This window comes from Spermophilus citellus (genome assembly GCF_964194105.1).
Source record: "Spermophilus citellus genome assembly, chromosome: 16".
In the NCBI taxonomy this organism is placed as follows: domain Eukaryota; kingdom Metazoa; phylum Chordata; class Mammalia; order Rodentia; family Sciuridae; genus Spermophilus; species Spermophilus citellus.
The window spans coordinates 81,661,182-81,948,111 of NC_138196.1; the positions used below are offsets into that span (position 1 = coordinate 81,661,182).

The 286,930-nt window shown below is 46.1% G+C and overlaps 6 protein-coding genes and 1 pseudogene across 12 annotated transcripts; 3 read left to right on the forward strand and 4 right to left on the reverse strand.

Moving 5' to 3' along the window:
- Window positions 1-29,104: 29,104 nt before the first annotated feature.
- On the forward strand, window positions 29,105-70,775 carry GATA4 (GATA binding protein 4; the record flags this gene model as incomplete). 3 transcript variants are annotated; one of them, XM_081269876.1, is made up of 6 exons in its annotated part: window positions 29,105-29,717; window positions 63,070-63,239; window positions 64,047-64,172; window positions 68,214-68,301; window positions 69,769-69,917; window positions 70,593-70,775. In XM_081269876.1, 6 exons carry the CDS (start codon window positions 29,105-29,107, stop codon window positions 70,773-70,775), a joined length of 1,329 nt encoding a protein of 442 aa, XP_081126002.1. The 3 variants fall into 3 exon arrangements, with proteins under 3 accessions (XP_081126002.1, XP_081126003.1, XP_081126004.1); XM_081269877.1 differs by having other exon boundaries at window positions 63,073-63,239; XM_081269878.1 differs by lacking the exons at window positions 29,105-29,717; window positions 64,047-64,172 and having other exon boundaries at window positions 63,075-63,239.
- A 9,801-nt stretch (window positions 70,776-80,576) lies between these two features.
- On the forward strand, window positions 80,577-99,146 carry NEIL2 (nei like DNA glycosylase 2). Its single transcript, XM_081269095.1, has 5 exons — window positions 80,577-80,789; window positions 82,299-82,438; window positions 86,403-86,746; window positions 96,526-96,722; window positions 98,125-99,146. The coding sequence occupies exons 2-5, from the start codon at window positions 82,301-82,303 to the stop codon at window positions 98,436-98,438; spliced, it is 993 nt and encodes a 330-aa protein (XP_081125221.1). The 5' UTR covers window positions 80,577-80,789; window positions 82,299-82,300; the 3' UTR covers window positions 98,439-99,146.
- Window positions 99,147-103,809: 4,663 nt separating this feature from the next.
- Window positions 103,810-135,963, forward strand: FDFT1 (farnesyl-diphosphate farnesyltransferase 1). Of its 4 annotated transcripts, none has more exons than XM_081269092.1 (8): window positions 103,810-104,304; window positions 115,227-115,324; window positions 116,276-116,459; window positions 120,980-121,108; window positions 124,445-124,636; window positions 128,031-128,207; window positions 129,656-129,808; window positions 135,407-135,963. In XM_081269092.1, exons 1-8 carry the CDS (start codon window positions 104,206-104,208, stop codon window positions 135,626-135,628), a joined length of 1,254 nt encoding a protein of 417 aa, XP_081125218.1. In that variant the 5' UTR covers window positions 103,810-104,205; the 3' UTR covers window positions 135,629-135,963. The 4 variants fall into 4 exon arrangements, with proteins under 4 accessions (XP_081125218.1, XP_081125220.1, XP_081125219.1 ...); XM_081269094.1 differs by lacking the exon at window positions 103,810-104,304 and adding an exon at window positions 114,322-114,690; XM_081269093.1 differs by lacking the exons at window positions 103,810-104,304; window positions 135,407-135,963 and adding an exon at window positions 130,466-130,547 and having other exon boundaries at window positions 114,733-115,324.
- A 3,292-nt stretch (window positions 135,964-139,255) lies between these two features.
- CTSB (cathepsin B) lies at window positions 139,256-159,561 on the reverse strand. Its single transcript, XM_081269097.1, has 10 exons — window positions 159,409-159,561; window positions 148,307-148,457; window positions 147,639-147,724; window positions 146,043-146,157; window positions 145,222-145,340; window positions 143,663-143,748; window positions 143,288-143,431; window positions 142,822-142,938; window positions 140,565-140,693; window positions 139,256-140,203 (listed from the first exon to the last, which is right to left on the reverse strand). The coding sequence occupies exons 2-10, from the start codon at window positions 148,430-148,432 to the stop codon at window positions 140,106-140,108; spliced, it is 1,020 nt and encodes a 339-aa protein (XP_081125223.1). The 5' UTR covers window positions 148,433-148,457; window positions 159,409-159,561; the 3' UTR covers window positions 139,256-140,105.
- Window positions 159,562-246,271: 86,710 nt separating this feature from the next.
- Window positions 246,272-246,725, reverse strand: LOC308634833 (RING finger protein 11-like; annotated as a pseudogene). Its single transcript has one exon. The product of its transcript is annotated as an RING finger protein 11-like (transcript).
- A 5,903-nt stretch (window positions 246,726-252,628) lies between these two features.
- DEFB134 (defensin beta 134) lies at window positions 252,629-258,182 on the reverse strand (the record flags this gene model as incomplete). Its single annotated transcript, XM_081269677.1, has 2 exons — window positions 252,629-252,771; window positions 258,167-258,182. The coding sequence occupies 2 exons, from the start codon at window positions 258,180-258,182 to the stop codon at window positions 252,629-252,631; spliced, it is 159 nt and encodes a 52-aa protein (XP_081125803.1).
- Window positions 258,183-279,047: 20,865 nt separating this feature from the next.
- DEFB130B (defensin beta 130B) lies at window positions 279,048-281,983 on the reverse strand (the record flags this gene model as incomplete). The annotated part of the gene is made up of 2 exons (XM_081269292.1): window positions 279,048-279,229; window positions 281,926-281,983. The coding sequence occupies 2 exons, from the start codon at window positions 281,981-281,983 to the stop codon at window positions 279,048-279,050; spliced, it is 240 nt and encodes a 79-aa protein (XP_081125418.1).
- Window positions 281,984-286,930: the final 4,947 nt, after the last annotated feature.

Consider the following 286,930-nt stretch of genomic DNA (forward strand, 5'->3'; position numbering starts at 1 on the left):
CAGCAACTGCTCTTCTGGCATTGGGTAGGATTTGGTGCACTGGGGCAATGACTACAAATATTAGCTCTGCCAAGAAGAGAATGGAAAATATTTCCCTGTGGGTATCTCTCCCTCTCCAACAGCCTGTCAACTTCCAGCAGGTTGAATTCAAAAACTGTCTCAAAACTTACACTCATCTTTCCCGACTCTTTGACTTCCTCCTCCTGGCTCTTTTTCCCCCAGTGGCGATATACATACTCCTTATGTTTTCCAAAGTAAGGGAAATGAAATGGTTTTAGCTGGGAAAAATCAGCCAGTCTGAATTGAGGGAAACCTTACTGTGTACAGCTGCTAGAATCTTGTGATTTGTCATCACAAAATTGGATTTGCTTTTTTAGTAGTAGTTGTAGTAGCAAATATTTTGTTTCTGCTAGTCTTATTTGACAATTTGGCCCAGAGGAAAGGGTATTTTAAAGTCCCTTTTTATGAACTTTTTTGACAGAGTTCATTTTTAGCCACTTAGACATTGGCAACCATTTCCTTTTTCTTCTAAGAATGTGTCTCTGAAAGTGATTTTGCATTTATGAGGTCAATTGGCAGAGGGAAATATTGGTTTTCTATGGTTGGTATTGAGTATGTTAATAAATTGTTTTTATCCATGTTCTGTTTTCAAACACAATAAAATACCCATTTCCAATGGCTTTCTAGTTCCCGGTTATATTTGTCGAGTGATTTACAGGATAGAAAATTACAGTTTGCACGTGTGAAGTGCAGAAATGTTTTAGAGCTGGGAAGTGTGGGGAGGAAGGGATTTAGGGCTGGGGCTGCACACCCGACTAAAGAACTTCAAGCCATCAATCTCCAATTGTCTAAACACAGCACAAAGGGAGATTCGAGGCAATTATCCGAATAACTGGGTGGGGGGGAACTTTTCACCTAAATTATCTCGATTAAAATGCGACTCTGGAAAAAAGTCCCGGATTTTGAACCTCTGCCTGGGCTGTTCACCGTTGAGCAAATTCAGGCGACTTTTCTATAGGTCCTGGGATCAGAGTCGGGAATGGGAAAGGAAAGGCAGGTTTCTAGAAAAGTTTTAAAGGAGCTCGGGCCGCGCCACTGGGGAGGGGGTGGACGCCGGGACGCCCCCCTCGGGTCTGATAAAGCCCAGAAGCTGATCTAAGGTCAATAAACCAGGCGGCGTCAGGCTGCGCCGCGGGGTCGGAAAGCTCAGGGGCGGGAGTGGGGAGAGCTTAAGGCTGTCGGCAAATGAAAAGGAGCCCAGGACCCGTGCGCTCCAGTCCCGTGGAGCAGTCCGCGGAGTGTGGGGCGCGCAGCCCTGGAGAGGCAGGAGGGCCGGGGTCCCCACCTGCCGGAGTCCTGGAGGCCTCCGCCGAGTAACCTGGGCTTTCTAAGCGCCCCAGCAGAGCCCCGGTTGGCCCGGGTACCGGGACAACAGTTTTACCCCTGCCACGAGTTTGGAGAAGGAAACGAAAAGTGACAATTTTTCAAGGGGCAGAGATGAGGTGAAAAGGGAAATGGAGGTTCCCTCAAATAGTGCGAGCACACGAAAAGCCTCATCCTCACCCCTAAAGAGAGAACTGTCCTGGAGTGAGGAAAATCAGGAAGAAAGAGGATGACAGTATTGCTCATTAGCCATCAGTTTTGATCCCTTTCGTTTGGCAAATTCCTCTTGCATCAACCTTTTGTTTCTGCCACTCCCCGCATGAAGAGAAGAAAGATTAGGAGAATTAGTCGGCCCCAACCCTGCTGCTGGGATCTCCCGCGAAGAGCTTGCTCAGTTGCTAACTGATCTGAATGATCCAGGGTCTTCCCAAGACACAGCCCCAATTCCACGTGCGCAGACTGCGGGGAAAGGTGGACAATGGAGCCTGGAAATGACGCTGCTCCCACCTGGGCCTTCCTGTGCCGCCTCGTGTACTGAATCTCCCGACCCTCAGGCTAAACAAACTGCAAAGCACTAGCGGGCAGTGGGAGACGGGAGAGTGGAGTGGGTTGGGGAGTGGACTCCTTCAGCAACACGAGCCCCGAGGGGTCCCTTCTGACAAGCGTGACAACGCACTCTAAAGCCAGCAAATAACCACATCATAAAGATTTTTTTCCTCATTTTTCCCGCGTTGGGCCCAAGAGGCAGCGGAGCTCTCCCTCCTGTCTCTCTCCTTCTGGAGGGCCGAAGCTGATTTCTTGTAATGCATTTCAACCAACCTGGCGCCTCGTGGGCCAGGTCATCCCAGATGGATGTCGCGCCTGTCAGGGTCGCGGCCGGGAGAGCTCCACGGGTCCAGGTTCCCAGGGCAGGGCTGTTGAGCCAGGAAGCCCAGACAGCAGGCAGTGAGTTCCGAAACCCTGTCAGTCGCCTGACCTCCAAGTTGAGCCTGACGCCGTTCAGAACTGGCATCGTCGCTCTTTGCGCGGGAGACCCCTCCCCGGACATAGAGCCCTTGGCCGCTGAGCACACCTACTGCCCAAACCGCCTGAGCGCCTCTCGCCACGTGCTGGGCGCTCGAGGGACCCTGGACCTGTTTGCCCTACGCCACTGGCACCAGGGTCTGGGCAGCGAGGCGCGTGGCGAAGCCCCTGTCCCCATTTCTCCCCAGTCACGCCCGCCGAGTGACGTTCCTAAACGGGCCAAGGATCATGGTTACAGAGTCCCTGTTTCGAATGTGCGAGGCTTGGGTTCATCCCCAATGCCGCGAAAGAAAGAAAAAAGAGGTGACTAGGGTTAGGGTTACCTCGGTGGTAAAGAAAAAAAAATGAGTCCCCAGTTAGGCTGTACTACATCCGAGACTTCCTACCTAGAGGACCCCGCAGTCCAGCGCCCCAGCCACCTCCGGCTCCAGGGAGCAAGGCACAGATTCAAACCCGCTTTTCTTTGGCAGGGTTTGGAGCGATATTGAGGGAGCACAGGGACCCCAGGGTCGTGGGGTCAGTGGCCACGGAAGATGAGTCCTGGGAGACTCGGGCTAGATGTTTGCAGAGCCTTAAAATTTTAGACGCCATCTCGGACCCGCATGGGACCAGGATAGAGAGCCCGATTCCCAGGCCTTGGCACGCGGGTTCGGGGAGTGCGCCGCCTTGCCATTACTTCCCAACCTTAGCACCGTCTTCTAAAAACTGGGTTCTAGAAACACGCCGGGCACTTACAGCACCACGTGACACCAAGCCCCGGGGTAGTAACTGCAGTCCCTGCTGGACCCCGGCGTGGGTGCCGCGGTGGCGGGCGTGGGAGCAGTCGTTCCTGCCTGGGATGACTGTTGTCTTTTATTTGATACTGAGAAGGGTTGTTCTTCCCGCAACCGCCCACCCGCCGTTCTTAGGAACGGTCTTTATTCGTTTATCAGTAACTCCTCGACTTTCCTCGTTTTCTCCTTTCTCCCTAACCCCCGTTTCTCCTTCTCTTCTCCCTCTGTTCCAGAGTGTTCCGTTTCAGATTAATCAGAATCCTTCCCCCTTCCTTTGTTCTTTATCCATCGAATTGGTTCTTCTTTTCTAACTGAGAGCCTTTCCCTTGGACAGCTGTTCTTAGTCCTGCGGATCAGGTGGATTTACTGACTGAGGGGTGCTCCCAGATACAGCCCCTGCGTCCGGCTGGGTCGCTTCCCACCCCAACCTGAATCCCTGAACCCTCATAATAAACTTGTTTTATAAATTTGGGTGTAGTGCTTACATAGAAGTTACTGGATCATGTTCAAAGAATCAGAAGCTTTCCTGGTGGTGAATTATTTTAAATTCTGAGTATTAAACTACACAAGTAGCTGTTGTTGCCCTTAAGGAATTTCTTAAATATCCACCTCTAAATAGATATAAATAATTTTCCAAAGGCTAAGTCAATGTCTAACAAGATCTGTTCTCTCAAAGTCATGGCATAAAATATTTTAAATGCCGTAGAACTTATAAAATCCGGCCAGATGATTTATCCTGCCACACTATTTATTATGGCTTTCCACTAACTCCAAAGATTTAACAGGAAATTGATATGGCATAAATAGATAACTTTTCCTTGTTCACCAGCTAAGATTTTGTTTGCTTTCTGTTAGATCGCAGTACTTCTATCATAATAATGATAGAACAATTAGTCTTTCCTTGTAGATAAATAATGATTTTGAGGGCTTGTTGTTTGTTTTATGTAGAATTTGTTGTTAGATCACACATGAGAATTTTTTATATAATGGTGTTGATAGATAGTAGATGGTTTTTGCTTTCAGAAAATGACTGGAGACAGAAAAATTGACCTAGAAGGGGAAAAAAAGATTATTTTTCCTTTAAGAAAGTTAAAGAAAACATTGTTAAAAACCCACTAACCAAAACTTTCTTTAAGACACAAGATCATTTTTTTTAAAGAGAGAGTGAGAGAGGAGAGAGAGAGAGAGAGAGAGAATTTTTAATATTTATTTTTTAGTTCTCGGCGGACACAACATCTTTGTTGGTATGTGGTGCTGAGGATCGAACCCGGGCCGCACGCATGCCAGGCGAGCGCGCTACCGTTTGAGCCACATCCCCAGCCCAGACACAAGATCATTAACAGATAAAATTTTGACCATGGGAAATTCAAAAGGAGGCCAGAAAGTCAGCTCTGGCTCTTGTACCATAATTCAAGACGAGCTAAAATTAGGAAAGTTATTACCCACAGCGGGGATGTAGTAGTCCCTGTTTTGAGGGGAAAGCAAACCAAAACAAACAAACAAAAAAACTAACGTGGGTTATTAAGGGAGGGAGTGTCTCAAAGTTAAGCTTTGAGAATTCTAGCAGCTATGGACCCCACTGGGTACCTGCTTCATTAAGTGTCATGGGGGTTTGGGAAGACAGGATTCAGGGAGATTTCTGGGAAGGGGCTCCTTCCATGTGCTCCAGGCTTGCTCAGCTGTCTCGGTATCCCCTCAATTTCTCACCCTGGGACTGCCTGGGACTGCCTTGGAAAGCTCTCTGCATGGTGGCCACTGGGGTTGCTCCAGCCTCGATAACGGAGGGGCTCGCTATCTAATCTAGACAGCAGCATGAACAATCCATTAGACCTAGGCATTTATCCGGGGCCGGGGAGGAGGGAACAACAGGGCCTGGTGTGCCCCACCCAGCCCTGAGAAGCACTGAATTGCTGCACTGGCTGCAGGGGGAATTAATGAACCAGAGAGTGTGTGAAGACTCAATACTCACCACAATTTATGCTTCCAGTACTAGTAAATAATAATAATTATAATTATGATGATGATGATGATGATGATGATGATGATTGGTACTGGGGGTGGAACCCAGGGCCTTGCATGCTAAGCAAGTGTTCTATAACTAAGCTACATTCCCCGCCCTAATTCTACCCACCTTCAGTGTAAGAAAGAGAATGAATACTTTGGGTTGAAGGGGTTGTTTTTTCTTTTCAAAAGTTCAACAGGCTTTTTTCATTGTCTCATTATCACTCGCCAATGAAAGGTTGTTGTAAGATTCGAATTATTACCAGTATTCCTTGAGATTCAAGAGACTGAAATCCATCCACCCATTCATTCATTCATTCATTCAGCAAACATTTGCAAAGCTTTACTCTGCGCCAGGCATTGTGCCTTGTACTGACAGGTTAAATTATTTGCCCAAGATGAGAATTATGCTGGCGACTGGGCGGGGACCCTAAATCAACTATTCCAGTCCCATGACTGCTCACTTCTCTCCCCCAAGACATACAAAACTGAGACTTGGGAGTGGGAAGGGCCCCAGAGGTTATCTAGTCCAGCTTTCTATTCAATTCAGGAATCCCCTCCCCAGAAAGCCGAAGCCAGGCTCCTGCTTCTGCCCTCTACCAGATCAAGGAACTATGAGTTCCTGCCAGGCTTCACACTTGAAACTGGCTCAGCAACCGGGTAGGTCTTTCCCTGGAAGAAGATGATCTTGGTCTGCCCATACCTATGCCCAGTGTGCCATAGCTCCTCAGCTGCTGCAACTCCCAAGCATCAGGCTTGGCTCTGTGCTTCAGGAGCAAAGGCTCTGTACCCACCCCCCCAACCCTGACTGCCTGGCCAACTGCTCTCCCACAGCCTCTACATTGAAATGCAGAGGCCTGAGTTGCTGGACACTAAGACCCTTGAAACTTCAAGGAGCTATGGGCCTTAACCAAGCTGACCTTCCTCAGTGGCCCACAGGAGATATTTGTTGCCAGGTCAGGGAAAATACTGGGCAGAAGCTAAAGAATAGCCAGTCTGGATCTAGTTCCCACACAACCACAGACAAAGCTGGGTGGCAAACCAAAGTATTTCTAGCATATTCTAGAAATAAGAAGTAGGAATGTACCTCTCAATAGTTGAGCATGCCACGTTTTCAAAGATAAATTTGCTCTCTATAAATAATCTGCACTTACAAAAAGCAATTTCTAGACAATGAGCCTATCACAAAAGAATATTCTGGAAGTTTTTCAGAGCCATTGTCCTAACATCAGGGTTAGAATAATGTATATTGAGGCCCAGCTTACTACTTATGGGCTATACTACCTTGACCAAATCACTTCACATTTTTGTGCTTTTGTTTCTTATATTTTGAATCTTCATAATCCTTAGCACACAAGCAAGTCTCTGCTCCATGAAAGGATCTCCACACTACATGGCATTCTGCTGGACATCAATGGCCTCCTTGTTTTTATTTGACATTCCCCCTTAACCTATGGCTTGAAAATTCTTGAGAAATTAAATATGTCTAACAAGAGGTAGTCCACCTCTTGACAAGTTAATAAATATATTTTTCATTATCTTAACCCAAATTGAGTGCTGCTGCTGATGGGTGTGGCCTGTTGAAAGGCAATTTGGCAATGTGTTTCCTGAACCCTAATGATTCTAACCCTAAGGAAATAATGAAAGAGTTGCAAGATGCTTTACTTACCAAAATTTATGATTTGACAACAACACATTGAAAATTGATCTACAATAATAAAGAACAGAAAATAGCCCAAATTCTGGGCAATTAGAGTTTACTTAATTAACTACACTTAATTCATAACATTATTATTAAATTATGTTTTCTTAAGCCATTCAGTGACACAAGAAAGTCTCACATTTATTTTAGGGATTTTTCTTTTCTTTTTCTTTCTTTTTTACTACCAGGGATTGAACCCAGGGGTGCTTAATCTCCCCGGCCCTTTAAAAAATATATATGTTATTTAGAGACAGGATCTTGCTGGATTGCTCAGAGCCTTCCTAAATTGCTGAGGCTGGCTTTGAACTCATATCCTTCTGCCTCAACCTCCTGAGTCACTGGGATTACAGGCATGTGCCACCACAGCTGGCTATTTTGGGGATTTTTTTGTTTGGTGCTGGGATTAAACACAGGACCTCCTGCATGCTGAGCCACACTCCCAGCTCCTCATAATATATTTCTAAAAATAAAAATTAGATTGCAAAATACTCTTTACCTGGAAAATTTGTGTTGAGACAAAGAGAAAAGCCCAATATTCTCAACGGTTCTTTGAGGGTATGGTTAAGAATGGATTTTGTCTTCCTTGGAATACTTTTCTGTAGTTCCAAAGGAACTACAATGAGTTCATGTTTGTTTGACATTTGGGGGGAAAAATAAGAAGAAGAAAAAAAAGAAGTATTTTGAGATGGGAGTAGGGAGGATCCATCAGATGCAGGCGGGCCAGGCTTCCTAACGTCCTGTTGAGGGGTCCAGATTGAGAGTCCCCGGCCTCCGTGGAGTCTTCCTGGCGCTGGGTCGGAGCGCTGAGCAGGGGGAGCTCCCACGGCGGGGGAGTTTCCCGCAGAGGCTCCCTCCCGCCGCGTGGAGTGTTTTCCCAGCCTTCCCGGGTGCCCCACAGTTCCACTTGCAACCTTGAGCGTTTCAGAAACTGAAAACAATAGGCTAAGTTTTTGTAACTTTTCCCTGGGCTCACAACTCCCTTTGCTGGCGGGAGGATGCTGAATGCAGGGCCAGGTGCTGGCCCAGCTGCGAAGGCAAGCTGATTACTCCCGAGGGAGAGGAGGGGGACCTGGGCGGAGCGGGAAGTCAGACCTTGGCGGTGGCCAAGGAGCTGGACCGACTTTCAGAAAGAAGACCTTGGCAGGGAGTCCAAGCCCGAGCGGGATTGCAGACCCAGGGAGCTGGAAGAGGACTGTTAGGAAGCATCAGGGGCCGTTTTTGGAACTGAACCGTTTTTAGCCTGTGGAGACATAAGTAACAGTTTACAGAAGTCTTCCTCTCACTTTGCAGGCGGGGTGTAGCATGGGGCTGAGGAACAGTGGTAACAAAATTCCATCATCAAGCAGGAAACCTTCAAAACATCTTGTGCTTTTTTTTTTGTCTTAAGGTAACGAATCCAGTGAAGGAAAGATACAAGTAACAGAATAAGGACCAGAGCCATGATTGTTAATTAGCAAATTCACTTTAAGCAGATAATGTTTTGAATATAGCAGGGAATATGGACGTGAAATATGGTTCCCATCCTTCCTCCAAGTTCTACACATAAAGACAACAACAAACAAAACCCTTCAAGGTCAATCTTTGTTTCTTAGTTGGTGGATGGTTGATGGTAAGGGAGTATTAATAGAATTGTTACAAACTGCAGAATTTTCGGTCATTAGAGATCTTAGCTCTAGCTCAGTTCATCTGTTAACAAGGCAAGCAGGGTCACCTCAAGTACCACAGTTGTTTTCATGCCACATTTGCTAGCCCTCCTATAGCATAGGGAAGTCAAACAATCCTCCTCTTGGCTCTGCTACAAACTGCTCAAACAATACCTCAATCCTCTCATCTGTAAACTGGGAACAATGAATATCATTTATGATGCTTCCAAGTGTTTCCACATATGTATCACACTTCATCTTCACAGTAACCCTCTGGGTAATCTGTGCCTACTATTAGAGTATCACCCCTGTTTTATAATGAGAAAACTGAGACTCAGAGATGTGGAAATGCCAAAGGTCACACCACCAATAAGGAACAGAATTAAATTCAAATGGCCTGTGCTAGCTACAGGGGATTACATCTCCACCCCCAGGGGCATGCCAAGGCATGTATGAGATTGCCTTGTGAGCTGACTTATAATTACTTTAATAGGTATTATCAGGATTCCTCAATTTTATTCATCCAAAAATCATGAAATCAAAGAATAACACAGCTAAAGGCTCTTAGAACTGCTCAAGCCCCCCTCCCCATTTTGCAGGTGTGGCCCAGGGAGGTTAAATGATTTGCCAGAGGTCACTCCATGAGTTAGTAGAATATGACCAATGTCATTTAAAAAAAAAAAATTAGTTAAAAAGAACTGCCTACCAAGCCCATTTTTATGGCTTATTTTAAGCAGGTTAATAAGTATACCAGCTTTAAACCCAACTGAGTAAATGCTGACACTAGTTTATAGATTGGGCAGATAAGTAGCAATAAGGAATTATTATTCTTCCATTTATCATCAGCCTCTCCAAGGTGCAAGTTATAAAGTGAAGCAAACAGCAGTTCAAGTGCCCCTCACACACGTGAAATCAAAAAGGGGAAAATAAACTGGTTTACAAAGCCAAACCTTATTATTATTTTTTTAAAAGACGGGGGTCTAAGTTGCCAAGGCTGGCCCCAAACTTGTGATCCTCCTGCCTTAGCCTTCTGAGTTACTAGGATTATAGGCATGTACCACCATACCTGGCTCAAAACCATACATTTATGAATCTATGCCTGAGATTTCCTGAGATGTGACAAAGGGAAATATTTGGGAAAATTGTTTGCATTCCACTAATAAGCACATTTCTTGTACAGAACTCTATATTTGGTTGATACAAAACTCTATATTTTGATTGATTTGTGTTCAATCACTGATTCATTCCTTTGAGTGAGTATTGAGCACCTACTGTGGGTGGAACACTGCTTAGGGCTCTAGTATTAAATACTATTACAGCTATCAGGAAACTTAAGCTTAATGAGATGAAAAAATAAAACACTGAGCACAGGCACACACAAGCACCCATCTCAACCTCCTGGGCCTGTGGAATGAGCACTTTGTATCAAACCCTGACCTAGCACATGTCAGGGCACTGGTGGGAGTAGGCAGGAGGGGGCAGCTGGTTGGCCTGGCAGGGGTGGCCACAACAGGAGCACACTGAAGTAGCCTTGCCAACACCCTATCCCCAACAAAGCTTCCGAATCAGAACGGGAATGTCAGAGGCAGAAAATGAGACTGTGAATTGATGACCCCAGTTAAAGGCCTAATCCCCAAAACTCAGAAGCACAAACAAACTCGCAGAAAGATGGATGGGGATGTAGCAGTACTCTAACATACACTGAAAAATGAATAAAACCAGCAGACAATTTGAGAGTAGGCTCTAATGAATTCTCATGTGCCATTCTGAAGTGTTGGTTTATTTCATTTTATTATCATCATCATCATCATCATCATCATCATCATCAAGCCCAGTTTGCCAATGGTGAACCTCAGGCCCAAAGTTCAATGTCAATAACAGAGCAGCTACAAATCCAATAAGTGACTTTGCTCTCCGCTGTCCGGGCAAGAAACTGTGAGACACCACCAGGCTCCATTCACCTCCCCTCCCAGTGGCTGGACTTGTGTCTTATAACATGTAACCACTCATCTCAGGCTCTGGGCCCTGCATTCATAAAATTGACATGTCATCCAGTGTAAAGAAAACACAAAAGATATTCACTCAATCCTTTACTCAGGGAAATGAGGCTCAGTGAGTTGATGATATATTTTATGTGATATTATGAGTAGGTAAACATGCCACTAATAATTACTCAGGACAGCCAAGTGTGATGCACAACCAGTACTCCCAGCTGAGGCAGGAAGATCACAAGTTCAAGGCCAGCCTCAGCAACTTGGTGAGACTCTGTCTCAAAATAAAAAGGACTGGAGATACAGCTCAGTGGTCAAGCACCCCTGTGTTCAATTCCCAGTACCTCATCCCCCCAAAAATAGAATTGCACAGGACAATAGGCGTCTACTAGGCCTGTCCTAGGCCAGTTCTCAGGCAATCTAGGACACTGGAAAATTCCTCAAGGAGGAAAATGAGAATAAGGACCAAGACCAGATCCCTGTCCATTATACTCCCGCCCCCCAACTTTACTATCTTATTTTCTTTATTTTGAAGACTGGGACACATATGAGTCCACAGGACAGTTGAGAAGGCACTCAATCTAATATGGGCCTAGAACCCCTTTTGGCTTGGATTATCCCCTGTCGGAGGAGGGCATGTAATACCTGTGATGCTAAATGTCTGTGACTCCTGACCCTTCACCACATTCTCAAGCTCCCACCTGCCTCCATTCCTGGCTGAGCCAGGGTCACTCTTTCCCACTGCAAAGGGTGGGAGCTAACCCAGGTTCCCAGGCTCCCAGGCTCTACCCCAGGGTCCAGGGCTGCCTTATCACTAAGTCTTTCACCCTAGTGATTGCATCACAGTGAAGAAAGTTTGGCCTTGGGATTCAGATTTATAGATGGAGCTATCAGCTCCTGCAGCAGCGTGTTGAAATGGGGAGCAGGTTATGGCCAGGGGCTCAGCATAACTAGTCCTGGCTGTACAAATGAATGACTCTGGATAAATCTGTAGTCCTCCCTGGGTCCTAATTGCCTCATCTTCAAAAGGAGTGAGTTAGACCAGAATCTTCCAGGTCCTTTGGAAATCCATCAAGCCATACCAATGTCAAAGAAAGACTGTCCCATGACTGATACGTAGGCCAAAGGTACTGGGGCCACAGTCTCCCTACCAAAAAGGACAGGCTCCAGTGCTGCTGAGGTATCATGTGGCATCTTCTGCACATGAGCCTCTCTGTGCTCACACAGTGGAAGGGACCTTGGCATGTGTGTGTTGGCCACAGCCCTCATCTAACTCCTTAGCCGTGCAGGGCAGGAAGACATATTATATGAAGACAGGTGGTAAATTCCAATTTCCTGAACTCAACACATTTTCTTAAACAGCTACTACATGTTAGAAACTATGGAAAATACAAATATGTCAACCACAGAATTTTTGCCCTCAAGGAGATTGAAATGTGGAGGAGAGAGGAATGTAGGCATTCAGTCCTGTGGAGAAATTAAACTGAGATATAATATTTTAAAGGCTGTAGGGGCAACCCTTTCCATAGACTGTGGAATGGGTTGAAAATAGAAGTGTTTTTTTTTTTAAGCATATGTAAACATTTCTTTTTCTTTTCTTTTTTTCTTTCTTTCTTTTTGGTTGGGAAGGGGGGGTGTATCAGGAATTGAACTCCAGAGCACTCGGCCATTGAGCCACATCCCCGGCCTTACTTTGTATTTTTAATTTAGAGACAGAGTCTCACTGAGTTGCTTAGCACCTTGCTTTTGCTGAGGCTGGCTTTGAACTCCCAATATTCCTGTCTCAGCCTCCTGGGATTACAGGCCTGTGCCACTGCACCCACTTGACTTCTTTTTTCTTTTAGTAGTGCTGGAAATCTAACCCAGGGCCTCACGTGGTGCTAGGCAAGTGTTCTCCCACTGAGATACACTCCCTGACTTATCAGTCACGGGGCAGCCTCTCTTTGACATTGATGGGGTGTGCTGGAGTTGCAAGGGCCTGAAGGATTCTGGTCCAGTCCACTCATTTTGTAGATGAGGGAGTTAGGACCCAGAGAGGACTACAGACTTACCCAGAGTCTGTAAGTGTGCTGAGCCCCTGGCCAGAGCCTGCTCCCATCTCAACATGCTGCTGTAGGGACTGACCTCTCCCTCCATAAGGCTCTTGAGTTCTTCCCTTCTCCTTCTCTCATAGTACCAGTGCCTCGTGCATGTGTGTGTGTGTGTGTGTGTGTGTGTGTGTGTGTGTGTGTGTTAGGGGGGATTTGGTTTTTGAGTTATGAAATAAAACCACTTGAGTTTAAATATTGGCTCTGCCACCTATTAAACGGGACAAGTTATTTTATAACCAGTTTCTTTACCTGTAAAATGGGGAAAATGAGGTGATTGTGAGGATAAATGAGATAATTTGGGCAACATATGTGGCACCATGCCTGGCATATAGCAATGCCCAGTGTTAGCTATTGCTCAGTGTTTGCCTAGTAAATGAACTGAAGTTTTCCTCCAGAGTCTAGTCATTTTATCTTACATATTCAAATGGGCCTCCCATTTTGAGTTCCTCATGGAATATATATTCATTATCTATCTAGGTTGAGTTCACATGCAGAGGCCGAGAGTTCCCACCCTTCTGTTGTGTGGGACCAGGAATGAGCCTGGTAATATGGAACCATTTGACTAACAGAATGGCGCAATTTGGTGAAATCTATTTAGAAAGTTTAAAGTCACAACATGTTGGTGCAGGAAGGGACCTGGGAGATGATTCAGTCTCTTCATTTTATTGACAGAAAACCACAATTTAGAGAAGTGACTCTCATCTGTGGTCATGGCACTCATCAGGTGGCAGCAGCAGAAGCAGAACCAGGGATCCCGAGAGGAGATCAAGGAGCTGCCCCCAACCTCACTTGCAGCCTAGTCACCTAAGCCACATTTGACTCCTAAGGCTCTTGGGTCACAAAACCCTGGGACCCCTCCCTCCCCTTCCTACTGTGTTCTAGAGGAGACTACTTGTTTCTCTGTTCTTCTGTCACATCCAAGGCAGACACAGGGCTCTTACCTCTCCAGACCTAGCCCTAGCCCTTAACTCAAGGTGGGGAAGGGGGGGGGGGGGAGAAAGAAGCAGCAGCATCAATTCTTTCTCTAAAGCTCCCTGTTTCCAGTGATGATTTTCTCCTTCAATTCTCTCTCACTGAAAGTCATTTGCAAGGAATATGTTCATGATCCTCAAATTATTGTCACCAACAGAGAAGGTGGCTGTGGAGGCTTTCAATAGAAAAGGCAGGTAAGGCAGCTAGGCCACCTTTTCTCCAGCCTGTCAGACTCCAGATAAGAGCCGCTCGGCCTTTTGCTTTCCTGGAGTAAAGGGAAGAAAACACGAGGTGAATCCGAGATGGAGGAAATCAAGCAAAAATAAATCGAAGGGCTGGGAATGAGCTAAATTCATCGCATCTTTTCCAACAGGGCAATTAAGGTGTATTCACCATAATAAAGTAACCTTGCTCAATGACAAAGTTTGAAGTGTGCAAAGAAGAAAAAAAATCCCATGTAGGAACTTACCGTCTTTACACGTAGAAATACGTCTATTTATCTACCTATCTTATCTGTCCCTATATAAAAAGTCGAGGGAGCTCTAAGAGACCATTCACTGGTGTCTGATTTTTCTGCTGTCGCGCGCAGTGTCTGGGACTGCCGTGAAGCTGACCATTCTTCTGAACCGCCTTGAGCCTCCTGGCAGCGAAGTCCCCGCCTGGAAGGGCGCAGCGCCTTCACGGGTGGCAGGGACGCCACTCCCGGGCGCAGAGGACAGGGCACCCGCGTGCGCCTGGGGACCCTGCGGCGGGGTAAGAGCGGAGATCGGGCGCGCGCGGAGCGGGGCGTGGGGTCGCCGTCCGGGGCCGGGAGGCCGGGAGGCCGGGAGGCTGGCGGCGCCGGGACGCACGAGGGGGCGCGGGCGCGCGGGGGCCGGGAAGGAAGCTGGGCCGGCGCACCGGGCGCCAGGCCCCGGAGGCTTCCGCGCCCGCCTCCCTCCGCGGAGCCGGGCCCGGGCGCGCCGCAGAGGCGGGGGCGGCCGGCCGGGGGCTGACCCCGAGCGCCGCCGAGTCTGCGCCAGCCCGCCGCCCCGCGCTCGCCTCCTGCCGCCTCGGGTTACGCGGCGGCCGTCAGCGCGCACCTCATCAATAAGGCCTGACAGGCCGCCGGCTCCGAGGCCATCCATCAAGCCGGGCGGCGCGCGGCGGGCGGGGGCGGGCACGCGGGGCCCGGGAGCCCGCGGCCCCCTTCCCGGCCCGGGTGGTAGCTCAGCCTCGGCAGCGGCAGCGCATCGGCGGCTCCCGGAGGCGCTGCGGAGAGGGGTGCCTCTGCGTTGGTGCTCCAGCCCCTGTTCACCCAGAGCGGGCCCTCAACAGGCCCGCGGAGCTTGAGGCAGCATTTTTCTATTCGTCAACTAATATTTGACTTTATCCACTTCCTAATCGGAGTGTCTTTTAAAGACATGCTCGTTTGTTTTTAAAGACACGCAAATGTTAGAAATGATCTTGTACAACTCATTTGTTTCACAAATGAGGAAACTGAGGGTCAGGGTGGAGGTCTGGCATGCTTGAGGCCCCACAACCAGGTGGAGACGGAAACTTGCACTGTGGTGTTTGCACTTGGCTCGCCCCAGTGACTGTGTGCGGTATTTGGCATCAGATGTGTGGAATGGGCGAAGTTGTGTGTGTCCTAGATTCTAGCCACTTCTCTTTCTCTTTGCACCTTTTCTTCTTCTGCTGCTTCATCAGCAGGCTCTCCTGGGGTTAGGACGATTGTATCAGAGGAATTGACCAGGCCTAACTGCTTTGTTTCCTACAGGAAACACAACGTGTGGGGTTTGGGTTCTCTTCTGTTGAGGTGTGGTGTTGGTTTTTTAAATTCAAGTGTAAAGGATGAGATCAGAACCAATGATCTGACTGGGGGTGCAGCAGTGTGGCACACTGGGTGGTAGAGTGTTTGCCTGGCATGCTGGAGGCCCGTGTTTAGATCCCCAGCACAGAAGAGGGAGGGGGAGGCAGGATGACGGATGGGTCTCTGTTAACTTTAACATGCATTTTTCTTCCATTACCACAGAGGTTTGGCAGAAGTTAGAAACAGTGATATTATCAACAACTCTAGGACATTAGAGAAATGATCCCAGTCTTTCTCTCCCCTCCTCTTTAGTATCAAGAAGGCAAGCCAACCTGTGGCCCAGGCGGTTAGTGGATTTGGGGCTCTCATGTGATGTCCATGAGAAGATAATCTTTGAAATTCAGACACCAACTGCGGATTCATCTGGCACAGAGCACTTTCTTTCTGTCACCTTTACATACAAGGTACCCCACCCATGTGGTCATCATGAGCTGCACCTGAGTATAATGAAAATTGACACAACAATTAGAGCCATAACAGCTTCTTCTGCAAAACCATCATGAAGGTTGCATGGGTGTTGTACTGGCAATATCACTGGTACAGTGTGTCACCAAATGTTTTTTCCTTGGTTCATTCAATCCTACTGTCAGGAGCAAACTTATTCCTCTTTAAAGACTAAGTCTTGGCTTTCACTTACCCATTCTGGGCTAAGTGCCTGGGTCCCCCCCATCTCACCCATTAAGCAGACAGCAGGTTGCCTAAGAACTGGCACAGTCACTGAGAGTGATTTAGCAATTCCTGAGCTTCTGCTGTCTGGCTCCAGGACCCTCAGGATGCCAGACCAGGATAACCTTCACTCTGATGTCACACCCTGCAGTCTGCTGTGAAATATGAGCATGCATGTGTCATACCAGCTGGAGATAGGCACTGGGGCTGTGCCTACGATGGACCATTGTAGCCATTCCTATTAATTTAGGATGAACAATGGGGGAGGACCAACCTTGGAACCTGGATTTTAAAAAAAGAAATGCAAGGCTTTCTTTTAAACATAAATCTCTCTTCTGAAGAAGGGAGTCAAACATGGGCCAGAGTTGCAGAGGCTTTCTTAAGACTGAGGCCAGGGGTGAAAAGTGGGGCAGGGGCATCTTATCTTGCTGCAGTAATACTTTTCCCCCCATTTTTACAAAGTTGGATTTATTGAGGCAATTTGCATACTGTAAACTCATTCACAGTTTTATAAGTTTTGAGAAATCATGCAATCACATATCAAAAGAGTCCCAACACTCACCCAGATTTCCTCCCGTTGTGTTGTGCTCAGCTGCCCCCCATTCCTTGTCTCTGGCAGCCTCTGGCCTATTTTTCATCTCTGTGGTTTTGCTTTCTTCAGAATGTCATGAATTTTTCTTTTTTTTTTTTTCTTTTTGTGTATGTGTGTGTGTGTGTAGGCTTTTTTTTTTTGAGAGAGAGAGAGAGAGAGAGAGAGATAGAGAGAATTTTAATATTTATTTTTTAGTTTTCGGTGGACACAACATCTTTGTTTTGTATGTGGTGCTGAGGATCGAACCCGGGCCACACGCATGCCAGGCGAGCGCGCTACCGCTTGAGCCACATCCCCAGGCCCTGTGTGTAGGCTTTTGCTCCTTCTTCCCCATGGCTGAATGCACAAGAGAGCCATTTGTGTCCTTGGGTGAATTTGTAGCATACTCCTGTTTGTGGCCTAATACTGTTCCATCATGTACATGGAACTCAGTTTGTTCATCTGCTTCCCACTGGAGGATCATTTGTGTGGAACCCCTTTGGGGCAATTATGAACTAAGGTGAACCTCTTGAAGATACCTATAATACTCCTATATATTAAAACACAGCTTATATTCACCTCTTCCTATCCTGAGTATATTACAAATGATACATAAACTGGCCATGTCTAAAGAATAAGTCACAGTCCCCGACAAAGATAGCACAGACCCTGACAAAGGTAGTTCACAGAAGTGGTGGGGGTGGGGGTAAGACAGACAGACAGACAGACACACTATGAGTCCAGAGCTTTTAAAGTGGAGTGAAGACAAACTGTTAGTATGGATACCGAACAACTGAAGCCTTACACAGGGATACCCTCCTGTGAGAGGCTGAGGCAGAAAGATTGCAAATTTAGGCCAGCCTCAGCAAGTTAGCCAGTCCCCCCCTCAAACACTGAAAACGGCTCAATGGAAAGGCACCACTGGGTTACACACACAAACACACACACACACACACAATTGACTTTTTTTTTTTTTTTTTTTTTTTGGTCCTGGGGATGGAACTCCTGTCCTTGCGCAGGCTAGGCAAGTGCTACCACTGAACACACCCCCGGCCCTATTATTTTACTCTGAGACATGGTCTTGCTAAATTGCCCAGGCTGGCCTTGAACTTGTGATCCTCCTCAGATTCCCAAGTAGCTGGGATTACAGACAGGCACCACCGCACCAGGCAGGAATTGATCACTCTGACTGATAAGGACAGCAAGCCCTTTACTTCACCTGTTCTGAGCCCCTCCCTCAGGAGGAGAGGGCCAGCTGCTGGAACCAGGCTTCCCCCTGAGACTTCAGGGGCCGGGTGCCCAGCTGGTCCCTGTGGTCACCTGTGTGAAAGGGGGGGGGGATGAGGTGCTGGGACAGGCGTTCTAGTTTGGGAAGTGAAATCCTGAGGGCTCCCTTGGTGCGGGTCATCGGGTTTGTCCCTTTAGCTCCCTGCCACTTGGCAATTTGTGGAGCCTTAGCACCTCTGCTTTAGAGGAGAGGAGGAGACCTGACTGCGGAAGAAGGCTCCTTCCATCACACCTACGCCCACCTGGTGAAGGTAGCGAAAAGTTGAATCAGCCACAAGGAAGTGGGGTGTGAGGAGCTCCCGTCTGTTTATTCACTCAGTTCAGGGTATAGTAAGTGCACAATGGAGGAAAAAGGGCCGTCTGACTGCCCACTCCGGGCACCCGTCGTTGTTTCTAGAAACAGTGTTTCCCAGCAATACTTGCCTCCAGGCTGCGGCCCCTGGGGGTGAGCAAGCGGGCAGCTCGCTCCGAGGGCACCTGCTGTCCTTGGCATAGTAGGGGTGTCGCCCGAGGCACTGTGCTGTCTAGGGACAGGGAGGCCCAGGCCTGTCTGAAGTGGGTCCTCGCCAGCGAGCCCAGCAGGACCTCCAGCGCCATCCCCTCCCCTGGCTCTCGGTGGCCGCTGGGCGCGACGTTTCTGGGGCGGGACGCTGTTTTCGCACTCGGGCTTTGCGCTTCCTTGACACTTTCCTGTCTCTAGCTCGGCCGCGCCAGGTCGCGGCGCCTGCCTGGGCGTCTTCCTCAGCTCCGGGTCACCTAGGGCTCCGGGGCGGCGAGGCGGAGGGTGCCTGGCCGCTGGGCGTACCCGTCACCTTGGGGGTGGTGGGGGCCCTCTGTCCCAGAGCTGGCGCTGGGAACGTCAGGTCTCCCGGGCCCCGGCAGTCCCCTGTGCGTCGGGGTCGGCGACCCACCGGCAGACCCCAGCCACCTGGGTCTCCATCGATGACCGCCGCCCTCTGCGGAGACAGGCGGGAGCCCTGGACTCCGGCATGACCTTGTCCCCGTCTCGTCCCCTTTCCTCCTACCGCGCTCCGACCCTTTCTGCTTTCATTATCTTCCGTGGGCGCCGTCCCGGTCTCTGTCGCCGCGACTCTGAACTCCGAACTCGCCTTCTCTCCAGGATCTCTGCGTCTGTCTCCTTTCTCTCTCCTCTTCCAGTCTCTCCCATTTCTCTATTTGTCTCTTTGTTTTCTCTACAGCACTTTTCACCACTTAACTCTGGATGTATTTGACATTTATTGTCATTTTCCTTTTGGAATGCAAGCTCCCTGAGGACAGAATTTTTCTCAAGTCTCAGTGCTTTATAGCCACACCTGAAGTGTTCCTCATACCGGATAGTGCTCAGGAAATATAGAACGACCAGGCTGGCAGCACAGCCTGTAATCCCAGTGATTTAGGAGGCTGAGGCAGGAGGGTTGCAAGTTCAAGGCCAGCCTCAGCAATTTAGTGAGACCCTGTCTCCAAATGAACAAATGGATCCCTGTCTCTCCAGCATTCTTGGGTCTGTCTCACTCCCCTAATCCTCTAGACTTTTCTCTCTATTCTGGTTATCGGTCTGCCCTACATCTGTCTTCCTTTTTTCTCCTTCTTCTGGTTTCTACTCTACACACACCCACCACCACCACCACCCAGGCCATTCTCTCTGACTTTGTTGCTCACTCCTTCCAGGATTTATGGGTGGGAGTTCTCTTGATGTTACAGATGGTGGACTTCGGTGACCTTTATCATCTACATCCCTGGGAGCCCTGCTGCCTCTCTTGACAATAGCTATTGCCTCAGCAAAATTTGGTTCCTGAGCTGGACTTGACTTCCAAAATCCTAAATGTGCTCAGAAATCCTTTCTTCCTGCAGACCTCAGAGACACCAGAATTTCCTTAGGAGCAGTCAAAATTTTGGCTGGCAATTTGTAGGTAAGAATGCAACCAGGACTGGGTTTCTCTCTCCCTCTCTGTCCTGGGTCCCTGACTCTACTCAGAAAAGTCAGTGAGGCTGCACACCTTCAGGCTTAGCCCTTCAAGAGGAGCTTCCCGCTCTCTTTCTTCCTGCATCTAGAGGGATGTTATTAGCAACCCCATTGTAAACTTAATTATTCAACAACATTTATTGAGCACCTACTGTGCCAGTCATGGTTACTGCCATCAGAGCTTACTACCTTCTGGACTATGATAGGGACAACCCACCACCAATAAATGATAACTTCAGGGAACAAAAACTACCCAACTAGGTATAGAACATATGTTTTATGTAATCTAAGAAAATTAAAGGTGCTCTTGGTCTCAGCTCAATGCTGTCAGGACTGCAACTTCAAAATTTTGACTGGGAAGGAGAGAGGACCCACAAATTAAATGATGGGGGCCCAGGTCCCTAGAGAACCCTGGAGGCAGAGCTTTGGTCCTGGAAGAGAAGGACCCCTATGGACAGCTTAAAGAGCCTGAAGGGCATCGGTAATGGGGCAGGTACTAGGTGTCGTCTTCTTCCTCTAGCTGCTATTTTCTCAAAGTCCTTCCATAAGGAGAGCCAGACATTTTGGAAGCTGGAAGAAAGGGCATAAGGGACAGGTCAGCGTGGCTTGGACTTGGACTTGAGGGCACCAGACCTGGTTTCAGTCCTGGTCCTTGCGGCCTGGGGATTTGAAGAGCACCCTCCCCATTGAAAAAAGGCTTTGGCATCCTTACCGAATTTAGCAGAATGTTCAGAGACTGCTTTTCACTTTTTCTTTCCCTTTCCATGGTCTCAGATTATGAGACACATCCCATTTTATTTTAAATTGATTTTAATTTTTTATATGCTCATTAAATGAAATTTAGAAAATTTAAAAAGAGTTACAGAAAGTATTCCATGGTAGAAAGCTGATATCAAATAGGGGAGAAAACAATACCTAAGACTCGGGATCTAGATTTCAAATTTGCTTCCACCCGGGCTTTGCCACCACGGATTGGTACCTTAACTTCTCTGGGCCTCCCGATTCTAAGATAAGGATGATAATACTTTCCCTCCTCTTCGTCTGGCAATATTGTTGTTTCCTAAAGAAAAATGGGATTGGAGAATGAACTGTATGTAATCTGGAAGTGACTATAAAATATGAGGAAGTGAGCCACAAACTCAGGTCCACAGGCCGGAAGGCATTTGCGAGGTCTGTGGGGAAAGCGTGGCTTCGATCTGCACCTCCGAACAGTATTAAAGCAGACAATCAAAAAGCGTCGTTTCCTCTAGGTCTCGCCTCTCTTCCAGGACTCAAGAGTGCAGACGCGGTTCCGGGTGGACCGGACCGGGGTCTCTGGGTCCACCCTTCTTTGCCCAAGAATGTCAGTTTTCTGAGGCACCGGGTTCAGAAAGGAAAGAGGCCCTGCCGCTTAATTCGTTCTTCATTTTTTGCATTAGCCAGATCGGGCCCTGCTCTGCACCTAGGTTCTTCGCGCCCCGCCCCGGGGGGCTGATGCAGGGTGCTGGGCGGCTGGGTCAATGTAGCAGACGGTAGTAGCTACCTGGATAAACGTGCTCGCGGCGCCAGGCCTGGCCAGAGAACTGTGAGGGTACAGAACGCGGCATTCGTTCAGCGCGGGCCACTTTTGCACGTCGGATCCGGAGTCTTTGTGCCCGGGTTTCGCAGAGGCGCATCTACATCTCAGAGGAGTTCGTTCCACAGGACAAGGGTTGACTTCTGCAGTTCCCTCTCCGGTCTCTTTCTCTGGGACGGGAGGGCGGGATGTTCTCATTTCCCATTACAAGACACTGGAGACCTCCGGGGCCCTAGATTTCTTTTTTCTCTGGGTGAGCTGAGAAGCCTCCGCCCCCGCAACCCGCCGGGTTGGAAAAGGCGGTTGTGGCCCCTGAAGTTGCTCCTGGCAAACCTGTGTCTCCCACCCGGAACTCGCCGGGAGACCCTCGCCGATCTCTCTGAGAAGTCCAGCATCCTGTTTACTTATTTGGTTTTTGGAGGGTATTAGGATTTAGACTCCTCTGCACGTCATGTTCAAGCTCAGATTTTGTCTCTGCCAAGCTATGGATCGGCTCTGGTCCCAGGAGCTTTTAAGGAACAGGGTTTGCAGTTTATTCTTGTGTCCCGGATAAATTGTTTTTTAAAGAGTACAATAAAACTAAGTCATTCTTATTTGTCAAAAGCCTCATGATTCGACACTGCTAGGTCATTAAACATTGGCCCTTAGTAAAAAGAGGTTAAAGAAAACAGAGAGACGGGAGGTGTGCACAGTGTTCACTTCTCCCCATTGACTGTGGGAAAGGGAAAGAGGACGTGAGTGGATTTGAGCCATCCTCCCCAGGCTGGGCCAGGCCAGGAACATCCTCCTTAAAAATAGCCTAGAGCCTGAACCTCGGAGCACCCAGCCCCTGCCCCCGCCCCGCAGCGGCCTCCTGAGCTAGAGAAGCCTGGGAACCTAAAGAAGCAGCCGATAAACCTCCTGCAGCCCGCCTGCGAGGCCTTGAAATGCTCCCAGCTCCTGGCAACGCGCACTGGGTCGCCGCGGCTCCCTCTTCGCCGGAGGGAGGCAAAGAGGGAGGGAGCAAGGAAAAACAAAATACCCCAAAGAACAGCATTTGCCAACAAGCTCTGGGGCGTCTGGAGCCCAGACATTCGGAGAGAAATGTGGGGCGCTGGTTCCAGAGAAAAAAAGACACAAATGCCTCTGCCCCAGGCTCCTTCCAGAGGCAAAGAACATTCGCGGCCACGAACTCCCGGTTTCCAGGCCATCAGTTGACTGCCCGCGGGAAACGTGGTCCAGGGCCTGGCCAGGACCTGCGTCCAGGGAATTCGTGATAAGCAAGCGCTTAGCCAAAGCAGTCTTCTACACAGAGGTCTCACAACAGCCACACCGAGCAGAGCCTGCTGTTGAGCCCGCAGTGTATAGAAGAGATTGAAGTTCAGGAGGTTGGCAGAGTGGTGCGGGTGGTGAAGGCAGGAGACCGCACATTGCGCAGAGGCCCATCCTGATCTACGTGAAAGAATCCGGAGTGGGGGGCTTGGGTCCTCATCTATAGGGAGGATTCTCGCGGGTGTTCGGGGAGACACAGAGCCATAAGCCCCTGGCTGGTTGCAAAGAAAATCTGTTCCCAGGCTCAGCCATTTTCGCCTTCTTAAGGTCGCGCGGGTGGGATCTAGGGTATAGCCGAAGTCACAGATACCCGCGGAGGAGACAGAGACCTGGCCAGGTACTGGTTCGCCCGAGTGCATACTTTCAATTCTCCAGAAAGCCTTAGAAGTTCCCTTGTGCAAAGTTTTGGTTTGGTCCCGCTCTCGCTCGCCCCAACGAAGATGAGGACCCGATTTAAATAGGCAGGGATGATACCCTTCTCTCCGCTTTGTCTGAGGTACCCAGATCGGGGTGTGCCCAAAGAGACTGCTGTTCCCCAGTGCCGGCTCCAGGGATACCCAGGACACCCCCACTCTTAAGTTATCAGGCGCAGAAGCACTGGCTGGGACTTGGGGGAGCAGGAGAAGGAACTCTAAGCACGCCGCCCCCAGCTTCCTGGGCGCACAGGGGCGGAAGCTGGCGACCGCCCGCGGGGCGTCGTCCGTAAGTCCCAGGCCTTCGGCATCTCCGAGCCCCCTTGGTCTCAATTTTCTCTCCTCTGCTAGGGCCGCCCTGAACCTCTGCATCTCTCATACAAGGAAGAGAATTCCCCGCGCAGCCGCGCTCAATTCTTCCTCTGGGATTTTCCTGAGAATCCCCAGGAGTTGGCCACGGTCCCATGGAGGGCGGGGGGCGGTTTCCTTCCAATCAGCCCCGCATCCTAGCCTGACTCTCAGTGCTTGGGTTGCCCTCCCTCGGGCCGGGTTCCACGACCAATTTCCAACTGCGGAAGCGCGTGTCAGCCCCAGCCTTCGCTCCGCGCAGCGCACTTTCTTGCAGGGTGGTGTCTCAGCTCCCTCCAGATCCCTCTAATCTGGTACGAGAAACCTGGGCCAGGGGAGGGGGGTGCGGCCTTTAGATGGGGAAAAAAAAAACAACAACAAAAAACCGTTTAACCCAAAGCGTGAGAGCCACGGCCGGCTGTTATCTGGGGCTGAAGGCTGCGGTAATCGATGGGTTATTTTTACGCGGTAATAGGGCCCTGTGATTGCTCTATTAACCTTTAGACCTGTCTGAGGGACTCTCCGGCTCACAGTCCCGCTGCGCCAGGGCCTGCAGGCACTGACGCCGACTCCAAACTCAAGTCTGACACCCTCCCCGCCCCCACTCCAGGGAGGAGACTCCAGACCCTGGAAGAGCCTAGCACGCGGGGAAGCTCGCCTGGATCGCCGGGTTCCCAGCCCCCACCACGTTCTTTAGATTGGTGCAGCAGCCGCTGCAGGCTGCTAAGAAAACAGGGAGAGATCAGAAGCGAAAAGGCCGCCGGTTGGAAGCGTCGCCGGGAAGGGGTGCAGTTTTGCACAAGTACATAAAACAAGGCTGACGCCTTGCAGGCTACCTGGGCTGCTGGGAAGGCAAAAGGGGGGGGGGGTTGGTCTCCACACTCTGATTTTAGAGACCAGTCCGGAACTTGATGTCTCCTCAGTTTCTCTGGAGTCCGGGGATGAGAAGTTTCCCAGTACTCGGTCCCAGAAATCTGCGGCCAGCCGGACACCCCTAGGTGGCCCTGAGCCCTAGGAAAGATCCGGCGTCGAGGCGGAGAGGTCACCTTCCCCTCTTTTAGCCCCGCCTCTCGCCCACCGCGGCTGGTAGAGGACGACTGCAGGTTGGAGGTAAAGAGGTAACTCGTTAATAAAGCTGGTCCTGGGCAAAACAGCAAACCTTATCGACCTTAGGTTGGGCGGTGGCCAAAGCCCCGCGCCCTGGCAGTGGCCCTCGGGCGCTTTCCACAGAGATCCCTGCGCCTGGACTTTGCTTGCTGGGGGAGCTTTTTTGAACTGCCTCCCGGCGCCCAGCGGAGGTACAGCAGAGGCACCCCTCCCCCCCGTCCTGGCACGTGACTGCTACAGGCCAGTCAGCGCCCGCGAGCCCAGCGCAGGGGCCAGCGGAACGGCGCTGGGAGCTGAGCTAATAGCTGCCGGAGGCACAGTGGCCGCCAGAGGCTCCGCCGCCGCTGCAGCTCCGGTGGCGCCCGGGGAGCGCGAGCCCGCTCTTCAGGAAGCTCGAGGCTCGGCAGGTAGGGTTTTCTCCCTCCTCTTTGCTGGTTCCCGTCCTTCGCGGAACTCGGAGCTCCTCTGTCCTGGTTTGCCTGGGAACAGAGAGGTCTCCAGGAGGTGGAAAGGAGTCGTGGGTCACTCCCTCTCCCAAAGTGCTCAAAGCTTTCTCTGCTTTTGACTTTGGCATGGCAACTCTTTATCAAAGTAAGACCGGGGGCCAAGCGGAAAGAGAGGTTGAAAGGCGTTGGGATTCTTGTTGTGTGGACTTGAACACTTGATCCGCCCCTGCGTGCAGACTCTCCAGCCCTCTTTGGCATCTCACAGACCGGGCCTGGGTGGTGATGGTGGCCATAGGAAATAACCCTGACCGACCGATTAGGGACAGGCCTCACAGCAGCTCGCACACGGAGGGTGTAGACCCCGGGGTGTCGTCCGCCGGCGACCACGGGACTCGGAGTAGTAGTGAGAGGCAGCGCAGCGGGGGCCGGGGGGGGGGGCGCTGGGGGCACTCAGAGTTCCGGCCGGACTTTTATGCCCTTTAAGGCCAGCTTCCTCCCCTTCTATACGGGGGTCCGGGGAGCCAAATGCCCCGCAGAAAGCCAACAACCCACCCACCCTACTGCTTCTGGGTGGAACGCGTGGAGAGCCGGAACCCGGGCAGTGACGTTCCTCCGCCTGCCACCGCAGGCTCCCCGGATCCACCTTAGGTCGGTCGGCTCTGGCCTGAGAGTGGGGGGCGGTTACCCTTGGGAGAGGGACTCCGGGGTAGTGAAGTGCCACCAGTTTGAGGGGAAGAGAGGCCTTTCATTGAGGGGAAGAGGATGGCGAGGGAATCGTGGCGGATGGCAGTCCCGGAGCTGCTCGGCCCGCGCTGCTGGGCAGGTTGGGGAAGACCTCAGGGAAGCATTTCCTGTGCTTCTCAGAGAGGGAAGGCAGACAGAGAAGGTTTCCAGAGTCTAAAGAGAGAAAAGCTTCAATGGGTTGCCGGGGTAATGCTTCTGAGTCTCCTTATCCCGGATTTCGTCAGGTTTGGTTACAGCTGGCCAGTGAGGACGCTCCTGGGTGACAGTTTTCTGCGCGGTAGGCCGAGAGCGACGGCGCGAGCTCAGTCCTGTAAATGGTCTCGAGCATTCAGGCGCTTGCAATGTTCTCACTTCCAAAAGATAGTTCAGAAAAGGGCCGTCGGTTAAATCATGAAAGGAAGAAGTATTTCCTTTGGGCCTGAGAACTTGAGGTGAATTGGGATGAGTGATCAGGAGGGGGAAAACTGGGGCAGGGGCCAGACTCTTTTGCCAGTCTCAGGAGCTCGCTGGGCTTGTCTGCGGTAGGCAGGACCAAGGCTCAATTACAGAAACAAGCAAGCCTCTTAAGGGAATAGTTTCTTAACTTTCCAGAAGGATATAGAGGGGTATTTTCTCCATCTTCTGTGGTTCCAGTTATCCAACTTGGAGGTAATATATCAGCCACTTGGAAAGGCAGAGAACGTACTAAAAAGACAAATGTTAGATTTGTAACATTTCTAGCATTTATATTTTAAAGTTTTAAATTTCGCACCTATATACTGCAAGTTGGATTGCAAAATTCTGAATTTCCTTCCTTTTGCAGCTTTATGAGAAAAGAAAATTTACAACGCTACATTTTAGAATTACAAGAGTTGAGTTTTACAGAAAATGCAACTAAATAGGTCAGCTACTTGATATAAAAGTTAAATATTGGATATTTTATTAAGGGAAACCTATTTATTTACTTATTGAAGCCCAGAGACTACTAGGAGGTATTAATTTTTTGCTTTTGTTTTCAAAAATAAATGTTGGTGACCTCAGTTCAATTTTTTTGTATCCATCTTCTAACTAAACTTGATGGAAGGAAATGTGCACCAAACCAATAGTTTATTGTGTATTTTGAAAGCAAATAAAAAAAGCCATTTAGCAGTTACCATGTGTCTAAGTAATTCAGTGCTATTAATTTTATTGTTGTTACTAGTGATGTTGAAAAAAATGGTAGAAAGTATTATATAATTAAGTGTAGTAAAGATTCCACTTTTAGAATTTTTACAATAATAAAAGTAATCATTTATTGTGGCATATATTATGTCTCAGTGCTTTTTATAGTATATTAAAAATCTGTAATAATAGCCAACAGTTATATAGAACTTTCTGTGTGCCTGTTGTAAGACCTTATTATAAATACTTTATGTGTATTCATTTATAATTCATGCTCTTAATTCTCACATTGGCTGTAGGAGACAGAAGCCTTAATATTTGTACTTTGCAGTGAGGAACTGAGGCACAGAGAAGTTAAGTGATTCATCTAAAAGTTATTAATTTACTAAGTGACAGAGCCTAGATTTAATACATGGTTCAGTTAATATCCTCGTAAGTCTGCTGTTGCAATAAAAAGAAACCACTGTGAGAAGCAGCTATCTTTTCTGGAGGAGAGAAATGTGGGTGTCATGGATGGGTTCAAGCTCTTGGAGCCTTATGGACACCCCCCATGCCCTCTAATTGTACTTTGATCTTAGATGAGTTTCAAAAATTTTCAATGCTTCCTTTCCCTCTTTTGTAAAATGAGGGAAGACCCCTTGACTTAGGGTGCAGGATCTGGGAAAAGGACCTGGGGCACAACAGGTGCTTCAGAAAGTGGAGTTCTATGTTTTTAGGAAGAAGAAAAAAACAAAAATCTCTGGCATTATGAAAACAGGATGCTAGGAAGCATACAGTCAAACTCTATGAACTGTGCTTTTCCCAAGCAGATTCACTGGTGTGCTGATTCTGCATATGGGTGGACCTGTGATTCCAGGGGGGGGGGGGGACTGTCCAGTGAATTAGAATGGTTCACTGAGTTGTTCTGTAAAGTGATCTTGTACATTTCTTCTACCCTTTTGGTCCCCATATGCAATCTGTAAAATGTCTAAAATATAACTGTTTGCTATAAACATGTAGCTAGTCTGATTTGACATCCACACAGTATAGTGTGTGGATAAGGGGTTTCATGATCCTTTTTAGAGATTTTGCAGACACAGTTGCTCATTTATAAACATTGAGACTCTACCTCTAGCCTTTTTGTTTTTAAGATTGCAAACAAAACTTTCTTAGGTTACTGGTTTTTATAAAGATTGTCATTGTTTCCCCTCTGACAATCTAAAAGTTCTTGGCCAGGTTTGCTCAAGGAGAAATGGGGGGGGGAGGGGAGGGAGATTTCTTGGGTCCCAGGCATCCCCCTAATCTGAAACTCTCGAATTTATAAAATATTGTAGCAAAAATATGCTTTGAAGAATAAGGTAAAATTAAAGTCCTTCCTAATAAGCGATCCAAAAATAAACGACCTAGATCACAATCAAACTGGTCTAGATCCTCCATGCCCAAGACCCCACTTCCACAGGGCACCCTCCCAGAGGCTTTCGATACCCCACCGCCGGGGCAAAACAAAGGCGGCGGCTGTCCTCGGAACCGCGCGGCCTAGGAAGCCGAGCCTGAGTCGGGCAACTTAGTTTGCAGGGCAGGAGAACCAACTAAGCTTGGGGACGGTGACCTCTGAAAGCTCTGGATGAACCTCTTTTTCTCATTTTGTCCTTCCTCCTTTAGGACCCTGGATGCAGCGAGGCGGAGGAGTCCTCTAGGCCTTCGGAATTGGAGGCTTCCGACTGGCGCTGCGGGTGTTCTGGAGCAGTGCCCAGCGACCCGCGCAGGACCAAGGCCTCCGGACGTGGCGAGTGGGTTACCTGAAGGCGGGTGCCCCCACACCAGCGCCCAGGCACCACCTTGCGTTTTGTGTCGCCCGGAGCGCTCCAGACCTCCAGGCCCCGGGCGGAGAGGCCCCTCCTGCACCACCTTCCGGAACCACCAAAACTGCAATTTTGATTTTCCTGAGTAAACGGGAGCCCTGAGCCTTTGCTCGATGCTGGATTTAATATGCCTACATCTTTGAGGGCCTTGATTTTTTTTCCTTTGGTTTTTAATCATTTTTGTGACAGTCCCTCACACGTCCATTACTAGTCTTGTTGTCTTCTCTCCCCGCGCGGCTCTTTGACCAGCGAGGAGGGCGACGCGAAGAGCTCCCAGGGGCGATGTACCAGAGCCTGGCCATGGCCGCCAACCACGGGCCGCCGCCGGGGGCCTACGAGGCGGGCGGCCCCGGCGCCTTCATGCACGGCGCGGGCGCTGCGTCCTCGCCGGTCTACGTGCCCACGCCGCGGGTGCCTTCCTCGGTGCTGGGCCTGTCCTACCTCCAGGGTGGTGGCGGGGGTGCTGCCACCGGAGCCGCCTCGGGCGGCGGCTCGGGCGCGGCCCCGTCGGGTGCCGCTCCTGGGACACAGCAGGGCAGCCCAGGCTGGAGCCAGGCGGGAGCCGAGGGAGCCGCCTACACCCCGCCACCGGTGTCCCCGCGCTTCTCCTTCCCGGGGACCACAGGGTCCCTGGCGGCCGCCGCCGCCGCCGCCGCCCGGGAAGCCGCGGCCTACGGCAGTGGCGGCGGGGCGGCGGGCGCGGGCCTGGCCGGCCGCGAGCAGTACGGGCGCGCGGGCTTCGCGGGCTCCTACTCCAGCCCCTACCCGGCCTACATGGCCGACGTGGGCGCGTCCTGGGCCGCGGCCGCCGCCGCCTCCGCCGGCCCCTTCGACAGTCCGGTCCTGCACAGCCTGCCCGGGCGGGCCAACCCCGCCGCCCGACACCCCAATCTCGGTGAGTACTGCGGGAGGACCCCGAAAGGGGGCCGGCATCAGGCTGGCTGTCTCCAACCCTCTTGGGAGTGTTGGAGTGTTGGGTGGGGAAGGGTGCTGGAAGCCATCGAGTTTCCAACGCAAGCAAACTGGAAGACATGCCGGTGGGGATGGGCTGTAGGGCGGTAACAAACAAAAAAAAAAAAAAAAAAGAAGCGGAGACAAGCCCAGACCCAGAGTCCGTCCGGCTCCCAGCCCGCGGAGCCTGGGAGGACGGCGCTGGCGACCCGCGGGGTTTCTGCTCCGGTTTCCTCCCCACCCTCCTCAGCCGCCTCAGTGGAGCCCTGATTACACTGGCTTGGACCTGAGATCCAGGCCATTTGGCAGCCCAGTTGGAGGATCCCTCCAGGTGGCAGATGATTTTCCTGTGTGTGGAGGGGTGGGTTTCACGCCGGAAACAGGAGGGACCAGCAAAGGAGACCGCCTGGGGGTGGATTGAACTGGGGTCTGCGCTGGGTGGGTCTTCAGGGCGCTGTGCGGTCGCGCGGTCCCAGGTCCGCAGGGCTGGGATGGGGCCAGACACCTCCGGGCGGTTCTTTATATTTTCCCGGTTAAATAGAGACTTTGCAGCTGCTTCCACACCTTGAACCTCCTCTTCCCCTTTTTAGGCAGGGCTTAGAAATCATGATGGACGCAATTCAGACCTGGGAGGGACTGCAATCAGCCCCACTTCCCGGATTTGTAGATGAATGAATTGATCTCTCGGCCTGGCACTTCGGCTGAGAGAGACAGGGAAGTGGCAACCACTAATTCAAAATGCAAACGACCTCTGGTCTGAGGAATTTCAAGGAGGACTGGAGGATCGGGTTTGAATTGAGCTGGATCTTTGGAGGGAGGGGAAGCCCAGAGAGAAACAAAGTTAACATTTATTGACTACCTACTAAGTGCTAAACCCTTTGCTTTTGTTCTGGCTTTGAAGAGTAAAGTCTACCTCTCCCTGTTTCCAGTATCGAACTGGCTCTTGTAGGGGCACTGGCTTTGAAGACCTTTTAAATTATTCTCTGGCCCTGGGTGGCTCTCTGGGAGTGGGGGTAGGCATCCAAATACACATCCCAGGTAAAGTGATTAACCAAGGACGTGGCGCCGGGGCTGGGGGCTGGGGGCTGGGGGCTGGGGGCTGGGGGCTGGGGCTCCGGCTCCCTGCATCCCCCTTCCCCGCACAGGGAAACCTGATGGCACCCCTGGTGGGGGGAGGAGGGGCCGCACCAATCTCTGCGGGTGGACCTTTGAGATTGTGTGTGGCAGAGTCTCCATATAATGGTGGCTGGAGGGGGGTGTGTAGGGCGCTTCCGCCCTGCATTCTTATTCTCTGGGGTCTCTTCTGAACCCCTTCTGGGGCCTCTGGTTTAAAATAGGATTTAAAATAGGGAGGAATAGCCCCCACAGTCTTCAGGGTGGCACTGGGCGTTTCCTTTGGAACCCCTGTAGTCTTGGAGTGAGAATTTGGTATTTGCTTAAGAAAAAGAAGGAAGATGCAAATCTAAAGACCGGGAGATCTTGGGGACCTCCGAGTTACAGCCTCAGCAGTAGTTACAACACTGTGAGTGCTCACTGTGGGTATTTGGATTTCACTTTGCAAGCCCTCCGCACAGGGAGGTACTGAAGTCCTGGTTCCCCAAATTCCAGGGTCAACAGTGGGAGCTGACCTTTGAGGAGCATCTAGCCAGGACTGCTCCTGGCTTTGACTCAGCTCTGCTCCACCCTTCTTTCAGGAAGCCCCTGGGTTTTCTTTCCTGCCACAGCCAAGAGTTTTAAGTGGTCAAGTTATGAAGGTGCTGTGTTGTCTCTGTAGGAAGGCCAGGCATGTTGGGTTGTTGGCGCTGAGATCTTCAGCGTGTTCTGCTGGTGGGCGGGGCTTACATAAAAGCATTACTTCCTCCAAAAGCAGTGGCCCCTCCCACCCCTTCCCCTTACGGAGAGTGAGCCTAGGGGCCTGGGCCTAACACATGCTAGAGGAGCTCCCCACCCCGAGCTACTCCCCCAGATTCTGTCTCTGCGTGTGGGGTTGCTGGGGGAGGGGCGTCAAACCTGGGGCCTCCTGCTTGCTAGGCAAGCACTTTAACCCTGAACCATATTCCCAGCCCCTTAATGTGTTCTTCCCTCACAAGGTCCTTTGGTCAATGCCTGGTAGCTTAGGTGGCCAACTCCGGTGATGGGAGGAGGAGAATGGTTTCCATGATGCTTGCTGAGAGCTCGGTGGGAGCTAGTGACCACCCACCTCTGAGGTGGCAATACTGAGGTGGCAATACAGTGCGCTGGAAAGAGCACAGGTGTTTGAATTTGGGCAGACCTAGTTTGGGTTCCAGGTGCCCCATGTGATCTCAATCCACCTCCTTTTCTGTAAAATGGGATCATCACGACTACTTTTAATGTTGTCTTAAGTTAGATAAGGTGACACTTGTGATGTATAGTATTTGGCTTTGTCCCTTCATAAATCATGACATTTTATTAAACACACTGTTATGTACAGTGACCAATTTTTCTGTGTCCCCCCCCCCCCCACTGAGGAGATTCCCGGAATTTTTAGTGCTGACCTGAACAGTCTCCAGTGAATAGGATGGTTGGTCATAAGTAGACATGAAATAGGTAAATGACTCCCTGACCTGGTCTAGGGGAATTAGCTGGGAACAAAGAAGAGGAAGCAGAGAAGGTTCTTCCCTCCATGTGAGTGTCTAGAAGTCTTCACCTAAGTGGTGCCATCTGCACTGGGCCTTTTTTTTCTTTTTTAGTTGTAGACCAACACAATACCTTTATTTATTTATCTACCTATGTATTTATTTATGTGGTGCTGAGCTTCGAACCTAGTGCCTCACACGGGCTAGACAAGCGTTTTTACCACTGAGCTGCAACCCCAGCCCTGCACTGGGTGTTGAAGGAGTTGGCCAAGAAAAGAACCTGCAGTTAAAACAAAAACAAAATGAGGGGCTGGGGATGTGGCTCAAGCGGTAGTGCGCTCGCCTGGCATGCATGCGGCCCGGGTTCCATCCTCAGCACCACATACAAACAAAGATTTGTGTCCGCCGAAAACTAAAAAATAAATATTAAAAAATTCTCTCTCTCTCTCTCTCTCTCTCTAAAAAAAAAAAAACAAAATGAAAGAAAGAAAAGAAGAAGATATGTCCTCACTTATCAATATACTGTGTAGTGCCATGAAATAATGCAACATGGCCCGTCTTTTGCTTAAAAATATATTTATTAACACAAGTAAAACCACAAAGACTAATTCAATGAGGAGAAATAAGACTACACCTTTATTTTTCTGTGAAGTATTACCTGCTTTGGTATTAATAGTTAACATCTAGCCAGAGTTCTTACGTTGGTTATTGGAATAAGACAAAAATCAAGATGATAAAAGGCAACAGGGCTATCTGTAAAGCCCTGAACTTAGGTTGGAAGAAATTATTCTGCCCTGACTAATGTATGTGGACTTTAACTCATTCCAAGTTCAATATGAGCAATGACCCTGAAACAATTATTGAAATCCATTAATTAGGCACATAAGTGGAGTTCTGTGACCTTCCTGAGGGCAGGTGTGGAATCTTACTCATATTTAAGTGCCTGGCACATGCTGGGCACTTGACAAATATTTGAGTAGAGATCTGGGAGATATTGCCCCAGTCTCTACCCTGCCCTGGTCAAACCACAGGGAATGGCTGCTTGAGTCCTTTAAGAGGCAAACTGAGAGCCTCTGGGGAGCTTGGGCAGGATGGAGAGAGTCCTGGAAACCTTGGGGAACTGCTGGAGAAAGCAGGGCTCTCAAAGTCTACTGTCTCTTGGGACGCTCTGGGTGAGCAGATACTAGGTCTCAGAACACTGTTGCCCATCACTGTAGTCCTGGAAATGCATCCTGGACACTGGGGGTGTTTGCAGGGAGGATGCATGGTCACATGCCAGTGGAAACATGCAGTCTGTTTTTGCATTTCAAGGGCTGGGATCCGTGTGTGTTGTATAACAGTGGCAGGAGGATTAAATAACCAGTTGTGATGGTCACACTGGTATATACATTTGGCAAAACTCATGGAAATGCAGTCTTAAAATAGTGTATGTACATTACTCCATGGTACAGTTGATGCTCTCAACGAATTAATGTGTGTGTATATTTGAGGCTGAAAAGGAGACTGATATGGAAATTATATGTAAATATGCCTTGAAAGATATAGTGTGGTGGTAGGTGTTCCTGGAAAGGCTAAGGAATATATTTTACTAAGCAATATTAATTCTTTTGTGTCATGGAGAAACAATATTATAATATTCTCAAAGGACCTCAAAATTTTTGAATCATTTGAAAGCTCCATGAAAATAACAATGAAATACAGGTGCGCCAATTTCTTTTAAAAGTTTTGTTCCATTAGGTGCAGGGTGGGGCACTCAAGGTGCTCCAAGAGTTTGTTTATGGCGGAGATCTGTGGAAAATGCTGTAGTGTATTTTGGACCTTTGGGGGATTGCTTATCAATTAAGCCAGTTGCTTTCAGAGCCAGTTCATTTATTTTGTGAGACCAACTCTGAAGTAGCCTGTTTGACTAGAGAACAATTTGTCAGTCTTCAGGAAAACCGAAGTTGTTTAACTTTCCGGTTACCACCCTGAGCAGGTCAGTCAGAGTTGGAACTGGTCTGTGGTGCTAAGTAGAGAACCAATTCAATAAGGAAGGTGTGTTGGGGCCGCCTGGGGCATGTCACTACCCCCAGTGAGACTTGTCACTTGCCCAATTGTGTCCTATCACAAGGTGGGCCACATTTGCTAGGCACTTTCTAAGCACTCAGGTGGAATGATGCACAGGACACAGTTGTAGATAACATTTTCTTCTGTGTCCCCCCTGTATTTTTTTCTTTCTTAAATGTACTAAGAAAACAAACATACTCTAAGGTGTGGGGAAACAGGAACTCTGATACCTGGTTGGCAGTGTAAATTGGTACAACCTTTATGGAGGTCCCTGGTGGTATCAGTCAAGTTACAAAGTCGATAGCCTTGACATAGATTTATTTATTTATTTATTTATTTATTTATTTATTTATTTTGCACCAGGGATTAAATTCAAGGGCACTAAACCACTGAGCCATATTCCCTTTTTTTGTATTTTATTTGGAGACAGGGTCTCAATGAGTTGTTTAGCACCTTGCTTTTTGCTGAGACTCATGATCCTCCTGCCTCAGCCTCCCAAGCTGCTAGGATTACAGGCAAGCACCATGCACAGTTTGACATAGAAATTTTGACTTCTAGGAAGAAATTCGTTCTACAAATAAGCAGCACATATTCATTTCATTACTGTTCATAATAAAAAAAATGTTGGAAATAACCTAAATGCACATAATTAGGGGACTGTTTGTATATATGTGGTACATATGAACCATAAGTGTCATGTAGGCATAAATAATCATGAAGGTCATTAAGGAAGTCGGTAGGATTTTAATAGTGTATAGAGCACCATACTCTGTATAAAAAAGAAGAATAGATTGTTTTCATTTGAAAATACACAAATTATCGTTGGAGATATTCTAGAGATAATTTGTAAAGAATTTGAAGTATGGATGGGGATGTGGCTCAAGCGGTAGCCTGCTCGCCTGGCATGCGTGCAGCCCGGGTTCGATCCTCAGCACCACATACAAAGATGTTGTGTCTGCCGAGAAATAAAAATAAATATTAAAAAATTCATTCTCTCTCTCTCTCTTTAAAAAAAAGAATGAAATTAAAAAAAAGAATTTGAAGTATGAATTTGTGGCTTTGGTGGACTGTGGGGAGGATGAGGATGGGTGAGGGATGAGGCTGGGAAAGGACATTCACATTTGTGCCTTGGAACTTTAAAAAGATTGTAATCATTTTAACTATTTTTGTACTCATTTATGTGCTTCATTGTTAATTTAGTAAATAAGAATACATTTAAAATACAGAGAAGTTAAAATTAGATTGGCTTAAGAATTTTTAATTATCTTATATTTATGTGTACAGTTTAGTAGTGTTATGTATATTCATATTGCTGTGTTAACAGATCTTCAGAACTTTTTTATCTTGCAAAACTGAAACTTAATACTCATTAAAAAATAGCTCCCAACTGGGCATTGTGCTGCATGCCTTTAATCCCAGCTACTTAGGAGACTGAGGCAGGAGCATGGCAAATTTGAGGCCAGCTTGAACAACTTAGTGAGACTCTGTCTTAAAATAAACAAACAAAAATAAAAAGGTCAGGGGATGTAGCTCAGTGGTACAGCTCCCCTAGGTCAATCTCCAATACCTCAGAAAAAGAAAAAAATCACTCCCAATTTCTTCTAGGCCCTCAGTCCCTAGAAACTCCCATTCTGCTCTCTGTCTTTATGCAGTTGATTAGCTACTTCATGTACATGAAATCATACAGAATTTGTTCTTTTTTTTTTTTTTTTAAGATAGAGAGAGGAGAGAGAGAGAGAGAGAATTTTTTAATATTTACTTCTTAGTTCTCGGCCGACACAACATCTTTGTTTGTACGTGGTGCTGAGGATCGAACCCGGGCCGCACGCATGCCAGGCGAGCGCGCTACCGCTTGAGCCACATCCCCAGCCCCAGCATTTGTTCTTTTGTGTTTCAATTAACAGAATGTCTTCAAAGCTCATCTACACTGTAGTATGTGCCAATTTCCTCTTTAAGGCTGAATCTATTTTACTGTAGTATAGAGCACATTTTGTTTGCACATTCATGCATAGGTGGACTCTTGAGCTGCTTCACCTCTTGCTCTTGTGAACAATACTGCATATATACATGGGTATGGAGGTACCTTTAGAGTTTGTTTTGTTTTTGGGGATTGAATGCAGAGGTGCTTTACTGCTGAGCTACATCCCTGTCCTTTTAATTTTTTATTTTGAAGCAGGGATTCACAAAGTTTCTGAGGCAGGCCTCAAACTTGCAATCCTCCTTCCTCAGCCTCCTGAAGTGCTGGGATTACAGGTGTGCTCCACTGCACTGGTCTGAACCTTTGGAATTTTGAAGAATGTGAATGTTATTACCTATTTTTGAAAACTTATTAAGCCAATTAAGTTTTTAAAAACAGGCCTATATTATTCATGAATCTACTTCCTGATAGTCTGTCTCCTGGTTTTTGTTTTTGTTTTTTAATTTTTTTAAATTTTTTATTTTTTTCAAAGAGAGAGTGAGAGGAGAGAGAGTGAGAGAGAGAGAGAATTTTTAATATTTATTTTTTAGTTCTCGGTGGACACAACATCTTTGTTGGTATGTGGTGCTGAGGATCGAACCCGGGCCGCACGCATGCCAGGCGAGCGTGCTACCGCTTGAGCCACATCCCCAGCCCCGTGTTTTTGTTTTTTTTAAAGAATTTTCTATTTAGTGTTTATAGATACACAGGAAAAGTGCTTTAAGACATAGATTGATGTTTATTGAATTTGTTTATTGAATGTGTATTGAATTTTTACCTGTTCTCTTGTAAATTCCTTGGGAGTCCTTGGTCCTAAAAATGTCTTCAAGAACCTTCCAGATGAACACCATCCTTACCTGTAATCCTGAATTTAGCTTTTGATTTTGCTTAATCACCAGGATGCTGTTTTACTAAGGGGGGGGGGGGGGATTCTGTCTCCTGATCTCAGTTTATAGCAGCAGCAGATAAGTCAGCGATTGTCAGATGCCCCCACCCTTACACCCGTGAACTTCCTGAGGTCCCCTTATGGGCACAACACTCACCTTCTGGTCCAGTGACCTCTCCTTTTGGGAGTTGACCCTCAGGCTATTCTGGGGTCGGAACTTGCTGGAAAACCACTAACCTAGTTGGTGATTCTTTTAAACCATATTTTTATCCCTGTCCTTTTAAACAATGAAGTTGGACCGAATTTTAGAGCGAAAGCCGTTGCCAATGCTGCTTCAGTTTGCAGAAGAAAGACAAAGGGGTGCTAGTTTTTCCTTGCCATGTTCTAGAAGAAAGCAGTCCTTTCAGGCAGCTTTAAGAACTTGAAGGGACCTAATTGACCTTTGATAGGCCATGTCACACTTCATGGATGGAGTTCTCCACATTTTATTGGTTATCTATATTGCTATTCCTTTGTCACTTCCTAAAGACAGGAGAATGAGTGGGATGATAATAGGGATAGTCTCAAATGTGCTTTAATTTACAAAAAATAAATGTCTAGTTTGGGTACTTTAATGTTTGGATCCCAGCTAACAACCTGGTACTCTAGCCCGTTGTGGGGAATAAGTTGGTCCTTTGTCACCAGTGAGGAAATCATCAGTGATAGGGACTTCCAAGCCTTTCCTGGAGAGGGGGGTATGATGATCTCCTTTGTTCTGGAGGGAAACAGATACTCAGAAAGATGAACTGATCTGCTCACAGGGAGTGAGCAACAGCTCCAGCTCAGAATCGCGGGAAACCCAGCCTCTGGGGTCGTGCCACCCACTCTCCCTCACTTCACATTTGCCACATTGAAGGTGAGGCCTGGTCCTTCAGAACCACCAGATATGAGGGGCTAGAGGCTCCTTCTCCCCCCAGCTCCACCCCCAGCGGCTCGCAGCCTCCCATCCAGTGCGGGTGTGGTCTCCCTTGAGTACCTTTCAGTGAATGCAGTGGCAGGAATCCCAGGAATTGCACCAACTTCCTCCTCAGCCTCTGGATCCTGGTGTGCAGGGAGTTGGAGAGAGGTTCCCTGAACTCAAACCCTCCACCCTGGAGGATTCTCCCAACTCTAGGGAGACAGTTGTCTGCTTATGGGAGCAAACCATGTGGCTCTCTCCAAATCGCCTTTCCTGAAAGCAGGCTGTAATCTCCCCTATTTTTGCTTTTCAGAGAAAGGAGGAGAAAACTGTGATAATTCTGATCTTAATAAAGATGAGCATAAGGCATGGATCAAGACTGACTAAAACCCCAGGCAGAAGGGCCCTGGGGAACTGGCTTGAGCGAACCCAGTAGCCAGTCAGTGGAAGTTTTCTTCTTTCTGGCAGGTGGCCGGTGGTTTTATCTATTACTGCTCTGTAATCAGAATTGAGCGGGATAGTCCAGCTTCTTATCTGAATGGAGGGAAGTTGGTTTTCTGGCCTTCTGCATTTTGCAGGAGCCCAATAATTGACTTGATGTTTTAAAATATCTTTTCCCCTATAAAGATGCAGGTAGTCCAGGCAGGGAAGCCATTCTGTGTCTGTAGTTATTAAAAAGCCTCTGCAGGTGGAATTTGAGTCTTTCACTCTGAATTGAATGATCATGGATAAATATACATTGTTTTGGAGAATGAGAAATTAAGAAGTCACCACTCAAATTTGCTGGGAAATTTTAAGGATGATTAGACCATGGGCTTTGGGATCCCCCAATTGCAGAGCTAGTTTTGCTTCTTAGAATTGAGTCCTTAAATTATTTTTTCAACTTCTTTTTTTTTTTTTTCTTTCTCTTTCTCTCCCATTTTAAATCTCCATTTCTACCTCCAGAAATCTAGTCAAACTTTATCACCTCTGTTTGGAACGGATCGATAGCAACTGGTGAGCAGGTTAATTATAATCGCAGAATAAACGCTGAAGTCTCAAAGTTCACCACTTTTGCAATGTTTTCAAACCCCTCCAGGACCATGCCAAGAGGCGCTCATTGACCTGTTCTAAGCAGGTGTGGGAGTTTGAACCAGGGGCAGGCAATCGGATCTGATTCAGGACAACTCAATTTGGTTTCTTATCTGGAGCTTTTCCTATCTTACGATGTCTGTCATTTCAGATAAAAAAAGTTCATCAATTGAGCTGGGAAATGGCAAGTTACATTTTCTTCTGATAAAAGTTTTCTAGTTGTTGTTTTATCAGGTTAGGTTGAAATCATATGTGTCTCTGTCAAGGTCTGCAATGACCTTTTCAGATATTTTATCAGGTATTAGGTGAAGGAGACCTTTTTTTTTTTTCCTTTCTTTTCTTCGACCTAGGAAAGAATGACCTGACTTCTAAGATCATAAATCAAACCAGGTAAAGAGAGGCAATAATACAAGTTGCCCCTCAAAATTGAGTAGGCGGGGAAAGACAAACAACAAATAAAACTTGTCCCTAGCACATAGCGAGAACTTAACTTGACCCTAAATAAAGAATGTGGTTCCCACAGAGTGCACAGTAAATAGGAAAAGACTGCTTATTTGAAAAGGAAAATGTTTTCCAGGCAAAGATGGCTTCAGAAAAACAAGTAGTGTTTTTTTTTTAATAGTATCATTAAAACTTTAATTATCCTTCTATTAAACTCAATGCATGTTTAATATGGCAAAATGAAACACTTGGATGAACCAGTGTGCAAATAGTTGGTAATCTTACCATCACAAGATAATCACACTAGGCATTAATCCTTGACTTTCCACTTAACCATCCCTATGTAGGCATGTGTGTATCTATATTTTTAAATAGTCATAAAAGTTACTGTTTAAAGTCACTCAGCACCAAAGACAATTTCTCTGAGATTAGTGAGCCAGACTGGCTCCCAAAGACTGATCCATTCAATAAAGCAAAATTGGGAATTGATTGAGGGAGCTGTTAATAATAGATGATCAAATGGGAAAGGTATGTGTAAAAAAAGATGTTTTTTCGTCTTAAGAGTATATAAACTCTTATATTGCCAACTTAGAGTGTCCTTTGGGTTTCAGAGACTTAAGCATGTAAACTAAGCATGAATTCTACCTCTGAGCTACACCCCTGGCTGTTTATAAGCTTTAAACTGGTGCCTCTTGAAGTGAGGGTTGCAGGCCGTTTGACTTTGGATGCAGTGCTGGCTGGGTCATGTGAGCTGTAGCTGGCAACCTGCAACTAAGAAGGGGAACAGGAGCCCAGCAGCTCCAGGAGGGGATGGCTCATCTGTCTGCTGAGGAAACCTGGGATCTGTCCGTGCCCTCGCTTTCCTGCTGTATGATTTTGGGTTACTCAGCAGACCTCTCTTTGCTGGAATATCTGTGTTTTTAAGAGGAGGAAATCAATCCAGACACAGAAATGGTGAGAAAGGCTGCTGTAGAACTCTTTGGAGATATTTAAAATCCAGCATCCCTCAGGAGAACCGCTCAGGTTGACAGCATCTTTGCCCAGACCATAGCCACCATATTAACACTGACCTCTGTGAGCCTGCTGGACAGTAAACCTGAATCCACATCATCTGTGTCAGACAGGTTTGTGTGGCTACCTGACTCATTAAGCAACAGTAGCTGTGATGTCTTGGGCTTCATGGACTAATTTTGTCCACTAAAATATAAAAATCAGTCTTGGGAAATCATGACTTCAGAGTGTCAGTTTGGTTTCTGGATAAGCTTATTCAGTGTGGGAGGTTCTAGGAAGCTGTGGAGATTCAATAGAGGGCCGTGCTGGTTACAAAGGCCAGCACCAGACACATCCTTTTCTTCTGCCCACTTCCTGTGAGCCACACACTTGGGCTGTGGAGATAAAAAACGAGCAAGATGCTCTCTGAATCACAGCAGTGTAGACCTGGCACAGAAATGGAGTGAGTGTGCAGGCCCAGGGCAGTCTGAAGATCTGCAGGGGACAAATCTGCGTTACTGGGAGCCCTTGGGATACCCTAGAAGCCTAGACCTGTCTTGGTGCTAGAAGGTGAGTCCAGGCTTGCTGGAAGGACACTGGTCAGTGGAGTCCTGAGAACTGAGTTGGGGTTTGCATGGGGAAGTATCAGCAGAGGACAGGGCGGGAGGCTGGCTCTTGTGCAGCCTCTCGTGGAGCCTTCAAGGCTGGGAAGCAAACAGAGCCTTCAAAATAGCTCCCACCTGGCCTGGGAGAGTTAGAAGACATGGAAGTAGAGCAGGATCCAGTAGCACATGGGATCATAGCTGAGATTGTGAGGTAGAGATGCACAGTGGCTCTTGCTGTCTCCTTCAGGGCAATGACCGCCTTCCCCTGCCTTGCCCCACCCCTCCATCACAGCAAAACTGGTGCAGATGGAGCCCCGTGCTCCAAGTGCATCTGAAGGGAGTTACACGTCCACACCCTGGCACAGGCAGCCGTATCATTGGTAACAGTGGACACACAGGTTGGTGTGAGGTGCAGCTCCTGGTGTTCAGGCTGAGAGGGAAGAGGGGACAAAACTCCAGGCCCATTTCAGCCCTCCAACGTGGATCCCCACCATGGAATGCAGGAGGGGTATGTTTAGTCTGACCCAGGCCGCAGAGTGTCTTGTAAACCCCTTTTCTTGTGCTCTCTCTGGGGGTGTAGGCGGTGAGAGTGGCCTTGAATAGGAATATCAAGATTTACAGAGGAAAACTGTGCAAGTCCTTCTCACCAGGCCCCATGAGGTGCATTCACCAGAGCAGCTGCCCCAGGGGATTTAGAGGTGAAGCTGGAGGGCTCCAATTCACCTGGCTTTCTTATTTTGAGTCTATTACTCTCCTTTAAGTTCAATTCTTGCCATTTATTTATTTATTTTGCAGCGCCAAGGTTTGAACCCAGGGCCTTGTGCATGCTAGGTGAGCACTCTATCACTGAGATACAACTCTAGCCCCAATTGTTGCCCTGTAAACCAATTTTTTTAATATAGAAAATTTAAATGTGCAAAAGTAGAGCATAGAAGATCCATCCTCCAGCTTCAACAAAGATTAATTAATGACTGGCTGTTTACCTATGCCCCCAATCACTGTTCCCCTGTTAGTACTCTTTTAAAGCAAAAATCAGACGACACATCCTTGCATCTTGTATGTCTCTCTAAGAGATGTGTGGACTGTTTTTAAAAATATAACCCAAGTGCCATATTATCACTTTGAAACAAATTAACTGTCACTTTTTAAAAATCACTAAATATCCAGTGCACAAATTTCCATTTGTCTAATTTTCTTTCTTGTTAAAATTAGTATCTCAGTGACACTGTAAGTTGTCTCTGTTGATAATGACTCTTAAGTGTCTTTTAGTCTCTAGGTTTCCTTAATTTTCTTGTCATGTGTTTGCCAAAAAATCAAAGCTTTTCCTGGAGAGCCTCCGAAGACTGGATCTTGTTGTGTGTCCCTGTCCCGTTTTTCACATAAACCTGCAGTTGGAAAACTGAGCCTAATCAGGTGCAGGTCTGCACTGCCATTGAGTGCTGTGGGCTGGATCCATAGTTTTGTGAGAGTCACAAATGGTGCTATTATAATGCTTTCATTCCTTCTTCATTTATTAGCTGAATTCTTTATAACGACAAACAGATTTCAACTTACAGAATATTTGCTTGTCCTGAGGTACAGTTTGGGTAGAACAGTCAGGATAAATGCTTGCTGTTTTCACTTTACTTTTTCATTTTCAAAATAATGAGTCTGTTCCCTAGCATCCTGTGTTAGTCAGCCTTCTGTTGTATCCCCCATACTTGGGAGCTGTGCTCCCCTGTCCAGCAACTGGCTCCCTTGTAGGGGCAGTAAGGAGCCAGAGAAGGAAGACCTTAAGATCAGGCAGAGGAGTTTGGGCTTTGTGAATAGAGGGCAGGTGCAACTAAAGCTTCCAGGTGGGATTATGTGCACAGCGGGGGAGAAGGGTGTGAGACTGGCAGCTGGTGTGGAGGCTGAGGCAGGTTCAGCCGGAGGCAGATTCAGTGGGGCAGGCAGCAGAGTGTCTAGCCTGGCAGTAAGTGATGGCGGTGGAATAGAAGGAAGGGCACAGGGAAATCTCCAGGGCAAACTGGGTATGAAGACCACGGTCAGTATGTTTCTCTTGGCCATAGGGTGGGGAGGATGAGCCGCGGCAGCATGTGTGAGACCCCTTCCTGTGCCTCTGCATCTCCAGTTTATGCGTTCTGGGGATGGGTCATCTTGACACTACTGCCCAGGACTGGCACCTGCATTGGCTGAATTTCCTTTGGATCCTGGGCTGTCCTTCCCTGTTGTCATGGAAAGTGTAACTCCTGTCACTGGGAAACCCTCTACTTGGCCTACACAGGGTGGGGTGAGGAAGGGGCATATGCTATAGAAATGGGACCCTGTATCATGGTGAATCCTGTATTCAGAGGCTGATTGTCATGTGGCCCTGGCCAGTGTCACCTCACTTTTGTGGGATTCTGCTGCCCCTCAGGGACTCAGACCCATATTTTCCCAGATGCTTAACTTATTGGGTTGAAAATGTTTGCAGGAACTTTTGAATGAGGAGCTGAGTACTTTTTTTTTTTAATAGATTGTAGAAATTAAAAAATAATTTTTCACTTCCCAGTCCAATTCATACCTCCTTCTTGGCCCAAGGACAGGGAATCTGACTAAGCGCCTGCTGTCCAGCAGTCTTCCTGGTTGATGGCACAGGCTGGGGAAAAATGGCCCTTCTGGGGAGGCCAATGTGGCCTCTTTTTGACAGGTTTGTTACTGGGAGAACAAACTACTGTATTTCTGGTAAGTCCCTTGGCATTAGGCTTGGGCGAGTCTTGGTCTTGTTGGGATGGCCAGGATGAGAGGAACTTCCCAGCCTGGCTCTGGACTCTACAGGTTAGGATTACCTCTGTCATGGTGCTTAGGAACATGGACTTGGAACCCTGGCTCTCAGGAAGTGCTGGACTATCTGCATCTGACTGTCCATCTTTTCTTTCTACCTCATAATTCTATAACGGCTTCTTATGCAAGCTCTCTGTCTCTTGTTCTCTCTCAGTGGACTGTGGAAGAACTGGAAGCAAAAAGGGGCTGAATCAAAGACCACAAGGTCACACTGTATCTTAGTAGCTAAGAGCAAGGCAGAAGGTGGACCTTATAAATGTCTGAACACTGAGGTTAGGTTTCTCATCCGAATCTCTGTGGGCATCTCTGCAGGCAGCTTCACACATGTCTCCAGGCAGAATTCCTGAGAATAAGCCCAGGGCCCGTAACACGGCCCTTCACCAAGCCAGTCTTTTTATTTGGATTATCATTCTGGAGACTGCACGTGTTTCTAGGGCAGGAATTAGACCTTACTTCATTTGGGGGTCTGTAATACAATTGCCTAGGAAATTTCAGATAAATGTCCATTAACTAAAAAGATAAAGTCTAGGATGCATCCTAAAGCAGATGCTTTGGTCCCATGTTTGTGCTGTATGAATAGCTCTACCAAGTCACTTCCAAGGGAGGAGAGGATCTGTGCTTGTGAAAGGGGCCCCTAAGGCACAAGTTCAGAGATGAGACTGTCTGGATTCTTGGTCAGTATCACAGGGAGAGGAACCCTGAAGAGAGGTGGCGGCAGATTGAAGGAGTGTAAGAACTCTGCAAAGGCGCCACAACCCAAGCTACGAGGCGAGCGGAGAGCATGAACTGCCCTGGCACTTTCTCAAATGTAATAGAAGGAGACAGGGCACCTGGAGGTGGGACCAGCTCTTTGGGTGAGATGGGTGGCCATGAGCTTATCATTGCCTCTGTCTGAAACCCTGAGAAGGGGAGAGAGCCCCCAGGGCAGTGAGGAGATGCTATGAGGGCAGAGGAGGGACTCTGCAGAGCTGGCTTCCAATAAAGATGGGGGTGGGGTGCAGGTGTGTGGGCAGCAGCAACACACCAGTGACAGAGGAGCCGGAAAGGAAGCTGAGAAGAATGGTTATATGCTCCCCGTGTGCTCACCGTGTTTAACTTTGTCGAAACGTCCTGGGCCCATTCCTTTTTCCCAAGGTGCCCTGCTGAGCTAGAATGGTGCCTTCTTAGCCTTCCAAAGGATCTCCCTAACCGGGTGCATTGGTGTACACTGTAATCCCAGTGACTCTGAAGGCTGAGACAAGAGAATCGAAAGTTCAGTGTCAGCCTCAGCAACTTAGTGAGACCCTGTCTCAAAATAAAAAATAAAAAGAGCCAGAGGATGTACATAGCTCGGTGGTAAAGTACCCTGGGTTCAATCCCCAGTACAAAAAAAATAAAAAACAACAGGAAAAAAAAAATAGGGCTCCTGCAAAGCCTTCACCTCCTGCCAACGTTCTGGGCCTAGAGCCAGATCTGCTACAGTCTCTCCCTGCCAGTTTATAGAGAGCTGGAGTTTTTACCCAGCAAGCTCTCCTGTCCTGCTGAGCACATAAGTCCACTGCTTTTCTGTTCCTATGTGGAGCAGGGTCCCGAGCTCCTTAGCCTCTGGAGAGACCTGGAGAGAGTTGTCACTGCTCTCAGCCTCATCATAACAAACGCGTAGGAGCTCAAAGAGCCCCTGTAGACACAAACTCTCCATCAGTTGTGTTTAAAGGGTGTAAGTGCCTGTTGATTTTGGAGGCTAGTCTCTCCCTGCCTGAAGTGCTTCACAGAAGTGACAAGACACTTTCCTTTGGGGAATGTTGATATTAAGTTTCCTGCCCCGTGTAAACACAACTCCAGGAATGGCATTAATAATGGGGACCCTGTCCCTGAGCAGAGCTGTGGGGCCAGAGTGGGTGGTGGGGAGCAGGAAGAAGAGGGAGGGGAGCACTGGCCAAATGGACCATAGAACTATCTGCGCACTAGAGGGTGGACCCATGAGCCAGGCTCCCTTGGGCTTCTATTCCTCATTGGCTTCTATTCCTCACTGGGACCTACAGCGTTTTATTGTTTGGCAGCTGAGAAAGGAGAGGAAGGAGAGTCTTGTGGCTGAGGAGCCAGTTCAGGTAGAGACACCTCATCTAAAATTCTGACTTCTTCTTATAATATCCCCCAGTTTTCGCATCAATAAAATTGAATAGAGAGCTGGAGATGTAGCTCATTGGTAGAGCACTTGCCTAGCATGCACAAGGGTGGGTTCTATCCCTACTACTGAAAACAAATTTAAATAGAAATTGCTTTTTTTTTGGGGGGGGTTATTGTATTAGTGTTAATAGGCATAATACATGGCATGCAGTATCTATATGTGTTAGCCATCAGTCACTAAGTCACTAGAGATGTTATTTAAAATAGGATCTTTTTGGTTCCACTAATAAAGGGTTAGGGTGTAGAGAAGTCTGCCAGGATGAACCAATGAGGGTTTTGTGTATGCATTAGAATTTGCCTGGGCATGGTGGTACACACCTGTAATCCCTCAATTGGAGTGTGTGCTGAGGCAGGAGAATTGCAAGTTCAAGGTCAGCCTCAGTAACTTAGTGAGACTCTGTTTCAAAAAAAAAAAAAAAAAAAGGTGGGGGTGCTGGGCTTGTGGCTCAGTGGTAGAGCACTATGCCTAGCATGCATAAGGCACTGGGTTCAATCCCCAGCACCTCATATAAAAATACTAAATAAAGGTATTGTGTCCACCTACAAATATATATATTATGTATAGAAAGAGGCAGGGTCGGGGCAGGGCTGGAGATATAGCTCAGCAGTAAGTTGGAAAGCATCCCTGGGTTCAATCTCCAGTACCAAAGCGTTGTTTTTTTTTTTTTTTTTCCTTTGAATCAGTCCAATGCACGGGGCTGGGTGATGGACTTACTGTCTATAATTCCTTCTTCATGGGGGGATACGTGGATGTAAGCAGAAGCTAATTGGGATTATAGAGGCCTGAAGAATGATTTTTTTTTAAACTGTAGAACATTGTAAAGATCCTCCCAAGGGAATTGGGACCAGTTGTCTACCTCCAGTAAGGTCTGAACAAAAGGAAGATGAAGCGACTTGAGCGGAACCAGAAGGCAGCAGGATGGTGTGGTTCAGCTGTGGGTGTGTGGGTTCCCAGCAAGCCCTCTCCAGGCTGGACTGTGGGACTCTAACAGGGAGGGAGACCTCCTTCCAGCTCGCACTACTTCAAGGGAGGCTTTTCCAGGCTCCAGGTCAAGCAGCGCTGATGGTTAATGTCATCGTGGTGCTAAGTGTGTTTGCTGAAAAGATTGAGGCAAGTCTTCTGCCTCGTGAACTTCTTCCTAGGAATGCATCTGACCCACGGTGGCTGCTGGATTCTGAGCAGATCTGGAGGATCTGAAGATGGGGGGGAGGGCTCCTTATCAGTTGAGTGGTTGGGGTTTTTAAGAAAATTACTGAACCTGAGTTTTCTATCACTGATGTTTTTGAATCAGGATCCAGTTTTCTGGTGCCTCTGTCTCCACTGCAAGTGTGGTCTGGACTTGCTGACCACCTTGGAGGAGCCACAGGGGCCAGTCTAGGCCTCAGTTCCTTGGTAAAAATGAGTGAATTGGAACCAGCTGCCTCTTAGCCAGTGGCTCCTTCCAACCCTGCATCTCAGACAGTCAGGAGGGAAAAGACTGTGAGGGGATGTTCTGACAGCACTACCAAGAAGAGGGACAGAGTGTGGACAGGAGATGGTGCTGTTACTCTGAGGAACAGAGGTTTGATGGCCATATGAAAGGGCCCAAGGATAGCAGGCTGGCAGAGGGACAGGCATGAGAATGACGCTGGTGAGATCCTCAGGCCTTCGCTGGGCTGCTGGCTGAGCAGTTTGGTGAGAGGGGCCCCGGTGAGCATGCTTCGGGTCTATGGTGCTCCCTGCTGTCCTTGGCATGGCGTCACTTATTCCCAGGTGACTGTCACTGGGGCAGGAGTTGCAGTGTCCACTGGCAGGTGAAGAAACCAAGGTTAAAAGAACCTGCCCAAGACCACCAAAGGGCTGGCATGGTGGTACCCAGGCCAGCCTGATCTCCTGGCTGATGCCCTTCTCACTCCCTTGTGTCAGCTGCCCCCAGGAGTTTCCCTGGCTGGATCAGCAAATGGGAGCCGCAGTGGTTTGACTGGTTTATTTCACTGATACATTTATTCATAATATTCTACAAAAGGATGGATACATTAGTGATTGAGAAGAAAGATTTATTGGTTGAAGAGAGAGAGAGAGAGAGATAATAGACAAAAGGTGGAAACAACCCAAGTATCCATCAATGGATAAATGGATGAATGGTTGTGTTATATAGTCACAGTGAAATATTATTCAGCCTTTAAAAAGAAGGAAATTCTTGACATATGCTGCAATATGAATAGACCTTGAGGATATTGTGTTAAGTGAATAAGTTGCAAAAGAATAAGTATTATGTGATCTCCTCATGAAGTATGATCAGGAGTCAAATTCATAGAGCTAGAAAGAAGGTGAGCTGCCAGATGTTGAGTCTGGGAATGAAGAATTGGTGGATGCAGAGTTTGCAATTTTGCAAGGGGAAAAGCATTCTGGAGAATATGAGAATGTACAAGCCACCTTTGAACTGACATTTGAAGATGGTTAAGGTGGTAACTATTACCTTATGTATATATTGAAGTAATTTTAATATTTTAATAGAGAGAATGCAAAAGCTTAGTCAGACAGCAGACTATTGTTCTCTAAGACCTCATTCTCTTTCCTTCCCCCAAAATGTAAGAATACCAAGAGTTGATAAAAATGTCCCTCCAGAATTCATTCTAGAATGTTTTTTCTGGCTTCTCAGTTTTTGTTTCCTCCCGTCTCAGTTATCCTGCTATCACAGCACAGCTGATCACTAATTAAAGAGTTTTCCTTGTTAGGGAGGTGGAAAATGGAATGTGCCCCATGCAACTAGCCCAATTTTGATATGTGAATTTATTATGTTTCACAATTCATATTAAAATATTGCCCGGTCCCCCCTTGCAGTGCTGGAGATGGAGCCAGAGACTCCTGCACACGAGGTGAGCTACATCACCAGCCCCTCACTTTAAAATCTTAAATCATTTTTTATAATGAAGTGAATATATTTTAAAATTTCCTTTGGAATGAAAATCAAATTGGAATCTATCTTAACCTATGGGGGAAAAAAAGATTGCTATATCTGCTTCACACTTGTCCTGTGATCCCTGTCCAGTAAGTGAACTTGACTTGGAAAAGGACAGATTGAGCTGGGAGATGTTTTCTCATCAAACTGCTCCAGGAGTGCTGGCCGACCAGGGGACCTCAGGGACAGGAGGAGAGGCTGAGAGTCAGGCTCTGAGGCCCCATGGTGGAAAAGCTGTGCTCCATCTGCTGTACATGTGATTTGTACATGCTTGCTGGGCTAAAGAGTTCTGAGGCTAGAGCCCAAAGGAGAAACTAAGTGAATTTTTTAAAAAGTATAAAATATACTCTGATGTCTGTTAGCTTCAAATTTGGTTTAGCACCAGTTTTAGTCAGCTTTTTATCACTGTGACCAAAAGACCTGAGAAGAGCAACATAGAGGAGGAAAAGTTTATTTAGGGCTCACAATTTCAGATGTCTCAGTCCATAGATGGCCCACTCCATAACTTTGGGCCCAAGATGAGGCAGAATATCGTTGTGGAAGTGTGGAGGAGGAAAGCAGATCAATTCATGCCAGACAGGAAGCAGAGAGCCCTCTGCTCACCAGAGACAAAATATATATTCCATAGGCTTGCTCCCGGTGACTTACCTCCTCCAGCCACACCCTACCTGCCTACAGTTAACCACCCAGTTAATTCATATCAGTGGGTCACTCCACTGCTTAGGTTATGTCTCTTGTAATCTACTTCATTTTACCTTAGAACATTCTTGTATTGTCTAAAACGTGAGCTTTTTGGATACACCTCATTTTTAAACCGTAACAGCATCAAAACAGTTTGGGAGAAAAGTATGAGATACTGTCCAAAGAGCTAAACAATATTCCAAAGCAAAGGAAAAAAAAAGATGATTAAGCGCCATATGAACCCCTGGAAACACTCTGTAGGTCTGGGATGGCCGAATTTGAGGAGTGGGTGGGGACTTCTTGGGAAAGACAGCAGAGGAAAGGGATGCTTTCTCCTCTTCCTCCGTGAAGACCACCACACCAGGTGAAAATAACCATGAAATAAAGTAAAATTTCATCTTTAGTGAAATTAGGAAACACCCCATACCCCCATCTTGGAAATCCTGCCAGATGTAATAGAAATTCAGGCTCCATTGAGGAAAAGACTTTGAAAGCTAGTTCACACTTCTTAGTAAGTAAACTTCCCGGTTGATAAAGTGAATGAGATTGGAAATGCAGTGGCAATGTTCTTATTACTGTAGATGAAATAATGGTCAACTCAGCAAATAGATTCGTAAGATCTGTATGGAGAAAGCTATAAGCCTTTCCTGAAGGGCATAAAAGAAGATAAAATAAGTGGGAAAAGATGTTATATTCTTGGATTGGAAAGCTTCATAATCTTCTTTAATCCAGAAATTTCCAGACACATCTAGAAATTTAATGCAGTCCCAGAAAACATCCCAACAGGATTTCTTAAATGCAACTTGTCAAGTTGATTGTAGTATTTATGTGGACAAGTTATTGTATAAAAATAGCCAAGATAATGTTTAAAAAGAAAACTTAAGAAAAGGGAACTGGCCTTATCAGAAATCAAAACAAACTAAAGAGGTACTGGCACAGCCACTAATGCAGCGCTGTTCATTACAGCCCTGTTGTATGTAGCAGTGAAAAATGACTTGCTGGAACACAGCCAAGGCGTTAGGAATGGGGAAGCCATGGTGAAAAAGACTGGCATTAACGTGGGGTCCTTTCAGCTATCAAGAAGAGCTAAACAACTGTGGGAATTATGGAGTACAATGTAAATGTTATGTACCTTTACAATGTAAAACTAATACATCCTCTTACAAGAGGGAAGTAGATCTGTGCTGATATGGAAGAATATCCCAGTAAATGGGCTCTCAAGGGGAAATTGTGTGCAGAAGAGTACATGTGGCATGATCCCCTTTCAGGTCACCACATATGGCTGCTCTTCCCTTCTTGGGGGAAGATTTTATCCCCCACCCTGATGACATTGTCTTGGCTCTTGACCTGACATATGGACTTGAAGTTACCGTGCAACCTCCAAGCAGAAGCCTTGAGAGTCACACTCTGACGTCACTTTCTGCCCCTGCCACAAAGTTGGCAAGACCCACATAGCGTTTCTTTTTCAACCTGAATCCCAGAATGAAGCGTGCACACATAACAGAATTACAGCCAACTTAAAGCCGACACTCAATGTGAACAGCACAATAAGTACATCCTCAATATCGTAAGCCATCGAGATTTGGGAGTTGTTACAGCATAAGATAGCAACTGCTCTTATGTGTTGTTAAACAGCACCAAGAGCAAGCAGGAGGATTTTATTATATACTTTTGAACATGGCTATAGCAAGCCTAATATATTCAAGAGGATCTTTTCTGTATTTGTGTATAAATATTCTTGTTGAAGAATTGCTATTACAGCAAACATTGAAAATGACCAGAATACACATCAGTGTCTTAGTTTGGTTGCTATACAAGAACAGCACAGACTGAGCAGTTTAGCAACACGTTTACTTCTAACAGTTCTGGGCTCTGGGAAGTCCAAGGCACTGGCATATTTGGTGTCTGGTGGGGGCCCTGTTGCTGGTTTATAGGTGGTAATTTTCTTTTATCCTCACACGAGGTGAGAGAGAAAGCTCTTAGTCTCTTCTTGTATGAGCACTAATTTCACTCATGAGTGCTCCACCCTCATGACCTAATCATCTTCCACAGCCTCCACCTCTCAGTGCCATTATATAGGGGGTGAGATTTCAGTACGTGAATGGGGGACACTGACATTCAGTCCATCACGATAGGGAAACAAAAAACTAAAAATGCCAATAAAGTAGGTCCACATGTATCAACATAATTAAAACTCAGAGACATAATAATAGGCAACAGGAGATTGGAATGATTTTCTGCAATGTTTTGTTTATTTAAAAATACCTGAAACAGCTGGGCATGGTAGTGCATGCCTGTAATCCCAGCTTCCAGTGGGGGCTAAGGAAACAGGATAACAAGTGTGAGGACAAGTGAGACCCTGTCTCAAAAACACAAACAAACAAAAACAAAACAAATCTAGGATGTAGCTCAGTGCTAGAGCATCCCTGGGTTCAAACTCCAGCACCGCAACATACTTGTACGCAGACACACATAACCCTAAAACAGGGGTTGAGGGTATAGCTCAGTAGTAGAGCACAACCCCCAGCACCCAAAACAAAAAAGAAAACTGAAGCAAATGTGGAAAAGTGTTAAGATTGGGCAAAGCTCGGTAGTGGGCTCATGAGTGCTTGTTACATTCTCTTTTTCTCAAGTGACTAAAATAGTTGATATATTTATTTTAAAATGAAGTTTGTAAATTTAATATAGTGTGAAGGCACTGATGTAAAGTTAAAAAAAATCCACAAAATAATGCTTATGTTGTTCAGGGGTTGTATTTATATATGTGTGTGTTAAAGTATGAGAATGAACTGGAAAGTTATATACTAAATCCAAAATAGTGGTTTGATAGGAGATAGCAAAGGGGAATCAAGAGGATTGTTATATCATCCTTTGCACTTTTCTGTAATTTCAAAAATTCTAAAAATAAAAATTGCAATTAATGAAATAGATGTCTGGAAAAATAGAAAAATTGTTAGCACTATTATCTCTGGGGAGGGGATGATGGTGACGGTAGACTTTTTTGTTTCATGTGACATTCTTCTATATCCTTTTGAGTTTCTATAACAGTTATGAATTATATAATTTAACTGTAAGTCAAGGGAGGAAAACTCGACAGCATGTAAGTAAGAAGAGTCCGTGCCAGGTCACACGGCTGCAGAAGTAGGAGGCTCGAGGCTGCCTTTCCCAGTTACTTGGAGTTGGGGAGAGGAGCCCATGAGAAGTAGAGTAGCAATTGGTGAACTTTCCCCCTCTGATTGCTTGTGGAACTGGTTCTGGGGAGGCCCCTGCCTTTCAGTGTGGGAAGTGTGGTTTCTGATAAAGAAGTAATGGATAGACTTCTTCACCTCAATGGTAGGGAGCCCTGAGTGACACTTTGTTGCTCACGGTGCCCTCTAGGGGTAGGAGGACCCTCCTCTAGGGCGTTTGCCTACGAATATATGGAACACAGTGTTGGAGAAGAGACTGGGTCTTTCTTTAACCAGTCAGCTGCAGTCCTCAGCCCTTCTGTTAGACTAACTCAAATAAGAAAGGGTTTTTCAGCTTTAAAAACAAGCTAGCGACAGAAAAGCCACCAGTAGAAGAATAAGGTAAAGATCCAGCATTTGATCTGATATTAATCAGGATAATTTTCAAACTAGGAAGGACCTTGATGGTCTGTGTAACACTCTCATTCACAAAGATCACCAGAGTGGAAAGGCAAACCGTGAACTGCTCAGGGTGCATTGCCAAGAGAGGCTGGCTTCCGGCTTTGGGGAATGCAGTCCTTATCCTTATTTTCTGTTCACCGTACCCAGAGCTGAACAGAGTCTTGCCAACTAGCCTTAGATTGCACGTTGCATGCACAAAGTTTGCAGGGTGGCAGAGCTAGTGGATTAGCAAGAGAAGAAGATGTAAAGTGGCGGCAATTGGAGCTTAACCCTGGTTTGATTAAGTAATCCACGAAAACCCCGAGAGGGGAAAACAGTCCCCATGGATAGATTCCTATCCCTTGCTCCCCTCCCCTTCTGAAAGGCGTAAATCTGCCCTGAAACGCCCTCCCTAGCATTTGGGCAATAAAGAGGTCACATTATATCTCCATAAATCTCCCTGCTGGCTGGCTGGCTGCTGCCATTCCCCAGGCCAACAGGAAGTTGTTTCCTCCTGACAGCCGTCGCCGAGGGCCTGGAAGGAAAGGGCTTTCCCTGCAGACCATTGTCTCATCCCCCAGGGAGCTGCCCTGGCAATTTGTTCAGTGTTTCCGTCCATCCTGCCAGCCTGTGGCAAGATGGACAGGGCGTGCAGAGGCAAGCGGCCACCCTGGCCTGGCTGCAGCCACACAAAGCTTCGTCTTGGGCTTCTAATAAATAAAAGGAGCCAGGACCACATGCATGGGTGTAATTGAGCAAAACTGGGCATTAGAAGCTGCCACAGGTGGCTGCCCATGCCGTGTATGGGGCTCCCTGGTGGAACTAGGGAACCGTGAGAGGTGGCAATGGGTTGGCGATTTTAGGAGCAGAGTAGGGTGGAGAACCCACTTGGAAAATGGGTTCCATTTTCCTGTTTGGGAAATAAGATAGGAGATATGATGCTCTTATGGAAAAATCAGAAGATGGAACTTTCCTGCCTTTATTTAATATATCACAGCATGAAACGGGGATGACCCTAATCCATGGCATATTTATTTGCTTTACTGACAATGTAAAATAATTATTTATTGCACATTGGAAATAAGTTCTCATAGTACAAAAGACACTTGAGTGTGTATAGTGCAGAGTACCCTGAGCCACCAAGTGCTTCCCTGAATTATCTGTTTCTTGTCTGTCCTCCTGGAGATATTTTTTGTATATACAAACAACTCCATATGTAGGTTTTTCTCCCCTTCTTTTCCTAAGGGGTGTCATCTGTGTTGGTCTGTACTTTGCTTCTAGGGTTTTACAGCATATATTGGAAAGTTTTCCCTTTCAGGACCTGAAGCTCTTCATTCTTTATGGCTACGTAGTATACCTTGATTCCAGTTCCATACTGAAGAACACTGACATGTTTTTCCAGTCTTCCACTATTGCAAAAAGTGTCACAGTGAATAAATATCCTTGTACCGAAGCCTTTTTACACAGGTGTCTGTATTTGCAGGGTAAATACCTGAAAGTGGAATTTCTGCATCAGATGGCACATACATTTACACTTTTGACAAGGTATAGCCAAATTGCCCTCCCATGGGCTGTACCATGTCACACTCCCCATGTATGCCCAGGGTGCTGGTTGCCCCACTCCCAGGGTACAACGAGATGAGAGAGGAAGGCTGGGAGAAGGTGTAGAGAGGGACAGGCTGGTGACTCAAGGAGCCAGGACCAGGGCCAGACTTTGTCCCCAGTGTGGATGACAGCAGCTCCTAAGTCCATTCTCGCAGTGCTGGGACTGCACCCTGTGTGGAGGGGCTTTCCTATTCCTTCTGTGGGGTGGGAAGAACAGTTGGTTGGGTTGCCACTCTGGAGGGGAGGCCCCTGGCCTCAGCGTGGAGGAGGTACTTTGTTGTTGTTTGTTTGTTTTTCTTTTTTGTACTGTTTTGAGATGAGAGGATCCCTGGAAATTGAAGAAAATAAAGTAGACATCTTTAACCTTCCAAGTTCGATGCAGGGATGCTTTTTTAATTACCTGGTTGCTAAATTAATTTAAATCATGTTACAGGAAGAGAAAATCTTAAGAACATAGTCCAATATGGTTGTCACTTTACAAATCAACTCAAATTTTTGTACTTCTTATCTCAACTTCTTTTTCTTACCTGTTTCCCTATTATTGAGCATTTGGGTTTCCAGTATTTTGCCATGAAGGTCTTAAACATTTCCCCTTTAAAACACATATTCCAATGAATTATTAGAGCAGTTTGATTGCTTGAAAGAGTGGGCTGTTTTTTAGTGTAATGTGATGTCTCTCCCATATCCATCAATCTGTTACATACAGTTACATCCACGCACACATGACATAGGCACAGGTGTGTGCACGCAAACCTCTGACCTTGTGTAGATAGCTCTTGTAGCTTGCTCTGTCCAGGAGTAGGATTTCCAAGTGACCAGACTGCCAAGGAGGCTAGGAGCAGAGCCCATCCTGCTATCATTTCTGCTGCCTCCTGAACCCTCTGGGGTTTTGCTGAGATTGAGGGGTCATTGTGCATTGAGCTTGTGTTGTGTGCACACACCGCAGATGGTGTGGCCCAGCTGAGACCAATGCGGTGCCAGAGAGGGCGCGGAATGGGTCACTGACCTTCACAGGAGTGTAGGTGAGTCACTTACCTTCTCTGGACCTTGGTGGCCTCTTCTGAGTGTTCATGGAGTTGCCCAAACATCACTTGCAGGTTTGGGGACTGTGTCACTATACTGCCCTCCAGAAGCAAACAGCCTCCACTGACATGAGCCCACGTTGGAAGGAGTGGAGAAGGGCAGAGCTGGCCAGGAACTGGACAAGGAGGAGACAGCAAGCCCCTCACCCGCTGATGCCCCATCATAGCTCAGCCATGACCATCAGCCTGAAGCCCCAGGAGCTAGGAGGTATCAGCACCAGTGTAGAACCCAGCATTTGGTGCACCTCCGTGCACCTCATTCCTGGCATCCTGCAAGCATCTTGTCTGGGGGTAGTAGAGGCATGTTCTTGGACACCACAGTGCTTTTCAGAGCAGTGGGGTAGTCTCTGTCCGCCAAGGACTTGTTCTGTGCAGCATTGGCTGTCTATGATACAATCATGGCGGAGGCTCAGTATGAGTCCTAGAGCCCCAAGACACTTCCCCTGGAGCTCCTGACTGACCCTGCAGTTCACAGGGAAAGCCGCAAGCTGTCACTATACCCCCACGTGGGGATTACTGACAGTCTTGAGATCTCATTTTGACAATGATGTGGTCTGAGAAACATTCCCTTAATAGGAGGGCTGCAGAGCATGGAAACAGATGTGCCCGCAGTTGCAGAGATGAGATGGGAAGACGGTGTGCCTGGGGCCTGCACTTCTTTTGGCCCTCCTGACAAATGTCCTGTTGTGACTGAGTCTTAAACTACAGCCAGCTGCTGCCGCTGGAGAAAGAGCTGGGCCCTGGCAAGAGTCGTGGCATCGTAGGCAGAGCCGGTGGCGTCCTGCCTGTGTGGAAGAGACTGGCTGGCCGGTGGCCTCAGTCCCAGCTCTGCCATGTGGGCTCCTGGTCCTGGCCAGACCTTATGCTTACCCACATTCCTCCGTGGCCTCTCCTCTCCTGGGCCAGTCCCAGGGCTGATCCCACTGTGACACAGACCAGGTAGGGGCAGAAGTAGATATTTGGGAGCTGTTAGACCTTTCAAGGGAGGAGCAGCTGGTCCACAAGAGGAGAGACCAGGGCTCCCGTCAGCGACAGGCTGCACTTGCCTGCTGGAGTCTGGAAATGCTCTTGGTCTTGTAATCTGCAGGACCTCTGCATGCCAGGGACGGTAACTCTTGGAGATGAGCTACAGATTCTTCCCCAATCGTTTGTTCTTCCTCTTCCTGTCCTCCTCTGTTTGCCTCTCCCCCTCCCCCTTCCCTTTCCTTCCTTCTTGCTTCTGATGTTTCTCTTTCCTTCAGACTGTCTTGGCTTTTTATTTTGGAGCCCGAGTCATGTTTTGGGATGTGTGTTAGGCCTGCTGGCTCCTGGGCGCATGCCTGTGTTCTGTCCTTGGCAGCCAGAAGCAGGGCCCTGGCTCGGCAGAGTGATTCCAGCGCGGCCTGGCTGCGCAGCCTCTCCTGGTCAGCTCACTGGAGCTTCCAAAATAGGTGTTCTAACACGGGGCTGAACCTGCGGGAGCCGGGGCCCTCCCCTCGCGGCCTCCTGTCACAGGCATCTGCCGAGCTGACAAAGCCCAGAAGACATAAGACTCTAGCGCTGCCAGAAAAACCTCGGGATTTGTTTGCACCTCACGCCCCAGACCCAGGCGCCAGCTGCAGGGACGGATCTGGGCCTGTCAGGAGATCCAGGCCCAATCTCTGGTGAACTTTGGATGTGACATGGGGCTAGGGTTCAGCAAGGGACATTTAGGTGGGGTTAGGGACTTTGTTCCTGAAGCCCCTTCATTCTGCAAGAAGTTCTCTGGGCAGGTGGCCCCCCTCTGCTCAGCCCAGGCAGGGTCTGACTTTTCCTAGAAGATTCCCCTCTGGGACCCCCCTGGTTCCTCCCAGTCTCTTTTGGGGCACTGAATAGCTGTCAGTGGTAGTTGTCATTGTGTTTATGGATCCTCCTTCCCTGCATAGATTACAGAGTGACCTAGGACAGCAGAAATAGGGGCAGGGACTAAAGCCCAGGCCTGCTGCTGCTTGTCACAATGAATGGGATCATTTGTTGTGAGTTGTGTATTCCCGGCCCGTTGGCCTTGGGCAGAGGTTTTTGCTCACTTTTGTGTATGCCTATGTGTCCAGCACTTGTCACGGGGCACTGTATGGCAGACACAGGGCAGATGTTTGAGCTCTAGTGCCCCCGTCAGAAACCACATCAACTCCAAAACCCAGTGTGGGAGGAGGGTCCCTCCAAAGTGGGCTCTGGCTCAAGATCCAGCTTGCCCAGCAAGTGGAATTCCCAAGTGGCATGTATGCCACAGGGTAAGACCTGGCTTGTGGCACCTGTGTGTCAGGCTGGCACACAATCACCTGGCACACAGCCAAGCTTGCTGTCCAGCAGTCAGGAGACAAATCCTACTTTGGGGCAGTGCCCAGAGGTGTTGCCAGTCGAAGCCTGGTCTCCAATTCCCCTCTTCTCCCTTCCTTCCTCCTCTGCCTTGCCTCCTTGATCCTGACTTGCTTCCCTCTGAGAGTTCCTCTGGCAGAGTCCAAGTGGGTAGGTGTTGCCCATTTGGATGCAGGAGGTCAGAGAGAGGGGCGAGTCTGGGCCTTCGATGGTGTCAGTTCCCTGGGAAGTCAGGATTCGGATCCTCCAACCTCCTGGATTCATTTTTCTTTCAGGCTCTTGAGTGGAGTTGTCTGTCATGATTCCTATGCCCATTGCACATCAGGAGACTGGATTCATTTCCCCCTTTTAAAATAATTTTTCTTTTCCTTTCTCCAGTACTAGGGATGGAACCCAGGGCTGGATAAGCACTCCACCACTGAGCTATGACCCAGCCCTAAAAAAAAATGTTTAGAGCAGGGCATGGAATGGCAGTGAGGAGTTAGATTCCATCCCTAATTCATTTTGAGCTTTTGATTGCTAAAATAATTGTTAATTGATACTTCCTGTGAGCAGCACACTATCAGTCTTGCTTAGGTTGGCTGTCTGCCTGCAGACTCAAACTGGGCCAAGCCTGGGAGCAATGTGCAATTCTGAGCATGGCCCGGATGGTTTGAGAAAAGGTCAGATTCCTAAATCTCCCAGCTCTTTTACCTATCCTCAGCCCTCCCCAAGCACCTGCACCGAGGTCTGTCCCTGATGGTCTTCCCTGCCTCCTGCCCCCTAGCCCCAGCCTCCCAACAATAATCCATCACCGTTATCTCATTGGGTGTTTGCAAAGCACTCTACAGCCGTTGTTGTAAGTTTTTCCTCTTATTTGCAAAGTGCTTTACAACTGTTATTAGGAGTCTTTGCTCCCCACTGGGTGATGCTAACCCACTTCCCAGGGTTAGGCTTCCACTGCCTCCCAAGTGGTTGGACCAGTTCCCCTGATGCCTGGTGCTGGGTGGTGGGGCTGTCACCAGTCAGAGACATGCCACACCCTCACTCTTGCCCTCTGGGAAGTTCCTCCCAGTCCCCTTCCTGAGAAGGACTAAGAAGAGGTTGTTCCTACCTGAACTTTGTGCTGGCGTGGGACTCACAGCCTGCCACCTTACTTCCCCTAAGCAACAGGCTTTGAACTTTATTCTCTCCATTCTGCAGCCCAACAGAGAAATAAATATGTGTATTAGTGTCAGTGTCAGATGTAAGAGGGTAAAATTGTCCCTTCCACATTTTAGATTGGGAGCTTGGAGTGATCTGTTTTCTGTTTTTTTAATTAGATTTTTTAAAACAGGCAGGCATGGCATTGCAGAATGGTGTTTCTGAAGAAGTGAAGTCCATATGGTCTGACAGGAAAGGCTTTTTGGTGGTAGACTTAGCTGCCATCGAAGCGTCGGTGGGGTTTTATGTGCTGTTTTTCAGTTTAACATTATGGAATCAGCATTTTCTTCTATAGCTATATTGTCTTTGCAATAACAATTTAAGTTTTTAATGTAACATTTCATTGAATGAGTTGGATGGCAAGATCTTGTAGTAGAACGTGTGGCGGCCTCTGCAGGTTTGGAGGTGTGTGGTGGGGGGTTGGGGGTAGGGAACTGACCCGTGCCTTGGGGAAGCATGGTCTTCACTTCCCTGGCTGCTGCTTACCACCTGCCCTTCTGCCTGGGCTGGACATCCACACTTCCTATCCCAGACCAGCAGCATCTGCCATCAACTCCCAACTTGGATGAGGGTATATTCTGAAAATGGATTGTGTAATCCTGTTACTTGTTATTGATATTGCCCAACTAGATACTAGTATTCTGAGAGCAAGGTGCCCTCTTAGCTCCTGTGACATCTATTGGCCTGCTTAAACAGCAGATGTCTGGTAAATATTTGTCAGTGACAAATACATATTTGCCAACCTCCAATGACTTTACCTGACCAGTAAAATGGTTCTGACTTTGTAGCCCATTCTTTGAGGCAAGCTTGCAGGAGTTTGGAGGCAATCTTTGGGTTGGGTTCTTGAGGCAGGGAAGGTAGTAACCAGCAGAGAGGACACATCCCAAGATTGTTAGGTCTCTTGCAAAGATCCTGTCCCCCAGTGTAAAACAGTAAGTGTACAGAGAAGAATGGACCTCTCTTCTCCAAAGAAGAATAGATGATGGGATTTTTGACTATAGAGTTTAAATGAAGCAGAATCCAGGAAGAAGCTGGTCTGCTTGTCTTTAAAAGGAGCCAAGTGTAAATCTTTACCTGTTAGATCAACAGACTGAGATCCTTATGAATGAAATGAAAGAATGTCTGTGATTTTCTTAAAAATGACAGGATGAGGTGGAAAAGAGGGAGGAGGTTTAGAAGAGACAAGATTGGCCACAAAATGATCAGAAGCCGGGTGGTCAAATAAGAGTTCGTTTTTTTAAATATTCTGTTCAATTCTGAATATATTTACTTTTTCTGTAATGAAGAAAAGTGGAATAAAATGCTGCACTAGGTTAGGGCTGAAAAGGCCTCAGGCAAGGTTTAAGCTGGACTGGGGAGTCCTGGTCCAATTTTGAGACTGTAGTGCCATCTAGTGTCTATTGCCAGCAGAACGCTGGTATGGCCCGCTGGTGTCCCTCCTGTCTTGGTCCAAGGTTGGTCTGTGAACCCTTGGGCCTTCTATTTCCCTCACAGGGGGCCTGGGTCTGGACAGAGCAGTCCTGACAGGCCAAAGGCAAAGGCTGTGGAGGTGGCAATGATAGCGTTGGTCCAGGTGGGGGCAAGCCATGGACAGGAGTCACCTCGGAATGCATGACCTTGGTGGAGGGCCCTGAGTGTGACCCAGGTGTAAAAATAGCCTCTTGTGTGACGGCTGTGTTAGCGCCCTGGCCTGAGCAAACAGCCCCTCGCACCTGCACAGTGTTTACTTGGTGGGGACACAGCTACCTGTTTGCAGGTGCAAATGACTGTTTGTGTACCCAGAGTTGGGGGGAGGGCCCCTCATTCTCCTCCAGTCTCATTCCCTTAGGGCTGGTAGCGGGGCCACGGAGTTAGTAAAATGTGCAGCCTTCGACCCAGGCTGGGCCTGAAGTGGGGAGAGATTTCACCTGGCATCCTGCCTCCCAAAGAAGTTCCCCTTTTCACTGGAGAATCCACCTTGCCTCTGGCAGCAGGACAAGAAAGATCTGAAGACCAAGGTGGCTGTGTTTAGGGACAGAAAATCAGAAGAGCATGAAGTCAGTGGGACTTCTGCAAGTTCTGAGTCCGGCTTCCTATAGAATGGAAGGAGTGAGAACACTGGCCTAGCCTCTGTCACCCGGGCAAGGAGCAGGGCCGTATGAGGAATTTGTCACCTGTGAAATTCTGTAGAACTGGAAGAGAAAGGGAAGTGACACATGATGGCAGCCTTCTGAGCCCATCTAACTTGCTCTGAGGTGCTATTGCTGGGAATAAGCACCTTTATTTTACGTACCAGTAAATAAGGAAAGATTTCAAGGACACAGAAGATCATGCAGATGTATTAAAGTAGGGAAAATGAGAAAATAAAGTCTTTCCTGCAGAAGAATTTGAAAATTTCAAGAACTCAAGTAGAAATCAATTCCCTTTGACCTAGAAATTGTACTAGTAGCCGGGCATAGTGATGCACACCTGAAATTACAGTGACTTGGGAGGCTGAGGCAGGAAGATCACAAGTTAGAGGCCAGCTTGGGCAACTTAGTGAGACCCTGTCTTAAAAAGAAAATGCAAGTACTGAGATATAGTACTGCATAAAGTAAAGAGTAGCAGCGAGTGGAGGATTCTCCTTCTAGGAGAGTATCCTAAGGAATAACCAGGAATGTACAGATTTATGTACAAAATGAGCAATATTTACAACACAAAAATTGGTCACTGGACAAAGATTAATTATTGAATGATAGTAGTTAAAAGATAGCATATATATGTGATGGACTATTACACTGTGATAAAAGGAGTTTATAAAGAATTTCTAATGTAGGAAAAAGATTCGAAGTTAAGTAGCCTGAACTCAATTACTCAAAAACATATGCCTCCTTTAAAACCTTGCACAGGATATAATAAAGCAAAATGATTGTAACACTGCATTATCTTTACAAATTTTGGTACTTTGTGATTCTCCTAATGTAAATATTTACTGTATTTGTATTCGAAGGGAAAAAACAATCTTAAATTTGAAAGAAAAACGGGAGAGAAGTTTGAGCACTCCTGTGTTAGATGAGAGCCCTGGGTTGAAGACTCAGAGGGAGAGTGAGCTGGGCTGAGGTCTGGATGTGCCCCTCCCAGCCTTGGCAGCTGGGCTTTGGCTTTCTCAAGAGCGCCCTGCCAGGTCTGGGAGGGCTAGGAGTAAAAGCGCCCACTTCCCATGCAGCCTGGGACCCAGTACCCCAGGTGAAGATCAGAGTGAGGAGGAGGAGGGCAGCCACAGGTGGTCTTCCTCTCCTTTCAAGGAAAAGGCGTCTTTCTGGGCTCTAGACTCTGGGATGGAGGTCTGCTGGACATGAACAAGGCTGTGATCCTGTGTGCTCTCTCCTGTTTCCCCACCCAGTAGACATGTTTGATGACTTCTCAGAAGGCAGAGAGTGTGTCAACTGTGGGGCCATGTCCACCCCACTCTGGAGGCGGGACGGGACCGGGCACTACCTGTGTAACGCCTGTGGCCTCTACCACAAGATGAACGGCATCAACCGGCCCCTCATTAAGCCCCAGCGCCGGCTGGTAAGCAAGTGCCAACAGTCCCTCCACCAGCCTGGGGAAGCCACCTTGCCCCTCCTTGGCACCTGGCTCCAAGGCTCTCATCCTGGTGTGGGGGGGGAACTCTCTGGTTTTGAATTTGGGAACTCAAGGGTGTGGGTTGAGGGGGTTAGGTGGGTGGGGAGATGGGAGCATCAGGTAACTCCACACCTTTAGAGTTAGCTCAAGTTCCAAGAATGCACCAAACCATCTAGTGCAACCAGCACTGTGTGGAATTGGAAAGTGAAGCCGTGTGCAGGGTGGCCCACCCACTCACAGACTTGGAGTCTCCACTGACCTGTTGTCTTGAGGGCCTCCTACCTAGCCCCTGGGTTCAACCCAGAGCCTGCTTCCTTGTTTTCAGTGGATCAGTTAATAAAACCCAGAGCCTAGGAAGGCTGAGGCTCTGGTGTTCGATCCCAACTGGCTTTACTGTATGTTGGGGAGGGAGGAACAGGGGATAAACCCTGAGGGCCCCTTTTGAGGTCCGTCAAGTTCTTCCATTGCCCTTCCCAAACCCGGAAGCAAACATTAATTCTACTTTGGGAAGAAGCTTCTCTGCCCGCAGGGCCCGGTTTTTGGATGATGTCAAATGATAGGACTAGACCCCAGGCCTCCAGGCTGCACTGCACTTCGCTGGCACTGCAGAAGTCTTGCAGCGGCTATGAACGGAACCACCTAGTCTGAGATGGCACCCAGGGCCGTGGTGGCCTCCTCCTGCCACCACTTAGGAAGACAAGCAGCAGCCTCTGCCTTCCACTTGGACACAAAACGTTTGTTTCCTGTTTGCAGTCCGCCTCCCGCCGAGTGGGCCTCTCCTGTGCCAACTGCCAGACCACGACCACCACGTTGTGGCGCCGCAATGCTGAGGGTGAGCCGGTGTGCAACGCCTGTGGTCTCTACATGAAGCTCCACGGGGTGAGTGGACTCTGAGCCTGCCTCACCCACGCCCCACCCACTCCTGTTATGCCCCACCCATGCCCCACCCTCTCCTGCTATGCTCCACCCACGCCCCCATCTCCTGCTGTGCCCTGTCCACATACCAACATGCCCCGCCCAACGCTGCCATCTTGCAGGGACTCTTGAAGGACCAGGAGGTGTCCAGGATCTCTCATTCCCATCACTAAATTTTCACTCTTCTTTCCTTCAGACTAGACTTTTGTTTTTAATTTTTGTTTTTCGTTCTTAAATTAAAAAAAAAAAAACTTACATTGGGAAAGGAATCTTCTCCACTGTGCTGGTCTCATTCAGTTTTCACATTTTAATTCCCATTTTACAGATGAGACTATATATAGTAGCAGGAAACAAAGGTGATGTTTCTGCTCAGTGGAAAAAAATGTTAGCTTGTGTAAGGATAAGTGTTTGGGGCTGAGTGTGGAGGCCCACGCCTGTAATCCTAGTTACTGAGGAGGCTGAGGCGGGAGGCTGGCAAATTGCAGCTCAGCCTGGGCAGTGTAGTGAGACTGTCTCAAAATAAAATAAAACAGGCTAGGGATGTTGCTCAGTGGCAGATTGCCTTTGAGTCCAATCCCCAGTCCCTGGAGAAAACACAAATAGAACAAGTGTTTGGGGTTGGGGTGTACCACTGTGGTAGAGCGCTTGCCTCACTTGCACAAGCGGGGGTGGGGGTGGGGTGTTGAATCGCGGATACAGGCCAGGTGGAATGGGGGGGATTGACTATTAATTTGGAAAACAAAAGTAAAACATGACTTCCACTTGTGCTTTAAACAAAAATAAATTTAGGTGATTTAAAGATACCAAATGTAGAACATCTTTGTAAGAAAATGAAAATATTGAACAACAAAATATTGTAGTGAAAATACTAGAAAAATAAAATAAATACAACAAAAATGCCAGATAATAAAACTAAAGAAATGGAAGAGGAGGTATTATGTAACATTGGGCATGGAAGAAGAATTCCTTAAGCAAGTTTTTAAAACTCTTAAGTATTTAATTATTAAACATTTAATATTAGTGTATGGAAAATGACGCCTAAAGAAAGTAAAAACTGATATGTACGTAATATTTCTTCAACATAAAAAGTTCCTGTGAAGCTCCTTATGTTCTGATTTGGGACAAATTCCATTATATAACGTTGAGTTTTTTGTTGTTTTGATTTTTTTTTTAAGAGAGAGGGAGAGAGAGAGAGAAAGAGAATTTTTTAAAAATATTTATTTTTCAGTTCACAGCGGACACAACATCTTTGTATGTGGTGCTGAGGATCGAACCCAGGTCGCATGCATGCCAGGCGAGCGCGCTACCACTTGAGCCACATCCCCAGCCCCTGTTGTTTTGATTTTTAAGGCAGTGTGCAGAGCACTGTACATGGTATGGCACCATTTTTATAAATGAAGAGGAAAACATCATTTATATGTAGGTGCTTATAATATGTACAGTACTTCTGGAAGAATACATAAGAAATTGGTGACTCTGGAGGCTGAGGCAGGAGGATGGAAAATTCAAGACCAGTCTGGGCAAATTAGCGAGACCCTGTCTCAAAACTAAAAAAGGATTGGGGATGTAGTTCAGTGGTAAAGCACTCCGGGGTTCAATCCCCAGTACTGAAAGCAAAAAATCAAAGAAAAGAAAAAGAAAGAAAGTAAAATAAATAAATTGCATCATGGGGTACTCCAAGAAAAGAAATGGGTAACAGGGTAGTGAAGTGGAGCACAGTGGTAGAACATTTCTTAGTATGCGCAGGGCCCTGGGTTCCATCCGCACCACCACAGAAGGAGGAAGAAGCAGGGTAAAGAGGGAGGAAGGGAGGAGAAAGGGAGGAGAGCAGGTGGAAAAGGGGAGGGGAAGAAGGAGAAACGGGTTTAGAACCAGGGTTAGGGGAACATTATTTTCACTGTACACTCTGTACCTTTTACATGATCTACGTACAGATCTTTCTTGTTCAAAGGTAAACTAAAACAAAACAAAATAAAAAATAGAGCCTATAGCCTAAGAAAAGTACAGTTGGTCTTCCCCCTACTGTGCCAGACAGACAAAGGGCACAGAAAACTCACAGGAGCCAGCCAGCTAGCCATGGAACATGCACACATGCCAGGCCCACTGGGAACCAGGCAGTGTAAACTAAGGCAACCTGAGATCCCACTTTGGGCAACAATGGATGGTAAAAGCTACTGCTGGTGTGAATCTGGGGAAACAGGCACGCTCATGTATTGTTGATTCATATGTGAACTGCTGCACCTGTTCTTTAGGAAGCTAACCTAGCAACACTGGTTCAGGTTGAAAACACTCGAACCTTTGCACATAGCTGCTCCACTGTTGGGAAAACAGCTTATAAAAAATCAAAGAACCACTACGTGATAACATTTGAACCATTCATTGCTATCTTCTTTGTAGTGGCAAAAACTAGTTTAAAAACTTCAGAGCCCCATAAAGAATGATTGAACAAATTATGGGACACCCTATAATGAGCAATATTGGGTAGAAATGTAAAGATAATAAAGCCATGTATCTTGATCTGTAAAATGAACACACACACTGCAAATATTATGTATAGCATGACCCCATATTATAGGGGCTGGGGGACCATCTATGACCTCGCAGATAGAGATGGCGGAAGGGGCCAGTGGCTGTGGAGGCCCAGGAGGTGATGGGGGGGACGGCACCTGCCTGCTGTGACCCCAGGTCACATAGGTTGTTGTCTCTCTCTCATAGCCGGTCCATGTTCGTGTCTTTGCAGTGGTACTTGCTTTTCTTTCCATGTCTGCAGGTGTGGCCTTTATTAGTTCTACGTGGCAGATGAGCATAGAGTAGACCAGGGATAGCAGATTGGTCTTGGCTTCAGAGAGAGCAGATGTGGGGAAGGCACAGGATCTAAAGATACTGGAAAGGTGCCCTTGGGCCTTTGCTAGACCAGAACACTTGCTTAGGCCCCTGTGAGGGCTCAAGGGTGTGACTCTACCAGTCACGGCTTGCTCCAGCACCAGGTGCACCTGGTGCTGTCCTTTTTTTTTTTTTTTCCTTCTTTCTTTGCTATTTTTTTTAAAGAGGGAGGGAGAGGGAGAGGGAGAGGGAGGGAGAGAGAGAGGGGGGGGAGAGGGAGGGAGAGAGGGAGGGAATTTTTTTTTAATATTTATTTTTTAGTTTTTGGCAGACACAACATCTTTGTTTGTGTGTGGTGCTGAGGATCGGACCTGGGCTGCACGCATGCCAGGCAAGCGCACTACCGCTTGAGCCACATCCCCAGCCCCTGGTGCTGTCCTCGCACAGTTCTTGGGGACCTGGCCATAGCATCGTCTCTCTGGTGTCACCTGTGCACTCCCCTCCACCCGTGCAGTCCATCACCAGCTCCAATAGGACTGCAGGGCAGAGCTAGTGTGACGGGTGCCCGTGTCTCCACTCCTAGCGCTACCCCAGCTCTGTCTGTTTTCTTGGTGTCATTATTACTAGCACCCCTTCCTATTTCTGCAGTGTCCTGGTGGGATGACCAAGGATTTTGGACATTCTGTTCCTGCTGCCTAAAACACCTGCCCTAGTGCCTCCTGGGTGCCACATTCTCAGTGAAACCCTCCTCGATGACCTCATGCCTCTCTTCTCCAACCCAGGACACAATATACTGTTTCCTCCGTTTTCCCACGTCACTAACAGAGTCCAGTGGTTTTTCCGCATCTCTCTTTCCCACTAAATGGAACTTCTGGTGGGAGGGAACTATGTCATTTTCTAGTTCTCCAGGGTCTAGCAAAATACCCACCATATAACATTAAAAAAATTTTTTTTTCTGATGCTGGGTATCAAATCCAGGACTTCCTGCGTGCGAGGTAAGCACTCTACCTCAGGCTGCAGCCCTCAGTGTGTTTTTAAAAGTAGATTTGATTCCTTTCTCTGAGGAGTCCCAGGGGACTGGGTGCCCAGCCTGGGTTTGCAGAAGGTTGCTTAGGTGTCACCTTCCTGCAGTGCAAGGGTGTGCAAATGGGAAGCCACATGTATTGACTTGTGACCCCCTAGGTCCCCAGGCCTCTCGCGATGCGGAAAGAGGGGATTCAAACCAGAAAACGGAAGCCCAAGAACCTGAATAAATCCAAGACAGCAGCAGGTGAGGCACAGAGCTCTGCTGGGTGAAGGGCCAGGAGCCCCGGGGTGTGTGAGGAGCACCTCTCCTGGGTCAGGCCAGGCCAGCCTGGGCTGCCAATGGGTGTGACAGCCCCACTCATCCTTGGCTCTTGAGCACACAATGAATAAAGTTGCCATGGTACATAGAGGGAGCTTTCAGAGCTGGCTCAACTCTAGCTGGGGTCTGATTGCCATCAACTGCGATGGCCAGTGGAGGGCCTGAGGCAGAGAGGAGCATGTTGCTTGGTTCCTTTGTCTTTGGTGCTATGGCCAGCCCAGAACTCAATCCCTTTAGCTTCCTGAGAAGGACCAGGATCCTCTTAGTCTTTTTCTCTACATATTGATCTAGGTGTCATTATGTCACCTGGTGCTTTGTACTTCAGGAAACTCTTTTGTCAATAGTGTCTCAGTGATCCACTTGGGATCCCAGAGAAACTGTTTATTAACGCCATCTTTCTAATGAGCCCACAGACTCAGAGAGGGCACTGACTTAGCCACAGTTACACCACAGCTATTCATGGGTAGAACTGAAATTAAAGCCTAAGTCTTCACACACCAGGGTTAATAGTCCGTTCAATATAACATTCCGCCTCTTAATTCCTAAATTAGCAAGGAGGGTCACTAATGTCCCCTGTGCAGGCATTCCCTACGCCACATGGCTACCAAGTTAAGGATCTGACAGGCCAGTGCTGCAGCTGCAGAGAAGATAAATTGGCTGATACGACGAGGAGCTTCTCTTCTGCAGCATGACAGTCAGATAAATTGCCATTTCCCCCACCGAGGACATGATGGGAATTCTACTTTCTAGATTCACCATTGGCTCATTCCTTCTGGCAGAGATACTTCCTGTTGAATCCCCTGCCTCACACCCGTGGTCCCCCGTGTCTCCCTCCTCCCTGCTGCCTGGAGCTGCAGCCCTGCCCCGGCATCACCTCCCTTCCTCGCACACAGCCACATGGGCACAGCAAGCGTTCAGTTCAGCCATAAAATCCCCTCTCCAAATTCCAGACCCAGGAAGACGGGTTTGGCCGTTGGACCTACCCTGAACCCACACAGGGCCATTTATCCTGATCAGTACGACTGTTCGCGTTTTGCTGTAGCGAAATTAATGAATCTGATTGTGGGTCGTTGTCCCAGATGCCTCTGGAGACATTCTATAGTATACCGTGTTTGCACTTTTTGAAATCCAGATCTTAAATTCTAAAACACATGTGGCCTCAAGGGTATGGGATGTGGGGGGAGAGGACGAGTTTGTCATTTGGAAGAGTCCCCTTGGAATAGGACACTTCTGCTCCATTTTGAGAATGGTGCCCTCCACTGATATGGACCCCAGCTTCTCTCCCTGGCAAATGTAAATAAAGCCATTAGCAGAGACTGTCTGGCTCTCTCAAAGGGCCACTCTCCCAGTTCCCCGCCCTGAGCTGTGCCTCCTGGCTCTGCCCTGTTCTAGGTCCTTCCGGCAGTGAGAGCCTTCCTCCCACCAGCAGTGCTTCCAGCAGCTCCAGCAGCACCACCACCACCAACAGCGAGGAGATGCGCCCCATCAAGACAGAGCCCGGCTTGTCATCTCACTATGGGCACAGCAGCTCCATGTCCCAGGTACCCTGTGGGCGGGGCGGCAGGGCTGCACGGGGGAGTGGACTCCAGACCCTGGGTGCAGCATGAGCTGCCCCCAGACCTGCAGACGGCCAGCAGGAGCAGCCCCTATGGGGCTACCAAAGCCCTGCCCCTGAGCCCTCCGATGGCTTATCAAGTCACAGCGTTTGGATACAGCTGTAGCACACACAGCTGGCCCTCTGTGCCATGGCCTTTGGAGACAAGGAGAAGGTGCCCAGATGCTGGCACCCAGATGGGAAAGAAGGACCCTGATGGCTGGGCACAGGCTGGGAAGCTGCAGAGGGCAGGGTGGGTGCAGACATCAGGCAGGGTGCTGTTTTCACAAGGTCCCTCTTTGGGTTTTTTGGTACTGGAGATGCCACTTAACAGTGCTTGTTCCCCTGGGCCACATCCCAGCCCTTCTTGTTTTGAGAGACAGGGCCTTACCAAGTTGCTTAGAGCCTTGCTAAGTTCCTGAGGCTGGCCTTGAGCTCTCAGTCCTCCTTTCTCAGCCTCCTGAGTTACTGGGGTCACAGGCACATGCTGCTCAGGCCAGGTTTCTCCTTGGATGACATGATGGGGTCAGTGTGTCCCAGCCTACCTTTACCAGTCCCTACTCTGGTCCCCGTGAGCCCTCAGGCACATCCCCCTGGCCTCATGGTGCTTTCTGCCTTGCAGACCTTCTCCGTCAGTGCTGTGTCTGGCCATGGGCCCTCCATCCACCCGGTCCTCTCTGCCCTGAAGCTCTCCCCACAAGGCTACGCATCTCCTGTCAGCCAGTCACCACAGGCCAGCTCCAAGCAGGACTCTTGGAACAGTCTGGTCTTGGCTGACAGTCACGGGGACATAATCACTGCCTAATCTCTCCTCCTTCCCTCCTCAAATTCCTGCACGGACCTGGGACCTGGGACCCCCCTCTGCCTGGGAAGAACTCCAGAGCAACTGGGAAGAAACTTGAAGTCGACAATTGGTTCTGAGAAGTGGGAGTTGGATTTTCTCAGATGCCTTTTCAAGGTGGGGTCTGGAAAGAGCCCACTCTCTGCACTCTGACACAGACTAGCCCACCTTTCACGGCAGGCACAATAAGTCTCTTCCATGGAGTTGGCGACTTCTTTCCCATTCCCTGTCCCACCTGGCCCCGCCCCTGACAGAGACAAGATGTCCATCTCCCCTGCTTCCCAATGCTGTGGCCCAAAGTGGTGGCTTTACCATTGTGTTCCCAGCACTGGGGCTCTACGGGCAGCTGATGGGGCAGGGCTCTGGGACCCCCGCTGCAGCCTGAACAGGGCAACTGCTTGATGTATATTGAATGTGACAGGCCCCTTTGGGCAGCTTCAGCCCTTGCCCAACACTCCCCTTGGCACTGCACATCCCTGTATCCCCATGGCTGATCTGAGTCCAGTAGCACTGGGTGCTGTGCAGAGGTGACTGAACGCATCCCGGGAAATGGAAGAGAGACCTGCACCCCTGCACCGCGTGGCGTCATCAGATAGCCGTTGGGCAGTGCTGCAGTCCCCAGTCCATTCCCTGCTGAGGGCTCTGCTCCTTCTCTTCTCCCACCAAGGCCTGTGACATAGAAATCCCTTCTGCTGTCCTAAGCGATCCGGCTCTGTCTTCAGCCCAATCATGCCTCTCCTTTGTCAAAACGAGAGCTCAGTAGTGTAGCCGAAGGGCAGACCTCAGCATCCTCCGTTCACCGCATCCACGCAGAGGGGTACTGAGAAGGGACAGAGGTCCTGCTGCTAAACTAACTGGCAAACACTCATCCTCGAGGTCCTCCGGGGAGTGCACCTGGGGGGGCATCCTGCTCGGGACTCCAGCTTGCTTGCTCTCTGAGCCTGTGGACGGTGGCGTGGCCAAGTCACCAGCACCTGGACCTGCATTCTTTCCCTGGCAGGAACCTTCTGTCTGGGAGATGAGAAGCTAGAGAGTTTGCAAGATCAACACAAAGCAAACAACAAAAAACTGAAAGAAAGACGATGGCTATAAGAAGACTCTGAGGGTGGGCCTTGGAGGGACATGCAGCTCCCAGCTGTTCTGGATTGGCCTCCTCCGGCCATGCTGGGCTCCCAAAGACTCCCTCCCTGTCCTCGTAATCCGCAGAACCTCCGCTGACTGTGGCCTCACTCCGTCCACCCCAGACTCCCAGCCCCACCCCAGCCCTCCTGGCTGTAGCAGAGTACCTTTGAACCAAGATTCTGTTTTAATCATCATTTAACACTTTTCCTCCCTGAAGGCTGCCCCTCCATTCCCTCCTGACCCACCAACCTGATAACATTGTCTTAAGGTGGAATGGCTGTAAAATCAGTATTTAACTAATAAATTTATTGGTATCCCTCTTGCCCTCTCCCCCTCAGGCTCTTTTGGGGAGGGCCCCTGCTGTTTTCTTTTTCAGGGGAGCACAAAGGCCTCAGGTGGTCCCCTCCCAGCTGCTTCCACCCAGTGTCTTTCATCTGGGTTGGCAGTCCTACCTCTGGGTGGCCGCAGGGGCGAAGGGTGCTGTCCCAACCCTGGTACTAACAGGCGGTCTGGCTGCAGTGTCCTAGGGCAGGGCTGAACCAACTGCTAACCCAAGCTCCTCTGTCTTCACCTTCTAAGGAGACAGCAGTTGTCACCCTGGTCATAGGGGCGCTGTTAGAGCCCCTCAGACCCTGGGAGAGTCGGTGCTCTCCCTAGCACCATCCTCCTGGACTAAGCTGTGTCTTAGAGGGGAGCCCTGAGAGCTCCTGCCGTCTGCTGCTCTTCCTCGGGGGGGTATGATCCAAACAGGCCCCAAGAGGGCAAACGATGCCCGCTGAGAGGAGACTGAAGCATTGCCGGCTCTGTCCAGGTGGCCTCTCCTCCTTTGGCAGTGGGATTGTTTTTTCATCTTACCAGTATGTGGGGAGGGGAGAAAGGTTCCCAGGCCACCCGATTCAGCCCCCTAGGGATGGGATGGCCACGCAGATGGCCATCAGAATGGTCCTACATCTCACCTGGCTTTTGCCAAACCTCCTGGGCAGTTGGAATCATTTAACTTTTCATAGTAACCTAAATATTTTCCAGCAGGTAAGAAACAAAAACAAAACAACAATGACAACCAGAAATCCACTTATAACAGTTCTTTTTTTTTCTTTTTGTATCAGGGATTGAAACCCAGGGTGCTTAACCACTGAGCCACTTCCCCCAGCTCTTTTTTAATATTTAGAGACAGGGTCTCATTAAGTTGCTTAGGGCCTCATTAAGTTGGTGAGGCTGGTTTTGAACTTCTTGCAATCCTCCTGCCTCAGCCTCCCAAGCCACTGGGATTACAGGCATGCACCACTGTGCCTAGCAACAACCATTCTTCTATGTGACACCGTGAGCTCTTAAACTTGCTGTGCAATCATCAGGCCTATCCAGTGAACTTCTTCCCCAAGGATGAGTACCAGATAACCTGAGTATAAGTAACTGGGTAGATTGAAGCCAGGTGCAGTGGCACACACCTGTAATCCCAGGCTGAAGCAGGAGGATGACAAGTTGGAGGCCAGCCTCAGGAACTTAAGGAGACTCTATTTCAAAATAATAAAAGGACTGGGGATGTAGGGGAAAAAATTAAAATAAGCTAGATTCAAAGCCAAAAGCCACCTTGGTGGCAGAAAGCACATAATTTTTATGATTAGATCTTTTCTTAAACAATTGGGCCACTTCCCTTCAGTAATGACTTTCAAATCAAAATTCCATAGGATAGCAGAAGATCACCTCGTTCCTAATCCAGTTACAAGTGGTACCCACCGAAATAGGATACCACAGTCTCTTGGCTCCCCAGACTGCCTGCTTCCCCAAACCAAATACATCCTAGGGCAGGGGAACTGCCACCAATGGGGACAGTATAAAAGAATTCACCTCCAGAGAGTTGGAACATGGCTGGGGGGAGAGGAGAGTGGGGATTGTAAAAACAGCATCATTAGGATGAAAGGCTTTCTAGTGGGGCGATAAAGCAGCCCAGGAGTGCGTATCTATGGAAGAAACCCCTCATGTCACCCCTGGTCATACTCTGGCTGTGATAGAATCTTTTTAAGCCCAGGGTAAGTCATTTTCCAGTTATAGAGCATTAATCCTGACATTCGGATGCCCTTAAGAGGGATAAGCCGTAGCTCGTTAGCTGTAATTGTGCACCAAACAGAGCAGGGATCTATTAGGATGAACCCCCACCCCAGACCCCCAGACTTGACGTGCTGTGTCAGCTTTTCGTCACTAGGACAAAATGCCTGAGATCTTTAACATCAAGAGTAGGGGTTTCTTTTGGCTCACAGTTTTGGAGTTCCAGTCTAAGACCGGGTAGACCCATGGCTTCGGGCCTCTGGTTGGCAATGGCAGGGAGCACGTGGAGGAGTAAACAGCTCATTTCATCTCCAGAACACCAAGGGGACAGGAGGAGGCCAAGGCCCCCATGACCTAAGGACCTCCCTAGGGCTCCCCTCCTGAAGTCCCACTGTCCCCCAGTGGCACCACCATGGGGACCAAGACTTTTAACACCCACACCTTTAGGGGGTCATTCAAGGTGCCAACTATAGCACTGACTTATGCACTGTTTGTGAAACACAACCATTGGAGTGACCGTGGATGTTCTGAGGGTTGTTTTGTTTTGTTTTTGAATCATATTGTGACATTGGGAATGACTCTTCAGATTGCCCCTGAAATGCCATCATTCCACAATCATGCAAATGTGTCTTGTCCCATAACAAGGACCAGCCTCAAGAGCGTCCAGGTGCAGCTTGGGAAGCGCTCTCTTCAGGCACCTGTCCCTCTGGTCTGCCTGCCCCTCCGGGTGTCACTCTCATCCAGTTACTGAGGCTTCTCTCCCTTAGCCTCCAGGGGCCCAAGGCCACCCTGTAAGCTCTGGCTCCCCTGTGACTTCTGTGTTTCTCTGATGGCCGCGGCAGGGGCATTTGCAAGGAGGCTATTGATTTGAAAATGACAGGGAACCAAGTGCAAAGCCAAGAGGACATTAGAAGCCTAATCTTCCGAGTCCAGTTCCGCTGGCCTGCGCCTTGCTACCTCATCCCTGGGCTGGCACCCCCCAGGACTGAGGGTTTAGTTTTCCAGAGCAGTGCAGCACAGCTGTGCCCTCTGTCAACAAGAACGTGGAGGGATCATGAAACGCCTGTGGGCACCCTAGGCTGGTGAAGAGACCCAGGTGAGGAGGTCTTCAGGTAGGTGCAGGAGGCAGGTGGTAGATGAGGCCCTCACCTACAAACCACTGGATTCCTAAGAGTCTGTAACTGGGCACAACAGAAGTTCCAGCCAGCTCAGGTCATGGGAAGTCAGTGCTTCCTGGTCAGTGAATCTCTGAGCATCAGGAGTTAACTGGGCCAGCTCTGCACTGGGGGCCATGCTTGCAGGCTGTGTTACTAGTTTCCTCTGCTGCCTGGTCTAGAAGATGAATTTGCTCAAGTGAAATGAACCATAATTAGAGATGTAAACATTTTGAGATTGAGCTTCTCTCCTCTGTCCTTTGGCTTTTGGAACTCAATTTAAAAAAATGGAAAACACCTGTCATTTCTAGGGTTCTTAATTATCTGAAGCTGTCTATCTGGGATGGAAGACAGATGGGTGAGGAAAGACAGAGACAGTCCACATGGGCTGAGGACCAGGACTCTGTCGAGCACAGCAGTAGGTTGTGCCGTCTACCATGACTTCCAATCAAGGAGTTGCTGCATTAGTCAAAGAATTCACAGGTGGGGCTGCAGTGGGATGGCAGGAAACACTTTCAGGAGGTCAGCCCCTCGTCCCCATCTTTATGACATCCTCAAATGCAATCTGTATACCTTGCCTTGGAGAATTCCTTATAGTGGTCTCCAGTCTCATCAGAGTTCCCCTTGCTGGGCACATCATCACCGTGGTCCCCAAGTCTTGAACAGTTCTAGCTATATAATCATTTGGGTTTACCTCATTTTTCACCATCAGAAACCACTGGATTAGATGTAGTGTCCATGCCTACGAAGTCACAGGAAGGTGACTTGCCTCTCCCTGTGGGTCCTTGGCACAGAGGAAACCTCAGAACCTGAGATTTGAATGTGCTCCTTCTAGAGTCTAGATATTGGTGCAATACAGGTGAAAAGTACAACCTTTCCTGTTAGATTTTATGATGCTAACAGAAATTTTAGAAATCATTATTTTTTATTTTTGAGAATTAGGAGGTTGGACTCAGGGGCACTTGATCACTGAGCCACATCCCTATTTTGTATTTTATTTAGAGACAGGGTCTCATTGAGTTGCTTGGTGCCACACCATTGCTGAAGCTGGCTTTGAACTTGTGATGTTCCTGCCTCTGTCTCTGGAGCCACTGGGATACAGGTGTGTGCCACTGTGCCCAGCTTGATATTTCAGAAATTATATAACCAGTGAGCCTTGTCCCTCAGAGAAGTCACCTGGAAACTGCACTCTGAGTGTCACAGTTGTTGCTAGTCAGAACCTTCCATAAACAACCTGAGAGAGCAGGCTGCGTGTCACTTAGCCACATTTAGTTTGAGGCCCCAACAGAATTCTATCATTTGGCCCATGTTTGTCACCATCCTTGTTCTAAATGCCCTGCAAATAAGAGAAATTTGACATCAGTGAGAAGCTGATGAAGAAAAGCCCATAGGCCCTGGAAAGGAATCCCCTCAAAGGAAGCCGGGGGGACATTTTTGGGTCTGTGATTGCCACGCTGAAGAGGAAGCACCCTGAGGCTTAGTTCAGTGATTTCTGAAAACTACCCAAGGCCCTTGGCATTCTCCCTCACTCCCCAGCTGCGCTGACAGGTTTGGGAGGGTGGCAGTTACAACCTGGAATAGTAGGAGGCCTGCTGCAGGATTCCCAGGACAAAATATTCAGGATCAGTCATTTCTGCAATTTGGGGCAGTGCTTTCTTTTGTCTTTAATGTGGTGGGGGGGCGTCACAGACTTCTCTGTAAATGTGCAAAAACTGTGTTCACGTTCCCCCAAAAGGTAAACATAGCTTGCAATTTTGCACACCACTCAGCATTTTAGGGTCATGTGTGTGAATTCTGGAAGCTTCTCCGTACTCCCCTGGTTAAGAACCCCTGCTCGGGCTGGGGATGTGGCTCAAGCGGTAGCGCGCTCGCCTGGCATGCGTGCGGCCCGGGTTCAATCCTCAGCACCACATACCAACAAAGATGTTGTGTCCGCCGAAAACTTAAAAAATATATATATATATTTAAAAAAAAAAGATTTGTTAAAAAAAAAAAAAGAACCCCTGCTCTGAGGGGCTGGGGTTGTGGCTCAGTGGTAGAGCGCTTGCCTAGCATGCGTGAGGCACTGGGTTCGATCCTCAGCAGCACATAAAACAAATAAAGATATTGTGTCCACCCAAAACTAAAAAAAAAAAAAAAAAAAAAGAACCCCTGCTCTGAGGCTCTGGTGTCCTCCAGGGCTGCAAGGTTATGTCTGTCACCCCAAACATTGCAAGTTTGTCTATGGTGCCCTAGACAAGCTGGGCCCAGAATAAATCTTGATGTTTAGTTATGGAGCCGAGCAATCAAACCTTCCCAGGGCAGTCGTCAAAGCCCCTGAAGCTGCTCTTGGCTCCAGGATTGTCTTGCAGCCTAAAATCTACCTGTTGGCACAGTTCTCCAATGACAGGGCTGGAGGACTGTTCAATACCTTCCTTCCAGGAAGTAGAGGTATGGACTCTGTGAGAATTCAGTGGGGTTACAGGAGACAAGCTACTAGGACTTTCAATAGCTGAAACAAAACAGAATGAAAACTGAATCCTGCTAAGGAAAAGGAAGCCCAGAGCCGGGATGCTGCCTTATTTACAGACTGTGGGAGCTTCAGAGATCATCTGAGGGTCCAAACTTCTTGTACCACAGAACTGGTGGGGGAAAAGCATCTTTACTCCCTACCTGCCCTCACTAGGAAGGCCTGGAGACGGGACCTGCATGGTGCTTGCAGTTTGTGCATTTACCATGTGGGGGCGCCCACACTATCCTCTCCTTTTCCACCTCCAGTATCCTTTGAGTTTTCAAGACATTAAACTGAAAAAATTCTGCTGAAACCACCTATGCCTATTGAGCACTACTGCATACAAGACACTGCTAATAGCTTTACATAGCCACAGAAAACATTGCATACCCTCACAAACATGAAGATGATATTGCCCATGAGTTTTAAGTCATTTGAAGGTCACAAGGCTTTCAAATGTTGAATCAAGATTCACCCCATGTCCGCTGGACTCCAGAATCTGGGTTTTAACACCCACCCTGATTCTTTTAAATAATGGAACCGTACAAGCTGGGGATCTTTACACAGCTTGTTTCTAAGCACTTTACTGGTTATGTGTGTTCCCTAACTAATGTCACATTTAGTCATTATTTCAGCTTCAAAGTACTATTCTTTAGGCCCTGGCATGTCAAGCATGAAGTGTGGTCCTTGGACCAGCAGCATCAGTCCCTAGGAACTTGTTGAAAAGACAAAATCTTGAGCCCTGCTATGGACTGAGCCAGAATGTGTGTTTAAACAGGTTTCCAGGTGATTCATATGCTCATTAAAGCTTAGACGTATAAACTGGACGAGGTGGTGCACACCTGTAATCCCAGCAGCTCAGGAGGCTGAGGCAGGAGGATCATGAGTTCAAAGCCAGCCTCAGCAAAAGTGAGGTGCTAAGCAACTCAGTGAGACCCTGTCTCTAACAATAATTTTAAAAAATACAAAATAGGACTGAGGATGTGGCTCAGTGGTCAAGTGCCCCTGAATTTAATCTCTGATACCAAAAAAAAAGTTTGAAAAGTATGGTTTTATGTCTAAAATACCACGAAACAGATGTTCAATTTAATGAATAGACTCAAAGATATTGTGACTTGCTTACATTCCCACAGATAATAATGAGTCAACATGTAAAGAACTTACAAACTGACATGCATATAGAAATTTCTCAATAAGCAATAGCTATAGGGCTGAGGTTGTGGCTCAGTGGAAGATTGCTTGCTTAGCATGTGTGAGGCACTGGGTTGGACTCTCAGCACCACATATAAATAAATAAAGTAAAGGTCCATTGACAACTTAAAAACAAAAACAAAACAAAAAACCAAAGAGGAATAATTATAAATGACAGAGCCAAGCTGTGAACCATATAGTTTCTTACCTGCATAGTCCCCTGATATCAGAAGAAGCATCTCAGATGGGAGGCATTCATTCTATCAGATTGAGGCTAGACTCCCCTTCCAAGCACAGCCAATCTACAAAGGGGGAACAAGGGATTCTGAAAGCTACCAAGGAGTGAGCCTGATCCTAAAGCAAGAGGCATCCTGTGGTAGGGATGCTATTTTCCCAAAGAAGCAGATACAGGAACTTGGAAACCTTGTCCTGCAAACCCATGTCCTCAAGCCTCCCCGTCTCTGCCTCTAGGGGTCCTCTTGACCCTAGATATCTGAGACCCCCAGGCTTTCCTCTCTTTACCTGCCCTAGCCCTTAAGTAGGTGACACCATGGAGGCCACCTATATTGTGTTCAGGGACTGGGCCTGGCTCCCTATGCCAGATAAATCCTCTCAGGGCCCTCCATTAGGGTACTGGAACTGCCATCCTGGTCGTTTCCTGAACACCTGCTCAGCATTTTCCAAACTTCCTTGCTTACTGACTCGAAAATGCTGGCTCCCTGTTCGCCTTGGAGAACTAACAACAGAATGTAATTATCTTTGAATAGCCTATTACTTTATTGCCTTTATTCTTTCAAATAAAAAAATCAATATGCTTTTTTATAGGGAAACTGACACCTATATTACTCAGAATGGCCTCCAAATCCTGGGCTCAAGTAATAATTTTCTGCTCAGTCTTCCAGTAGCTGGGACTATCACCCAGCTTTACACTGTTTTGTTTTGGTCCTGGGGACTGAAACCAGGGCCTTGTGCATGCAAGGCAAGCACTCTACCAACTGAGCTATATCCCCAGCCCCCTTTACACTAATATTTTAAAGCAAAATATGCTTATAGTAAAAATAATAATATTAAAATCTTATAAAGTAAAATAGCCCATCCTTTAAAAAGGGGTCTGGGAGCATATCTCAGTGTGAGAGCATTTACCTAGCATTACCTGAGGCAGTGAGTTGAATTCCAGCACTGAAAAAAACACAAATAAAAACTTCATAGGAATTTCTTGACAATCTGTTTCCTTTCCCCCATTATTACCCCATTAGCCCGAGTCAAGGCCTGAACCACTCAAAGGCTGTCCCATTCGGAGCTCAAGACTTTTCTCTGTAACTGTCCTTATAAATGTGCTAAGAGTGTTTTGCTTTCTCAATTCCAGAATCTGTCTTTTTTCCACCTCGCTTTTTGCCCTTTACTCCTGTCCATCTGCCACCGGCCCTGCTTCCGGCGCCCCCAATCCAGGGAAGAGGTCCTGTCCCCCAAGACAGAACTCCAAGCGCACACACTCCGCTGGGGGGGGGGGGGGAGACTCCGCCCCCACCACGGGGGGCCCAGGTGCACGCTCACCCCGGGGGCGCGGCCCGCCCCCCAGGACATAACTCCACGCCCACCTCCCGGGGGAATTGCCCGCCCCTCGCCCCTCCACCCCAGGGGCGGAGTCCGCGCTCCCGGGCAGAGCGCCACGCCCATCCCGAGCGGGGTTGCCACGCCCCCACGGCAGAGCCCCGCCCCAGTCCCGCCCCCAGAGCGGACCTCCCAGTTCCGGGGCGCGGGTCCTCCCCGCCCACGTCCGCAGAGACCGAGGGGGCGGGCGTGTGCGCCGCGGAGCTGGGGCAGGCCGCGGGGCCGCCTACCGCGACCGAGGAGTCCAGCCCTGGACCGCCGCCTGCCCGGAAGGTGGAGTAGAAGGACGGGGCCGCGCCGCCCCCGGCTTCCTGCCTGGCCGGTGCCCGGGCCTCTGGGCCCGAGTCTGGCTCCTGCGCCTCGTAGGTGCGTGACTGAAAACGCAGATACAGAAAAATTGAGAAGCGTCTCTTAAAGGCACCCACACCCTGGCCGAATTCATTTCCTTTTTGCGTGTTGACCATGGCGCCTCTGTCCCGGGAGTTCCAGGGACCCTCATTCCAGTCTCTGCGCCCCCTTCTCCCCCGAAAGGCAGTCATCTTAGACTCTCCTTGGGGAGCAGTTTGCCTTGGAAACGGCAGCGAAGACCTTTTATTCCCCTTCCTCGCCTGTCACCCAGCCTGGCGACCTGGCTGTAACTGTCCTGCAGGAAGGGGCCCTCGGTTCTCATCTTGCGGCCACTTCTCCTCCTCCATCAAAATACTTAAACCTGTCCATGAGCCGAGTGATTCAAGGTGTGGGTGTCTTGCAAAGGGTGGCTTTTCGGGAAGCTTTCTGTGTAGGAGGCAGTCGGGCTCAGAACTGGTGAAGGTCGGTTGTGTCTGGCAAGCCGACCTCCAGCCCAGCAGTTTTCCCTTGAGGGTCTGAGTAGGGGGAACATTATCACTTTCAGAGAATATAAAGTGTCACAGATTTTAAGATGCATGTTATGGAATGTGCTGCTGAGGAGGCTATGAGAATTCCTGGAATGTAAGAGGCATATTCAATTTTTAAAAAATATTTTAAATTTTTTGTTAGAGTCACCCAAGTAATAGCTGCCACCTGCCAGATACCTGCGTAATTTTCACCATGACTTACAGCACATAACTTGTGCTGAGGAAACAGGTGGATTAGTAGTGCCCTGGGTGAGGATGGGATGTGCAGAACACTCAGACTGCCTCACACAGGGGGCTCTCAGTGAACTTGGATGATTGGGTGAAGGTCACAAATGGCCTGCAAGACACTGCAGGGAACCAGTGCTGCTCCGTGGTGGTCAGGGATAATTGTTGTAGTTCAGCTGGGCACTGCCCCTCCCGGCTCTCAACTGGCTTGGCCAGTGTCTGCACTTGTCGGTTCTGGGCGCTCTTTGCATTGTGGCCGCCCCTCAACCCCAGGACTGAGCAGATCTCATGCACATCTCCCCTACCTGAGGGCTGGTCACAGGAGGACCAAGTCCCATTGTCCCCTAAAAGTGGGGGGCTCCCTCAGCAGCAGAGGGTTGGAGTAATTGTTTTGGGAAGTGGGGAGGGGGAGGAGGACAGAGCTGGAGTTGAGTTAGGAGCGCACAGTCCAGGTAGAAGGCAATGAGGGTCGTTCCCCAGGTGGCCACCGAAGTGGGTGGCACCCATGATGTGATGGCTAGCACGCTGTTGGTGCTTTATAAGTGTGTGCTGAATGAAGAAAAGGCAAGAGGAGTTGGGAACTCATTCCTGAGAAGTGGGCTCACACCCTTCTGTGGCTTTTCTTCCTCTGATGGGTCCCTGTCCCTGCTTGTGCTCTCTCTTTGACCATATAGACTGTTGAAGTTTGTGGCAGAAACTGGCTATTTAGAGCTGGGAGAATGAGGAGTGCTAGAGAGAATGAGCTAAGGTCTCTTCTGCCTGTTTCTGCCTGCAGAGATGCCAGAAGGACCATCTGTGAGGAAATTTCACCATCTGATCTCTCCCTTTGTGGGCCAGCAGGTGGTCAAGACAGGGGGCAGCAGTAAGAAGCTATACCCTGCCACCCTTCAGTCTCTGTGGCTCCAGGACACCCAGGTGAGTTCTGCATCCTCTGCAAGTCAGGCTCCCTTAGCCCATCCTGTGCCTTCCCTGGAATCTGCCCCAAGAGGTCTCATGCTCTCCCTCCCATTGGCCCTGGACAACCACTGCACGACTCCACTTGGGTCCTGGTCTTTCAGTCTGACGTTTCCCAGCCAGAAGTGGGCATTACGTGGACTTGGGCTCTGAAGATCACAGAGGCATGAGCTGGAGACCCCCATTCAGAGTCCGGAGACATTCTGATTATTCCAGCTGTGTCTGATGTTCAGCTTTGGGCTGGGAACCAAGTTTGATCCTTGTGCCAGTGGGGATGAAAGAAAAGAGGATTGCTGCAGGTCTGGGTTCAAACCATCCATCTTTTTCCTGAGAAGGAGTCAGAATTCCTTCAGGCGGCTCACTGGCTCTGTGATCTGACCCCTACAAGCCTCTCTCGCCTTTGTACCCACCCCAGTCTGTCTTTGATCATCCTGAACTGCCCCAGCTCGGGTCATTCTTGCCCAGGGTTTTGACATGCTGCTCCCCTGCATGAGCAGGTCTTCCCTTTTCTCCTAATTGCCCTCTCAGTTTACCATGGTGATTTGTAGTCTGTTTCTGAATTATACTTGGCCATCTGTCCTCGGAGAAGCTTGACACTAGGTGAGACTCTTTTCCAGGAGGACACCTGAACTTCCTCCTGTTGTACCTATTCCTGAATTTGTGCTGCTTGTGGTGTGAAGGAGACGGATAAACCTTGTGTCCTGAGTGCTTAGCTGGACACCCAGCACATAGGAGGCACAGGGTAAATGTTTGCAGGCCACAGAGTAAACTCAGTAGACTGTGTTGCTGCTTAGCTGGGAGCTCTTAAGCAAGTCTCTTAGCTTTAGAGTGTTTGATTCAGTCGTATTCAGTCATGGGGACGAGGCACCGGCTTGCTGCTACGGCAAGTGGACTTTATCTTTCCATCTTCACCCATGAGTTACATGTTTCAGAGAACTATCCACATTGTGGAGCCAGGTCTTCCAAACTCCAGGCTGTGGTCTCTCTGTACAGACTGTCATGGGAGGTTTGTAGCTGCAAGGTGTGGTCCCTTGTCTCTGGACTCCCGCATTTATCATAGTGCTTGTCACAGAGCTGGGACTCAGAGAAGATTAGCAAATGGCAGTGTGGACAGAAGGATGTGCGGCAAGAGTGCTTGAAGGTGGACCCAGAGCTGGTTTCGCAGCAAGCTGAGGCAGAATCTGTATTGTGGGAACCCAAGAAAGGCCCAAGGAGGTGGCTTTGGGGAGCTGCTTAATGGGGCTCTCAGGAGCACTCTTTCCTACCGTCTGTCGTTGTGTCCTTGCCCCTGAGGAGTGCAGAACCAGATGAGGAAGGAAGGACTTGTATCTCCACAGGGAAACTGACAGCGGTGCTTAATGGGGAGGAGTGGAGCTCAAGGTTAAGAGCCCAGTGAGGACCTCAGGTAGGGGGCATCCTGTCACCTGGAGGATGAACTTTGAAGACTGGAGGATTTAGATGGACTGGGGGGGGGGGAAATGGGCATTTCAGTCTGAGAAGGAATTATAGACAGGAAGAGGGACGGGGAGTAAACAAGATGGGTTCTACTCTGCAAGCCGTTTGTCTGACACCTTCCTCTTCAGCTCTCTGCTTTCTTGGTAGGAATTGTCTTGACTGCTCATAGCACACTCAGAAGGTGACTCATGCAGCTCCTGTGATGGGACATTCAGAGCTCGGCAGTCCTTGTGTGGCTGTTGATGTCTGTATTCCACCCATTTCCGTGGGTTGGAGGTGGGTTTAGGAATAAAATGTTACTACATACTTTGACTTTTTTTCTTTTGTGGTGCTGGGGAATCCAACTCAGGGTCTTGTTCCTGCTAGGCGGGTGCTCTGCCACTAGCTTACTTGGACTTTTTATTTTTTAATTTTTTTTTTTGTAGTTGTAGGTGGACAGCATGCCTTTATGTTATTTGTTTATTTTTATGTGGTACAGAGGATTGAACCCAGTGTTCCATGCATGCAACGCAAGTACTCTACCACTGGGCTACAGCCCCATACTTAGAATCTTAACCAACCCGCCAATTAAAAATTTGTAACAGCTTTGGGCTGTGGTTATAGCTCAGTGGTAGAGTGTTTGCTTAGCAGGTGAGGCACTGGGTTTGATTCTCAGCACCACATATAAATAAATAAAGGTCCATTGACAACTAAAAAAAAATTTAAAAAATTTATAACAGCTTTATTGAGATATAATTTTCAAAACACACAGTCTGCCAAGTTAAACTTCATAATTCAGTAGTTTTTAGTATATTTACTGAGTTTTCCATGATTCGTTTTAGAATCTTTTAATCTTTTTTTTTTTTTTGGCAGTGCTGGGGGTTAAACCCAGGGCTTCTCGCATGCGAGGCATGCTCTCTACCACTAAGCTCTACCCTCAGCCCCAGAATATTTATGTTACACCCAAAAAAACTCTGTGCCCGTTAGCAGTCACCCCATTTTACCCCAGCTTTCAGCAACCACTAATCTACTCTCTTTCTGTAGACTTGCCTCTTTGGGACATTTTATATATGTGGAATCATGTAGTATGTGTTTCTTTGATGACTGGCTTCTTAATATGATGTCAGATTCATGTATATTATAGCAGGTATCAGTACTTTATTCCTTTTTGTTGCTGAATAGCTTCCACTACATGGGTATGCCACATTTTATGATTGATGATGTCCATTCATCAGCTGATGGATAATTGGAGTAATCTGCTGTGGACACTGATGTGCAAGTGTTCGTGTGGGTGTGTGGTTTCAGTTCCCATGGGTCTGGAATTGCTGGGCCTCTTGGTAACTCACAGAGTGGATCTTCTTGTGCTCACCAACTCTTCTTTCCATGTTCTCCTAGTCTCTGGTGTGTATCTTACTTTTTCTTTTTATTGTATATAAAAAAAACACATGGGCTGGAGATGTGGCTCAAGCGGTAGCGTGCTCGCCTGGCATGCGTGCGGCCCGGGTTCGATCCTCAGCACCACATACAAACAAAGATGTTGTGTCCACCGAAAACTAAAAAATAAAAAAATTAAAAAAAAAAACACATAACAAAATTTACCATCTTAACCAACCTTTTATAAGTGTGTGGTTCAGTATTCAGTTAATTATGTTCATGGTATTGTTGGGTAGATCTCTAGATCTTTTTAAATCTTTCCTAGCTGAAACTCGGAACCCATTAAGCACTGACTCCCCATTTCTTCTCCAGCCCCTGGAAACCCCCATTCTACCTTCTGCCCCTAGGAATTAAACTGCTTTGGATGCCTCATAGAAGTGAAGTCAGGGAGCATTTGTCCTTGTGTGACTGTTTCACTTTGTGCAATGTCCTCAACCTTCCTGCATGTGGTAGCGTGTCAGAATTTCTTTCATTTAAAAAAATATTTATTTATTTAAAAAATTTTAGATAAACTCTTTTATTAGATTTATTTTATTTATTTGTTTTTAGTGGTGCTGAGGATGGAACCCAGCTACAACCCCAGCCCCCAAATTTCTTTTATTTTTAATACAACATTGTTCCGTTATGGACATACCGTGTTGTGTTACCCATTTATCTCTTGGTGGACACCTGAGGCTGGCTTTGAACTCATGATCCTCCTGCCTCCAGAGCCACTGGGATTACAGGTGTAGCCACGGCACCTGGTTTGTGCTCATTTCTTAGCCAATTCCTGAAAACATTGGAAACATTCTGCTCAGATATTCTAGGGTGGCTGTGCTGTCTGGCATAGGTCTGTCTTTTACTAATCTAATTCTTCCAGTTGCTTCTAGTCACTTTGAAAGCCATGGGCCAACTGGCCACACCACCACAGCAAAAAGATCAAAAGGCAGGACCCAGATACGCAATCTGGGGCGGCTTCACAGCAAGGAGAAGGAGTCAGTGGGCAGTTGGGTAACTGTGTAGCCCTTAGCTCCTTTTTGGGTCTGTAAAGCTTAGATCCATGTTCATTTTTTCCTAGGTTCATGGAAAAAAATTATTCCTTAGATTTGATCCAGATGAAGAATCGGGGTCCCCTGGTAGCAGCCCACTGGCAGAGCCTCCACAGAAAGGAGCAAGGAAGGAAGAGACTGTGGCCCCAGAGCCAGCCTTGGGGCCCAGCAGACTCAAAACCTCTGATGAATCCTGCCCGTCCGTGGAGCTTGACCCCAGTGTTCCCGAGGGTCTGGGGACAGATGGCCCTGCAACAGAAGCCCCGCGGTGGCTGCAGGTCAGCTTTGGTCTGTTTGGCAGTGTCTGGGTGAATGAGTTCTCCAGAGCCACGAAAGCTAACAAGAGAGGTGACTGGAGGGATCCTATGCCCAGGTAATGGTGTGGATGTCGGGGTTCTTGGCAGGGTCTGCAGTATTCCTGAGGTCCCCACCATGGCAGGGTGTGGTGCTGGGTGTGGGGGGTCACGCCCATGTGGATGGCCAACCCTAGCACCTGCTGTTCAGGAGACAGAAGAGGCTGTGGTATTTACCCAGGTTGGGAAGTAGGCTGCGGTCTGCACCTGACGGGGAGATCGTGACTCCCTGGGGTGGCCTGGAGAAGGGGAGTTTCCAACACATGTGGTACTTGAGGGCAGATGGTCTCTGAAGAGCATTTCATGCCTCAATTTCTAAGGGACCGGTGAAACGTCGGAGGAAGAGACCACCAAGAGACTGTCTTATGCAACAGCAGGAGGGTTTATTTGGAGACCAGCATGCTGGGGCTCAGAGCTCACTAGAGCAAAGAGAGATAGAGCCCTGAGAACAGCTTAAGCCGAGCTTATATACTTTCCTTGGAGAGGGCAGGGAGAGAAGTTACATTTTGTAGTTTGGCAATTGGGGACAGCTCATTCTGGGAACAAGATTAGCAAACAGTTCACAGTTGGGGACAGCACATCCTGGGAACAAGATTAGCAAACAGTGTTTTGTTAAGCATATAGAAAAACGGAGTGACAAGTACCTACCTATTTTATTAACCTTTCATTTTCCACTTCTTCTTCTGGCTACTTTTAATCATAAAAGTGATCATTGGAGGGTGTCACATTTTATGTCTGCTAGTGGGGTATATTGTTGTCTGATTACCATAAGTTTGACTTGTCCAGTTTTGGGCTTGGAGAAAGGAAACTACATGGTTGAGCAAACAGGGTCCTAGAGTTAGCAACAATATAAGAATTATTAAAGGACCTGCCAGGGCTGATAAAAGCATAGTTAACCAGGGGGACTGTGTGAACCAAGACTCATACCACCCTTTTTAGGTCTCTCTCTCGCTGACGCTCTTCAAGGCGTCTTTTTAATTTACTCATAGATTTTTTTTTTTTAACTTCAGTATGGTCGGCATAAAAACAACATTTTTTTTTCTCAATGCAGCACAAAGGCCCTCTTCTCTCATGAAGAGGAGGTCCAACCCTCGCCTGTTCTGTAAAACAACTTTAGAGAGAGAGGTTAAAGATTCCTGTAAAGCTGTGATGGGGGTTTCTAGTATCTTTAAGTTTTGGTCCATTGCTGTTTCTAATTGGGTCATTTGTTGTGTCCCATGGACCAGGGCAGTGGTCCCTGTGCCCACCCCTGCAACAATTCCCATTCCTAATAAGGTGGCTAAAGTGAGGGATACAGGTTCCTAGCGGAACCGGGTTGTATGTCCCCTTATTTGATCTTTAAATGAACCTGCGTCATGATAGAGCACTCTGGGAAACATCTGCACCATTACATAATTAACCACATCTGTTGACCACTTCATGAAAACATAAATAATGTTCAAGTATATAGAATTATACTGTTGTAGGGACGGACAAGGCAAGGCACCTAAGATAGCACTGAAGACAGGGAAACAGTCCTATTTGGTTGCAGCCGGATTCAGAGGGCACTGCTTCTGTTATAATCAATGAATCCCCTGAACCCCAAGTTTAGGTAGTTTCAGAATTTTGTACTCAACATGTAAGGGAAGGGGCTCAGAAGTTCACAGTCTGCAGAAGTTCACAAAAAGCAGTTTTTGTTTCTGTTTTTACCTCTGTTCTGGGCAAGTTAACTTTTCAAGGACACCTGGGAGGGGGAGAATTTTTTTTCTTTCTTTTTTTTTTTCCTGCCAGCTGTTACCATGGAGCCCTGTTGATAACTTTTTTATCTTAGAAATGTAGCCATCTCTGTGAAGCCCCAGCTCAAGGCCAGAGGCCCTGTTCACGTATTTTGTGAAAAACTAGTAAGGGGGTGTCTAGCTTAGGAGTACTGATTTTTCCAGCCAGTGGCCAAGTAGAACAGGGCAACATGAAAAGAGGAAGTTTATCTATACTGAACTCTTTGTTAAAAGTCCTAAAGTCAGCCATGGTGAAGACTTCTGGAGAAGGTCAGTTAAGACTTTTCTGTGGGCTTGGTATAGAGGGGGAGGACGGGGAAGGCGGTGCTGAGAGCAGCTCCGTGGATCTGAGAATGAGGAAGGAGAGATGTAAAAGAATAATGGGAAAGGGGTTTGGGATTTTCCTAGCAACAAAAACTTGAGTAGTAGAACAGGTAGAGAAGAGGGGAAGACTGGAGTGAGTATCCCAAAAAGCCTGTGAGGGACTTTAAATTTTTAGTAACCTGTTTTCAGTGATGACAAAGCAACTTTAAAGACCATTTTCATTACATCTTGGATAGGGGTCTGAGGAATCTCCTCAGCTGGTTTGAGCTTTGGGTTAGCTGGTAAGAGGACCTGGTGGGACCCGGTGTGGGCATTGACAGGAGAAGAGAGGAGTGAATGGGTGGAGAGATACCTCAGTACCTGTTACTTCAGCAAGGGGGCAATGGTCTGAGAATGGGCGGAGGTTTGGGTTCCATCAGGTAGCCCCTGTATGTTTACATCCTTATGACTTACAGAAGAAGTCAGTTTTTCCCCCACACAGCCGTGACTGTTTGTGGCTTTGATAGTCCGCCAGGCAAACATAGTAATCTAGGTTAGCCAACTTGCATTTGGCTCGCGTGTCCCTACATCCATAATGTTTGTTTCTATTATCTATGGTATGGAGGGGATGACACCTGATGTCGTCTTACGTAGATGAAGTTTCCCACTTGATATCGGTGTGGAGTTCTTTTGTCCCCAGGTTGGTAGGCAGTGGCCAGCTGTTTCCACAGGTATCACTGAGTTTTTTCAAGAGCTTTAAGTCTGTCAAGCAAGGGGGTGTGGAAGGGATTGTTAGGTCTTAGAGTTGGGGTCAGGTCCCTTACTGGAGGAGGGGCACCATAGAGAATTTCATAGGGGGTGAGGTTACACAAAGAAACAGAGGGAGTATTTCTTGTATGAAACAGTGCATAAGGCAGGAGCATAGTCCAATCTTTTATGCCGGTCTCTAAGCTTAATTTCGTTAAGGTCTCTTTAATGGTTTTATTTATTTTTTCTACCTGTCCTGAGCTCTGGGGTCTATAAGCACAATGTAACTTCCAATTAATCCCTAGGGTCCTGGCCAACCCCTGACTTACCTGGGCCATGAATGCCGGTCCATTATCAGACCCTATTACCTTAGGCAGGCCGTATCTTGGAGAAAATATCTTTCAGGATCTTCTTGACCACCATTTGCGCCGTTTCTTTTTTTGTGGGGAAGGCTTCAATCCATCCTGAAAATGTATCTACAAAGATTAGGAGATATTTAAGTCCATACCTTGCTGGCTTAATTTCAGTAAAGTCCACTTCCCAAAATTGTCCTGGTCTGGTTCCTCGAAGGCGCTTTCCTACAGGAGGCTTGGAGGGGTAAGCATTAACCAATTGATAGACCCGACAGGCTTTTGTTACCTGTTCAGTTACTTCCTTTTGCTGTGAGCCGGTTAGTGGAAAACTCTGTTCTTGATCCTTCAGGAATGCCTGCAGTTTCTTTGAACCAAGGTGAGTGAGTTGATGTACATTTTTAACGTAGTGTAGGGCTTTCTGAAATTGCAGGCTGGGCTCAGTAAAGTCGAGGAGTTCAGTGTCTGTGTCCTTATGTTCCCCCGGTGTGGAAAGTGTTAACATGGTTACTCCGTTTAGGGCTGCCAATTTAGCCTCTTCATTTGTCCTCTTGTTAGATGGGGGTGGTATCTGCACAACGGTTTGTTTTCTGGGCTCAGTGAGCCATCGTTTACCGCCCCTAAGGGAATAGTCCAGGAAGATTACTTCTTGCTGGCAAATTTGGGCCTTTTTGGCAGAAGCTCTATACCTGAGTTGAGCAAGCTCGGATAATAGTGCTTGGGTCCCAGACTCACAGTTTTCCTTGGTATCGGCTGCCAGTAGCAGGTCATCCACATATTGAAGCAGGGTGACTTCGGGGTGCGTAGTTCTGAAGTTGTTGAGATCTCTGTGGAGGGCTTCATCAAAGAGAGTGGGGGAGTTTTTGAACCCCTGTGGGAGTCTAGTCCAAGTTAGTTGATCAGACGTTCCGGTTTCTGGGTCTACCCACTCGAAAGCAAACAGCAACTGACTATCTTTATGCAGAGGCAAGCAAAAGAAAGCATCTTTTAAGTCCAGGACAGTATACCATTTTCGCTCAGGGTTCAGGGTGCTAAGCAGATTGTACGGATTAGGTACTGTGGGGTGAATGTCCTGCATTCTGTTGTTGATCTCTCTTAGGTCTTGAATGGGGCGATAGTCCCCAGTTCCTGGCTTTTTTACTGGTAGCAAGGGAGTGTTCCAGGCCGATTGATAGGGCCTTAGGACCCCTAAGGCCAGATATTTCTGAAATGGGGCCTTATCCCATCTTTAGCTACTTTGCTCAGAGGATATTGTTTAATATTAATTGGGGAGGCTGAGGTTTTTAACTCTACTGTTATTGGAGGTTGTTTTACAGCTAGGCCTAATTTAGCACTTTCTGCCCAGGCATCTGGGTAATCTGTTATCCATTTCTGGGATAGCTTGCCTGTTTGATCAGTCTTGGGGGGTGTGAAGAGTTGATGTTCATCTTCTACTGACATAGTTAAAGCCATGACTATAGGAGTTTTTACTGAAGGATTTAGAAACTCCACTTGGGGACCTTCAGGGTTAAAAGTTATTCTGGCCCGGAGTTTGGTGAGCAGATCTCTGCCCATCAATGGGGCTGGGCATTCTGGGATCACTAGGAAGGAGAGATGGAGTTTTCCTTTCCCAGGTCCATGGTCCTCTTAGTTGTCCAAGCCCGATACTTACTGCCGTTAGCCCCTTGAACTAGAGACCTTTTAGTTGATAGAGGGCCCAATGGGGCCTTAAGGGCTGAGTATACTGCCCCTGTATCCACTTCAAAGTTTACTGGGGTTCCCTCCACTTCAAAAGTTACCCTGAGCTCGGGGAGGGGATCCGAGCCCCGACTTTCCTAGTTATCCTCCAGAGTTAGAATGGCTGGCTGGCGTGGCTGCTTCTTTCTAGGGCACTCTTTGGCCCAGTGTCCTTTTTCTCTACAGTAGGCACATTGATCTGAGGCCAGAGGTGGCTTCTGGCGTGGGCCCAGGTATCCCTTTCTGTCTCCCTGTCTCTTAACTTCTGGCCTATTTGTTGTTGTGACCAGGACCTTAGTCAATGCCTCAGTCTGTCTTTAGCTTCTTTCATCCTCCCTTTGCTCCCTTTTTTTCTCCCTCCTTTGTTCCTTCTCTTCCTCAGTTTCTCTCTTATAGTATACCTTCTCGGCTTCTCTGACTAAATCTCTCAAAGTCATATCTTGTAATCCATCTAAGTGTTGTAACTTTCTTTTAATATCCAGGGCAGCTTGCCCAATAAAGGCCATCATGACAGATGCCTTTTGATCCTCTGCCTGAGGATCAAAAGGAGTCTATCTCCTATATGCCTCCATAATTCTCTCCAGAAACATAGAGGGAGATTCATTAGGCCCTTGAATAATCTCTCTTACCTTGGCCAAATTAGTTGGCCATCTAGCGGGTGCTCGGAGACCCGCTATTAGAGCCCGGCGATAAGTGGACAGATGCTCCCTACCTTCAAAGGTGTTGGGGTCCCAGTTGGGTCGGTTCAAGGGGAAGTTGTGTCAGTCGCCCATCTGGTCCGAGGATATTTTTTTCTAGCTTCCAGGAGGATTCTCTCTCGTTCCTCTGTCATGAAGAGAGTGCCTAAGAGTTATTGGCAGTCATCCCAAGTAGGCTGGTGTGAAAACATCAATGACTCAATCAGACCTGTGAGCCGGGTGGGGTCCTTGGAAAAAGGGGGATTGTTATTTCTCCAGTTATATAGATCTGAAGAGGAGAAAGGCCAATACTGGTAGGCTTGCATTTCTCCACCATGGCCATCCTCTATCATTGGCCCATAAGGACGGAGGGGAAGTATCACGGGGGCTTCAGGGTTTTTAATCATTCGCTGCCGGCAAGTTCTTTTAGCCGGGCCAGCTTCCTCCAGGGGAGGAGGGGCTATGTGTGCCTCGGGGAAGTCATCTGGAGGGTGCTGGGCCGGCTTAACTTCCTCCAATGGTGGAGAAGCTGAGTCAGCAGCAGGGGAATTACTTAGAGGGTATTGGGGGTTGGGGAATGAAGGTAGGGGATAAGGAAAGGGAGGAGAGTCCAGCAGAGTCAAATCTTGAGACTCAGGGAGAACAAAGGGTGGAGGAGGAGCAGAGGGTTTGAGAGATAGAATCGTGGGGGGAGGAGTAGGAGCAGGGACAGGGACAAGAAAAGGCTTCACCCATGGAGGAGGAGATTCACAGAGGTCCTGCCAAGTTAAGATATACGGCTGTTGATCTGGATGGCTATGTGGCCCTGGCTGAAAAACAATATCTCCGACTTTCGAATTAGTGGGGAGTAGAAAGATCCTTCTGGAGGCCATCCAATTCCAAAGGCGGGCCATTCTGAGGCACAGAGAGTCTGCCAGGTCCGGCGTTTTACTGAAAAAGAAAGATTCTAAGCCCTTAAGCGGACTTCAGTCCAGTGATCAAGGGTCAGGGACATAGGTGTGGAATGGCTCTGTCCCATAATGAAAGTTACTTGAACAAAGACAGGGACAACACAAATGTGACACAAACACGGACACACACAGTAAACGTGTAACACAAGTTCAGAGGCAAAGATTAAAAACAGACAGTGAATTCAACCTGAGAGAAAGAATTGCTGGCAAGACCAGACGGGTTGGCAGCAGAATATACCAGATGAGGGCACCTCTGTCCCTCCCAGATGAGGGCACTTTCGTCCCTCCCAGAGTCCTTCAAAGCGTCCCTTGAAAGATGTGGCCTGTGGCTTCAGGACACGTCTGTCCACCACTGCCAGGAGGAGCTCACACTCTCCGCTGGCAACCACACTCTGCCAACCCAAACCGAAAAACCAGAAAGGCTCTGAGAGTTCATGCTCTCTGTTGGGGTCTCCCTGTCCGGCGATGCGCTCTTCCCGGCCAACGCACCAAATGTAAGGGACCGGCGAAACGTCGGAGGAAGAGACCACCAAGAGACTGTCTTATGCAACAGCAGGAGGGTTTATTTGGAGACCAGCATGCTGGGGCTCAGAGCTCACTAGAGCAAAGAGAGAGAGAGCTCTGAGAACAGCTTAAGCCGAGCTTATATACTTTCCTTGGAGAGGGCAGGGAGAGAAGTTACATTTTGTAGTTTGGCAATTGGGGACAGCTCATTCTGGGAACAAGATTAGCAAACAGTTCACAGTTGGGGACAGCACATCCTGGGAACAAGATTAGCAAACAGTGTTTTGTTAAGCATATAGAAAAACGGAGTGACAAGTACCTATTTTATTAACCTTTCAAATTCTTGCTCTCTGAGCTTAGGGACAGGTTTGCCCAGGTTTTAATCTATGAATGTTGAGAAAAATGACTTTGTGCAGCCAGCTCCAAGTTTAGGGTTATTTCCTTGGGGCTTGTGCCAGAGGGGAGTTGCTGGTGAAGACAAGGAACGTTCTGTGGCTGCAAGTTTTCAGGGCTATATAGAAGCCTGGCTTGGCTGCCTTCTCGATAGCTTTGGGTCCTTTGTGTTCTTTTCATCAATTTGTTGAAGCTTGTGGACGTTCAGTCTGGTAGCCTCTGTGATATGTGCTGCCTCTATTGTTTGAGGCTCTCTGGTGTCCTTTGACTATGTTTATGATGCTTTTTGACATTTGGGGTTTTTACTATTTATGTAGTCAACAGTGTTTTTCTTGGTCACTCCTAAGTTTCCCTCTGACTAGAGAGGTCCCGTCTACTCCAGAGTCACCTGAAGGGTTTTGGTTGTTGTTGTTTTGGGTTTTTTAGGTGGTGGTGCTGGGAATTGAACCCAAGGCCTGATGCCTGCTAACAAGCATTCTTCCACTTATTGCATCTCCAGACCTTTTTATTGTTTTTTGAGCCAAGATCATGTTAAATTGCCCAGGCTGGCCTCAGACTTGTGGTCCTCCTGACTCTTATATTTTCAAATTTTGCTTTTAGGTTCCAGACTTTGTCTTTGTTTACAGTATCATGTAGGGCCCACAGGATGCTTTGGGCAGCTCAGGTAGCTCAGGAGGTCCGAGGGAGGCTCTCTGGAGCTGGCTGGTTCTGAGTCCTGCCTCCCGTTCCTGAGGCTGTCCTGGCTTTGCACATTGCCACTCCTAGGTTATTTCCTTGGGCCAGCAGCAAAAAGCAGTTGCAGTTTCAGGCTTTATACACACCCAGGAGCAGCCAGAGGGAGGAGCTGCTTTTAGGCTTCCACTGAGTGGACGGCTTGCTCAGGGCCCCAGCTGGGTTCCCTGCTGGCCACACCTGGTGAGGTGCTATGTTGGAATTAGTCACAAGCTGGGGGACCTGGACCGCTCTCGCTGAAACAGGCTCTCTCCAGAGCTCACCCTGGTGGTCACAGAGTGAACACGTATTGTCCTCTTCTGTTACCCTCTTGTCAATTCCTTTTTCTTGTTCATATTTTATAGTTGGCTCTGTCCTTTTTTTTCCCCTACTCGGCTTGCCTGAGTTTTATACTCTTTTTTGGTCTTTGAAGAAAATAATACTTGCTTTATATAATCTTTCTTTATAGAAGACTGTTTCTTAATTAATTTCCAAAATGTTTTGGAGTTTAGGGTCTTTTTTTAGTTTTTACTTATTTATTTATTGCAATACATGTGATTGAACCCAGGGGCACTCTATCACTGAGCTGCAGCCCCAGTCCTGTTTAATTCTTTTATTTTGAGACAGGATCCCACCAGGATCTCCAGGCTGGCCTCAAACTAGGGATCCTCCTGCCTCTGCCTCCCGAGTTGCTGGCATTATGGTTGTGCCCCACTGAAGCTCTAACCATCCAGATTTTACTAACATAAAAATTAAGACTGTTTTTGCTTACTCTCCCCACCTTTCAGATCAATCTTTTAGAGTATTTCTACTTGTTAATAATTTTCTATCATATTCACCCCAGTTTCAGAGTTTGTCAAGCTGATTTGGATTTTCAGTTCCAGGTTATTGAATTTAATTAATATCATTATATTGTAACTATACATTAAATAACATTAAAAGGGATATCTTTTATTTCAAGAACTCTTTCCTGATCCTGGCGCCGTGGTTCTTGGTGCACTGTCATAATCACGATCCATTGACTGGTGTCCCATGGCACCTGTTACAGAATTCCATTGCTCACTTCTTCACCTTCTCCCCATCTCCCCCATTGAGACCATTGCTGGTGTGATTTTTGCTGGGTATGTATCTTTTCTTGGAGTGGTTTCCTGGGCACTGAGAGTGGGTTCTCCTGGTCCCAGCTCTCCCCAGGGACATTCACTCCATCCAAGGCATGGGCTCAGGGATCTTCCCCTTCAGATGTGGAGGCAGTTCTGCTCTGATTAGCTGTCTTTGAGGTTGCCATCATTTCTTTATCAGCATTTATAACTTCATGGTCTGTCCCTGACAGCTCAGGGGATTGGGTCTTTTTGGTAAATCTAGCCTGGGGCTGGAGGTAGAGCCTCACTGTAGCCATTTCTCTGTGTTCCTTACTGGTGAGCCCCCTTTTTGTGTTCTAGGTCGTCAGACCCCCTGAACTTTGAGCTGTTCTGTTTTCCAGGTTTTCTTCTGTGAACAGAAGATACTCAGAAAAAATAAACCCACGTGTATGTTTTGTTCTAACAACTCCATTTAGCTCTGTGATGTCTGTGACTCTGACAAAGCCGTCCATTTTCTCTTCAAGGCCTGGCTTTCCCCAGGTTCGTCAGAGTGGCAGCGTAGTGTGACCTGAAACAGTGGAAGCTCATGTGCATGTGGTTTGTTCTTTCTTCCAGGTTGATCCTACACTTTGGTGGTGGTGGCTTCCTGGCGTTTTATAATTGCCAGATGTGTTGGAGCCCTTCTCCTATGGTTGAACCTACCTGTGACATCTTGTCTGAAAAGTTCCATCGAGGACAAGCCTTGGAGGCTCTGGGCCAGGCTCAGCCTGTGTGCTATACACTGTTGAACCAGAGATACTTCTCAGGGTTAGGTATGACTGACGGGTCAGGGGGGAGCCCCTCAGAGTCGTACAATGGAAAAGTCATTCATCTGGGAGTCTCGAGTCCTGAGGATAGTTCTGTTGGTCTTGACATGATGACTTTATCTCTTTAGCTTCCCTGGTCTTTAAAATTACACAGAATCTCAGGATGTAAAATGGATGATTGGTAATTTAGCATTATATTTCTTTCATAAGTTAGTATTTAGTCATTAGAGCCGGGCATGTGATGCTCGCCTCTAATCCCAGTGGCTCAGAAGGCTGAGGCTGGAGGATTAAATTCAACCTCAGCAACTTAGCAAGTCGCTAAGCAGCTTAGTGAGACCCTGTCTGAAAATAAAATACAAAAGAGGGCTGGGGATGTGGCTCACTGGTTAAGCACCCCTGGGTTCAATCTCTGTTACTACCTTTTGCCCCCAAAACAAGAGGTGGTTAGATAAGCATTTTCTAACTTCTGCTTCAGAATTTGTATCCTGACTGGATTCTTAGCCTATGCTTCCTGACGGTGCATTAGGGCGTGACCTCCTGAAGGGCAGGGGCCGTGCCTGTGCCCCTGGTGTCCTCCACTGCCTAGCGCCATCCTGGCACCAAGAGGCACGGGGCCAGGGTCTGCAGGCAGCTGGGAGTCCTCTGTTCACTAACAGGAAAGGGCAGTCACTTCATTCATCCATTCCCCCAAACCTACTGCACACCTGCCTCTGGTAAACTTGCCTTCTCAGCCTAACACAGCCATTGTTTAAAAAGGCTCAGCAAAACAGACCAGTTCCCCTGAGATGAGGTGGGGTATAATAAAGGCCCAGTAGGGTTAAAGAGAGAAACTGTGGGGATATTTTGAAGAGAGGCATTGATTCTGGAAGAAGGGGTTGAGGCTGGCTTCATAAAGAATGAGGCAGGAATAGACAAATAATTGAATAAGACCTCCTAACTCTGCACGGAACAGGCATCGGAACAGTTCATGTTTCTACCAGCCACTGAGCTCAGCGTTCTTAGGTGAAGTCTCACTGACTGCTCACAAAAACCAGCAAAGCCATTCCTGTTTTACAGATGAGGAAATTGAAACTTAGAGGCCAAGGAACCTGCAGGGCCATATGGTAGGATCTGGTCGAGCTGGGATTCCAGTGCAGGCGGTCAGGTGTCAGGCCCTTCTTGCAGCCTCTTGGCTGTGATGTGGGACCCACATGTGTTACTTCATTTTGCTTCCCAACAGCCTTCAGGGGGAGTGTGGCCAAATGCATTTTGCAGAGGGCATGGATGCGGAGCCTACCGCCCTGCCCCGGAGGCCCCCAGTGTGACAGAGGTCATGCTCCCCGCCACCACACCAGCTCTGCTCCCTTTGGGGTGGTTTCACTGTGGCCTGTTGCGTGTCCCTCCTCATCCTTTCCCTGCTTTGTTTCAGGGAACATCATTAAGAATGAAGCCTTGTACAGAGCCAGGATCCATCCCCTTTCTCTGGGCTCACTCTTGAGTGCTTCTCGCCGGGAGGCCCTGGTGGACCACGTGGTGGAGTTCAGTACGGGCTGGCTTCAGGGAAAGTTCCAGGGCAAGCCACAGCACACGCAGATCTACCGGAAGGAGCAGTGTCCTGCTGGGCACCAGCTCCTCAAGGAGCCCCTTGGGCCCCCAGGCGGGTTCCAGAGGCTCACCTGGTGGTGCCCGCAGTGCCAGCCCCAGGTGCCCTCTGAGGAGCCACAGCAGCTCCAACACCCCTAAGGCGCTCAAGCTCTTCTTGGTACTTGTCCTTGAGGACCATGGGGCCTGTGTGTCCAGAAGGGAAGGTGTGGGCAGGGATTGTGGGTGGCCACAGAGGACAGCCTGGGCTGTGAGGTGTCAGTATCCTTTATGTTCGTGTCTCTGGATTGTGCCTGAGGCACAGCTTTCATAGGGGTAGGTTTTCTTTTCTAGTTCCGTTGATTCTTCCCGAGGAAGGCAGTCTTCACAGGTGAGGGGGACACCCAGAAAGACGGTGGAGCCCTAAAACTGACAGCCGGGGTCGGGGGGGACATGACTGTGTTCCCAGCAAGGCTTGGCAAGCGTCCTGATTTGGAAAGTTTGGTCGATCTTAAGGCTTTTGGTTTTGAGAAACAGGAAAACGGAAGTTTCTTCCCCTGGGGGTGAGGACGGAGCTGCAGGAGAAAAGTGCTGGTCCAGCTCCTGCTGGCATCTCCCGCCCAGTGGGGATCTCAGGGCCTGGCAGCAGGCCAGCCAACCTCCGGGGATCCAGTGGCCTTTAAAGAGAAGCTAAAGCTACTTGTTTACTCCTTAAGTTGAAGTGTTTGTGACTGTTGATGCATCAACAATTCAGGAACCAAAGGACGTAGAGAAACATTCCCTCAGGTTGTTGATAGCTAAATGAAGCTGGACAGCAATAGGAAAATAAAGCTCTTTGCTATTTCTGTGTCATCTTTATTTGGCAGTAAAGGTTTTTTTGTTTGTTTTGTTTTTGTGTTCTTTGTTTTTTTTTTTTTTTTGTCTTTTCCTGCGGTGTTGGGGATCAAACTTGGGGTCTTAGGCTAGGCAAGCACTCCATTGTTGAGTACACCCCAGGCCCAGTGAAGGGTGTTTTACTGTAAATAGCATCTCATTATGAAGGTGGCCTCTCAGAGCTTGCTCAGTTGGACTGATGCATCCACTTACACAGGGAGGGAGGTGAGTGCCCGTCTGCCCCAGGGGAGCAGAGGTATACCTTTGCGTCTGGCACAAGGGAGCTGATGATTCCTGAGAGTGAAATTGAAAAGAGTAGCAGATGTTTCTGGCCTTCCTTTATGCTCATCTGTCTGAAATTACTGAGTGCTGTCCGTGGAGGGGGGTAACCACATCATAGCCAGCTGCTTCCCCTTGAGATAGTTAACATGAACTGACCAGTGCTGGGTGCTCACCTGCCCTCCCTGCACCAGGCATTCACCCTGAGCGGCATGCTCAGCCCTCACTGGGTGCTCGCTCTGCACTGAGCGCTCACCCCAACCCGGTGCTTGCCACTAACCATAGTTCTTGCACATAATCTGCAGAACAACCCATGGAGCTAGGTACTTGTTCTTTTTATCTTTACTTTATGAATGAGAGAACTGAAGTCTGGAGAGGTTAAGGAATTTGTTTGAGATCACACAGTTCAAGGTCCAGAACCACAGCTTTCATTCAGTCTGCCATAAAAACAAAAAAATCCACCACTAGAGACTGGGTGACTTAATAGACTTATTTCTCACAGCTCTGGAAATGGCAACTCCAGGATCAAGGTTGATTAGCTTACCCAGGCCCCTTCCTGGCTTGCAGATGGTGCCTCTCTGTGACCTCATGTGGGAGGGGAATGCTGAGATATCCTCCTCCTCTTAGAAGGACACTAGTCCCATGATGGGAACATCTCATGACTCAACTATGACTCCATTAACACCTAATCAACACACAAACGCTCCATAACAGCCACCCACTTTGTGCCCACCGCACTGTAGCCCCTTCGTGGGGTACCACAGTTTCCACAGGAGTAGAACAAGTCCTGGCTCACATCCTCCAGAACACTAGGGATATGCCCTTCAGGGAGCCAGGTTCCCTTTGTTCATCAGCTCTGAAAAAGTGATCCAAGGAAGGATCGTGCCTTACAGATGAAAAGTGTAAGTTGGAGAAATATCACGTGCCATCTCTCCGCTTGGACATTTGTGGAGCTCTTAAAGGCTTCAAGAAATCCCCCCCACAGTAATGCAGACTCTCTTAGTTTGCTCTACCTGGTGTTTCCAACCCAATTTTATTGTGAATTCTTTTTCTCTCTCTCCCTTGGAACGCAGTGTAGAATATAGCTGTTATGATTCATGGGATCCTAGACTTTCTAAGCATCACTTGACTGGATGCTCCAGTCACTGTTCCAAGGTGCCCCTGTGTTTTAGACCATTGCCTGCAGCTAGAATCAACAGTCCTATATCTAAATCCTTCCTTTGTCATGTGGACTTTTCTTTGTGCATGCACACTTCTGCTGTCTCCTTATGGGGATAATGTCCCTGTTGGATCAGGGGCCAACCCTTGTGACATCATTTAAGCAATTTCCTCAGAGCAGCCGGTGGCACAGAGCTTTAATCCCAGTGACTCAGGAGGCTGAGGCAGGAGGATTGCAAATATGAGGCTGACCTCAGCAATTTAGTGAGATACTGTCTCAAAACAAACTCAGGCTGGAGTTGTGTCTTAGCAGTAGAGGGCTCACCTAGCACATGTGAGGCCCTGGGTTCGATCCTCAGCACACATAACAATAAATAAATGTACCAACTACAACTAAAAAATAAATATTTTAATAAACTAACTAAATTTTCTTTTTAAAGGCCCTGTGTCTAAATACATAAATTTTAGAGTGACACAATTCAGTTTAATACATGCTACAAAAGGATTTGGGAAAAATCTTTAGCCTCTCTGAGGCCATCTCTCTACGCCTTTTTAAAAAACATTTACCTTTTTAAAAAACCCCACTTCTGGCCTGGAAAAGTGGTACATGCCTGTAATCCCAGTGACTCCAGAGGCGGGAGGATCACGAGTACAAAGTCAGCCTCAGAAACTTAGCGAGGCCCTAAGCAATTCAGCGAAACCCTGTCTTTAATAAAATAAAAAACTGCTGGGGATGTGGCTCAGTGGTTAGGCCCTCCCTGGGTTCAATCCCTGGTACCAAAAAAACAAAAATCCTGCTTCTGAACAAAATGATATGAAAATATTTGATAAATAGGTCATTTCCTTCCAGAAGAGCAATTTATGCACATTCACATAAAAAATGTAATATACAAAAATGTACTTGTTATTGAAATTCATCTTCCTAACCCCTTTTTTAAAAGGAGAGAGCGAGAGATAGAGCGGTAGAGAGAGAATTTTTAATATTTATTTTTTAGTTTTCGGCAGACACAACATCTTTGTTTGTATGTGGTGCTGAGGATCGAACCCGGGCCGCACGCATGCCAGGCGAGCGTGCTACTGCTTGAGCCACATCCCCAGCCCTCTTCCTAATCCTTATAAGATGATGCTACAGTAAAATTGTAGGCTAAAACAAAGCTGCTCCACCATTCCCTGTGGTTCAGCAACCATAAGACGGTGGACCCAGAACAGAAGCGAAGGTGAGGTGGGAAGCTGCAGCCCACATATGGGTCTTCACACATGGACTCTAGTTCTGACGGGCAGAAAAGAAAAATGCTGATGCATCTGCCAAGAAAAGAAATGACAGGGCTCAGTACAGCAGCAGGCGTTGAAAGAAGAGAAGGAACTCAGTGAGGGGCTTCATGGGCATCAGGTAACCAGATGTGGGGACTGGGGAATGGATTGCAAGAGTTGAAGTTGGCTGGAGCCCACCATGAGGAATAGGAAGAAGCCATCCCCTGGTTGAGTCAGGAAATCAGGAGGGAGATGAGCAGGAGCTCAGTGGCTGTTTATCAAACCTCAGAGAGGAGCTGAGAGCACATGCCTGTAATTTCAGCTGCCCAAGAGTGGCTGAAGTAGGAGGACTGTGAGTTTGGATACTGTTATATTGTGTGCACACATAAATATGTAACAACAAATCCCATCATTATGTATAACTAAAAAAAAAAAAAAAATGTGTAGAGCTCCAGGCACCTGCAGTACATGTGCTGGGAGGATAATGGAATCAGAAAGGAGGCCCGGTTCTCTACAAGTCCAGGCTGAGCTTAGCGGCATTCTGGCAGCCCTTTTCATAGCTGGTCAACTAGGTGATGTCAACTAGGGTTGAGGAAAATTGGAGAGCACAATGGAATCTTGAAGAAATGCTATTTAAAGAACCAGAGGAGAAAGAAGCCAGTGAGCCAAATTAGAAGGAGTAGGGAGAAAAGAAATTCCAATAGAAGCTGAGAATAATGAGAATCATGACAAGATGAAAGAGAATGGCTAAGAAGAGGCCTTTTGGATTTGGCAGTTAATCAAATTTGAGGTCATGATGACCTTTAAGAGAGCACTTTGTGCAGAGTGGTAGCCAGTGTAGAGGGGCTGGGAACTAGATAGGAGCTGAGAAAGTGGAATGTGGAGGGAGGTCTTCTCTTTAGAATTCGGCCTTGGAGGAAAAGGGTTGAAAAGAGAAGGTCAAGGAGAAGAGTAACTTTTTAAAGGATGGATATAATGTGAAGACTTGTGTATGATTAGTTGAGAGGGACAAAGCAAGAGAGGGAAAGAGAGATTGGGCACATCAGTGCCAGCACCTAAAGATGACATTCTAGCTGGAACAATGGCAACTTGTAATTCCTGTGATTTAAAGGCGGCGGGGGTGGGGGGGCAGGATCACAAGTTCAAAGCTGAGTGAAATGGAGAGATGGTGGGGCAGTGAGCTTCCCTTAAGATTTTTTTTTTTTTTTTTTTTTTTAATCACCAGGGTTTGAACCCAGGAGCGCTTAACCATTGAGCCACATCCCCAGCCTTTTCCTATTTTTTTTTTTTTTTTTAGAGACAAGGTCTCACTAAGTTGCTCAGGGCCTCAATCAATTGCTGAGGCTGGTGTGTGTGCGTGCTCCCGCGCTAGGGATTAAGCTTAAAGGCGCTTAACCACTGAGCCACATCCCCAGCCCTTTTTATTTTGGGACAGTGTCTCACTGGATTGCTTACAGCCTCGCTAAATTGCTGAGGCTGGCTTTGAACCTACCATGCTCCTGCCTCAGCCTCCCTTGTCCTTGTCACGTGCGCCACCGCGTGCGGCCTGATTTAGATTTTAAAAGGAGCACCGGGTGTGATTTTTGGGAGACCAAAGGAGCCTACCGCAGCCGGTGGCGTCTGGGGCTTGAGGTCTAGGAAGAGACAATTCCCACTTTGCTTGCATTTTTCTGGGGCTTAGTGGGATCCGCTGCGAAGTGCACCCGAGGCGGCGCGCGCCCGACCCCGGGCTGCAGAAGCGGCAGCGGGAGCTGGGCTGGGAGTGCACGTGCGCGAGCCGCCCCGGCCGCTTTCTCCCCGACCTGCGGCGGGCAGCGCACGCCCAACGGCTTGGTAGCCGGCCGCCTTTAAAGGCTTTCTACTTAGGCCTCGGTGAATTCCACGCCCGCGAGCCTGACACAGACGGGTACAAGCATGAGTCCTGGGCAGCTGGCGCTGAGGGTCGACTCCGAGCAACTCTCGCGGAGCGCGGCGCTCGCTCCCGGGCAGCGGTAAGCTAAGGAAAACAAAGGCCTTCTCTAGAACACCAATCCCGCTCTCAGGCTTCTTTCAATCCTCCAATGAGCTTCTAGGGCGTGGTCGTCACGCCAGGTTCGTCTTGCCGCCGATTGGTCGGCGTCTTCCTGGTGCGAGAGGCTCTGCCCAATCAGCGCCCGTCAGTCCACCCCGCGAGCTCCGGCTAGCGGCGCGAGCGCCGGAGGCCGGTTGAAGTGGGCGGGACCTGGGCGGAGCTGCGCCGCGCTGGGCCCGCCTCCACGCCCGCCTTCCAGGCTGCGCCTCCTGCGCTCACCTCCGCGGGTTGCCGTCAATTGCGAGCCAGAGATCGTGAGAAGTGATCCCCGATAGCCCGTCGCCGCCATCCCGCAGCATGGAGTTCGTGAAGTGCCTGGGCCACCCCGAGGAGTTCTACAACCTGCTGCGCTTCCGGATGGGGGGCAGGTGGAAAGTGATACCCAAGATGGACCAGGTGAGCCGAGCATCTTGGCATCCCCGCCGGGCGGGAGGCCGTGCGCCGCGGCGGCCTCCCGGAATCCAGGCGAAGCGCGCGGCGAGCCCCGGCTCCCTGTCCTCACCCAACGCGGTGGACTGTCCTCCTGCGGCCTTCGCGCTCCAGCCCGCTGGTCCAGGCCGTTGGTTGTCAGGTAGCTTAGGTGCGCATTTCCTTCTCCTTGAGCCCTGATGTTGATCTGTGCTCTAATAGGTGAGCTCCCAAACTGAAACAGGAGTAGTTAAGTAGGAGACGACAGGCCAGAGAATTTTTTTGTAAACATGATGAACTGTGCAGATATTATCATGTGAATACATTTTTCTGGAATGAAATCTGACTCCTTTTTCCAGTCATATCACCTCCTCCATGAGCTTCCCCGCCCCCCTGCAGTCACTAGCTCCTTCCTCTGTGCTTCATACCTACTCCTCCACGTTCTTATTAGCTATGTGCCTGTTGAATGGCTGGACAGACATTGACTGCTTGGTTTTATTTATATTTCGTCTTCCTCATGCCTGTACCCTTTATTAAATGAATGGTTGTGATGCCATTCCAATAAGAAGATTATGCTTGCATAATTATTGAAATCAAATTAGTGGTTTACATGAAAAGCTTTTATTTTCCCCAGTGAAAACATCACAGATACTGTATTAAAATGTTCTCTTATCAGAAAAGAACGTTTTATCCTTTATCTTAGAATGTTTCTCATCCTTTAAGGTCTAGTTCTAGGGACTGCCACCCTCTTGTGGACCATTCTGCAGACACTCACTGAACACCTGTTTCGATGCTAGATTTTATATTGCATGCAGTATGGATGGCAGAATGATATGCAGTGTAGACAAACAAGAAGCTCACCTCTTATTGGGGCAATAAAATGATACAAAATTGTTCATAGAGCCAGGTGTGGTGGTGCACAATTGCAGTTTCAGCTATTTAAAGACTAAGACAGGAGGATCACAAGTTCAAGGCCAGCTGGGGCAAGTAAGGGAGATCCTGTCTCAGAACAAAACAAAACAAGGCTGGGGGCATAGCTCCATGATATAGGCTTGCTTAGCATGTGTGAGGCCCTGGGTTCATCCCCAGAACCACAAAATTAAATTATTGATAGGTAAGAAGATGTCTTTTCTTTTTTTCTTTTTATATATACATGACTGTAGAGTATATTTTGACTTCTAATTAGGATCCTATTCTTGTGGTTGTATATGATGTGGAGTTTCACTGGTGGTGTGTTCATATGATGAATATAGGAAAGTTAGGTCAGATTCATTCTACTGTCTTTCCTGTTCCCATCCCCCCATTCCCCTTTGTCTAATCCACTGAACTTCTTTTGCTGCCCACCCCACCAGGTGTCTTCTTACTACTTGTGAACTTGCCTGCTCCAATGCTGTTTTACCCTGTAGCAGTCCCCTAGTTATGGATTATTGCTATTTGTGTATTGGTTTTATGCTCCCAATGTCTCTTTCAGATTCAAGATTCTGTATTTGACTTTGGATTTTAAGCTATTTGAAAATAGGAATCTTTTTGATGTTCTTTATCCATAGTAAACAAAATAACTTTTCAATGCATGTGAACAAAGTTGTCATCAAGAAGACTCTAGCTTTTTATTTATTTTTGACTCTAGCTTTTTAAACACGATAAACTTATATAAATATCATAAGATAATTTACAGAAGGGAAAAAAACCACTACTGGCTGGGATAGGGATTTAATCTTTTGAGGATTACCTAAAGAAAATACAGCTTTAAATTGCTTCTGTGCCATGTTGAATAAATATTTATCCTGAGATTCTTATTAGGATTTCTTATTTGGGACTCTCTTGAGATTATTTGTAAATACAGGTTGAATATACCCAATCTTAAATCCAAATTGCTCCAAAATCTGAAACCTTTTGAGTGTTGACATGATGATCACAAGTGGAAAATTCCAACAGGTGTGGTAAAAACAGTTGCACTAAAACTATTGTATAAGATTAACTTCAGGCTATGTGTAGAAGGTGTATATGAAACAAATAAATTTCATGTTTGGACTGGATCCCATTCTCAAGAGATCCCATTATTTATATGCAAATATTTTGTTCCCAGGCATTTTAGAAAAGGGATACTTAATCTGTATTTGTTATTATATATTTGTGCATTGGGGGAAGTTCCACTATTGTCAGATTCTTCCAGAGATCTGTGACTTAAGACAAAGAATCTGTTTTACAATTCAAATTGTTCAGTCTCCTGAACTCCAGTAACAGGTAATTTATTCCCTTTAGGGACATCACCTAGTTTTCAGGAAGAGTTACCTTAGAGTGAGGTGAACTCTCATCCTTTGTTCTACCTCTAGAACCACAACAGGGAGGCTAATCCTTGTTTTGAGTACAAATACTTGAAGTGTGCTAGAGAACTCTCAAATTATTTAGGAATACTGACATAAAAGTCAGATGTTCTGTGTTCTTTATTCCTCATATGTTACTCTTCCAGATCATGTGTTAACCAGGTCTTTCTCTTTAAAGTATAGTGTCCCACTGTACTTTTAATATGGTCTGGCCACTTTAGAACTTTATTTATTTATGTATTTTTAAAAAAATTATTTTGCAGTCCTGGGGATTGAACCCAGGAATGCTCTACCACTGAACCACACTCCCACCCCTTTTTGTTTTTATTTTGACACAGGGTCTTGCTAAATTGCCCAAACTTTGATCCTCTTGCCTCAGTCTCCAGAGTTATGACTAGGCAAGTCTCTAGGATTGTGAGTGTTTGTTACCGAATCTGCCAGTTTAGAATTTTTTTGTTGTTGTTGTTAGAGAGAGAGAGAGATTTTTTTTTTCTTTTTTTTAGTATTTATTTTTTGGTTTTCGGTGGCACAACATCTTTATTTTATTTTTATGTGGTGTTGAGGATCGAACCAGCGCCCTGTGCATGCCACGTGAGCACGTTACCGCTTGAGCCACATCCCCAGCCCAAGAACTTTTAATTTCTTTCTTATATATGCTGTTATTGCTAATTAACATGCCTTAAGATTTCATTAACTTAAAAATGCATTTTAATTACAAAATATTTCAAACAAATAGGAAAATTCTGAAAATAATATTAGACACTGCCTGGTGTCTATCTTTGAGATTAAGTATTAACTTTTTGTCATATTTACTTCTTTCTTTTTACTTAAGAAATTAGTGCTAGGATCTGTTGTGATGGCACATGCTTATAATCCCAGGTAGTAGAGAGGCTGAGACTGGAGGATCACAATTTTGAGGCTAACCTCAGCAACTTATGAAGACCCTAAGCAACTTAGTGAGACCCTGTCTCAAAATAAATTAAAAAAAAAAAAAAAAAAAAGGGCTGGGGATGAAGTTCAATGGTAAAGTATCCCTGGGTTCAATCCCCAGCACCAAAGACAAAGAACAAATTGGGGATGTGGCCCAGTTCTTGTCTAGTATGTGCAAGGGCTTGTGTTCCATCCCCAGCACCACAAAGAAAGAAAAGAAAGAAAGAAAATATCCAGAACATGTAAAGCCATTTACTGCCTCTCAAGACTTTCCCCACCCTTCATATCTGTGTTTATTGACTTTTTCAGGCAGTCCTCTCATACCGTGGACTTGAAATTATGGTCAGTCCAGAATCTCTTACTTGTACCTGTTAAAGACCCACTCTCCCATCAGGGTGCCCTGCTAGAAGACTTGAAACCTAGATATTTACTGTTTAGCTAGAGAGTGTTGTAATAATAATTGGCTAATGTTTATTGAGCTGTTACTATGTGCCACACAAATTTTATTCTAATATCTATTAAATATCCAATAGCCCTTTAAGGAAGCCAATGTTGTCTTTTCTGTTTTATGGATGAAGAAACAGAAGCCCAGAGAAGGTAGCTAATTGCCTAACCTCCAAGAGTTTTTAGGTGGCAGAGCTGGGTTTTGACCCTTGCTCTCTTAACCCTGCTGTGTTACTTATCCTTAAGGTAGTGGACCACAACGGTGCACTAAGCACAGGTTGTCTGGATCCAGCTGAAAGGTGAACTAACCCACTGTCGTGTGATGGATGCACAGTGGAAATGCCTATCCCGCTGAACACATTCAGTCTAGTGGAGAGCAGGTGCACTAAAGAAAGACAACCCAGAGTCTGTCAAGTAATCCCAAGTAAATTTTGGGTATTTAGTGATGTGGAAGTGTTTTTTGAAAGAAGGGTTTTCAGAAAAGAAGGGAAAAGTGATTTGTAAGGTATGATGTTTTCTAAGGGCAGATTTGGATTAGTGGGGAGAACGTTCAGAGGGGAAAAGATAAAAGCCAGGACTTGTGTGTGGAATGACAAGAACAGTCAGCCAGGGTAGGTGCTGGCCAGAAGCTGGGCCATATTCAGTAGGGGGTGGTCAGAAGCACAGCTGTGACTTGACCAAAGCCATATTTTTAGAATACTATTTAACAGGGAGTGAGAGGAGATAATATTGGGTGTTACAGTAACCAAATTACTTATAATAATAGGTATCAATTGACTTCTTATTGTTTGCCAGAGGCTGTGCTAAGCTCTTTAAATCACCATCTCAGCGTATCAGTTTGTATTGAGTTAGAAACCATTCCAAAACTTAGTGACCTGAACTCTGGGAGTTTGGTTATTCAACCTGTGAGTGTATTTTTTTTTTCTAATTGTTCTTCTCGTCCTTTTTTTTTTTTTTTTTTTGGTGCTAGGGATTCAACTCAGGGCCTCATATAAGCTAGGAAAGCACTGTACCACTGAGCTACATCCCCAGCCCATTTTATTTTGAGTCACGGTTGTCAATGTCTTGACTGGGCACTGAATTACGAGCCACTCACAGCTTTGTAGATTCAAACAGCAATTCTTTATTCCCTCTACACACACGTTCTGGGGAAATCCAAGTTCTGCTGCCGCCCAATTCACCTACTCCACGAGGCTTTTTTCCAGTACTTTCTGAATCTCACGAGAACTCAACGGGCGTGCCTGAGGCAGCAGGATACGCGCCCCCCCCCCCCCCCAGGGTACACCTTAAACCTGGAACTTCCCTAAACCCAAGTCTTAAACCAGGAACGCCTTAAACCCAAATTATCCTAAACCGGGATACTTCCTAAAACCTGCAGGATACACCCTAAATCTGGATCCACCCTCGTCCTTGAGCTAGGTCACTTTACATGCAATGTCAACAGCGAAATTCCAAGGCAAGTCCATTTAACATGGGGTACGCTGGCAAGGAAATTTCGATGCGTCATTCCTACTTGTCAATGGCCCTCAGCATCTTCCCCCTTCTGATTAATTAAACAACAAGCAATGTGGCTTAAGGACCGTGCCTGGTAGGTTGTCCAATTCAACATATGGTTCTTACCCGTCATGGGAAAACTGACCTCTAGACGTCAGCCTCCTGTGTTAGGTTGATACCACTACAATCAGATCAACCCGTCACTGACTACCGGTCCAGCATTCAGCCATGCTTGTGGATAGGCCTATGCACCAGTGGGGGGGTGAGGTTCTTGCCTCACCTCTGTTGGCCCCCAAATTTAGCCTTGGTGCCAGTGGGGGGGTGAGGTTCTTTGCCTCACCTCTGTTGGCCCCCAAATTTTAGACCATCACTAGTAGAAGGGAGGAAGATACAGAAATGCCACGACACCAAGCCAATTGACGGCTCCTTAGGAAAAATTGCGTCACTGGTGACACCATCAGCAAAGATATGCCAGCACTACCACAATTAACATGGGGTGCGCTGGCAAGGAAATTTCGATGCGTCATTCCTACTTGGCAATGGCCCTCAGCACACGGTCTTACTAAGTTGCCCAGGCTGGTCTTGAGTTTGTGATTCTCCTGCCTTAGCCCCTTGCATAGCTGGGATTACAGGGATGCCCTCCTGTGAGTTTAGTTGGTACGAATGAACTCTTGAGAAATGGTAAATTTTATATTATGTATATTTGCCCCAATATAAGATATCCAAACTTAGTGACATAAAGTAATAGTTGTTTTTTAGTTCACAGATCTCTTGGCCAGCTGGGATTCTTCTGGCCTGGACCAGATTGGCTGTTTTCCCCAGAGCGTCCCAACTGACCGGTCAGCTTGTGGCTGGGTGGTTGGGTGGCTAGCAGGCTGTAACCAGAGTGTCAGGGGATTGAATCTCATCATCTAGCAGGCTCGTCCTGGAACCCTCCACGTGGACACTGCAAGAGAGCAGATCCCGGTGCTCACACAGGACTATGTTTGAGTCATATTTGTTACTGTCCATTTATCCAAAGAAGTCACAATGGGCACCCAGATTCAAGGAAGTAGAGATTTATCTCCTGAGGGAAAGAGCCACACATTTTTATAGCCATTTTTTTAACTTAGTATACTTAGTCAATCTTGACAACAACTTTTAAGAAAGAAATACTATTATCACTGCCTTTTACACATTAAAAAACATGGCAGAAAATAATTCAGTGGCTTTTCCAGGGCCCCACAGCTTCTAAGTGGAGTTCAAGGATGCCTGGCCAGGCTTGTCTGAACACATCTGCACTTCCAGCCTGGAGGTGGCTCAGATTAAAGAGCTCAAGCATTGTGTGATCCCAGACATTGTGTGATCAGATGTCCATTTTGTTGCATGCAACTATGGCACATCAAAGGTGCTCTGCAACACAGTTTCTTTCTTCCCTTTCTGCACCTTCATACAAGTCTGCCATCCATTTAACAAATACTTGGACCACCAGCTGCATACCAGATGTTGTTCTGGTGCTAAAGATTAAACAGTGGACAAGGTAGCAGAAGACCTGACTTTTGTGGGGGAGAGAGACAAGTAAAGCCAATGCACACTATTTCAGGTAGAAGGAAATTCTATAAAGAAATTAATAGCAGGGCAAGGGATCTGAGTGTCTGAGTGAGGTCTGGTAAAGGTAAACCTGTAGGGCTGTGATTAGGGGCCAGGGACTCTTCTCTTTATAAATTGAGGCTACTGGAGAAAATGGTAGTGTTGGTTACCTCTGGGGATGGGAGGTAACCAACCCCACCATGGTAAAAGGGATGGAGAAAGACTTCACAGCCTGACCTTTGAATTTTTTAAACAGTGAGACTTGCGCTATTCCTGATGTAGGACAGATGAGGCGGGCACCTGAGGAATTATCAGGAGGGTCGCTTTGGTGGGGTTCCTCCTTCTAGCTCTAAAATTCAAATTAATATGGTACAGTATTTGTTTTGTTAGTTGTTTTCTGAGCACTTTTTTATATACCCCTGCAAGCCTTTTTTTTTTTTTTTTTTTAAGAAATAATCAAGTGTTTAACTAGAGGGAACTAGTAGGGAAATACATTTCCCTTCATTTGATATTCTTAATTCTTAAGTAACACAAAAGCTGAGGGGGGCGGTGGGAATGTATGCTTAGTTGATACTGAATGCTTATTATTTCTGTCATAGAAATTCAGGGTACAGGGACCTGAGGGTGTAGCTCAGTAGTAGCCTAGTATGTGAAAGGTACTGCTTTCAATCCCCAGTACCCCCTACCCCCACCCCACCCCACCCACACACACAAAAGAAGAAGAAATTCAGGGATCAGCAAATTTGGCTTATATTTTTATGAACATATCAGTAAATCTAGGGATATTCTGCCACATGTAAGTTGTGTGGCATTATGCAGAGGTCACAAAATGGAATAAGCAGGATTTCCCTCCCTTTCACTATGCACAATGTGTAATTCATACTTCCACTTAAGGATCATATGATTTTAGGCAATTCTAGGCAAAAGCATAAAGTTGGAAAATCATTTTCACTCTTTCTGTATCCTCTCATTTGGGTATAGTCAGTGCATGTGTTGACACTCCATTCAAGTTTTCTAGAAGTTTCTGAGTGGATGTTCTGAATACTATCTGACTTTCCTCAAAATACAGCATGTATATAGCTTAATAATGGGCATGTATTCTGAGAAATGCATTGTGGGTCACTTCAGCATTGTGGAGACATCACCAAATGTATAAGCAGGGCTTTTGTAACCAGAGATCTGACTTCTATCAAGTCTAAAGCATGTTATTTAGACTAACATCTTGTTTGGGGAGAGTCAAACCCAGAGCCTCACACTGCTAGTGGAGCGCTCCATCACTGAGCTACACCCCCAGCCCTGGACCAGTATCTGAAGTCTCTTGATTAGGTCTAGTTCCTGGCTCAATAGTACTGTTAGCTGGACAACCTTTAGTAAGCTAACCTCTGGGCCACAGTTCCATCTGTAAGACAGATCACAGTCAAAATATCTTCATCAAAGTTTCTCAATTCCAGGTTTTTCTCAAATCACTTGGAACAAAACCTGATTTGACTCTAAGTTGAAACCCTCTTGGTTTAAATATTCTAATGTTTTGCTAAAGAAATACTAATGATCCATCAACAGATCAGTACATCCCACAGTTAGGGCTCTATGTGTACCTTATTGTCTGTTTTCTGGACATGAAAAATTCTGAATTCTGCTAGTTATCTGGCCATGGAGGTTTCATGTGGATTGAGGTCTGTAATATCTTCCTGAAGGTTTAGTAAAGACTATGGTACATATTGTGGTTGGAGTGCAGTGTGTGTATAATGAATGGTGGTCATTGCTTTTGTGTCTAAATCCAGTTTTTAAGTGTGTGAGTTTTGTGCTTTTTGTGTTTTTCCCTCCTGAGCAAACCTGTTTTAATAAAAATCAGGAAGGCTGCAGGGTGGGCTGGTAGTTGTCCTACAGTTCTGGGAGTTCAGTCTTGTACTTAGAGCCTACTACACCCTTCCTCTCATTGTCAGTGAGCCTTGTTTTCTCATTTGAGCCCTGTTTTGTCACCTGGGATGTGCACTTCATCTCAGACAGCTGTAGAAAACAGCGGGACACCCTAGGGACAGGCTCATGGGACTCAAGCTGTGGAAGCTGTTTTCCACATGTGCCTTACCTTCCTGTGTAGTAATATTCCTTAATTTGAAGGAACTGTTGTTCAAGGTGAGGTACTTAAATGGGTGACAGGAAAAGTGATGTGTGAAGGAGCCAGGGAAGGAAATTCTGTAGCTTGCCCCTTTTATATAGGGGCACAAAAAAATGTATGCTTATTACTATTGCATGCTTATTATTGTGTTGGGAAAGGGGCAGTGTGTTCTCTGAGATGGCTGCTCTTCAGGTCCCTATTGATGCACCTTTGCATTCACTGAAATGCCTGGTGAGACATCAGCCTCCAAGCCACTTGTTTGACCTGAAGATGAAAACATTGGGCAGCTCAGTGCAGGGAGTCCCTGTGGCTTGATGACAGTGAGTCACGTGAAGAACTGGCCTGGCTCTCCTCACAGAGCCATTATAGGGTTTCTTTTTATGAACTCTGTTTTTCCCCATTATGAAAGGGAAGGAATTGTGAATTGTTTTAAAATAGTCTAGGAATGTATTAATTTATTCATCTGACCATTCCTGGATATTTTTATGTGCCACACACTGTACTGTACTTACATATGGTCACCACTAAACATTAGCTTTTATTAATAATTTTTTTACTGGAAATGGCAATAAAACCAAATTCTCAAGATTATGTAATTTTTTAAAGCTTTACTCTTTAGACAAAAATAGTATGTAACCATGTTAGGAAATACACACAAATAAAAAAGAATGTAGTTCACCTGGACCCCACCAAGTTCCAAGTTTCACTAACATCCCAGAGTGACTTTATGGGATTTCCTACTAGTAGGTACGCTGTATTTAAATAAAATAAAATAAATAAACCAAAACCCACTTTCTTGCTATTAGATATTTCAGATGTTTCCCATTTCTCAAGAAGAGTTGGGGAGACTGTGTGCGAGGTGGGGGTGGGTTATGGGAATTCTGGACTTTCTGCTCAGTTCTTTGTGAACCTAAAACTGCTAAAAGAAAAAGTTTATATAAAAAATGTGCACAAACTGCAATTCTTTCTGATATACTTGCATTGTAAATGCTCTCCCCTTCAAAAAAGCAGTCCTTGCTTTTCTTAAGGGAGTGTGTAACGCTAGGGAAACAGCTTTCTTCATTTTACTCATTTCAAAGAGAAGAGGAAGAAATCTTAAAAGGAACAGCCAGCTTTCCAGAGGCCAGCAGAGGCGGAACAGGTGTTAACGGAGCTCCAGAGAGGACTTAGTGGTTGAAGTGGTAGAGGAGGACTTTTTTCAGAAAAAACGATTGCAGTGGGGGGAAGAGACAACCCAGCGCAGTTCCAATTACGCACAAGAAAAAGTGGTGCGCAAATGACCGACAGAATAGTGGGTCGGGTGGGGAGATTCTGGCCAAAGTGGGCAGACCCGGACATTTGCTGAAGGCCGGCCACGGGGCAACCAGGCGTGTCGGTTGGGGGGTTCTGGCTGAAAGGAGCGATGCCAAGACAGACACGTCAGAAAGGCCAGGTCTGGTCGGGAAGCGGATTCGGCGGGGCCTGAGTGATGCTCGGTCCAAGTGAGACTCACCGGGAGTAAGAGCAGGCCTGTCCGAGGGGGACCGGGACCACCGCACTGTGGGTTCCGAAGAGAGCCGGAGGCTGGCAGGACCCGGACGGGGTTGGGGCTGGGGGCGGGGCCGCGGCGCCACTTGCGGCTCCGGGGCGGGGCGCCACGTGCGGGGCGGGGTGGCCCGCTGGAGCCCGGCTCCGCCTGCGCAACTGGGGTTGGGGAGCAGGGAGCGCCTGCCGCGCGCCCCTCGGTGGGCGCCTCCCAGCTCCGTTGGGGCCTATGGAGGGAAGACTCCCATGCACCCGCGTTTCCAATGGCCGCAGCCGCCTGCAGCACCAAGGCTATGTCCCTCTTCAAGCGCACCTTGGTGCTGAGCCCTGCCGCGGCGCCCAGGGGCCCTGGCGCTGGCATCTCTCGCAGCTGCCCCTTACCTCCAGCCCCCTGGCCTCCCAAAGATGGGCCTCGGCTGCGGTGCCCGGCGGCTGGCCTCCTTCCCCAGTCCCACACTCACTCCTGCTCCTCCACGTCTCCGACCGCGGTGTGCCTTCTCTGTCCGCAGGACTCTCTCAGCAGCAGCTTGAAAACTTGCTACAAGTATCTGAACCAGACCAGTCGCAGTTTCGCAGCTGTTATCCAGGCACTGGATGGGGAAATGCGGTGAGTGGCAGAGGCTGCGCTCTGACTCGGGAGAAGAGAGCTTTTCCAGGGGCCTTTGAGTCATTCCAGCAGGGTTTTGTTTTTTTATTTTTTCTTTAACTCAGCACTTAGCAGTGCAGTCTTCTTGCCCTGGCTTAGCCAGAAGTAGCCCATCCTGAGTGAAGGAAATGTCTGGAGTGGAGGAGTGAGATGGAAACGCGCATGTTTACTTTAGAATGCCCTCACAGGCACCTGGCCATCTACTAGTGTCCCTGCAGGCCCGCCCTTTCAGAGAAGCAGTGGGGGATGGTGATGTTTATTAACTTTTTTTAGTCCTGGCAGCTGAACCTGCCCCAGAGCGGCTTAAGCATTTTTCTGGGTTCCCTTTAGGCTACTTTGTATTCTAGCTGCCCCTCCGAACAATCAGAAGCAGATGACACACGTGAATTTATACCAGTTGCCTTTATCTATGAGAAGTTACTATGGTTTTTTTGCTTTCTTTTTTACCTCCAAAATATTAGTTGGTTCTAAACATTTGATCTGTTGGCACTAATGCCTAAACATTAGGAAACATGTAACTTTGATAGATCAAACCTTTGCTCATAGGATATGAAAGTCACCCTTTGTATGTGTGGACCTATTCAACCCTCATTGCCTACATTCCCTAACTGCCCATTTTGCCTAATGGCCTACATTAAATGTAGTTGATTCTGGGAGCAGAAGCAACATCTACCTAGTAGGTTTTAAATTTTGTGCCTTATAAATAGCTATAAAAGTATATTACTCCCATTTGAGAAGGGAAAATAAATAAGTTTGTTAAGTATGAAAGGGCTTGGGCTCCTTTCATAGTTCTGTATAGTTAAGGGTGTAGGTGGATTTAGAAAATGTCCTGGTACAAATGACATGTTTTCTTAAAAACAGATACCTTTGGCTTCTTGTTCTAATACGTTAATAGCCTTCCCTTTTCTGCAGCCATGCAGTATGCATCTTTTATCTGGTTCTCCGAGCTCTGGACACCCTGGAAGATGACATGACCATCAGTGTGGAAAAAAAGGTCCCACTGCTGCACAACTTTCACACTTTCCTTTACGATCCAGACTGGCGGTTCATGGAGAGCAAGGAGAAGGACCGACAAGTGCTGGAGGACTTCCCCACGGTAGCAGAATTACAAGTCTCTTCTGTGTACACGTCATTACCCTGGCAATGTAGTGTCAGCTGTCCCATGTAGCTGTAGAGGAAGGTAAAGCAAGCAGTCTAAGGGCAGCAGGATGTGATGGAGGAGAACCCTGGAGCCAGGTTGTCTGGATTGGAATTCCAGCTCATTCACTGGCGCATAACTTCTCTGTGCCTCAGTTTCTTCATCTATAAATAGGGGACAATAATATTATCTACCTCATGGTGTTGAACTTTAGAAGAGTTGGAGTAGGTAAAGCTCTTGAATAGCATTGGCTACTATCCTTATTACATGTATGTTGTTTTGAAGTCAATGTTTATTCTCATGGAAAACTGGATTCAGTTTTTGTGTTGAAAAAGGTAGATTGTTAGGCAGGCCTTCACAGGCTCACCTACTGTTATAATGTCACCTGACTTCCCTGAGCCTGGTTGCTTGGGGTTGGTGCTCAGCGCTGGTAGCACCTGTGAGATAGGAAGTGCAGCTGGGATGAGGATTGAGCAGCAGGGTGATCCTCTGCCACTTAAAGTTTTATGATCCTGGCAAATTCCTTAATTGCTGTCGCCTCAGTGTCCTCATTTTTGAGGATAGAGCTGTGAGGGTTGAGGAATTTCATACATACAAAGAATTTTGTGCCTGGGACATATTTATTTTTTGGTTTGTTCTCCTGGAACATAATTAAAGCCTTGAGCTTTGAGGATTCCTCAGGTTTATTTTATACAGGTGACTAGGTCCTACTCTTTTAGTGTTTGCACATGTCATCACGTAAATATAATAAGTGACTCTTTTCATTTCCTGTGAGCAAAGGTTTGACTTAACAAAGTCACATGTTTCCTAATTGCTCACAGCAGCCCCCAAAGTTGCCAGAGTTTTAATGAAAGGCAGACCTTGTGTTGCTTTTGCTAAGGAAATAAATCTACATATCTGAGTGGGAAAGGGAGTAGGCTGAACAGGAGAGTCTATCCCTTAGTTTGAGAAAGACTCCTTTGGGCAGGGGTTACTTTAGATTGTTCATATCTTCAGTGCCAGAGCCCAAAATATAACATAGTATAATGTAGAGAAAGGAAGAAAGAAAAGAGTCTATGGAGAAGGACGGGGTGAGGGAAAGTATTGGTGCTTGGTGCTCAGAGGATGGGTTCCCTCTGACTGGCCTTGGAAATTATAGCGATTCACTGAAGACCTTTGAATTCTGCTAAGGCAGATGTGCTGTAAGCAGTGGTTGCACCCCATTTATAATCAAAGAGTGTTCACCCTTTAAAAAATAATATTGCTAGAGCTGGCCTCCAAAACAAAAAAACAACCTCCTAAACTACTTTTGAGTAGAGTAGATTTATAGTAATTGATTTCTGATCATGAGGTAAATGTCTTAGGTATTGTAAAAATGGAAGGCACAAAAATGTGAATGTGAAAATCATTTGCGGGAGATACCTAGTAAATTTTCAGATACTGTTTCAATGTTTGTAAATGTAAGTATCTTCTTTTGCCTGCAGCATTCCATGGAAAAATAACACTGTTTTTGAAAGTTTCATATTTGAACATGAAGTAGCTGAGCCTGGTGGCACAGGACAGCAATTCCAGTGACTTGGGAGGCTGGGGCATGATGATCAGAGGATTGCAAGGCAGAGGCCAGCCTGACAACTTAAAGAGAGATGCTGTCTCAAAATAAAAAGGGCTGGGGGTATAGCTCAGTGGTAAATGCCTTGGGGTTTAATCCCTAGTATCAAAATATGTACACACATCATTCAAACCTGAGTACTTCAGGTTGTTATGAAGATGTATTTGTCAAGACAGGGCAGGTAGAATATATTTTAATGAACAAGTTATTAGCTCAAGAGGTAATTTTTGTTTTATTTTTTTGCCACCTGTGATGTGTGGGCCTCTATTTGTACTCTTCTCCCAGGCTCCGCAGGTTCTAAGAGTAATCCTAAATTGAGCATTCTGACCAAGGGAACTCTGCTTGATGCACGGTTTGTGTCTGGAGTTTGGACTTGCTGCTTTTTGCCTTAGTGAACGTTAGCTGGTATCATTTCAAGCTGGGCTTTCTAGAACTCTTTATATATTATGGATTCAGGTTTACCTTTCTCACATGGAATAAGTAGCAAGCTCAGAGTCGTAGAGCTCTACCTTTAAATGTAGCTCAAGGAATAGCACTGGGTGGTTTTTAAATTATAATAGCAATACTATCATACATTTATTGAGTAACTTACTAGGAATCTGTACCTAAAAATATTTCATTGTTAATTTACTGTTTGTTATTTTATCTATAATAGTTTTGATAGGCAGGCTCCCTAGTATGTGATGTACCATTAACATCCACAGTTGCATAGTTGAGGAAGCAGAAGCATAAAGAAATTAAGCATTGGGTTGGGGTGGTGGCTCAGTGGTAGAGTGATGGCCTAGCATGTGCGAGGCGCTGGGTTCGATCCTCAGCACCACATAAAAATAAATAAAATAAAGGCATGTGTCCAACAACAACTAAAAATATATAAAAAAGAAAAAAAGAACAAAGAACTTAAGCATCTGCCTAAGATCACTTATGAAGTTAAGATGCAGAATTGGAATTTGAATCCAGAAGGTTGACCCCAGAGCCCTTGTGTTTACATGGCACATTTTACTGCCTCTTTTAAAAGTTCGATGAAACAAAAAACAAAAAACACTTTTTAAAAAATATAGGTGAAGGTAGACGTGCCCAGTGTTTCAGTCACAAAGCTCCTAAGGCTTATAATTAGGGAAATTTGTATTTAGGAGTTAATAGAAGCTCCATGCTCCCCTTGCCCACACCTTGGGATTTGTCCTTTGTCCACTATCCAAGGACTCACTGCTGACTCCTGTGTTTCTGTCCTTGGAACAGCTGGAAGTGACCCAAGACCTGGGTATCTGCTGTAATTGTTGGACAGAGCTCCCTGTCGGTGCATGGGGCTCCCAGCCTCTTCCCAGGGCAGCAGGGTGGCTGGGCGTTGGGGGTGGGGGTGGGGTGGCTGAGTTGCTTGCAGGCTGTGCTTCTTCCTTCAGGCTGCAAGGAAATCGGAGCTCTTCCTGGTCCCTTTTTCCTGGATTTTTTTTTTTTTTCATTTTTTGAGTTACATAATATGTAATAAATACAAAAATGTTGCTGAAGGGAATAGGTCAGACTTAGAAGTGGAAGTGTTTACAGTGTTTGTGTTTTGGAATTTAAGCTCCTGCCCTCCTTGGCCTGTCCTCTTATAAATAGAAATGCCCTGGCCAGGAGCTATGGAGAGTCAGGGATTCACATAACCCTGGGTAGAGTTGCTAGTTTGTTTCCCTTCACCCTAGGAAGTACCTTTTGGCTTTGACTTGGAGCAGCTGTTCTGAAAAGAAGGGATTTTTTCCTTGTGGCAGTGTTGGGAGGCGAGGGGATGGTGGGGGGGTGTACTGGGGATTGAAGTCAGGTGTGCTTTAAGACTGAGCTAAACCCCTAGCCCTTTTTGTTTTTTTATTTTGAACAGGGTCTTGCTGAATGCCCAGGTTGGCACAAACCTGCATTAGCCTCTGGAGCACCCAGATTGGTTTAGTGGGTCTTTTGGGTTTAACAATTGATATTCCTCAGGGAAATCTGATAGGACCTCAGGCTTCTCAATCGCTGTGTCCCTTAGGCCAGCTGGTGCTTCCTTAAGCCCTTAAGTTTAGGTGCTTCCTGAGGAAGTTTTTCTAACCTTTCTGTAAACACAGGCCAAATAAATCTCATACTTGTGCTCTTTAAGAGCATCTATTCATTGTTGGCAGTGTTGTGTCAGCTCAGTTAATGTTTCTTAGCATTTTATTTAAGAAGTTCATGGTGCTTTTAGATTGTATTTTGATAACCACTAAACAGTTCTTTGAACTTTAAACTTAAATAAAATATTTGTGTAATAGCCAGGTTTAGTGGCAGGTAGTCCCATTGACTCAGGAGGCTGAGGCAGGAGAAGATCAAGTTTAAGGCCAGCCGGGGAAAGTAGCAAGACCCTGTCTCAAAATAAAAAGTGGAAAGGGCTGGGGATTGGGGATATAACTTGGTAGAGTATCCCTGGGTTCATTCCCTGGTACTGCAAAAAAAAAAAAAAAAAAAAAAAGAAAAGAAAAAAGAATTTGTGCAGTAGAAATAATTTTAAAAGAAACAATAGGGGCTGGGGTTGTGACTCAATGGTAGAGCACTTGCCCAGCACATGTGAAGCATTGGGTTTGATCCTCAGCACCACATAAAAATAAATAAATAAAATATTTTTTTTAAAAAAAGAAATATCAGCACTACTTTTCTATGTTAGAGTCTGGGCTTGGGAAAAATTACTGGGCGGCAGACCTGCTATTAATGGAGTTGTTCAAGGAATTCAAAGTGTGGCCTTAGAGTGAGGAAGGCACTGCAGCTTCATGGTATAAATTGAGAACTGATGATGGGAAGTGGGTCCTGCTCCTCACTAGAGCCCAGCTTTTTACGAGAGCACAGCTTTCTGTTTGGTACATGAAAGTACAGAATTTTTGTTTTCTATTTTTTACTATTTCCATTTCAGATCTCCTTGGAGTTTAGAAATCTGGCTAAGAAATATCAAACAGTGATTGCTGACATCTGCCAGAGAATGGGAACTGGAATGGCAGAGTTTTTGGATAAGAACGTGACCTCCGAACGGGAGTGGGACAAGGTCAGTGTCTCTGTGAAATAGGGTCTGTGGGTAGTACCTGAAATGGAACTGGCCGGCTTTATGGTTAAGCTCAGAAAGAGGACAAAGTTGTCCACCAGTTCCAAGTTTTCTGATTTCATCTGTTTAATTTGAATGACTCCTCGTAAACACTTAAAAGGGGCTTAAAGTTTAATGCTCTATGAAATTATCCAAGCCCTAGAGAGCTTACTACTAAATGAGGCCAAAGTAGATTTAACTTGTCTTCAAGGGTACTTAGAAAAGTACCCTTGAGCTTAGAAAATTGTACCTGATTTGGTGTGAAGATTAGGTAAATGGCCAAATTATGTCATGTAATATAGAAATATGAGTAGTTTTCAAATTTTAAAAATAAAGGTTTTTGTTAATTTTTTTTTACTTTGTATGTACATTAGTTGGTATCTGAGTTATTTTCAGTCCTATCTTAAATATTTTAAACTCAGTGCCAGCTTGGCCAGTTTGTTTCTGAGACATCCCTGTCATTTATACTGCTATATAATGTGTCCATTTCCTTAGAAACAAAGAACAGCTCATGAGAATGCAGAGCTATTAATTTTGGATTGCACCTAATATCTGTTTCTTCCTTTGTTACCATCTTCTTATGGAAAGAAGGAACTTGGGGCCTGGTGGCATAGCTAAGTGGTAGAGTGCTTTCCTGGCATGTGTGAGGCTCTGGGTTCAGTCTCGTTGCTAGAAAAGATAAAAAGAATTAAGACACTTGGAGATGCTTCCAACTTTCTTTAAACCCTCCCTCAATTTGTGTGATGGTTATTGACCTGGTCCATCTTGGGTCACTATGACACAATACCAGAGATTGGGTAATGTATAAAGATATAAAATTTATTTCTCACGGTTCTGGAGGCTGGGAAAGTTCAAGGGACCTGTGTCTGGTGAGGGCTTTTTGCTGTGTCAAAATGTGGTGGAAAGCAAGGGATTGAACTAGCAGCCTCTAGCTCTTTTATAACTGGTGTTGATGCACGTATGAGGGCAGAGCCTTCATGCCCAAACACCTTCCATTAGATACCCCTGCAACCCTGTTGCACCGAAGATTGTTTCCAACACATGCTTTTTGTGGGGACACAGTCAATCCATAGCAATTATAGAAGAACATACCTGGAAACTGAACTGCGAGAAACTCCCCCCTCCCCAGGGGTGAGTGCATCTTCCTCAGGGGACAGAAGTAGCTGGAAGGGCTGTGAGGATAGATGGTATAGCAAATACAATCATAGTAGCTTTTATCTGGACAGAGCTTGCTCCTGCCCAGCAGCTGTGTGCCTTGTAGGCTAGGCTGGCCTGGAGGTGAGGGCAAGCTCATCTGGGCAAGGGGATGTGCTTGGCTGCAGGGGCCAAACATAACATAAAATACGAGGCAGGGGTGGAGTGGCTTGTCCAGTTTTCCACAGGAATGGTGCTTGTGAGACCTACATGTCACCCCTGTGGAAGCAGGGACATTTAAAAAATCTAGATTTTGCATATTTTGTACCTCTACTAGGGCTTTAATTAGAATCTCAAAAGAGACACTGCTACATATTCATTGAGTCAGTGGGTCCAAAGTCTGGCCCATTCATTTTTGCACCTTAAAACTTGATGGAGAGGGCTGAGGATGTGGCTCAGTGGTGGAGTGCTTTCTGAACATGTGTGAAGTCCTGGGTTTGATTCTTGGCACTGCAGAAACCAGAAAAACTTGATGGAAATGTCTGTGAAACTGCTGATTTATGCTGAGTTAACAGGCGCATGCTTGGTGCTAGAACTTTAGTTTCTGAATTTAAAAATGAAATTGAAACTCCTTTTGGCCAAGGCCCATCCCGGGTTATCATGTAGTAACTCCTTCTCTGCAGTGCGGATGTACTGTTGCATAGCAGTTCTGATTAGATAAAATTGGATATTTTAAGATTTTTTTTTTTCCTTTTAAATTTGAAGGAAGATGAATTATATAGGCCAGGCCTCTATTCTTAGAGTGTTCCTACCCAAAGGACTATTATTTTAAAATGTGTTTTCCCCTAGAGAGCACTATAGATACACTAACGTTTTTCAATTTCTTATAAATCTTATCAATTTCAAGTAGCTATTCACAGCTAATTTTTTTTCTACCTAACTTTAGCCAATCTTGTTTTAAAAAAATTTTAATTAATTTTTGTATATATGACAGCAGAACGTATTCATATTGCACATATAGAGCTCAATTTTTCATATCTCTGGTTGTATACAAAGTATATTCACACCAATTCCTGTTTTCATATGTGTACTTTGGATAATGATGTCCATCACATTCCACCATCATTTCTAACCCCTTGTCCCGTCACTTCCCCTCCCACCCCTCTGCCCTATCTAGAGTTCGTCTAATCCTCCCATGCTCTCCCACCCTACCCCACTATGAATCAGTCTCCTTATATCAGAGTAAACATTCAACATTTGTTTTTTGGGATTGGCTAATTTCACTTAGCATTATCTTCTCCAACTCCATCCATTTACCTGCAAATGCCATGACTTTATTCTCTTTTATTGCTGAGTAATATTCCATTGTGTATATATACCACATTTTATTTTATTTTTTTTTATCCATCTACTACTTCAGCCAATCTTTACTCCTTCTAGGTTCTTCTTGTCTGAAAACACATCTCAAGTGCTTTCTCCTCATTTTGTTGTGTCCTTGATTCGTCTCTGGCCTTTTTCTCTTCCTGTTGACAGCCCAGAGAGTGTACCTTCTTTAACTACTCTTTTAAAATTGCCTAATAGATATTCATTTCACATAAAGGTATTGCATTTAGATGTCTTGAAATACCCTTTTCAAGGGAGGATAGCTTTGATAACCTGGTTTCAGGAAGAAAATTCTTTGACAGTTAAGAATTACATGTGCTAAGTTTTAGTGATGCTAAAGCCTGACTCTTAAGCCAGGAGACTTGCTTTTGAATCCCTGGCCCTCTGCTGCACAGATGAGTGATCTTATCAATGGACTCTACCTGCCTCAGTTTCTACATCCGTGAAGCCAAGGTAGCAAGAGTAGGCACTACATGAGGTGTTTATGAAGATTGCTCATGCAGGGTGCTCATGTTAGCAGTGTTAGCACATGGTGGAGGTACTTTGTTCTTAAACATTCATTCCCATTAGCCAGAGATACAGGGTTGGTATTAAATCTTTAGTGCACAGTTCTTACATGTACATGTGTATATGTTTGTGTTTTTAAATCAAAGTAAGAGCTTGTACAATATTTGGAACAGGCTTTTTTTTTTTTTTTTTTTTTTTTTTGTAGCCAACGATATCCAGCATTTCCATTTCAGTGAAAATTTCATATTAAAAGACTTTAAAAATCATCTTTTGCAGTACTGTCACTATGTTGCTGGGCTGGTGGGAATTGGCCTTTCTCGTCTGTTCTCGGCCTCAGAGTTTGAAGACCCTGTAGTTGGTGAAGACGTAAACCTTGCAAACTCTATGGGACTATTTCTGCAGAAAACAAACATCATTCGTGATTATCTGGAAGACCAGCGAGAAGGAAGAGAGTTTTGGCCTCAGGAGGTAACAGATTCTGGGTATTTTGGGGGGAAACTATTTTAAACACTCTGAAAACAAATCATGAAGCCCTGTGTTTACAAATGGCAGAAACAAGAGACCTGCTGCTTTGGGCATCATTGGAGCTGGTAAGGAAGAGGTCAGGGTTCAGTTTGTTCAGTGAGTGGCAGGAGCCAGGACTAGCCTGTGTCATTGGCTGAGTCCCCTCTTTCTCTCAGTGAACTGGCTCCCAGTGGCGGATGTAGCATAGGTACACTAGCTTAGCCACAGATTTCTTAGGAAGGACTTGGCTCTTGGGCTTCTTCTAAATCTGTTCCTATAGCCAGAGGGCTGAGTCCTCTAGTTGACAGACTGAAGAGGTCTTCCCAGTCACATGGTCTTTTACATACTCAGTCTGAGTTCAGGGTGGTTTAAACATAAATTTTTATTAGGTGGAAGACTGAGCATTTACCTGTGAACTATCTGTTCTTATCTCCTTGCCCATTTTTCTATAAGGTGGCTGGCCTTAACTTTTAGAAGTTCTTTTCATATTAGGTATATAAATGTATCATCTATAGTATAAGCTACCAATATTTTCCTACTTTTTGTTTTTTGTCTTCTGTTTTTGCAATACTGGGGATTGAAACTAGGGGCATTCTATTAGTGAGCTGCATCCTCAGTCCATTTTATATTTTGAGACAGGATCCTGATTAGTTGCTCAGTCTGGCCTTGAACTTGCACTCCCCCTGCCTTAGCCTTCCAAGCAGTTGGGACTACAGGCCTGCACCACTGCACTTGGCCCTCTCCCTCTTCTTGCCACAGACCTCTTCTGGTGTTTTAATAAGCTTGTGGCCAGGTCTTTATGATCTGAATTTGATATGCCCATGCATCCATGTGCTTCTTATTAATTTGGTAAGTCTGCAGATGGTCATTTTTATTGGCATAATTTATCAGTTGAAACCTTATAGTTGTACCAGGCAGATGGTGGTGGTTGACTTGTTCAAACAAAGTGTATGTAGAGTCTTTCTGCCTCAGCACTTCAACTCAAAATGGAGTACTTATTATAGTCTACTGCTTTACAAAGTGGAGTAACTCAAGTTTAGGCACAGCTTTGGAAATTGCTGTTCCGTACATGATGGAGTAACTCAATAATGCCGTCTGCTTTCCATTTATTTATTTTTGTAGTGGGGATTTAATCCCCGAGGGTGGTTTACCACTGATCTACATCCTCAGCCCTTTTTATTTTTTATTTTGAGACAAAAATCTCAGTAAGTTACTGAGGCTGGGCTTGAACTTATGATCTGTCAGTCTCCTGAGTCACTGAGATTACAGATGTGTGCCCTGTGCCCAGCTCACATTGTTATATAAATTTTGAATCATAAAGTTGATCATTATATTCAAGTCATTAGTATGATACTGTGATTTATGAGAGATGTACATTTGGACTAAGGCAGGAGGATTGTACGTTCAGGGCTGGCCTGGGGAACTTGGTGAGACCCTCAGCAACTTAACAAGATCTTGTCTCAAAATAAAAAATAAGAGGGATAGGGTATGGCTCAGTGATAGAGTGTTCCTGGTTCAATCCCTTTTACTGAAAAGAAAGAAAATAAATATTTGGTCTATGTCAGTTTTCTGGCACACTGCTCCTAAAACCTATGGAATCTCCCAAGAGATAAGTTTTCTTAATATGCTAATGAGACTGAATGGAGGGACCATTTGCCAAGGGATACAACATGTGATTAGAAGGTTGTAGGTTGAGTTGATCCCAGTGGCTAATGATTTAATCCATCATCCTATATAAGGAGCTTCCCTAAAAACCCACAGGACTGGGATCAGATAGCTCCTTAGCTATAGGGTGGCACCCTAGAGGTCATGCAAACCCCTTTTCCCACACGTCTCCAAATGCATTTCTGACTCCTGGCTGTTCATCTGTGTCCTTCATAATACTAAACCATGAAACATAGTGCTTCCCTGAGCTCTGTGAACCACTCCACTAAACTACACCTAAGGAGGGTATTGTGGGAACCCCATTTCATAACCAGTTGGTCACAAGTCTAGGGGGCAGTCTTTTGAAGTGACCTGTGGGATCTGAAGCCCTCTCTGGGTAGAGATCGTTAGAATTGACTCCGCTACAGAACGCCCAGTTGGTGTGAAGTTGGGAAGCCTTCTGGAACTGTGTTTCTGGGGAGGCTGGTTCTGAGGGAGGGACACAGGTCACCTGGGATGTGTTCCTGTGGGGCCTTTCAGTTTATAAGAATGCCAGGGATGCAAACAGCAAAATCCAGAGTGTAGGAAATCTGTCAGGCCACGGGGCAAGAAAAAGAATGAGAGAGACCCTGAAGGTTGAGACTTATGACACCCACCGTAGCCAATGGTGGGTCTTGTTTAGATCCTCATTTGAACAAACAAGGGGAGGGGAAGTTAGAGAATCGGGAATTTGAATACTATTGTTTGTTAAATATTAATATTATATTTTAAATATACAATAAAGTTTCCTTATCTTTTGGGAATTCATAATAAAGTACTTATGAAATGATACATTAGGACTTTACTCTAAAATAATTCAGGAGTTGGGGGTATAGATAGAACAAAATTGGTCACATGTCCATTGTTGAGGCTGGATGATGGGTAAAATGAGGTTTCATTAAGCAGTTTTTTCCATGTTCCACAGAACAGTTTACTACCATCAATCTTCGTTATTTAAGTGCAAATTAAGAATGTATAGCGAATTTGACTTTTAGTAGAATCTTCTAGTCTTTTTAGGCCTAGTCATTTATTTTGAGGAAGTTAAAGAATTACCTAAGAATAAAAGTTACTCTCCAAAGAATCCTAGATAGTGTCACTAAAGATCATCAAACCAAAATAAATTAATTAATTTAAAATTCATCAAACCAATCTCACTGGAATTGATATTTTTTGACTTTCAAGTTTGTAAGATGCAGAGAGGTAATGTTCCTGGAGTGCAGACCCTTCTGTTTGTCCCATTTGTGCTTGCTCAATAGCATTCTTACGAGATCAGGAATGGAGTGTTAATCTTTCATTATTTTGAGGCCTGGTTATCCTGAATGGTAACATGTAGTTTGTAGTGCTGCCATAGCTGATTGTGTACATAGCTGGGCTTGTTTGGGACTCAGCTGACATCTTCCAGCTGCAGGAGGCTCTTTAAGTGAGTCTAAGGCGTTGCTTAGTGCCCGAGTCCTGGGTGTCTCTAAGGGACACCTTCCCAGTGTGCACTGTGATTGGCCTTGACTGCTATCAGATGTCTTAGATCAGGCTCCATCTCTATGAGAAATGAGTCAGTAGTGAAGAGACCTGATCACAGAGCTGATTCACAAAGCCACTATTTTTTTGATCTCTTAATGTCATCTGTAAATTCTCCCGTGCACACGTTGACTTGTTCTTTAATCTCCGTACCTGGTAGGTTTGGAGCAGGTATGTTAAGAAGCTGGGGGATTTTGCTAAGCCAGAAAACATTGACTTGGCGGTGCAGTGCCTGAATGAACTGATAACTAATGCCCTGCACCACATCCCTGATGTCATCACCTACCTGTCAAGACTCCGGAACCAGAGTGTGTTTAACTTCTGTGCTATTCCACAGGTATGGATTGGGGCTCCTCTTGGTGTGTGTAAAAGTGGGGGCTGAAGGGAGTGGAGCACTGGTAAGGGGGTGGAGTGCAACCGACTCTTCTGTACTCGGGGACAGTATTCCTTAGCGGGTGACTCCAGTGTGTCTCCTCTTGCTGGAGAGCAGGCAGTGACTTGCAGTGACTCACAGTACCCCTTTGCCTCCCGGCACTACATTCAGCTCAACCTCAAGGTTAAGTCTGCTCATTTCCAGAACCAACCTTCTGAATTCACCTTTTGCCCCTTAACTATTCTGAACTAGCTAGATTCTTATGGTCAACAGTTTAATCAAGGGCTGTAGTGTAGATTTATTGGGAAATCAGGGTAAAACTTAGGTGAAGCTGTTATTATTTTTAAAAATCTTTATTAAACACCTAATATTCCTGTATTTTTCTAGACTTAGGATAACAAATCCTGATCTGTCGATCTGGCCCCTTGATGTTCTAGGAGTTTGCTCCTGTTAATTGCCTTCACCAGTTATTTCAGTTATTGACTCAAGTTTAACTGAAGAAAGTGAAAAGATTTAACTAGTTTAGAAATTTGGTTTGATTTTGTTCTACTCTGACTACTTTCAAATGGTAGTTGGAACTAAAATCTGCATGTCTAAGGTTCCCATTATCCTAAAATAATTTGCTGTTCAGAATAGGAAATCGTACCCTCCTATTGTTTTTCTTCCTATTCATTATTTTGTGTGGTGTAGAGCATTGAACCCAGGGTGCTCTGTCACTGAGCCCACATCCTCAGCCCTTTCTATTTTTTATTTTGAGACAGTGTCTTACCAATTGCCTAGCTGTCCTTAAACTTGTGGTCTTCCTGCCTCAACCTCCTAAGTAACTAGGACTGTGAAGATTCGGAAGGGGCAGGTACCCACCATACCCTGGCACCTCATAGTAATTTTTTTTTAAATTTTTTTTTTTAAAGAGAGAGAGAGAATCCTTCAATATTTATTCTCTAGTTTTCGGTGGACACAACATCTTTGTATGTGGTGCTAAGGATCGAACCCGGGCCGCATGCATGCCAGGCGAGCGTGCCACCGCTTGAGCCACCGCTTGAGCCACATCCCAGCCCATAATTTTTAATATTTAATAATTATGTTCATTGTAGTAAAAAATGTAAAATTCTTTCCAGATATTATTTTGACTGTATTTCAGATCTAGTGACCCATTGCTCTAGCATGGGGAATGACAGATTAACATTTTTTCTAAGTAAAATGATAACTTTTGGGGCTGAATTACAGAATAATCTAAAACTGCAGAAGTGCTTGATCTTGTGTGTTGTTGAGAAAGTGGGGTGGGAAGGCAGAAATCTGGGGCGCTCTCTTGGTCAGTTGCTCACAGCTCTCACTTGGCCTTCTCACCTTGTCCTGCTGAGGATTGCTCGCCCGGCCGTTACGACATTTTCTCCGTCTCCTGCTGTCTCTAGGTGATGGCCATTGCTACCTTGGCGGCTTGCTACAATAATCAGCAGGTGTTCAAAGGGGTGGTGAAGATTCGGAAGGGGCAAGCAGTGACCCTGATGATGGATGCCACTAACATGCCAGCTGTCAAGGCCATAATATACCAGTATATGGAAGAGGTGGGTTTTGTTTAGCTCCCTGGATAATTTGTAGCTACTTTATGATTTAGATAATGTCACTGTTCACACATACCATGTTTGGAAATTAGATGATCCTAACACCTCGCTCTGCTATGGCATGAAGAGACAGGAGTTGGTATCCTTTATGTACAGGAGCTGAGCTGCTGGTTCTGGGCAGCGCAGGATCCTGGTGAGAAGAGGTCCATGAAGCAAGACATAAGATGGAGCTTCTGGGTAGAATTTTTTTTTTTTTTTTTGTAGTGCTAGGGATAGAACCCAGGGCATTGTGCATACTGGGTAGTGCTCTACCACCGAGCTACGCCCCCAGCCCCAAGAGCTGGGAGGTGAGGTTTAGACCAATCAGACTTCTGTTTCAAGGGTGAGTAACATGAAGGTGATGCTTGTGTAAGCTAATGGAGCACGTGGCTGAGTGGATCCCGTGCTCTAGTCCAGGTTGTTCCATCACATCACAGGGCTCAACTGGAAACCATGGAAGAGAATTCAGCCAAAACAGAACCATCAAGTTGCAGTCTTTTCTAAGTTTCTTTTGCAAGTCTTGTTTTCAAATGCCACAACCAACCTATTAGATAAAGCATACCCATTCAAGCCAAATCTTCGACTATAGAGGGTTTGACTAGCTTCACAACGGTTTTCTAGGAGGCTGGATCTGGGGCGCTCTCTTGGTCAGTTGCTCATAGCTAGACTGTAGCCCTGAGATTACTGGTTCTCAGTGGCAATGATCTGCCTGCCTTTCACCAGGGACGATGGGAAACTTCTGGGGATGGTTCTTATTGTCATGCCTGGTGTGTGTGTGTGTGTTGGGGGAGGTGCTACTGGAATGGGGTGGAAGCCGTGGTCTTACTGAGATGCAAGTGAAGGCCCTGCTCCTTCCTCCCCTGCTGCGCTGGCCCCCAGGGCTGCTCTCAGCAGCTGTCACCACAGCCCTACAGGTGCTGGGCAGCTCTGCTCTTTGCTCCGATTTCTTTTACATGTCGCATGTGCTTTTGTATTTCCTCCTCCTCGTGTTTCCCACCTGACCCCAGCATTTCTCCCGGGAGTTCGTCTGTAGGAGTGCTAAGAGAAGACCAAATATATTTTTTAAAAAATATTAAAATTCCTGAAGTAACCAAAAATTGCTACAATCACTGTGTGGTTCACCATATTATCTCTCATTTATTTTGAGCTTCCTAATAAGTGGGTGCTTATTGATATCAAGGAAATGGAGCTAGAGCCATAATTTGGATTCAGGTCTGATCAGAAATTGGGTGCTCTGGACTACAGTTCCCAGGGGTTCATTTACCCTTTCTCAACAGAATTGTGCCATTTTAAGCACTATTTCTTCATTTTATATAAATTAGAAACATGTTAAGTAGTATGCAGTTCAGAGATTGTTTTTGTATTCTGATCACTAATTTTTAGAAAACAATTTTTAAAAATTTTATGGGGCACTAGTATGTACCAAGTCCTGGTTTTGATCCCCAGCATCTTTAAAAAATTTTTTTAAAAAAAGGCAGTTGCACTCCTGTGTTAAAGTTCATATTTCACTTGGGTTGCCCTTTACTGTTAGCAATGCAGTTTGTGACTCATGGCTTGGAGGCCAAGGTGGACGGATTATGATTGGCTGACCTCCTGATTTGTAAGTTCGGTCTCACAGGAATTCAGCTGCTTTTGCAATTTAAGGACACAGTTGGATAGCTGTAACAGGGTGGCCCACAAAGCTAAAAAATAGATCTGGCCCTTTAGGAGAAAGTTGACTGACCTCTGATCTAGGGCATTAGTCGTTCTGTTTGAAACTGCCCTTGAGAAACTCAGGGTAATTTGAAGGAAATGCTAATACTTAAGTTGATTTGATAGAGAAATATCTGTGAAGATGTGTGAGTCTGAAGCGTAGAATCTGATAATGGTTTTAGTGTCAGCATTTGGGACATTTTCAAATGAAGTTTGACATGAAGCCTTGTGTGAAGTCCACCTTTGCTGGTGTCCAGATGTTCACTGATCTGTTTCTCTTCACTAAGTCTGCCCTCTACAGTATGAAAGGACATGCTTCTGCTCTGTGGACTCCGTGCTTGGCCATAGTGGGTGTGCACCTGGAAGAGGCTCCTCAGAGCTTCTCCTTGCACACCTCTGAACTTGCCTGGGTGGCGGGGGGAGTGAGGACCCAGGGTCTCCTGAGCAGGTGGATGGACACTGCTTCCGGCCCTCGTCTGGCCCTTGATTCAAGCCGGCCTGCACACTGTCAGCCTAGGAGGCGGGGAGAAGATCAGCCTGCTGTTTTGGGTTAGCAGTAAATGTGCTGGCAAGCAGCCAGAAGTGCTCATTCCCCTCTTGGCCAGGTGAATTTCTTGGCCAGGGAGCCGTAGTCTTCTCATGGAAGCTTGCTGCCCCTGTGCCCTGTGGGTACATGAGGGCATCACAGGCTCTAGAGCCCTCGTTGACTAGAAACTGGTGCTTGGCACAGTGGCACTTGACATGATGATGGTGTCTCTCCTGGAGACCCTTTTGCTCTCCTGCTTCTATCACTGTCTCCTCTTCAGCCTTTGCCTCTGCCTGCTCCCGGCCTCTCTGGCTTCTCTTCCATCTGCGGTGCTGCCAGAGTTCCAGCCTGATCTCCCTCTTTCCTTACTGACAGATGCTCTCTGGCTGCTGCGGCAGCTCCCCGCACTGAGTGCAGCTCACTCCTGCCAAGAAACCACCATCAGATTCTGCTGCTCGAGACTCACGAACCTTCAGAGCTATTTCTCTGTCAAATCAACTGAAGTGTTAGCATTTCCTTCAGAATGCCTTGAGTCCCTAGGGCAACTTCAAACAAAATAACTGATGTCCTAGATCAGAGGTCAGCCAACTTTCTCTTAAAGGGCCCAGAAATATAGCTTTCTGGGCCATTTTTATCTTTTTTTGTCAGTTACTCAGTTCAGACCTGGGGTAGGAGCTTTAAGGTTTTTGGTTGGTTGTTTTGGTGAATGACATTGCAGTACACCCAATTTTAGAATCCTGGGGGCATCCTAGAGTTCTTTTCTCCCTAGTCCTATATGTAAGCAGTCCCTAGGTCTAGCCTTATCTGTCTTTATGCTTTCATATGAGTCAGAAGGTTGTGTGCTTTACCCTCGGACCTAGCAATTGTAGCCTCTATTCTACAGAAACCTGCAGACGGTGTTGAAGAATGTCTGTGTGCAGCCTTTGTCTTGAGTCAGTTCTAATTGGCAGGTGTGTTAGCTCTCCCTCACTATAATAAAATACCTGAGGTAATTATTCAATTAAATCATAAAGGTTCACTCGGGCTCTGTTTTGGAGACTCCAGTCCATGTTTGGCCTCATGATCTCAGGCCTGTGGCAAGGCCACGCATCATGGCAGGAGTATGGTGGGGTGAAGCACCTCTTTTCTATCCAGAGCCGGGAACAGAAGAAGAAGACTAGACCAGGTCCCACAGGCCCCTTAGGGGCACACCCTCGGTGACCTAAGAACCTCACTAGGCCCCAGCTCCAATAGGTCCAAGCCTTTATTCAACACACAGGCCTTTGGGGACTTTAGGTATTCAAAGTAGGCAGTAGAGAATTTATCATATGTGACACATTCATGTTGAGAAGATTGTGATAAAAAAAAGGCATTTTGTAAAATGGAGTGAAAAAATCAAATTATAGAAAAGTGTTGACCCTAGTTTTTAAATTACATATGTAATTTCATGTGTATGATATGCATTCACATTTATACATAACTCTAGATGATGTACTTTTATACGTGATGACTTATGGGTTTATCAGTAGGCTTGTAGGCCATAATATATATGTTAGCCTATGGATGAGGAAGACTGGGGGCTTTGACTTTTTTTCGGTACTGGGAATTGAACCCAGGGGTGCTTAACACATGAACCACATCCCCAGCTCTTTTTAATGTTTTATCCAGAGACAGGGTCTCACTGAGTTGCAAGTGCCTCGCTAAGTTGCTGAGGCTGGCTTTGAACTCATGATCCTCTTAACTCAGCCTCCTGAGTTGCTGGGATTACAGGTGTGTGCCACCACAGCTGGCTCCCAACTTTTTCTTTTGTACTGCTATCACAAGCAGAATTTCATTGTCTCAATTTTATTTTATAGAAATTAATGTTAGTGTCTTCCCTCACCTGATTGTCTCTCTAGTTATCTTTCATATCACAATACCTGACATTAGCTATCATTAGCTTGTTGCTGCAGGCATATTCTTTTATTTCCTCATTGTATTAAATTCCCACTGTGTTTTTGGAGGATAAGGGTGGCAAGAATAGAAGACATCTTTGTAAAAAATACCCATCATATAAAGAAAATTTGGGGTAATGATTTTATTTAAAACGTACCTGTTGTGTCTTCTCCGCTGTGTGCAGACCTGGGTCAGAACATTATTACTTCCACTCATAACCTTCTACCTGGCTTCTCAGTTCCATTCAGTATTTGCTGAGGGCCTACTGTGTGACAGGCACAGTGCAGAGCTAGAGATCAGAAGGTGAATGAGAGAAGCAGTCTAGTAAGAGAGACCTGTACCAGTGTATTGTTTCCACAAAAGTGATAAGGTCAGAGTTTGTCTAGGAGAATGACTCTTAGCCCAGCCTGCAGGTGCGGGGAGGGATAGTACGGGAGCCAGGATGTGGAGGTGCATCTGAGAGAGGGTGTGGGAGGGGAGAAGGCAGCAGTGTACAGTAGAGCCAGGCGCTGTGGCGCATGCCTGTAATCCCAGCAGCTCGGGAGGCTGAGATAGGAGGATCACAAGTTCAAAGCAGCCTCAGCCAAAAAAAAAAAAAAAAAGTGTGCCTTGCATGCATGAAGCAGAGGAGCACAGTGGCCTCCGCTTGGAGGGTGTGTGCCCTGGCCGTGGTGCCTCATGTTCACTGAAGGAGCTCAGACTCTTCCAGAGGTGAGGGTATGGAAAGGTTTCAGTCTCTCTGTGAACAGACGAGCAGACTGGGCTCAAGCAGAGAGGCAGGAACTCAGCATGGGACAGCTGAGGTGACTGACCAAGGCCTGGCCTTGAGCAGTAATGGAGGGCAGTGTGTGTGTGGGGGGGTGGACACTGCAGTGCTTCAGAAGTTTGTGGAGCAGAAAGGTGGCTTGGGACTTCCTGCTTCCTGGCCATTCCACACGCTGCGTCTTTTGCCTAACTGTTCTGCCTGCTTTTCCAGAATCACTTCCTTTTTTCCGCACTACTCGGGTCAGCCTAGTTGAACTGTCAACATTTGCTGTGTGCCTGGCCTGTGGGGTGCTGGAGTCTGGGATCCGCATGGTGCCACCCCTCGAGGTTCTCAGTAGCTGCCTCTCAGTAGTTGAACTGTCAACATTTGCTGTGTGCCTGGCCTGTGGGGTGCTGGAGTCTGGGATCCGCATGGTGCCACCCCTCGAGGTTCTCAGTAGCTGCCTCCTGTGGGCTGGGTGGACGTGTTGCCCCTTAGTTGGTGTGAAGGACCTGGGTTGACACCCCTGCCTGGTCGGCAGTGAGGGGGCAGGTTACTTCCACGTCCTCTGGGCCTGTTTCCAGGTCGCTGCCTGCCTGTTGAGGACTGCTGTAAGAGGTGACCACAGGAAATGCTAAAGCACTGGACGCCTTCCGTGGCACTCACAGCTTTTCCTCTTCAACAGATTTATCACAGAATCCCCAGCTCGGACCCATCCTCCAGTAAAACCAGGCACATCATCTCCACCATCAGGACGCAGAATCTTCCCAACTGCCAGCTGATCTCCCGAAGCCACTACTCCCCGCTGTACCTGTCCTTTGTCATGCTCTTGGCTGCCCTGAGCTGGCAGTACCTGAGCACCCTGACCCAGGTCACAGAAGACTATGTTCAGACAGGAGAGCACTGACTGGGAGCTGTTGGGAGCCGCCGTTCGCGTGCAACGGAGTCACCGTTCTCAGGGGTGGATGTTGGCTTCCCTTTATTCCTACTTTAATCCCTCAAAGAACTACTTGGACCTTCACAGACTGAAATACAGAGTTTAAAAGAATATGAAAATACAAGGAAAGTGGGCCTTGCCCTCAGCACGCTGTGCTTGCAAGTCCTGGTCACCCTGCTGCACCGTGGGACGGCAGATATCTCCCTCAGTGAGGCCTGGCTGCAAGAATGATTAAATGTGTTTATGTTTAATTTGAAGCAACCTTTGAATACTGTCAGTAGAAAATGAAGTGACTTTTCCTTCTGTCTGGTGCCTGGTTTCCCCCTCATTCTGTTCCCTCTAGTTGGGCTGAACGTGGTAGATGTGAATGCAGAGTTCTAGTTGTTTCCTAAGAGTGCAGACTTGCCTCTACACAAGGATGCAGGGAATAACGTCTTGGCATTATTTTCTCATTTGAAAGGGCCCTTCAGTAAAGGTGTTTCTGGATATTTACAGTAATAGGTGCAATTGCTCTCTGTCTAGTGCAGTTCACCTGAGCCCACTTGACCATGGGATAGATGGAGTTAGTGATCAGAGGACGAGGGCATCTGTTGCCACTGTGAAGCCAGTTAGCAAGTACCAGGAGGGACAAGCTGGCTGTCCTGGGTAGCAGTGGCCGAGCAGGTGGGCAGGCGACAGGGTAGCTGCTCCCTGGCTGCCTCCCTGTGAGGCTGGTCATCTCAGCTGCATTCAGACACATGAAGACTTTTCCTCCTAATCTATACACCAATGTCTCAAGAAAGGGAGAGCTATTTTCAGATGAAGGTCAAGTGGCACCCAGCCTCGTTCCCCCTCCTTAACCCCAGCACAGCCGGGGCTGGTGTAAACTCCCTCCTGCCGTGGCTCAGTGCATCTCTGCCTGGGCAAGGAAGTCATGGTTCCCTGCCAAGGGTCTGTCCAGAAAAGCCCTTGGGAGAGTCAGCGTGGCCGGCACTGCTGTGAGGCATAGCTCTCTCTTGTCACATTATCAAAATGCCTGAGGCTGGGTTACCGTATGTGGGAAAAGGAGTTCAGGACTGGAGATGTGACCCGTGGTGGGGTGCTCACCCAGCACAGGTCTGAGCCCCAGCAACACAAGGGGAGGAGGGGAAAGGCTTCTTTATAAATGCTCACAGTTAGGGAGACTGGAAGTGAAGGTTGGGTGGCCCTGCCTGTCCAGCCTGGGGTCCGGGCCCCCTGGAGGACGGCATCACAGTGGTGGGAGACTGGGAGCGAGAGGGAGTCGGGGCCCAGCGGGCTCTTTTATAACAGACTCACTCTAGAAGGTCAGCAGTCACCCCTTCTGAAGGTGAGTCCCCACCACCTCCATGTCACTACCCTGAGGTCCAAGCCTCCTGCACACAGACGTCTGGAGGACACCCGGGGCACTGCAGTGTGCACAGCCTCGTGTCCCCGTCTACTGCGTGTACGGTGACTTGACGACTGAATTTGGGTTTTTCCTAAGTAATGTTGGGTTAGCACTGTTACAGAAACGGGTTTTCTGTGACCACTAGAGACACCTGGCTTAAGTTTGGGTCCATGAAGATTTATAGTTAATTGGTTTGTTTAGGCTCAGCCCTGGACAAACTTGTCATCAATGCTGAAGCCAGTTAAGGTAACTTGCTGTATGGAATAGAATGGGCTGTGAGCCAGGCACAAAGTACTTTGCCAAGACTCGACTTGGGATTTTAAGGTAAGTTGTTACAAATTTGCATGTTGCATTCCCCCTGCCCCAGTACTGGGGACTAAACCCAAGGGCACTCTATCACTAAGCTACATCCCCAGCCCTTTTTAAGACGAGGTCTCCCCAAGTTGCCCAGTCTGGCCTTGAATTTATGATCCTCCTGACAGCCTCTGGAGCCACTGGAATTACAGGCATGTGCCACATGTCCTGCTTGATTTTATTTTTTTAGTATAACTGTACATAAATATTCATCTAAAATTCAAACAATTGGGCATCCTGCTCCCCACTTTCAGTATCATTTACAGCATTCGACACGGTCTGTTTCCTGTTCACAGATTATTCCACCCAGCCCATCAGAATCTAGGAATTTAAAATGAACAACAGCTGGGAGTGGGAGCTTGACCTCTATGGTTAACTACTGTGCCATTTCCCAGGGGCGCTGGTGTGTGTAGGGGGAGAGGTAGTCATTTTTGGCAGTTTTGGAAACTTGAGCTCTTAAGTTTGTGGTTTTGAAACATCAGTGTGAATCACAATTACCCCATCACCGGGGCCACAGACTTTCTGACCTAGTAAAGTTCTCAGGTGACAGGAACCGGGCTGGTGGAGAGATCAGGCTAAAGAACACTGCTCAAGGGCATTGTTCCTCAAACTTCAACCTCCTTAGGAATGAGTGTGTTTGGTCAGGCTGCTTGCTGACTCAAGTGCAGCGCTCATTCTAGCACTGGCTAATGGGCAGTGAAGCTGGGCTGCAGCCCATTAAAGTGGCAAGGCTCCCAGAGGACGGTGCTCTGAGGCCTAAGAGAGGAAAGGTGGAACTCTCCCAGACTGACCTGCAGGGAAGACTGAAAGGGCACTGTCCTGCCGTCCTCCCATGTGGACAGGCGTCCAGGAGGACCCTTGGAGCAGACGTGATCCAGGGGGTCATTTCTGGCTGACTAAAGCCTTGAAATCCATCCCAAACACTGCGAAGCAGGTTCTTCTGGTAAAGCCTTCACGTGTGATGCTGTCCCAGTGCCTTCTGGTGCTTCATGAAGCACACCCTGGCGGGCTCCACGGGTGGGAATGGAGCTGCAGGTGGGTACATGGTGGAAGAAGAACCGGAGCGGAAGCGTGGGAGCAGCGGAACTGTTAGCAACTCACTGAGGTCAGGAATATATTTGAAATTGCAGGAGTAAAGTGACTAGGAATTTGTGGCTTGAATAACCCTGTGAAACACTTTCTAAGTACTATAAGGAGTACCACGAACTATTCTGTAACCTTCACCAGGTTGCTGTTGCAGTGTGGATCAACCCAGGGCCTCACGCACTGGTAGTTCTTCCACTGACCCACCCTCTCAAACCAGGTTTTTAAGAGCTTATTTGATGTAGCCTGATTCCTAGCTTACTAGAAGACAAGCTTCCCAGGTGGGGAAGGGAAATAACTATGGGCAGGCAGGTGAATGAGTGCTGATTATTGTAGTTTCTGGTTCCCTCAAGAACTGGTGCACTTGGTTATGATACTTCACTGGGCGTTTGTCCCAGCAATATAAACTAGTGACAAAGGGGAACTCAAAACACCACACACAGGCTCTGGCTCCACCCTGGGAGACGTGTCTCCTGGGAAACAGACAACCTGATCTGAAGACCAACATGGTGCTGCACCTTGAAACCTCAGCAGATTGTGGGCTTGTGGGTGAACAGTGGAATACAGCTATGTCCTTACCTTTGAGCAGGGATAAGCTTGTCAAGACAGAAGGGTTGATGAGGATGACAGGGAACCAGGGAGAGACAGATGCCCTGAATTGAAAACACGGCTGGGGAGCAAGCAGTTTCCAGAAGGCTAAAGACCACAAGTGCACAGGCCAGGACCACAGGGCCCCATCCGGAGTATACTGAGGCACCATCGGCACATTTCACTAAAGGAGAAACCTTTTATTGGCACAGTCATTCCTTGTTAAATTGACAGGGTGAAGATGTAATTTTTCAAAAACAGTAAAAGCTGATTTCTCCTAAACTAGTTTCAATGTAGTAGTCAAGGTCAGTAGGTCAGCCAGCAAATCATGACCACTTGATTTGCTTTAAGCCATTGGGAGACAATCTGTAAAAACGAGTATAGCTCTTCCAGCTATTAGATTTGTTCATTCACATGATCAGCGGAGGTGCACAAAAAATAAAACTTCTATTAAAAAAGAATCAGCCAAGGACAGAACCAGAGAGGGCTTACAGCACTACCAAGGGCCACGGATGCAGGCGCCCTGCGTCGACGCGGCTTTCTCCAGAGGATTGCACGCCATGCCTGCTACGGACCTGTGGCATCTAGAAGGCTACTTGCTTAGAGGTACTGCTCCGCGCGGGCATTTGTCCTGTTGGGACTCCACAGACCCTTCCTTTGGAAAGCCTGCAGCCAAAGCTGGTGGGTCTGTCGCTGCTGAAGATGCTTGGACGAGGGGTGGGAGGGTGTTGCAGCCAGAGCCGGAGCAGCAGGCACTACAAACAGCACTAGTCTACGGGGAAGACTCGGGGTGCACTGTGGCCATTGTCCACTGAACAGGCTGGGAGGGAGCAGGAATGGACACGTTTCCTTGGAAGACAGTTCTACCGGGAAGCGTGAGTTTGGCCTGATCCAGTTCTTTAGACCCTGTCTACAACTTCTTGTACCTTATGTGAACTCAAAGAATAAAAGATATTCTTGCCCGCATCTCACCCCCAGACCAGTTGGCTATGTTTAGGGAAACCCCCAGGACTGGCCAGCCAGGCCTGCAGCAGACTAGATCTTTGCCCAGTATTGGTCAGTGCGTGGGATTCCAGCCACAATTTCTGATTCAATTCCACAGTGATCCTCTCCTCTGAGGATTTTAAAGAACCCTGGAAACAGAAAGAAAGGTGCTTTGAATGTATGCCTTAATTTCTGATCCTTGTCAATAATTCAGACTCACTCCAAGGACTGAGTGAGTCACCTGCCCCCTGCAGCACCACGGTGCTCTCAGCTTCTGGCCCAGCAGCCGGGCCCTCCCCTCTCCAGGCTCTTTCACCAACCCCAGGTCACCTTCACAGCCTGGTCCAGTGGGAGCTGCTGTGCAGAGCTTCCTGGAGCCACGGCCCGGTGCACACCACCCTCTCAGGCTCCGAGGCTGTCTACCTACATGGAGAAGTCCCAGCCCACCAGCACCCAGTCTGTTCTGGCTCATGACTCCCTATCTGCAGCAGGAAGGGGGCTGCCACTCACCATTGTCACCCCAGTCAGTGTTCCAGGAGTTGGCCACCAGCCAGTAAGGGATGCCATTCTCTACCCCCCAGCCAAGGATGCGGATGGCGTGGCCTCCCATCATCTCTCCAGCAACATGCTGGTACACTCCTGAGGAAGGGAAAGCCAGTTCAGACCAAGTCCAGGCCACCATCCCGCTCCACAGCACCCCGACTCAGCTAGCCACCCCCAGCAGCAGAGACAGGCCTCCCAGCCAGACCCTGGGTTCCATTGACAGAATACAAATAAAGGGCTAGAACACCACTGCTCCATCAGAAGACTCCAGGGGCTCCCGTGATATAGGGAGATAATCCACACGTGGTTTTGGGTTTTGTTTTGTCTTGCAGTAGAGGATGGAACCCAGGGCCTCATGCATGCTAGGCAAGTTCTCCACCAATGAGCTAAAAAGTGCTACCTTTCCAGCACTATTTTTTTTTTTTTTTGAGAAAAAGGAAAAAGAACATTTATTGCTTTGCTAGCAAAGGAGAAACACAGGGGACTCCTGTCCTGTCCCAGAGGCTGTGATTCTGCCCATCAAACAGGGGGCTTTTTAAAGAGGTGATTCAAAGGTCACATTCCATGTGTTCTCCTTTGGATTTGTAATTCACTTGTTATTTTGTGAGACAGTCATTTCTGAGAGCTTCTGGTACCATCCCCAAAGTCTGGATTACTTCCTTTCTATGGTGAGTGCATACTCAGGGAAAGATAATCTGCCTAAAATGGGGAAGAAAGGTAATTCCCCATTTCCCAGAGATTAGGGAGGGGGAGAGATTAGGGAGGAGCAGAGAGAGAAGAGGAGAAAGAAAGTGTCCATTTAGAAAATAAGCTGCAGTAGCAGAGCATCAAGGGCTATATTCAAAGCATAAAGTGGTTCTCCAGCACTTTTAAAAATTATTTTACCATCCCAGGCTGGCCTTAAACTTGTGATCCTTCTGCCTCAGGCTCCCGAGTAACTGGGATTACAAGCATGTGCCCAGTACCAAATACATTTTTAAAAGCCCAACACACTCAACTATGTGAAATATTGAAATGGAATCCAACAAAAAGATTTGTTGGTTGATTTTTAAAAACAAAAGGTCTAATCATTAAGTTTTTTGTGTGTGTTTCTTTTGGTACTGGGAATTGAACTCAGCGATGCTCTACCACTGAGCCATATCCCCACCCTTTTCTTTTCATTTTGAGACAGGGTGTTGATAAGCTGCTTGCTAAATTGCTGAGGCTGTCTTTGAATTTGCAATCCTCCTGCTTCAACCTCTGGAGCCATCAGGATTACAGGCATGTGCCACCACATGTGGCTTTCTCTAATGACTAACTTACAAAAGAAATTTACTGCTAAGTGACCAATTATCTGTTTTACATCCTGGGATTCTGTATAATTATGGGTTTGTCTGTCAAGAGTTTTACACAGCTTGAAGAGTTTTTAAATTGCTGCTCTGGGGTGCATTGGAGAGGTGAGGTGGGAGGAGGATGGGTCCCTGGTGTTGGCTGATGGGAAAGATGCTGGCCAAGGAGCTCAGAGATCTGGTTAGTCAGGCCTTCCCTGGCAGATGAATCATCTGTCAAATCAGAAACATCTTTAGTAACATTTAGAGGACTGTGTAAGTATTGCCCTCATGACAATACTTATTTTTCTTGCCCAGCTCATCTTCCTTTGTTCCAAATTGAGAGCACTGGTATTACATCTGGTTGAATGTAAATAAGAGAAAAGTAGGAGCAAAGGCAGTTCACCTGGACTGGGGGGCTTCTAAGGAGCTGACAGGGACAGGGTCAGGAATGGGAAGCATTCGGCACCACCCAGAGCAAGGTATTTCCTTTATTCATCTCTGGATGTCAGGTGTGACACTAGGTCTTTGTAAAGACAAAAACAAAAATGATTGAAATAGGCCACTCAGTCCCCACTGTTCAAATGTGGAGACTGATGAAGGACACGGGCCAAGGCCGGAGGGACCACTGCCAGGGAGAGGGAAGGTCCCAGAGAGGAGAGCTGAGCTGGGCTTGGATGAAGAGGAATTAGCCAGACAAGTTCCTAGAGAGGGGTGTGGGATTCTATGTGCAGAGATGAAGGAGGCCAGCACAGCACAGGTGGAAAGCAGTGGCCACAGGTGGCTGGCAGGACGGAGGGCGGACGAAGGGAGGTCGGGCAGCCCTCCTCCTCAGGAGCCCCAGGTCTTCCTCCGGGCGAGTCCTGCTGACCCCTTGAGCACCTGCCGGCTGAGCCCTCCACCCGCTGCCTACACACCTGATTTGTAGGTCAGGAAGTCTGAGAAGACGGTGAAGGCACCCTCCACTGGGCCGTTTTTGTAGATCTCTGCCATGATCTCCTTCTCGTTACTGGAGACGCTGTAGGAACTGTACCCTGGAGGGGGAACCACACCAGCTGGGTGAGGGTGCCACCTCAGCTCCCACAGGCAGTTATCTGCTGATTTACAGCAGGAGGCCAAGAAAGGCTTCCTAAGGAGTGAGCTGGGCCTGGAGCTGAGGACCCCAGTGCTCCAGGATCGGCTACCGGCTCACACAGTAAGGAATTCGGTCCCTCGCAGCTCAAAAGGGCTGAAGCTGCATTTGGGGTGGAGCAAGGCAGAGTGTGGGGGTGTGAGGCGAGGAACTTCTGTTCCTTTCTCCTTCCCAGTGTTCCTGGACCCTAGGATCCAACGGCCCTGGTCTCTGCCTCCCTTTGGCTCGTGGCAGATCCCAGCCCACCTTACCGTAGTGCTTGTCCTCCTTGTAGGATGGGGCGTAGCCGGGCTCACAGCTCTTGCTGCATCTGGGAGTGTCCCCCTCTCCTGTGCACTGGGGCCGGGAACCGTTGACGTGGTGCTCACAGGGAGGGATGGAGTAGGGTCTGCAGCCTGATGGACAGAGTGGACGAGGGGGGTCAGCCTACCACCACCACGGAAAGGCCCTCAGGCCAGCCCATGCCTGCAGCCCTGACCTGGGGCTGACCCTGTCTGGAGGGCTGCCTTATCTGTGTCCGTCTTCCCACCCAGCCCTCTGCCCTCCATGGTCCTTCATAACAGAAACAAAAGCCATCCTGAGGCAGGGCTTATGGAATCCTCTGGCAGACAGGAATGCACACTCACCTATGTGGGAGTCATACAGGCCACCAGAAACCAGGCCTTTTTTTGTCCAGAAGTTCCAAGCTCCAGACGGATAGCCTCCATTACAGCTAAAAAAAGAGCCTTGTGTTAAATTCAGTGTAAGAGAAGTTCCGGCTGTGCACAGACCACTGCCTGGTCACACATTAAGGTCACTGCTGGGTCCACATGCCCTAGCACTGGCATGACTGTCCTCCCAGAGCCCACCAACCCCCAGTCACCCTCCCTCAACTTACTTCTTCAGGCATCCAACCAGGCTCCCATCCCTTCCCATAACCCCCCCCTCCCCCTGCCCAGAAGTCAGGACTCTTACAAACTAGGCTCTAGGCTTCCTTCTTTCTGGAATGGTGATTCTCAACCATGCAGGATATTATAATTCCCCAAGGTAGAGGAGTTCCAATCTCCTCAACTGTATAGTTTTTGATTTTTGAGGTTTCAGTTACCTGTGCCACCAACTGTGGTCTAAAATGTTCAATGGAGAGTTCCTGCATTTCCTAAGTTTTAAATTATAAACTGTTCTGACCAGCGTGATGAAATCTCACACCATGCCACTCCAGTTGGCACGGAATGAGAATCATGCCCTTGTCTGGAGTGTCTGTGCTGTATACACTACCTGCCCATCAGGCACTTAGTAGCTGCCTTGGTCATCAGATTCACAGGTCTTTTTACAGTGCTTGTGTTCAAGTTATTTTACTTAACAGTGGCCCCAGAGCACAAGAGTGACAATGCTGACAATTCCAGTAGGCCAAAGAGAAGCCATAAAGTGCTTTATTTAAGTGAAAAGGTGAAAAGTTCTGAACTTAAGAAAAAAAAAAAAAATCAGATGCTGAGATTCCCAAGTCTCTTATCCCTGAAATTATAACGAAAGAAAAAGAAATTTGTGTTGGTTTTGTCTCTGCAAAACTTATGGGCATAGCAAGTGCTAAGTGCTTAGTTAAGGTGGAAAAAGCATTAAATTTATGTACAGGAAAAAACAGCACATACAGGGTTCAGTCCTAGCCTGGGTTTTGGGCATCCATGAGGGGTACTGGAGCGTATCCCCTGTGGGAAAGCAGGGACGAATGTACTAGGAAAACCCACCAGTGCCAGAGAGCGATTCACTGGTGTGCAGTGAGGCCCAGGCACGTTTCTGTAACTCGGGTCTTTCTATGTGCAGCCATGGATGTACACCACTGGTGTGGGCCCAAGGCCGGACGTTAGCACTGGTGAGCCCCTGAGTTAGGGATACAGCTCAGTGCGATCCACCTGGGGCCCACTGTCTTGATTCAAAATAAGAAAACAACCCCAAGGCAAGTACATTTCCATGAACAGGAAGAAGGAACAAGTGAGGAAACACCAGTCCTAGGTTCAGAAATTTAACGGCATTTTCTGAGACCATGTTGGCCAGGACCCTCCCCTCGCCCAGCTCTGTAGGCCAGACAGTGGCAGCCACTCCCGGGTCTGCTTCCACTCCTCTGTCTCAGCCAAGAAACACCTTCCCTCCCCTAAGAAGTCCTCAGTTCATTCTGCACTAAGACCTCTGTGTAAAGGTGCCCAAGACTCACCCGTCCCCACACTGGCTGCCACAGCAGGTGAGCATGTCCTCTGCAGACACCTCCACATTGACGTGCCCGTTGGTGTGGATGCAGATCCGATCAGACATGGCCTCCACAGCCCCAAATGCCTGCGGGAACAAGTCCTGCCCAGTGAGGCCGCCGCCACGCCTGACCTGTGGCGTCTCCCGCCATTACCAGAGAGGTCTGCAGACCTCGTGGATGGCCAGTCTCTCTCAAAGCCACGTGTGGCTCTAACTCAGCTTCCAAGCAAAGACCAATCCACCTGAGCCTCTACCTGGGGACTCAGCTCACTTCTGAAGCAAACACAAACACACAGCTCAAATACTGCCTGGTTTCACCTAGAGCAGGCACTTGGAGAGCAGCAGGAGTCGGTGTTGGCGGCAGCCCCCGACATGGAGGTGAAAGGAGCTCTGGGAGAGGGTGTGGTGGCTGCGCAGCAGTGCCCGTGTACTAACGCCACTGAACTGCACACAACAAATGTTAAGATGGTGGCAATTTCTGCTATATGTATTTTACCACAACTCAAAAACAAGGACAGCTCATTGACAGAGATGGGACACTCAGGAAGCAGAGCAGTGGCCAGCGCTGCCAGTATGTACAGGGACTCGCCATCTGCAGGGCCCACAGCCCATTCATTCCTCCACCCAATCCTTGCCACAACTCCTGACCATGACACCATCACTAGACTGATGGGAACTGATTCTGAAAGTTAACGTCACTTGCCTGGTCACAGTTGGTCCCTCCCCAGACTGTTGACCATTCCCCCACCCGTTCTGCTCCTGCAGCAATCCTAGCCAACTGGGTCTTACCCAGCAAGAGCCACAGGAACCCTGGTCTCTGATCTCTTTGATGGTTGGACAGTTGGGCCACTGTTCCCGAGCATCGAAGCTTTCAGGCAGATTGATGTCCTCAGCGAACCGAACTCTGGACAAAGGAAGGTCTTCATTACAAACTGTCACCTTGCAATTCACCCCCCAAGATGCAAAGGCTTCTTGGTTAAGGGCTGCACCAAGAGAGCAAGTGAGGGCTGAGATGTGCAGAAGTCCCTCATAGTCTGGTTTGTTGGTAGTGGGAACTGAACACAGGGGCATTTTGCCACTGAGCTGCATCCCCAGCCATTTTTACTTTTTCCCTTTGAGCCAGGGTCTCGCTAAGTTGCTGAGGCTGCCCTCAAACTTGCTATCCCCCTGCCTCAGCCTTCCGGGTCCCTGGGATTACGGAGGTGCACTAGGAATCTTGTAACACAGAACTTGATCCCATGGCTCAATGCAATCTGGCATTCTGTACGCTTCTTTCTAGATATTTTTCAACAGTTCTATGTCTCTTGCTTCCTCTACCCACCTTTAATCCTAAACATCTATCTAGATGCTTTAAATCATTTTTAAAATTTATTTTTGTGATTTTTTTCTGGGTTCTCATTTCATATAAAAGGTGTACTGGAACAAGACGACACTGGCTGTGAGTAGAAAAGTATCTGGGATTCATTCTATTTTCTCTTTTCCTTAAAGAGTCATTTAACTGTATGCCAAGACAGATGTGCCCCACCCTAGGTTTCACAGTCTGTGAAAAACACTCAAATTCTCACCAGGCGAGACGCACACACCTGTAATCCCAGCGGCTTGGGAGGCTGAGACAGGAGGATCACGCTTTTGCCAGCCTCATCAATGGCAAGGCGCTAAGCAACTCAGTGAGACCCTGTTTCTAAATAAAATACAAAATAGAGCTCGGGATGTGGCTCAGTGGTTGAGTGGCCCCGAGTTCAATCCCTGGTACTCGCCCGCAAAAAAAAAAAAAACAAAAACAAAACACATTAAAGTTCTCCAACCACACGGCAGATGTGGGGAACACATCCTGTCACTGCCAACATCCTCAGCCCTGAGGAGTCCTACAACTTCACTTTTCCTCTCTATCTCGCTGCGATTCTCCAAATGGATGCAGTGCACTTCCCACTTTCCGACTTGGAATGGCTAAAAATGAAAACTGTGCTCTTCTTACAGCCCTAAGAGCTCAGGCTGGAATAGAAATGATGAATTCTATCACCCTTGCCTTGCTGTAAAGAGCAGTCAGGACAGTCAACCGCCCCACCCTCAGGCAGCCACCTGTAATGAAAAGCTCCATGAATATGCCCTAGGAGAAGAACACACGGGGCACATCCTATGGCTCTCCGTAAGAGTCTCCTTAGGTTTTTCAGAACGGAGTTCACCGAGACCCATCTGCCATCCTGCAGCCTTGTCCTAGGCTCTAGGACACCTTGGAGATGCCCATACTGGCCGGAGGTGTACCTTGAGGTGTCTCGGCAGCTCTGAGGGGGACCGAGGGCGGCTTCCCTTTCCCCCTCCACGGTCCCTCATGGCTGCTGTGGCCCACAGGCTGAGAGTCGGGGCTTCTCCAGGCACAGCACTTACCTCTCGGGCAGCCGGGGCCCACCCAGGAAAGTGCCACACAGCCTCTTCAGGTAGCTCACGTCCACATTGTGGAAATTGCGTCCCGCCTGGAAGAGAGCCATGCCTGTGACTGTCCCCTACCAACCCAGAGGTTGCTGGCATGGGGTAGGCGGGCACGCTGCCCACACACAGGGTCCTTCCTCCTCAGGGAAGGCCAGGGAGACAAAAGAACTGGAGAACCACCAGAGCAGCCCATGGGCAGAGTGCAGCTCCCAGACCAGGTGCCTTCTCCATCTGCTGACAAGAGACCCCCATGCCCCACCCTCCGCCCTGCACACGGCTCACTCCTCATTTCTTGGTTCCCACAGTCTTCAGGGATCAGCAGAAACCAGCAGTGGTGGGAGAGGGCACTGATGGAGCACAGGGCCTCCACTGCGGGCTTCTTGGGCTCCCTGGCTGTGGAGGGCTGGGAACTCAACCTACTCCTCCATGCCTCGGCCCACCTGGGGACACTCGCTCATGCCTGTCCCCATGCCCACGGTGCACAGGGAGAGAGGAAGCGACCATGATCCTAAGCTTTACCTTTCTCACACAGAAGGTCCTGTGGCCCCATTGGGAGCCATCCGAGTGCACAGGCCAACCCCCAAGGTGACATAAGGACAGACACAGGAAGCAGCCCCGCAGCCCACCTGCCATGTGGTGTTCTGCTTGTTGATGTAGGTGATCAGTTCGTCTGACAGCGGGTGGAAAGAAGTCCTGCCCTGGGCTCTGGTCAGCACCAGTAGATAGCAGAGAAAGGCCAAAGGCCACCACATTCTGGAAACTGGATCCTGAACCCACCTGGAAAGGACAGGAAGTGGGGAGTTATGATGGGTCCCACGCTACACACCAGGGCGCTCCTCGGGCAGACAGCGAGGCTCTCATCCTGGCTCTGCCAGGGGCCCCTTTGTGAAGCCTGGGGTGACGGCAGATGGACCTCAGGGGTCTATGGTGTCCACAGCATCCTCCACTGTGCCCATGCTCCCGCCATGCCTGATGGCTGACATGAGGACACAGACAGCCCGGGGGCTGTGCCGTGACTAAACTGAGCCCAGGGCCCTCTCTGCTACGTCTGAACTGCATGGATCTGTTCAAGAGTTGGAGAGGCCTTCCCAAAGTGAGTGATCTGAAAGATGCATGTGTGACCATGTCCTGAGGGAAAGCCAACGGGGCAGGCAAACACAAGCGTGGCCCTTGCCAGTCACAGTGGAGATGACAGAAAAGCAGCTTCCACCAGCCACCTGCTCCCGCGAGCCCAGCTGGTTTGCCCAGTCAGCCAAGGGCTCTGCTTCCAGCCTCGGAGATGGGCCTTCTGAGAGACCACACCTCCCACCTCAGCCCTTCATCTGAGGACGCCAGCATGAGTCAGGAGGCCGGCGACTTCCAGCTCAACATGAATCACCCTCTCGGGCAAGGAGCTAACAGAAGCAAGTGTTTCCTGGCCGACACCTGCGGCCTGGCCAGGGCAGGGAGCGTGGGCGGGCTGGGCGGCTGGTCCCCGGGCTCCTGAGAGCAGCTCTACCTCCTCAAGGTCAGGCTGTGGCAAAGGCCCCGAAGGGCCTGTGACTTAGTGTCAGTGCAACACGCGCCTCACAAGGAGACCCACCCGTATGAGGGAAGAGTCAAACTTCACCATGGCTTAACTCAAGCCCACTGTGTCAGCTGGCAGAGAGGGCAGGCCACGCTCAGGGTTCTGACTGTGAACATGTGAATCACTAACAGTCCAACAAGTTCAAGAATGATTCTTCTGGAAGAATACACATGTGAGGAGAGAGAGATGTTCTGGAAAGAGCTCTGTGGAGGCCCTCCAGGATGGCACATGGATCACAATCGTTACTTTCTAGTGTGTGTGTGTGTGTGCGCGCACACGCGTGTGTGGCACTGAGCACTGAATCCAGGAGTGCTCTTCCACTGAGCACACCCTAGACCTTTTACCTTTTATTTTGAGACAGGGTCTTACTAAGTTGCCCCGACTGGCCTGGAACTCGTAAGCCTCCTGCTCAGCCTCTCAAAGAGCTGGGATCATGGGCATGTGCCACCATGATGGCTGCCTGCCAACTTTTAAACCTGTGTGCTGTGACTCACACAGGTTGACATTTAGAAAGTTACTATACAGACACACTGGCGTCCAAGTGAAAAGACACAGGCACACACACAGCTGCTCACTAAATAACTCTCTCGGTAAGACCAGAAGCAGAGTCAATGTCTAATAACAGGTAATTGTTAAATCATGGTGAACGGCCAGGTAGATGACAAAGCAGTCGCTGAAAAGTGAACTAGCTGCATCATATCGTACTGATAGAGCAAAAGCGCCCAGGTCCTACTGTTACGTGGAAAAGTGAGTTGCAGACCATCAGTAAGGTGAGCCTGTTAAGCAAGGAGCATGGGTAGGTGCCGTCCTGCAGCTTCGGGCAAGATGTGAGGGGCGCAGCCAGGCCTGGTGGCACAGCCTACCATGCCAGCTCCCTCTCAGCTACTCGGGAAGCCCAGGCAGGAGCAGCACAAAAGCTGCCAGCCTGGCAATGAGCACGATCCTGTTTCAAAATAAAACAGCGACGATGAAGATGATGCTGATGGTAGTGACAGCTGGGGGTGCAGCCCAGTGGTGGGTGCTTGGAGCCCTGGGTTCAAGCCCCAGTATGGGGGGAAAAAGTCAAAGAAAATATACAAAAGCAGTAACTGCGCCAGGAGACCATACTGCTATGGTCTGAGTGTGTCCTCTACAGGGCCACGTTGCAGGAGCTTGGCCTCAGTGTGGCCATGTGAGGAGGTAGTGTGACACACAGGAGGTGGGGCATGTGGGAGGCCTTAGTGGGCTCTGCTCCAGTCTCTGGTTTCTCCTCTAGCCATGTAATCTCTCCCTATCATACACAATGCCACCATGATGCCATCTGCTGTGGGGTAGCCCAGGCCAACAGGGTCCTCGCCAGAGGCCAACTCCATGGGGCTGCCTGGTCTTGAACTTTCAGCCTCCAAAACTGTGAGCTAAATAAACCCCCCCCCCCCTTTTTTTTAAATGAAAATGTTCTTGGGGCTGGGGATGTGGCTCAAGTGGTAGCGCGCTCGCCTGGCATGCGTGCGGCCCGGGTTCGATCCTCAGCACCACATACCAACAAAGATGTTGTGTCCGCCGATAACTAAAAAATAAATATTAAAAAATTCTCTCTCTCTCTCTCCTCTCACTCTATCTTTAAAAAAAAAAAAAAAGAAAGAAAGAAAATGTTCTTGTATTTCAAACTGTTTCTTTTAGGAAGAATCGTAGTAATGCTGCCAAAGACCCTGAGTCACCAAATTGGTAAACGATCAATTCTGTAATAATCTCCAAATGCATTCTCCATCATCCTCTGCCACCAATGAGGCTTCCTCCCTAAAGACTGCCTGCTCAATGCCCTTAATGTCCCCATGTCCAGTGACTCATGGGGAGGCTCCCTTCTCATGTGATCATGTGCCAGCAGGCCACATGGCCTGCAAATTGAGGTAAATGTGTCCAGCAAAAGTCGGGCCCCTCTGACTTACACTGGCATTTTAATCTTTTCTCAAGACAGTGGGCACTGGTGCAGAAACACCAGAGTGTCCACTCCTTGAAAGTGGGAGTCTGGGTGAACAGATGACAGGTCTCCAGGCTTGCTCTCTCATCTCTTGTATATGGAGAATGAGTGTCCCCAGGTGCCCCCGGGAGGCTCGGCATCTGCTGAGATGGGAAACCATAAGCCAAGAGAAGGATAGGAGCATTTCCATGGCAACCTAAATTTTAAAATGGGATTTCTTTGGTTTCTGTGATGGCAGAGAACACAGGCACTCCCATCTCCCAGGAGGCCCCCAGTTCCTGCAGCCCCCTGCACTACGCCGGCAGGGAGACCCCGTGCTCACTCCTCTTCCTGTGGTCCCACTGCTCCTGTGAGCTGGAGCCACAGCTCAGCAGGGACCACCCAGCGCCCTGCCCACTCACAGCAGGATAAGCACTTGGAAGAAGACTCCTTTCAGCCCTGTACCTGTGGCACAGACTTCGGGGGGCTACCAGCTGCTGTCGCCTGGTGGTGAGGACAAGCCCTGGTGTGGAGGCAGGAGACCTGCATTTGTGCCTCAGCTCCACCACTAACTGGCACTGGGGGCACCAACCTCTATGGAGCCGCGGTTTCCCCACCTATGAAGTGGATTAGTAGGTACCATGTCTCTGGTGGCAGCTGTATTTGAACCGAGGCAGGGCAGAAGCCCCTGTGTGGTGCCGGCTGTACACACAAAGGAGTACAGTGCTGCTCACTCCAACAGGCTCCATTTCCCTTCACTCCTCCCTTTCCCCCACCTCTAGCATGGGCCAGGTGACTCCAGTTTACCCCAAACCTACCCCAAATACCTCCACATGGCCAGAAGAATCTGCATTAAAACAAGCTTCTAAACCGGGCACAGTGGCGCACACTGATCCCAGCTGCTTGGTAGGCTGTGTAAGGAGGATCACAATTAGCAAGTCTCTGTCTCAAAATTTAAAAAGAGCTGGGGCTGTAGCTTAGTGGCAGAGCACCTCTGGGTTCAATCCCTGGTGCTACCAAAAAAACAAAACAAAACAGAACAAAACAGAAAAAACCACCTCAACAACAACAAAACCCACCAAAACCATCACACACGAACAAAAGCCCCTCGGTTCCAACCCCAGAGAACCTCCACATCTCATGTCCAAAGAGGCTTCCATTTTAAGGGTTCTGAGACTGCTGAGAGCCCATCTCTGAAGCCAAATGTCCCCTCCTAGAGGAAGAGACAGATACCCTGAGAGCAGGCGCAGTTTCACTCTAGTGAGTAGCCAACTTCCATTATCCCAACACTGCTCAAATGGCAATCCCTCTGGGAATGCGCAAGGGTGCGAAAGACAAGCTCAGCTGCTAATACCCTGTCATGGGTTCCAAGGTCTTTGCCAAAACAGCAATCCACTTTCACTTCCCCTAGTTCAGGCAAATGCTTTCCTCTTATTTCTCAATTCAGTGATTTTTTAAAAAATTACACAAGATGAATAGAAAGTCCTTATTTCAGGAGGGGAGGGGGCCCAAACAGGAGGAACACACTTGCAAGCTGTGGGCTACTGTTATTTCTAGTCCTGGTCAATGGGCTTCCCAGCAAGATCTGGAATCCACTGCACCCCCCCACCCTTTTCAAGTCAGTCTCTGGTGACAAGATCAGGCCCTCCTTCCTCCCCTGGCCAAGCCCATGTAGCACTCAATGGTTCATACATCCCACTGGTGTCCTGAAGAATGCTGTCATGTGTAAAGAAAGGGTTTGTGGTCAAGTGATCCACTCCCACAGCAAAACTGTTCCCCAGACACCCTAATGACTTCCCAGGACAAATGTGAAGTTTGGGACTCTGGAAGGAGAGGGAATGGACGTCAGGAGAGGAGCTAACGCCAAGTCGTAGGGAGCCTTATGTATGTCCTGCCATCCTAAAAGAGTGGAGTTGGGCTGCCAGCGAGCTTGAGGAAGAAAGCTCCCCTCCACTGTTACAGAGCCCTCTGTTGAAGGACGTAGGGGGACAGGCCATAGGCCCCTGAAATTTCCAGATCAGAAAACGTGAACGGACACCCAGAGCAGATTTTCCCTAATATCCTGCTCTTCTGCCCAGCGGTGCTGTGAATCCTGTAGACCTCTTCCAGGGGTCTCTAAAGAGTCCGGAGGCTTCAGCCAGGGGTGGTGGTGGCTCAGGTCTACATTCCAGCAACTCGAGAGGCTGAGGTAGGACAATCACAAGTTCAAGGACAGCCTCAGAAACCTAGCAAGACCCTGTCTCAAAATAAAGGGGCTGGGATGTAGCTCAGTGGTAGAGGGCCCTGGGTTCGCTCCCCAGGATGGTGGGAAAACACAGATGCACCGACAGTGCCTGCATTCTGAAGTAACCACAAACCCAGGACTGTGCCTGGAGGTGGCAGAGCGACTGCATCAGGGGAAGGTGGGAAATGAGGAGGAGGGTGAAGACTTGGTGGGACCGGGACAAAGAATATTATGCGTTTCTTTCTCTTCCATAAAAACTTGGCTTGGTTCTCACCATCATTAAAGGCAGCTGTTCAAGTTCCAACCTCTTCAGTACACCCACAAAACAAGACCATGCGGATCCTCACAGCCCCTCCACTTCACTCACCCAGTTATTTATACCTCAAAGCTGGAGCAGCCTGGGGCAGGGGAGAGGGTAATCTCAAGGACGCACTGGAGGCGCAGGAGCCTTCCTTCTTTGCTCTGAATCACAGCCTTGATGTGGTCTTTGGTGTTTTATGTCTTTGCTCCTAAAGGAATTCTTGGTTGATCACGTTTAAAATCATATAAAAACAGGCTGGGGGTGCAGCTCAGTGGTATAGCCCTTGCCGCGCCCACACGCACACATGGATCCCAGCCCTTGGCCTCATCTCTCTCCCTATGAGCAGGCAGTGGCTCCCTTGGAGCCAGGCTTGATGTGGCTAACTTCTGCCTGGCCCAGAAAAGGCATCCAAGCCAGGAACCAGCAGCACCACTATCTAGTCCTGGAGACTCCATGGGATCCAGGAAGAAGGTTCCATATGTCACCTGAACCTTTCAGGCCATTAAGACACTTCACAGGCCACCCACTTGCCAGTCAACTTCCAAAATAAGTCAATCATTCACACCAGGTGCAGCAGGGCCAGCCTGCTCAAGCCACTCTCCCACACGCCTGGAAACGTCCGGCTACAATGCCCACAAGTGGGACGCTGAAGATCAGCCACAGCAAACCCACACCCTGCACAAGGAAGAAAATCACAACCCTGGGACCAGAACAGTGGACACCACAAAGGCCCTCAGCAGTTGAAAGAAATGTTTATTGTTGGTGGGAAACCAGACAATCTTACTGAACAATGTTCTGGTTAAGTTCTGGAAGATTCTGCTCCCAGCTCTGAGATGCTGACAGGGGCGATACATTACCCAGGCCTGTTTCTAAAGTGGGCATCTTGCAGAGCTTTTAGAGAGCCTCTGAGACCTAAATGAGATTAGTGTCTATGCCTCTCAGCTGGCCGGACAGGGCAGCTCCCTGAGGATGGGGCAGGCGACACTGAGCTTCCTGGCTGGCTGGGGGCTGGGACTGCTGGACATGAAAGCCAGCAAAAGAAAGGTGTGTCCTGCAGCTGGGTCCTGCTGTCCCCTGGAGAGGGGGGGCGGGGAGTAGTACAGGGGTAGGAACATATGGTTCTTGCAAGGCAGACCTGAGAGGGAAGGAGGGGCCTCCCTGCACCGGGAAACCTCACCCCCTCTCCACTGGTCACTGAATAAGCATCTCCTGCTTGCAGGGCAGAGAACACCTGCTGCCCCGGAATAATTATCTTCAAAAGTATCCCAGTTTGAGTGAAAAATTATGACTATTCCACTATTGGTGACGTACTTGACCACCTTACTGCCCAAACCCCAGTGGAGTCAAGTAAACCAAGAATGAAGGGCAGAGGGCTCTGGAACTCTGACTTGGTCTGACACACCCTTGACTGAAGGAGGCCTTGGCTGGCAGCCTCTACCCCCACCCCAGGACTTGTGTAAGCAGGAAGCCATGTGACTCCTCTGTGACATGCCCCGCCCAAGTTCAGGTCAGCAGGTCAGAGGGTCATGAGGCAGCCTGACCCTACCCAGGCTGGGAGGCAGAATATCTGCCTCTTCTCTAGGGCTCTACCACCTAGGTGGTACCAGACCAATGCTCAGCCAGCCCTGTTTACTGACAACGTTAGATTATCTTGACCAGACCAAAGAAGTTACTGGCCTGGTAAAGAGAGATAAGGGTTAGAATTGAAATCCACGTGTCCTTCTCAGCACCAGCATTCATAAAAACATCAGTGCTAGAAAAGGACCCCAGTCTTGTATAAGGCTTCTACTTTGCAGGTGGGAAAAACTAAGGCTTGAAAGACCATGAGCAATCTGTGAAGGAGCGCACCTACCTGAGCAGGGCGGATTAACTGTCAGGGATGAAATTCTACCACAGTCTCCTAAGTGATGCAACTCATGCTGCAGACTGCGGGTGGCCCAGCTTTCTTGTCTGTAAAGAGTAAGACTGCAACCCTAAACCTCACACATAAATGAGAAAACGTGACCTAACTACACAGTTCAGACACCTAGGTCAGGACCTAAAGAACTCTGTGAGGGTTAGCTGTTCACAAACACCTCAAAACACACAAAGGAGCCAGGCATGGTGGCTGTAATCCCAGCAACTCGGGAGACTGAGGTAGGAGGATTACAAATTTGAGGCCAGCCTCAGCAACTTAGTAACGCCCTAGCAACTCAGGCAAGATTCTGACTTTAAATAAATAAATAAATAAGGACTGAGGATGTGGCTCAGCAGTAAAGCATCCCTGGGTTTAATCCCCAAACAACAAGTAAATAAATACACAAAGGGAGCCAGGCACAGTGGCACACACCTGTAATCCCAGCTACCGGAGGCTGCGCCTGCAGGGGCTTGAGATTGAGGACAGCCTAGGCAACTTAGTGAGAATCTGTCTTGGAAACAAAAATGCACAAATGCTACCAATGATCAACAACAAAACAGGAAAAGCCTCACTATTATTGATGCTTTTCTAGGGCAAAAAATAAAACTTGAATTTCTAGTCAGGAAATTAAAACAGGTACCATTTCAAACCTACTAGATTGGTAAAAATTGAAATCTGGTAAGAGCTAGTATTGGTGAATAGGAGGAACAGGAACCTCCACACTGCTGGGCGTGAAACTGAGACAAGCCAGGTGCAGGTGCACGCCTGCAGCTCGGGAGGCGGAGGCACAAGAATCAGGAGTTCAAAGCCAGCCTCAGCAACCACAAGACACTGAGCGACTCAGTGAGACCCTGTCTCTGAATAAAATACAAAAATGGGCTGGGGATGGGGCTCTGTGGTTGAGTGCCCCTGGGTTCAATCCCCAGTACCAAAAACAAACAAACAAACAAACAAAAAACCCCACAAAACAAGAACAACAACAAACACCAAACTGAGACAGTCACTCAGGAGGGCACTATGTCAATATCCAGCACAATAGAATACGTGATGAGTCACATGCCTTGTGACCCAGCCTTTAATTCTGCTTCACTTTTGCTTCTACACAAGAGAAACTCTTGAAAGTAACTGGGAGATTCAAAAAGATATTTACTGTAGCACTTGAGCAATAGTGAAAAAGTAGGAAAACCAGGCTCAGGCAGGCCTATAATCCTAGAGATTTGGGAGGTGAGGCAGGACTACAAGTTTGAGGCCAGCCTAGGCAACTTAGTAAGACCCTGTCTCTAAATAAAAATAAAAAGGGCCCAGTGTGGTGGCATACACCTGTTATCCCAGTGGATTGGGAGGATAGCAGGTTCAAAGCCAGCCTCAGCAATTTAGGGAGGCCCTAAGCAACTCAGCAAGACCCTATCTCAAAGTAAAATATAAAAAAGGGCTGGGGATGTGACTCAGGGTTAAGTGCCCCTGGGTTCAATCCCTGGTACAAAAAAAATCATCATCATCATCTCCCCTGGTACAGAAAAAAAAAAAAAAGAATCTGTCCCTCATATAGGGTAACATACCATGTGTATTTAATGTGAATGAACTAGAGGCTGAGGATGTGGCTCAGTGGTAGAGCACTTGCCTAGCACGGTAAGGCCCTAGGTCAATCCCTACAACCACAAAAAGGAAAAAAAAAAAAGATGAATGAACTACATTAGATCTGTTAACAACACACACTTTATAACAACATTGCTATGGATTGATACAGAGTAGAGGAAATTCCAAGGAAGCCCAGGAGAAGTGTAAGAAGAGGCCTGCAGAAGCAGAAACAATGTTCCTCTGAAGGAAAGCAGGTGCAGGAGAATAACTGACCCCCAGAAACCGCTGCTCAGAGGGTTAGGGTTAGGTTTACCCCGGAAGGCCTCAGGTCTGCAGAAGGAGGAGTTAAGGCTTTAAGTTAAAAAGCAGAGAACTGGGCTGGGAGCAGCAGTGCACACCAGCAGTCCCAGCAACACTGGAGGTTGAGGAAGGAGGATTCAAAGTTCAAAGTCATCCTCAGCAACTTAGTGAGACTCCATCTCAAAATAAAAATAAAAAATGGATGGGAAGGGGCTTTGTGGTTGAGCTTCCCGGATTTAATCCCCAGTACCCAAACAAACAAACAAAACAACAACACCAAAAAGCCCTCAAGGGAACAGGTGTAGGGACTACCAACTGCAGCAAGCAGGGCACACAGATCCCATCAGCCCCACCATTGCTCTTCAGGTGAATCATGCAAGTGTTTGGTTTCTACCCCCTTGACCTTCAAATATTCCATTTCATATAGTTCAGCCTCACACGTCTAACAATTTCCTCACACCAGATCATGAAAAGTAGACAGACCTGTGACTCCTCCCAAGTATTTCCACCCCTACTACAGAAGGGCCTCAACCCAAACTGCTGAATCAGCACCACAGGGCTTTCAACCTGGGGCCAAAGGGCTTCCGGCCCCACTACCTGCCCAGTCTGAAACAGGGTTGTCCAGAGTTAACATCAAGAAAAGTCCATTTGAGCCAGGTCTGTGGGGTGTCCCGCTGGGCCTCAAGGCAGGCGGAGGAGGGACCTGCACTTTTGCACCAGGCAGTACCCTGAAAGGAGCAAAAGCGGCTCTTCTCCAGGGTGCCTTCAACTCTCTTTGGGAAGTTCTTTCTCTAGGAAGTTCAAAGGTCGTAGGTCACCATCACTAGGACCAATGGGAAGCAAGTCTCCACTGAGAAAAGGCTGATGGGGAAGAAAAGAGCAGAACAACCTCCCAGGCCTCTTCACCTTCCTGCAGATTCACCAAGATGAATGTACTTCAGCCGTTCTCTCGCAGAGGGAATGACCCCTATCTCCCTGGCCCACTCACTGGTGTGGGAGTCGTGGGGCTGGGGCTTCCTCAGTGCCTGGCCGGGGACTGATGCAGGCGCCTAAGAGCCAGGTCTAATTCACCTCATCCTGGCCTGCCCGCCGGCCTGCCCTGCGGAGGCCACCCCCCAGTGCTGCACAGGTACTACCCCCCCACCCCCGCCCTCCAGGCCACTGGCTGAAGGAGGGGCTGTGCCCCAGGCCGTGAAGTACTCCTGGCCCCCAACCCTCCTGGCCTGAGGCTGTCCCCCTTCCAGGAGTCCAAGAGAAGCACTGACCACGTCCTCTTCCCATATCCCGAGAGCAAGCCCGACACAGTCCACCCCAGCCCGACCTCCACTCTTCCTGTTTGTTGGCTAACTCTTCTGGCCCGCTCGCCCCAGCCACCCGGGATCATGGGATCCCAGGTTATGTCTTCTGGGATCCCATGAATTGTGTGGGGTTATGTGCTGAAAGTCGCCGGGCAAACTCTTTAGAAAGAAAACAAATCCAGAAACTGAAGGAAAACAGATGCAGGTCGATACCATTATCTCAGCAATCTGTGCCGAGGACCCGAGGCCAGGGCTGAGGCCGAGGGGAAGAGAGACCGGCCACCGTCGCCGGGATCCGGGCCCAGCTTCCCCGCAGGCTCCTCCCCCGGGGCTCCCCGCAAACTCCCCAGCGCCCCGGGGCCGCCTCCGGCCCGCCCAGGGAGACCGCCCCGGGAGACCAGCCCTGGGGAGCGCGGCCCGGGTGCACTGCGCCTCCGGCTCGCCGGCGGTCCAGCCCCGCTTCCCGCCGGCCGCGACCGCCACCCCTGCCTGTCCCCCAGGACCCCGCGGGAAGGCGCCTGGGCCCGGCTGGGGCCGCAGAGAGGCCCAGCCTCGGCGCCCGCGCGCAGCTGGCTCCCCATCCTCCGCCAAGGTCACGTCTGTGGCGCCCCACGCCCGGGCACTCACCGAGCGCAACGCCGAGAGCCGGGGCCTGCCGTAGGGGAGCAGCGAGCTCGCGGAGACGAAGGCGGAGCCGGAGCCCGAGCCGCGGTGGCCGCCCCGGCCGCTCGCCCCTATTTAGCCTGCGCGGCCCCGCCCGCCCGGCTGGCTCACCACGTGACGCCCCGGCGCGCCCCGCCCCGGGCGCCCCGGCCTGCGCCGCCCACCGTTCGCTGCTCCCTAAGACCCTGCGGGCCACTGGGACTTTGCGCCTGGCGGTCCCCCGGGATGCCAACCCCTGCGGACGGGAGCCGTCTGCGGCAGAGTGGCTGAAGGTGGTCCCCAAGGTCTCCACCCACCTGGAGAAATTCTCCAGGGACCCTGCGCCCCACACCGCGCTTTCAAAGCCGCCGGAGCGCTGGGTGGGGCGCGGCGGCTGTGCTTACTTCCTTGCTGGGGTTGGGGATGGAGACGCCGGCTTCCTAGAGCACCCTTTGCATCTTGTAGCCGAATATTCTGAGAAGATATGGTTGGGGCTCAGAACGCGCCGGATACTTTGAACTGAAGGAATCCGGCTTAGAAGCAGAATCCTTCTGACCTTTCTCCTGATCCTCTTCCCGCAAGGCAGACATAGAAATTAGATTGTTCCGCAAAGCGGTGGTAGAAACTGGAACTCGCCTCCTGCAAGGTTTCCCTCATACCTAGAAATAATGCTCTAATCTCCCCTCCTGTGTAGGAGCTGGGGGGAAAAGAATCCCCGACCTACCAAATACGACTCTCCTTCCGCGGGGGTCTTGTCCCATTCAGGGCAAGAAGGAATGCTATCCACCTGGAAAGGCCAGGGAGGCACACAGCCAGCAAGCACAATTCATTTGGGGGAGTGCCCAGAGAGGTTGATGGGGGATGGTGAGGGGACTCAGAACTTACCTCCTTCTTAGGCTAATCTTGCAAGGTAGGTATAACCTCAGTTTTATTCAGGAGGCTCAGGAAAGTCTGTAGTCTATCCAGGTTGTAAAGACCATAGGAAAGGTGTAGACTGGGCAGGTGTTCTGGGGCCATCCTGGGAGCACAGTGAAACCTCACTTCTTAAAAGCAGAGAGGAGAAGGGGGAGGGAAAAAAAAGAAAGGTGTGGGTCTGGCCAACTCCAAGGGTCCTGACCCTCAGGCTCTCTGCTGAAGCCTGCAGATGGTTGGCCATCAGCTGTCCCATGGTCCTTGAGCCTGCCAGGGACCACAGAGAGCTGTCTTAGACACAGGCAGTACCACTCGTTGGTACCAAACTAAGGCAAGAGGGGAAAGAAAAAAACCAAATCTCTAGAGTCTAGGCATCGCTGCTGAACAGCAGTTGAGTGCAATGCCAAGGAGCTCAGACAGCAGTGGAGAAGGCAGCTCCAAGCCAAGGTGGTCCAGCCGCCTGCCTGCGCTGTCCTGTCCAGAGGGTCTCGACTCCAGGCTGCAAAATCAATGCTCTGATCACTTTCCCTGTGTCAATCATTTTAGACCTCTGCAGGGAGCTCAAAAGGTGGTGCAAATGGGGAGGACACGTATAACTGGTATATCAATCCCTCTCCCTACCCTCATTTTTATAGTTCCTTAGGAGATGTGTTTTATCTTCATTGTCTCAATGCATCACTATAGAGGTAGAAATCACTTATGAAATAAAAGAAAACAAAATAAAACAAAAAAAAAGAAAAAAGAAAGAAAACCAAATAACTGTTACCAGAGTAGAGGGACAGGGTATCCTGCGAAGCTTTAGGGAGAAGGTAATATCTGTATTTTACTGAATGAATAAGCATGCAGAGTGGGTTCACACATGAGTAAAGTGGGCCTTGAAGTGGAGTACAACTTGACTTTACCTGCCAGATGGGGCTCAGGGACTCAGGGGACAGCTCTCACAATGTACAGAGGGGCCTTGACCTGGACATGTAAAAGCTGTGTGCCTGCTGAACTCATGGAACAGGCCTGGGTATATGCCCTAAAGAAATGAAAACAGATGTCCTCATATAAACTTGTACCAAGTGTTCAAAGCAGCATTATTCACCGTGGCCTAAAGGTGGAAGCAACCCATGCTCATCAGCTGGCGCGTGGATAAACAAAATGTCATATAATCACAAAATGGAATATGTAGCCACGGAAAGGAATGCAGTACTGCTCTATGCCACCACATGGATAAACCTTGAAAATACTATGTTAAGTGAAAGAAAAAGGACCACATATCACGTGATTCTATTTTAGGGAAGTGTCTAGACAAGGCTTCTGTAGATAGAAAGTAGATGAGTACTGGGGGAAGAGCGGGTGGGGGATTTGGGAACCCACAGTAAGGGTTATGAAGTAGTCAGAATGCTGTGAAATTGATTGTGCGGACGGTTGCACAACCCTGTGACTACGGAAAATCACTGAATGGTACATGTTAAATGGCGAAGGTTGTGGTTATGTCAGTTATATCTCAGTGAAGCTGTTTCAAAAAAATAAAGTTGAATAAGGAAGTTTTGGGAAAGGATAGAGCTAGAAATACCCTCATTCCATCACTTAAGGGGTGCCTTTTCTGGAAAAAAAAAAAAAAGAAAATGCCTGATTTGTTCTTCTCTGTTTCACAAACTTTTGTAAATCTGGTGTCCTGGCCTTTTCTGCATGGTTTCTGTACCCCAGAGAGTTGGCCTCTGGGGATGGTTTCTATGGAGGGTCTCTTGACGCATTGTTGTTTTGTTTGTTTATGGTACTAGGGATTAAACCCTGCGCTGCTCCACCACTTAGCTACCTCCACAGCCCTTTTTATCGTTCACTTAGAGACAGGATCTCCTACCTTGCCCAGGAGGGCCTGGAACTTTCTCCTCTCCTGCCTCAGCCACTCAAGTCTTGGGATTACAGGTATGTGCCACTGGAGCCCTGCAGCTGTCCTGCTCTTCAGGTAATAGGAGAGGTAGCCACCATGCACGAACCTTTGGGACTTGGTGTCATGGGATTTTAGGAAAGGACTGTCATTTTTTTCTGGCCATAATATTTTGCCCTCAGGAAACAACTGTTAAAATGCAAATACATAGCTTGGAAGAGCCAGAGTCCCACTGTCACATCTAGGAATTCCTCTGTCCTTCTTCCGGGGCTCTGCATTAGCCAGGAGTCCTCTGGTGGGGAGTGTCTTTTCCTGCCTGTTTCAGGCTCAGTCCTAGGACTGCTTGGAAGGCTCTCCTGTGCCCTCCAGATCCATGTGATTTGGCATTGTCTAAGATGTGATCTTGACGCAGGGCAGGCACAGTCTACCAGGGTTGCCAGACTGAAATGCAGCCTTGACCTGGATTCTCACGTCTGGTGTGGGTTAGGTGGAGTAGTCTCTGAATACCCCAGCTCCAAGTCCGATCCTTCAGCCCGTGTCAGTCTTTCCCATAAGGAGGATGAAGCTTGGAATCCACCACATAGAACTGTGCAACGTAACCCCTCTGTTCTTCCAATTTTCTTCCTTCCTTTCTTCCCACTTTCCTTCCTTCCTTCCTTTGATTGAACCCGGGGCCTCCAGCTTGCCAGGCCAGCACTCTATCACCAAGCCACATCCCCAGCCCCCATATGATTCCCTCCTGGAACAGCAAAAACTCATCATTGCTGGAATAAGTATCATAACACCGCTTACCCCTGGGTATGGTGAAGGTGGGAGTTGACCAGGAAGGGCCAAGGAACTTTCTGCAGTGATCTTTATATCTTGACAAGGGTTTGGGCTAATCAGATGTATGCATTTGGGACAGAACATGACAAGCACCCCCATCCAGGGGCCTCCGGTGGGCTCCTCTCTAAGTAGAAACCTAAACTAACTACATCACCACATTCGTCACTGTAGAAAAGCAGTTCCCAGAGCCTACATGGGCCCCAAAGAACCCAGGGTCTCATATATGATAGGCAAGCCCTGAGCTACATTCCCAGCCCTTTTAGACATTTGGTTCCAGCAGAGTGACAGAGGAACTTAGAGACCCCAAATGCCCAACAGAGCCCGTTGCTTCATCTGGGTGGAAATGTGAGCAACTCCAACACTGGGATCAGACTTTTCAAACCCATTCCCGTCGAAACCACAGGAAAGAAAGATGCCGCCCAGGGAATGAAGGAGGGTAACTCACTTTTGTGGGGTGAGGCATGTCTCCATGGGGAGCAAAAGCAACTGTGGTAAGCATTTTTATATCTCACCATCTTAAATTTATCTTTGTAAATCACACCACTGAGGCTCAGAAGTTCAGTGGCACATTCTAGTCCAAGGAGCTAGTTGGAGGCAAAGGGAACTGTGGATCCAGGTCTCTCAGGACTAGGTAGGTGCCCTTCCATACATGTGCGCAGCAGCTTGGGGACACGGTGTTCAGGACTCTGAGAAGGAGCTTCTCTGGGAAATGCTGTGTGCATAGCTCACCACCGAAGAGCGCATAGGGCCCAGCAGGCCTGGCAAGAGAGCCAGGTGCAAGGGTCTGGCTGTGTTCGCCTGGGGCTGCCAAGACAAGGTGGCGCAGACCACAGGCTCTCACCCCAGAAACGCACTTTTTCGCAGTTCTGGGGACTGGAACTCAGGTCATGGGGCTGGCAGGGTTGGCCTCTCCCAAGGCCTCTCTCCTTGGCTCCTAGGTGGCGCCTGCTCCTGGCACCTCCACATGGTCTTTCCTTGGCGATTGTGTAGCCCCGCTGTCTCACCATGCGTCCAGATCTCCTCTTCGTATTGTGTGATCTCATTTTAACTTAATCCCTCTTCAAAGGCCCTGTCTCCACATACAGCCACATTCTGAAGTACTGGGCCATTGGATTTGGGAGGACTCACAATTCAGACCATAGCACTGTGGGACAGAAGAGTGCTGCTTCAGACTTTGGAGAACCCAGATGGAAAACTCGGGACATTCCTGGCCATACATATCTCAATAGGGTGGTGGGCAAAATAAATGCGGGCAAAGGCCAGTCGTTTCCTCCACAAATGCCAACTGAAAAGTTCTCATGGGACAGGCACCATCTTGGTTACTGGTAGTTAAAAAAACTTTGCTGCAAGCCCTGTGTGATTATGAGGCATACAGGTTAGTAATCAAAGTAAACTTCTTTGAAGGTAAGCACAATAGCTAATGGTCTTTCTTATGTCATTTAAAAACATCCTTGTGTTAGGTCCAAGGTATAATTTGAGGTAGTATTCACATGGTTTTTTATACCACAAACAAATATTTTCATCATTTTGAAATGGAATACTATCTAGCTGCCTGACACTTCCTGTTTAGTACTAACTTTATACTGTTAAGCCATTCCAGATGGTTTCTTTCCTATGGCTAGTCAAGAGAGGCTTCAATAGTTCCTGTTAAGAAGGACTCTTGTGGAGCATAGTGGTAATCACTGTTATCCTAGTGATTCCAGAGGTTGAGGAAGGAGGATCACAAATTCCAGACCAGCCTCAGCAATTTAGTGAGGCCCTAAGTAACTTAGCAAGACTGTTTCCAAAAAAAAAAAAAAAAAAAGTTAGAGGGCTGGGGATGTCGCTCAGTGGTTATGTGCCCCTGGTACCAAAAAAAAGACTTTTGGAGACTGATCAAAAACCTATTGCTGGGACTGGGGATGTGGCTCAAGCGGTAGCGCGCTCGCCTGGCATGCGTGCGGCCCGGGTTCGATCCTCAGCACCACATACCAACAAAGATGTGTCCGCCGAGAACTAAAAAAAAATAATAATAAATATTAAAAAAAATCTCTCTCTCTCTCTCCTCTCTCACTCTATCTTTAAAAAAAAAAAACCTATTGCTCAGGGTAAGTAATGAGAAGCTTTTGTAACAAACAGGCCTAACCCAACAAAAATGAACTCCTCCTCCTCCTCCTCCTTCCCCTCCTCCTTCCCCTTCTCCTTCCCCTTCTCCTGTTGCAGGGTTGTGGATAAAACCCAGGACCTCATGAAAGCTAGGCAAGCATTTTCCACTGAGCTACAGCCCCAGAACTACAATAGTTAATTTCTTATTCAGGTTGGACATGGTGAGGGCTGGTAGGGTCCCCTGCTTTGTTATGTCACTGAGGACTTGAGGCTGCTTCCTGAGTATCGGTGGCACTGCCATCTCCTACATGGGCGCTCCAAGGTCTCTTCAGTGGAAGAGAGGGCCTGGGGAAATCTCCCCTGTCCTCTGAACTGCCGTACCCCGCAGGGGGTACACATGCTTCAGTGCATGTTCCACTGAGGAAAACTGTCTCGATGCCACAGGGCAGGGAAATGTGGCTTAGCTGTGTGCCCAAGAAAGAGACCTGGCTTCGATGAACTCTAGCAGGTCTGCGCCCCAGGCTCACCTTCCTGGTTTTCCAACTTTCCAGTTGGTGCCTTGGGCTCAGTAAATTCTCTAGGTCCATTTTCCTTATCTACACAATGGAGTGAAGATTAGGCTCCTTTCATAGGAATGTTGTCAGATTAAGGGAATTTTGTGTGTGTGTGGTGCTGGAACTTGAACCCAGGGCCTTGCATGTGTGAAACTCTGCCACTTAGCTACACCCCAACCCAGATCAGGGGAATTAATACACACAGTGCGCTCAGGGTCCGCCCAGAGCAGGCTCAGGAGACATCAGCCTACTCTGAATCCTAATGTAGTCATCCTGTCATGTCCAAGGGGTTAATTCCGGGATAGCTTGTGGATTCCCAAACCCACAAATGCTCAAGTCCCTTCAAGACCCTTATATAGAATGGCAGTGTTTGTTGTTTTTTGTATTTTTTTTTTTTTTTTTTTTTAGTACTCGGGATTGAACCCAGGGGCATTTTATCACTGAGCTATAATCCCCAATCCTTTTTCTTTTCTTTTTTTTTTTTTTTTACTTTTATTTTGAGACAGTGTCTCACTAAGTTGCCCAGGCTGGCCTGAACTTGCAATCCTCCTGCCTCAGTGTCCCGAATCTACTGGGATTACAGGTGTGCACCACTATGCCTGGCAAAAAGAAGGCAGTATTTGCAAATAACCTGCCAGATACTTAAATCTTCTCTAGATTACTTACAATGCCTAATCCAATGTAAATATTATTATTTATTTATTTTTGCAGTACTGGGGATTGAACCCAGGGGTGCTCTACCACTAATTACATCCTCAGCCCTTTTTAAAGTTTTATTTTAAGAAAGGGTCTCACTAACTTGCTAAGGCTGGCCTTGAACTTGTGGTCCTCCCTCCTCAGTCTCCTGAATAACACATTGTAAATAATATTAAATAGTTATCACTCTGTATGGTCCAGGGAATGATGACAGGAATGTGTATGTCAGTACAGATGCAATTTATTTTTCAAATATTTTTGATCCATGGGTGGTTGAATCTGCACATTTAATCCCTGTGGATGCGGAGGGCCCGGCGTATGAAAATCCCCGTGAGGCTTTCATTCATAGGCCCCTTGCAGTCTACCATGCCTTCTCACCTCCCCGCCTGCTCCCACTGAAGCAGCCCTGGGAGGTAGGCCTTTACAGGTGGGAAGATGAAGAGAGGCTGGGAATTGCCAGGGTCACATGGCACTCGGGCAGCCAGCCCTCCTGACTCAGGCCAGCTCTTTCCCGTCTTGCTGAGGTCATGATCCTGACCCTGAGAAGCCCTGGACTCACTCCAAGGCTGCTGAGAAGCTGGCCAGAAAGGTCTGAGTTACAGAGAACTGAGCTGGCTGCTTTGGTCCTATACTTGGGGTCTCATGGAATGTTCCAGAGTGGTTCGCCCTGGGTACTCAATTTCCCCTAGGGATGGACGTCTTGATTTGCTCTCTGTGAAAAATGGCTCTGTGCCGTCAGCAGCCTCCAGGGACAAGGACCGTGACGTGGGGAGTACCCAGTTGAGGGTTTCTCAGGCACTTTTGGTCCAGCTGACAGTCCAAGTTTTATAGCCAAGGACGGCAGAAAGAGTTGACTTGAATTTCTTCTCACTAAGAGTAAGAAAAGAGCAAACCGTCCCCAGGGGTAGGAAAAGGGTGTCCATCTCAGCACTGATCCAGCTCACCTGGGCACCAGTGAGATGGCTGTGGAAAACCACCTGAGTTCATCTTGACTTCAGAAACGTTGGTGGTTCTGCTGTAGTTGACCAGTAAATGATTTTCAGGAATTCCCTGGGTTCCTTCGATCTCTAGCACTTAAAACAAAACAAACCATTGATCTTTGGAGAAGTGTTTTTTTAATTCATGAATTCTGCTTCAGCATGAGGGTGTCTTTGGATTTTTAGGCATACATGTTGAGACATGAAATCATTTGTTTCCCCAGATGTTTGCCTGCCTGAGCTTCCCAACCTTGTTTGTTTATCTAGAGCTCTGTGTAGGCAAGATGACTTCCGCTAATTGCCTTGTGTCTGTGACTGCAGAGACAAAGCATTTTTCTGTTGTTAACCATCTCGTCTTTGTGTGTGTAGGTAAGTCATAGATCAGTCATCAGAAACACGTGGCAATTTGGTGAATTTTGCCACAAGAGCTAGGGAGGGCTTGGATGTTGGTGAGCACCGGGTGCATCTTTCATCTCCATTTGGATTTACTGCCTTTCAATCAGTGGAAGTGTCCTTCAGGGCCAGACTGGACTTCCTGGAAGGCTGGCTGAGGCTGCAGGCAAGTGAACCCATCAAGGCTGGCCGTCTCCTGCGGGCAGAGGCCAGGTACCTTGGGAGGCAGGGTTCCAGCACACTACCCATGGCACTGGGCCAGATGTGGGGCTGGAATCCAGGTAGGAAGCCAAGCTCTGCCCAGACCTGGAGCTAGCCTTCATGGCGCAACAGTCTCCACTCCAGACCAGGGACAGGAAGGGCACACAGGTCTGAGTGTCTAAGATGGACCGAGTTCTGTGAGGCCTGAATGTGTGTGCTCTGATAACTGAGCCCTTTTATGCTTTGCCATTTTCTTGTCTGGGCTCCAGGTTCTCAGTTAGTCCCTTGTCTCTTTAGAATGAGGTAAAATGGACAGAAGCCTTCCATTCTGTCCTTAGGGGACAGACCTCCAGGTGAAGGAGGAAGTGCTGGGGGAGGCTGGGGGTGTCTTTGGGATGTCTCTCCTGCCGCTCTCTCTGGAGCATGCTTTGGCTGCGTACAGTGCATCTGCATCTTGGTGAGTTTAGTAGAGCTCTCTGGGGTTTGGGGGTAGTTGGTGAGGATGGGAGGAGGGGGCCAAGCAATGGAGCCAGGTGCACAGGGGCTCTGCCTTTTGGAAATGTGCCCAGAGCACCACATCGCCTTTCTGAAGGAAAAAAAAAAAAAACACAAATTCTCTGGTGCTGGGATGGAATGCTAGGCAAGCCCCTGTCACTGAAGCCCAAGGTCCTTGCTGAGATTTCTGGGAGACCAGACTTCCCATTGTTTGGCTCTCACCTCCGCCCTTCACAGACCTCTCCCCTTTGTTCACCTTCTTATTTCTGCTCCACAAGAGCAGGGGCGGTCTCTCTCATTCTCAGAGAGCTCACCCACAAAGTCCCCTCTGCGCCTAGCTGGTCAGCCCGGGCTGAAGAGAGCCCCCACAGCAGTTAGAATCCTGGGGCCAAAGGCACTTCCTTTTATTTTCACTTCTCTGGAAAGGTTCCTGTTGGATATCCAGCCTTGCTCAAATCAACTAAGGTGTCAGGGCAGGACTGCTGCTGGGGACGTACATGATGGAGCTCCAATATTGTGGGCTGGGTGGGCAGTGGGGGCACCTAGCAGCTGCTGGGGGAGGAGAGGGCCCCCTTAAGCTCCCCCAGAGTGTGACCATGATCTAAAGATAGTCACCTGGAGAGCAAACTTGCCCTACAGTTTTCATCTTCAAAATGCAAGTGAAATATCAGGTATGGTGGTGCACACCTGTAATTCCAGGGACTCGGGAGGCTTAGGCAGGAGGATCGAAAGTTCAAAGCCAGCCTCAACAACTTAGCAAGACCCTGTCTCAAAACAAAAAAATAAAAAGAACTAGGAATGTGGCTCAGTTGGTAAGCACCCCTGGGTTCAATCCTGATGCCAAACAAATAAGTAAGTAAATAAAAATTTAAAATGCAAGGAAGCCTGGGTGGAGGTGCTCATCTACAATCCCAGTGACTTAGAGGCTGAGACATAAGGTTTGCATGTTCAAGGCCAGCCTCAGCAACTTAGTAAGACCCTGTCCCAGAATAAAAAATTAAAAGGGCTAGGGATGTAACTTGGTGATAAAGCACCCCTGAGTTCAAGCTGCAGGACAAAAACAAAACAAAATAGTGTGTGAAATTTGACTTACACTCTAGAATGCTGGGGCCAAGGGCACTTCCTTTTATTTTCATAAAACATCCATGTTTGTTTTAATATAAAATTAGGTTTGTGCTACTTGTACATTTATCTTGCCTGTATGTACGAGGCACTGTTTTGGGCAGTGAGAATTGAGTGGCAAGCCAGGCTGAGTCGGATTTTAGGACCTAGGTGGGAAGGCAAAGGCTTTCCTGCCCAACCAGCTGCCGTGGGATTAATTTGGGGGCTGCATACCTACAAGGACCTGGTGAACTGGGTTGTTAAGAGTTGCCTTATTTCTCAAGGACTTTTGTTTTTATTCCTTTGCGGTATTGGGGACTGAGCCCAGGGGTACTGTACCACTGAGCTACATCCCAACCCCTTCCTATTTCTTTAATTTTATTTATTATTTAAAATTTGAGATAGGGTCTCCCTGAATTGCTGAGGCTGGCCTCAAACTTGAAATTCCACCTCAGCCTCCGGAGCAGATGGGACCATGGGCCTGCAGTTTGGTGTCAGGTTTCAAGGACTTTCTGTGGCTATTCCAACATTTGACTGGCCTTAGCTGCAAGTAGACATGCTGATAAATGTGTGAATTATGAAGTTCAAGTCTGCTTCTCATCTAGGGGCTTGGTACAGCCGTCCTGGTTAGGGTGCTGTGATTGACTTTAGAGCCACTTGAAAGCAACCTGTAATGAAGAGTTGAGGAGGATTAGACCCAGAGTCGTAGCCTGGTCACATGACTCATTTGAACTAGGACCAGGTGGAACCCGGACCCCTGGGTTAAGCACTGGTGTCAGTCCCCAGCCCACGCTGCACCCATCCTGGACTGACATCACCTAGACAAACATGACTCATGCATTCACCTGACAGGGCCACCTGAGCCAGAGTTAACACAGCCAAGGTCGTGGTGCTGATGCTGGTGGCCGCCCCGGCCCCGGGCTGCCTGCTGGGGTGTGGGCCGGGCTGTGGGTGAGAAGAGCAGAGCTGGGAGCTGTGGACAGGACTTGGCAGGAACGTGCTGCACACCCCCCTGGGCTACTTCTGGTGGAGCACTTGCTTAATTAGGGGGTGACCAGTTTGCCGTCCTTGGAGGCCCTGGGTCCTGTGGTGGATCCCCTTCTGAAGAGGCTTTGGTGGCTTCCTGGGGGTCTTCTTGGGGGCCTCTGGAAGCAGTTATATGAGCTACACAGGTAGGTCTCGGGTGTCCTCTGATCTCCCAGCAGGAGGCAGGCAGCACAGGGAGGAGAACAGATCTGGGGGTCAGCGCAGGAGAGTGTGGGTCCAGCTCCGTGTCCTCCTGGCTGGCGTGTCCATCACTCAGCTTTCCCTAGCCTGTTTGGCCCTCAGCATGACCTGTGGCGTGGGGACAGAAGTCACCTCACAGAAGGGTTGCAGGGACTGGAAGTCGCGCTCATCAGGGGCCCAGCCCAGTGCTGGGCAGAACAGAGCACCCAGCATCGTGCTGTCCATTTGCAGATGGACATCATCACGATTGTCACCAGCAGGTGAGGGGCCCGCTGGTGCCCATGAGGACAAGCCCTACAGGGAGGGCAGAGTGCCCAGCCCTGCTGCTTCCTGCATGTCTAGTTTGACACTCTGTGACTCGAGCTCTCGAGGACCTGAGAGTGCTTTCCCCTTGGCTGCTGGGCTCCAGGGCCACAAGAGGTTAGGGTGTTGAAACCCACAGGCCATGAAATGCACACAGCTGGGCCTCTCCGTGGTATGAGGGAGAAGTGCCTTCCCCTGAAATGTTCTGCTACTGGTGGTCCAGTGCTGGCTGGATCCTAGAATATTTTTAGTAAGGCATTTATTTTACTGGTATCAAAACACAATATTATAACAATTTAATTTATAGATCTTAATTGGTTTTATTTTTGATTCTAGAACAGAGCAACACTTCATCCCATAAAATAGAAGAAGCATTGCAATGAGCCAAGCAGAGGAGGTTAGTTTTATAGACAGAAAAGGGCTTTAAGAAAGCAGAAACAGCTGGGTACAGTGGGGTACACCTATGATCCCAGCGGATTGGGAGGCTGAGGCAGGAGGATGGCGAGTTCAAAGCCAGCCTCAGCAAAAGTGAGGCACTGTCTCTAAATAAAATACAAAATAGGGCTGGGGATGTGGCTCAGTGGCCAAGTGCCCCTGAGTTCAATGCTTCTCTCTTTTTGATTGGGTGATGTGGAATTTAGCATAATGATTCCATTTGATTTTTTAATATGGTCAATTTGTCTCAAACAGTGGCCTCCTGTATTTTCCCCCCTTTGGTACCAGGGGTTGACCCAGGGGCATTTAACCACTGAGCCACATCCGCAGCTCCCCCACAACACTTTTTTGTTGTTGTTTAGAGACAGGGTCTCACTGACTTGCTTAGGGCCTCATTGAGTTTCTGAGGCTGGCTTTGAACTCGCCATCCTCCTGCCTCAGCCTCCCGAGACGCTGGGATTACAGGCTTGCAGCACCACATGCAGCTACATTTTTACTTAATACCAGGCAACTGGATGAGGTAGAAAGAAGGTAGGTTCCACAGCTATGCAAATCTGATTTCAGATCTTTCCTCTAGTAAACCCTCACTCTGGGAACTCGAACGATTTTCTTGGGCCTTGAGTTCTTCTGCAAAATAGGGGAAATAATTGGGGTAATAAGGCTGCAGTGTGTAGCACTTTCCTAGGGCTGCTTTACCACAGGCCGGATGGGCAGCTGCAACCACTGATGTTTATTTCCTCATAATTCTAGAGGTTGAAAGTCCAGGGTCAAGGTGTGGATAGTCCAAAGTCAAGGTCCAAAGGCCTCTCTCTTGGCTTCCCTATGGCCTCTTTCCCCCTGTGTGCTCACATAGGCTTCCTCTGTGTGTTTAAATCTTCCCCCTCCCTCTCCTCCTCCTCCTCCTCCTCCTTCTTCTTTTTTTGGGGGGCACTTGACCACTGAGCTACATCCCCCAATCCTTGTTAGTTTTTATTTTGAGACAGGATCTCACTAAATACCTAGGACCTCACTAAATTGCACAAATTTGCAATCCTCCTGCCTCAGCCTCCTGAGTTGCTGGGATTACAGTGCTCAACTAAATCTCCTTTTCTTGCAAGGTTGCCAGTCAGATTGGTTGAAGGCCCACGCCTAGGATGGACCTCATTTTACCCCAATTACCTCTTTTTTTTAATATTTATTTTGTTAGTTTTTGGTGAACACAACATCTTTTTAAAATTTTTTTATGTGGTGCTGAGGATCAAACCCAGTGCCCCACACATGCCAGGTGAGCGCGCTACCACCTGAGCCACATCCCTAGCCCATCCCCAATTACCTCTTTAAAGTCCTATCTCCAAATACAGTCATCTGAGATACTAGAGAGTAGGACTTAAACAGAGGAATAAAGCCAGGTAAAGCTTCTGCTTGTACAGCCAGCCCCCTAAGGGCCTAGTCTTATGAGATTCAGCAGTTCTTTCTTGCTGATGCTGTGGAGGGGCATAGTGATATGGAGATAGACAAAGCTAGGCAGAGGAGAGTAGGGGAGGAGCTGTCAAGGTTGACAGAGGGCCAGCAGGAGGACACCTATTCCAACATGCCCCGACATGTTTGTTGTAAGACAGTTCCTGTTTCTCAATAAGGGCGTAAGTCTCCCTGTTGCCAAAAGCAGCTGCATAATCCATAATCTGGCCTGCATTCTGTGCAGGATAATTTTGAAATACCAAAAAGCAATCAAGAAGAGCATATCAACTTCTCCTACGTCCCTGTAAAAGAGGAGCGCTGTGAGACTTAAGCCACACTCTTGTCCCTATGCCAGGACTTCTGAATCTTTCCCTCACTTTGCTTTTAAGTAAAATTAGGGCTTGCTTGCGAACCTCAGTGGTGTTTGATATATTTATATAAACATGGAACCTATCAGACTCCAATTAGGATCCCAGTCTTGTGGATGTACATGATGTTGAGATTCACTATGGCGTATTCATGTGTCCATTCTTTGACTTCATGGAACATAAATCCGATCCCAACTCTTGCCTATAACAATATTTTTTTTTTTCAGAATCTTGTAGTAAAAGCCAACTAAAGTCAGGAAAAGAAAACATGAAGCCTGTGCCCGGCACGATCTATGCAGAGTACCGGAGGTACCTTTTTTGGGCTAGCGTTACTGAGAACTTCTTTCCTGGTTCTGGAATATGCAAAACTGTGCTGCAGCCAGTTTAAACATGTGCTGTGGATACAACTCAATTTTTTGCACTTTGTGCCACGAGCTCTTTGCTGCATGAGTGAAGAGAGGCTGTTTTTCCTGTAAGGTAGGCTAAAGCCCGTCAGCTGATGTTTTCTCCTCCTGGGCTCTCAACACTCAGCACACAGACCGCACGTGTGGGAACTGTCCCCCATAGAGGCAGCAACAGATCCCGCAGTGGAGGACCAGTCCCCACTTGAGATGTCCATCTTAAGTCCTAACACTGAACTTCCAGTGTTTAGGGAGGCTTCATTATGTAGGCATGACTGAGCACACGGATGGTCGGATGGTCGCTGGGGATCAACTCAACCTCCAGGACCTCTGCCCAGCAGGGGGGGGGTGGAGGAGTGGGCCCACAGTTCCACCCTCTCTCCACACGGCTGTTTCCCTTGTCTGTTGGCTTTCATCTTGAGGCTCACCAGGAACCCCAGGCACCAGTCACCTCCTTAGAATACACAAGGACACTGCCTTTGGAGCTTCCAAGAGGTTGAAGAGCTGTGTGTCAGGGAATGAGGGCAAAGACCAAATGTAGTCACATGCTCTCGACAGGTAACTTCTGAGAAACTTGATGGTGGAGACTACTACACTCTCAGGCATATATAGGGTACATATATGTATGGAGCCAGGTGTGGTTGTGCACACCTGTAATCCTAGTAACTCAGGAGGCGGAGGCAGGAGGATTGCAAGTTAAGGGCCAGCCTCAGCAACTTAGTAAGGCCCTGTCTCAAAATAAAAAACAAAAAGGGCTGGGGATGTAGTTTAGTGGTAAAGAGCCCCTGGGCTGAATCCCCAGAACCAGTGGTGTGTGTGTGTGTGTGTGTGTGTATGTGTTCTTCCTAGTGCCATGATGAACCAAGGAACACAGATTAAATCAAACACAAGAGAAATTATGCCATCAAGAGAGAAACGTGGCGCACACACGGTGTGTGAGCAGCATGTGCTGTGCAGTAAGTATTCTTCTGTACGTAGGAGTAAACTGGAAAACACTGATGGAGCCTGGAGCTGGAGCTCAATGGTAGAGCACTTGCCTAGCATATGTGAGGCCTGGGCTTGGCCCCCTAGCACCTCCAAATCAAAGAAACACCCTAAACCACCACAATCAGAAGGATAGCACTGCAGATACGCAAAGCAGTTAGTGATTATCATTGCCAAGGCTTAGATATGGCACAGAATGCACGTGCTAGGCTTTTAACTGACCAGCAGCACGATGGGTTTGTCTGCAGCCCCACCACAAACACAATCACAATGCAGTTGCTCAAGGATGTCACCACATCAGCCACGAAAGTAGGTGATGGAAAATTTTCAGCTTCGTCATAATCTCGGGGGACCACTCTCACATGTGCTGCCCATTGTTGACAGAAATGTCAGTTTGTGGTACATGACTGTATGCATTTCTTATAAACTACAATCCCACATTTCCTCGTGAGTGGAGTCTCCTCGGTGAGCCGGTCTCTCTCAGCAGCATTCTTATTGGTTACAGTCCTGGAAAGAGTCAAATTTCAAAACTGAAGGGTGCCTCAAACATGCCTTAGGGGACTCTTACGTGCCGGTGGCCCTGGGTGTTGGGATACAGAGCCCCTGTCAGTCCTTCTGCTCCCAAGGAGCTCAACTGCCATGACATCTCCCATTGCATTGCCGAAAGGTCCACCACAGCAGCGGTCCCCTCTCTTTCTGTAATGCAAACCTGGCTGGTGCCACTGGCCACTGAACAGCAGGTGCTGGGCTGCTTGCTGCCTCACAAGGCCTTTCTGACCTCTGGCCTTCCTGATATGGGCTGGGTCTCTGTCCTCGCCATTAGTCCTCTTCAGGTTCTGGTGGCAGGCTCTGCCCAGGGGAGGCTGCCACATCTGTCGGCGGCACATGCTGTTGGGATTGGTGCTCAGAGCTTATATCACCCTGGCAGCTTGCCACCTGCCACTATCCTAAAAGCACAGCCTCCATAATAGACCAGCCCTGGGCCAGTGGGCGTGCAGGGGCTGGGGACGGTGCTCCCATCCCAGCCGGGCGCTGCTTCTCAGGGAGTGACAGGCTCGTCAACACTAGAAGGAAGGTCGTCTTCTCAAGTTTCTGACATTCAGCCTGGTCATTAAATTCCCCCTTTTCCACATTTGGTGGTGTAATGCAATCTGACTTCTCTTGTATTGCAGTACAGTAATATCAGCTCACCTATAAAAACGCTGGCTGGCTAAGGCAAGTCTGACGGAGCACAGGACCCATTCTGAATATTTTATGGATTCTAAAAGCCTGGCTTGTGGTTTGGGCTGCATGGATGATGGCAGGAGTTTCTTTTTCTTTCCTAAATATTTTATGGATTTTAAAAACCATGGCCTATGCTTTGAGTTGCAAAGAGGGTGGTATGAATCCCTTTACCTTTCTGAATTGTCCACGTCATTATGAGCCCAAAGGCAGGTCAGTCTCTCCCTGTGGCCCTTGAAGCAAATTCTTATCTTTGGTGGGTGCAAGGTTAAGAGGACCTCGGAATTTTCCTTTTTTATTTATTTTTTTGGTTGTACCAGGAATTGAACCCAGGAGCATTCTACCACTGAGCTATGCTCACAGCCCATTTTTAAATTTTCCTTTGAGATAGTCTCTCACTGGTTGCCCAGGCTGACCTCAAACTTGCAGTTCTCCCACCTCAGTCTCAAGTTGCTGGGATATAGCCATGTGCCACTGTGCCTGGCTGGATTTTGGAATTTTCAAGGCAGATTATAAAACAGAACCATCTTTCTTCCATAGGGATTGATTCCAGGTCAAGCACCCTTCCCACAAACCAAAATCCTTGGATGCTCATAGTACTCTCTTAGAAACTGCACTCACCCTCCTGTGTACTTATAATATCTGATGTAAGTGCTGTGTGAATAGCTGGTCTACTGTATTGTTTAGGAAATAATGACATAAGGTCTGTATATGGTTAGTGCAAAAGCAACAACTAACTACATAATATCCATTAACAACAATGTAATATTTTTGTGATATTTTCAACCAAGTTTGGTTGCATCCAAGGATTCAGAATCTGAGAATGTGGAGGACCAATTTCTTATGTTCTGTATACATAACAAGTATATATAGGGCTGGGAATGTGGCTCAAGTGGTAGCGCGCTTGCCTGGCATGCATCCAGCCCGGGTTCGATCCTCAGCACCACATACAAAGATGTTGTGTCCACCGATAACTAAAAAATAAATATTAAAAAATTCTCTCTCTCTCTTTAAAAAAAAGATAATAGTGGTTAACCTGTATTTTTAATTATTATTATTATTAGTAGTAGTAATAGTAGTACCAGGGATTGAACCCAGGGACACTTAACCACTTAGCTATATCCCTAGCCCTTTTTATTTTTTATTTTGAGATAGGGTCTTTTTGCTGAGGCTGGTTTTGAACTTGCAGTCCTCCTGCCTCAGCCTCCCAAGTTTCTGGGATTACAGGAATGCACCACTACACCCACGTATTTACTTATTTTTTGTTGCTGGGGATCAAACCCAGGGCCTCAAGCATGCCAGGAAAGTGCTCTAGTACTGAGATATACCCCAACCCCAAACAAGTGTTTTCAATGCCTAATGTTTTAAAGTCTTTTTAATCCCTAAAGTTCTTTAAACAACTCTTAAAGATTTTTTTTTTTTTTTTTGTACGTGGAATTGAAACCAGGGGCACTTAACCACTGAGCCACATCCCCAGCCCTTTTTTCCTTTTTTAAATTTTACTTAGAGACAGGATCAAGCTGAGTTGCTTAGGGCCTGGCTAAGTTGCTGAGGCTGGCTTTGAACTCACAATCCTCCTGTCTCAGCCTCCTGAGCAGCTGGGATTACAGACGTGCGCCACTGTGACTGGCCTTTAAGACCTTCTACTAGTTAAGGAAACTGAGGCACAGAGAGTGAGGTAACTTGCCCGAAGTCACTGGTATGGACACAGTTGGATGACTGGGATCCAGTAAAAACATTTGGAGCAGAAACTGAGACTGAGGACCCTTCATGAGCCAGGAACCAAGAGGCACAGGGAGGGAGAGAGGACCAAGTGGGCCACTCCTGAGGAGCAGGATGAGTGGGCACTTCAGCAGGCTCACACATGCGTGCACGTACACATGCACTCACACACTGTCCCGGAGGAGAGGAGAAACCGGAGCATCCGGGACGGTTCAGCAGAGATGTCTAGATGTGTGAGTGAGACTGAGGGACAGAACTGCTTCTTCTTCTTTCTTGTTCTTCTTTTTCTTCTGGCACTGGGGATTCAACCCAAGGGTGCCTAACCACTGAGCCACATCCCCAGGCCTATATAAAAATATCCTATTTAGAGACAGGGTCTCGCTAAGTTGCTTAAGGCCTTGCTAAGTTGCTCAAGCTGGCTTTGAATCTGTGACCCTCCTGCCTCAGCCTCCCGAGTTGCTGGGAATGCAGGTGTGCACCACCATGCCCGGCTCAGCACTTCTGCCTTTGACTCTTCTGTCAGTGGAACCTGGCCACGAGGAGGGCTAGACATGGCCAGATGGCAGGGCCTGGGATGCCACACGATAGCTGTGGGAGGGCGCTCTTGGGAAGTGTTCCTTTCCAGCCACGCCTTTGAAATGTGTCTGCTGGCTCCTGGTGCTCTCAGACCCTCCCCTGAGTTTCCACCACGGAGCTCTGGTCAGGCCTAGATGCTGTCCTCCCTGAACTGCTATTGATCCAGTGGGGGAAAGTGAGCTCTGGGTCCCAAGCCTGCTGGAGGTCAGCCTGCTGGTCACCTTGCTGGTGGCTTTGTATGAGCTGTTTCATTGGGGAGCACTGGGAGGGAGAGGCCTGGGTTGCTGGCCTGCAGCGGGTCTTAATGCTGGTCCTTCTCCAGTCCCACTTCCCCAGCTCCCTCCTGCTGAGTAGCCCGGGAGCCCTAGCCAGTCCCCCGTGGCCCCACCCTGGGCCCTCGCTGTCTGATGTCAGTGTTCTCTGCCAGGCAGATGGAACTGAACTGTGCCTATTGACTGTTCCCGAGTCTGTCACCAGGCTCTCTGTCCCCTGTCTTGGAGACTAAGCCGGGCAGAGGAAGAGGAGGTGTCCACAGATCCCTTGGAGGACCTCAGGCCTCAACCACAGTTGCTTTTTCCTATTTGAATCTGACAGTTAGGGTTCCCGGCACCTCATGTCGATAAAGGAGGCGAGAGAAGTGTGATAGGAGTCTGTGGCCCCTTCTGTCCCTGGGGAAGGGAAAAGGAGGCTTGAAGCCATCCTGTGGTGGGTCCCCAGAGTGGCTGTGGACCCAGGCAGCCCACCAGTGCTCACCATCTGACAGCGGAGGGCAGTGTGTCAGGACCCGGACTGCATCGCCTCACTGTGGATGGAGAACAGAGAGACCACAGAAACATTTAGTCTGGGAGACGTCTTCTTCCGGGAAAGCGTTTCGAGGAGGTCCTTCCTGCTGGGGTGGGGGTGGGCTGTGGAGCAGGCATGAGGACAGAGCTGGCTCTCTCTGCAGGGAACGGTCAGTGCTGTGGCTCTGCCTGAGTGACCCTGACCAAGTTCCTCAATCTTCACCAGAGCAGAGGGTTTATTTTTGTGAAAATAAATGAGATTTTATGAAGATACATGTAATTTGTTTAGGGTATTATTTGGCACACAGAAGTGTCTGAATATTACTGATAATAATTCATAATTTCTAATTAATAATTATGTCATTTTAATAAAAGTGTCACTCTACCCAATGGCTATTCTCATTTTGTTTTCTTTCCAGTTATCATCCCTGTGAAGACAAATCCTAGGTCCTTGTTCTACCTGCTCTGTGTTCATAAACATGTCCCTTTGTTTCTGTCTAGTTTTTATTATGATCTCACTTTTTTTTAACTAATTGCAGTTTTTGTTTTTTACAAAAAGACCATGATTTTGTCTTGCATTTATATTCTAGCTCAGGCACAAATCCCAGTTCCACAGAGCTTACTGCATGGATGGAAAGCAGACGACAAACACTGGCAAATAAATTGTTGCTTCGTTGGGGCTGGGGCTGTGGCTCGGCGGTAGAGCACTCACCTCCCAAGTGTGAGACCCTGGGTTCGATCCTTGGCACCACATAAAAATAAATAAGTGAAATAAAGGCCCAACTACAGCTAAAAAATAAATATTAACAAAAAAGAAATAAATAATCACATCTTAGATCAGATGATGATAAGCCATGGGAGAATTAAAGCAGGGGTGGGGTTGGGGTGGGAGTGGCAATGGGAGGAGGCGTGGTGTGCAATTAGTACTTTTAAATATTTATTGACTCATTTATTTTGGTTTACAATTTCAGGGAGGGTGGTATGGGTAGGACCCCAAAAGGCTGAGGAAGTGGGAGGCGGAGCCATCCAGGTATTTGAGGAGAAGATGCTGGTAAGTTTGAAGAACACTAAGGAAATCTGCGTGACTGCGAGGAAGAGAAAATATGGTATAGAGAGAGGAGAGAGGAGAGAGAGAGAGAGAGAATATGGCAGAATGATGTTAGATAAAGTCAGGAAAAGAAAAGGAAGCCCAAAGCTGGGCATGGTGGCATGTACCTATAATCCCAGCCACTCTAGAGGTGGAGGCGGAAGGATTGCAAGTTCAAGGCCAACCTGGGAAATTTAGCAAGACCCCATTTCAAAAAAAAAAAAAGGAGTGGGGACGTAGCTCAGTAGTTGCCTAGAATATGCAAGGCCCTGCATTTCACACACACACACACACACACACACACACACACACACACGCAGTTACCCAACCACTCTTAGGTGCATTGCAGACATTCGCATTGCTGGGTATCCGCCACCACTCCACAGCCACCTTTTCCCAACTGGGACTACGTGTTGAACGCGAACTCCTCATTCTCCCGGCCCCTGCCAGTTGTCCTTCCACCTTCTGACCTGGCCTTTGACGTGGAGCGTTATGGCCACTGGTGAGTTGGAAGAGACGGGTGCCATGTCACAGCCCCGGCTGGCTTCCCAGCTGAGGATGGCGGCAGGGAGGAGCAGTCAGGAGCCGCCGTAGTCGTCACAGTCACCGGGTAAGCGAGGATGGTGGTGGGTCACAGAGGAGAAGTGGAAATACATGAAGGCAGAGCCACAGGCTTCCTGACGGCTTGGAGGTGGGTTGTGGGAAGAAAACGAAATCAAGGACAACACCCAGGTTGTGTGGCCTGAACAGCTGGAAAAATAGAGACGCCATAAGCTGAGGTCAGGAAGACTTTTCTGAGTTGGTTTTGGACATGTCAGAGGAGACAGTGGTGCCTACCTGTAGTCCCCACTACGTGGGAGCTGAGTTGGAGGACAGTGTGCCCGAGGTCAACCTGGGAATCACAGACCCTGTTTCATCTAAGGAAAATAAAGGGGCTCAGGGTGTAGCTCAGTGGCAGAGCACATGTTCAGGCCCAGTGTCTGATCCCCAGCACCGTAAAACAAACACACATACAAAAGGAGACACCTTGACACTCCACCTGAGACATTAAGTAATCTCTGGAGATCCGAGAGTCCTGCTGGAGATGTGGATTTGCCACCAACCAGCACCTGGATGTCACCTAATGCATGCAGCTGAGTTCACCAAACTCACAAGTCCTGGGAATGAGCTGCAGACTCTCCAAGAGGGACCAGTAGGGGAAGGAGGAGTCATCAAGGATGCTGTGAGTGCACTGAAATCAGTGAAGAAAGCATGGCAGCCTGTGCACTGGTGGGTCTGCCTACGGCTTCTGCCTGCCAGGCCCTAGTAGCTCAGGAGCAAAGTTATGCAAGGATGCAGGGTTGGGCATAGGGAGTGACCAGCAGTCCAGGGGACACTGGTGCACCTGGGTGGCCCAAGGAGTGAGTGAGGGTTTGTAGATTTGTGGAAATAGCTGTTCAGAGGGGTCATTGTGGGCCTCAGATGCAGGGGGAGATCCTGAGGGCAGTGGCTGGACACAGGGATAGAGCGATCCTGGGGGACCTGAAGCCCCTGTTATAAGGAGGGTTGCTCATGGCCTCTGTGATAGGGGTCTCCTCAGTAAGGCTGACTTGGGGGCTGAACGGTTCTGGTGCTAAGAGCCAGGAATGGCGAGCCTAACCAGATCAGGTCTGGGCGTTGGGCTGAATTGTGTCCGCCTCTGCTTGCCCATTCATGAGCTTCAGTCCTAACTTAAACCACCGCAGAATGTGGGTGTATTTGGAGAAAGGGTCTTTAGAGAGGTAGTTATGTTCACAAGAGGGCCTAGGGTGGGGCTTAATCAGATCTGCCCGATGTCCTTGTGAGAAGAGGAAGAATCATGTTAACTAGGGATGAGCACAGAGAAAAGACCCTGAGAACACAGGGAGAAGATGGCATCTGCAAGCCAAGGAGAGAGACCTCAGGAGGAACCAGTCCTGACGACACTTTGATCATGGACGCCCAACCTCCAGAACTGTGGGGGAAGAACTGTCTGCTGAGCACCCACTCCGGCAAGCTAATACAGCCTGGCATCTCCAAGACTGGGGGATGGTTTTGAGGTACGAAAATAAAAGGGAACTTAGAAATGACAACAGTATTGAAAGAGCTTTCAGAGTGCAGTGGGGAGCCCTTAAGGAAGGAGGACCCAGGCACGAAGCATGAGGCAGTGGAAGGTGAACTTTAGTTCCCTCCTCCCTCATTCCCGGCATCTGGAAGGACGAGAATGGCTGGACAGTCACATTGTGCCCAGGTGCTCACAATGCAGGTTGTTTTGTGAACATTTGTATTCTACTGATACCTTCATGTCTCCATTCTGTTTACCTTTATCTTCTATCAGTCACGTAGCCCTGTTCCTCCTCAACATTCAACATTCTGTCTGATCTCCCACTTTTTCTTCTTTCCTGGAAAGGATGATTTAGAGATTTCTCAGTCTGTGCTTCCTAAATTGCAACTCCTAAGACCCCAATAAAGTCTGTTTTCTTTATAGTTCCTTTCTCTTTTCTTCATTACTGGGGATCAAACCTAGGGCCTTGTGCATACTGGGCGAGTGCTCTACCACTGAGCTACATCCTGGCCCTGCTTTTATAGTCTCTGCAACTGACTTGATCAACAGAGGCTTAGGGAGGAAGCTTGGAAGAGCTTCCATAAGAAAGACTAGGAGGTGCAGAAAATTGCTCTGGAGTTTCCAGGATCTGTTGGAAATTGCCAGAATAGGTTTGTAGTGGAACAACTTGACACTATTCAGGATTTTCTCCAGCTTTGATTCATTGATGTAACAGTGACTCCTGTTACTGCAGTCTGCCTGAACCAAGGCCAGTGAAAACATCCATCCATCATCCATCCATCCATCCAACCATCCATCCATCCATCCATCCAACCATCCATCCATCCATCCATCCATCCATCATCCATCCATCCATCATCCATCTATCCATCCATCCATCCATCCAACCATCCATCCATCCATCCATCCAACCATCCATCCATCCATCCATCATCCATCCATCCATTATCCATCCATCCATCCATCCATCCAACCATCCATCCATCCATCCATCCAACCATCCATCCATCCATCCATCATCCATCCATCCATCATCCATCCATCCATCCATCCAACCATCCATCCATCCATCCATCATCCATCATCCATCCATCCATCCATCCATCCATCCAACCATCCATCCATCCATCCATCCATCCAACCATCCATCCATCCATCCATCATCCATCCATCCATCATCCATCCATCCATCATCCATCCAACCATCCATCCATCCATCCATCCAACCATCCAACCATCCATCCATCCATCCATCATCCATCCATCCAACCATCCATCCATCCATCCATCATCCATCCATCCATCATCCATCCATCCATCCAACCATCCATCCATCCATCCATCCATCCATCCATCCATCCAACAGATGTTCCTTGGCTGGGGAGGTAGTCAGTGGTAGAGCATGTGCTTAGCATGCCTAAATCCCTGAGTTCAATCTCCAGCATGAAAACAAAACAAGAGAAAACCTAAGAAACAATATTTATTGGAAACTTATTATAAAAAGTCATATGAAAGTTGATGAAGTTATGTCCATTTAGACATGGACAAGGGGTGTGGAAATAAAATGTATTAGTAACCTACATAATAATTAAAGCTTTTTTTTTTTAGGGGGGGTTAACTTGTGATCAAACTCTACCTTGAGCTACATACTAGCCCTTTTAATTTTATTTTTGAGACAGAGTCTTACTAAGTTGCCGAGGTTGGCCTTGAACTTTAGATCCTCCTGCCTCAGCCTTCCACTGGGCCCTGCCAGAAATGAAGCTTTTAATGATACACACACACATATGCCAGCTCATGAAAACTTTCAATTTTGGAAAATTATCCTTGAAAGGTTAGAGGTTCCTGCTCCTTCACAACTGAGATCCAGAAATCAGGTAATATCATATTATACTGAAAATGAGGAAATCCTGGGTTTGTCCGGCTTCTAGTGCTCTCCCAGGAGACAGAGCCTTCAACATACCCCAAAGCCAGACTGCCTTCTGGGGCAGAAAGAGCACAGTGGCTATCATTGTCCTTGGGGCAGACAGAGTGGAAGACGGTGCCCAATGACCCTGCACTCCTGTGTTCACACCTGTGTAATGTCCCCCTGGTGCGTGGGCAGGACTTGGGACTTGCTTGTCACAAATACAGCAGGGCGATATCTAAAAAGAACAAATAAAAACAACAACAAGCAAAACAAAACACCAAAAACAAGCAGCCCTGGGCAAAGACAGAGGGTGTCGGCGGCTTCCGTCTTGATGGCAGACTTGCTCCATTCCTGGCTTTCACACAGCAAGTCGTCATGCTGGTGAGGCCTGCCGGGTAAGAAGCTAGGGCGGGTCCTGTCCGAAAGCCACCTAGGAACTCAGCCCTCAGTCCACCGGCCACCACCCCAGCAAGCGTGGCAGCCGATCCTGTGATAAGACCCACGCCGAGGCTGACACTTAAGGCCACCTTGTGAGAGAGCCTGAAGCAGAGGGCCCAGCCGAGGTGTGTCCAGATCCTGACCCACAGAGACCTCGGTCACAGACGTGTGCTGTTTTAAGGTGTTAAGTGTGTGACTAAGCAGTAGATAAACTACTTCAACCCTGAAAAAGGTCTTTGAGGTGTGCAGTGAAGATTCTCTTGGGTCTGATTCGCACTGGTGTGAGGTGGACTCCTTGGGTGGAGCAGGAAGTGAGTACACAGGACTTTCTCCTGGGGTAGGTCCCCTGACCACCAAGCCCTCAGATTCCTAACCAATGAAGCAGGAAGTGTGGACGGCTCTCCAAGATCCCTTTTGGTGATAGGGTTGTGCCGCAGCAAGAACCCACATCCAGGACACCCAGCTGACTGGCCTGTGGCAGCCCAGTGATGCCTCACTTAAAAGCCAATTCATGGTGCCTCGGATTTCTGTGAGGACAAATGGCATGGGTTGAAGGGAGTACCTCCAAATTTGTGTCCACACAGAACCTCAGAGGGTGACCTTGTTTAGAAATAGGGTCATGGCAGGTATAATGAAGTTGAGATCATAGTAGATTATGGTGGAGTGGCTGAGTCCTTATAAGAGGAGGGGAGGTAGGAAGGTATGAAGACGACGTGGAGATTAATCAGCTTCAAGCCAAGGGGCTCTGAGATTGTCACCAGAAGCCTTGAGAGAGACAGGGAGGATTCTTCTTTGTTTTGTTTTGTTTTGATACTGAGGATGGGACCCAAGGAAACTTAACCACTGAGCCACATCTCAACCCTTTTTGTTTTTTATTTTGAGACAGGGTCTTGCTAAATTGCAGAAGCCTCAAATTTGTGATCCTCCTGCCTCAACCTCATGAATGGCAGGGATTACAGGCGTGTACCACCCTGCCCAGCTTGAATTCAGACTTCTAATCTCCAGAACTTAGAAGAATGAATTTCTGTGATACCATCCAGTTTGTGGTCATTTGTTATAGCAGCCCCAGGAAACTAGTACAACAGTATATTTATTTTCTTTTAAAACCATGTACACTATGCGTAAGATTTTGGGATTCCTGACATTTTTATTAAGAGTTGCAGATACTCTATTGTGTATTCTTTCAGAAGGATGAATGGTTTTGAAGGTTTTAGGTAATTTGGAAAACTAGTTATAATAGGAGCAGAAAGCAGATAAATGTACAGAATGATCATATATATATATGAAAACCCCTTTGCACAGGGAGATGTAGGATAGGAACCAAAATACAAATAGGATGAGGGGGACTGTGAAGGATACCCCCTTTTTAAATTTTTTAAAAATATTCTTATGTGTTTATATTTATTTTTTTTCTGGAAAAAATATTATAGGAAAACCGAATTTAAAAATTTAGATTCTGAAACAAAATTCCGGAAAGCAGTTTGTCAATAGGGACTTTCAGGCCTCACTTAACAAAGTCATCGCTGTTTTCTTTCTCTGTCCCCCAGAAGTCCGTGCCTGCCACCAGGGGGTGATTTAAGACGGTGGCTTGCTTGGCCTGACTGGAGCCCCCCCCCCTGCCAGTTCCCATCCCAGGACGACCTCAGGGTGAGGCTGGTGGGGAGGGAGGGGCCCTGAGCCTATCCCTGGGCTTCCTGTGCGGAGGCCAGCAGGGACCTGGGCTTCTAGGCCCTGGAGAATTGGCCCTGTTTCTTCAGGAGTCTGAGAATTGGCCCTGTTTCTTCAGGAGTCTGAGAATTGGCCCTGTTTCTTCAGGAGTCTGAGAATTGGCCCTGTTTCTTCAGGAGTCGTTAGGAAGGACCTTCTATTTTTGCAGTTTTGCTTCCTCCCTGACTCTGGCCTGCCCAGTGACCCCCGCGTCGCCTGACCATGAGATCACATGACCTTATCGACTTTGGAGTCTGAGCTTTTGGTGACCCAGCAACTTGGCCTTGAATGGGTTGTGGGCCAGACGTCAGCAGGGGGGGCAGTTTTCTCTGCTTTCCACCCACACTCGCGGGATCCCCAAGGCGAAGCAGAGTTCTGGTGGAACCCCTGATTTCAACTTAGCAGAGGAAGCACAGTGGGCAGATCTCCTGACTTTGCCTCAACACTGACACAGCATTTATCAGGTCCTTCAGAGTCTACAGAGTCTCCCCAGAGTTCCACTGGACCTCCGCAACAGCGTTTCAAGATCCATCTTTAAGTGGGAGTGGGGTGAGAGGGGAGAACCAGAATTCTTTTTTAAATATTTTTTTTAATTGTTGATGGACCTTTACTTTATTTATTAATTTATTATATGTGGTGTGGACAATCGGACCCAGGGCCTCACACCCGTAAGTGCTTTACCACTGAGCCTCCGCCCACGCCCCAGCATTCTTTTTTTGAAGTCTCACTGGTTGTCCAGGGTGACCTCAAACTTGCAGTCCTCCTGCCTCAGCCTCCTGAGAAGCTGGGATCACAGGCAAGTGTGGCTGTGCCTGGGAACCAGCACTTATTAACCATGTTCCACAGCTAGCACTGTGCTGGGCGTTTCCAGTGCTTGGTGCCTTGTTTTTTTGAGCTGGGAATTGAACTCGGGCCTTGCTGTACACTGAGGGACAGCCCCAGCCTGCAATTAAAAAAAAAATAACTGAGACTCAAAGAAGTAAAATGAGACAGCAGTAAGTGGAAGGGCAGGAACCCAAACTCAGCTCCTCTGCCTCATGTTTAGTGCTTTTCCCATTGCTGCTGAGTGTGTGTGTGTGTGTGTGTGTGTGTGTGTGTGTGTTACTGGCAATTGGACCCAGGGGCGCTTCAGGAGTCATTACAAAGGACCATTTATGTATGTATGTACATAAGAATGTACTGAGGGTTGAACCCAGGGGTGCTTAGCCACTGAGTTGTATCCCCAGCCCTTCTTATTTTTAATTTTGAGACAAGATCTTGCTCAGTTACTTAGGGCCTCACTAAGCTCCAGAGACTGACCTCTGACGTGTGATCCTCTTGCCTCGGCCTCCTGAATTGCAGAGATCACAGGCCTGTGCCTCAGGCCTGGTAGGACCTTTTATTTTTGCAATTTTGCTTCCTGTCTGACTGGCCTGCCCAGTGACCTCAGCATCTCCTGGGGTCATCCCCAGCCTTTTTATTCTGAGACGGAGTCTTGATGAGTTTCCCAGGCTGGCCTCCTGCCTCAGTCTCCCCAGTCCCTGGGATGACAGGTGTGTGCCACCACACCCAGCATAACTACTGCTACTTGCATTAGCTTTTTCCCCCTGAAGAACGGCTCACCAAACTTGGTGGTTTAAACCAACGATTATTTGTGATCTCGTGGTTCTAGGAGCGGTGTAGCTGGCTGTTGGCTCAGGGCTTGTGGAAGGGCTGTCAAGCTGTCCTTTTGGGGGCTGCAGTTCCCAGCAGGCTCAGAGGTTGAGCACCTGCTCCCGCGTGGCTCACGCACATGGCAGGCAAGTTGGTGCCGGCTGTCATTCAGGGATCCCGGTTCTCTCCATTTGGGCTGTTTGAGTGTCCCCACAGCAGGGCAGTTGACTTCCCCAGAATGAGTAACCCGAGAGAGCCAGGCGATGTCCTTGAGACCTCACCTCAGAGGCCACACACTGTCTTTTCCTCACTGCCCCTGGTTACACGCGCCAGCCCCACGCAGTACGGGAGGGTCTGCACAGGCATGAGCAGCAGCAGGCAGGGCTGTGGGACCACCTTAGTGACCTGGTGTAATGCTGCACGTCACCCACCAGTGTGGGATGTCAGTGCAGTTACTGAGAAGCTCTCCGTACAGACTCCACATTCTCACCACGTTAACTGGGCTCCAGAATCTGACCACACACCGCTCTGAGGCTTTCCTGGTTGAATTAATGAATTAATTTTTTTTTTCAATGCTGGGAACAAAACTCAGGGTCTTGCTAATGTTAGGCAAGCACTCTACCACTGAGCTACACTGCCAGTTTCTGGAATTTATAATAAAAGTTGGACTCAAAGATTCTTGTCCAATTATATGAACATTGAAAAGAACGAACAGAAAAATTTCAGTTTTGAAGTATTTGATGAATTAAAAATTTTAAGCATTCAGTGTATGTTAAAAAATACATTTCTCAATATAGCCAAACTAACATCATCACATATGAGAAAAATATTGTTTAGTATCACCTAATGACCATTCCAAGTGGTCCCCTGAACATCCTTTTAGGGTTTATGCAGAACCATGCATTGTACATGGTTGTTATATCTCTTAAGTTTACTAGGTTCTGAAATTGGCCTTTTAATTATGACTCTTGCATGATCCTGGACTGACAGTTCTGCAGTGCTCCATTTTCTGGGCTTCTCTAATTGCTTCCTTGCTGGGAAGCTGAGCTTGTTACCCTGTCCCTGAGTTTTCTATAATCAAAAGTCAGATCTAAAGGCTTGCTGGATTTAAGCTAACTCATTCAGCAAGAATACGTCAGAGGGATGTAGTTTATTTTTCTGCAAATCAAGAGACACACAGAATCAGGCTGCCCCTCCTTTAGTGTTGTTTATGTGACTTCTGGGTTGTGGGGTGATGCTTTGACACCCCATTTCCCACCTGTGCTTCCCCTTTGGCCAGAAAGTAACATCTGCATGTTTCCCTGGCATTGCAGAGATCACAGCTGCATTTCCAGTCCACTCCATGATCTCAACACTGAGGGATAATCCTGGGTAGAACAGTCATGGTAAGGCCTGGAAATGACTTACCAATTCTATCAACCTCTTATGTTTATTAACTGGAATTATTTTTTTTCTGTAAAGTAGAGCTATTACTTATCAACTGGAACTCAGTTCTTATTGCAGATGTAGATAAATTTCAATTCCTTCCCTTTGAGTCACTAGTTTTTAAAGGAAGGGGTTGGTTTAATAATAATCATCCCAAATAATAAAAAGTGAGTTTTGTTTTTCTTATTGTCTTGATTTCTCTTCTTTAAGTATCATAATGGCTTTTTATTGATTTAGTGTGCTTCAAGCACTTCAATCCTAATTTTTGTGGTACTCTTATTTGTGTGTGTGTGTGTGTGTGTGTGCGCATTTCTTTTTCAATTGTTTGGTGGTTCAGTGCTTGGGACCCAGGACCTCAAGCATGTTATGCAAGTGTTAAAGCAGTGAACTCTGTATTTTTAAACAACGATATTGAAGTATACTTGTGGTGAACTACACAAACATATGTAGTCTACCTCTATGAAATCATCACCTTAATGACAATAAGTGTTGGAGAGGATATGGGGAAAAAGGTACATTCATACATTGCTGGTGGGACTGCAAATTGGTACAGACAATAAGGAAAGCAGTATGAAGATTTCTTAGAAATCTGGGAATGGAACCACCATTTGACCCAGCTATCCCTCTCCTTGGACTATACCCAAAGGACTTAAAAACAGCATACTACAGGGACACAGCCACATCAATGTTTATAGCAGCACAATTCACAATAGATAAACTATGGAGCTAACTTAGATGCCCTTCAGTGGATGAATGGATAAAAAAATGTGGCATATATACAATGGAATATTACTCAGCATTTTAAAAGAAAAAAACATGGCATTTGCAGGTAAATGGGTGGCACTGGAGGAGATAATGCTAAATGAAGTTAGCCAATCCCCCTCAAAAAAACAAATGCTGAATGTGTTCTCTGATATAAGGAGGCTGATTGATAGTAGGGTAGGGAGGGGGAGCATGGGAGGAATAGATGAATTCTAGATAGGGCAGAGGGGTGGGAGGGGAAGGGAGGGGGCAGGGGATTAGCAAGGATGATGGAATGTGATGGACATCATTATCCAAAGTACATGTATGAAGACTTGAATTGGGTGTCAACATATTTTATATATAACCAGAAATATGAAAAATTGTGATATATATGTGTAATAAGAATTATAATGCAAAACCCCCCAAAGTACATGTATAAAGGCATGAATTGGCATGAACATACTCTATACACAAAGATATGAAAAATTGTACTCTATGTGAATTAGGAATTGTAATGCATTCCGCTGTCGTGTATTTAAAAAAAATAAAATCAATAAAACTTTTAAAAAATCATCACCATAACAGACAACAAAAACTTGCATAGCCCAAAGCCTCCCATGCCCCATGGTGGCCACACCTACCCCCACACCTGCCCCCTGGCAGCTGCTGGCATTACTGTTCGGTTCATCTTTAAGCATTTTATAGACCTGGAGCCATACAGTGCGTTCTCTTTTACGTCCATCCAGCTTCTTGTTCTCAGTAGTAGGGTGTTTAGCAATCGTCCCTGATGCTATATGGTGTTGACACTTCGCTCCTCTGTGAAAATGAAAGAAACCCAACAGCTTCATTGAGGTAGAGTGGACTGACGTACAACAGCTGCACGTGTTTACAGGGCTCACTTTGGTCTGTTTCTTTCTTTCTTTTCTTGTGCTGGGGATTGAACTCACACATGCAGGCCTGCACTCTTCACTGAGTTACACCTCCAGCCCTTGCTTCGACAAGTCCTGACCCACCTACGCACACAGGGGCTCACCGCAGTCACCAAGATGGAAACATCCACCATCCCCTCAAGTTTCTCAGACCCTCCCTTCTGCTCCTCACGCTTCTACCCCCATGAAACCTCTGATGGTAACTCACTACAGATTCATTTGCGTGTTCTAGAATTTTATGTAGATAAATGAGATCATACATGTTCTTCTCTTGTTTGGCTTCTTATTTTTAAAAAGTCGCCTGTGTTGATGGTTCCTTCTTTTTTTTCTTTCATCACTGAGTAGTATTCCATTGACGATAGTTCATTTATCCTTTCATTTTGGGTTTCCCTTTCTTGGCTATCATAAAGAAATGTGTGGTGAATATTCTAGTGCAAGACTTTGTGTAGATGTGTGTTTTCCTTTCTCTTGGTGAAGTGCTGAACTCTGGAGTCACTGGGTCATACGTCGTTGTTTGCTTAACGAAAAGATCAAAATGATTTTGAAGTGGCTGTACCATTTCCATTCCTACCAGCAATGTAGGAGAGTTCCCGTTGTTAATGTCCTTAATGGCCCCTGGTGTGGGCAGTGTTTTAGAGTACTCACTGGAGTGGGGGTGCGGTGTATCTCGCTGTGGCTTTGATTTCCATCTCCCTTACAATTAACGCCAGGGAGCGCCTTTTCCTGCACTTCTTTCCCCTTTAAGTATCTTCTTCTGGGAGGTATTTGTTCAAGTCCTTTGTCCATTTTCGAAATGGGCAGTTTTCTACTGAGTGAAATGCACAGTGCAGAGAGTGCTGTAGACAGGAGTGTGACCTGCCTGGGACGGTGGCCCCCGCTCAGGTTTCCTCCTTGCCCATCCTGGCTGCTCATCAGGGTTGTTGGTGGGGAGGGCGGCTGGAAGGGCCTGGGCAAGTGTAGCCAGGAGTCACAAGGCAGGGAGGTCTCAGCGTAGAAAGGAGGGAGGGGTGAGCCCAGCGTCACAGCCTCCTGAAAGGGCGCGTGTGAGGGTAAGCCCACTGAGTTTGGGTGCCTCTATCCACTTTTGCTCCAGCACCCAAATGGTCCCAGGTTGAGTATCCCCCCAACTACTGACTGGTGAGTGAGCAGGGCATTTGCCTGCAGAGTGGAAACAGCACAGATGAACCCGCCTTCCACTGGTGTCTGGAACACGGAGGCAGCGTGAGTGCTGCTTCCATGGTCTCTGCTCCGTCTCTTCAGAGAGGTTTGCAGATCGCTGGGCACTGGCTCAGAGGCCTTGGCCATAAATAGTGATTAAGGTGATGATGTTAACAATTGGTCCCATGTATTGAGCATGTAATAGTCTTTAAAAATCAAGAAGTTTGTTTTTTTCCTACTAGGTTGCTTTCTTTTGAGCTGGGAGGGGGACTTTTTTTTTTCTTTTTAGGCTGATGCATAAAAACACAACTGTACATATATAAATGGGGTTCCATGTGAAGTTTCGACAAAGGTATTCACTGTGCAATGTCAAACATATCTATCTCCTTGAACATTTGTCTTTTCTTGTCTTCCCCCCAGTGCTGGGGATGGAACCCAGGACCTTGCACAGGCTGGGCATGTGCCCTACCAGGGAGCTGAATCCCCAGCCCTGGGGTTTGGGATCTGCAGTAGGTTATTGTTAGGTATTAGTCCCCCTCCTGTGGCGGAGCCCCCACTTGTCAGTCACTCGGTCCTGAGAGGTTGAGGGAGCCAGGCCAGTTCAGACCTGGACTCCTCGCTCCAGGGAGGCCCGGCAGAGCCCTTCCCAGCAGTCTCTGGCCTCACACTTGTGACCTCCCAAAGTATCCCAGGTCACTGCTCCTGTCTATCTTCTCCGCCCCCCCCCCCCCCCCCCCGCAACCTCAGTCCTGTGGGATCAGTCTGAACGCACCAGTTCCCTGTTGACCAATTTTTTTTATTTATTGCACAAAACAACGAAAAGAAACGATGGTGCTGACTGGCTAGACTTCTGAGCCAGTGGGGTCCCTGACCTCAAGGGAGCTGTCTCCTCCACCCTAAGAGGGGCGTCCTTCCGGCCCTAGCTATGTTGCGGGTGTTTGACGGTTACCACCGGGTTAGGTCGGTATTTGTTTCCGATTCAGGCCTGGAAGTGGCTGGGGCCCCTGGAAGCCACCACCTGGCGCTTGGTCTCAGATGTCCCCGCTTGGCCAACGCGCCCTGCGCGCGGTCCTCTAATGCCGAGAGCGCCACCCAGCGGCACACCTGGCGAAGGGCAGCCGGCGGGCGGAGCCAGGGGTCGGGAGCCGGGAGCGGGAGGAGGGCGCCTTGGGTCCCGAGTGGAAACCGCCCCCGGCGGGGAGGCGCCTTCTCAGGGAGGACACGTGCGAGCCCACTCACATTCCAACTCACCTCCGCAGCTGCTGTTGTGACTTAGGCGTTCCCTCTTCCTTCCCTATGGGAGTGGGGTCTTTGGGCGGGGAAACCCTCCTGTCTCTGCTTGGAGCGCTTCACAGGGCATGCGCCGGTTTCCGTCCTCAGCCTCCACCTCCTCCTCGCCACACCTGTTTCTGCACACGCCAGACCTCTGGCCAGACTCAGCTGTGCCCGGCCTGAGCATCTTGCCATATGTAAAAGTGCTGCAGAGCCGTCAAGGTCAAAAACAGCTGGATGTGGTGGCACACGACTGTCACCCCTGTTACTCTGGAGGCTGAGCCTAGCTGAAGTTAGAGGCCAGTCTGTGCAATTTAGCGACGCCCTGTATGAAAATAAACAAAGGTTAAAAGCAGAGCCTCCTCCCCAGTAGGTTAGAGGCCAGAGCTTCCAGCCGCAGTCCAAGGCCCCACGGTTTGGCCTCAGTCTCCCTTTTCAGCCTTAACTCCAACTTCTTTCTACACCTGCAGTTGGGCTCGCTGTCCCCCAAACAGCCCTATGCCTTCCCGTCTCCCCGTGGTGGGTGGCGTATTCCCTGGACCTGGAATGTCCCCAGTTTACCCTACTTAGAATCCACAGCCCGTCCCGTGGGTGTGTACCATGGCCTGTTACCTCAATGATTTGTAACCATAGGAACAGTACATGTGCTCTTCCATACAAAAAGTTTATAGAAAAAGTAAGAATAGCCAGGGGCAGTGGCACAGGCCTGTAATCCCAGCCGCTGGAGAGGCCAAGGCAGGGCGATTGCAAGTTTAAGGGCAGCAATTAAGCAAGGTCATAAACAAGTTAATGAGACCCTGACTCAAAATAAAAAATAAAAGGGGGGGGGGCTGGAGATGTTGCTCAGTGGTTAAGCACCCCTGGGTTCAACACTCAGTACCAAAAAAAAAAAAAAGTGTGAGAATAACTCATTATTGCACTACCCTGATGATTACTACCGTTTGTGTATGTGTGTGTGTGTGTGTGTGTGTGTGTGTGTGTTCCTGGGGATTGAATTTAGGGCCTCCAGCATGGAGATGAGCACTCTACTTAATTTTTTAAAAAAATTTCTTTCATTCATGACAATAGTGGAATGCATTATGTTCATAATTATCCATTCACAGTACAATTTTTTCATAACTCTATATAAAGTATGTTCATGCCAAATTATGCCATTGTACATGAGCTCTCTTATTGACTTTTTTTTGCATTAAAATTCTTAATACACCTTTATACCACAATTTATCATATCGCTGTTTGTATAAGGTATGTTGACCCCAAATTCACATCTTCATACATGTATTTTGTATAATGATGACCGTCTCCTTCCACCATCCTTGCTATTCCTCTTCCCCCTCCCTTTCCCTCCTACCCCTATGAGCACTCTACTTTTGAGCCACATTCCCAGCTCTAATAATCTAATAATTTTTCATTAGTTTAAATTAATATATCCATTTAGACTATAAAGTTTTTTTTTCTATGCAAATACATATGTGTATTTTATAAACAGCATGCAAGGCTACTGCACACTTTTTTTTTTTGGTACCAGGGATTGAACTCAGGGGCACTCAACCACTGAGCCACATCCCCAGTTCTATTTTGTATTTTATTTAGAGACAGGGTCTCACTGAGTTGCTTAGCACCTGGATGTTGCTGAGGCTGGCTTTGAACTTGTGAACCACCTGTCTCAGCCTCCTGAGCCACTGGGATTTCAGACGTTTGCCACTGCACCCAGCACAGGCTCATATAAGTTGACTACTTAAAAAAAAAACCTTTTATAACTTTAATTTATTTACTTTTTATGTGGTGCTGAAGATTGAACCCAGTGGCTCACATAAGCTAGGCAGGTGCTCTGCCGCTGAGCCACGACCCAGCCCACATTGAACCACTTTTTAATATAAAAAGCTCTGCTTCTGCTGCTAGCTACTGACTTCCAGAAAGCAGGAACTCTTGTCCATCCTTCAGAGACCAGCCCATGTCACCCTCCCTGAAGGACTGTGGCTCGCACAGGCGGCCGTCACGGCTCTCCTGGCTCTGTGTCCGCCACATTGACCATGGTCTGCTTCAGTGCTCATGGTCTTGTATTTGCCTCTTGGCTTATGCCTCTGAATTTTCCATTTGACGGAACTCTGAGGCCTTGTCCAGCTGATTTTTGTATTCCTGTTGAAGAGAAATTAATTTGACATTTGTAAAAATGGCAGGGAAGAGTTTATTCAAAACTATGCAATAGGAGTCAGGACAATTGGGGCTCAATTCTGAACACAACAAAGATGTAGGGGACTCAGAGCCAAAGGAACAGGGTGTCAGCAGGTAGAAAATTACCAAGAGGACATCAAGGACAGGGGTATGCTTGCTAAACTGACTGGGCAGGATTCTTTGCTGAGACAGGATTCTTTGCTGGGGATTGAACCCAGGCCTTGTGCATGCAAGGCAAGCACTCTACCAACTGAGCTATATCCCCAGCCCTTCTTTTTACTTTTTTTATTTATTTTTTTACTGGGGATTGACCCCAGGGGGGCTTAATCACTGAGCCATATCCCCAGTGCTTTTTTATATTTTGTTTAGAGACAGGACCTCACTAAGTTGCAGAGGCTGGCTTTGAACTCACCATCTTCCTGCCTCGGCCTCCTGAGCCACTGGGATTACAGGTGTGTCCCATTGTGCCTGGCTTTTAAACTATCTTCTAAAGCGGCAAAACTCCAAGTGTCCTCCCTAGGGCTTGCCAGTTTGAAGAGGAGATTTGCCCTGTTCAGCTTATTGCCCACTTTGCCAGAGGCCTCTAGAAGCTTTGTGTAGACGGCTTCCCCTACTCTGTTTTCTATCCTGGGATCCTGAACATCAAGGCCATTACTTGTTCTATAAATATTTATTGAGCTCCTACTGTGTACTAGATCCCATTGTGAGTACAGAGAACATAAGAATATAGCACTGAACAAAACCCCAAATCCTTGTGCTTTCAGAGGCTTACGTGGTCCTGGATGGAGGGATTCAGACAATAAACAAACAAACACACTGTGCAGCATGTTACAAGCTGTGGAGTTCTAGGGAGAAAACCAGAAAAGGGAAGACCTTCTCCTTAGACCTGGGCAGGCCCAAGCAGGGGACCCGGCCATGAGCCCCACACTTACAGAGCGTCTGCCCTGGCCTCCTTTCAGGGGAGGATCTGCAGGCCAAGGGGCTGTATCCCCTGGGAACTAAAGCTGTTTCTAGGCCCCATTCTGGCTGCTCATGTGTGAATGCCCTGAGCCCCTGTTATGCTTTCCGGGGTTCCCACGGGTGTGGTCTTGAAGGATGCAATGGCATGCGGGCAGTGTACATATCCATGTCTACTTTCTGAGACAAAGCTGATGTTCCTGTGCCTCTAAGGTACAGGATGCACATGCAGGTGGGAAGAGAATGGGGCAGGACCTAGTTCAGGGGCCACCAGTTTGGCTGTAGGCTTTACAAAGGGGCAGGTCTAGGAAGATAGGAATAGCGACTCGGGTGGGGTGGGTGTCGTGCAATTTTATGTAGGATGGTTAGGGAAGGCATCACCCAAAGTGATATTTACTAAAGACTGGAAGAAGATGAGGGAGTGGGCGGTGGGCATCTGTGGAGAGCATTCTCCAGACAGAGGAAAGAGCCATGCAGAGGCCCTGGGGCAGCAGTGCACCTGGCATGTGGGGACAAGTCACCCTGCCTGACTGGGGTATGTGCAGAACTGAGACACAGGCCCTTGATGACTGTCCCATTGATGCACAAAGGGGCCGGCCCCCTAAAAGTGAGCCCTACAAAAGGAAAGGTCATGAGGTTCCCCCCAGCTGCAGCTTCTCTGCTGCTCCGAGCACTTCCATCCTCAGCCCCAGGAGGTGGGAGTGCTCCAGGACCCCCAGCCCCTGACCCTCCATGGCCTCCCCAGCACGGGCCATTCCTCTGCATGCTCTCCCTGCCCTCTTGGCCTGGCCTTACCTGTGCATCTTTAGAGAGCACAAATTTAATTTTACAAGGTTTGTTTTCAGCACTGGGGATTGAACCCAGGGGCTCTCTACCCCTGAGCTACACTCCCAGACCTTTTTATTTTTTATTTGTCTCCCAGGTTGGCCTCAGCCTCCCATGTCACTGGGATTGCAGGTGAGCACCATCATACCCAACTGACAAACATCTTTTATCCCTCCCCCAAGTCACTAAGGCTGAATATTAAAGGTAGTTCTCATGAGGGCTAGGGCCAGGAGAGTGACCCGATGACAGAGGACAAGAGCCAACCGCATGTTCTTTTAACACTACTGCTGCCTGACAGCCCAGCCAGCTCCCCCACACAGAGCCCTTCAACAGGGCCCTTTTAAGGAAAATTAGAGGGTTTTGTTTTGTTTTTTGGTACTGGGGATCGAACTCAGGGGTGCTTAACCACTGAGTCAAATCCCCAGTCCTTTTTATGTTTTATTTTGATGCAGGATCTTTCTAAGTTGCTTAAGGCTCACTAAGTTACTGAGGCTGTCTTTGAACTCATGATCCTCTTGCTTCAGCCCCCTGAACTGCTGGGATTCCAGGTGTACACCACTGCACCTGGCAGGAAAGGTGTTTGTTGTTGTTGTTGTTGTTGTTGTTTTTAAAGTACACTTTACAGGTCCCTTGAAACCTGGAGGGTTCTAAGCTCTAGCGGCTTTAGCCACAGAGAAGCTGTGCAAACCCCTTCTTTGACAAACTCCGTATCTGGCAGGCAGGGAGGAGGACTTGTTGGGGGACCAGCTGGCACAGAGGTCCTTGCCCCACACCAGACGAGGCTGTGCAGAGGCCCCAGACACCAGAGACGGTGTGCACAGCACCCAGCCTGAGGGGGCCTGAGCCTGGACTCAGCCCTGAACTTGGGCAGCTCCAGCAAGCCAAGTCACTTCTCTGAGCCTGCCATCCTTCCCTGCATCCTTCCCCAGTAGGCCAAATTTCCTACGAGATGACAACTTTGAGACACTGTTTCTGAAGCATTTTCCCAGCATGCATGAAGTCCTCCCCAGCTCCCAGCTCCTCCCTGCCCATCAGAGCAGCAGCAGGAGACACTCCTGGGCCCCCAGAGTCTGTCTGAAAAACAGCTCAAATCCAAATCATTTCACCCAGAAAATGTCCCCTCCCAGGCAGGAGTCTGTCCCCTTTACCACTGGATGCCACCTGGGACACGTTCAATTGTCAGGGAGCACGTTCTCAGCATCCTCTTCATTAATATGCTAAACTAACCCTCTAACACCCACTGTGAGTGTCCACTCCACACTGTCTGGCAGGGCATGGCCTCTGCCACCAAGGCCAGAGTGACCAGGGCAACAAATAAAGACGTTTGGGTTCTCTAGGAGCAGGGGCAGGGTGACCTGCCCAGCCTTGCTGGCCAAGACAGCCTTCCCAGAGGAGGGGACACCTGGGCCAGTCCTACAGATGCACAGGTAAGGCCAGGCCAAGAGGGCAGGGAGAGCATGCAGAGGAACAGCCTGTGCTGGGGAGGCCATGGGGGGTCAGGGGCTGGGGGTCCTGGAGCACTCCCACCTCCTGGGGCTGAGGATGGAAGTGCTCGGAGCAGCAGAGAAGCTGCAGCTGGAACCCTGGACCTTGGGCAGCAGGCATTTCATGAAGCACTTTCTCCTACATTTGGAGGAAGAGACAATCATTCCCATTTTGCAGGTGAGTGAATTGAGGCATGATTAATAATTGCCATTGGACACTTGTGATGCACCAGGCACTTCTTTTGGATTATTGGTTTAATAATAATGGGTTGCATTATTGAATGCTTATGTGAAGCTAAGTTATCTACATATATGAATTCATTCGATGTCCACAAAGCCCCTAAAGGGCAGCATAGAAGGAAGTGGGGGCCCAGACAGGACCAATACGTTGTCTAAGGCCTGAGCAGGGAGGAGGCAGATGTGAGGGTCAGAGCAGGCAGTGACTCCAGGGTTCTTGCTTAGTAATGACAAGGAACCATATGAGATGGGTCAAAAGGCTTGCCCAAGCCACATGGCCAGCTGCTGGTGGAGCTGGGGTCTAAACTCAGGAGCCAGAGAGCTGAGGTACAGGTCCTCTCCTCCCTTCTGTTTTCTACAGGGTGCCATAAACTTGGCTCTGGAAGCAAGAACCCTGTTGTCCCATGCCTAGTTTTCACTAAGTTTAGGGAACTTAGTGTTCCCTCAGTGTCATTTTGGTTGCCCTGGGCCACTGCTGGCTGAGATTGGACAGACCAGACACCTGATTCTGGGGCTCCATTAACAGGCCCACTTGGTGGGGACTCAAAGTCAGGCTTTCCATCTTGTTTATTTTCTTTCTCAAAATTTCAGGCTGAGAGTGTAGCCCAGTGGTACACTGTGTGTTCAACATGTGCTAGTGTGCTCTGGGTGCTGCCCCCCCACCCCACACCAGAACACTTTTTAGGATGTAGGCAGAAAATTGGTTTCTGTTGATTGAGGGTCTTTCTTGGAAACTTTCACATTGACACTCAATACCAACAACCAAGGGCACCTTAAAAATATTTTAGGTTCAGGGTGGGTCAGAATAGGAGGTGGCCTTCAGGGTGCTGGAGCAGGGTCTAGGAGCTGGCTGCTGAGCCCCAGGCTATTCCTGTGGCTACTGGACCAGGCAGGGTTCAAGAAGGTCCTGAGGAGGGGATCAGGAATACTGGGGGGGGGGGGGCAGGGACATCCAAGGGGCCAGGGAAGTCAGGGCTTTACCAGTTGTGTTGGAAGTATTTCAGTATTTCAGGAACTGCGTTGGAGCACAAGGTCTCTGAGGATCTTTATTAATTTGGTTTACAGATTAGAGATCCAAGTCCAGGGAAGTGAAGTCATTTTCTTGAGGCTCTCAACTACTGTGATACAGAAAGGACTCTTTTGTGTCCTGGCTGACCTTGACACATGGGCTTTGAAGCAGAAAGTCCCCTAGCTGGAGAGGAGGGGTCACACTGAGCACTTCCTGTGTCCAGGCATGAGGGGCTGCCCCAGGGATGGTGCTGTGGACAGCTTCTGGGATGGTCCCTAGTGATGCTGCCATCTGGTGTCCACACAACACTAGTCCCCTCCCCCGAATCACTTGTTTCCAATTAACTGAAGACATCACCATGAGGGGATGCCACTTCTGTGATGAGATCAAGAGAGATTCTGACTTCTGTCTTGCTGATGGACGCTCCTCTGCTGGCTTTGATGAATCAAGTTGGGGAGAACCATGTGGCAAGGACATGAGGGCAGCTAATGGTCAATGGCCATCCAGAAGCTGAGGCCTTCATCCCAACACCCCAACCTCCCCAAAGGAACAGAACCCTGCCCTCAACCATTTAAGGGAAGCTGGAGATGGTTCCTCCCCTAGGTGAGACTTCAGTGAGCTCTGCCCTGGGCAGCAGTTTGACTGCAGCCTTGCAGGAGACCCTGGCTGAGAACCCAGTGAGTCACTCCCGATCCTAAGGGGGGGTCTGTTGGAAGACAGTGCACCAGGAAGTCCTGGAAACGCAACCAGGTGGCAGCTCTTCCTCCTCTGGACTGTTGCCTCTTTCCTCAGTTCTGCGGTATCTGGCAAAGGGCACAGGCTGTGCCACTCAAGGAATCTGAAGGAATGATTTAAGGAAGGAGCTCCCAGGCACCTGACCAAAGAAACAAAGTCCTCCTTGGAGAAAAGTAGTTTCATCCTGGGTCTGAAATTATTGCTATCAACCCATAGGTTCAATTCTAGTAGAATAAATAAAATACACATTCATACATCTTAGTGAAACTGGAAAACCAAAGACAAAGAAAAAAATTTACAAGTAGCACAAAGTGTGTGTGTGGGGGGGGGGGAGGGCTAGAAGTAATAACATAATCTAGAAGGTAATTAATTAAATGCTCTCAATGTGCTACATGAAATTAAATGCTAACCTAGGATTCTCTATAGTAGAAATTTTAAAAATGAGATCAAAAGTAAGATATTTTCAGGTAAATAAAACCAAAATGAATTTCCCAATATTAGGCTTCTATGAGGGAATTCTGCAGGATGTACTTCAGGTAGCCAGTAAAATAATCCCAGGTAAAAGAACTGAAATGCAAGAATAAATAGAGATCAAAAAAGCAGATGAATATATGGGTAAATTTAAATAAAAATATACTGTTTAAAAAATAACAATGATGATAATGTTATGTGGAGATTGAAAGAACTGGTAAAATTTAAGAATATAGCAATAACATGTAAGCTGGGATGTAAATGGAATTAAAGTGTTATAACATTGTAGGTTGGGAGTGAGATAAACATATTGTTCAACTTTAGACTTTAATAAGAAGTTAATTCTAATTTCTAGGGCAACCATGATTGATGCTTATAATTTCCAAATGATTAGACAGAAAAATGGAATGATAAAATCTATTGGATCAAGTGATGGCAAGAAAAGAGAGAAAAACAAGCAGAATGGCCAAGAGAAATAGAAAATTACAAAAGAAGTGTAAACCTAAACCCAAACAGCAGTTACATTAAATGTAAATGCACTAAATGCTCTTGTTAAAAGGCAAAGATTTTAAGACTGTGTCAAATTGAAGGGGGGGTATAGCTCCATGGTAGAGTTTTTCTTAGCATGGGAGAGGCCCTAGGTTCAATCTCCCAAACCCCTCCCCCCAAGAAACCCCTCCCCCCAAGAAACCCCTCCCCCCAAGAAACCCCTCCCCCCAAGAAACCCCTCCAGACTATTTAAAGTAACTCTTACTGGATCAGAGAGAGGAGACTGACCTGCTCAAGGTCCCAGAGGAGTCACAGTAGGAACAGCAATCTAGGGACCTGCCCCCTACTCCTATTTCTGTCAACCTCCCCATCCAGTCCAGCCCCATCCATTACGTCTTGTGCTCTACTGTTTGTCTAGGGGCATTAGGTTTCAGAACATATAGATAATAAAACAAGGTTTCAGTCTAAAGGCATTTTTTTTCTAGATGGGAAGGACATTTCAACATGAATTCTCTGGATACCTACTTCCCTAAGGTTATAGCTGCATCATCTCTTCGTGGGGGCTGGGTTGGGGTAGTGATGGTTTGGGGGCTGTCCATATGGGCTGTGGCTGTGTCCATCCACATGGGGCTGCACAAAGGAGAGGGCTGGGGGAGAGGCTCTCTGCTGAATGGGAATTCATCAATGCACTTCTGTCTGCTGTGGTTATCAGTGTTGCTATTTCAGTGAGTAATGGTGGAGCCTCCACCGGGCTCATGCCAGACACTGGGGGTGGGGATGTGGGGCAGCGATACGGCAGGGATCCTCTCTGTCGTCAGAAAACATGAGCTCATGCCAGGGTTTCCGCAGGTCACCTAGATAGCACTGGCTCTCTGGAGACAGGCGTGACCTCGGGCCGGCCCCTAGTCATTGAACTAAGAGGGCTCGGTGTCAGCCTGAACGTTAGTGCCGATAAGGGCCGGATAATGGTAGCCAAACTCCCACGGCCTCTTCAGGCCTCCCCCAGGCCCTGAGGTCAGAGAGAGGGCAGGTCAGAGAGGGGCGGCTGGGTGGGAGGAGGTGGGCAGGGAGGCTGAGCGAGGCTACGTGGAGGCTGCGTGAGTCTCCAGCTCAGAAGGCTGGCCGGGCCTGAGCCCTCTGACATGTTCCTTGGCCCCTGCCTCCAGGCCAGGCGGTTGCTAGGACAAGGGGAGGTGTGCTGGAAGACAGTGCAACAGGAAGTCCTGGAAACGCATCGAGGTGGCAAATGGCAGCGGCTGTCAGGCACTGCAGGACAGGGGTGACCTGCCTGGGTTCCAGCAGGAAAAGCTGAAGCATCACAGTGCTGAGGAGGTTCCTGAGCCGCTGGACACTCTGACCCTGAGTTGGCCCCTTAGAGGTCGCATCTTCATATGCCTCCCTGGGACTTCAGATAAATCACTCCCTTTAAAAACGAGGAAACCTGTGTGTACCCAAGAAGGGACAAGGCTCCAGGCCCTGTGACTCTGTGACTCTCTGAGTCTCTGGCGTTGCTGCTCTGCACAGTGGGGAGGGAGGAGGTGGTTCAGAGCTGGCAGGCTCGGGGATGGGCTTCCCTGGGATGGAGAGCACCCAGGCAAGGCCTTGGGGACTGTGCAATATTCACTTTCTGCCCAGAGCAGCCTCCAGGAAGCCACTATCAATGGACAAGAGTCAGGTGAGAGATGTGATCATGGCTGTCCCTGAACCAGGCCCCTCCCTTGTTCCAGAGGAGGGCCTTGGGGCTGGAGAGGACACCAGCCTTCCCAATTCCCACTGCTGGTTAGTTGAGCAGCTGGAATTCAAAGGCACTGTCTGGCTTTTCTCTTAGGTGCCATTCTCCACATAATCCTTCCCTCTAGGGAAAGAATGGAAATGAATCCCTCGGTGTGGGGGTGTCAGTTTTTCCAGTGTTGCTTTAAGTTTTGAAGACTAAAGTACCTGCAAATGGTAGGTCGACAGCTTTAAGCTGCAAAGGACATCTAACAGCAAATTATTCTTGTTTGGGAGAACAGAAAAGCAGCATCCCCTGCTGACTGGAACTCTAGCGACATCTACTGGAGTGCGCAGGGGCTGCCTGGGCACAGAGAGCCCCTCCGTGGTTCCCTTCCCTCCAATACAAGCCAGTTTGTGTACAGATGAAAATGTATGCAACTCTCATGCTCTTTACGGATATGTGCACGTGTAGACACAGCTCACAAGGTGGGCTGCCGATGTAGCTCAGTGGCACAGCACTTGCCTGACATGTGCAAGGCCCTGGGTTCCATCTCCAGGACCACCACCAAAGGGGGAAAAGTGCATTCTGTGAAATAGCTTGCAATAAAAGTGATAAACATAACCTTCAGATGGCACTTGTCCCCAGGTGGCGTAGGGACAGGGGACATGGCAAGGGTTTTTGGATGCGTCTGTAACTGTTTGCTTTTTCTGTAAAGAGATCTGAAACCAGTTGTGGCAAAATGTTAACATCCATTAAATCTTACACAGGGTTCTGCTTTTCTATGCTTATCTCTGTGTTTGAAATAGTATATAATCATAGTAACAATCATTATGTAGGATATGGGTGTGTTATTCTGTGCATTTATTATGTTCTGTAGGATTAATATTCATCAGATGTTGTGTACTTATGTTGATGTAAGGACAATAAAAAACAAAAATAGAAAAATCTGAAGTCCATGTTCTTGGCCCTGATGGCAGCAGGGTTATATAATAGCAAAGTTCTTTTTAAAAAAATATTTTATTTAGAGACAGGGCTTTGCTAAGTTGCTGAGGCTAGCTTTGAACTTGGGATCCTCCTGCCTCACCCTCCCGGGCCTCTGGGATTACTGGCATATGCCACCACACCCAGTCACAGAGGCTCCTGATACTCCCTGCTATGTTCTTATCATCAATAGACCTCCTGGAGTTTGAGGAAACAAACAACGATCAAAACTCATGTTTGGGCTGAGGAAGAATGGTGTTCTTCAACAGAGGGACACAAGGAGGCTGTGCTGAGCAGACTCATCTGCTATTGTTGAAAAATGGTCCTCTCCCTCTCCTGAGGGGGACAGGGAACATCAGAATGTTAACAGACTGCATGGAATCTGGGCTTTGCAAGGAAGAGCCCATGAAAGAGGCCGAAGAGGGTAGCTGAAATGATAATACTATTTCCGGGTCAAGGTTGTGATCATAAACCATTTCCGGGTTAGGTTTGTGACGTGATCATGAACCAGTCTCCCATTATTAGGACCCCTGCCCAGAAGCCACTGGACAAAGGCAGCAGTGCTAGAGCAGGGCCCCTGTATTCTGACAATTCAGGTGTTCAATCATGACATTTCCAGGTACATCTTATATGTGCATACTTTTATGTATAAAACACATCTATGTCTAAAAAATAAACTCACTTTTTATACCAGAGTTTTGAATATAATTGTTCTGGGTTGTTCCTAGAATTAGAAGTCTCTGGTTGATTCTAATATAAGATCAGGTTGAAAACCACTTCTCCAAACCAAGAAAGGGGGGTACCCAGGTGTTAGGGACAAAGAGGGAACTGAAAGCCAGAGGAGCGCAAGTGAGAGTGGGTATGGCGGGTGGGAGTCTGGGTGGAGCAGGTTTTGAGGAAGAGATTTCAGACCAGGAAGTTGGTCCCATGTCCAGAGGTTTGGATTTGGCTCTCACAGGGACAGGTGATGGGACTTTGGCTGGGAAGAATGGGGACCTGGACCTGAGGGCCCTGGGTTCACTCAGAGCCCCTCCCCAGGCTGCCGCCCAGTGAATTGGGAGATTTTGCCGGTTTAGGGGTCTAGGTAGGAAGAAGAGCTCCAGTGCGACGAACTGAAACCCAAGTGGGAATTCACTTCAACACTGGCCCCATAACTCCACGTCCATCCAAGGGTGAATGGATAGACAAAACGAGGTAGATATGTACAATAGAATGTTATTCAGCCTCAAGAAAGAAAGGAACCCCGGCCAGGTGCGGTGGCACACACCTGTGATCCCAGCTCCTCTAGAGGCTGACGCAGGAGGATCCCAGGGTCAAGGGCAGCCTGGGCAACTTCTGAGACTCAGTCTCAACATGAAAACAAAAAAGGTCTGGGGAGGTAGCTCAGCTGGAAGAGGACTTGAGGCCCTGGGTTCTGTCTTCAGTAACACACACACACACACACACACACACACACACACACACAAATCCAACATGGGCTACCACATGGACGAACTTTTCTTTTTTCTTTTATGTGGATGAATCTTGAGGACCTTATTGCTCCTATGTGGGAAAAGCCAGTCACAAAAAGACAAACACTTTTGTGAAAACCCATCTGTCAAATTCATAAGGACAGAGGGTAGAACAGCGGTTATCAGTGGTGGTCAGGGGCTGGGGCAGGGTGGAGCTGGAGTTCTGTTCCGTGGGTGCAGGTTCAGTTGGGATGATGTTGGCAAAGTTCTGCAGATGGATGGTGGTGATGGTCCTACCATAGTGTGAATATGCTTAACATCAACCCTAAGGGCCGTTTGTTGGGCTTTCACTCTGGACTGTCACTGAAGAGTTAATTTTATACTATGTATATTTTAACACAATAGAAAAAAAATTGGTCCCAAGCTTGTGATACTCCTGAAGTGTCTGGCAAAGTCTAATATCCAAGTGCATGGAGGAATAATCCTCTTCCCAAAGTGCATGGGATTCCTATACTAGGGCAACACGGGCAGTGGTGGGATACACGCTCACTGCAAATACGTTCATGTCATCAGTGACAAAACACCTGGGGAAATCGCCTACCTGACTGTCAGCAGACATGATGGATAGCAGGACCGCCGCCGAGCGAGAGGGCAACAGCACAGTCTCCAGGAGAATCATGTGTGAGAGGTGAAAGAACTAGAAACTCTGAGAGAGCTGTTGAGATATAGCTAATGGGAAAATCAGCAAATGAGCACGCAGACCCAAGGATGGCGCCCTGAGGCTAAGGGCACAGGGGAGTCGGACACACGAGGAGGCTGAAGTCGAGTGCCAAGCTTCACCGCCAACCTGACGGACAAGGCAGGTAGGACCCCTGCTAATTCCTGGGACTCACTTGATCCAGTGCAGCCATGGTCATGCATGAGGCCAATGTCCCTCCTCAGCCACATGTCCCCAGGTCTCTCAGTTCTTCTGACTTTGGGCTCTGCAGGAGCCCCCCAGCTTCTGCAGACAATTCATAAATTCAAAGGGTGCCTCTGGCAGCAGCCTTCATTTGATGAGAGGTGAGAGTCAGCGGATAAGTGCATCAGCTCAGTTGTCCCTGGGTGAGACCATCTGTGGCATTCTCTACCAACTTCCTCTAAGACGTCTCTGCAGGAGGAGGCCAGCTCAGTAATGGGATGTTGTTGGCTTCTGTCTTCCTCTTCCCTCTCCACCACTTCTGCCTGCTCACTGGAATCACCTCCCAGCTTAACTCCTGTCTTTCTCTCAGTCTGCTTTTTAGAGCAACTATCAGAAAAAAAGAGGAAATACAAAGGATGAGGAAAGGCAATGATTGAAAAGACAATGCCTGAGGATTTTCCAGAATTAGCCAAAGACCAGTATCCTCAGACTCAAGAAACATAAGCTTTAAGTAGGGTTAAAAAAACCCTGTTTCCAGACACATTGTAGAACACCAAAGACAAGGAGAACAGTTGTTTCAGGAACCAGAGGAAAAAATGAATTAAGTCAAGGCACGGCCCCAGACAACGGCCTATTGAGAGCTGTGAAGAGTTTGAAGACAATGGAATAGGGTGCTCACGGAAAACACCAGGCAGCCTGGAATTTCATACCCAGGTCAAGTGGGTACAATTGTATTGTAAGGGCAAAAGAAAGGCCCCTCCAGGCAAAGGAAGAGTCAGGTATTTTCAGAACCTGAAACAGCTGTTGCATGCTGGTCCTCCGTGCTGGTTCTGCCTTTTGTAGCCACAGAGCCAGGTTTGATCTCTTTCCTGAAGGGATCTGCTTGCACCTTCTTCACTAGCTCTGCTTGGCTTGCCACCCCCCTGCTGTGTAGAGGTGCTGCCTCAGGCTAGGAGGTTTGCAGGGAGGGTCAGAGGACCCTGAGAGCTTTTGTCTTCAGATTCTGGCTTGGGCTCCCTGGACCCCTCTACCCTGGTACAGTCGGGTTTGGATCGAGCTCCCGAGGGATTCTTCCTGGGTGGAGGAGTGAGCATCCTCGTTGCTGTCAGCCCCTGGGCGCCCCTCTTCTCCTCCTATTCAGAGAGAGAAGAAACAGTGGTAGACTGCACTCATTGCTGTTTTGTGTGTGATACTCTACTTCTCCAGGTCTCTGTTTCTCAAATGATAAAATAAAGGAAAAATATAGATTGGCCCAAAGTAAGTCTTTTTCTGGATTTAGCTCTGGGGAAAGCTCTCAGATTCTGTAGTGGTGGTGACTTTCTAGAGCCACACAGAAGTAAAAATACCCCCCTGCCGTTTTCCCCAGATAGACAGGGCAAGGGATGCCCATCTTCTCTAGGGCCCAGCTGCACCCCACCATGTGGGCGAGAATCAGGCTCCCTTTCCACAGAGAGCAGGGTCTTTGCCTTCGTTCCTGTCTTGTGTCTAGATCTCAGGGTCTGTAGTGAGTGGGTTTTCGTGGGACTGACTTTCAAAAAGTGTCTAGTTTCACAAGTCATATGGAAACTCACTTTCATTGTAGAGCAATCCAGATCTGTGTGTGAAGCCAAAGATTTCTTCCCCACCTTTAATTCCAGCCCTCTCTTGAGAGGTGACCACCACTGACATATTGCTGGGCGCATCTTCCAGGCCTTTCTCTATTTCCCTCCCTTCTTACTACATGGCATAATTCATACAAATTGTGCATTAAAAAAAAAACATAATATCTGGGTGAATCTTTCCATTTCGCCATGGAGATTTTCTTGTTCTTTCTCACTGACTTATGGTGTTCCAGAGCACTAATTTACTAGACTTTAAAACCTCGAAGCACTCCTTTGTCAATTGACTCTTGGGTTGAATTTTAGTCAACTGTTTTGTTGCTGCAACCAAAATTTTAGAGGAGGAAACATTTATTTGTTCCTCATGGTTTCAGAGGTCTCTGTCCACCGATGGTGGATTCTATTCTTCAGGGTCTGAGATGAGGCAGAACTTGATGGCTGAGGTGTGTGGCAGAGGAGGGTGGATCCTCCAGACAGGAAACCAGGAAGGAGAAGGAGAAGAGAGAGAGAGAGAGAGAGAGACAGAGAGAGAGAGAGAGAGAGAGAGAGAGAGAGAGAGAGAGAGAGAGAGAGAGAGCGCATTCTCCTCCACTGGACAAAATATGCACCCCAAAGGCGCCCCTAGGACCCGCCTCCTCCAGCCACAGCCTACCTGCCTGTAGTTAATCCCCACTAGTAGAGCACTCCGTGGATGGGTTAAGGTCTCAGAACCCAAGCATTTCACCTCTAAACTTTCTTGCATGTTCTCACACCTGAGCTTTTTGGGGACACCTCATATGGAAACCATAACAGGTTGTTTGCATTTTTTGTTTCTATGAGTAACTCTGCTGTGATTTTCACATGCACATCTCTTGGTATACCCACGAAGAATTGCTCTTGGGAAAACATAGGAATTAGAATTACCAAGTGAAAAGAAGACACATTTAACATTCTGAGATTGTGATTCTGAGCAATGGGTTTCCAAAAGGACAAAGTCAATAAATGCTTTCCTGATCAGTGGATGAAAAGACCCATTTCTTCGTTCTTTCACCCAAACTGATTGTTTCCAGTTTCTTAATGTTTCCCCTCTGATTGCTCCTCCCTCCTCCCCGAGTGCCCCCACCCCATGTCTCCCCTCTCGCCGTCTACTTCTCTTACAAATCCCACATGGACACACTTCATACACTCGTTCGTCATGTTCAAGTTGTAAAATGACACAAACATATGTCCATATGGTCAGAAGTCATGGAAGGAAACACACTCGGAGACCACACCCACACGTCTTTACACACGGTCTTCTTTCCAGTCAAGATAAGAATATTAGTGGGAAAAGTGGTGCTGGGCTATCTCATTTCCCTGTGTGGGCGGCCTAGATAAGTGGCCTCCGAGGCCTGGACAATACTACTGGACCTGACAGCCTCTCTGCAGCTCCCCTCCGGGGACCTCAGGGACCGGGGCTGTGCTGGGGTGGGGCCTGGGAGTGGAGCACAGCTCTGAGCAGGCCAGGGGGGTGGACAGAGATGCCTTAGACAGAGGGGTTGTCCAGAATCACTCGGGGGTTGTTAGAGTCACCGCAGAGGGCCCAAGTTGTCATGGCAGGAAGTGGGCATGGCAGAGCAGCCAAGCTTGGGGCAGACGTGCGACAGGTTTGCAAGTCTTCTTCCTTCCCCATGTGGGGGTCAGCGCCCTGCACAGGCTTCCCTGTCCAGGCTTCCCTGTCCCTCCACCTCTGCCCTCTTCTCCACACCCTCAGGCTTCACACTGTGCACCTTTCAGTAGTTCAGCAAGTGCCAGGAGCTCTGCTGCTCTTGGAGCCTCCTTCCTGCTTCCAGGAGCTTCCGGGACGCCTGCTGCCATGCTAATTCTGTGCTTTGTGCCCCTCCACATGCTCCTTGCTGATGCATCCCACTTTTATGGACTTGGTCTAACAGATCCAGGTTGCCCCTGATGGCCACTTTAAGTCACGCCTTCTGTGTGGGCAAGGTGCACTGCAGGTCAGCAGGTCCTGTCTTCTCCAGGTGGCGGGCCGTCCCACACTGAACTGAGGCTGGGGTAGCAGCCTGCTCTTGTCCCCAGAGCCAGGGTTGGGAGAGGAGGTTGGAGGCCAGAAGACTCTGCTAGGAAATCTGGAGACCTTGTTGGGCTGAACAGAGTATGAAGGTCGCCCACCTCAATGACCTTGTTGGAACGTTGTGATCTAAACGGGTGGGTGGGTGAGCAGGGCTTCTTGTGTCTGTGACAGATGGGAAACGGAAGCCTCCAAAGACTGAAGGACTCGCCCAAGTTTGCACAGCCAGGAGGGGAAGAGCCCAGGTCTCTGGACTTGAAACCTGCCGCAGTCTTGGCTGGGCACAGAATCACGAGCCAATCAAGCAGGAACAAAACTTTATTTTGAAAAAGCCGCTAACACTCTCAGCGCCAGCAAGTCAAAAACCGGTCCTCCCACGAGGGTGTCCGACCGGAACCGCCCGCCGACCGGAACCCCCCCGTCTCCTCCCACCTCCTCCGGAATTCCCTCCTACTATCCTTCCCCAACCAATGGGAACTCTCCAGCAGTCCCGTAAAGTCCCGTAACTTGAGTCCGGTAGCAGGCCAAGGTGAACAGCGGGAGTCCAGTTTGCATATGAATGTAAATTTTAACATAATCATCTCAGTGGCTAGCTGGCGTCACTTTACAACCAAAGGTGCCATACATCGTATATATGCTTGTGGCTCCTAGCATCTGCCCCCTTCTGTTTAATTAAGCAACAAGCAATGTGGCTAGGGACCGTGCCTGGTAGGTTGTCCAATTTAACATATGGTTCTTACCCGTCATGGGAGAACTGACCTTTAGGCGTCAGCTTCCTGTCTTAGGTTGAATCCACTGTAATCAGAGCAACCCGTCGCTGACTACCGGTCCAGCATTCAGCCATGCTTGTGGATAGGCCTATGCACCAGTGGGGGGGTGAGGTTCTTGCCTCACCTCTGTTGGCCCCCAAATTTAGCCTTGGTGCCAGTGGGGGGGTGAGGTTCTTTGCCTCACCTCTGTTGGCCCCCAAATTTAGACCATCACTAGTAGAAGGGAGGAGGATACAGAAATGCCACGACACCAAGCCAATTGACGGCTCCTTTGGAAAAATTGTGTCACTGGTGACACCATCAGCAAAGATATGCCAGTATTACCACAATAAACATGGGGTGAGCTGGCAAGGAAATTGCATCACTGGTGACACCATCAGCAAAAATATGCCAGCAGTACCACAATTCGGTGCACCAGATGATATTTCACAATGTATGCAACTGATATATAGTCCAGGCAAGTTCTGCAAGCAGTTCAAATTGGAGGAGTCTATCAATATGTCCATATCCTCCCAAAGTAAATCAAGTCCTTGATAGCATTACTTGTTGAGTTATATTCATTGATGCATCAGTTTATACAGTTTACTGTGATAGCTATCATAGAAGCTGTAGTTTGGTTTTATCTCAGTCTTCACTGGAATTGGGATGGAGATGGAAATTCTGGCAATGATGGTAAAGAGACATTATCCTGAACAGAATTATTAAATATAATAAAAAGAAAAGGTGAAAGTAAACAAACAGATCTGTTAAACTCCTTTAAAAACAATCCTTAACAGCCGTTTACCAAATTTAAATTAGTAAACAAACAGATCTGTTAACCATCTTTAACAACAATCATAAACAGCTGTTCACCTAATTTAAATTAAACCATATAAATCACGTGAATAAAGAAAAAATTCGGATCCATTTTTTCATGAGCGCTCCTCATATAAGAAATATGGACATACACACATACAGACATACAACACAAAACAGAAGTGTGCACACAACATACAACACATAAGACAATAGTAAATAAAGGCCTTGTAACTATACTTAGGTGAAATCTCCATTGCAATGTTTAAAAACTCCACAGTCAAAAAATAAATAAATAAATAAAAAAAAAAAAAAAAATAAAACACAGTCAAAAAATAAAACTGATCAGAAAAACATTAACCTAGGTTTGTATGAGCTCAAAAATAAAATAGAACTTTATGATGTGGAAAAATGCAATAATAAAATAGATACTGAAAAAAAAAACCTTGGTTAATCACTGTCGCAGATGTAAGAATAGCCAAGCTGGAGCTCTGGATGTCAGCTGTTATGGATTTGAGTCAAATCATCTTCTTTTTCTGTAGAAATTGTTTTAGTTAATCTCTCTGGAATCCAAATCGGTTGCTGTTCATCCTGTGGGAAAACACAGACAGCGCCCCGATTCCAGACTATCACTGGATCCGGGCCTTTCCATTGTCCTGTTAGAATATCTTTCCAAAGTACCTTAGGCTTATGTACATTTTTGGGGTACAAATGTCTTTCCGCAGCACTAAGTCCCGATGAATCTAAATTTAAAAAGTTTAGAGTAAAAAGGGTTATTTTAAGTTTATCTTTGGGGGATATATACCCCTTTCCAATTCCCTCCTTTTGTTTTAATAAGTACATTTTAATAGTTTGATGAGCTCTTTCAACTATGCCTTGTCCTTGTGGATTGTATGGAATTCCTGTTATGTGAGTAATACCAAATGATGAGCAAAATTGTTTAAAAGAGGAGGAAGTATAACCAGGACCGTTGTCCGTTTTTAACTGTTTTGGAACGCCCACAGTGGCAAAATTTTGTAAGCAATGAGCTATAACATCTTTAGTTTTTTCTCCGGCATGAAGGGAGCCCATCAAAAATCCGGAAGAGGTATCAACTGTAACATGTAAATATTTTAATTTTCCAAATTCTGGCAAGTGTGTGACGTCCATCTGCCAAATATGGTTAGGTATTAGTCCTCTAGGATTGACTCCAAGATTAACTTGTGGTAAAAATGTCACACAATTTTGACATTGTTTTATTATATGTCTGGCCTGTTCTTTAGTTATTTTAAAACGCTTTTGTAAAGTATTAGCATTGACATGGAACCTTTTATGAAAATTTATAGCTTCTTCTATTGTGGAGAAAATATGTATGTCATGTGTAGATTTATCTGCTAGTTCATTGCCCATACTAAGGGCTCCAGGCAATCCTGTATGTGCCCTGATATGACCTATGAAGAATGGATCTTTTCGGTCCCAGATTAGACTTTGTATAGCGGAAAACAAAGAGAAAACAGTAGAGGAAGGGGAAATCCTACCAGCATCTTCAAGGGAATTAATAGCATTAACTACATACTGACTATCAGAAAATAAATTAAATACAGAATCTTTAAACATCATAAAAGCTTGTAATACTGCATTAAGCTCTACCTTTTGAGCTGATTGTTTGGGTACTAAAAATGTAAAAGTTTGATCAGGAGTAACTACTGCTGCTGTACCATTGTTTGACCCATCAGTGAATATATTTGGAGCATTTATGATAGGGGTTTTTCTTGTCATTTTTGGAAAAACTACAGGATGCTTAGACCAAAAAGACAACAAAGGATTAGATGGTAAGTGATTATCAAATGAAACACTAGTTTTACACAGGATTATTGCCCAAGTATTTAACTCATTAGCTAACTCATCAATTTGATCCATAGTATATGGAGTAATAATTTTATTGGGAGAAATCCCAAACACTCCCTTAGCTGCTTTTATTCCTTTGAGTATTAATTGTCCTACAGCCTCAGGATATCTAGTAAGAATAGTGTTAGGGGAATAAGATAAATGTATCCACAATAATGGACCTTCTTGCCAAAATACTCCTGTAGGAATATTTTTTGTTGGTAGTACAATAAATAATAAAGGCAAACTTATATCAATTCTATCCAAATGCATATTTTCCATATATGTTTCAATGATTTTTAATACTTTTCTTGCTTCAGGCGTTAACATGCGGGGTGAATTTGGATCTGATGGACCTTTTAGAATATCAAATAAAGGTCCTAACTCTCCTGTTGGTATGCCTAGATAAGGCCTTATCCAATTTATGTCTCCCAATAACTTTTGAAAGTCATTAAGTGATTTGAGTTGATCTACTCGTATTTGAATTTTTGGTGGACGGACCATGGTTGAGGATAATAGAACTCCTAAATAATTAATTGGAAGATTTAATTGTACTTTATCTATTGCTATCTCTAGATTATAATTTTTCAATAAATTTGTAAGTGTGGCATAACATTCTAGTAATGTGTTTTTATCTTTATGTGCCAGTAACACATCATCCATATAGTGAAATATTTGTAGTTCAGGATTTTGGTTTCTAAGTGGCTGGATTGCTTTATTAACATAAATTTGACACATAGTTGGGCTGTTAGCCATCCCTTGAGGGAGTACTTTCCATTCATATCTCTGATCAGGACCTTCATGATTCAGTGCAGGGATAGTAAATGCAAAATGTGGACTATCCTCGGGATGAATTGGAATTGAAAAGAAACAATCTTTAATATCTATAACTAAAACATGCCAGGTTTTTGGTAAAGCAGACAATTGAGGAATCCCTGATTGAGCAGGTCCCATAATAACCATCTCATTATTAATGGCTCTTAAATCTTGTAATAATCTCCATTTACCAGATTTCTTTTTAATGACAAAAATGGGAGTATTATAGGGGGATACGGAAGGTTGTATATGTCCTTCCGCTAACTGTTGTCTGACCAAGTCATGGGCTACTTGTATCTTTTCTTTAGTCAAGGGCCACTGAGGAACCCACACTGGTCTTTCTGATTTCCAAGTAATTTTGATTGTCTCAGTGGCCCTTTCTGAAAACCCAATTCATGTCTATTTATTTCTTGATCTATTTGAATAGGTGCTGTCATACCTTGTTCTTGTTCTCTTAATCTTTTTTCTTTCCTAAAGCCTTGTTTAGCCCTAGTAGTGGGCGCGTTAGGATTGATGTTATTTGTTAATGTCAATCCTAATTGATCTAGGACATCTCGTCCCCATAAATTTACAGGAAGATGATCCAATACATAGGGCTGTATAGTTCCTTCACATCCTTCAGGATCCCTCCAATCTAATACCATAGCACTTCTATGGGGATTTGTTGCCACTCCTAGGCCTCGAAGCGTTTGAGTGGCTTGTTGTAATGGCCAATGTTTTGGCCATTCTTGACGAGATATGATGCTGAGGTCAGCTCCTGTGTCCAGCAGCCCATTAAAGTCATGTCCTTGAATTTTTAATTTTAGCATTGGGCGAGAATCTAAATTTAAAGACAGCATAGCCCAATCTACACCTGTGGAGCCTAATCCCTTGGAACCTCTTTCTACATTACAACTGGAAAATTTATCATGCAGGCTGGGTATTATTAATAACTGTGCTATTCTATCTCCTGGTGAAATTACTGATATACCTCTTGGAGAACTAGCTATAATTTTTATTTCACCTTCATAATCGGGATCAATTACCCCAGGACTTATCATAAGTCCTTTTAGTGTAGAAGAACTGCGTCCCAATAATAAGCCTACTGTTCCCTGGGGAAGAGGTCCTTTTACTCCTGTGGGAATGATTTGAATTCCCATCTCTGGGGTTAGTACTGCTCTGGCAGAGGCGCAGATGTCCAGCCCTGCGCTCCCTCTAGTTTGTCTGATGAGGGATTTAATGGATAATGCGTCCTGGGCACTACCTTGATGGGGCTGTTGGGTTCCTCCATTGCCCCATATATTTGTGGTTTGGGGCCCCGGGGCATTGGGCCCTCTAGTCCGTTTTTTGGCAATGGAGCTTGATACCTTTCTCCACGATATCGTGGGTAAACACTTGGTCCTTGTCCGTTTTTTGATAACGGAATACCCTCTATGGTGGTTTGAGAACGGCATTCATTAGCCCAATGTCTCCCTCTACGGCATCGTGGGCAAATACCTGGTATTCTATTCCTTTGATATCCAGCTTTGTTAAACCCTCCTCTTATGGGGCAACTCCTTTTAAAATGTCCTGTTTGATTACAATTATAGCATGTTCTTGGCCTGGCATCTAAAGCCTGTTGTACTGCTGCTAAGACTTGCCCCTGTTCATTAATGTCTCTACATAATTTAATATATGTGTTTAAATCCTCATGTCTCCATGGTCTAATGACCTCTCTGCAGCAACGATTTGCTTGGTCATAAGCCAGTTGTTTTATAAATGGCATTACCTGTTCTGTATTTCCAAATATCCTAGAGGCTGACTGAATAAGTCTATCTACAAATTCAGCATAAGGTTCATTAGTTCCTTGTATTACCTTAGATAATTGACCTTGTAAGTCTCCATGCCCCTGTAAAGTTTTCCATGCCCTAACTGCATCTACAGCAATTTGTGCGTACACACCAGGGTCATATTCAATTTGTTGTCTTTGACCCTCATAAGGTCCCTTCCCCAAAAGCATGTCCATATTTCTTTGAGGGTACCCAGCTTCTGCATTTCGCCTAGCTGTCTCCATGCAAAATTCCTCATTGGCAACCTTCCATAACAAATATTGTCCTCCGTTTAGCACAGATCGACACATGTTAGCCCAATCTGCTGGTGTCATGTCCAAGTTGGTAACAGATTCAACCATGCTTATTGTGAAGGGAGCTTGCGGCCCATAGGTCGTTACAGCCTCCTTTAATTGCTTTATTGTTTTGAAATCTAAAGCACGGTGAATTCGTTGCCCTCCTGCCTGCTCAAGTACAGGGCATGCTAATCTTTGGGGTCCTGCCTCAGAATTCCGTCCATCAACTACGGTAGTTGAGGGCCGCTCAGCGGTAGATGGAGCTGTTGGCTGAGTTACGCCCTCTGGTGATAGAACGGAGTTGGTAGCAACCTCCTGTTGTAATTCTCCACCTGATGGCTGCTTGTCCTCTAAGCTTGCTTTCTTTAAATTCTCCTCTGTCTGACTAGCTTGAGAGACCTTCTCTTTTGCTTGACCTAGCGTTTTTTCTACCATAGTCTGGACCTCTAACAATTTACTTAACAGTTTTTCGGTTTGTTTTTTATTGGATTCTAATCTACTATAACCTAACCCAATAAGGTAGGATAAAACAAAGCCGAAGCAGAATGAAACAAAGACGGAGCAGACAATGGTTGTATCAATTTTCTCTTTCTCAGGGCTGAATAACTTCAAACCTTGAGCCAACCATTTTTTCCAGTTCGCCTGAGAAAATTCTAGGGCTAGGGAGCTCGAAATGAAAACAAAATAAATCAAAACAAGAACACATTGTTTTCTGAGAAGGTGATCCATCCTGTCGCCTTCCCTCAGGGGCGAGCAATTTACTCACCTCTAAGCTTCAGGCGTTCCCCGTATGGGCCGCCAAATGCCGCAGTCTTGGCTGGGCACAGAATCACGAGCCAATCAAGCAGGAACAAAACTTTATTTTGAAAAAGCCGCTAACACTCTCAGCGCCAGCAAGTCAAAAACCGGTCCTCCCACGAGGGTGTCCGACCGGAACCGCCCGCCGACCGGAACCCCCCCGTCTCCTCCCACCTCCTCCGGAATTCCCTCCTACTATCCTTCCCCAACCAATGGGAACTCTCCAGCAGTCCCGTAAAGTCCCGTAACTTGAGTCCGGTAGCAGGCCAAGGTGAACAGCGGGAGTCCAGTTTGCATATGAATGTAAATTTTAACATAATCATCTCAGTGGCTAGCTGGCGTCACTTTACAACCAAAGGTGCCATACATCGTATATATGCTTGTGGCTCCTAGCAGAAACCTGGTGTCCTGGCCAGGGGCCACATTCATGGGAGCGTGGCGGGTCGCTCCACTCAGCCTGCACCCTTAGAGGGGGACAGAGAGTCACTTTCTGCCCTCCTCATCCCCCAGCACTGGCATTTAGATGGCCTGTGGCCAAGAAGGAGAGAAGAGACACCAAGGGGGCCTTGAGCCCAGCCCGTCTGGAGGGAACGTTTGGACTGTCGTCTGTCCCTGGCCTCACAGGCTGAGCACTGGCTGAAGACGTTACCGAGCCTTTCCCTGGAAACTGTCCGATGCTTTGCTCTTTAGTCAGGCTGAGAACTCAACCCCTCAGACTGCTTCCCCTTCTCAATGAATAATTAATCTTGGTCACAGTGACAGGCAGGTCCCAGGAGCCATGTGCTTAGATGTAAAGGCATGAGAGTGTCCTACCAAAGTCTGTCTGCACGAGGAAGTGGGAGAGGTGTGTCTGAGCCAAAATTCTGTAAAAGAACTAAGGGTAAAATGCTAAATGGAGGGAGAACCCTGCAGAGGGACTCTGGAGCCAGGAGTAGGAGCCACAGAGCGCAGAGCCGGGATCTGGAGCTGGTCCAGAAGGTGGAGCCAGCAGGGAGGCCTGACTCCAGGGGGAGGTCAAGGGGAAGGGCTGAGAGGACGACGGCCACTTGGTTTTCAAGGGCTTTGAGCTACAGAGTCCAACTTCCTTCCAAAAGGGTTGATTCAGTTTTCCCTGTTGTCAGCCCAGAGTGACAGTCACTGTGGGCCAGCACCTCTCCAGTACTCGTTCTCCTCATTAGGAAGTGGCATCTCAGCGGGGCGCCATAGTGCACCCCTGTAACACCAGCTGCTCGGGATGGGGGGCAGAGGATAGCAAGTTCAGGGCCAGTCTGAGAGCCTTAGTGAGACTCTCAAAATAAAAACAAAAAAAGATCGAGGTGTGGTTCAGTGGTACAGTGCTTGCCTAGTCCCCAAACAAGAGAACAGAAAAAGAAAGAAAGAAAGGAAGAAAGAAAGAAAGAAAAAAGAAAAAAGAAAGAAAAAAGAAAGATAAAGTGGTGTTTTCTGAAAACAAAGAAATGGTGAGAAAACAGATTTGCCAGGTCCCCTGATGTCCCTTCTCATGTCCTCCAGCAAAGGTGAGACCTAAAGAGCGCCTTTCGACATCTGGGACTGGGGGAGGCAGTGAACGGTAGAGTGCGGAAGTGGAGGAGAGAAGCCTGAGGGACCCAGAAGGTGGGCAGGACTGACGTCTGGCAGGCACCAGCCCCCAGCCCCTCCTGCTGCCAGGGCTACTCTGATCCCCTGCCTCACATCCAACCTCTAAGTGAGGTGAGGGTCTACACTGGGGACAATGGACTGTCACTGGGCAGGGTAACCTGGTCTGCAGTCTCCAGAGAGGCACAAGAAGCCAGGGTGGGTGGGGCTGGGGGACCATTCCTTGGGGAGCGTCTGGGCCAGCAGAATCCCCACCCACTGGCACCAGGCCCTCAGGGAGCACAGGAGGCACCAGCTGTCCTTGCCTGATGTTGGACAATGCCCGCTTCTCTCTAATGACTTCTGAAGAGAGGAAGAGGTCACAGGCCTGGGCACAGGAGTGACGGTGGGTGCAGGAGGGCAGAGTGGACGCACGTGGGTCCTATGATCCAGCAGGCAGGAGTTCAGGACTGACGTGGGGGGTCACAGAACCATCACCCATTCCCTCAAAACTGGTCCAGTCAAGCTGGTGGGGCTGAGGAAGCCAGGCAGAGTAGACCACCCTACTAACACCCGTCATAGAGACCTCCACCAGACAGAACCTGGTGACAAATAATTCATTACAAATGTAGTTATTACTATTTCTTGTGGTGCTGGGAATTAAACCCAGGCCCTCAAGCATACTAGGCGAGTGCTCTACCACTGAGCTACACCTCAGCCCACACTCACATGTGTTGAGTGCTTATTACCTGTGGGGCACAAAACAGTGATTCATTAATATTCTTGATACCTGCTCTGAGAAAGGAACAACCATACCCTCATTTTATAGATCACAAAACAGATCTAGACAGGTTAGGTGACTGACTTTACTTGAGGTCACATGGTTGTGGGAAGCCAGCAGCACAGCCCCAGAGTCTGTCCTTGTGGGTGACCTCCTTGAGCGTGACCTCCATCCTCAAAGCGTTGGACCTGATTGGAAAAAGGTGCTGGCCATGGAGCCACCAGAGAAGTGATATGACCCAGCAGGCTGTGACCATTTCCCTGGGGCCACTGCAGCATGAACAGATCTCTCCCAAGCTGCGTACTGGGCCTCCTGAGTCCCATTTGACACTGTGAAGGTCGTGGATGGAAAAACCAGAGAGTGGACACCTGAGAGGATACAGTGACTCAGACTGTGGGCCCTCACCTTGGGCCGCGTCCTGTCTAGAGAAGACACAGGAGCCCTCTGAGCTCTTTGAACGGCTGAACAGGACTGAGGCGCTCAGTGTGGGCAGAAAGGAGGGGCTTTATTTGAAGAGCCTCTTGTCCTCCTGTGCACCCAGCTGCGTGGTGGCTGCCCCCTGCAGTATTCCCAAGGGCAGGGCCAGGGGGAGTGGAGGGCGGCGGGGAGAAGTGTGCAGAGCCGAGCTGGCCCAGAGCAGGCCACGGCTGTCCTGACCTGAAGCCTGCAGCTGACACTCCACAGAACCCTGTCCTGTGCCAAAGTAACCAGAGCCCAGCGCGGCCCCTGCGGCTCCTCCTGAGGCTCCCTGTGCTTGCAGAGGTCTGGCCAGCTGATAGGAGCTGGCCCCACAGATGAAGTCATCTGTTTTGGTGCCAGGGAAGGGAAGGACTGGTGGGAGCAGGCGGGCTGGGGGGTGACCAGGGCCACCCTCTGTCTGTGTTCCCCAGGCTGGCGCCACAGGACGGACAGCCTGGGTCTTGTCTGAGGGTGCCAGGGTGCTGGGGGCGGTAGGTGGGGTTGGGAGCCCTCGAGGGTGGGAGGTGACCGGTAGGGCCGGGGCCGTGGTTAGGAAGTCAGGAAGAGAAGCTGAGGGCGGTGCAGTGGCTGCTGGGAATTGGAAGGCCTCCTCCTTGTGCTGCTGCGGGTGCCCTGGGAGATTGCATCCGGGGTCAGAAGCAGACACTCATCTTGGAAGGGACTGTGGCACAGAAGGTGAAAGGAACCCACGTGGCACTGGGAGCTGAGCTCCTAGCCTGCTCTACCAGTACTTCTGGTCTTTGTCACTGTCATTCACACAGCCCCACGCAGTCTGCTCGGTTTCTGTCAGGACCTCAGCAAACTTGAGTTTCAGATCTGTTTTTCTAAAGAAAGAGAGGGCATGCTTCCTGGTGCCAGCGACTGTTGTTTTATTTCAGTACTGGGATCCGACTCAGGGTGACGTGCCTGCCAGGCAAGCACAGCTCTGCGGAGCGACGGCCCCAGCCCCCCTTAACTGCGAGCTGAAGTGCAACTCGAGTACACAGACCTTGTGTGTGTGGATCCACGGACAATTACAAGTGCAGGTGCCTGTGCCCACTGCCCCAGAGCAGGCCCAGAGCCGGCTCGGCTCGCTGCCCCCCTCCCCACAGAGGCAGCTACTCCTCCTCCTGTGGTGTGGTTTGTGTGTTCTTGAGATTTACACAAATGGTACCCAGCGGCATCACTCTGGCATTCCGTTTCTCGATCCTGTCACCTGTGTGGAGGTCTCCTGTGTTGCACTGCTGTGAGTGGCAGCAGTCACTCCCCAGTTGGGTCCATTCGATTGCAGGAACGTCCCAATGGTCCACAGATGCCCATCTACTTGGCTGGCGATGGGCACGCCCATGCTCTGGCTATTACGATAATGCTGTACCACATTCCTGTCCACTCCTGTGTGTGCTGAGGGACGCTTACGCTGATATCTCTTGGATTCAGGCCTACGATCATGAGTCCGAGGGTCACCATGTACCTTTAGATCCTGCCAATTTTAAAAAAATGCACACGTTTTACCAATTTGCATTTCCTCTACAACATCTGAGAATTCCAATTGCTTTGCCTTTGTGCCAGTGCTAGGTATCATCAATCTTTAAAATTTAGCCATTATGGTGGGTTTGTATTGGTAGCTCACCGTGGCTTTAATTTATGTTTCCCTGATAATTAATTAAGTTGACCATCTTTCTGTGTGTTTGTTGGCCAGTTGACCTTCTCACTTCCCAATGTTAATTTTTTTTTTTTCAGTACTGGATATTGAACTCAGGGCCTGGAACATGCTGGGACAATACTTTATCGTTGAACTGCACTCAACCCTTTTTAAGTTTTATTTTGAGACTGTGTCTTCCAAAGTTGCTCTGGTTGGCTTCAAACTTGCCATCTTCCTGCCCTAGCTCCCAAGTAGCTGGGATCACAGGTGCATGCCACTGTACACGGCTCAGCATCTCTTTTAAAATATAGGCATTGACTTAACGCTTTCTTTTTCTTCTATGTAGTCTGTTTTTTTTCCCTGTAAACAGGGTCTTTCCTTTCATTAAGTCTTCTACTGTTTATTGTTTGTATTGACAAACTGTAGGCAAAGGACAAGCATTGATCTAGCTAGATTGTCTTGAAGATTACAAACATTTTATAAGAAAACACTTATCTTGTGTCCTGGAACACATTTCTTCTGATCTCTTGTTTAATAGAATCTGGGAATAGGTCTGAAATGTTCATCAGTTCTCATTTATCAATGGATAGGTTACGATGCATTCAACACGTATTGAATTTGTATGATATACTGGGCATCATGCCAACCACCACTTACTTGTGGTCTATCATGTGGTTACTATTTTTCCAAATACAGATGAATACCGTATGTTTGAAAAGTACTTTTCTTTTTAAAAGAATAAAAAATTTAAATTGATTCTTGTTAGTTATATACTATATTAGGATTAATTTTTATACAATCATAAAAGTATGGAATGTAATTTGCTGATTCAGCCCCAGTATTTCCCCTTTCCCTCGACTCCCTCCCCTGTTCCATTCCCTCTCCTCTACTGATCTCTCTCTCTTTTTGTTATGGTCAGTGTCTCGTGGAGGTACACTGGTGAGGCTCACTGTGGTGTAGTCACAGATGTACGTAGCAAACTGAGGTCAGTTTCACCCTGCTGTCCTTCCTTATCCTGTTCCTCCTCCTCCCTCCTCATCAAGCCCCTTTCCCCACTCACTGATCGGCAAAGTAGCTTTCTTAATGCCACTCAGCATGAGTGACACATCAGGGTTGAACCCAGGTAGAGGGTGTCGAAGCCTATGTTTATGTGCAATTTAAAAAAAAATGGTTGGAGTTGGAGAATATCATGCTAAGCGAAATAAGCCCATCCCACAAAACCAAAGGCCAAATGTTTCCTCTAACATGCAGATGCTAATTCACAATAAGGCGGGGCGGGGGGGGGGGCACAAGAGAAGAATAGCATTACCTTAGATTAGGTAGAGGGAAGTGATGGAAAGGAAGGGGAGAGGATGTGGGGACAGTGACTTGATGGCAAAAGGTACGACTTATGCAGTCCAGGGGGAGAAATAAAGAATGTCCACACACTTCTGCCTTTGTCAATGCTTTATTCACTCAAATCACTCAATACAATTTCACTCTATAGGTTCTTAATCAAGAAAATGACAATCCTTAATGCTGGGCACTGCAATAGACATAATCAGTTCATAGCAAACAATTCTAGATTAATTCTAAGCACTGCAAACGCTTAATCATGACAGGCTCGTGACAGACATTCCCTCTTCGAGCTAAGTTCAAGTGTCAGATCGAAAGTCTCAAGTCTTAGGTTCTAAGTCCAGCAGATGCACACTCACTCAGACCGCAGTGATCAGGTCAGGGACTGAGGCAGGCTTCTCCTGGGGTGGAGCTGATGGCGGTTAAGGAGAGAGTCCTAGGAAGAAGTTGCAGCTCTCACCAGGGTCTAGATGTGGTCACACATGAATTTTTGGGGAACACTTCATATCTAAACCATAACAGTAAGGATTTCTTTTCCATTATTCAAAATAAAAATCAATTTCCTTTACTAAAATGGCATTAATATGCACCTTCCCCCTCTCCCCCCAGGTCCCCACCCACGACGTGAAGCGCCATCTCCTTCTGCCTGAAGTGAGGTTTTTATCCAGCTTCCCACTTTCCCAGCTGTCTCACTGTTGCAAACTTTGTTAAAAGTTGTCTCCTGGAAGCAGAGAGGCTCCGGGGATGAGGGTCGGTTTTGCTGCCCGTCAAGCCTGGAAAACAAGCCGGCTCCGCCCCCTGGTGGCGGGAATCGGAACCAGGGCTGCGGCCTGGCAGCCCTGGGTCCTCACCTGCAGACCTTGGGTCCTTTGACGTTGGTGAAACCTGAAACCGCGGCCAAGTGGGCAAGAACGCAGCTCAGCGCTTCAAGGCTCCTAGAGGCTGGATTCCTTTTGGCGCCACCATCGGAGTGAATTTGATGTTGATCTGTTCTCGTCTTACACTATCTGGCACGTGCTCATTTTCCCCAGTAGGAAAGGTTGGAAAAGGTCCAAGAACTTTTAATTGTGGCCCCTCCTTTTTGCCGATTTCCTTCCTAAATACACTGGTATGGAGCACGGAGCTCAGAGCCCGGGATGCCTCTCGGAAGACCTGGATCTTCCTCGTGGGATGTGGGCTTTCTCACCTGCAGAGGTGAGTTCAGTGGCCTTTCCGCGTCCACATCCAGGCCTCTGTGTGGCTCCAGGTGGGGAGCTACTTTGGGCAGCAGGTCTTTCCTGCCTCTGCATGCTTGGGGCTGCTTTCCTGGGTCAGACCCAGCTGTGGCAGGGGTGTCCCTGTGGCACAGCCTGCTCAGTGCTTGTCTGCCTGCTCACCTCATGATTAGGAGATCAATGGTGGTGACCCTTGGTTTGCATTTCTATCTCGTCCTGGATTCCTACTTGCTGTGTGACTCAGACCACAGCTTTAATCTTTCTGGGCCTTTATTTCTGTAAACCATCAAGCTCTTTTTATTTTTTTCTAAGACAGGGGATTGAACCCAGGGGTGCTTGAGCACTGAGCCACACCATCATATCTTTGTGTTTAATTTTAAGAAAGGGTCTTGCTAAGTTGCTAGAACTGGCTTTGAACTTGCAATCCTCCTGCCTCAGCCTCTTGAATCACTGGAATTACAGCCGTGTGCCACTGTGCCTGTTTAGCTGTCCTGTTCTTTAAACACAGGTTACACAGCTTTCTGCCCAGTGGGAGTGGACAGTCTTTTGGGAAAATTGTGGCTCAGAGCAACATGGCTATTATTAATTCACTTTTCCTTTTGACTTTGTATTATTACTATTTTCATAAATGACTTTAGAGGAGGCATATGGGCATACTGGCATTACCCCGGAGGTGAAGCAAGACTGGACACTTTATTTTTCTTTTAATTGTGGTGCAAAACACAAGTGTACATCACCGCAGTGTTAGCACATTGCTTTAGTATAAAACGATCTCTAGAACCTTACCTTACAAAACAGAATCTCTCAAAGGAAGTGACCAGTGGTCAAGCAAGACTCCAGAAAGACGTGGTTTCACGGTTCCTGTCCCCGGTAGTCTCTCAACGTTGTGCTAAGGGAGCAAAACGGGCAATGTCTGCCACCTGGTGGTGGCAATGAGACATAACCGCAGCACCCAGGCTCGCAGGCGCGGGGACAGGGGAGGCCTGTCAGGACGAGCAGATGGAAGTTGTGTGCCTGGCTGTGGGATGGTTCCCAGCGGCCTGGTGATCTATTTAGACGGGGTCTTTCTGACAAGCCACGTATTCACGTATCTACTTGCTAATCAAGAAAAATGGGCTCACGGCAGCAACTCAGCTGTCTGCTGCTTTGCAAGAAAAGAAGGTCGGTTTAAAAGCATTTTGTGGCACTAAGATGTCCCCAACTCCGCTCTCATCTTCTCTAGGCTGTGCATGTGCAGACACCAGCACACGTGGGGGAGTAGAAAAGACCGAGTGGGAGGGCAGGAGACCCAAGTTCTCATGGGCCTCACCAAGAACCTAGTCGTGGCCTGGTGGCCTAGCTGTGAAGGAGGTGGTGGACCGTGAAGAAGGCAGGCAGACAGGATCACGCATCACCACCATGTTGGTGTAGTCCCTCTGGTGTGGCCTGTCACACCTGGGCTGCAGACCTGTGCAGCAGTTGACGTGCTGATGCTGTGAGCAATAGTACCCAAGGGTGAGCATGCATGCTTCAAAACATTTCTAAATACAGAAAAATCACAGCAACAATTCTAGGTGCCAGGAATTTTCCAGCTCCATCACAACCCAATGGGACCCCTGTGGCCTATGTGGCCCATGTTGAAGGGAATGTCACATGTGGTATGGTCTGTGACTCTATGTTAGTGTCCCCCTGCACCTTTCCTTCAAAACAATGACAGATTTGTTTATTTTTATTCATTTAATTATTTTGGTTTATCACTTCTACTATGCTGTAGGCTCAGAGGACAGAGATCATCTGGGGGGCGTTGCTTATTCATGTAGTGAGCATGGAATCATGTATTAGGCAAATAAGTGAATCTATGAATGAGGAAGGAAATGGATGAATTTGGGCATTTTGAGTTGCTTGCTCTTGCTCTAGATGTAATAGCATGCTCAGAATTGCCTGGGACGGTCACTAGCAGTGTTTACCACAATGTTTAAAAACGTGTAGCGTCCCCCCAACGCTTATGCGAGAAGGTGTGGAGGAGAAATGATCGAGCTATACCCTTAACCTAACTAGTGAATTAACGTTAATTAATCCCTGATGGGGTTAATGGAGTGGTGACTGGAGGCAGGTGGGGTGTGGCTGGAGGAAGTGGTTTACTGGGAGTGTGGCTATGGGGTATATATTTGTATCTGGCATCTGGAGTCGGTCTCTCTCTCTCTCTCTTTCCTTCTCTCTCTCTCCCTCTCTCTCCCTCTCCGTCTCCCTCCCTCCTCTCTCTCTCTCTCTCTCTCTCTCTCTCTCTCTCTCTCTCTTTCTCAGCTTTCTGATTACCATATGAGCTGCTTCCCTCTTCCACACACTCCATCATGATGTTCAGCCTCAACTTGAGCCCTGAGTAATGGAGCCTGCTGTCCATGAGCCCTGAGTAATGGAGCCTGCTGTCCATGAGCTGAGACCTCTGAAACTGTGAGCCTCCAAATAAACTTTTCCTCCTCTAAAATTGTTCTGGACAGGTCTTTTAGTTACAGCAGTGAAAAAGCTGGCTAAAACAGACAGGAAGGTAAGTCTGGATCAGGGATGATTTCAACAGGTTGGCCTCAGACCAAATATGACAAAATGAGGTCACAGAGGAAGAGCAAGGTTGCGCCCTAAGGTTGGAAAAACAAAATCCATGAAATCAGTGTCCATTTTGGGAAGATAAAGATTAATTACACCCCAATACAAATGCTGAATCTTTAAGAAGATGGAAATATGAAGTACCCTGATTTGATTGCACATTGTATACATGTATTGAATCATCACATTGTGCCTCAATTACTGTGTGTCAGAAAAGATTGACTACAGTGTAATGGTTCATCTGGATTGTCAACCTGATGCCCAGAGAGATGCCCAGGACCGAGAGGATCCCCGTGTGCCTGTGAGGATGTTTCCGGAGATGATTGTCATGTGGAACAGGAACTGAGGGGAGACGCGCCATGAGTGTGGCAGCTCTGTGCAGCAGGCAGGGCTGGTGGGACAGAGGCAGGAAGGAGGACGCTGTGCAGACACCAGCTCCTTTCTTCTGGAGCTGCGGCCTGAACTGCTGCTGCACACCTGAGGAGGACACTGGACTCCAGGTTCTTCGCTCTTCCAACATGGAATCGCCCCAGGCCTTCAGTCTCTGACTGGGGCTGCATCCTTGGTCCCTTTGGCTCTGAGCCTTCAGCCTCTGAGACTGAGCACTACTGATTCCTGCAGCCCTCCAGCCTGGAGACAGCCACGGTGGGATGACCCAGCTTCTGATCCTTAAGCCCATCTTGTGCATCCCTTTTTTACAAACACACAAACACACAAACACACATGCACATCCCCATCGACTCTGTTCTTCTAGAGAGCCTTGCTGATGGGAAGAGGAGCCTGCAGTTTGTTGCGTGAAGGTTGAGCCGCTCCAGCCTCCGAAGACTTTAAAGGTGGAGAAATGGCTTTGAGAAGGGTTTCTGGGGCCGCCCACCCTGACCTTTTAAGGCAGCTTGAGAGGTACAGGACTGGAGTTGCTGAATGATTATCACTGGCAGCTGATTGCCTTGTGCAGACCCTGGGTAAAGTGAGCAGAGGACTGGGGAGAGGGGAGCTTTCTGCTTTCCTCCCATCCTGGCTCACTGCCTCCCCAGGAACATCCCCTCTCTCTCTCTCTCTCTCTCTCTCTCTCTCTCTCTCTCTCTCAGGTTCCACACCGAGCATTGTGTTCCACCTCTGCCCTGGCCCAAGCTTCCCGTGTTCTAAGGAAGTCTGCAGAGGACCTCGCGTTCCGTCTGATCATGTGTGATCATGGGTGAATCTCCCTCTTTGAACTGGAGGGAACAACCACTTTCTCCTTCTTTGCATACCCTCTGGGGGCAATGCAGGGAGTGTCCAGTGGCTGGAAACCTTGCTTTTCATAGCAAAGCTCGACTTATTGTAAATCCTTTCCTGGGCTGGCTTTCCTGTTTTTAAGAGGATGTGGGTAGACAAGATCCCCTACCTCCCCAAGGAAAAGGATCCTCTCCTATTCAGAACTGCGCTGGTGAGTAGTGTGCTCCAATATCCACACCCACCAGGAGCCCAGGAGTGTGGCCTTGTTAGAGAGTGTAGGTAACCAGTAGGCGAGGCCTGCATGCCAGCCAGGGTGTATTCTAAAGAGGGCTGACAGAGACGGGCAGAGGGAAGTTGTGATGTGACACACAGGTACTGGGCCTCCCTGCTCTTCTCTTTTCTTCTGGAAGAATGACAGGGTCTTGATGAAGGTCTGTGGCTCTGTGCCAGTGACAAGGTGCTGCTGGCCCCATGCTGCCCTGGACAGCTGGCTGTTGGGTGTGGTGGGCATGGGTCATTGTTTCTGCATCTGTGGGAGCAGCAGTGTTGGGTGTGTGGGATCTTAGGGTGACACTGGTCCCAAGTTATCAGAGTCCCTGAGTAAAGAGCCCCAAAAGCAGCTTGGCAACCAGAGCCTTGGAGCTTGAACCCACAGGGGCTGCTGCTCCAGGATCCGGCTGCATTCTGTGTTCCTCACTGAACCCACAACCCATTTAGGTTCCTCTGCTTTCAGAGAGGGGCTGCAGTCCAAGAGCAAGGACTCTGGGTCAAGGCTGGCCAGGTTCCAGCCCAGCACTAGCTGACTCTCACTAATGTGTGACCTTGGAGAAGGCTCTTCACTTGGGAAAATCGGAGATCATAGATTAGGTTATGAGGATGAAGTGATTTGATCCATGCAAAACACTTCAAAAGGTGGCTGGCACACAGCAAACTATTGCTTTTATGCTCAGAATATGTCATACCCTCGGGCCTGTTGACTTGTATTAATCAGTTGAATATGAATTTGAAACAGGACTTAGTGATTGAAGATGAGAAGACAGAAAAAAAAAATAGAAAGTGTATTTCACTATCATGCCTCCGTAATACGACTTCTGGAGTTTTACCAATCAGCAGAGACTGGCCTCCATCAGCTGCCACAGCTCATTAGTGAACCCTTGGATCCTTACCCACAGATGGGAGTTTAGTCCTTTTAGTCATTTACATATATCCTTTTTAAATTTTTTTTATTTGTTTTAATCAGTAATAGACAGTAGAATGCACTCTGATACATCGTGTATAGTGGAGTCTAATTTCTCCCTCTTCTGGTTGTACATGATGTCGAATGAGTTACTTTACATATAGCCTTTTACTCTTCCTCTTTGTTTAAGTCTATGGATTGAGGAGGCAAAAATTTTTTTGCTTTTACACAACAAGACAATATATTGTGACAGAATGCAACCCATGTCCACCCTATTTTACAGCCAAAGAAACATTTGCCTTCACGTTCAAGACAAGGACGAAATTCCACACCAGAGTTCCCAAACGCACAGTCCCCTGAAGGAAACAAACAAACAAAATAAAACATGGAAACAAATCAGGCTGGAAACTTGAGCATGCATCAGATGAGCAGGGCAGGAGCCGAAGACCTCCCACCCCCATCCCATCCCCAACCTGCTGCTGACCATTGCAAATTGATGAAGCCCCTGCTGGGTTGATACCATGGTGCTGATTGAGAACTCCCGAGGGAGACTGCCCTCCACCATCTCACCTGAAGGAAAAGGGATCACCAGGAAGAAGACAGTTGGAAGATACAGGTTCATGGCTGCCCAGGGCACAGAGCTGCTCCTCCCCTGGCTGGCTTGTGGGGAGGTGGCTTTATAGAGCCTGGCTGAGAAGGGTGGGGTTGGACAGTGGCCTTCTTCTTCCTGGGAGCATACAGCTTCTGCAGGGTTGGAGGAAGAACAGCCCTTTGTCATTCAGCACTGCCTCCTTTTCTACAAACCACCGGAGAGGAAAAGGCTCAGCTGGGAGCAAAATGTTTCCCCTGAGCAAAGCTGGACTGGAAACCAGGCTCTTCATGCCTGGCCCCAATACAATTCCTCTCACACCTTAAAAATGTAGGGTTAGGGTCTACACTGGTCTTCCTTCCCTCCTTAGTCCCTCTGAGAAATCAGGGAAGTGCTTGTCATAAAACACAGGCTTAACTCAAGATGGGGAAGGATGTGGGCAAGAACTCCGTGCAGGGGCTCACAGATGCAAAGCATCTCAAGGTGTCTACTGTGCCTGACCCAGGTGCTCAGAAAGTGCAGAAGGGAGGCTTCTTCCTCTTCTGGTGGCCTATTGATCCACCTGGCTCAAGGGCAGATACTGTAGGAAATTCCCCAGCAGACTACCTAGATGGGCTTCATTTTCCAAATAGCCGTACGAAATGTTGGCTAGGACGTGGGGACTTTGAGGGGTCTGGGAGAAGTTCCCACTTTGGAGTGGATGAACTGGTCTCTTGCCAGGAGAGCCAGTGACCTGCTGAGCACAAGGATGGGTGCCCAGAGCCAGAGTAGAGCTTGACAATGTTTCCCTGGAGCTAGAGACACAGTTCTGGGAAAGGATCATTAGGCTCTACCCCTAGGGGCATGGATGGGTCACTGATATTGGAGAAGAAGCTAGATTTGATTTTATTCTTCCCCTTGAGGCAGACTTGTACCTCCCCAGCCCTCACAATAGGACTCTGACTCTGCAGTGTGGCAGTACAGCTTGGTTTTATTCAACATAGCAGGTGTCTGTCCTCTGGGTCATTGTTCATTGTTTATCTCAGATTCCTTTTCTCATAGAGTGCACTGTTCTTAGAAGGATTTTTTTTTTTTTTTTTTTAGCATGAAATGAGGTAGAACTCACAATATACTTTGTAGGCATACCTTTGGTCCTGGTTATTAAAGTCTGTCCCTGTACTTCTCCCTCCCGCTTGGTTCCTTTCTGATCTCCTTTTGATTTCCATGAGATCTGCCCCCAGATCTTTTCCTTTCTTTCTCTCTACTTTCCATGCAATTGAGAAAACCTTCTGAGTTTGACTTATTTCACTTAATATGATGGTCTTTAGTTCCATCCATTTTCCTGCAAATGACATGATTTTCATTTTTGTTTATGGCTGAATAAAACTCCATTGTGTATATATACCATATTATCTTTTTAAAAATATTTTTATTATTTGTTGATAGACCTTTATTGTATTTATTTATATGTGGTACTGAGGATTGAACCCAGTGCCTCACACATGCTAGGCAAGTGCTCTACCACCGAGCCCCAACCACAGCCCCAACCATATTTTCTTTATCCAGTCATCCATTGATGGACATCTAGGCTGATTTTATAGTTTCTCTTGGCCTCAGAATCTTAATCTGCAAAATGATGATGTTGGTTTTATTGTGTTCTCTTAGGTAATTCTTAGCTCTAAGAGAGTAAGTGTATAGTCTGTACATGTGTGTATTTATGTATACATGTGCATATTGATGTCTTTATATGTCTTGTGTTTGTATATCGATGGTAGACCTTTCCTTCTCCATTAGACCTTTCATTCCACCCCGACAAGCACATAATCCTTCCTTTTATTTTGAATCTGACTCAAAAATACTTACTCTCAAGTTGCTCTCAGGATTACTTGCACTTTCTAATCTGTGGCTTAGTAGACACTGTTGGTGGAAAGGTGCATGTTGTGGATATGTGAGTGGGCCAAGTGGAGGAAGTTTATGGACCCTCCTTGTTTGTGCTGAGCCCCTCAGAGCAGGAGAATAAAGGTGGAGACTTCCTTATGAAGGTAGAGATAGTTTTCAAAGATTCCTAGGTTATATCTAGGTGCTTTCTCACTTCCTTGATCCCATCATCTGATAGTGGCTACTATTCTCTTCTGTCTCTAAGTAACCTGAAAGTTGCCTATTGACAGTCATCAATTAATAATAAGAACATTTCCCTCATTTTTATATCCTAGGTGGCCTGATAAGCTTCTTATGTTTACCTACATTATCTCATTTAGTACTCGTCACAACCACATGTCACCAACCTTACTCCTGCTATTGTTTTTATTAACACTCATCACACACTAGCATTGGTATTGTTGGACATAGTGGGTTTTCAGTGAATACGATAGTTGCATGCAAGTGAACAAGTGAATAAGATAAGGTTCAGTTCCATGAATGCTGAGTTTTTATTTCTTCCACTCCTTCACTTCCTGGTCCGTTTGGCAGAGAAACCCTGGATGAGACTGACTTTCTTTTCTTTTGTTTCCTGAATGAATGCAGGTGCATTCTACTACGGAACTATATTCTAAGGCTTTTTTTTTTTTCCTTCAATTCTGAGACAGAGTCTCTATGTTGGCCTTGAACTTGTGATCCTCCTGTCTCAGCCTCCTGAGTCACTAGGATTACAGATCACTCTTCAGATGCACAGGATGGGGCCTTACACATTTCCCATCTTAGATCAGAATAAGGACCGTGAAACTGATGAAGAGCATGGCAGTGTGCACAGCTCTTTGGCATTCTTCCATGGTCCTATTTATTTCAACAGAGCTCCCCTCTAACTCCATGTGACGCAGTCCTAGCAAGGCAGAGGCTGTTCAGGAGACTGTCTCTTTGTGTCTCAAGGCCTTATGTGGGCAGAAGTTCTTCACGTGGATCACATCAGGCAAGGGATTGTCGTGCTGATCAACATGAGTTGCTTCCAGGTGCTCACACACACTGAAGGAGAGCTAGTTTGACTGCTAGTTAGGCTAAATATTCTGGTGACTAACTTTCTGCTACCAACATCCAGTCACTGCCTACTAAACTGCTCTCTACACCCCAGCTACCCACCCACTGGAAAAGCCCAGATCATGTTACCCCTAGGCTCAGGAAAGCTAAATAACTTTTCAGTCGAGTGACAGACCTGGAGTTTGAACTCAGTTGTCTGAATCTGAAGCTCATGATCCAAAGTCCTAGCTTTCTGCTTCTTTCTATTCAACTGACCATTCAGCTAGCCAACATTTCTCGAGAATTTGCTGTGTGGAAAAGATGAAGTTGAATGTTACTACTCTTAAGTGGCTCTAATCTACAGATGACCCTGGATTTATGATAAAGTGACATACTGATGATATCATCATAAGTTGAAAATACGAGTTGAAAATGCGTTTAACATGTCTAATCTTTTAAATAGCACAGATTAGCAACAGAACATAATTGGCCTGTTGGTCCTTTACCATTGTGATTGCATGGCTCACTGGGAAGTGCAGCTTGCTGTGTTGGTCAGGATCTCGAGAGAATCTTGTATCATATATGGCTGGCCCTGTGAAAGGTAATCAGGAATCGAAGTAGGATTTCTACTGAATGCACGTTGCTTTCACACCATCGTGAAGTCAAAGAATTGTAAGTTGAGGCATCGTAAGTCAGGGGTCATCTAGAGTAGGGAAGAAAACTATGGCAACACCTGCAAGTCTTGTGGGTTAGGATGTGAAAAACAGGAAAAGATCTTTCTCTCATTTTAGAAACAAGAAAATCCTAAACAAAATAAAGATTTTAAATGGGCTAGAAAAGAGCAGGGGATCCAAGAGAAGTTGGTGAATTGAATTCCAGACAGAAAAAACTCGACATTAAAGGGAAAATCAGATAGAGCCTAGACGTCTATGTGGGCCGGCAGGGGGGTGGATGAAAGCATCAATGGCTCAGTCCTCCAGTCTTCTCCCAAGACTCCCAGTTCCTAAGTTTTGTTGGGAAAGTGCCCATAGAAGAGGACTAGTAAATAGAGGACAAGCTTATCATTCCACTTCCCTCAAGGGCAGCGAATCTTAAGTTACTGCTGGCATTGAAGCCCAAACCAAACCAAACCAAACACCACCACCACCACCACAAAAGGGTAGCAAGCATTCTCCCAGCCTGAATTTCAAAATGTGGAAGCAGAGAAAGTTGAGTTGGGTTGAGTTTACAGATGGCTTTTAAATATCTTTTTAAGTATTTTGAAGAACAATTCAGAAATGGCCATAATGGGTGATACTGATACCACCGGTTATCAATGACAAGTCCTGCTCTCCCACAAGTTGAAGTATAACACTGGAGAAGCACGCCGAGGCAGGCATATGAAGCAGGGTTTATTCAAAAAGGGGTAACAGACTTCTCCTGGGAGGGAGAAGGGGCCAGAGCTGGTATCCTGATCCCAAGAAGCAAGGTGTTCTGCCCCTTTTATAAGTCCTAGGCTTCCTTTGTTCTCCTGCCCTCTCCCCCTTATCTCTGTCTTTCCTGCTACCTGACTAGGCCCAGGGATGCTCAGTAGGATGGCTAAAAGGTGGGAAACAGTGGGCTGAAGGGAGAAGGGCAGAGTAGCCCAGGACACATTAGTTAACAACCTTATAGCTCCCTGTAGGGAGGGGCAACTCCTGGGACAGGTGACCTTAGCAACAGGTAGGAGCAGGGCAGGTTCTTGATAAGGGTGGAGGAAGGCTCTGAGGAATTAACATTTCAGTCTCTCAGGGGACAGTCTCCAACTTGTGGGACTCACTCAAAATTGGCCTCCTTGATCTGACCTGACTGATTAACCTGTCTATTCTGACTGCCTGTCTAATTCTGGCTTCAATTTGATGGAGTGTTTCAGAAGAAAATTATATAAAAAAGGAAATCTAGTCTTGAAAAACTCTGTATCTAAAACCTAAAGTTTATTGTTGATGTATAACCACAGATTGGGTAATGGAGAACAGAGCAGTGAACTTGAATACAGGTGAATATAAATGATCCAAAATGAAGTGCACAGAAAAAAATGTTAAAAAAATAAACATTGACAATGACTTATGAAATAATATCAAGTAATCTAGATAATTGCAACTGGAGTTGCAGGAAGAGAGAAAAGAGAATACTGGAATAAATAATTAAATAATAGCCAAGACTTTTTCAAATTTGATTTGAAAAATCAGCCAATAGATCTATCCAAGAACTTCAACTGCTCAAACTTATTGCAGGAATACTCTCAGGCATATCAGATAAGTTGTTGAAAACCAAATACAAAAAGAAAATCTAAAAATCATCAGGTGGATAGACACATTACAGATAGAGGAACAAAAATAAAAATTAAAACAATTTTATTACAAGAAAAATGATAAGAGATATTCAAAAACATCTTTACAGTGTTAAAGGAAGAAACCCCTCTGTCAGTGTAAGATTCTATGTGCAAGAACACTATGCTTCAAAGAAGCAGGCAAAATAAAGACATTTTAAGATAAATTAAATCACAGAGAATCTGTACAAGTAAACTTAAAGGAAGTTTTCTCACCTAAAAGTAAAGAGACCAAATGAAAACCTGAATCCTAAGACAGAACATGGAACTCTGGAAATGATAAGAATATAGATAAATTGAAAGCATTTTTTTCTTAATTTTATTAAGGTAAGTTATATAAAGCAAAAATAGCAATAGATTGGTGTTTATAACATGTAGAAATAAAAGATGGGACCACCATACCACAAACAATGAAGGCAGACATATGGGGTGCTTTTGTAAAGTTTTTATACTTTACATGGAATGGTATGGCATTAATTCAAGAAGGACTGATAGTGTTAATGGCATATATTATAAAGTAATCACACACACACTTGTATACACACACACCCACACACCCCCACACACTCAGAACCCAAATCACCAAGGCCAAAATACAAAATAAAACAAAGTTAAACCCTAGAAAGAGGTAAATCTAAAAGGCAATAGAGAAGATAACATCAAATAATAAAAATATTTGATTAATAAAAAAGAACAGAAGAGGAGGAAAAAATACTAAGGAACAGTAAATTAAAAAACAAATAGCAAAATGGTAGTCTTAAATACAATCCATATATTAAATAACATGGAGTATGTTCACCGATTGCAATAACATTAAGTTAAAAATCAGTAATGGAAGATATATTAAAATTCTGGAAATATTTGGAAATTAAGAAATATACTTAGGCTAGAAAAAGGAATATTAGAGAAACAAAATATCTCAAACAAAATCATATAACACATTATATTGAAATTTCTTGGAGGCAGTTAAAGCTTAGTAGGAAATTTATAATTTTAGGTGCTCAGAGAAAAGGTATACAATTAATGACTTAGGCATGTACCTTAGGAAACTGAAAAAAGAATAGCAAATTGCGAAAGAAGGAAATTATGAATGTAAGAAGTCAATGAAAGAGAAACAACAGAAAAATCAATCAAGTTAGAAGTTAATTTTTTGAGAAGTTTAGTAAAGTCGATAAACCCAAGTAAGATTGTTCAGTAAGAAAAGGAAGAAAACACAAAATACCAATATTAGCAATGTAAAAGGGACATTAGTAGAGAACCTACAGAAATCAAAAGAATAATAGGAAGTGTTATGCCCATAACTTTAGCAACTTAGAGAAATTCTTCGAAAGACATAAATGAGCAAAAATTTTAAAAAATATGTTTTAGTTGTAGATGGGCACAGTACCTTTATTTATTTATCTTTATGTGGTGCTAAGGATCAAACCCAGTGCCTCACTCATGCTAGGTGAGCGCTCTACCACTGAGCCACAACCCCAGTACCAAATGAGCAAAATTGAAACAAGAAGATATAGCTTCATGCCAAGTAAAATTTGCAGTAATCCTCCAATATCGCAGCAGCTAGTCCAAAAAATATAAGAGGTAACATTTCCTGAATAATATTTAAAGACTAGAGTCATCTGGATTTGAACCTGAAATGACAGTGCAAGAAGAGAGAAAAGCAAAACCATCAACCAGCTGTGAGGACATCATTCAGAAATGTGCAAAACAACCAGGATGCTGTGATCAAGTGGGGTTGATTCTGGGATTTCAAGTTATTTTTTTCTTTTAAAAGAACAACTCATGATGATAGTTTAGTGTGATACACAGATAATCTAAAGCCACAGCAGAATTCAGGTCACAAAAATCCTTTGATCAAGTTACACCCCTAAAACATGACCTTTTGTTTATTATTTAAGTAAATGTAAATAAATTTCTGTTAAGATTGCCAGAAATAGTCTTTCTCTTTTAAAATAAGCTAGGATTACTTAAATCAATTTTGATGATATAGTTGAGTTACACAGAATAGTGGGAGTCATTGTCATATACTTGTACATGCACATCACATCATCTGGTTGATTTCATTCCCAACACCTCTCTTTTCCTCCCCCGCTCCTTCTCCCTAATCCCATTTCTTTACTTTGTTGGTCTCCCTTCTATTTTTGAGAGATCCCTTTTTTATTCCTTTTGTCTCTATGGCTTGCATGTAGGAGAGAAAACATGCTCCTTAACATTTTGAGTCTGGGTCATTTCACTGAGCATGCTGTTTTCTGGTTCTATCCATTTTCCTGCCTATGTCATGATTTAATTCCTCCTTACGACTGAATAAAACTCCATTGTGAATAGATACATCACATTTCCATCCATCTGTTAGTGGACACCTAGGATGGTCCCATGACTTGGTTTTAGCTAATTGCATTGCTGTCCACACAGGTATGTATGGATCACTGTAGTGTGCTGACTTAAATTAATTCAAATAAATACTGAGGAGTGTATTGCTGGGTCATGTGGTGATTCCATGCCTAGGCTTTTGAGGAACCACCATGCTGATTTCTATAGTGGTTGGACTAATTTACAATCCCACCAACAGGGTATAAGTTTTCCTTTCTCTTTGCATCCTTGCCAGCTTTTATTATCTGCACTCTTAATGATTGCCATTCCACCTGGTGTGAGGTGAAGTCCCAGTGATGTTTGATTTGCATTTCCCTGATTACTGAGGATGTTGAACATTTTTTTCACATATATGTTGGCCATTTGTATTTCTTTTTTGAGACACATTTCTTTAGTTCATTTTACTATTTATTGATTGTTGGATTTTTTTGTGGCTAAGTTTTTTTGGGGGGGTTCTTTATTCTGAATATTAATCCTCTGTCAGAAGAGCAGCTAGCCAAGGTTTTCTCTCATTCTGTAGTCTCCCTCCTCATACTCTTGTTTCCTTTGCTGGGCAAAAGCTTTTTAACTTGATGCATCTCCTAAGTATTTTATTTTATTTTTGGCAATCGTGAATGGAATTGCTTTTATGATTTCTTTCTCAGCATAATCATTATAGGTGTATGGAAAAGCTATTGATTTTTGCATGTTGATTTAGTATTCTACTTTTCTGAACTTGTTTATCACCTCTCGAAGTCTTCTGGTGCAGTTTTTGTGGGTCTTCTAAGCACAGAATCATATCATCTGCAATCAGTGATGATTTGACTTCTTCCTTTCCTGTTTATACCCATCTTGTTTCCTTCTCTTGCATCATTTCTCCGATTATAGTTTCAAGTACTGCATTGAATAGGAGTGTTGAGAGTGGACTTTTTTGTCTTGTTCCTAATTTTAGAGGAAATGTTCTCAGTTTTCCCCATTTAGTATGATGTTGGCTTTGGGTTTGTTGTATGCAGCCCCTTATAAATTCCTTCTATCTCCAGTTTCTTCAAGGTTTTTAACATGAATGGGAATGAATTTCGTCAAAGACTTTGTCTACATTTGTTGAGATGATTGTGTGATTTTTGTCCTTAATTTTATTTATGTGATGAATCACATTTATTGATTTGCATATGTTGAATCATCCTTGCATTCCTGGAGTGAAACCAATTTGATCATGATGTGTATAATCTTTTTACTGTGTTTTTGAATACAAAATTGATAATTATATTTCAGATTATATTTCAAATAATCTCAAACGACCCTCTGGGTTTTGGTGATGTCTGTGGAGATGTCTCCTTTTTCATCTTTAATCTCATTAATTTATGTCTTCTCTATTTTTTTTTTGGCTAGTTTGTCTAAAGTCTTATTAGTCTTGTTTATCTTTTCAAAGAACCAACTCTTTGTTAAACTGATCCTTTGTATTTTAAAAATTCTCTATTTTGTTAATTTTGGATCTGATCTTAATTATTTACTTCCTTCTTCTGGTTTTGAAATTAGTTTGTTCTTGTTTCTCTAGGGCATTGAGATATAGTAATAGACTGTTTATTTGGGTTCCTTATTTTTTTAAATGTAGACCAGTTCTCAGGAAATATGAGGGTGGAAGTACAAGTCAACTGCATGATGAGCAAACATATAGTCAGTAAAATCCAGTTTGTGAAAAACTGTGCAGGTCAAATGTTCTAGGTTCTTTAATAGATAAATTGTCAGAGTGAGGAGGGGGATTCATAAAGGTAAAAAGAGGCTTAGAAGACATCTCAAAAAGGAACAAATGAGCAGATTGAAAATCTCATTTGTAGGTATGTCCAAGTTGGTGATAAAACTCTAAAGAAATTCAAGAACATGATGATAGTGAAAATCAGGGTAATAGCAACATGGGTGATGCACGTTTAAGTGATAAGCAAAAAAGAAAGTCAAGGATGCATTTACAGTAAAGGTCAGGGTATTGGTAAGCGGTGGGGAGAAAGAGGTTATGTTGGGATGGAGGATGTGGAAGGGCTTCCCGGAAAACTGCCAACTTGTATTTTCTGACCTGGGTGGTAATTGCAATGGGGTAACATTATAATAATTTGGGAAGCTCTACATTTGTTTTGTGTGTATTTTTTTTGCATAAATGTCTTATATCTTACAATAAAATTCCCTTTTTTCAAAGAAGGGATTATTGATTAAGCAATGGAACTGAAGAGATGGGTGGGAATGTGTTTTGAGTAGTGATGTAGGAATAAGATTTGAAGATGAGAATTGATATTTATTTTTCTGAAGAAGTAAGAATAAAAAGGAAAGGTGCATATGCATTTGTAGGTACATAATTGCTTTTTGGGTGAGTAGGATGGGTCTTAGTGGGAGATGAGGGTAAATGGCATCTAAGGTGACTGGAATGTATAAGAGGAATGATCTTCTTTTCTAAACTCACTCTCCCTGCAGAGTTGTGCAGAGTTTTCCAGCGTTTTTCAAAAGCCCAAGAGTAGAAGCAATTCCACAGATGGCTTTTCTTCTTGGCAGATATGATGGAAGAAAAGATAATAATCAATGTTCTAGAAAAATAATTCATCAATATGATATCATTTGGGGTCATAGATATTACCCAGGAAGACTGAAGGTTAATGTTTGTTTTAATAGGGTATTTATAGATGATCAAGTGAAAGTGAGATCACTAGAGTGTGCCCTAATCCAGTTTGACTATGTCCTTATAAGAAGGCAAAACTAGACATAAACACAGACATGTACAGAGGAAAGACAGTGTGAAGACACAGGGACAACACCATCTACAAGCCAGGGAATGCCCGAGGTTACCAGAGGCTGGGAGAGAGTCCGGGAACAGATCCTTCTCGGATGGCTCTCAGAAGGAACCAACCCCTTTGGCAACTTGATTTAGAAATTCTAGCCTCAAAAACAGTGAGGCAATACATTTTTATTGTTTAAGTCACCCAGTTTGTGGTACTTCACTTATGGTAACCCTAGAAAATGAATAGAGCGTTCTAGAAAAACACTTGGATTTTGTTGATGTGAGGTCATTCAGGTATGATATACCTTATTTCATTGAGCTTGTAATCAAGTGAAGAAAGCACATATTAAGGGGAAACACAAATGCATGAATATAGAATTTTAATATTTTATATGCTAACATACTAATGATGGAAAGGGATCCTAAGAGAAAAATTTACAAAAAAGGAACCTAATTTTAGTGGGAAGGTTTAGAAGAGGCTGAGGTCATTGCTTCAAATAAATAAATCTTAGGGTGAAGATGCAGGGGCACAATACAGGAGTCCAGACCATGTGAGTGCCATGCCCGAATGCTTTGAGGGGGGGTACCTATTTGAGAACAGTCAAAGCCAGTAGTTGGCAATGCAATGAGGGGAAGAGGGCGAGTGCGAGGGAGAGGGAGAGGGAGAGGGACAGAGACAGGGAAGGGGAAGAATGAGGGGCTTCTGGATGGGAGAAGAGATCAGGCGTCAGGCACAGAGTCAGGCTGAACAGTTTCTACTGCACCCCTATGGAAGGACTTCATCCAGAAGACCAGCTGGAGGAGCCCCACCATGTCTAGTTTGAAATGTCATCTCATATATAGGCCTAAGAATCCCTTAAATGTACAATTCATGAGGGCTTTTCACAATAACCACTTCACTTGACCTCATGACCAACCTCTGTGACATGTAGGACTGAAGGTGCACCCTGCTTAACAGGTGAGAATGCTGGTGTTCTGCAGGGGACGTGAGTGCCCTAGTCACAGCTTCCTAAGCCCGCTCATGCCCAGTCCAGAGCAGGAATCTCACATTCTGGATTCTTTATACAGTATATAGATAGAGTTGTTATAAAACTTAAAGCCCTTGGGAAACTGTTGACATGGTTAAGGATTTTATCACATACTCTGTGCCTAACTCCACGTCACTCAGTGTGTGTCTGCCACATGGGTGTGCCCAGGACTGGGTAGTGAGCATGCTCTGCTTTCCAGACTCACGTTGGTGGCATTATGGGGATTTGTTCATGCTCTTTGGGGAAATTTTATTTTCCAAGAGATTGCAGCTACACCAGAATTGAGCCAGGCAGTACTTGAATTCTTATGTACGTAGTAATCAGGAAAACCTGTGAGTTGTGTTGCTGCCATCTCTAATTTGTGTGAACTTGGGAAAGTCATTTAGTCCACCTGAGACTTAAGGTCCTTGTTTTTAAAATGGGGCAATGACATCTGCCTGAGTTTTTTGTGATTGCTCTCTACGGCACCTCAGCAGGGCCTGCTGCCAGCTGATCACAGTGTGAATTCAGTTGCTAGCACACAAGGGGCACACAGTGATGGGACATCTTTGCAAACTCAGGACTTTCACTCCTTGTATGGCTCAGTGGAGCAAGCAGGTGTTCTTGTCCTGAAGGGTCCGCTAGTCATGCAGCTCCGCATCTCTCAAAGCTACTTAAAGGGCGACTCCCCCTTTGCCTCAGCTGCCTCTCTGTTTGGCCATGAGGAACCTACTTTTGGTCCTTGTGGTCCTAGTCTTGCTCTCCTATGTTCCACCAGGTAACATGGATTCCCTTCCTCTGGAATTAGGAACAGTGAAGGTAAAGGGGGTGTGAGGTTCTAGAAGAGAGAGGCCCAAGCAGGACGAAGGAGGCGGAGACAAGGAGGGACAGGAGCAGAGATGGTAGTTCTGGGTTATTCCAGGGAGTAGAGGAAGATAACAGGCCCTGGTTCTCTCCAGAGAAGAAGCTGGTTCTGAAGCTTGGTCTGGGGAGTCTGTAAAGCTTGTGGGGAGGTTCGGCTGCTATTGGTGGAAACAGGGCAGAGCCAAACCATGAGACCTCGGGAGGACTGGTAGCACCTAGAAGTGGGAGGCAGGCTGTTTCTTGAGGATTCGTAGAACTAGCCCTCCCAAGTCAGCTATCTGGGCAATTTTTCACTCATTTACAAGCCAAGGCAAATATGATGCTGAGCAGAACCTGCAAACAGAGCTGATGGTTAAAACATGTTAAATGAGCTTATAGCACAATAGGATCCTATGAAGCATTATTTTGAGGAGTTAGAATTTTCTTGTTCTGGAGAGAAGCAACTAACTTGACAATATCGGGAGGAGTCCACTTAAGACACCATGGTGGAAGCTCTCAAAATTGTTTTGCTTGTGGTTTTCTCAGATTTGGAGAAAATTCCTCAAACTTTCACATTCAAAAGATACCACTCTGAGGGCCAAGAATGAGGTATTTGAAAGACAAACAGATGAGGATCATGTTTGACCTGCTGCTGTTCACTATGGGAGGCCCTCTGGATACTTTGCATCCTATCTCCACTGTTCTCCTTTGTCCCCAAGAAGTGCTCCAGGGCTAGTGAGCACACAGCAAGCAAGTTTGTCAGTGGCCTTTGATCACACCACATTGATGATTTTCATACATTGTTTATATATATATATATATATATATATATATATATATATATATATATATATATATATATATATTTTGAAGTCTCAATCCATGGTCCCATGGGGGCAACTGGTGATAAAGTGATAAGGCTTAGCATATGAATGGGGCCACTCAGAGCCACCCTCATTGCCATAAACTGCCTTCCAGCTGCCCCTACTTTACCTCTTGACTTCCAGAGGCAGCTAGGTCTTAACATCTAGGAAGATTGGGGGCAAGAATTTAGAATTTGTATGTTTCAGATATTTTGAACCATTTCACACTCATTACCCTGCAGGACACTCTTGAGTACTCTGTGTTTAAGTCAGAGCAGGTAGCCAGGCCCTTGGCAGAATGCCCTACAGGGGAACACAGGGCTGGAGCCACAAGCTTCTGAAGTATTTGATCAGTGACTTTCTTCTTCACAATAACACTCTGATAATTATAAATTGTTTTGAGTAGCCCATCCAGACCCTGCCTGCCTCCCCAGGTGGGACTTCTGCATGTGACTTCCCAGGCATCTGAATGATCTTTCCATAGCAAATAGTCCCAAGCTGAATCCGCTGGACTCTGTTACCCACATCTAAGTAGCTAGTGATTTTAGTAATTATGGACCATGGCTCAGAGTAGGGTTCCTGGAAAATAAGGTCTAGGCAACTAGAAAGGAAGTATTAAGCCACAAGATGTCTTGGATATCTTTGGTTAGACCAGATTTATCAGAAAGATTTAGGAAGTATATATCCCCAAGTCTTGTCCTTGGCAATGTGACATTATAGGACACTAACTGTGCATTAACACTTGTTTTTGTTTCCAGTTAGAAGTGGGCCAAATGCTTTCATACGACAAATGTTTTCTACATGCTGGCGACTAAAAGGAAATTGCAAGAAAAAATGTTCAAAAGATGAAGTGTTTCATATTCTGTGTGACAATATGTCTTTATGCTGTGTCTCAAGTGCTCATTTACCTATGATGGGTCCGGGGTAGCTGTGAGTTTTCAAAGGTTCCTTCTGATTTTCCCTGGGAACTTTGATTCTCCCAGGGGCCTCAGCTCATTAAAATGATGGTTTCAGCCTATCTGCCGTTTCCCTTTGTGTCTTTTCTATGGAAATAGTTTCCTAATTAAATTCCTTGACGTCAGTATTTTTCTTTTTATCAATTTGTTATTTATCAGAAATAGCAGATAGATGAGGATGATGGGAACACAATGTCAAGAGAAGGATTCTATAAAATGGCCCTGCATGCTTTCTCTTCCAAGAAGCCATTTATCTTCAGCTCTGCTTGGCCTATGTGGACAGAATATGTCACATTCCTCAACTACCTGTTATCTGTGGAGAAATATAGGCCCAAGGTAATGTTGATGGGAGAAACCCAGGGAGATAAATATAATTCCTCCTTACAATAAAATCTGGGAGAACCAGGCACGGTGGCACACGCCTGTAATACCAGTGGCTCCGGAGATTGAGGCAGGAGGATTGCGAGTTCAAAGCCAGCCTCCGTAACTTAGAAAGGCCCTAAGCAACTCAGTGAGACCCTGTTTCTAAATAAAATACAAAATAGGGCTGAGGATGTGGCTCAGTGGGTGAGTGCCCCTGAGTTCAATCCCTAGTATTTCTGTTTTATTTATTTATTTTTTTTCCGTATCTCTGCCTCTTTCTTGAAGTAATCTCTTGCAACTTGTATTTGCTGTCTTATCTCTTTGTTGGTATGATCAATGGTCGCCTGTATTTGTTCTCTTATTTCTTTGTTGGTGCGATCGATTTTTGCCTGTATCTGCTCCTTTAGGTCGTTCTGTAATTCCCAGGTCATTTTAGCTGTGGATGTTCTGAACTCCTCTGACATTTCACCTACTGCGCTCTCTATGGATCCTATTGTTGTAGTATCTTGGTTTGTTTGGGGCACTTTCCTCCCTTGTTTTTTCATGATGTCTCTGTGTCTTCCTCTCTTGCAGTGCAGATCCGGGGTATGACAGCTTCTGCCCTATTGTCTTACAGTGTCCCTATAGGTTACCAATACCTCACCTTTAAGGGAGAGATCAATATCACAGCACTCAGTGTACCCAACGTGCAGCCGTATGTCAGTTAGCTTCTGTTTCTACATCTACAGTTTTGTCACTATCTTCAGAAGTGATGAGTTCGGTCATCTTCCACCATATAGTCAGTAGGTCTGCATAATGGTCTAGAGTTTCTGATGGGGGAAGGGGGACCTGGGGGCTTGGCTGGGATGTTATGAGGTAGGATGTGAGGATATGGAGGTGTGGGATTATATGACTAGTGAGAGGGTGATCATAAGAAGCTGGCTGTTAGTAGGAGAAACAAGAGAGAGGCCACCCCATGCGAGACTCCCTGTCACCTCAGCAACAGGTAACTGTTAGCACCCCTAGTAGAGACACCTCTGGGGCAGCCAGGCCACAGGGGCCTTGGTGACGTCTTACCAGGTCCTTATTGTTGTCCCTTGATAGAAGCAGTGATATCCCAGTTTCATGGTGTTGGGCAGCCTTAAGCCTGTATGTACCCTGATGTTGGGCTGTGGAGCCAGGCTTTGGTGAGTAAGGAACCCAGCAGGTTCAATATTTAAAAAGAACTAAGGCACTGAATTCCATTTCCAGTGGAAAAAAAGAACTGTGCAAACAAGCTTAAAATGCCTTTTTTTTTTTGTGCCAGTGTTATAAAATGTAGCTTTTAATATAACCTTGACCCAAATGCCAGTAATTTCAGAAAAGAATTTGGTGGAGAGAAGAAAGTTATTTCATTTAGGAAAAATAATCACTATCTTTTTCCTAATCTTCAACATACCCAATGTCAACATAGATAGCTGCTTTAACACTTTACAGAATTCCTATGTCCTGGAGCAGTAGCAACATCAAATACAATCATATTTTTAAACACTGGGTCAAGGCTTTCCATAAAAATATCATCCTACTTCCTCCCCTAAGTTTCTAAAATATTACATACTTTTCTCAACATCTACAGCCATCCAGGAATTTTTAGGAAAATTGTGTGCATGATCTTAATTCCTAATCCATGGATCTTTGGACTTAGAGATGAACAATCAAAATGACCAAAAATGATGGTTCACTTAAAGTCAGAGGGAAGACTCAATTTATTGCTCAATTAGTCTCAGAGGATGAAAGCAGTGTTGCATCAACTGGCTCATGCAGGAGGGTCATGTGGAAGGCCTCATCAGCCAGTCACCTGTGCAGTCCAGGTGATAGCTGTGCGCACATGGTAGAAATCGAATTGGGTCCCCATGAACAAAGTCCATCACATAGATCACACACTCCTGGATCTTTTTTTGCTGATCCATCTTTTGAGGGTCATCGCCTCCTTTAGGCAGATGCTGTATAAGGCCTATTCTTTGAACTATCCTAATTTGTTCATCTTCAGTCAATTGAGTTGCTAGTCTGGCTGGGTGTTGGATAATAAACTGCCACTGGAACTTGTTCCTGATGTGATAACTCCTGATCGGGCTCAGTCCCCTCGCCAAAGCTAGCTGCGTCCGGTTGAGGCTCCTGAAGCAGGGAAATGTCATCCAAGGGGGGCGGATTTTAGGCAGTTCCCCATCTTCTGGGGCTGGAGCGTGTTATCTTTGTACTGTTCTGACAGTCTTATCACCCAAGGGGTCCCTTTTGAAAAGAGTTTACAGCTGCTTCCTGGTAATTTTTCAAAAACCACCCTTAGTTCTATTTTTCTATTCTCCACTTGATTTATTTCTGCTCAGATATTTATTATTTTCTTCCTTATGCTAACCTTGGGCTTATTTTTTGCTAATTCCTTGAGGTGTAAAGTATTGTTTATTCGAGGTCTTTTTTTTGGCTTTAAAGTAAGCACTCACTGTTATCAATTTCCCTTTTAAAATTGTTTTTGCCACATTCCATGAATTTTGATAAGTTGTGTTTCTGTTGTCTGTAGGCATTTTAAAATCCCTTTTGGATTCCTTTTGAGGTAGTGGTTATTCAAGAGTGTGTCACGTAGTTTCCACATTTGTGAATTTTGTAATTATCTTGCAATTATTTATTTTTAGTTTTATTCTGTGTGCTCTGAAAAGACTTTTGGTGTGATTTTGATCTTAACTTTTTTAAGGCTTGTCTTGTGACCTCATTGGTGGCCCATCCTGGGAAATGTCACTGGTGCACTTGGGAAGAACACATCTTCTGCTGTTGGGCAAGATGTTCTGTTTATGTCTGTTAGGCCCACTGGGCTTATTGTGTTGCTCACATTCTTTATTGATTTCCTGTCTGCATGTTATATCCATTATTAAAAATGGGGCATTGAAGTCTTTTACAAGAATCGTATTGCTACCAATTTCTCCTTTCAGATCTGTTGATATTTGCTCTATATACTTGGGTTCTTGAAGGTTAGGAGCATATTTACAATTGTTTTATCTTCCTGTTGAACGATCACTATTTTTTTCTAGAGACAGTTTTTGACTTTTTAATTTTTTTTTTTTGTAGATGGACACAACACATTTTATTTACTTATTTATTTTTATGTGGTGTTGAGAATTGAACCCAGTACCTCACACATTCTAGGCAAGTTTTCTACCACTGAACTACAACCCCAGCCCGGTTTTTAATATATCTTTTTTAGTTGTTGATAGACCTTTATTTTATTTATTTATATACGGTGCTGAGAATTGAACCCAGTGCCTCACACAGGCCAGGCAAGTGAGATACCACTGAGCCCCAGCCCCAGCCCCCGCTCTAGTTTTTGAGTGTTTTCTGTGATGTAAACATAGTTATTACTCCTTTTCATTTCTTCACTTTCAGCGGACATGTATCTTTGGAACTAAAGTGAGTTTCTTATAGAAGCATAGGTTGCATTTAGTTATCATTACTATTTTTTTTATCCATTCAACTACTCTCTCTCTCTCTCTCTCTTTTTTTCTACTGGGATTTGAACCCAGAGGTACTTTACCACTGAGCTATATCCCCAGTCCTTTTTATTTTTTAGGAAAGGGCTTCATTAAATTACTGAGGTTCTTGCTAAGTTGCTGAGGCTGGCCTCAAGTTTTCAATTCTCCTGCCTTGGCCTCCTGAGTTGCTGGAATTACAGGCATGTACCACCATTTTTGGCCTCTGTATCTTCTTACTGGGGGAATTTAATACATTTACATTTAAAGTAATAGGAGAATTTAAGATTGCCATTTTGTTATCCATTTATCTTTCTTTGCCTTTTTAAAAAATTGGTTCTTTTTATCTATTTTTAATTTTCTTATTTTTAATTTTTTTGGTATTGGGGATTGAACCCAGGGGGGCTTAATCACTGAGTCATATCCCCAACCGTTTTTTATATTTTATTTAGACACAGGTTCTTGCTGAGTTGCTTAGAACCTCACTAAATTGCTAAGTTGCTGAAGTTGCCGCCTGAGCTGCTGGGATTACAGGCGTGCACCACTGTGCCCAGCTCAGAGTTATTTTTAGTACTTTGTCTTTCTGGCTTTTGTAGTAGAGTTGATAATTAACCCACCTTTGTCATGGTAGTATGATATTCTGGTTTTGTCTATTATGCTCTTATTTTGCCACCTAATGTCCTTTCATTTCAACTTAGCATTTCTTGCAAGGCAGAGCTAGTAGTGACTGATTCTCAGCTTTTGCTTGTCTGAGAAAGTCTCAGTGTCTGCCTCAGTCTGAAGGACGGGCTTCCTGGGTAAAGCAATCTTGGCGGTTTTATTTTCTTCAACACTTTGTATGCACTTCTTTCTGCTGCAAGGCTTCTGCTGAAAACCCCACTGATAGTCTTATGGAGAGAGACAAGAATGTGCTTTTCTCTGGTTGCTTTCAGAACGGTCTATGACTTTGACTTTGGACAGTTTGGTGATGCCGTGTCTCATTGTCGGTATCTATTTAGCCAGAGTGACCTCTTTTGGTCATGTTAGGCTAAAAGGCGCTGGTTGCTCCAGGGGAAGTTGTGAGAGCCTTTGATTTGGTAACGTGTCCAAAGTCGCCCGTTGGTGCTTCTTGGTACTCGTTGCTTGGTCAGCAGAGCTGGATGATGCCAAGGATAAGGCAGGAGGAAGCTTTGCTGAAGAACTGAGGAGACTCCGGGAATAATGAACGTCCAGCCTGTATGAAAAGGAGCATCACTCAATGGCTGAGGCTGCGGTTGTGGGTAGGCTGGTTGTGTCCTTCAGCTCCCTTAGTGATTCCTCTGGGATTCGGTCCTGGGGGACTGGTGTTTGAGAATGTGGCAATGAAATTAGAGGTATGGTGAGGTCAACACAGGAGGTGATTACTGTCGAAAAGAGCTTATTACTCATGGTTTCCAAGAAACGGCGACATTCTATGCTAGGGGGTCACATGGAGTCAGTCAGGAAGCAGAGGGAGAAAGTGAAAAACATGGGTATGATTCTTTATTGGGTTTCTCACTGGAAGGAGCATGAGGCAGGATAAGCAGGTTTGGGTTGGAGTGTGAATAATTCCAGTGGGTTCCTGGACACAGGGGTGATCCCTCATTGCCTGGTTCTGGGGTGACTGAAATGTGATAGGGGCCCAGGGTATGGTGCTTGATGAGGCGTAGGAGGACATGCTCTGGATTGGTTGTTTGTATTTGAAAGCACCCTGGAGGACAAGTTCTCTACTTACCTACTGCCTCTAGGAATTGCTACACCTGGGGACGTGCTTCTCCAGGTCAACAAGGCCTGTCAGATGAAGTCATCAGAATACAGAAAACAGAAGACATTACTGTCTTTATCTGTTGGGGCGGCCAGAAAAATATACCTTGGATGGGTATTCCCATCTACTTCTTACAGTTCTAGGGACTGAGAAACCCACCCAGACCTAGGCCCCGGAAGACTTGGTGTCCTGTGAAGGCCCACTTTCAGGTTCATAGACAGTGACACTTGGCTGTGTTGAATGTCTGAGGGAATGAAGTGTCTCCCTGAGGCCTACTTTTGTGAGGACACCCATCCATAGGAGCCAAAAAACAGAATGTTGGCATCAGGGGTTGGGAGCTGGGTTAAAGGGGAGATATTGATCAAAGGGTATAAATAAACTTCCAGTTGTAAGATGACTAAGTTCTGGGATCTAACGTACAGCATGGTGACTATAGTTAGTTATACCATATAGTTTATTTAAAATTTGATAAAATGACCAATTTTAAGTGTCCCCACCCCTTCTCCAATGATAATCATGAGTAGTGAGAGGTTCACGGATTTATTTGTGGTCATTATTAACTCATGTATATGTGTACAGAATCATAATTTTGTATCCTTGAATATGCATTTTTATTTGTCAACTATACCTTAATAAAACTAGAAAAAATAGACATAAAAATCAGTAGTTTACCAATTTTTATGTTTTTACTAAGTGAATTTCCCTAAAGATAGAGCGTTTTCCTGCATTTAAGGCTTTTCAGAATCTTGATATCTAAGACAAATTCTGGGTATCTTTTTTTTGTCCTTAGATGAGTCAGATGTCGGGTACTGATACCCAGAAAGAATTTTGAAGAAAGTTTGCTGTACATTGTGACAAAACTCTTCCATTTTGTTGTCTGACTGAGAAATTTGGTAAATACTTACATTATTTTTAAGCCTTTGGATCTTGGGATTTATTTCCTTCCGAATGTGTCAGTGTGCCGAGACCAACCAAAGACAGATAGCCAGTTTCTACTTGGGTTCCATATTTAAAGAGGTCTAGTGGATTCACGGGATATGTATGTAACATACAAACCTTCTTCCAAAAGAGAAAAGGAGTTTTTGGCTACTATTGTTATATCAGAATTCACTTCCAAACCAGATGTATGAATGCAAAGGTTCGGGTTTGTGAAAACGTGAACAGAGGCATTGCAGGGTCGGCCTGTCTTATTTTTGTTTCTTGTAGAAGCATGACCCTCAGAGTATGACCATTTTCCTGGGCCCTGTATGGAGGTCTTGTCTGCTTACTCAGTAACTATGGTGAGCTCTGATCCCATTCAATTAACCCATCTCCTACAGACTCCACGGGGGAGAGAGGCCTCTGAGGGGAGGACACACTGTACTGGACTTTTGGTATCTTCCTCCCCAGTGACACTGGCAAAAGAGTTGCTAGAAGGTTGGGTACTGGGGAAGGCAGAGCTCCTTATTCTTTCTTACCCACGGTTCTCCCTTTTGCTCTTCCTAGATGCAACCCCTCACTAGTGGTTGGAAGGCGGCACTGTCGTTCTCAGCCTGGCAACTGAGCAATCGTTACCTCAGCCTTGCACCAGATTTGCAATTGACTGTTTGCATCTGGAGCTCCATCTTCTCAGTATCACCAGAGAGCCCAAGTTGCATCTAGCACTGAGGCTAAAGAAATTGCTCCATAACCGAACTCTACCCTCCTCTGCCACCCCACTTGTCATCCTGATGAGCACATGTAGAACACACCGTGCATCTGTCTGTGGCTTGATGGCATTGAATAGCCAGGCAGGAATTCAGTAGCCCTGAGCAAGCCCTAGGGCCATGGCAGAAGTTTCTAGTTTTTCTTGTTTTAAAACCTGCATAAGAAATTAAAAACAGTGAGTCCAAATAGATTTAGACATTTATTAGTTACACACATAGCAAAGCCAGAGCAGCATGGTGTCAGCTCTTGCGCCTACAGAATAACACAGCCAGGGAGACAGATGATGGGCAGAAGAGAGAGTGGGTCACTTAGCTGCCAAAGCACCAACCCTAAACTATAGCCAAGTCGTCTTACAGCTCATAGCTGAATGCTGAAGAGCTGAGGTGGAAAGTCCCCTGCTTAACTGAAACTAGGAGATGGATGAGAAAGAACCTCGGGACAGCCTATCCCTAAGATGTCCTCTCTCTCTGTTTCAGGAAGAACTTCAGGGTCAGATGCATTCATGACTCTGGGCACCCTGCAGCTGAGCCTTGCCTGTGGTCTAAGTGAGACAGCACAGGTTGTCAGAGGGCCAGGGAAGTTCCACTGCTCTAAGATGTGGGGTGGGAACTAGGTGTAAAGAGGTGTTTCTATTGAAGCCTCTTGAAAGAATTGAGACATTCTCTCTATGATTGCAGAGAGAAATAAGTACTATGAGAATACTGGATATCAATTAGAACAGAGAAAATATATTCAAATTATTTTCATGAGAAACTTAACTCTTTCTAAGGAGCCTTCAGCTTATGTCTTTAATCCAAGATCCTAAGATTCTTTCTTTCCTTTCCAGGGGATTGAACTCAGGGGCACTCAACCACTGAGCCAAATCCCCAGCCCTATTTTGTATTTTATTTAGAGACAGGCTCTCACTGAGTTCTTTAGAGTCTCTCTGTTGCTGAGGCTGGCTTTGAACTCATGATCCTCCTGCCTCAGCCTCCCAAGCCGCTGGGATTACAGGTGTGCACCACAGTGCCTGGCCAAGATCTTAAGATTCTGATGGCTTAGAAAAAAGACTCAAGACTAACAGCCAGGAGCATGTCACAGGGTCAGAGTTTAACTTCAATTCCTGGCTTTGTAAAAGATGAGAGGATCAGGGTCTTCAAGTTAATTGTCACTCGTGGTTTTTTCAAGTCAGGGCCCAGGGTCTCCTGTGACACAGCACTCCAGTTTGTACATACAGTAGGCAACTAACATCTCACTTCCGTAGCACTCATACCTGCAGGTACCATTTTTATAGCATTCCTTGTGTACTTCTGAAGATAATGGATTGAAACCTGGAAGGAAAATGAATGGAAAGATGATTCAGTGAAGAACTATTAAAGGTCTAGTCCTTTCATTTTTGTCCAACTGAATTCCAAGGAGTCTTGGTCATAATAATTGATTTCATATTTGAAAAAAAAATGAACTAGTGCTGTGAACTGAATTGGGTTGCTTCAATTATTGTATGTTGAAATCTTAACCCTCAAGGTGGATTTGGAGATAGTGTTTTTTGTAAGTAGTTTAATCTAAATGAGATCAGAAGGGTAGACCTACTCCAATGGGACTGGTGGTCTTGTCCAAAGACCTTATTGGTAGAGGACACAGCAAGAAGATAGTGTTTCCAACCAGGAAGGCACCCTCATTCTCCAAAACTAAATCAGCCAGCATCTCGATTGCAGATTTCCCAGTTTTCAGAACTGTGAGAAGGTAAATTTTGCTTAAGCCATGGAGTCTGCAGTATTTTATTATCAGACCAAGCGGTTTAAGAAAACTATAACTTGGGAGTTTGCCTGAGTCATTGAGGTGATGTAATCCAAGTCATCCAGTTAGCAGCACACACCGGTCTCCACTCATCATTTATTTAATTATTCACTCATTATTATTTATCCTTTCTCAAACCAGATTTTATAAATCTTGTGAATCAGGGGCTGTTGAGGTACGGATTTGAGTATGATATAGATCTTCATCTCAATGAATTTTTCAGTCTGGACAAAAGGAGAAGAAGCACAAAATATCTCTGAGGGGAGAAAACATGAGAAGTACCTTGAGGTATTTGCAACACAGAATGATCTTGTGAGTCCAAAGCGGATAAAGTCAACTCTGAAGATCTAGGAAGTCTTATTGAAGCTCGGCGCACTTGGGCTAGGTTTACAATTTTGTAGATATGTTACTCCTTAAAATGATCAAATATTTCATATTTTCAAATGAAAGAAGGAGATAAGAAGAAAATGATGTCATTCTTGGCCCATTTGTAGAACTTTTGAGCCAACATATATCTAAGTCATCATGTCCTAGAGGATAATTATCCCACAGGATAAAAGAAGGGACCAGGGTTACCTAGTTGGCAAGCTAGAAGCCCTAGGGGGATCATCTGTAACACTTTTGGGAAGGTAAGGAGTAATGGTGTGTATAGTGGGGCAAGAAATTCCCATGGCGATGGCCAGCTATTGAGAATGTTTAAGGCCCCAAAGGGAACCTTGAAGACCACACGGAGCTGCTGACATGGAGGCTGTGAAACACTGTCGTAAACCTAAGTGGAACAGTTTCCAGTAGCAGCAGCAGAAGCCTGGATCCCACTGATGCTTAAATTCAGCCTGTTGAGTCACGTGATCTGAAAATCTGGTTCATCTGCCGACAGAATACTTCAGGATGCTAGAAAACTAGATGGGTATAAGGATCTGGGCTGATTCAGTAATATCCAGTGAAGGGAAGAATATGGACAAGGCTGACCATGCTGTCCCTCACGTCTCCTTAGCTACTACCTCATCTGACCAGACATTTCGACCACCACAGAAAACAAAGTGATTCTTTTGAAATAAGCAGTTTCAAATCTGCTCCCTCATGTACGTAAGGGATTCACAAATAGTGAATTAACGATAAGCAATTTAGGTACCTTAGAAAGCTTAACAAATTATCTTACTGCTACTTGCTTGTTTTAAATGGCAGACTTAAATATGTTCTTAAATTAGAGACAGGACGATGGTAATAAAGCAGGATGGGGCACTAATCATGAAAATATAATGAGAGCTCTCACGAGTCAGGTACTTTACAGGCACATTCTCCTATTTAATCCTAGCAAGGCCCCACAGTTAGTACCATGATTTCCATTTTGTAAGTGAAGGGACAGGTAGAGAGAAGCGCCCCTTTGTCCAGCGAACACATTGGAGAGCTAAAATTCAAGCACGCAGCTTGCTGACATCAAAGCTGCCTGGTGCTTTCCCTACTTTGACAATTCAAGGGTCCTTGGTGCCAGTACATTCATCAGGTTGCTTAGTGGAATTAGATGAAGCCACCCCTAGCCCCAAGGAGATTCCATCTTACTTGCCAGGGCTTGCTGTATCCCAAGAGCAGAGAAAGGCAAACACAAGGAGGAGAGACTTCATGGCAGGGGCCTTCTGCGGTGGAGGATGGTGGCAGCCCCCAACACTGTCAGCGAAAAGAGAGGAGGGGAGGTTGAGTGCACCCTCTTGTGCGGATCTTCAGGTCTGGGGTGTGCTCTGCTCCGGGTGCACCTGGTGTGATGGACACTCCCAGGTGGCTGAGTTGGCACAGCTCTTCTGGGGACAAAACTGACAGCCCTTTCCTGTTCGACAGCTTTTCCCCTTCTTGAAGATACTGTGCTCCCACTCCCAGGTTCCACAAAAGTGTTCATGGAGGACGGAGAACAACTTACCCTTTCATTTTCACAGGAACAAAATTGATTTTTGTTCCGCTTTTATTTTATAGCAAAAATAAAAACACAAAGTATAAAAATTTGTAAGATATAAAAAAATGACAAGAAAGGAAAACTTATACCCGAGCCTTACTGTTAGTAACCTGTGTGTCTCTTAAAAAAGGTTTGTCTTTGCCTAGTTTGTTGTTTAATAGTTTTTCTTGTGTAGGAGCTTTTTCTTATCTTTCATTAATTAGTGTTTTTTTTTGGTACAAATTTATGGGGTACAGTGAGATAATTCTATCTGTGTGTACAGTGTAATGATCAAATCAGGGTATGTTTAAGCATATAAAGTTAATATTCTTATTATTAGGGATCCTATTTTTTGTAACTTGACTCATATACATCATTATAATTTCTTCATAAGTAATATCTAAAAATGTTGAACAATAATCCATCAAGGGTATTTTTAGCAATTGCCACTATTTAAAACTCATTATTGAATTATAAATGGCATATAATAAACTGAAAACATAAAACTTAGTAAGTCTTGACATACACATATACTTTTGTGAAACCATCATCACAGGATAGTGAACATATTTATTCCACCTAAGAATTCTTTATGCCTTTTATAATATTTTCTCCTTCACTTCCCAGTCTCTAGGTCAACACTGTCCTGTTGTTGCTATAGATTAGTTTGCATTTTCTTGGAATTTTATGTGAATGGACTCATGTAGTGTATTTTTTTCTGTTGAATTTCTTTTGCTCAGCCTAGTTGTTTGAGATTCATCCACGCTATGACATCTCTCAATTGTTTTTCATTTCTTTTTTATTGCTGAGTGATAAGGTTTGAATATACTTCTGTGTATTTGTTATTCAACTATTGATAGACATTTGATAGTTTCTAGTTTTGCTATTAAAAATAAAACTGCTAAGGATATTCACGTCTAAGTCTTGGTAGGATAAATGATTTCACATCTCTTGGGTAAAATATTCAGGAGTATAAGGGCTGGTTCATGGTTTCATTTTTTATTTTCATGGATTTGTTTTATTTTTTAAAGTTATTCAATTGACATGAAGATTATGTCCATCCAAGGAATATAATGGTGATCTGATCTATGTATGCATTGTGTAATGATGGTCACAATTAAATTAACCTATACCGCTGCTCCCATTGTATGTCCCCAGGACTTGTGTTTCTTGTTTCAGAGTCAAAAGAGGAGTTGGCAAAGATCTTCTCCCATTGTGTAGGTCCTTTCTTCAGCTGCTAATTGTTTCCTTTGTGTAGAAGCCTTTAAATTTGATGCCACCCCATTTATTAACTCTTAGCATTATTTCCTGAGCTTTAGTAGTCCTATTGAAATTTTTGCCCATGTCTATATGTTAAAGCATTGACCCTGCGTTTGCTTCTAGGAGTTGCATAGTTTTTGGTCTAATTTCCAGATCTTTGATCCACATTGAGTTGACTTTTGTGCAGGGTGAGATCTCGGGATCTAGCTTCATTCTTCTACATATTGGATAACCAGTTTTCTCAGCACCATAGAAAACCTACCTTTTCTCCAACATATGCTTTTGGCCTGCTTTTGTCAAGGATCACATGACTGTATTGTGTGGTTTGTCTCTGTGTCTTCTATTCTGTTCCACTGGCCTTTTTTTCTGTTTTTGTGCCAGTACCCTACTCTGTGCACAGTACTATTGCTCTGGAGTATAATTTGAAGTCAGGTTTTGTGATGCCTCCAGCATTTATTTTTATTGCTTAAGCTCTTTTGGGTCTTTTATTCTTCCAAATGAATTTAGGACTGTATTTTCCTAGTTCTGAGAAGAATGTCATTGGTATTTTGATGGGGATTACATTGAATCTATAGATTGTTTTGGATCTAGTACTCTCTGTCTTCTGGGTCTGACTTCCATATGTGTTACATATCAGATCAATAAAAAAGAAAGATATTTCTATTATATACCCAGATATGGGATTGCTGGATCATATAGTAGTTCTCTTTTTAATTTTTTGAGGACCCTCCATACTGTTTTCATAGCATTAACATCATTTTATAATATCAATATCAGTGTAGAATGGTTTCAATTTCTCCTTTTTCTGTCAACACTCGTTATCTTTAGATTTTTGGAATAATAGTCATCCTAACAGGAGTGAAGTAGTATCTTGTCATAGTTTTAATTTGAATTTCCCTGATGATTGCTGCTATTCAATATCTTTTCATATATGTGTTGGCCATTTGCTTGTATTGTGTGAGAAGTGTCTATTCAAGTCCTTTGCCTAATTTTAATCAGTTTATTATTGTTATTGTTTTTTTTTTCGATATTGAATTGTGTGAGTTGTTTGTATGACACCAGATGTGTCAGGATCTTGAAGAGGTATCTGCACTCACATGTTCATTATAGTATTATTCAGAAAATTTAAATTATGGGAACCACCAAAGTGTCCATCAATGTATAAATGGATGAAGAAATTGTAGTATATTTATATGTGTATATATATGTATATAAAACATATAGGTTGCTTATATGAGAAAAATTTATTTACTTTTGAAGTTTCAGGTGATCCACTTGCCTGAGCTTCATTATGGGGGCTGTGTGTGTAGGAGCAAATGGTCATATCTCAAATTTGAGGAGAGGACACACACACACACACACACACACACACACACAGAGTTTTCTGTAAGGCAAGACCCCAGTAACCGAAGTACCTCCAACTACTTAAAGGACTCCAGCACTTCCAATGTCATCACCCTTGGGACCAGGCATTTATGATATGGACCCCTGAGAGATAAAAACGAAACAATTAAACCACTTCCACACCATATAGTACCGTGGGTTTTCTCACGGGGTGACCTAGAAAGATGCATAAGTAGCAGAATTATCCAATACACCAAAGAAGGAAACTCACCCAGCTTAAAGGATTTTACTAAAGTTGAAAATAAGAGGCAACCAAGCTTAGCAGTTACACCTGGAGTAACAGTGGCTGGAAGCCAGGTAAAATGGGGATGCTTTGTAAAGTCAGCCACATCAGTGCTCACGCGGGTAGGTCGCCATCGCTCGTCTTCCCTGGAACTTAAAGGTGACCTGGAGAAAAGATGAATAACTCTGAACTCACAAGCTTAAGTTTCTGTGAACAGGTGGAATGAGGCTCAAAGTAGAAATTCATTTATACAAAATGAAATTATACTTTGCAAATGTACCTGGTGAACTGATGTTCATTTTCCTTACGTGACTCAAACTCTGTCATGACAAAACATTTCTATCAACCCTCCCCCACTCCCAACCTTCTTTCTTTTCTGGGTTTATTGCCCTCTATCTCTTGGTCAGCTTTGAAATCTCAGCATCACCTTTCAGGCTTTTTCATGCTATCGAATAAATCCTGTAATCCTAATGCTGAAATTCATCTTGCATCTCTTCATTTTCTGTAATTCTCAATACAAATGTCTCAGTCTAGTTACTGAAATAGAATAATGTTGCTTGGTCTTAATAGATTGTGTTTATATAAAGTTGTATATTTCATAAACAAGAAATAAAACTTTTTTTTTTCAAAACCATTTGGAATTTTTACACATATAAACTGCATCCTAAATAAAAAACAAAAAACCAAAAAAAAAAAAAAATTCAACCGCCCCCCAAATTGATAGGATGAACCAAATTCTCTGGTCCTATGAAATTATAGCTAAGATGTATATAAAAATATATAGATATATACTATAAAGAGCTGTTTAAAAACTTCACATATACTAACTCTTATAATCGTCACAATACCACAATGTGGGTACTATTGTTATCTCATTTTATAGAAAAGGAAACAAAAATAGAAAAAAATAACTCACTCAAGGTAAAATATTTATTACTAGGTGGGGCTGTGATATAGTATTATAGGTGAAACAATAATGTGGTTGAGGACATAAATTGAGGATATTTGTAAATATGCACATGAAAACAGAGTAGAAGAGTTTATAAAACTTGTGTCTATTTTAACCTGATCATCTTGACAAGTAATTATCATGAATTTCCTTTTATCTACCATATTAATATTCTTATATAGATAGTGGGTTTTGAAGATTTTCAGTTTCTTTTCTTGGGGTCTGAAGAAGATAGCATGAGATTTGTCACCACCTTTTTTTCCGAAAGTAATTGAGACTTCTTTATCTTGCAGCAGATTGTCGAGTTCTTACAATATCGAACTGCATATTCATTTTTTTTGCAAGCCATCCTGCAATTATAGTATCCTGTAGAACAGCCAGTCCTTGAAAAAAAGTTTCTGGCTTTGAAAAGAGAAGACAAATGATATATTGTGTTACTTACTTGTTATTTTTAATATTCAAAATGTTTTATGAGCTAAAAACAGCAACAATAAAAAACTTTCCCAGAGGGTTAAACAATAAAAAGGAATGCAAGAGAGAAAGTGGAGATATTGCATAAAGACAATTGACAATTTCTTCTCTAAAGAGAGCAGATAAATGAGGTAGTAGCTAGAAGTGTACCAGGGATTGAACTCAGGGGCACTCGGTCACTGAGCCACATCCCCAGCCCTATTTTGTATTTTATTTAGAGACAGGGTCTCACTAAGTTGCTTAGTGCCTCACCATTGCTGAGGATGGCTTTGAACTCATGATCCTCCTTTTAGCCTCAGCCTCCTGAGACGCTGGGATTACAGGGGTGTGCCAACACACCCAGTGTGATGGAGTTTTAGGACAGTTACTGCATGTTTCTGTAAGAATGAATGATCCAGTTGGAGAGTGCAAATCCATGACTCAAGAAAGGTGGTTGAATTCCAGAAGCAGAGTGGGAATGGAATCCAGTGTACAGGAGGCGTTAGTCTTAAATTATAGAATGAAGAGAAGGCAGAGTATAGCTGAAGATAAAATTAGGGGAAGAGGTTTGGTGGTGGAGAAACAGAAGTTTCCTCTGTGTTTCTATTTTCTGGGTGAAAGAAGTCATTAACTGGGAGTGACAAGGGGTCTTGGTTCCAACTCTTCTGTGCATTCAGTTATCAGAGACCTTTCTTTGCTTTCAATGTAGGTTTGTTATTATGAACTTTATATGTGAGTTTATTATGGTCAGTGTCCCCGGAACTACCTTTGCAGCATCCCCTAAGATTTACTATGTTGAAATTCTGTTTTTGTTTGCCTCCAGATATTTTTAAATTTCCTTTTCAATTTTTTCTTGTCCTGCTGGTGCTTTAGGAGCCTGCTATTTAATTTTCACACACTTGTAAAATTTCTGAGATTATTCCTATTAATAATGTATAGTTCCATACCACTGCAGTTGCAGAAGTTATATGACATGATTTTAGTCTTCTTAAATGTGTTAAGATTCATTTTGCAGTAAACTACGATCTCTTCTGGACAATGTCCTTGTGCACCTAAGAAGAATGTGTATTTGCTGCTGTTGGGAGGAATGTTCTGTATGTTTGGTCCCTTTGGTCTAAAATGTAGAACAAGTCCAATGTTTGGTGTTGATTTTTCTGTCTGGATGATCTATTTGTCCACTGCTATCTGCTACCATGATTATGTTGCAGCCTAGCTTTCTCCTCATATTGATTAACGTTTGCTTTATATAGTAGGTGATCTATCACTGCAGTCTCAATGAAAGTTCTCTTTGTGTGTTTGTGTGTGTGTGTGTGCTTGACTAGGTGATCCTGAAATTTATGTGAAATAGAAATGAATATAAATGTACATAAATATTTGAGATGTTCTTACAAAAGGAAAATGGAGACATCCTGCTCTATTAGATATAAAGACATTATGAACTGTCAATAATTATGATAGTGTAATACTGTGCAAGGAGAGACACATAGGCCCATGAAACATTGCGGAACTTGTACTCACACACAGATGCTAGATCTATGACGAATATGGCATAGAAAATCCTTGAAAAAAAGATGCTGTTTTTAAAACAAAGGGTGCTGGGCCAGTTGGCTACCCATGTGGTAAAAGCAAAAAATAAATGATGAGGGGCTGGGGCTGTAGTTCAGTGGCAGAGTGCTTTCCTAGCATGTGTGAGGCACTGGGTTCAAGTCCCAGCACCACATAAAAATAAATAAATAAATAAATAAATAAATAAATAAAGGTATTGTGCTTATTTACAACTAAATGTGTGTGTGTATATATATATATATATATATATATATATATATATATATATATATATAAAGGTATTGTTTCCATCTCCACCTAAAAAATATTAAAAAATTAAGTAAATGATGAGCCCTTGTTTGCAAAAACCAACATAGGGTGAAGATGTGAAATCCAAATAACAGTTAAATCAGTAAGGCTTTCAAAAGATCATATCATATAATATCTTTATGAACTTAATGTAGAGAAAGTTTTTCTTAAGGAGAAACAAAATTAAAAGCATTATATTAAAATGAATTTTGATAAATTTACATTGATATCAACATTAATTTCATAAAGAGACCTCATAGAAGGAATGAAAAGCCAAGTCATAGAACAAAAAGTATTTGCAAGGTATATAAAATCACTTGCATCCAGAATATATAATTTAAAAAAGCATATGAAAAAATAACAAATAAATCAGTGGATTATGGGCAAAATATTTAAACAAATACTTCAAGAATGATAATGTTAAAATTGCCAATAAACAAATGAAAATACCCTAAATTTTATCAGTAAACCAAATTCAAATTTAAACTACACTGAGTTACTCCTGTACATCTGTTATAAATAAATAGCAGCCTGATGATATAAACTACTAATGCGACATAAACCAGTAAGAGCTCTTCTATGCTGTTAAAGGGAGTATATATTTGCTCAACTAGTCAGCAAATTCTTTGGCATTATTCCCCAAAATGAAGATACATATCCCCTAAGAAAACCACTTTCATTCTTTAGTATATACCTAATAAAAATGTGTGCACCCAATTAAAAAATAAGTGACTAGATGGAGACTGAGTAGAGGAAGGAGATCAGGGAGAGGGAGGAGGGGAGGGACAGTGGGCAGTACTGGGGACCAAAACAGAGGAAATTATGTCATGTGCATTCATGAATATTTCACAATAAATCCCACAATTATGTAAACTATCATGTACTCATAAAAGCATAAATTAAAAACCTGTAAAATGTAAAAACAAAAAGTATGCATATGTATAATCAGAATAATTTAAAATATTTATAGTAGGTAATAGTATTTATAATCATCAAAACCTGGAAACAATCTAAGTCTTCTTCAACAGAAATATTCATAAATAAATTGTGGCATATTGCTATGATGAAATACTATGTAGTTTTAAAAATATTGCACTATAGTTGCACAGAGCCACATCAGTGAGTTTTGTAAAAGTAATGTGAGTAAAATAAACCAGATGCAGAAGGTGAATTCTATATGTTCTGTTTATGTAAAGTTCAAAGCAAGTGGCAAGACCACACTGTAGTGTGTAGACTGCCCAGGTGACCAACATGGCCATCCTTGTTCTCAGCCTCCTCATTTGTTTGTCTGCCCTTCTTTGTGATTAGCGTGGGGATGGGGATGGGACTTGGGGAGAACTTCTGGCAGCATACTCGTGGCTGACATTGAAAGAAGTACCACCTTTTAGTTCTTGTGTAGTTCAGCAGGTTTGGATGTGATGTCTAGAATAATAGCTATCTGTAGACCAGGAGCAGGACTAAAGACAAATTGGACACCCTTCTAACACTTGGTGTTGCTAATCTGCTGAGCTAATGAGTTTTAGAACTGTCTGATTGTGGGATTCCTTGTTATGTGAAATCATAAATTTTACTGAAGCCTTCCAAGTCTGGGTTGTCTGTGACTTGAATCTGAAAACTTACTCACTTGACACAGTAAGTATGTCCAGTAAAATATTTTTTAAAAAACAATGTTCAGGATAAGAGAAACTACTTGAAATTTGTTTCTGATAAGGATTTAGTATACAAAATACACAAAGAACTCATAATCCAGTAACAAAAGGCAAACCAATAAAAATGGGCAAGTGATTTGGATAGACATTTCTCTAAAGAGGGTGTACCAATGGACAATCAACTTATGAAAATATACTCATTCTTCACAAATTAAAACTACAATGGGATATTGTTTCTTACCAACTAGAATGACAACCATGACCAACTAGAATGACAGAGAACAGCAAATGCTGGTGAGGCTGTGGAGACACTGAAACTTTACATTGCTAAGGGAATGCAAAATAAAGCACCCAGCTGTGGAAAGCATCTTAGCGATCCCCCAGAAAGCTGAACATAGAATCACTGTCTAACACAGCAATTGTAATCTGAGATTCACGTTTACACAAAAACTTGAGCACAAATGACCCGAGTAACGTCTTTGACAAAAACCCCCAAAGTGGGACTATCCATGTGTCCATCAATGGATGAACAAAATACAGTATATTCATATAGTGAAATATTTTTCATCAGTAGAAAGCAATGAAGTACTGATACGTGCATGATCCTTGAAAAATGCTAAGTGAAAGGAGGCAGAAAGGGTGGTGGGTTGTAGGATCCTATTTTTATTAGATGGGCATATACAAAAAAAAAAAAAAAAAGTAGGTGAGTGGTTGCCAAGGCCTGAGAGACACGGAGAATGGATAGAGGTTTCTCTTTGGGGTTATGAAAACTTCCTGGAATTAGACAAAGGTGGTGGCCGCAGACCTTTACAAACACTCTGAAAGCCACTGAATGGTACACTTTATAACAGTGAATCTTGTCTCAATAAAAACATAGAAAACAATAACAATGAGAAAAATCTTAAATTGTGAGGTATCAAACTGCTCTAAGGGAATTTGTGCATCAGAAAACAAACAAATAAATAAATAAATAAATAGATGATAATACAAATCCAGGTGTATGAATTTGTTATATAACACTGGCGAATTTTAAAATTAATTGGAGATTGATTATTCAATAAACATACCTGTAGATTTGATTAGTTATTTCATTACAAATTAAGGTATACTCTTAACTTCCCCTAGACATAAAGTAATTTCCACATAAGGTAGATAAAACCATGAAAATTTTAACGGACTTGAAGCCTAGGCCCTCGCCCTGACCAGTGGCAGGAATGTTCTGAGGACCCGCCATTAAGATGGAGCACACACACCCTCACCCCGCCACCTGCTGCCTTCTAGTTACTCCTTTCTCATTTTCTCAGTTCTCCAGATTTCCTTTGTTCTGTGCACAGCCTCCTACCATCTTCAGGTCAAGCAGAGCCTTGAAGTTAAAGTTTGTGGGTTAAGTTACTAAAAAGAAGCCCCCCCCCTTCGATATTGACCTTGACACCAGCCCCCCAGTCCCCCCAGCAGCCTTCATGCTACAGTGATGTCTGACCTTGTTTATTTTCAAACTCTTGGAACACCTTCCATTCCCTTTCTCTTGTTTCAGCCACAGGAATGAAAACCCTCTGTCTTACCTGGGGGGACGACAGACAACAAGATGAGGACTCCCAGGACGGAAAGCAAGACCCTCATGGAGGAAGAGGTAAGCTAGAATCAGTGGTGTGATGAAGAGAAGTTCTCAAGAGGTGTGCTGCTGTCTGATTATTGAACCTTCAGGAACAAGAACATTGCTATGTTCCAGTGAGACTCTTGGAGATAGCATGGAAAGGGCACGGCTATCAGTCACTCAAAGAACACGGGCTGAGTGCCCACAGGGTGTGGGCCAGGGTGGTCAGAGGGCAACCCGAGGGGCTTCCGTGAAGCAGGAGAGAGAGAGTCTGTTAACAATTGACATTATCTACTGTTTCTGGAGGAACTACAGAAGATAAAGTAACATTTATGGAGAAAAATCATGCACTTTATTGCCCTAAAATACAGAAGAACTAGATGTAACAGCATGCCAACTTATTAATATTTTTTGGGGTAAACATTAGCCCACTTGAGCAATGACGTGAAGGTACACACAGGCTGGTGACTTTCTGTCCAAGCTGCTGAATGAGATCCACCAACTTGTGTTTAAGTATTAGTGAACACAGAGTCTTTACCCATCAGCTGTATGTGACACGGGAAGCCAAAGAAAGAAGAGAGAGCCTTAGGGGACCTGCCGCACACTTAGGAATGCAAACAATGTGCAAAACCAGTAGTACTGCCACAGGAGCGGATCTCTGACTAAACGGCGGCACCCTCGACTTCTTTGTCAACAGAAATGAACATAACGGAACCGGAACAGGAACCGAGAGCAGTGTGGGCGGCCAGGAAGGCTTCAGGAGGGCCTGTGAACGCATCTGCATCCCTGGTCTCCTAGGGCCCTCATGACATTCTGGCTGTCCTCATTCTGGGTTTGTACTTTCCATCACCAAGAAGGAAGCCTTTGGTCTCCTCCCAGGGTGCTCCTTGGGCTTTAGGGTTTCAGAGAATGGAACATGAAGTCGTGTTGTCTAAGCAGTCCTCTGGGGCTGTTGAGACTTTGAAAGTGACCTGGTGAGCTGAGTGGGGGCTGAGGGATGGAGGGGAGCCGTGGTACCATTGCTGGAGCTCCTGGAAGGGGCCGAGTCAGGGAATAAAAGTGCTGGGGACGATTCTCCAAGTCTGGGTTCACGTTCTTCCTCTTCTCAAAAGGCTGGAGCCACCTCCAGCTGCCTAGAAACTGAGTGGACATGGAGGTCACTGCACTGCACCAGGGTGTGTGCTAGTTATTGAACACGGTTCTATTCACCAAAATCAGACTGGTCTAGGATCGTTATTATACCTGATTATGAGTCCTAAATTTCATGATTTTTCTCATGCATCTGTGAGTTCTTGGTTTCTTGATCACAAGGAAAAGTTTGGAAGCATAGTTTACATGGCAGAGCAGTACAGTTTTGTTTTTTTTTTTTACTTTAAGTACTTTTTTAGTTATACATGGGCACAGTATCTTTATTTTGTTTATTTATTTTTATGAGGTGCTGAGGATCGAACCCAGTGCTTCACATGTGTGAGACAAGCGCTGTGTCACTGAGCCACATCCCCAGCCCAGAGCAATAAAAATTTATGAGGACAAATAATTGAAGTCCTTTAGGGAGCACAAAGGGCAGAATGTTCAGTGACTTTTTGACATTTTCTAAAAACATTTGTTTCCCTGCTTGATAGATCTGGAGTTGGGCAGCAGGCCTGGAATGTTGCCCAGGAAGCCCATGAACATTGTGTGATCCCTGGGCCCGGCAATCGGGGACATCAAAGGAAGGGTGATTGCATTCCGGGGGTGAGCCAGTGGACGCTGGTTAAGTGTGGAGAAGTACTGCACATTGTGCAGCAGCCTGAAGGAGACACGGTGCTGGTGCTTCTGCAAACGTGGTTTCTCAGAAGAACACAGAGTAGAGAATCAGGTAGTTATCAAGGTATCAAGCACACGTCATTACAGAAGGAGACGGAAGCGAACTTGCCCTGACACAGTTGGTTGGGCCGAGGAATCCTTGGGTTTTACTGAGAATAGCTTTCTAAAAGGGTCCTAGATAGTCAACAAATAACGTCAATCAAGTACTCGTTGCTTACTTTTCTCCCCTCTGCTCTGCAATATCAGAATCTTGAGGCTGTGCTGAATTAGTTATCTTTTCCTCCTTGTTGCAATTTGAAAACATGTTTTCCTCTTTACAGTCTGTGAATAAATCCCCATATTTTAAAAACAAATACGAAATTCCTTCCTTGTGTCAAGTGTGCTTTTTACTCAACACCCCAGCTTTCCTGTTTCTTCTTGGGAAAATAAAGTTCTGGATGCTCTATTTCCACCTCTTTATCCTTCATTCACTGCTTTTTTGAAAGTTATAGATATGAATATTATTCAGAAAGAGGAAGGCAGCTAAATACTCCACATATATGTAGATCTTTGAAAAGTGTACTTATTCTGTCTTAAATGTTCCCCCCCATAGTTTAAGCATCATTTAGTTTCCACTTAAGTAAAATTCTGACTTTCTCTAGGATAGAGACAGTAAGCTTCTCATTCATTTTTCACCCCACAGGTTTTTGACATTTTCCCACATTTTTCTTTTCTTTCTCCCCCATTTTTCTATTGAAAAAACTTCTGCTAAATCACTAATAAACTTATCTTGTATAAAATAAATTCATACATACATGTAAATATATGCCTATATACTGTGTGCATATTTTGTTTTTCATTATTGTTCTTATTTGTGTATTTTTATTTAAAATTTAGAAAACCAATAAGGTTATCAATATAATAATGGGTGTAACATATTACTCTGTTGGTCAGTTTTTTTTTTTTGTCATTGTGCCCCAAATACCGGACAAACACTATTTAGATAAGGACAAATTTATTTTGGGCCATGGTTTCAGAGGTCTAGTCCATGGTTGGTGGATTCCCTTGCTCTGGGCCCAACGTGAAGCAGAGCACCATGTGGAAGGGTATGGTGAAGGAGTGCTGCTCCATTCATGGCTGCCAGGAAGCAGAGAAAGGAGCCATGGGGAAGAGAAACCTTCCAGGGCAGCCCCCAGTGACAGACCTCCTTCAGCCACATCCCACATGCCCACAGTTACCACCCAGTCAGTCCGTTCAAAGTAGGATGGATATTTATTCCAGAGATTCAAGGATGGCCTAATCTACACAAATCAATATATATCTTTCATCACATAAATGAAATTAAGGACAAAAATTACTTAGTTATCTCAATAGATTCAGAGAAAGCCCTTGAAAAAATTCAGCACCTATTCATGATAAAAATAGTGAAGAAACTAAGATAGAAGGAACCTATCCCAACATCATAAAGGCTATTTACAAAAAAATCCAAAGCCAACCTCATAGTAAGTGGGGAAAAACTAAAAGAATTCCCTTTAAAATCTTGGAAAAGACAAGGATGTCTGCTCTCACAATTCCTATTTAATATAGTGCTAGGTATTCTTCTAGCCAGAGCAATTAGAGAAGGAAATTAAAGGGAAAAAATGGGAAAGGAAGAAGTCAAATTATCACTCACCAAGAACTCACCTAGAAAGTTCAAAAACTCCACCAAAAGACAGCTAGAGCTAATAAACAGATTTGGCAAAATAGCAGGTTACAAAATCATACACAAACATCAATAGCTTTCCAATATACCACAATTAATCTGCCAAGAAAGATCAGGAAAAATTCCATTCACAATAGCTTCAGAAAAATAAAATACTTAGGAATAAATCTATCCAAGGAGGTGAAAGACCTATATAATGAACTATAGAAAATTGAAGAAAGAAATTGAAGACCTCAGAAGATGGAAAAACCTCTCAAATTCATGGGTAGGCAGAATTAATATTGTTAAAATGGGCATACTAACCAAAGCAATATAGACATTCAATACAGTCCCATCAAAATACCAAGGACAATCTTCATAGAATTAGAAAAAGGTCCTAAAATTAATTTGGAAGAACAAAAGACCCAGAATAGACAAAGCAATTCTAAGCTAAACAAAACAAAACAATCAAACAAACAAAAAGCAATGCTGGATGCCTCACAATATCTGACTTCCAATTATACTATAGTAACAAAAACTGCATGGTATTGGCATGACCACAGACACATAGACCAATGGTACAGAATAGAAGACACAGAGACAAACCCACCCAGATACAGTCATCTGATACTTAACAATGGTGCCAAAAACATAATGGAAGAAAAGGAACATTTTAAACAAATGGTGCTGGGCAAATTGGTTCCCCATGTGTAGAAGAATGAAACTAGACCCTTATCTCTCACCCTGCACAAAAGTCAACTCAAAAGGGACCAAAGACTTTGGAATTGGACCAGAATCTATGCAACTCCTAGAAGAAACTGTAGGGTCAATACTCCAGTATATAGGCACAGGCAACCACTTTCTCACTAGAATGCCTAAAGCTCAGGATATAATGCCAAGAGTTAGTAAATGGGATGGCATCAAATTAAGAAGCTTCTATACAGCAAAGAATAGGAATATGAAGAGAGAACCTACAGAATATGAGAAAATCTTTGCTAGCTGCTCTTCTGACAGAGGATTAAAATTTAGAATATATACAGAACTGAAAAAACTTAACCCCCCCCCAATTAATAAATGGGAAAATAGACATTTCTCAAAAGAAGAAATACAAAGGCCAACAAATATATGAAAAAATGTTCAAAATCATTAGCAATCAGGAAGATGCAATCAACACTACACTGGGTTTTACCTCACTCCAGTCAGAATAGCAGTGTTCAAGAAAATAAATAACAATAAGTGATGGAGAGAATGTGGAGAAAAAGGAACATTATTATATTGTTGGCGGGACTGTAAACTAGTACAACCACTATATAAGTCAGTATGGAGTTTTCTTAAAACACTATAGTAATAGTGGAACCATCATATGACCCAGCTCTATCACTCCTCATATCTATCCTGAAAAATTAGAGTCATCATCCTACTACAGTGATACATGCACACCCATGTCAAGTCACAGTAATCAAGCCATGGTGCCAGCTAGGTGTCCATCAAATGATGAATGGGATAAAGAAAATGTGGTCTATATACACAATGGAGTCTTTTTCAGCCATAAAGAAGAATGTAATATGTCATTTGCAGGGAAATGGATGGAACTAGATACCATGATGTTAAATGAAATAAAACTCAGAAGGTCAAGGGACTTAGGTTTTTTATCATATGTGGAAGCTAGAGAAGAAAAAGGAAAATAAAGTTGGGGACAGATCTCATGGAAATCGAAGGGAGACTAGTAGAGGAAAGGGACTAAAGAGTGGGGTTAGGTATGGGGGGGAGTTCTGGGGAGTGATATTGGCCAAATTATATTGTTACATTGTGTGCCTGTAGAGGTACACAAATCCCATAATTATGTATAACTATAATGCAATAAAATGTGGAAAAAATAAAACAAAGGAGAAAAAGCAAAGGAAAAAATACAAAGTAGGATGGACTGATTAGGCTATAGTTTTATAATCTAGTAATTTCAACTCTGAACATTTTGCATTAACACAGGGCTTTGAGGGGAAAACCTCATATCCAAACCATAACATTCTACCACTTAAAAGAGTATTGCTATTTCAGTTTATTTATTTTCCATAAAATTTCTCTCTCATAATTCCCTTGTAACTTTAATTTTACGAATACTAGTTTATTACGAATATTTCCCATGTCTTTTTAAAATATGCTAAAACAGTAATTTTAATTTCTACATGCTGTTCTACTTTGTGAATATCCATAATATATGTAATAATTCTTATATTTTTGGTGTTGTTTTGTTATTAGGCAGTTTTCTCAGGCTTTTTATATCAGAGTGGATGATGTTCTACAAGCCTCCAGGAAACATACTGCACAAGGTAGCTCTTCCTCTCTGTGCAACTGAACCAGCAGCTCTAATCTGGACATTTTACTGAGCCTGGGGACAAAAAATCCAACTGTTTACCTGACATTTATGCACGGGTGTGCACTAAGCAACTCAAATAGAGCATTTGTTTACCACCACCTTCCCTAGTAAAACTCACTCTCCTTTCCTCTCCCTCTCAGTGAAGAATACTTCCATGCACCTGCCAGCTTTGGTGGGACAAAACAAAATAAAAACTCAGGTGACATATTTGAATCTTCTTCTCATTTCATAATTTCTTTGGTCAGTTTAACTCTGTCTTTAAAATGCATCTGGAGACAAACCTTTTCATCTAACAGTGTTTGGTCTCTATAGTTGGGAGATCTTTCCTCACCGCCTCTGACACTGCAGCCTTCTCCAAGTCACCTATCTTCCTGGAAACAGTCCCCCCGCTGGTCTCTGTTTTGATTATGGGTTTTCATATTCTATGCCCAGCCACCCAAGTAATGTCTTAAACACGCAAATTAATTCCCACTACTTCCTATGGAAACCTAAGGTTTGCTCGTTTTACCATGCATAGGGTACAGTCAGTCTTTTTACATGGCCTCCCTGTGATGTCTTCCCTCGTCTGGTTGAGGAGTATCTCTGCAACCTCTTTTGCTGCTGTTTCTTCTCTTTCATTCTGTTCTACTCCTTCTGGTCTCCTTGTTCTTCCTAGGCACACCAAGGTCATTTCTACCCCTACTTTGCCTTTGCTCCTGCTGTTGCCACTGCAAACTCTTCTTCCCCAAGATGTTTCCACAGAACCTCATCTCCCTATTTCATTCACGCTTTGTGTCTGCTTCACTATCTTGGTGAAGCCTTACCTGATCATGGATAGATTCTGAAATAGGATGGATAGCACAAGGACTAGCTTTCTGAGACAAGATGATACCATGAGCTGTATCCCCCAACACGTACATACAGAAGTTAAAACACAACCCATTCCTACCTAACACTTGGGATAAGGAAACATGAAGGTTAAAATGAACTATTCACACCTGAAAACATTGTAACAACATAAATCAAATCCTGAAGGATAGAACCAAGGGGACATTATGTTTTTAAATGCATTTACTAGAAGTCATGAAAGTATGAAAATAAATTAGTATAGTGTTCAGCTAAAGAATCAAAAGAACAGAAAATAAAAAGATACAAAATAGGAAAACAGTAAACAAAGACAGTATCATACATAAATAAAAGAGAACACAAAACAAAGCAAGAAACATTTAATTTCCCTCTGTATTTGTTGTTGAGATTTGTTTTATGGTTCATTTTTATTTTATGGTTTATCTTAAAGAATATGAATTCTGCATCAGTTGGGTGAAATGTTCTGTAGGCTGTTAGGTACTTTTGGCATATAGCATGGTTTAACTCTCAATGTTTCTTTGCTGAGTTTCTGGTCTGAATGATCTGTTCATTGATGGAGTGGGATGTTGCAGTCCCTCGCTATTGTTGTGTTGGAATCAGTCCCTCCCTTTTCATCTAACAGAGTTTGGTCTCTATAATACAAAATAGTAATACAAAATAGATGTGGTACTTCAGCAGGAGTGCCTATGTGTTTATCATTGTTATTTCCCCTATTGACTGGATCTTCACACGGTGTCCTTTGTCTCTTTTTGTAGTTTTTGACTTAAAGTCTATTTTATCAGATACAGGTGTAGCTTCCACTTACATTGGGCTTTCATTCACATGGAATACCTTTTCCAACTCTTCACTTTCAGTGTGGGTGTGCTTTTATGGTAAAGTGAGAAGATGCACCCCTCAGACTCAGTGATGGTGCATGCTGATGGCAGCAGAGGGCAGAAGGGTCAGGGATGAGCTGCAAGACTCAGGGGCATGTTTGTTTGTTCCTCTGGTCCTGGGGCTGTCCTCCCACTTCTTGAACTACCTGTCTGTCCCCTGCAGTGCAGGGTACCCCATGAGCTTGGGTGCTGCGGTCACAATTGCATGTCTGGGTCTAGTTGGGTATGTGAGGCTGCAGCCTTTTGTGCAAGTGTAGTGGAACCCCAGGGCTGGGGAGGTGCTGAGGCTTCTGTCCTCTGTGGCACGACATACTCTGGAGTTCTCAAGGTGGTGCTGGATTGCAGCAGCTGGGACTCAGGGGTTGGGGGCAGACAGTGGGAGTCCTTCTATGAAGCAAAGCTACTGTGCAGACCCTGGTAACTCCCTTAACTGGACCCGTGACAGCTTTGGAACTCTCCTGCAGCGAGGCTCGCTGTGGATGTTCACAGCAGTGGCACCTGCAGAGACATGCCTTCCACTCTGTTTCCTGTAATAGGATGTTCCTGTAATGGGATGTCCCGGGCACGTGGATCATGTTTGCTAGTGAACTTTTCTACCTGTTATGGTTTGGATCTAGGAACATCCACATATCATGTGGTGCAATAATGATCGGAGGTGAGGAGGTTGGATGTTGAGAGCTGTCACCTTGATGGCGGATTATTCCATTTGGTGGATTCATCATTTGAATAGACTGATGAGCGGCAATTGGAGGCAGGTGGGAATGGTTGGAGGAAGTGGGCCAATGGGGGCCTAGCCTTGGTCTGTATCCATTCCTGGCCCCTTCCCTTCTCTTTCTCTCTTTCTCTCTCTTTCTGCTTCCTGACTGCCATGAACGGAGCCCCTTTCCTCCAGCATGACTTCCTGCAATGGAGTCAGCCAGCCATGATGTGAGACCTGGAAACCTGGAGCCAAATGCCTTCCTCCTCCTTCCGGTTGCTCTTGGCAGGTGTTCTGGTCACAGCAATGAAAACAGGACTAACACAGGCCTCTGTGCTGCTGTCCCCAGGCTTCCCCTCTCTCCCTTGCTGAGTCCCGGTGCTCACGGGTGCTCACTGTGACATGTGGCTCTTCATTTGTTGTTTTGGTTCTTCTCTGTGGAGGCGACCCCACTGGTCACCTCTGTTTGGTATGTATTCTTCTGATTCTCCCCTGCCTCTCTCCATTGTTGTTGTTTTTCTTTCCCTTACCTATTTGTTCTTGCTCAGAGACGAAGAACAGGGATCACAGTAGACTCGGAGTTGCATTAATCTACCTTGAATAACTGAAGGAACTTTCTAGTGGAGAAGGAGCAACAGGTGATGATGATTTTGTTTTTCACTCCAGTTGAAAATTGGGGGCTTCAATAAAGGAAAGATAATTTCATTTTGGGAAGTCATTTGTATTCTAATATTTTGGGGATTTAGTATGTCTTTGAAAAGATTCAATCTTTGAACTTTAGTCTCAAAATTTAATTTCTTTCTAGAAATTTTTTAAGGAGAGGAGTTACATTCAAATATGGGGAGTTCTTTTTGCATTTAGCTTTTTATTACAGGAGAATACTTATGACAAAAGTATCTCTTGTTTTTTTATTAGTGCATATTATCATTCAGGGGCTTCACTGTGGCATATCTGTCTTGTACGTAGCACAGGTTGATCAGTCTCTCCCAGTACTTCCCCTTCCCCTCACCCCCTCCCTCAGGTACCCTTCCTCTACCCTAATGGTCTCCCTTCTATTCCTTTTATTTTCATGAGAACACTTTTTTTCCTTCTCTTTTTGCCCTCCGGCTTCCACAAGTAGAAGAAGACATATAATACTTGTTTTTCTGAGTTTGACTTATTTTGCTTAACATGATGCTCTCCTGTTTCATCCTTTTTATTGCAGTTGACACAATTTCATCATTATTTATGGATGAATAAAATTTCATTGTATTTATATACTATGTTTTCTCTATTCATTCATCCATTCACAGACACCTAGTCTGGTTCTGTAACTTGGCTATGTGAATTTTGCTGCTATAAAGATGAGAATGCATATTTCTTCAAAGTATGCTGTTTTAAATTATTTTGGATAAATACTGAGAAGTAGTATAGCTGGGTCATATGGTGGTTCCATTCATAGTCTTCTGAGGAATCTCCATATTCATTTTTATAGTGTCTGTACTAATTTCATTTTCCTACCAAGACTGTGTCAGGGTTCCTTTCCCCCCACATCCTCATAGAGTTTATTGTTATTTGTATTCTTGATGGCTGCCTTTCTAACTGGAGTGAGATGAAATACCAATATAGTTTTTTTCTACATTTCCAGAGTAAATGTAAATAAATGTGTAAATAAAATAAAAATAAAATTTTTATTTTAACAACAGTTTGTAGGAAATGCTGCAAAATTATATTCAGAACAGCTTTCAACATTTATGTACACACTTAGACATGTTAAAGGTTCACATCTTAACAATTTGATACCTCAGTAAGCACTCTATATAGACAACTTAGCACTGTGGATGAACTGGATTTACTTATATGTTTATCAGTAAAATATAGAACATGCTAATTAATTTATTTTTGTCTACATAGAAAAGCAACACTGATAGTCAACCTTTAAATAAAAGTCTGAACCTATTACTTAGCTATTTTGCCTGGCATTAGAAGTGAGTATCAACTAAAGGTTGTTGTTCAGAATTAGAAATGTGCAAGATAACTGCAAATTTATTTATTACTACTAATATATTTCATCACACAAACATCTGAATAACAATAATAAAGGGACATTTTTCAGGTACATTCTTCCCTATACCACGGAAAACATTTTTTTTTTCCAGTGCTGGGGATTGAACCCAGGGCCTTGTGCATCCTAGGAAAGTGCTCTACCACTGAACTATATTATCAGCTCACTTTTTTCCTTTATGATAGAGAAAATAATATTTACTATTGTACAGAGCATAACATTTGACTTTGTCATCTCATGGTAGTTTGGATTTGTTTCTCCTGTATGGTTAAAGACATTGAACAGTTTTTCATATAATTATTGGCCTTTGTATTTCTTTTGAGAAGCATCTGTTTAGTTCATTTGCCCATTTATTGACTGGGTTATTTGGAGTTTTTATTGGTGCTGAGTCTTTGGAGTTCTTTATACATCCTGGATATTAATTTTCTGCTAGAAGAGTAGCTGTAAAGTTTCTCTTCTCTTCTGTAGGCTCTCCCTCTATGCCCTTGTTTTCTTTGCTGTGCAGAAGCTTTCCAATTTGATGCCACCGACTCAATAATTCTCTTTTATTTTCTGCCTGTATGTTGGACAGAACACTGAAAGAATAAATCAAAGAAGACAACTGAAGAAGGAAAGACCTTCCACATACATAGGCAGGCTAAATTAATATTGCTAAAATGGCCCTACTACCGAAAGCTAAACAAAAGTTCAATATGATCCCCATCAAAAGACCAACAACACTCCTCTCAGAACTAGACGAAACAATCCTCAAGTTCATATGAAGAAAAGATGCAAAATAGCCAAAGCAATCCTGAGCAAGGGTAACAATGCCGGAGTTATTGCAATACCCAACTCCCAATTGTACCACAGAGCTCTGCTAACAAAAATAACAACGCTACAGGCATGGAAATGGGACCGTAAGCCAACGGAACAGCACCGAGGACACAGGCAAGCCCACATAGCTACAGTCATCAGATTCTTGACCAGGATGCCAAAAACGTAAGTTTGAGAACAGTCTCTTTAACAAATGATGCTGGGGAAACTGGACATCCATATGGAACACTGAATCTAGACTCCCATCTCTCACACTGCACATGTCAGCTCAGATTGCATCAAAGGCCTAGAAAAGACAGCCAGAAACTTGACAGTTGCTAGAAGAAAACAGGGGAAACACTTCCATCTGTAGACTTATGAACCATCTTCTGTAACAGGGTTGCTAAAGAATCTCAATGTTGCTATTTAATTATTTAATGTGCTATGTTCCATAATGTGGCAGCATACATTTTGAAATGTTTGAAATGTTTTGAAATGTTTGAAATAAAAGGGAATAAGAAGCAAATTTTAAACTGAGTACAGTGTGATTGGTAAAGATTTAATCAATATATTATCCTGAGACCAAATTCTCAACTGCGCAAGAGTAGTCCTAAGAAGACACTGGAAAGAATAATGGTTATTAAAAAACAGATCCAGAAAGATGGGATTAAAGTTAATTCAGGAGGACTCCGATGTTGCCTCTGTTTAAGGAGATAACTTACCTTCTCCTGATTCATTGAATTGACTTTGTGGTAAAGAAAATGAGAAGGCTTGAAATTTATTTATGTGATAATTTAGCCTCATTCTCGAAGAGTCATTCCATTTTCATGGGACTCATGTCATGTACCATCCCTGGTCTCTTCCTCACTCTTTAATTTTCTTAGCTCTAGAAAGTGATATTGTGCAATGGTGTATTTGGAAAGAACTAATTGGGCATGCTAAATTCTCAGCTCCTCTGGGCTCCAGCTTCCCTATTCCTCCTGATGAGCCTACTTGTAGGGTGCAGGTTCTCTATTTCTCCAGAAGTAGGGTATAGTGGAGGGGATCTCTCTGGTTCACTACTGGCATGACTGGGGGTGGGTAGAGTCCCTTGGTACTGATCATAATCCCAACAAAGAGAATCCTGAACTCCATAATCCTAAATGTTAAAACCCCGAAAGATCAAAATCCCTAAGATTTAAAAATCCTAAGTCTAAAATCCTGAAAAACTAAAATCCTTGATATTGAATCCTGGAAGCTGAAATTCCCTTAGCCAGGATCAGGCTGTAAAAAAGGGATAAAAAGCTGAATCCTGGGGAAAGGATTGGAAATGCAATACAGCAATGAAGAAGACCTTGATTTAAAAATGCCTCCTTTGCCTGAATTTTCATTCCTTCTAACAGATGAGATTCCAGAAGCTTTCAGTGAATTAGCCCGAGGAAGCAATTAATCAGTGAGTGCTTCGAAACAATTTTGTGCTTAGTAGAATTAGGAAGACACTTATGAAATGGTATTGCTGTTCAATCACTAACATTTTTGCCAAATTTGGTTTGTATATGGGAGAATGCAGAATTTCCATGTACACAAAACAATTTAGAAGCATGACACAGAAGTTAGAAAAATTAACTAGGAAATGCTTATGTTGGTGTATGCTGACTCATAAAAGAATATCAAAAGGAGAGACCTCATCTAGAAAATCAATGTGACATTTTCTCTTCGAACAGCCATGCTCTGAAAGAAAATATGGTAGGTGTTCATCACATTGTAACACTTCAACACAAAGTTAATATTCACAATTCTGAAGGTTGGTCAACTCTCAAGGACAATCTTCACACAAATGCCCACAACCTATTTGACTTTTTTCCTGTCAAAATTTCTTTTTAGTTTTTTTAAAAAGTTTTTTCCCTACTAATTTAAATTGTCAGCATTTAAAAAAATAATTTTCTATGGCTACAGAAATCTTTGCATCATTTTCTATACCAGAGTTATGAATTCTGTAAAGACTTTTACAGAGTTCTAATTTCCTTTTTGCATTTTTCTTTTTTCTTTTTGAAAATTTGACTCCACAAAAGCATATTATCACAACACTGATATTGTGTTTCAGTATTGTGCCTGTACATAGAAATGTTGAAACTTTATTAGTAAGTGAAGATATATACTTTTTTTGTACATCTGCATTAGTGAAAGAAAATTTTTTGAGAGTTTGACTATTTGGGTGATTGCATATACTTTGGGGACTCATTGCAGTTTTTGATTGGTCTTGTCAGTAGATTTAGGTTGTTCATCATGGTGTTTCGAATGACCACAGCTATAAAGCAGGGTCATTAACCAGAGTGGTATTTATACATTTCACTTTTTGGCTAATTTCTTTATGAATATACTTCAATTGTTCATACTTGTTATACTTGTGCAACTGCCACCAATATACCTGAGTTTTATGCTTGCAAAAATGTGTGTCATTCTTGCCTATTTTTTTTGGGTAAACTGGCTCATGAAATGTTCTGTCATGCTTTTATATGTTTTCAAATTAATCCCCCTTTTAATATAAATAAGTTCCACTTAAAGAATTAAATTTTTTTCCCAGAATTATATCTTAGAGATTTTGATCTTTTGGAATTTTAGACTTTAGGAATTTTAATCTTTTTGGATTTCAAAAATTAGGATTGTCATTTGGGATTATGGCCCAAACCTGTGTGTCCAATTCTTGGGAGCACTGTTAACAAGGCCAAATGACTAGCCAGCTTTAGCCCCTATGCTCAGAGTAGATCTCTATTAATAGTAAATGTCATTGTTGTTGTGCTGGGAATTGATCGTATGGCCTTGTCCATACTAAGCAAGTTCTCTATCACTTAGCCACATCCTCAGCCCCTCAAAATGATATTTTTTCCAGAACTAGAGAACAAAGAGGGTTGATATTCTACTTCAGATAGCCAACTCTATCAATTGATGTTTCATACTCTTATTATTTTACATATTTAAGATTTTTATCTTTTTTTTCTTAAAAACTTGAATTTTTTATAAATGTCTTCAGGTTATGAAATTCTTCTGTAAGTTAGATTACTCTTGTAGTTTTTTTTTTTTTTGTATTGGGGATTGAACCCAGCGGTACTTAAACACTGAACCACATCCACAGCCCTTTTAAAATATTTTATTTATTTAGAGACACGGTCTCACTGAGTTGCTTAGGATCTTGTTAAGTTGCTGAGGCTGGCTTTGAAATTGAGATCCTCGTGAGCTGCTGGGATTACAGACAGGGGCTACTCTTTTCATTTTTAAGAGGATTGAATGTACATTGAGAAGAAATACCCCAGGGACCTGTGGAGTTAGGACAATATTTATTTGTGGTCAAGGGAGAAAAGTAAGTTTCGTTCAAGATGTTTGCAGTTGCTCACGCATTCCAGAGTTCGAAGGGCTTCCAGTTTGCTCCAGTCTAAGGAGATTTTCCTTTGGGAACTGGTGTTGGGTAGGGTTCTAATATCCACCACTTTCTACAACACTTTTTCTCATTATTGCACACACCAATGGTGTCATCTAAAGGTGTGCATGCGAAATCCCTGCACATCCCTTGCAAAGCGATGCACTGCTTTTCTCCTGGGATAACACCAGACTTTCCTGCACAGGAAGAGATTTGACAATCATTAATTCACTCTCAAATGGTTGGAAATGTACATAAAGCAATAAACCTCCAGAAGGATGGCTTTGGAATAGGGGCACATATTGCCTACACGAAATAATCGGATATAGATGAAGCTCAACATTTTTAGGGAGAGGGGCTCGAAGTGTGGGATTATACGCACCTTGGAGGGGTAGGCTGATTTTTAAAAGATTTCAGAGATATAGCCTTTGCCTGGAGCAGTACATTTTGAAAGGTGTGGGACTGTATGTTACTGTTGCTTGACTAGGAAGTTCCCTGAGGAATTTAGTGTGTAAGGCACAGTATTGTAAGTTTCTTCTCCAACAGATTGTTCTATGCACAATGCTACAATGCACAATGTCCACCAAGAAGCACCATTTCAAAAGTGGTACCCACCCTTACTCCTGTCTGTGCCTGCATCATGCCTATCCAATGGCATATGGTGTCACTTCATCTCCTTTTGCAGAAATATACCAATCCTTCATCTTAACTGTTCTCACTTCAGAACTCTGTGGTGTGCGTGCGCGAGTGTCTGAATTCACACTGGTGCTGAAGAGCACATAGCTCAGGTACTATGTCTGTATGCTAGGTCTGAGCACACAGCTCAGTCATCTGTAGTTTTAATCCCTTCTTCTTGTCTTTCCAGGATAACCAGGGTTCATTCTTTCCCCTGGGGGACATGAAGGACATTACATAAGAGACACTTCTGTTCATGTCCCTTAGTAGAAGTTAGTTCTGACCATCCTCTGAAGCCACCTTGCTCTCACTTTGTTTTTTATATCTTGTGATACACTAGCTCTGAAGGGCTCCTTGGGATGCCTAACCTCTATGGTTTGACGAACAGTTTGATGGCTTTTGGGGATCTGAATATTTTTGTTGTTGTTTTATACTTAAACTCTAGGTTATCATTATTGTTTCTCTACTCTGTAGCAAAATATTTCCAGTCAGGTGAGCCAGTACCCCCGCCAGGGCAGCGTCCACCCAGTGAGGTTTTCTTACACTCTGCTGTTAGGCTAGTAGATTAGAAACTCAGGGTCTTTGTGCAGCAAAGAGAATGGAATGATAGGGGAGTTGGATAATATCCTGCTAATACTTCCCACTCTGCCCGCTTTTTCTGGAAGGGAAAGTGGCTATCTTTCAGGGAAAGAACAGTCTCACCAGCCAGTCATGGAAGACACTACTCAGCTCTGGGTCTTCACAGGGCTCAGACTTCCTGCTCAGTGGCCTGCTGGACCTGGTGCCGCTGTTGGTCTTGTTACTTCCCATGCATTTAGTGCAATATCTGATAACAATTACAAGTTTTGCTTTTTCTTTCCTTTTTCTTTTTTCCCCCCCTTGAGTTACTGGAGATTTCTTAGGGGTGGTCTACCATTGAGACATATCTATAGCCCTTTTTACTTTTTTGAGGCAAAAAGTTTCTGAGGCTGGCCTTGAACTTGAGATCCTCATGCCTCAGCCTCCTAAGTTGCTGGAATTATGCACGACTGAACCCAGCCGACAGTCAGGTTTTTAATGAAGCTAAAGTGAAGAGTTATTAGTACCAGAAAAAACAGAGGAAGAGGCAGTCCTGTGTCATATGAACTTGGAGGTATCCCATGCAAAGTGAGGTGGAATGTATGAACTGTGCTAAAAAAGGAGCAAAAATGATTCATCCCATTGGTGCTGTGCTTCCTGCTAAATGTAACGTTTAATTTGAGGCAATATCTTCAGAACAGAAAGTCAAAGAGTTGTTTTGCCAGTCTTTTGCCAATGACTGTGACATGCCCATGGCACTTGCTCAAGTCAAGAAGATAATATAAAATTACTTGATTCATAAAGAAGAATATTCCTTCTTAGATACTGAAATTTATTTTCAGACTCATTGACATTATCATAGACATATAGAGCAATGGAGCAAATGACTCTCTAACAGCTTCAGAGGATTAAACAAGTGAGTGGCTTCAATTGTACTTAAAAGAATTTTAGAGATGAATCAAGAAAGAAATCAAGTTCAGTGCCCACAGACATTAGTTTGAAAGATGTGAACGTCTCGCCATAAATAATGGAGAAAATTTTGTCAGGTCTTCCAGGATCTGGATGAAACAGCCAGAGATGATCATATTACCTTCTCACTTTGATTCCACATTCTAACATTCAAACTTCTGAATCATCTGTCTTATGCTTATAAATTTGCTTCTTTGGAGCTTCATTCCATTATTTATATTGTCTCCAAATTCCTCTGATCCTCAATTTATACTGGTGTTGTGTAACTTGATGCAATCCTTTCTTGTTGAGCTCTATCTTATTGGCCTAACTTTTACCTTTCACATATGTTTTTCACTAATAGACTCCATATTCTTCCTTTCCATAACCAAGTCTGAACCAATGGCTGCCATTTTTGTTTTCCTTTTAGGAGACTGGTGCCCTTGTGCCCAGTTTTTATATTAAGCCTTAAGTCTCATGGCCAGGCTTCTGTACTTCTAGTTCTCTCCTTGGGTCCTATTTTCTAATCATGGAGCTTTTGGGCTCCACTTTAGGTTAATGGAACTCCTCGTTTTGCTCCTTAATTTTGACCTCATCAGTTCTAGGGACGTGTTAGACTTCTGAGTACCCAAAGCCATGCATTGCATCAGAGTTATGTGCATCTGAGTGGGTTTCTTAAGAACTCACCTCTACAATCATTTCACCATCTTACCTTTTGGTGTTATAGTCACAAAGAGGAAGAGAAAAGAAAGAAGGGAATGGACTCTCATGGTTGTGTGCCCAGTAGAGTGGTGAGCCGTCAGTGATGGTGAAACTCAGGGCTTTTATTTATTTCTGGGGGCCTGAGGTTCCCCTTGGTCAGTGAAGCTTAACAAGTGAAGAAATAAACAACTTCCGTTGGAATAATTCCAAACCTCAGAATCTCTAAATTTGGTAACAGATTAACCTAATCATAGGAATTCAGATGGCTAATCTCTGGGTTCTCAATTTCACTAGAAATCAGTACCTTTAGCCACTTTTCTTTCTGTAAAAACTTTTAAAAATAATTTCTTATTTCTTCTTTTTAAAAGTTTTTAAACTGGGATATGATATTTGCATTTATATATGGAAGATACTGTTGTAATTCAATATGTGCATATAATACATAATGACCAAATCAGGGTACACAGAATTTCCATTTTCTCAAATATTATAATTTCTATTGGAAAGCTTCAAACTCTCCTTTATTTTTTCTCTTTTTTCCTTCTTTACTTTTTTGATGTACAATTAATTAATGGCTGTAGATGACAGCTCTCTTGTGTTGTCTTCCCCTACTCTGTGGTTGGTACTTTCTTACCTTCTCCACTTTCTGTCCCCTTCCAATCTCTAGTTAATTTTATTCTAGTCTCTACTTCTATGTGACAAAGTTTTTTACTTTCCACAAATGATTGAGAATATGCCATATTTGTATTTCTGTGCCTGGCTTATTTCACTTAACGTAATGTTCTCCAGTTTCTTCTGTTTCACAAATGACAACAATGTCAGAATCCTTTGGGAAACATCCTGAAAAGAGTTTTGCTGGTTTGGTAAAGTGTCCAATTCATTTAAAGAACTTAGTGGAGTGAAATCATGTGGTATTTGTCTTTCTGTACCTGACTTATTTTACTCAATATTGTTATCTTCAGTTCCATCCATAGTCCTACAAATGACGGGATTTCATGCATTTTTTAAACGGTAAACAGCTGTTCATTGGATATACATTCCACATGTTCTTTATTCATTTGTTATTGGATTCTTAGGGTGATTCCATAGGTAGGCTATTGTGAATAGTGTTGCAATAAACAATCAGAGTCAGGTATCTTTTTAATGGAATGATGTCATTTCCTTTGAAAAATATAATGTAGTGGGACTGCAGGATCATATGGTAGTTTTCCTTTTAATTCTTGAGGGAGCTCCATGAGGTTTGTTTTTTTAATTAATTAATTTTATTTTATTTTTTGGCACAAATGGAGCACAACTTTTCATTTCTCTGTTGTTGGTGATGTAGAATCACACCATTCATGAAATCATACCCATACATAGGGGTAATAATGTCCATCTCATTCCACCATCTTCCCCCACCCAACACCCTTCCCTTCCCTCCCCTCTGCTCAATCCAAATTTTCTCCATTCCTCCATTGCCCCCCTGCCCCGCATTATGGATCAGCATCCACTTACCGAAGAAAACATTCGGCCTTTGGTTCTTTGGGATTGGCTTACTTCACTTAGCATGATATTCTCCATGGGGTATTTTAATAGTGGATGTACTAATTTACATTCCCACCAACAGGTATGAGTTTTCGTTTTCTATATCCTCACTAACATTGGTAATTTTTTTTGTCTTTTTGATAATAGCCATCCTTCTTCTTCCTCCACTATTACTTCCCCCTGCCCCTCTTCCTCCTCCTTCTTTTTTTTCTTTTTTTTTTTTTTTTTGCTACTGAATTGTTTGAGTTCCTCACAAATTCTGGAATTTAATCCCTTGTCAGATAAACAGTTTGCAAATATTTTATCCTATTCTGTAGGTTGTCTGTTGACTCTGTTGATTGTTTCTTTAGCTATGCAGAAGCTGTTTAGGTTGATGTAATTCCATCTGTCTAGTTTTGCTTTTATTGCCTTTGCTTTGGGCTCCCATTCAAATTATCTTTGCCTACTCTAATATGTTGAAGTGTTACCTTTGTTTTATTTTAGTATTTTCATAGTTGGAGTCTTTGGTTCATTTTGAGTTGGTTTTGTTCAGGGTAAGAGAGGTCTAGTTTTATTCTTTTGCATGTGTATATTCAGCACCATTTATTGAAGAGGCTATCTTTTCTCCATTGTATGTTTTTGACTCCTTTGTTGAGAAGCAGTGGTTGTGAATGCTTGGGTTATTCATGTACTTCTATTTTGCTACCTTGATCCTTTATGCCAATACCATGCTGTTTTAATGTTTAATGTCTTTGTATAATGTTTAATGTCTCTGTGGGTTGAACATGTTTGGAAACTTTTTAATTTCCTATACCTGGATGTTCACATGTTCCAGTTTCTTTCCTTTGGTAAGCTTTCTGTCTTCTCATCAATAACTCTCATAATGCAAATGGTAGTTCTCTTGATGGTGCCCTATAAATCCTGGAGGTTGTTTTTTGTCATTCTTTTTACTTTTCTCCTCTGAATATTTTCTGAGTTGACAGACACTTTTTTTCTACTTGATAAATTCTGGTTTGGATACTCTATATTGAATTTTTCATTTCATTCATTATAGTCTTCAGTTTAGAATTCTGTTTGGTTCTTTTTTATGTTGAATTTTGTAGGTAGGGTGTTTTCCTGATTTCACTGTGTCATCTCTCTGTGCCCTCTTCTTTCTTGCTGAAATACCTTAAAACAAATATTTTGAATGATTTGCCAGTCAGTTCATAGATTTCCATTTCTCAGGGGTTGGTACTCAAAAATTATGGTTACTTGGCTTGTGTCACGTTTATTCAGTTTTTCTTTCTTTCTTCTTCCTTTTATTCATTAATATATGTACATTGGACGGTGCAGTCACCACTCCCAGATTTTACAGGATGGTGTTTGTGGGAGAAGATTTTCTCCTATGGATGAGTGCTGGTTGGGTGAAGTGGTAGTTTCCACTCCAGGGAAGACGTAGAGGCACAGTCCCTGTGTAGTTCTATCAAATGAGGATGTTAGCAATGATTTCAGGGGTCCTCATCTGCCATAGCTCTGGGTATCTAAAGTGGCAGTCAGTGCTGCGGGTTTTGGTGGTGAATGCTGCCGGGGTCCCCCTGATCTCCTTTTCTTTTGTGGGGGGTATGTGGTTGAGGGTATCCTCTTGGCACTGGATCTGGCTCATGGGCTTGCACAGAGTGGCAGTGGTCCCGGTGTCTGACACCTGGCACCTGTGGTGCAGTGATGGAGTTGAGGTCTGGAGCAGGCACTTGTGGAGAGACCAGGGCTGGAGTCCAGGGAAGCTGTGGTACTGGTAGGCAGCATGTAAGCACCCATGCTGTCATGTTGGTAATGGTTTGTAAGCTACAAGTGCATGACAGCATGCGTGTGTGTGTGTGTGTGTGTGTGTGTGTGTGTGCACCCCTGCCTATGTATGTGTGCAGTGCTACAGTGGCCCTGGGTCAGAGTTGCAGGTGCTTCTGGAACAGCCGCAAAAGCAGGGTCTGGAATGTGGGCATTTGCTGAATCACTGCTGCCCTGAAGACTGGAACATGAACATGTTCTGCTTTATTGTCAGCTCCAGTGTCTGTAGCACAGGTGCTGATGGAACAGTCATGTAGCTGGCATCGGAAACGTGGAGCAATAATGGATCTGGGTTTAGGGTGTGGGCTAGCTCACTATGACAGTGCCTCTGATGTTTGAGTCTGAGGAATTTGAGTTTAAGGAATAGTGAGAGGAGTCCACAACCAGAGACAATGTAGTGTGTCTGCAGAGCCAAGATCTGGAGTGCAGATGTGTGTGGAGTGGCTATTGCCTTGGGGTCCAGGGGATGTGCAGGGCTGATAAGGATGGTGATCACAGCATCAGGACAGCACCAAAGGGGCCTTTCTTGGGGGAGTTATGTATGCAGCGTCTCCTATCCTGGAGTTTGCGGCAGCAACAGGTGTTGGTGCACCCACCCTGTAGCTGATACCGACAGTCCTCACCACTTGTTCCTGGCCATCTGCAGATATCTCAGGTGTGCCCCTCTCTCTCAGCAATGCAGTTGTCCTCCACTTTTCTTTCTTTCTTTCTTTTTTCTACATTGTGTTACTTTAGGATCACCATAAACCTTGAGCCTCCCAAGGCTCTTTGGAGTCACAGATAGTTATCTAAATATCTCTCCTTGTGGGGCATGAAGGATGGCGTCTCCTACTCCTCCAACTTTTTGATATCACACTCAGTACCCATTTTTTAAAACATAAAAGTAATTTATTCCATATTTTAAAATAGCCTTAAAACTAAACCCTAAAGACTCATTAGGCATCACGATTTTTAAAAATTTAATAAAAAGCATAAATTTTCCCCCTCAAATCATGGCCTTCTTTTTCTATTATTATGCTACTATTAGCTTTTCACAATCTCAAATTGGATGCAGGATTTCATGCATTGTGTTCAGGGTTCATAGATACATTCTTTTTTTATTTGAGCCGACTTCTTCAGCTTTTGTGTGAAGTCACTTTCTTCTTCTTCTTCTTCTTCTTCTTCTTCTTCTTCTTCGTCTTCTTCTTCTTTTTAATGAGTAGATTTTAAGTTTTAGGGAAATTTTAGGTCCATGGAAAAGTTGAATGAGTTCCCACATACACCCTCCCACTGACCCAACACACAGCCTCTGCACAGTTGACCTCCCATGACTGTGGTGGGTTTGTCAAAAATCAAGAAACAAATACTGACACATCATTGTTACCCAGAGTCCATATTTCACATGAGAATTCACTTTTGTGTTGTATGTTCTGTAAATTCTGACAAATGTACAATGACTTGTGTCTAAGATTATGGCACCCTACCCATCTCTGCACTAAGATGTCCTGGGTTCCACCTACTCATCCCAAACCCGCCCTCTGCAGCACGGTGGCAGGTGGTGTGACCTCAGAACTCGTGGAAGGAAGTGAGGTCATGGGATGTGCCCTGAAGGAGAGCTGGGATCCTGGCCCCTCCTTTCTCCTTCCTTCTGCTTCCCAGTGCCTCGGGGGAGCAGTTTTGTTGGGCCATACACTCTCAATCAAGGTACTCTG

What these genes read in the sequence shown, in the direction of transcription:
- NEIL2 (XM_081269095.1), top strand. Translation starts at nt 82,301, where the DNA reads ATGCCAGAAGGACCATCTGTGAGGAAATTTCACCATCTGATCTCTCCC. An exon ending in TGGAGGGATCCTATGCCCAG is followed by an intron (nt 86,747 to 96,525) that starts GTAATGGTGTGG and finishes TCTTTCTTCCAG; the next exon opens with GTTGATCCTACACTTTGGTG. An exon ending in GAGATACTTCTCAGGGTTAG is followed by an intron (nt 96,723 to 98,124) that starts GTATGACTGACG and finishes GCTTTGTTTCAG; the next exon opens with GGAACATCATTAAGAATGAA.
- FDFT1 (XM_081269091.1), top strand. Translation starts at nt 114,981, where the DNA reads ATGGCCGCAGCCGCCTGCAGCACCAAGGCTATGTCCCTCTTCAAGCGC. An exon ending in TGCTGGAGGACTTCCCCACG is followed by an intron (nt 116,460 to 120,979) that starts GTAGCAGAATTA and finishes TTTCCATTTCAG; the next exon opens with ATCTCCTTGGAGTTTAGAAA. An exon ending in TATACCAGTATATGGAAGAG is followed by an intron (nt 129,809 to 135,406) that starts GTGGGTTTTGTT and finishes CCTCTTCAACAG; the next exon opens with ATTTATCACAGAATCCCCAG.
- CTSB (XM_081269097.1), bottom strand. Translation starts at nt 148,432, where the DNA reads ATGTGGTGGCCTTTGGCCTTTCTCTGCTATCTACTGGTGCTGACCAGA. An exon ending in CCTGTATGACTCCCACATAG is followed by an intron (nt 143,432 to 143,662) that starts GTGAGTGTGCAT and finishes TCTGTCCATCAG; the next exon opens with GCTGCAGACCCTACTCCATC. An exon ending in CACTGACTGGGGTGACAATG is followed by an intron (nt 140,204 to 140,564) that starts GTGAGTGGCAGC and finishes TTCTGTTTCCAG; the next exon opens with GGTTCTTTAAAATCCTCAGA.